Here is a 240,967-nt window from a genome sequence, read left to right as displayed (position 1 = left end):
ATGCCTGTTAAAGATATGGGGACTGGAGTGATCATAGGTATTGGAGAGTTGTCTGGTTCTTGTCAACTGCTCTAGATGAACTGGGGAAAGAAAGAAATGGGTTTACATCATCCAACTCACACTTTGGAACATAGTAATGAATGGCAGCAGCCCTTTTTGGAAGCATCTAAAGACATCTCCATTTCCTGCAACCAGAGGGCAGATGGTTCTGAAAACCAAGCCCAGGGGTTCACTGTAAGAGCAACAGAACCACAGAGCAGAGGAAGGCACAGTCTAGGCAGGCCTCCTAGGCACAAGTCAAAGAAAACGCACTGAGAACACTGGAATGTGGGCATCTGGGTAGATTAACTAGAGAACCTTGAATAATTTTTTCCCTGAATCATCTAGCCTAGCTGAAGAATCCTTCTCCCTGTAAGACGAAGAGAACAGCATCCCCACATCTTGGAACTGTACCGAGTCCTCCTCTGAAGCACATGCCTCACAGATCACACTCACCACCTCAAGGTCGGCTGCTACCCATCTTCATGCCTCTGTTCTGAAAACTAGGAACTAGTCTCATCCTGGCCTGATCAAGTGAGCAGAGTTCCTACTGTGAGAGACGTGACAGAGGGCATTTTCTAAAGGTGGCTGCCACAATATTCCTCATCCCAACTGCTCTTCTCCAAAGCAACTTTGCCATTCTCCTACCAGGTGAGCAATGTGTCTGATTCCCTTCCCCTTGAGTCTAGGCTGGACTTACTTGCTGTGATCAGTCATGTACAGCCAAAATGATCCTGTGTTTTAGTCAGTTTATTGTTGTTGTTGTTGTTGTTGTTGTTGCTGTGACCAAAATACTCTACAAAACAACTTGGAGGAGGGAAAGTTTATATGGGGCTCAGTTTCAACAGTCTCAGTCCATAGACAGCAGACTCCAGTCCATAGACGGCACAATAACACCCAATGTGAGGCAGCACATCAGGGTGGAAGAGCACAGCCCAGGGAAGCTGCTCCCTTCATGGCAGCAAGAAAGCAGGTGTGAGGCAGAAGGGGCTACAGGGAGAACAATCTTTCCAGGACTTGCCAGCAACCCACCTCCTCTAGCCACACCCCACCTCCCTACAGCTATCACCAGTCAGTCCATTCAAACTAGGATGGACTGATCAGGTTATAGCTCTCACAATCCAATCATTTCACCTCTGACTATTCCTGCATTCATTGGAGGACATATCACATACAAACCATAACAAAAAGTGATAGAGATTCTGCCTTGTGCAGGGGAACATTTGCCTCTGTAGGCCTGAGCTACCATGTCAGAATTTAGCTTACCCTGAGGCTGCCATGCTGTAAGAAAGACAATCCCCACGAGGAGCAAGAACACTGGTTGCTCTCACAAGGTACCTCAAGTGCTCCCAGATGCTCACTCCATCTTTCTCACATGAAAGCTGGCTGCTTTTGTAACAGCCTCCTACTAACTGCCCAAGGCTATTGTTTTGGCAAATACCTTCTCTTTATCATTCACCACCTGGTCCTAGGAATATGTTAATGCTCCTTCTATTACAATACATTCTACAGGAACCTTGTTCAGCTTGTCATTCTGTAGTACACCATCCTGACCCAATACATTAGGACAGAATAATAGTTGGGCTTGATTGTTAGAAGGTAGAAAGTATGCTGGTTGCTTTAGTAAAACATTTCATGCCAGAAGATGAGAGATATGCTCTATGAAGTTTCTGGAGTCTGCCACACCAGGAAATGCTTTAGGGGCCCAGCAATAGAGGGATATGTTGAGACATCCTATCTAAAAAGATGTTTTGCATTTATCATCACTAAGAAAGAGACACATGAAGTAGTGAGCTACTTCAAATTCTTGGGGAAAAAAAAAAAACACCTTACAAATAAAACTACCCTTGAGAATACTGCTGTCATCCATTTATCAGAAAACCATTGGTTTTGAGGGTCTGAGAGAGTACATGAGTCATCATCATCAGTGTCACCTTAGGGGTATTATGTGCTTGAGTCATAATCCTCACATTTCGGATGTGTATGGAACCAATGATCACTAGATACAGTTGCTCTTTAAGGCATGTCCTCAATATTTAGAATATGTGAGAATGGTGATTAAAGGATGCAAGAAAGATTAAATCACTACATTCCCAGCGACCCATTAGTGGATATTGTGTTATTAATTTAGGCTCTTCCCAATTAAAGACCCCGATCTCAGGGTATGTGCGTGTGGAGAGAGGGCATTTCCACCAGGGATACAGCATCTATATTAATGGCTCCAACTGATGATGTGTGTATCCTCATGTTGATAGATGGGTAGGAAAAAATGGGAGTTAGTATACCAGCAGGGACAACTGACTTGGATTATCTCGAGGAGTTCAAGTTGCTGCTTTATCACTGAGATGGGAAGGAAGATGCAGCCTGGAGTGACGAACTTGGGAGATCCACTGAGGTACCCCTGAGTGCTCCTGTGTCTGCTGGTAACAGAGTAAGGAAAATTTAATCAAACCCCAGCCTGACAAAGGCGAAGTCATCAAGGCTCAATCTCTCAGAGCAAGCAATTTAGACTAGTGGATGTGCTGGCCAAGGATAAGGAAAGATCTAGAATGGTAGGTAGAAGAGAGCCATGAGGAGTATAGATGATAGCCTTGGGAGCAGCTGTCGCAATGAGGATTTTGACTTGCTCCACGTATTCTGGTATTTTCAGTCTTGCTGTCTTTTGTTTTTGTAAAGATTGCAGCCATCCATAAGATGTCAGCAATATAGTAAAATCAAGGTGGGCCCCAGAGTGATGTCAGAGGAAGAGATAGGCTGGAGGGTAGGGAGATGGGCCCCTGGGTAGAGCACAAATAGCCCCTGAGGATATTTACTGAGAAACTTACAAAAAGATTATTTTAAAAATCAGGACCTGTGTGACTGGGGTCCGTGCCTCTCCAAAGAAAGGAAAAATGCCTGATTGATATTTTGATTGGACTGAAGGCTTCATGACCACCTCATGGACACTGGATGTCTCACCCAGGATTGGGCAGGGGGTAGACTTCCTTAAACCTATAGATCTGTATACACCCCTAGACAATAGCACCCTTTGGTATCCCTCTCTTGGTCTCTTCTCTCCTTGGGAGCTCTGCTTTCTTTCTATTACTCTAATAAATCCTGTTACTTTGCTCTCACTCTTGTGCCTGTGAATTTTATTCTTCAAATTCATAAGACAAAGAACCCAACCCCACACTCCACACTACAAGAGGATGTGAACAGGGCAAGGAGTAAACATGATAGTTGCTACTGATAACCTGTTCCTGACCCTAGGTGTACCTGTGGAAACATTTCTCTACATGCTGATAGCTTTCTAGCCTGAGTGCCATAACTCTCTGCTTCTCTTGAAGCCCTTCTTGGTCCACAGTTAGGACAGCCTGGAGGTGATGCCTATTAAATGCCCCCCAAGGTCAACCCTTAACCAATGAGGTCCCAGAGTCAGAAGATAAGTGCTCCAACTTCCCCATCCCTCGGTGGATTAGCTCTGAGACGGGTTCTACATATTTTCTCAGAGGATCCCAAGCAGAAGAGAGACTTAGTTACCCAACAAAGTACAACCTGCTCATTGATGCACACTTTTATATTTTTTTCCACTTTTCTTTTTTCCTTCCCTCCTTTTTCCTACTCTATCCCATCAACTTCCCAGATCATCAAATAAACTCCATACCTATAATCAAATTCATATCTTGGTTTGCATTTTGGAGAACCCATATGAGCCTGATAAGTTCTCATTATAAATTTTCTTATCTACGCTTATTTGTTCTTTGCTACCAATATTGCTCATAATTTTGCTGAGAAAAAAATAGTACAGCATCAGTTGGTAGGCTTAAAGGATACCTCTGTGTAGTAATAGTAAAAATGTGAAGAAAAGTTTTGAGAGTTATTTTTATTAGTTTATAAAGAATGAAAACATTGAACTTTTTAAAAATGCAGTAATATATTCTAAAGCCATATGGAGCAGAATACTTTATTAACTATAGAAGTAGTGGGCAAGGGCTGTCAACTATCCAGTGATTATTTTAAAATTGCTGTCATTAGCCAACTCCTATGATTAATGAAATCAACATTTTCATGATGTGGGTAAAATTAAATGTAAGTCCAATTTAATAGGTACACTTTTTTTTTCCTTTAAAAGTTGTTGAGCTATCTAGGTTATTTGGCCCTCCAATTAACTTCCATTTGTTGAAACCCTTCGCAGCCACAGAAACATACTTGCATGCAGACACACATTGCTTTGTATTTCAAACATTTTCAAAGTGTGGCTCTATGGATTTGTGCATTTTAACTTGGGCATTGCATACAGATTGCCTTTGGAATACAGCTCACAAAGCGGTCCACACTGAGGGCAAGGCTACAGTAGTTCTTTCTTTGTCTCCTGAACGTGCTAGGAAATCCTCCAGGAGTGCTGTGACTAAGTCAAATTTAGAAAAGCCTCCTCCTTGACAGCGAGGAAAATATCAGTAGTGTCCAGAAAAGGCCAGAAGTGGTCAAAAAATCAGGAACAAACAAGCTTTGCTCATTTCAAACCATATAAATATTTGTTGAATAAATCCCATTTTATTTGTTTTCCCTTTTGATGGAATGTTAGTTTCTGAGACCAAGTGATGTCCAGATTCCTCCTTCCCATAGGCCTATTGAATATTCAAATGTCTTCCATGGCGTATTTGCCCTGGTACACAGTCCTTGTTGACTCTCTATTGTTTTTGTCTACCTAGGACTGCTTATTCCTCTTCTGACAGTCATTGCCTGGCTTTCTCGGGTGGAACTGTTATTTCTCCATTTCTATCACGTGGTGGTAGTGCAAAGTTCTAATTATAGACCCCTGACCTCTCCTTTCCTGTCACAGGGACAAGGATGTGGACAGTCCCCATGCATCACACACCGTGGGTACTGACTGCTCCCAGAGGCTATTAAAACTAAACCAATTAGAGGGCTTCTCTAGGGCTTCAATGGGGAGCTAGGAAGAGAAGGGGAGAGCTCTTTCCCTCCTAGTGATGATGCCTGAAATAGTTATGTCAGTCCACTGCGTGGAGGAAGTTGGTGTAAAGAATGAGGGCAAACCGCAGAGATGCAGGATACCAAGTATTAAGTCCTCAGTCCTGGAGTTGGAGGTCCCCGCTCTGCCCTCCCTGCTGTCTTCTGGGGCTTGACGGTTCCACTCTTTGCTTTCTGAGCTCCTCCAAGGAATATCTGATTGGCGTGGTTTGGGGTCACGTGACTGCCCTTCCCTAGGCCATAAGGCAGGGCACCCACTTTAGTCGGCCAAAGATCTTATCCTGCAGGAAATGGTAATTCTCCAAGTCAGATCAGATACTGTGGGTAAGAGGAATGTGCACTAAGAAGCCAGATAACCAGGGCGCCCACTGCAGAGCTTCCTGGGCTTCCAATGGAACTAAACTGAATAGGACTGGATGTTGGAGGCTCCCCAAAGGACACTCACCCACAATATGCAAAGAAGTGGATTTCTCTTTCAATTTTCATTTAGCCTTAAATAGTAGTCCTGGGATCTTTTCTTCTCTCGTTTTAGTCTTTTTTGGGGGAGGGTGGGAATTATTTTTTCTCAATGCTAGAGTGCTGGCCTGGCTCGTGTGAGGCCCTGAATTCAATCCTCAGCACCCCATATAAATAAATGTACAAAATAAAAGATCCATTGACAATTTTAAAAATATATATTTTTTAAAAAAAACCTCAAAAGGAAATTTTCTTTAAAAAATTACCTTATTGGATCTATCTTTTCCAATGTGGAAAGGTGTGCTGTTAAGTGAAAACAAGCAAATTACAGAATAGGATGAAATCTTATTTTGATAAAATATTTAAAAATACAGGTGCAGCTGTAGATATACAAAAGAAAGAAAGAAAGAAATCCATCACGAATGTGATAGCAGTATGGTAGTAGAATAATGGCCCCTCCAACTGTCCACATCTGAATCCTGGGAACCTGTGAATGTGTTTCCACACGTTGGCTAAAGGAGCTTTGCAGACAGAGAAAACCAAGGATCTTGAAGTGAGTTTAGCCTGGAGGCCTGAGAGTGCAGGTCAAAGAGGGAGGGAGAAGGAGCCCTTTCAGATAGATGCAGCCTGAGAAAGAGTCTACTGCCATTGCTGGCTTGGAGGGTGGACAGGAGCCCCAGCTAAGGAGCCCAGGCTGCCTCCGAAGCTGGAAGGACCAGGAGCCTGAGAAAGGAATTCCTTCCTCCCAGTCAGCACCTGAGCTTTATCCACTAGGATCCTCACCTTTCAGATTTCTGATCTCTAAGACCAAAAGATAATACATTTGGTGTGTAGGGGTGTGTGTCTGTGTGTGTGTGTGTGTGTTTAAGCCCCTAAGTTTGTGGTAATTTTTTATAGCATCAATAGAAAACATGCACACAATTACTCTTGGGATGGGTTGTTTGTTTGTTTGTTTAGGGGAGAGAAGTGAGAAGGGAGATTAAGGGACATTAATACTTCCAAACCAGGAACTTTTGCACAAATATATTTCTTGTGTACTAAAGATTAATATATACTTTAAATGATGTTGTGCACATTAGCCATACAAAAACTAATTTTTTTAAAAAAACTCCCCTAAATTTGCTAAAGTTATTAGTTTTCTAACGAGGGAGGACTCTATTTAATGTTCATAGATTTTTTTTAAAAAAATTACACATATAGGAAATTTGTGTCATTTAAGATATATGCCTAGCTGCATAAATACGTAGATATGTGCGATTTTATGTGTTAATGTACTCACATATTTATTTATTTATTTATTTGAACAAGATTAGTATTTCTTTTTATCTCATGTAACTTGAGGATAAGAAATACAGAGGAAGGAGACACAGGGCTAGTTGAAGTTTTCTCAGGTTCCTTTTAATTCTGTTCTGCCATCTGTATACATGGTTTCCATTCTCAAGGTGGCCTCATGACTGCAAGATGACCACAGGAGCTCCAGCCATGGTATCTGTGTTCTGGGTAAAAAGAAAGAATGAATACAAATAAGCACAATCTAGATGAGTCATCCCCTTTTAAAGAACATTTTAAATTTGTACTGGCAATTACCTAACCACATAGCCACCTCTGTCCATAGGGAGGCTAGGAAATGTAGATTTTTCAGCTGGGCACATTGCCACCCCCAACAAAATCAAGGTTCTCTTAGTGAGGAAGAAGCAAAGAAATTGATTTCAGTTGAACAATTAGCAGCCTGTCCACAGTGACAACCAAATTATAAAGCAAAGGCCTTTGTAACTATGTCTTTAATGATAAACACAATGCCATAATAAACATTCCTTTATTGTTCAAGGTAATATAAATAAGCACACATATATCTTATAACTGTTCAAAGCTAACCCCTAAAGAGAAAAAAAAAGCAATAAAAATTAAAAAACCTAAAAACAATACGTGGCATTATGAATTGGTTTTATAGAACATCGACTCAGTAAATTTAGTTTGGGTTATTTATTTTTTTTAAAGATCCTAGTTTTAAAATGAACTTCAGAAGGGATATGAACTACACCCTCTTTGAAATTGTATGCATAATTTATGTGTCTGAACTTTTTTTTTTTCCTGATTAGATGTTATGTAGAGCCTCAAAGGAATTGGTGACTGAAAAAAAAAAAAAAAAAGGTTAATAACCTTGCATTTAGGTGTTAGGCCTGTTTGGAAGATGCCAAATACAAATCTAGCTGTACTCAGAGATGAATTGGGGGTTTCGCTGTCCTACAAATATTCTCAGGCCAGGAGAAATTCCAGGATGTGCCACACTGTCTGATGCAGTGGAGAGGTGCAGGCCACAGCTGGAGCCCAGGGGCTGGTCAAAGAAACACATTAAATAGCAAGAGGCAGAGGCTTTTGGCCTTTGAAGGAGTAGAAACTGACTCTGTGCATTAACAGCCCCACAGACTGAGCCACGGGGCTGTCCCTGGAGTAATTGAAATCCTAGAGAGGGCAGTGTTTCATTTTGAGTCTGAGAAGTAAGAAAAGAACAACATGGACCATCTGTTTTGACATCTCTACAAACAGAGATATTTGGCATATAGTATTAAAACTGTTGATCGAGTTCCTAATGCGGATGATTAACAAATAGGAGCCTCGTGGACTGTGTTACCCTGTGGATATGGGGGAGGGGGGAGGGGCGGCCTTTAATCTGTCAGTCTCATGAATCTACCAACACAGGTTTAAGAGGACTTAGAGACTGGGGTAATAGGGCAGAGTAAATCGGATTATTTTGTCAAAAAGGCCTCAAAAGAAAAAAAAATGTGGTGTAGCTGCAGCATCATGGTTGTCTGGCTTTGTAGATAGCTGGGACTTTGACAGGGGAAAGGGCAATTTCAGGGCTCCACTGGGGGTGTCTCTCCCCCCCTGTCCCCTGTTCCTCTTGTGGAGGAACAACAGAGTGTCTGCTCTGGAGGTCTCCAGAGTGGGGCGTGCGTGTCCCCCTCACAGTACTCTCCACACCCTCATTGGGGTGCAAGGAAAAAAATATTAAAACATTTAAATTTATCTGAAGAACAGGAGAAATAGGCACTACAAATAGTCAATATATGGATTGACAACTGGTGCCAAGTCTAGGTAAAGATGTCGGGGTCAGTCCTCACTGTGGGGGACATTTCCCTGGGGGCGCAGGGACTTCCCCGCTTGGAGAGACTGGCCATGGCATTCCCTCGCCCCTCCCCCACTCTTCTAGGGTCTCAGGACACATTGTCACTTATCTCTGCCAGGTTACGTGGGCTGATAGGTCAAGGTGTCTAACTGATGGAAACCAACCCTCACAACATATACACATGGCTGTCAAAGATGGCAGAAAATAAGAAAACCCTCTTGTGATGGAAGATTTTCTTAAAGCAAGCAAAATGGAACCAGGTAAGATCAGAGCCTGAGTCTGTGCCCAGACCTAGTTTTTTTCACAGAACAATGACAGGGCAGCTGGTTCAAACTAACAAAATATTGCTCTCACCAAAGTAAAAATATTCAGAAGACTACCATAAATAGGGAAGTCTATTCTGCTATCATACACCTAAATCTCAAACTAGGTACGTCTATCAAGCTTATATTGTGTTTTAAAAATGTCTTTTTCAACTCTGACAGCCACTAAAACCAATGACAAAACAAAATCGACCGAAAGACAGACCTTTGAATTGCTGTAATCACAAACATGAAACTACAACTTTTAAAAATAGTGAAGGACAGCCAGTCATATGGCACTGGTTAAAATAGCACGTTTAAGAAAAGATATATGCCACAAATAAAGACTCATAAATATTTTTATTGTTGCTTATTTCAAGTTTGACTCATCCTTTCAACATACCTATTTTATGTTATGTTTGATGCATATAATGTATTAGTGCAGCCGTGCATGTATATAACAAAATACAAATATACGTACTTGAGAGTTGCTACCTCAAAATTTTATTTACTATGCGTCTGTAAAATAAAGTGTTTAGAAACCACTGCTCAAGATAACGCTGTATGGTTGTGATCTGCTCTTTAGAGGATGCAATCCTTGGCAATTTGGTGATCCTCCTGGATAACTGTGTTAGTAAGATTTTAGTCACTGTGATAAAATACCTGTCAATCAACCTAAAAGGAGGAAATATTTATTTTGGCTTAGGGTTTCAGAGCTTTCAGCCCATGATCCCTTGGCTCTATTGTTTGGGGACCTGGGACAAGGCGGCACATCATGGCGCGCCTGGTGAAGCAAATCTGCTCACTCTATGGTGACGAGGAAGCCAACTGAGTGTCAGGAAAGGTTCCAACATTCCCTTTAAGGGTACACCTCCAGTGACCTAATTTCCTTCCACCAGGCCCCACTGCTAAAGGTTCTCCCAGCAGGGCCAAGGCTGGGGATCAAGCCTTCAACACATGGCCTTTGGGGACACCTAAGATCCAAGCCATAACAATGACTTAATACCTTAACCCAATTACGCTGCCATCTCCCCTCCCTCATGCTCTCACAGCAGTGGGCCCTGGAGGGGGCTGTCTAAAACTTTGACTAATCACCCTTTCTTCTTGCATTGTAGTTACTGGAGTAGAAGTGTCATCGTCCCTAGGGACTTGAAGGAAAGCTCACTGTGAGCAGCCATGGGGTTGGAGTCTCCACTTGGCTCAATTCCTTATCCCATAGCAATTAGCATCTAGAAAAAGTCCAATAAAATTACACTTAGAAGTTATAAAAAAAAATTAGTACGTGGAAGTTATAAAAAATGAATATGTGTCCAGAAGTTCCTGGGGACTAATGATCACAGTGGGAAATTTCATAATGTGGCAAATCATTGAGGTAAACTGGGTCTTACCCAGAGCACAGGGTCTCTGTGTAAGAGGTGCTTCCTCTCATCCTCTGATTTTATGGGCTACTGTTCACTCAGAAGGATGCTTATTTCTGCAGAGAAACAAAATGCTGATATATCTAGCTGTGATTTGTGGCTTGGAGATGCCTGGCTTATTTTCGTGTGTTTCCCTATTGAATTACTGGGTAAGGCACAATGTTTCGTGTTGTTCTCACCTTGATGCTTAAACATATGTTCATGTGAAACAAATATAACCTCACAGTTTGGTTTACGTATGTAATATTTATATAATATAATTTAGCTAAGTGTAAAATAGATATATAGATTTTTTTAAATAAACTTCAGTGGCAGATAACCTCACTGTTCAAAATAACCCTAATAGCTCAATTATTTATAAACTATGCAATAAATTCTAATGAGCTCCTTAAGAGTCGGAAATAAATAGAATTTCGTCTTATGTGTTGGCCTAACGATAGTTTAACTCCAGACATATATCTGATTTTCAATCTCTCTCTCTTTCTGTCTCTCTCTTCTGCTCTCATTTGTCAAAAATATTTTAATATAATCTCTCTGCTTTAGAACAGGCCCATAGTTTCCCCCGGTTCCTCAATCACTTCTCCACTCATAACCCCATAGCTAGTAAAAATTTAAAATTTTCCATTTGCTTTTGCAAGAAAGTCAGTGAAAATTTGGTAATAATTTTGGGGCAATTTCCACCCTACTAAATTATGAAATATAAGTGGGCTATGAGGCTCAATAAAGAGATATGTTCTTTCATAGTTTCTGTACCAATTTGCCCACATTTGGAGATACCACACAGCAACTTGTTTTTGACCTGCCAAAGAAATGCTAACATGGATGGAGATTGAGCTGCCCTTCTATGAATATAGCCCCCACTGCCTGCCAGGTATAAGCTGTGTACTTTTTTTCAGAAATAAAAAATGAGGCTGGATACTGTGGTGCACACCTGTAATCCCAGCAGCTCGGGAGGCTGAAGCGAGAGGATTGTGAGTTCAAAGCCAGCCTCAGCAATTTAGTGAGGCTGTAAGGAACTTAGCAAGATCCTGTCTCGAAATAAAATCTAAAAAAGATTGGGGATATGGCTTGGTTGTAAGTGCCCCTGAGTTCCATCTCTGGTGCCAAAAAGAAAAAGAAATGGGGTGAGCTATCCCATCCACAGTCATGCACTGAGAGTACCTAGGGTAGCATTTTGCACACATGAAGTATCTTGGTTCATGTATGATACCCATGAGAATGAGATGGAAATTCCTATTCTCTGGCAGGTCGGGTGGGTTATACAGAGTCAGGCTACCACAGGTAGGACCCTCTGGAAAATATGTGTCTCTGTTCACATGGAAATGATCTAAGCCTTAGGTCTGTCTCAAGTGACGCAGCAAAACAAAAATCGGTCTGCAAAACTGGAAAGAATTTTTGGTAGTGATTTTAGTTGTGAGGGTGCTGTTCAGCACAGGGTCCTGATGAAGAAAGAAATTCTGTCCACCAGGATCACAGAATGGAGAGCACACTGGTCATTAAGGAAGCCATCCAGCCTCTCTTTGAAAAGAATGCCAAGCAATGCTACGTATGTCCTGGCTTTCTGAGCACCAGAGAATGATACAAATGAAGGATATTAAGCAAACAAGTAAAAACCAGTCTTCTTACCTTGCTCAGTGTCAACGCACTGCAAGTTTTCTATAATGGTTAAATTTATGATAATAAAAAGAATACATTCTCATTGTACGACATTTGGAAACTATGGGGAAGAACATGTCAATTATGCTTAATCTCACAATTTGCTTATTCTAGCAACAAATGTACAAAATCATATGTCTTACTAGGAGCATAAGAGTCACTCTTCAGTAATGTTAGTTCCTACCTGATTTATTCCCCAACTTTTTCTCAACACACTTTAGATAATAATTTTAAAAATCAGATTTTTTTCACAGTTCTGGATCTTCCTTTTCACTTACATAACAAGTCTTTTCCCAAATTATCAAATACTATTCCAAGCTCTCTCTCTCTCTCTCTCCCTCTCTCTCTCTCTGTTTTTTCTTTCTTTCTTTCTTTCTTTCTTTTTTTTTTTGTACTGGGGATTGAACTCGGGGGCACTCGAGCACTGAGCCACATCCCCAGCCCTATTTTGTATTTTATTTAGAGACAGGGTCTCACTGAGTTGCTTAGTGCCTCGCTGTTACTGAGGCTGGCTTTGAACTCCTGATCCTCCTGTCTCAGCCTCCCTAGCTGCTGGGATCACAGGCGTGTGCCACCATGCCCAGCTCCAAGCTCTCTCTTTATCAGCTGCATAATATCACTCACTTGAATTTATACTCATTTATTAGATCATTCTACTTGGGTCATATGAAATTTAAAATTTTTCATTTTGCAAATAATGCAGTTACATAGTATCCTTGGGCCTCACACCTGATTATGTGTGGAACATTTTCCTAGAATTTGGCTTGCTAGATCAAAAGCTTTGAACATTTTGAAGGCTCTAGATACACAATACTCAATTGCTTTCTTGAAAGACTTAACAGTTTTAATTCTGCCCTAATGAGTGCCTGTCAGTCACACAGCAAGACCCCATTCTTCAAAACAATGAGTATTCTCATTCAAATGTATATATACACATTTTAACATAGAGTAGCACACTCTATGTACATATATAATGTATATAAATATAAAATGTGTATATATAATGTATATATACATATATATGTGTATATATACACACACACACACTTTTTTTTGCCAACTGAGTCAAAATGGGTTTTCTTTTAATTTATAGTTCTTAACTGATAAAGAAAATCAAACTTTTTTCAAATAATAATTTTTCTTTATTAAATTATGTACAATGCTAATATTTTTTCTCAGCATTATAGTTTAATATTCTTCAGGAAAGATCTTTTCTCATTGCATTCTGAGATCTAGCCCTTCCTTACGGCTGAAGGAGGTGGGCTGGAGAAGAGGCTGGGAGTCGAGACCAAGTCCTCTCACTTGGTCCTGCCATGAACAAGGTCTGACCTACAGCAAATGTTTTGACATCTCTGGGCTTCAGTTTCCTCCTCTGGAAATAGAAGGAACTTCATTAAGGTCCCTTCTAGTCCTATAAGTGGGGTGTTATGGGTCCATAGTTTCAGAGCTTCCTTTGCTCTGCTGATTGTGATCAGCTGGGCAGGGAGTGTTAGTGGGTCCACATCATCTGCAACTTGCTTCCTCACTCCCAGCCCAGGGCTCTGCCACTTGCCACCTGTGAGCCAATCACTTCTTAGTTTCCCGATCTGTAAAGGGAAACCAAGTTTTCCAGGTTTCTAGTAAGAACTGCAAGCAATAATAAAAACAGAAGTGTTTAGGTTGTCATATGCCAAGCCTATCTATACCTACCTGCTCACACACTGTGAAGTTGCCTCTTGAAAGCATTTAGTTTTCATAAATGTCCACACACATAAAAGGGAATTTTTTTTTCGCCCACTTGCATGCACCTTTCAAACTAGGGTCAAGCTTCCAGTGCTCCAAAGAGAAAGAGGCCTAGAGAGACTGTAAATAGAAGCGAAAGAAGCTAAACCGTTGTGACTGTGCTTCTAAGCATGGAGCCTCAAGAGATAAATGCAAATTTCTAAGATAATTTAGAGTATACTCGATTTTCACACACACACACACACACACATATATGTATATATATACACATACACATATATGTCTTACATATATGCTTCATATACATATGACACACACACACACACAAACATGCACACAGCCATGTGTGTGCATCCTTTCCATGAACATATGGGAATGAGAGGAGAAAATATGATCAGAAAAATGTAAACCACTTTCCTTTAATTCTTGCCTTTAATTTTTGTTCTTTAGAACTTGCAGATTTGACAGACTCTGTTTTTAAAACTATCTATGGTATATTTATATTGATTTGCATAAACAACCTCAGTTTGTCAGCAGAGTGTACTTCACACCACAGGTAAGTATAGCACTGTTCTGAGCACTGAGAGTACAGAATATGGACCAGACACTGGCTTACCATTGAGGGGAGACAAGACGAATAAACATGTAATTACCTAAATGTGTACATAAATACAGCTCTTGATGAAAGAGTGGACAGACGCCAGGAGGGGCTTCTTGCCGGGGCTGGTGATGATTGCACTTTCCTTCCCTGTGCTAGCCTAGCATTTTTCTTTCTGAATCTTGGGACTGGGATTGTGTCTTGTAGGGACATTAATTTGACTTGCATATCACATGAGGCTAAGCAAACGGTCATTAATACAAACACTATTTAAAAACTAGCCAGAGATATCTCTCCACAAAATAGACCAGGCTTTTCTCTCTGCAAAAAGAAAATAGTGCTTGGGGAAATATTTCTGGACCGAGTTCAGCTCACACACACATACAAAATAGATCCAGAACTCTCCTAGAATTCGTGGATATTCTAGGCAAAGAAACCCGGATGCAGCCAAGGCCCCACCCTCCATGGTAGGAACTGGGTGTAGAATACGACCTGTGTTCTGGGGCTCCTATTTACTTTTCTGCTCAACCTCACCACCCATGACATGCTTCATTTCCCCCAGGGAACACGTAGCGTGACATTTCCAAGCACTCTACATGTATTAGCACACTTGATCCTCATGTGAATCCCCTATGGTAAGTACTGAATCTCACCCCCATTTGTCAGACGTGGAAACTGAGGCCCCCAAGAGGTTAACTGACTGTCTTGAGCAGCTGGAATCCAGCCCCAAGCTGTCTGGCTTCGTGGCCTACATTCTTAACTATAAAAGTTGTACTGTCTCAGCTGGATGGCGAACTTTATGCATCTGAGCAGCCAAGGGGATGTGGGTGGAGTGAGGAGAGAAAGGAAGGGCTTTCAAAGTTACCCTGACATTTGGCCAAGAACTTGAAAAGAGAAAAAAAAAAAAAAAAGAAGGGGGAAGCCCAGGTTAGTTGTGAGAGGCTCGGAAGAAGTGGAAGAACAGGAAATGGAAGAAAAAGGCCAAGAGAGATCACCTTTGCCCTGGTAGGCTCCTTGGCAACCAGAGCTAATGGCCTACGGCTGCAGTTCAGGAACTGGGTGTCTGTTTTTTTTAGCACCAGCATCTAACTTCTCTGGGTCCCGGCTGACTCCTTCTACAGCCACCCCTCACGGCCTCTTAAAACTGATGGGGGGAGAGAATACCGCTCACTTATTTAGGTTAAGGAGCTACCCAAATAAAAGCATTAGCCCAGGGGTAAGATTAAATTCCTGGCCCCAAATGATAATTTTCAGAAGGTGTCCTTTACCATATGTAAATGGGAAACAAGATAACCGCTGTGGGAGGTGGAAATAAATGCAAAGTGCTGGGGAGACTTGGGTCTCTCTGGAAGAGTTCTGTGACACACAGACATCTAACGGCCCTTGTTCAAACCGTACCTCCAGCAACACTTTTCCCTGTGACCTTGGATCTTAACTTTGGCTCTGCTCTTAGATGACCACAGAACGGGAATGAGATGGTAAGCTTTTGTCAGCTAGGGGGAGATGCCCCGCTAAAGAACTTGGTATCCGGAAGGAAAAATGAGATTGTTCTTCAAGAGCTAAACAACAAAATCGATATATATTGTAGGCAGCAGAGACGTGCAAAGTCATCCTGTTAAACATAGTAATCTGATTGAGGATAATAACACAGCTAGAGGAATAATAGCCCATTTAGGGTAGGATTGGATGCCATGGGAGAAGAGAAAGGAGAAAAAGCAAATTTTGCATTCCATACAGGTTTTGAGGGCTTGCTAAGTACCACACTAGGGAATGAATGAATTCTACCCCTGCCTCCTTGGGTTCTAGGGCAGGTTGAAAAAGTCCACCCAAGGACAGCTCAGGAAAAGAAGTCACCTTGGCAGAGGACATCCAGGATTCCAAGCCATGGGCGGAGCTTGCCCTTTGGGGGAAATGCCTGGGGCAGGCCAATCAGGTTGGTCCTACCCTATCTTCAGTTTGCATATCAAAAGCTATCACTTTGGCATCTGGCCCAAGTTGAAGTCTCCAGCTCTGAGCACTGGGGCTTAGCACAGTGTATTGCTTTGATCTCTAAACAGTTCCTGTGTCAGTTCTTCTCACTGGGAACCTACCTGGGTGAAGGGTGAGGACCGGCAAGCCCCACCTCCAAAAGATGTCGTTGCAGGCCATTGTTCACCAGGGAAACTTTCTGTTTGGGTTTTGAGTTTCCTTGCATTGATCGGTCTGGCTGCAGTGATCCGGACTGTGTCCCAGTTACTCCCATCACAAGTTAATCAGGAAGCATCCTGGTTGCCCACACTTTCACTGTGAGCTTGGGTGACATGACCTGTATCTGAACCAACTGAGCTTGCTGACAGACGTGGGTGTCTGGGCCTGCAGAGCTGAGGGCAGTGTTAGAGTCACCAGGTTAATGACATCTTATGGTCAACCGCCTTGTCTTTCCCATTAACACCTCAAAAGCGATAGTTGCTGTCCTTTTAGATACAAAACTTGCATAAGAACAACCTTGCAAGGTCTCCAAGAGGATTAAAGGTAATGTAGATGGAGCACTTAGCAGGCACCTGGCACCGGGAAGACAATAACCATGGGCGTTATTGCTGCCATTGCTACTTATTAGTATTTTGCAAATACTTAAGCACACACACACACATCTCGAATAATTACTGTCTATAATAAGTCAGAGAAATTCTTTCCCATAATAAAATTAGAAATTCTTTTGCAATATATCTAAAGTCAGTTAGGCAGTAGCAGTTAGGCCACAGTATTTTTAAGGGTCTATCATTCCCTACTCCTCTTATCACTCGTGCAGTGATTTGGTCGGAATGGTTCCGTCCAGCCCGACACTCCAGCTGACCATTTATCTTCCACATTATACCCAGATGCCATCTGTTTTAGTGGCACGCATTTATGATTTGCTTCAACATCCAAGTCTATCCCCGAAGCACAGGCCATGGATTTAAACCATGTATGTGAAGGAGTTGTGGAATTCCAGAGGAGTTCAGTAATGCTCTGAGCAGTAAGAAGCACACAACCCAGTGCACACGATGTGTACATTCACACACACACACACACACACACACACCCCTATATATGTCTGTAACAAAGCTTTATAAAAACAATATTGCTATATTTTGACTGGGGTTTTGTTCTCTTGGAAACTCATTGAAATTTCATCCGCATTGTGAGGTCTTCAGAAGATAGACACTTAGCCCTACTTAGAGGTCGTGGGACAATAGGATTAGATAAGATTATGAGGGAGGAACCCATAATTGAATGCTGGTGGCTATATAAGAGAGACAGAAACCAGAACACACGGGTGCCCTTGCTGCATGTGATGCCCTGTATGGCCTCAGGGCACTGCAAGCAAGGCCACTACCAGCAAGAAGGCCACCACAAGACGTAGCCCTTTGACCTTGAACCAGAACCATGAGCCAAATTAACCTTTTTTTCTTTATGACTTACTCAATCTATGGTGTTCTGCCATTAGCAGCAGAAAGAGGACTAAGAAAAATACCCTTACATTGTAGATTAATTTTATTTTCTAGTCTATTCTTTTTTTATTTTTTTAATACTATCTGAGACCCACTAAAGTGATTTCAAAACCCACTAAGGACTCAAGTCTGGCTATTTCAAAGGACATTGTTTTGAGGCCCGAACACAGTGGTCAATGACCCTGTGTTGTGGGCTTGGCCGGCTTTGTTGTCTTATTTTCTTCTAGCAAGTTCTGAGAGTGCTCAATGCTCTTGTGAAGCATCACTGCTATTTTTGCTCTTGTTATAATGTTTTGGTTAACAATTGATGCTGTGGTGTGGCTTAAATGTTATTTTATATTAAAAACATACAAAATGTGGTTCCTGGGAAAATGAGTTTTATTAGTCAAAACAAAGGCTTCTGAGAATCTGGGTATGTTAGGTCTGTCCACAAGGTGGAGACAGGGGGATGATGATGAAGATGACGATGACCGCTTTGCTCTATCATAAAGGATCATAGTCAAAGTACAAACACAGCGAAAATACTTTCCAAGAATCTGGCAGTGAGTTGGGCCCCTGGGAGAGGAGCAGTGGTTCCCCATAGACCCATGGACCTGTCAGGGGCTAGAATAGAGAGTGAGCTCAGGCTTCAGGAGTCAGACCAGGTTCCAGACCCAAGGACACCATTTACTGACCACACAACCTGGAGCATACCATCGAATCTCTACGCTTCCATTCCTCCATCTGTGAAGTGGGCATTATACTAAACCCACGGACTTTTGAGAGTGTTGAGCATGGTTATATTACGGGTATATCCATAGACTCATTGTGAGGACCACCTGGCTCAGTCAATGGAACTTCCTTCTCTTCTAAATTCATATATATATATATATATATATATATATATATATATATATTTCTTTTCTCTTGTTCTTTTCTTTTTTTCTTTTTTCTTTTCTTTTCTTTCTTTCTTTTTTTTTTTTTTTTTTTTTTGGTACCAAGGATTTTGACAGGCGGGTGCCATGGCACCTGGTTCCTCCTTTAGATATATATATATATTTTTTTAATTTTGTTAGTTGTCAATGGACTTTATTTTGTTTATTTACATGTGGTGCTGAGAATCGAACCCAGTGCCTCACAATGCTATGCAAGTGCTCTACCACTGAGCTACAGACAGCCCCAGCCCTCCTTTTGATATTTTGAAATTGGAAATTATGTCAGAAATTCAGTGATGAAATGGAGGAAAATGAGTCTTTATTTCTTTCCTTTTCACACTCAGGAACTTAGCACTGGATTGATCATAAGCCTTGACACACTCCCATTATTAGGTCGCACATAACCTTCTTTTGCTAATTTTTTTTTAATAATAACCAGTAATACCAGTGAGGGGCTCACTACCTCTCACCAAAGCCAGAACCTTGGCAATAGTCATGACTACAGTGGGTCATGCAGTTCCTATACCTTCTTCTCACCTGCTGCCAAACTCACCCCCTTGCCTCTTTCCATCCAAAGTAACCTTCATTTTTTTCTCCTTAATTCTTCCAGAGTCAAGAACATCTGGAGTAGAATTCATGCCCATGCTGAGTTCAGCTTTGTCTCCATCCTAGATTAGTTCACTATTTAGCCTGGTTTTTCCTTCTTAAACATGGGGTAAGGGTAGCAAGTATGTTATAGGCAATGGGGTCCTGAATGGCCCTGCAACCTGAGATTTTAATCATGGCTCTTCCTCTTACAGGTAGCAGAATGATCTGCTATGGTTTGATTATGTTCCTGGAAAACATGCATTGCAAACTTAATCCCCCAAATTGTATGTTACTGGTATACCAAGGTGGACCCGTTAGGAGGTAATTAGAATTAGATGAGGCCCCCATGATAGCATTAGTGGCTTTATAAAGGAAGAGATACTGGAGCTGGCAGCTTACTCTGTCTCACCATGTGTTGCCCTCTGCCATGTTATGATGCAGGAATAAGTCTTCATGAGATAATGAGAAGATGCCATGCTGTTGGACTTCCCAGCCTCCAGAACCATGAGTTAAACCAACTCTCTACTATGTATAAATCACCCAGTGTCAGGTATTTTATTATAGTAACAGAAAACAACTAAGGCAGACTTCCTTTTCTTCTTAATCTGGTTGTGTGTTCATTCTATGCCATCCCCAGGAAAACAACATGTGGGAGGTGCTGAGAGGAAAGATCCAGCACATGGTACCTGGGTCTCTGTTTAGTTCTCAGAAACTCAATGGAAGCTATTCCAAGGAACATTGTCCTTGGCTGAAGTAAGCTCTGTAGGTCCAGATTGTACTTCAGGATCCATAGTTGCAGGTAAGTGGACTGAGAGCATCCCAAGTTGGCAGGGAAAGACTGTGATGGGGTCTCCTTGGTTAAAGAAACGTGGAATCCCTCCGCAGAGATCGCAGAAAATTACTACCACAACAGGACAGCTCCCTTATCCCCTCTGCTTGTGCATTTCTCCACTCTTCCTCCCTCATCCTGTCTTTCCTGGGGTTGAAGAGTGATTACATACTATCTCTTCATGGACAGGAAGCTTTTCATTGTGCACATGTGGCATTTAAAAAAACATCCTAGATTAAGTTCCTCTGCTACTCTATACCACCATTCCCTTTTCTGGCCCTGCTCGTATATTCTCATAAAGCAGGCGAATCAAACTCGTTATAAAATTAGCTAAGTCAAGTGTGCCCACATATGCATTTCATAGTTGTTCGTAAATTTGGGATTATCAAAGCCACCACTCTCTTTTCTCAGGATACAAAAAAAAAATTTATTTGAAGACTATTAAATTGTTCTTTACCTTTCTCTTTCCTAAAATAAATCATCTCAGTTTTTGTTGTTGTTGTTGTTTGGTTGGTTGGTTTGGTTTGCTTTGCTCTGTTTTGTTTTACTCTCTGCAGCAAGAATAGGAACCATTCCACCTCCATTCCACCCCTGGTCTTCAGATTATAGGGTGCAATAAACCCTGTCAAAGAAATCGATCCTACAGAAGTATAAGAAAAATGGACTTCAAAACTTCTGCCAGGTGTCATTAGGAATAGATGGCACTTTTGTTCAGCAAGATGTTGTTGATATTGAATAGTAAGCTCAGGACCTGATTTGGAAAGACATTGAGAGTTAAAGTGGTTAACATTTATGTAATGAGGTAGGGAAATAGCAGTGGCAGACTTTGGAATGGGAAAGAAGATGTCTCTTGGGGAGAGAAGGGGAAAGAGAGAGAGAGAGAGAGAGAGAGAGAGAGAGAGAGAGAGAGAGAGAGAGAGAGACAATTGGATACATAGTTGAACTCAAGTAAAGCATCCTCAGAAATAAAGAAAGAGTATGACACGGCTGCCAGCCAGGGCCTAAGGAAAGAGATGGCCAATGTGAGCCACTCCTGGTATAAGACCCGGAAGGACACCAGATAGTGGTGACTAATCTTGAACTTCATTTTAAGTTGTCCCCTGCTCTGATTTGTGCTAAAATGTTCATCCATCACCCTCAAATTCTTATACAAGTGGCTGTTCCCAACAGCCCATGGTAGTAGTGCTTTGGGGACCAAAAGGACAAGGAACATGGCCACACTAGGAGAGCAGGGTGGAAAGAAAACCGAAGGCCTGGGAGGACTTGGCTGTTGGGGAAGCAGCAGCAATCGCTGCCTGCCACAGAGGAGAAACTGTGCCTTCCCTCATCAACAATCATCTTCTGATTATTGAATATGGGCCTGGGATGATACTACATATATAGGAGAAACAAGACAGGGTCCTGCCCTGTGAAGCTCACAGCTTAGTAGAGAAGTGAAAAAAGAGCCAATGTAGCTCTGAGGGTTAAATATGATAAAACAATTTATGAATATATAAGGTACATTAATAGTAGGAAGAAATGGAGAGAAAATTCCACAAGAGGTAATCATTCAATTAAAAATGATCTGTATCAATCTCCAGGATATACAAAGAACTCAAAAAACTTAACACACACCAAAAAAAAAAAAAAAAAAAAAAAAAAAAACTAAAACAAACCCCAACTAACCCAATAAAGAAATGGGCAAAGGAACTGAACAGGCACTTCACAGTAGAAGAAATTTGTATGGTCAATATAAATATATGAAAAAGGGTTCAAGAGCTCCACCAATTAGAGAAGTGCAAATCAAAACCACACTGAGACTCCATCTCACCCCAGTCAGAATGGCAATTATGGGATACATAGTTGAACTCAAGTAAAGCATCCTCAGAAATAAAGAATGAGTATGACACAGCTGCCAGTGACCATAAATGTTGGTGAGAACGTGAGGGGAAAGGTTCACTGATACATTCCTGGTGGAACTGAAAACTGGTGCAACCACTCTGGAAAGTAGCATAGAGATTCCTGATAACCCTTGGAATGAAACCACCATTTGACCCAGTTATCCCTTCTCGGTTTATACCCGAAGGACTTAAAATCAGCATATGACAGTGATGCAGCCATTTCCATGCTTATAGCAGCTCAATCACAATAGCCAAGGAATGGAAACAACCTAGGTGCCCTAAAACAGATGAATGGATAAAGAAAATGTGGCATATATACATGAATATTAGCCATTTGCCAGTAAATGGATGGAACTGGAGAATATCATGCTAAGTGACATAAAAAAACCAAAGGCAGGATGTTCTCTCTAAAATGTGAATGCTAACCCACAATAAGGGAGGGAAAAATTAGAAATCCATTGGACTAGACAAAGGGGAATAAAGGGAAGGGGGGACGGGAATAGAAAAGATAGTAGAATGAATCAGATGTATCCTTCCTTTCCTTATATATGAATACACAACCAATGTAATTCTACATATACAACCACAATAATGGGATTCTAATTGGAACAAGTTATACATGTTCTATGTATGTATAATATGTTAAAATACACTCACTGTCATGCATATCTAGAAAGAACAAATCTTTAAAAAAGCTCTATAATAGGAAAAGCAGGTGATATAATTTGCTAATTTCTGGCTTAAACATACACAAACAGAAGTTTACTGTATGTATGTTTGTGTGTGTGTGTATGTGTGTGTATACACACATACACACACACACACACACACACACACACACACACACATATATATAAAAAGACAGAGAGAGTGCGAGAGTGAGCGTCTGTAAAAGAGACCCTCTCCTTAGCAGTAGAAATGAATTGGATGTGGGGATGGGAACTGCAGTTGGGTTATCCATTCTGCAACTTTTGCCATGACCTGGATCTTGGTGAATGGATAGGAATTGGCCCTTACAGATCATTAGGAAGTCTGGGTCTAGACTAAATCTCTAGACATGATTCCCTGAAGAACATCCCCATCTGGAAGGACAACCTTCACATTCCTGAAGAATAAAGCTGCTGACAAGAACACAGCATTGTAACTATGACCTAAGGATCAGAAAACCACTGTTGCTACAGCAGTGCACTTCAGTATTCATGAAACCAGAGCCTAGACACAGGGTTGCAGAAAAACACAATGTGCCCTGTGCTTCTCAGGAGTAACAGACAAGCAACTGGAATAAGCCCTCTATGCTTCCAAGTCTCAGGACCTACTCAAAAGAACTCAATTCACAACCTGAAACTCAGCTCTAAGGAAGTCTGGGAAATAGAAGTTTGGGTTTACCAGCTCATGTGGCACCAGAATACACAAGAAGAGGATTGGGGTGGATGTCCAGTGACAGTCACTGTATCTGTTATAGTTTCCTTCATGAGCCAGCTTTGAATAGTCACTTTTAGGGTAAGGTATTTACAACAAATAACATGCAGCAACAAAAATATCCTAAGGAATCATCATTATTTAATATATAATTATATCATTTTTATCCTCATTAACATTCTTTGCCTTTGGTAGGTAAGAGAGAAATGGAAATGTTTTGACTGGATTTCTTTGTTTATCATATATGTACAAAAATAAAATAAAAAGGAACTAAGGCCCAACAATTCCACTGTCAGGTACTTACCCAAAGGAATTAAAAACATATATACACACAAAGATTTGCTTACAAATGTTCAAAGCGGGGTTATTTATGCTAACCCAAGTTGAAACAGCCCAAATGTCCATTAACCGACAGGTAGATAAACAAAGGGTATATATATACATGATAGAATATTATTAGGAGTAAAAAGGAACACATTATTGATACCTGCTACAGCATAGATGAACCTCAAAAATGTATTAATTGGAAGAAACCAGACACGAAAGGCCACTCATTGTAGGATTCTATCGGTATGAAATGTACAAAAATGGCAAACCCATACAGACAGGAAATAGCCTAGCAGTTGCCCAGGTGAGGGGTGGTAGGAATTCACAACTGATCCAAAAGGGTGATGAAAGCATTTGAAAACTGAATTATTCTGATCATTGTGCAACTCAAAAAATTTACTGGTATACTAAAATGAGTGAATTTTATAATATGAAAAGTATATTTAAATGAATTTTTCAAAAAATAGAAGCAGTTGAAATGGTGGTTTGGGGGATGGATCATGCACATTCACCAGTGTCACAGAGGCCAGCATATCATAGAATTGGGAGATTGTGATTCCCCTAAAATATTTATGAGGGACTTATATTTCTTACCAAACATAGATCCTCTTCCAAACCTGTGATATACATTAAGGCAAATTTTTAAGAAAACTTCACCTCCTTTTACTGACACTGGCCCATCTGGTTGGGCCCACCCACACCACTGCACGTGCTTGGGTGTGCACAGGGGCCCCTGTATGGGCTCGTTTGTGGACAAATTGTCCTCTTTGCATCATCAAGTTCTTACCCAAATGTGTGAGCTGCAGTCAAGATAGCACTGAACTTGTTGAATAATACTAAGAACACTTTAATAGTAATCTGAGATTATTAAGCTAAAATCTTAGCACCATGGATACAGAAGCAAAGAGAGTATTGATCTACATCAGCATGTTTTCATTCAGGATTGTTTTCCAGAAATGTTTTCTGGAACATTGGTACCTGGAAATGCTCCTTGAAGGTGGAGTTTCCTTGTCAAATAAGCTTTGGAAACACTTATAGAAATTCAAAACATGTATTCAGGTTCTGGGAAGTCTTGCAATGTACAAACAAGTAAGCAGGTTTCAACCCAGAACTTTTCAAACCGATTTATGTAATAATTATAACGCTAATGATGATAATGGATAATGCTTACTTAGCACAATCACTTTGCTAAGCATCGTGTGTACACGATGCTTTAGTCCTCCTTTAGTCCTCATAGCAATGATATGTGGTAAATACAATTATCCCCGTTTTGAAGATGGAGACACTGAGGTTTGTAAGGGGCACAGCTGTTGCGTGGACCAAGGCAGTCTGTCCCAAGGGCCTAGGCCTGACTTACCACTAACTACACCACACACATCATTAGATTCTCATTAAAAAAGCTTATCCCAGAAATACACTTTAGGAAGTAGTAAGTTTAAGGAACTCCTATTACAAATGTGTCAATAAAGATAAATGGCTAACGAATCTGGAGGAAGCTGTTGTCCGTGTTTCTTTATAGAGACTGTTAGGAGAGGGAGTAATCTGTGATGCAGTGAATGTTCTCATCAACACGGATGAGAGGATCAGTCTGGGAATGGATGCAATTTTTTAATCACAAAAAGAACTTTGGGCCTTTGAGTTCTCAAGATTGTAAAATAATAATAATGTTTTCTTTTTAAAATCAATGTTAAAAAATGTTCAAAAAAATTTCCTGGGAACCTGAACTAATGGATCACAAATTATTTCAAACCACAATTTAGATGTATCTCTACTTAAAAATAGGACATGTGAGTTGGGCAGGGTGGCACATGCCTATAATCCCAGCAGCTTGGGAGGCTGAGGCAGGAGAATCTTGAGTTCAAAGCCAGGCTCAGCAACTTAGTGAGTTCCTAAGCAACTCAGCGAGACCCTGTCTCTAAATAAAATACCAAAAAAAGGGGGGGGTGTTCTGGGGATGTGGCTCAGTGGGTAAGCACCCCTGAGTTCAATCCCCAGTACCAAATAAATAAATAAATAATAAAAATCAAAATAGGGCATATAAGATTAAGTACATGAGAGTACATGACGAGATGATGATGATGGTAAAGTTCTCTGAAATTTAATATGGGGAAAAGTAGAAGAGAGGAAATCTAAATCTATGCAATTTCTTTGAATTTGAATTTCTTTGAATCTATACATGATCTGTGCAGCTCCTGGGCCTCTCGTCCACTACCCAATTCATTTGGAGAAGTTTAGTGAAGCAAGTGCCCTGGAGAACACACCCAGGATTTGCATGCATTCATTGACTTGGTCTGTGTTCCGATTCATTTTTCTCTTGGCTTCTACATCCATTAGAGAGGGAGAGGAAGGGGCCTGACAAGGTCCATCTCCCCATTCTAGAACTTGCTGCCAACATCAGGACTTTCTCAATTGATAAAAGTCCCAGAAAACTCAGATGGATGGCACAAAAGTATTCCTCACTACAGCAATTTCTACAAGAATCCCTATTGACCTCAGCATCATGAAAGGTCGGTGATTAAAGAATGATAGTATATTTAAATCCATGGGATATTATATAACCATTAAAAATCAAGCTTTGAGCATTATTTAACATCATAGTAAAAATGTGTATAGCAAAGTTTCACATAATAAAAGATATAAAACTATGTTTAAAGTATGTCTTAATACTGCAGGACAAATATTAGTATATCTACTATATATACAAAAGAGAATTTTATCAAAACGTTAAGGGTGATTTGGAATAATAGGATTATCATGACATATTTCTTTTATCTTTTTTTTTCACATTAACAGTTGCCTGTGATTTCCTCTGTTTTTTTTTTAAATAACAAAATTGTTCTATTTTATAAAACCATTACAGTTTAATTTTAAAAAAAGATGGCAATACTGGATGTCAGAAAGATAAAATCAGCATAATTTCTAAAATGGTACACTAAAGGTATCTGTTTATATGTCCTTGTTCCTGAGGCCTGTGGAGAAGGCAGTTCCATGTTTAGTATCTAGTTTCACTGACTTACTATCTAGATAACCTTGGGAAAAGTTTAATTTCTATTGTCTCAGTTTCTTAGATATGTATATGGGGATTTATAAGTGATCTTCTTGGTAGAGTCGACATGAGGATCAAAAGCAGCTTGGAGTGTTGTGCAACACCTGCAATAATGTCACACATAGGGAGTCTTGGCAAATGTCACACACTGCGCTACTTCTCTGCCACAGTTCTACAAAGGCTTCACCACTGGGACAGGACACAGCAGTCTATGAGAATCTGACAGATGTGCATAACATCCAGACAAAATGCAGAATTTTTTATTTTCAAGCCAGAAGGACTCTTGCAGTTTGAAACTTTGGTGCGATGGGGTCCACCCCTTTCTACAGAGGACAGCAAAGCAATTGGCATCATCCAGTAGGGTACCCGAAGAGGTCGCTTGCCTAGAGCTAGAAGAGGTGTTCTTTTTATGCCAAAGAGAAAGTATAGATACTGTTTGACCAATAATAAATGCATTTATAAAGATTTATTGTGGACCAAATTTGGGAGGGCAATTTGCATGCAGTGAGCTAATTTAAGATGGAAAGAAATATTGCAAGATGTCTATTGTACCATAGTTTCTTATAGTGCAAATTTGGAGTCTAAATATACATCAACATGTATATAAGTGAGGACAGAGCTTCTCCCCGGTGGGCCTGATCCATTGGTGGGTGAGGATGTGATGTGGGTGTGCTGAGACTGATCATTTCACCTTTCAGGATAGCTAGAGCCGGTCTAGGTAGGCAAGAGCATATCCTTGTTTTCTTCCACTGTGTCAAAGGTATATAGTTTTCATATGTGCATGTGTGCATGTGTGGTATTATGGAAAGATGCAAGCCCAAGTTAGAATTTCTGGGTGAAAACAATAAAAATCAGTGCTAGACCATTATTCAAGGCTCTCAGATAGTTACAGATCACCAGGGGTATGATACAACAGGGCTGAGGTGGTTCTGAGGGCCAGGGAGGCATGAAGCACAGTCAATGGACTAGTCTGAGTCAGCAGAATAGTCTAATCAGATTATGCCTACCGGAATGAGAGTACTTCCATTGTTTTCCAGTATTTTTCTTTGGGTCATTCATTCAGGATTCAAAGTCATAGCAGAGGGTATCTTATTTGCTGAATATTTCCTAAATCATTCTGAGTCCAGACAAAGACATTACAGGAAAAGAAAACTATGGCTGATATTTCTCATAAACACAAATGCAAAAATCTTCTATATAAAAAAAAAAAAAAAAAAAAAAAAAAAAAAAAATCTTCTATAAAATGTTAACAAACTAAATCCAACAATTAAACATACACACACACACACACACACAAATATGACCAATGGAATTTTTCCAATATATATAAAACCTGATTAATATTTAAAATCAATTAATGTAATTCATCATATCAAGTTAAAGATGGAACGTTTGGTACAACTGATGAACCTACAAAGACACACTATTATCTTCCACAAAAGCAAAATTATCATTATCAGAAAAATCATATAGCAAAATCCAACATTCATTTATGATAGAAACTTTCAGAAAACTGGGGCATAAGGGAAGCTTCGTCATCATAATAAAGAATATGTACAAAAGGCCTACAGTTAAATCACACTTAATGGTTAAAAAGTTCAGCTTTCCTGCTAAGAACAAGGGAAGACGTCCCCTCTTGCCACTGTTTTTCAATATTGTTCTGGAAGTCCTACCTAATGCAATAAGTAAGAAAAGGAATTTTTTTTAAATATACAGATTGATAAAGAAGAGATAATGTTGTGTTTCTTGCAGAAACATATGATCATCTGTATAAATCATGTCAAATCCAAGAGAATTGACAAAAATATGCCTGGAACTAATAAGAGATTATAGCAAATTGTATCTTTGCAGGATACAAGGTTAATATATAAGCACCAATTGTTTCCCTATATACCAACAATGAAAAAGTGTAATTTTAAACTAAAAACACATTATCCCCCCCAAAAAAATAATTTATTCTTGTTGAAATCCAAAAATAAAATATTTAGGCATAAATCTAACAAAATATATCTAACATCTTTATGAGGAAAACTGTGAATCTCTGATGAAAGAAATCAGAGCAGAATTAAATAAAATATCTTCCATGTTAATAAATAGAAAGATGCAATGTTGTCAAGAAGTCAGTTCTTCCCAACTTAGTCTATAGATTCCATGTAATTTCAATAAAAATTCCAGCAATTTAGTTTGTAGAATCAACTAACTAATTCTAAAGTTTGTACCAAGGAACCAGAGGAATAAGGATAGCCAATACAACGTTGTAAGACAAGATCAAAATTAGACGACTGACACTACCTGCCTTCAATTTACTAGAAAGCTGTAATAATCGTAACAATGTAGTATTGGTGAAAGAATAAACAAACAAGTCAATGAAACAGAACAGAGGTCTAGAAATAGATCCACAAGAATATAGTCAACTGATCTTTGACAAAGTAGCAAAGGCATTCCAATGGACCAAAGACAGTCTTTTCAACAAGTGGTGTTAGAACAACTGAGCATCTATATGCAAAAAATAAAATGATATATATATATAAAAAGTTTATGTATGTGTCTAAAACCATGTAGAATGTCATAATCAACAACTAGCAGCACTTATCTCTTAGGAGCAGAATTCAGTAATGGGAGGTGAGAAGGCTGTTGGGTAATGAATTATCATTTTCTCTTTTAAATACTGTATGTGTGTGTGTGTGTGTGTGTGTGTGTGTGTTTTGTCCTGAAAATTCTATTTACAGGTGTGCATGTGTGTGTGTGTGTGTGTGTGTGTGTGTGTCCCCTAGTGCTAGGGAATTGAACCCTGGACTTCTCACATTTCCTCATTATTTGAATTTCTTCCTTTCTTTTCTTTTTTTAAAGCATCCATTGTTTTTAGTATTCAATTTTTCATTTCCAAATATTCTAAAGGACAAAAAACAAACTGATGAATTGACAAAGGAGTCTTGCCACACATGGCTCTTGGGGGGGACCTCTGATTTTGTTGTTTGTTTATTTGTTTATTTATTTATTTATGTTTTTCTTACTGTCAAGAAGAAATATAGCATCTCAAGCTGTGAATGTTCACCATGTGACCCATGTGAATTGCTTGCTCCAGTGCCTTGCATTTTTTTTAATTCTTTCAGCTAGTTTTATCTCCTCCTTGCCCCCTCCTACTCATCCCCCAGGCACCATCTTTTCTTCCCCCTAATTGATCCGCCTAGTTGAAGAGAAATCTAGGCAGGCTTCTAAACTGCTACTACACTGACACTACCCTCTTCCCAACACCCTCTCTGCCCTCCACTTGCCACACCCACCCATCCCACCAGCCTGGTACAAGATGGTGGCATGTTGTGCAAATAATGCATTCCTGGAAAATTCATATAATTCAAAACTTACATAATTCAAACCTACTTTTCCCGCGGGACTGAATATAAAGTGTGAGCAGGAGGGGAATGCAATCTTGGAGTACATAAATCTACAAATGAAACATACCTTGGCTTTTTATTGCTTTTTATTTTCCCTTGCATTTTCTCTAATAATTTGAAATGCTCTCTTAAATGAAGAGTCCAGAGCATGATGGTAGCTGTTTGGCCTTCTCACGAGAGATTAAGTATATCTAAGTTCTATTCCAAAGCCCCCGATTTTCCAGAGTGTTTGGCTGCTCCATAACTAATGAACTCTTGGGTGACCTTGTTACAGCATTATAGGTAGGATAGAGAGAAGATTTTAAATTAGAACAGCAACAAATGTTAAAATGACAGGAGAAGCTGTTGGATATCACAGGTGTCCCCATGCATGTAAACAGTTGTGGTTCACCAGATATTTACAAAGAACGAAGGCAGCTAAGGTGGCCCTGCCACATGACCACAGAGCAAACACAGCTCCAGGCCACTCAGCCCACCTGCTCTGATAATGTGTGATTCTTGATGAAGGTTTTTGAGTCAGGGGAGATTCACATAAACTGTCAATATTTAGATATTGGTGGTTTCATTTTATATAACTCCAATAAAGTATGATATGTGCAGAAAATATTCCATTTCTTACCTTAGCATTCAGGACTCCCATCTCCTCCCTACATCTCCAACTTGATTTCCTTTCCATGCCCCTCCCAACCATGCTGACACCTGTTTTAACCCCCTCTAGTGGGTTTTTATCAGGGGTAAATAGTTTAGAAAATGAAGCCACTAGAAATAAGCAGAAAATAAAATAAAACCAGCTAAAACAAACACAAAATTTTTTAAAAATCATTTATAATTGCATCACAAAGAGGTAATTGTTATTAATATTTGAGTATTTCTTGGCATATTTGTGCTATCTGCAGATGTGCAAAGAAACGGGAGTATATAAAAGTATTCATATGCAGGATTTTTTTTTAACCAAAGAGCAATGATTCACTAATATTGTTCTGGAACATCATTCTTCCCTCTTAGGTTATTATTCATTATTTTGTATTATTATTGTTAAAAATTTGCATAGGCTTGTATTATATGTTTTATAATCCATTGAAATAACCTTCATATTTGAACATTTAGAATATTCTAAAAGTTGGTATTGTGAATAATGCTAAAAATAAATATTCTTGTTACTAAATCTTTGCAATCTCCATGATTTTGAAAAAAAAAATTCCTGTAAGTAGAATTTCCAGGACAAAGGAAATGAAAAATTTCAAGGCTTTAAATGTGCAATGCCAAATTGCCATAGGAAGTTGGAAACAATTTGCAATCCCAACGTCCCCATAATACTTGCAAGTCACTCATGCTTCAAGCTTTCTAATTCATCTGTCTTCCAAATTCAGATTGTGATATAAGAAAATCCCCCAAAGACAACCATATTAATTTGTTTTATTTTAAAAATAATTCCTCTATTAGTGGCAAGACCTGAGCGGACTTTGGTTGTTATTCTTAGACTATAAGCTCAGAGAATGCACAAGGGTATGTAGATGTAAATCCCTCTTGGTATAGGACCACAGAGCAACAGCCTGTAAATGTCAAAAAGCATTTATTAAGTGAACTGATAAATGTATTTTACTTGCAAACCTGATATGAGTTATTTATCTTTCCTTGGTCTCCAATTGATGGACTTGTTCATAGCAATGGTAGCATGGCTGTGTGTGTGTGTGTGTGTGTGTGTGTGTGTGTGTTTTGCCTTGATTGCTTAATTTTTAATTGACATATGATTTTTAACTGATGTAGGCTTGCAGTCTTTTGATGGGTGCATTTTGTAAAATATTTAAAATCAATGAAATTAATCTATGGTACTTCAAGGGGCTGGATATATCAGTACTCTTGTAAAGACTGAGTCTATTCTGGTAAAATGTTTAAAATGGCACTCAATTATTTCTCTTATCACCCAGGATAAGTGGCAAGGTCACTGGTAAGCACACGCACAATGGAACTCAAGTTTGTTTGTGAGATCACCGTCGCTTCCTGGAAGCCTCTTTCTGTTTGAAGTTGTTACCATTTTGCAATGAGTCTCAAAGTTCTTTATCTTCCAGGCACATAATTCATGTATATTTTTCTTTGTAACAAACTTTCAAGCAGGGCACTGGAACTGATAGAAGGACAGCAGTTCCCTACCTCTCTCTCCTGGGATATCGGGCAATCTATTAAAGGGTATTCAACCCATTAAGGAATAGATCCATCCATCCATCTAAGTCAACCACTTAGAAAATGGCCAGTTAGTTAACAAACATCTTACACCAAGAGTCTAGGAAAAAGCCATGTGACAAATACTCGCAACAATTACTGTAAAGCCACATTAGCAGGTATTGTGCTCCTCCTTTGAACACTCCCAATTCTTCCGTGGACCGCCAGAGGCAAACCCCCAAGGGATGCCATCCTTTCTCAAGGTGGCCGCTGCTGCAAGCTCTTATTAGGAGATTATTGCTTTTTTCTGGGGGAAAAGGGAGGAACAGAATAACTTCAGAGCTGTAAGAGGACTCTAAAAAGGAAAGAATATAAATGAACAACCCTTTCTGTCAAGCTCATTCAAATGTAAGAGGTCACTACCTAGAAAGTATGACCCTCTCCTTGCCCACATCATGATTAATGAAATCCTTCCCATCAATTGCTGCTTCTAGTCAGCTTGCCTTTGAGTTATTATAAATATTGTATTCCTTTCCTTGGACTTTTTGTAGCTCATGCCTAGCAGCTGCAAAGGGTGACAATGAACGAGAAATCTGATTTTTTGCAAAGATAGCTCTAATGTGAATGGGGTTTTACCATAAAAATCCCAACACCAACCACAGCAATGCCATGAACTTATATCTGACATGCATGTCAGCATGTCAACATACCCATATATGGCCTGAAGTCCTGTAGGTCTGACACTCTCTGTATTTTGAATTCCTAAACCAATTATTGAGAGAATAAAGATGATGATAGACAACCCATTTAAAAAAAAAAAAATCCTTCTTCCTCTGAAAGCCAACTAAGCAAGTATTAGAGTTCCCCTGCGCGTACACCATTCCCCTAGGCCAGCTGAACAGAACTAACAGATGCCCATCTTGGATAAAGTGTATTTGTTCCCTGTATCTTTTCTTTTCTTCAATTCTGCTTTTGTTTTCTGGAGTGATTGGGCATCTTTGGAACCTGTTCTTTTTACTCATGGGTCAAAAGCTTGATTTTGAAAGCACCTACCCCAGGTTAAAGGACCTGATACAGTGTTGAGGGGGCTTGTAGTGAGGTGGTAGGGCAAGCAGGTACAGCTGACCTTCCATGTTGGCAAATGGCACCAAGGCCACCTTGCCTATGAGTCTTGAGCTTTCCTCCTGGATGAACTTTCTCCAAGAAACAATACAGCATAGGACAATTCACTGACAAAATGATTCTCCACGTAGAAGACTCATAACACTCTTATTTCTTTAACAAAAATCAAATCTACCACATTCAAGGATTTTGAAGAAGACTCAATGTTTAAATGGGAACCGGAAGGCACATTACACTTGGGTCACCTCCTATAACTGGAATCAAATGCCAGGGGCCTACAGGCATGTGTGACATGGACGCACCTCCTGTCTTTGAACTGATTCTGCTTCAGGGCCTGCCCAAGGTAGAGCTAGCCATCTTTTGTGAAATACATCACCACTGGAGTGCTTTGTTCTGATAATGTATTACTCTAATATATCTGTGGCTTTAATGATATATTAATGTAATACATTATTAGAGCAAGGACAACTGGTGATATATTATGGAAAGAATGGTGCCATTCAGAAAATGAAGGATTCAAGAAAAGATTCATTAGAATTACAGGATAATAGCCAACATATGAGACTCTGGAAACTATAATTTGAGTCTGTTTTTCTTTTTCTTTTAATTTTTTTTTTAGTTGTCATTGGACACAATGCCTTTATTTTATTTATTTTTAATAAGGATCGAACCCAGCACCTTGCGCTTGCTAGAGGATCACTTCATGGCTGAGCCACAACCCCAGACCCTGGGTCTGTTTTCCACAGTTAAATAAACACCTCCCTTGCTCTACCTCCCTGCCTGTCCCCATTCAAGCACTAAATTCCATAAAACATTGGTTGCTACATATTTTATAAACTCTTTATACATACTAACAATATCTCCATGAACCTTGGGTCACTGCAGCCTCATTGTATCCAGTTACATTGTTTTCACTAGAAAGTCCTCCTTATTTACCCCGAACCATAGGAAACCAAGTAACATTGACCTCTGGACAGTCAGAACAGCATATCATCTCTCATTACAATAATCTGAACTCCAGTCATTGCTCAACATTAATTATTGCCAAGGCTATAGCATTTTCTTGCTACTTGACAGTTGATCTTCATCCTATCATTAACCTTAGGTCAATTTAATCCCAACCTCCATTTTCAGCACTCTACAAACAATTTATTTTTGCATTTTTTTTTCCAACCACACAAAGACAAACAATGTCAGACTGCCCCACATCATTTTATGCATTACGGTGATTAAACATGTTTAAAGACATTCAGACATCAAAGTTTAGAAAGCACCAATGAGAGGTCTGAAAATGAGATGTCATACTGGTTTATTTGCCTGTAGGAGAATTACATAAGTTCAGGAGTCAAAATATATTTCATTTTAGGATTTAAAAAAAAAATTAGCCAAGAAGATTAAGAGTCAGCATCTACCATGTAAAACCACCCACTATGATTTAGAAGGCTTTATATTTAGGGTTCTAAAAACTATGAACAGAAATGATAGCAAAATTCAGACAATTTTATCTGCCTATAAGATTATTTTTTCTTCCTAGAAATCCAAAGTATGATCATATAGGAGAAGGGAAACTGAAATTCCTGCTGAGAAATTTATTTAGTGTTTTCTATTCTTCTGACCTCATACGAAAGGCCAGAAATAACAGTTTGACACAGCAAGGCCCATGAAAACAATAGTATTTAATGTATTTAACTGAACAGTAAATAGTCATTGTAAATATAATCATGCCTAATTGCAAGTTAAAGAAATGCTTTACAGAACTTTGTTGAATTATTTTCTGCTAAATAGAAAATTCAGGAAAGCATTATTTTCAAAATTTCCATAAAATATGCATTTTTATGCACAAAAATGGTATTTCTTCATCTACATATAAAATGTCATATAAGAACAATTTGGTTGAAATCAAATAAATAAACAAATGAACACAAAAAGGAAAAACCCTTAAACTTTATGCATTAATGTATCTTTATTTAGATTTTAATTATTTATGTGATCTACCAAGCAGTTAAGATAAAATATAATGTTCTCTGTTACAATTTTGCATGGTCACAAAGCAATGATATTAAGTATATGTTTAACAACTTTCCAGGCTAAACACTGTCACTTCCTCCGTCTCTTCCTGTATCCACCACAAAGGAAAAACTGAAATACCTCTTCCTTGGCAGAAAGAATTAAGACATTTACCTTTTCCAAAACTATTACTTGAGCAAGATTGAAACAATATAGCATACTGGTTTGGGGAAATTCATTTTTTCCATATCTTTCTATTTTTTTTCCAGTTGTTTCTATATCACTCTCAATGCAGAATGTAGGGTGGAGGGTACTTCACATGTGAACATGGCATTAGGGCCAGACATCTGCTACTCTCCCAACCCTGAACACTCAGGACTGTCAGAACAATTTCAACTTTGACGCAGTGCCTAAGCTTTCCCAGGGAAAGCTCTGAGGTCACCTTCTGTACCTTCAGTTATCAGAAGAGTCAAGGAAAGCGGGCCCCGCTTGGCCTGAGTGTATGCACCAGTGCCAATAGTTTCCTCACTTCCAGGAAAGAACGAGGTCCAGGGACAAGGTGAAAGTTCCCCTTTGTTGTTGAGCTTAGGAATTGACAATAAAAACAGGTGGGCAATAGGAAGTCTCCTTGCCATCTCGGCAGGCCAGCATTCTGCACTATGACCCCGGAGCCAGATCTTTCTGCAGTTCTGTGGGATCCCTGAGACAAAGGGACACAAGGTCAAGGCTTCTTGGAACCCTTACCAGTCTGGAATAGGGAGATAAGCCGACAATTTCTCTCAGCCTTGGGGAAAAAGGACTTTTACATACTAAGGCTTCAAACTCCTCTGGCTGGAGGCCAGAGGAGTCACCTTGTCACTCTGTCAATTCCTTGGAAACACAAATTTTAGCAGAAAACCCTAGAAAATCAGTTAGAATTACAACATGTACAGTAAGTATAAATTGTACTGCACCAATTCACTTTTAATGCTGGTCTTTGCCAGTGTCCTACTTAGAACCTTTGTTTCAAAATCCAAATGCACAAAATAACTGTCTTCTTTACCCCCTTTCCCAAATTCTCCTAAGTCCCTAAAGCCCTAATTTGCTTTTCTGTAGCACACAGTACAGGCATCTTGAGAAGAAAGAAAGGTATGAGATCTGCAGCGGCCTTCAGTAAAATATTTCTTAGCGCGGCTTGTTTAAACATGCCAAGACGCAGCTGGCTTCTCATGGAAGATGTTGTGAAAGTGCATTAAGATCTCAGAAACCTAACAAAAATTCCAAGTTCAGTTAATACAGAATTGTTAAGCTATTTTAAGTGATTTCACAGTCAGATGTTCATTTCTACCCTGTGAAGAATTTCCACATTGTGTTACAAAATGTCTAAATTCAACATGTCAAATAAGAACATGGTATTTCTCTGCATATGCATCTGTACACCCTCAAGTAAGGGTTTTCTAGCTCTTGACAAACTTCAGGCAAGGATGGCAGTTCAGCTGAGCTCGTCTGAAGGAAAGCAGTCCTGGGGTTCACCAGGCCCCACCATTGCACGGGAAACAACCCTCCTGAAGTCAACAGGAAGATACCCATCTTGACAAATGCGACAAGAAGGTGCAATGACAAATTCCCTCCAACATCAGGGATCACCTTTACAAAAGTTAGCAAAAGAACACCCAGAATCGGGTTACAATATCTCCTGTGGCACTCACCTGAAGAATGACATGTGATCTGCAGTAAAATCGATGGAACTTGGTAGCATTGTGCTAAGTGAATGAACTTAAAAAGTCAAAGGTTCTATGTCTTCTTTCGTGTGGGGGGAGCTAGAGAAAATGAAGGAGAAAAAAGCTTGAGACTCATGAATATCAATAGGAGACCAGCAGAGTAGAGGAAAAGGGACCAGGTGGAGTGCGAAGGGGAGGAGAGAGGGGGAGACTGGAGAGTGATATTAACCAAATTGTATTACTATATCATGCGCATGTGTAAATATGGAATGACAACTCCCACTGATATTAATAATTACAGCATAACACTATACACATGAAAAAAGTTCAAAGTTTCATTTTTCCCTTATCTATTCAACTTTGTTTATTAAATAAATATGTACTGACTTTTTTATGTTAAAAAAAAAAAAAAAAAAAGACATGTGAGCTCACTCTTGGGGACTCTCCGATTTAAAATTCTATAGGAGCGGCTCCGTGTAAATAGAATGCCACAAAATTGGCGGGAGCAGGAGTGGGGAAAGGAGAACAGTTCTATGCCTACAGTATCACAGACATATCATAACCATAGCCTTCTCTGTGTGACCAAGGATCAGTGTTGATGGAAAGAGGCAAGCCTCGTGTGCATGGAGCAAGGTAATGAGCCCTGCCTGCAGATGATGTTGAATTGAGCCAACAAATTCTGAGCCAATAAAATCATACTCAAGAGTGGACAAAGGGAAACCCCCACCTCTCATCAGGGCCCCTTCCTCAAGTTTGCCTTCGGTTATCACATCCCCATTCTCATTATTAACCTGTATTCACAAGCCACCTTGAACACAAAGCTCCATTCACCAAGTCCGTGTTCAATTGTACAAATTTCATGCACTCCTTTGAATCTATTTTCACAAATGTTGTTCTATTCATTCAAACATAAGCCTGATGGGCCCTACAGAGTTAGGCAAGTTAAACAGGAAAGCATGAAAGAACATGATGTTAAAAAAACACACACACACACACACACATAAAATGTAAATGAATCTCTCAACAGGCTTCCGTTGAACACGTAACCAGCTCAAATATGCCTCAAACCAAATTCAAAATGTAGTTATGGACACATAATAGTTCTTCATATACTTTTTCAAATTGCTTTCTAAAAGGATCCTGACAATTGGCACTCCCACAAGCAATGTAAAAAAGATCTCAGTTTCATTGTATGTATTTAAATTAAAATCTTAAGTAAAAAAGAATGTGTCATGCATATTGTATATTACATAAGCCCAATGTCCTACAGCTTTAAGATTCTGACATTATGGATGGAAGAGTATCTAGATTATAGGCCACCTGAGGACAGAGCTTTGAGACTTAAAACAATAGGCACAAGTTAAGTGGACAGAGGACATGATGATGTGGGTCGTTTTCACATATAAGACAAGGTGCCTACGAGTTCTATCACTTAACTCCAAAATGGGCAGATGTGAGGAATTCCCCACATGCCCATAATTTTTATACAATCATCATTATCTTTCCTCCAATGTTAAGAGACTCTGGGTCTATCTCTGCCTACTGAAGTGAGCCCATGTGCTTATTTATTTATTTACTTATTTGTTTATTTATTGATTGTGCCTATGTTTTCCTTAGGTGACCACATTTCATGGTCAAACCTGACTGGACACGGAGGGTTAGGTGGTTAACACACTGCTAACCCAAGCTGAGCTTATCAAGTGCTCAATACAAGCACTTTAAACATAAGTCTAAACAACAACAACAAAAGAATAAGTCCATTAGCCTTGGGAAACAGCCTGTAACCCCAGCAACTCGAGAGGCTTGCAGCAGGAGGACTGAAAGTTTGAAGCCAGCCTCAGCAACTTAGCAAGATCCTGGACCAAAATAAAATAAAAAGAACTCAGGATGCAGCTCAGTGGTAGAGTGGCCCTGGGCTCAATCCCCAGAACCACCCACCACATAAAAAGCTGACCTAGAGAGATGTGCAGAGGGAAGACAACACCAGACTGTGGGTTGGGATACTGGTTGCCCCGTGACTGCCCAGTTCTTGTGAAATCTTCTACTACTTGCCATTGGGTTCTAGGAGATCTTCCTATGTCCTTATCACAAATGTAATTTTTAAAGTTGAATCAATTTGATAAGAACAAACTGTGTCCAAGTATATGTCTTTCTACCATGATTTTAAGGTGCACTTCTACCTCCTTCTCCCTACCACTTTCCAATAAATATGATAAATCAAGATCTATCAATCAACATGCATCTTAAATGTAATTGATTTTTTTTCTGCCTTGAAAAGTTATTTAACTTATGGAATGCTTTGCATATTGTTTTAGTCGGCTTTTGCTTCTCTGTGATGAAAATACCTGACAAGAACAAACTACAGGAGGAAAAGTTTATTTGGGGTTCACCATTTCAGAGGTCTCAGTCCATAAATGTCCAACTCCATTTCTCTGGGCCCAAGGTAAAGCAGCACACCATGCACAAGGGCCCAGTGCAGGACACAGCTCACGGTGGAGTCAGGAAGCAGAGAGGTGGGCAGGGGAGGAAGGTGTTGCAGGGATGATGAACCCATCCAGGGTATGCCCCCAGTGTGCCACCTCCTCCGGCCACACCCGCCTTCCTACAGTTACCACCCAGTCAGTTCACTCAAATTACGATGGACTGATTAGGTCGCAGCTTTTAAAATCCGATCATTTCACCTCTGAATATTCGTGCATTAACTTGGAGCTTGGGGGGACAACTTATATTCAAACCATAACATGCAATGGCATCTCAGAACCCGAAACTGTAGGACATAAATGAGGAAAACCAAGTAGGTCAGCTCTCTGCTGTTTACCACCATGCTTCCAGGCAAGACAAGCCCCAGTATGTGCCAACAGGCAGAGCCAGCTGGGCTTTCTGTACATCACAAGTTGTTAAGGTAATTTTGAAGAATGTTACGGGGCAATAAGGTTCATCTGGGCTCAACATTTTAATTTAGTAAACTGACTTGTCACCCAAATGTACTGATTGTTTCATCCTAAACAGAGGTATTACCACCACCTTCCCTAGCAAAATAATGAATATTTTAAAATGTTTTTTTAAGAATTTTGAGAAATTAACCTTTTTGCTTAAATTCTACCAACCACATCCAATTGAAAATAGCAAAATTAGAAATAAAGTTTACTAACTTTATCACCAGAATTGACTGAGAAGCTTGTGGCTTTCTCCATCTGTAGACAAGGGTCCTAACTTGGGAAATTAATATCACTTCCTTATTATTCCAGAAGCCACCCCTTCTGGTGCCCTTATTCTTTTACCCCACCTCCTTCTTTCCCAAGGCACTGAGGATTCAAGGAGCGTGTGTTAACCTAAGGGACCCAGGAATTGGATGTGCAGAAAACACTGTCAGAAGCACAGAGAACAGCCAGCAGAAGATCACCTTAAAGAGAAGCACATGTGTCTGGCATCTGCTTGCCATCCCAGCAGTAACGGGCTTTTATGAGTTCTCATTTCTGATGGGAGCAAACATAACCATGAACACACCTGGGGAATTCACCTGGCGAGCATTTTTGTTGTTCCTTCATCTCTGTTCATCTGCTTGTCATACTCATTAATTTGTAAACCCCTCTGCAACTGTGTAGTGAGAGAGCATGATTAAAATTCACCCAAAATAACAACAAAAAAATCATCAAAATAAACATTCATAGAGTATTGGTAGAATCATGCAAATGATTTTTCTAATTTCTATTTGGGCCGAAGTCTGATATTTAATCACATAACAAAGAAAAAAGACTCTTTAATTTGGTAACAGAAATATGTCTGCTCCCCTACTGGATTGAAATAATGTGTGTGTGTGTGTGTGTGTAGATAGATAGATAGATAGATAGACAGACAGACTGATAGATAGATAGCAGTGCTCCTTTGTGTGGTTACCATTTGTCTAAAAGCCTGTAGACCTGCAAGAAAAATTGAATCAGTTGCATCAGTGTTAAGAGGATGCTTACATTCTGATTCACAATTGACCAAAAAGCATAATCAGACAAAATATAGATCTCAGGCCAATCATTTAGGATCACCTTTTTCCAAAGAAGAAGAAACTTCTTCTATTCCTAAACTTTCTTATAAAATATTATTATCTGGGATCATATGCAAAAGCACATGATCAAAAGCATTCCAAGTAAGTAGTGAATTGTTTTTGGATGCCCAACTTGTGCCTTACTGTGTGCCTTTTACTTCCCTGAGGAGAATTTGGTTAACGCCATGATTCTTGTTAAAAGCCTGCAGAATTGAGTGTCATGCAAACAGAGATCTCAAGATAATGTGCAAGGTGCTAGTTTAGTGTTATAAATGAAGACTTGAATAGAGGGATAAGCCATGGAAGGCTTCAAAGGTGATGAGTGTTGAGACATCCAAATCAAATCTAAGAAAGGGAAACATGAGACATTGCCCTATGTGGATGGTTCCCTGATGAGCTGCAGAAGGAATGCCCCACCTTAAAGATCATACCTTCAACATTTTCAAAGCCTCTGTGTTGGACAGAGATCAACTGTCCTAGAGGATGGATTCTGTATGGGGCCCCCTTCAAATTCATGTCTTCTACTGTAAGGGGAAGATAGGAAGCATTTTAGGTGGTGGGGACAATGTGTATAAAAACCCAAAGTTAAAGGAAGGCAGACATGTCTAGGGAAGGCTGAAAAGTTGGACATCTGGTCATGAGGTTTCAGGAGGGACAAAAGGTCAGAGGACTATGGACCGGTTAGGATTAAGGAAGATTTTGAAAACTACTCTACTACCGCTTGACTTTATCCTGGACACGCTGATCAGCCAGATGATGTGTCTAAGCAGGGGGATGACATGCAAAGAATCATTTTTATGATAATTGGTATCAAGACTGTGGAGAAGGGAGGCTGGATATAGGAAAACTGGTTAGTGAAGTCAAAGTCATGCATGATGGTGGAGAAGATGCACTAAAACTGAGGTAGAGCAGAGGAAGCTGAGGTAGAGGAGCAACAGAGAAATATGTAAGCAATTAGATAAAATGACATAAGTCAAAATTGAGAGTAAGAAATGGAGCATATTGGAAGGGTATTTATTTCTAAGATAATACTAAGTTTTAGATACCTGGAGTCTAACCAAGTAGCCATTTTTCTTTAAAAAAAAATCCTTTTTTTTTAAAAAAAAAAAACTTTAAAACATCCTCAACCTTTCAGAAAAGCTGCAAGTACACTCCAAAGAGTGTACTTATTCCCAACCCCTATTATGTCTAAATAAGTAGCTGACCCGATGCCCCATCACTCCCTAATTCTTCAGTATTAATTTCCTACAAACAGTAACATTCTCTCACATAATCAGAAGAGAACCACAGAATCAGGAAATTAGCTAGATACATTACTACCATCAAATTCTCCCACACCTCTGTCAAGTTTGGCCAAATGTCCCATTAATCTTGTCTAGCAAAAGATCCTGGTTCAGAACCACGGGCCAAGTTCACCGTCAGGTCTCTCCAGTCTCCTTCCGTCTGCAGCAGTTCCTCAGTCTCTCCTTGACTTTCATGTCCTTGACTTTTGAAAATTACAGGGCAGTTATTTTGTTATACGTCCCTCAATTTGAGTTTCTCTGATGTTTCCTCATTATTGGGTTCAGGTTATGCATTTTTGCCAGGAGAATCAAAGAAGCGATGCTAAGTTCTTTCTCATGCATCTTATCAGGTGGCACACAATTTCAATTTATCCCATTACTGAGGGTGTTGGCTTTGATCACTTGATTAAAGTGGTGTCTGCCAGTTTTCTTCAAAGTTATTCTTTTCCCCCATGTAATTAATAAGTAAATTTGCTACTCCTCATCAATCTTTCAATTTATTCATCATTAGTTTATATCAAAATGAGAATGGATTCTGCCTTCTTTATTCAAGTGGTTAGAATCCATTACCAGTATTATTTATTTATGTGCTTAAAGCATCCCAGATTTGGCCAGTGGGAGCAACTTTGGGATGGTTTCTGAGTCCTTCTGACACACTCTATCATTCTTTGAGTAACTTCCTTGATTTCTGGCACAAAGAAGACATTCCAGACCCATCTTGTACTTTTCCTACCATCTCTGAGATCAATCATTTCTCCTAGGAGCCTTGGTCCCTTTCAGTGAAAAATAATATTTAGAAGCTACATTTTGAACATCAGAAGTGCTCATATTATTGTAGTTTCACTGATCCAGCCTTCTCTGTGGTCTAGGGAATATATTTATGTACATACATACATTCACACACATTTGTATGTTTGCTTCTAAAGTTTTATATATATGTATGTATATATATGCACATACATATAGACATATCACTATGTATGTCTATATGTACACATGTATATATATATATATATATATATATATATATATAAAGCCATAGGTTCTATATTGATACAATTTCAACCCAGTATCACAGTGTCCATCTTAATTTCCTCCTTTTCCATATCTGCAAGTTCATTCTCCAACAGTGAAAAACTAACTTTCTTGATCAATACATAACCCATATCTCAGCTCTACAGCTGTTCCCTCCTCAGCATTGATGGTCTCCTGGCCCCAGTCCTCCTCCAACACTTCTTGCTGGACTGTCCCATTCCCTGCCACCAATATGGATGCCTTCTCACCCTGCTTGAGCTCTGATATCCCCTTCTGTCACAGGGGAGACCCTGCCCTACCCCGGCCCACCTAGGGTTCAGACATCTACCTTGTTCTGCCTCACTTAACACATTTAGGACCAAATTGTTCAGGAATGGAAAGAGAAGAGGATGTAAAAAAAAAAAAAAGAAAAAGAAAAAGAAAAAAAGAACCAAGGAGAAGTGAAGGAAAAAAAAGAAATAAATCAAGGAACTTGCAACAGCTATATTAAGTAGCACAGTGCTATTAAGGCTGAGACAGGGCCTGAAGGCTGGGTTCCTATAGGCTCCACTGTTAATTTTTGTGTAAACCTGAGCAGCCTTCTTCATTGTATTAGGTAAAAAATGGGCATGTTTCTGATTATTTGTAGATCCACATGTAGTTTTCATAAATAGTACAGAAAGTTCAATGTATCCTTTACCCAGTTTCTCCCAAGGATAAAATCTTGTAACCCAAGATCAATATCACAATCAGGATGTTGACCTTGATACAGTCAAATACAGATCAAAATACAAGTCTCCTTCCTGTTGCCCTTTTATAGACACACTCAGTTCCTGTTGTCCCCATCAAGGTGGTTGTGTGTACCAAGGGTTCCTTTGATTCCCTGGAACATGATATGGACATACCACAGTTTATTGTCCAGTTGAAGGACATCTGTCTGTGTTTATTACAACTAAAACTGCTATAAATACTTATGAACATGTTTGTGTGTGAGTATAAGTGCTAATTTTTTTATGAGATTAATGCCCAGGAGTGCAATTACTTGATCATATCATAGTTCATGTTAGACTTTCAAAGGAACTGCCAAACTTTTCCAGAGTGGCTATGCCATTTTAGATTCCCACTAGCAATATATGAGAGATTCAGTTTCACTGCATCCTCACCAGCACTGAATATTGCCATTATTTTTTATATTAGACATTCTGGTAGATGTGTAGTGGTATTGCATTATAGTTAGAATTTTCATATCCCTAATGACTAGTGATGTTTAACATCTTTTGTGTGTTTATTTGTCATCTGTATATTTTCTTCTCTAAAATATTTCTTCATAGCATTTATCTAAGTACAATTAGACCATTTCTTTTTTTAAATCACTGAGTTTTGAAAATGCTTTATGATCCTTTGTTGGTTACGTAGTTTGCAAATATCTTCTCCAACTATTCAACTAGTCTTTTGATCCCTTTAACAAGTCTTTTACAAAAAAAAGTATTAATTTGATAAAGTCCAGTTTATCCATTTTGTTTTACATTTATGTATTATGCTTTGGGCATCAAGTCAAAGAACTCTTTGCCTAGCCCTAAATCCTGATGATATTTATCCTACATTTATTTCTAAAAGCCTTATACATTTACATTTTATATTTAAGTCTGTGAATCATTTTGAGTCAATTTTTAATCTTTTTTTAAAATTTTTGATTTGGTTGTTGATGGACCTTCATTTTATTCATATGTGGTGTTGAGAATTAAACCCAGTGCTTCACACATGCTAGGCAAGTGTTCTACCACTGAGCCACAACTCTAGCCCTTGGGTCAATTTTTATATAAGGCATGAGGTTGAGTTTGAGGTTCAGTATTTGGCCTGTGAATGCCCAATTGTTTCAGTATCATTTGTTGAAAAGCCTATCAGTCTCTCCATTGAATTGCTTCTGCACCTTTGTCAAAATCAGTTTGGGCCTATTTTTTGTGGATCAATTTCTGAATTTCCACCATATTCTCCATGTAGAAAGTCTTACAATCAGGTAAACTGATATCTCCCATTTTATTCTTCTTTTTCAAAATTGCTGTAGCTATCCTAGTTACTTTGCCTTTCCATATGCTTTTTTAAATTTAACTACAAAAATATTGCTAAGACTTTGATAGGGGTTGAATTAAAGCCATGTCTCAGTTTGAGAAGAAATTGACATCCTTACTATGTATGAGTCTTGCAGTCCATGAACATAGTAAATTTCTTCTATTTAGTTTTTTTTTTAAATCAGTGTTGTATAGTTGTCCTCAAAGTTCTGTTCATGTTTATTAGATTTATGCCCAAGGTTTTTTCTTTTTTAGCAATAGTAAAAGATGTTTAATTTAGGTGTCCATATGTTTAATGCTAATATATAAAAATATAATTGATTTTATATGTTTATCTTATATGCTAAAACCTTGCTAAATTCTAACTTTACTAATTTATAAATTAGTTCCCAGAGGGTTTCTTAAACATTACTCAAGATTTTTGGTGTAGATTCTGAAAATGGAGACAGTTTTATTTCTTTCTTTCTAATCTCTTAGTCTTTTCTTTCTTTCTTTCTTTCTTTCTTTCTTTCTTTTTTTACCTTATTACACTAACTAAAAATTCCAACGCATGTTGAATAAGACACTGAAAGGAGATGTTGTTGGCTTATTCTCATCTTAGGAAGAAAGCATTCATTATTTCACAACTAGATATTATGTTACTAAGGTTTCTTTCTTTATAGATGAGTTTTATACAGTTGAGAATATCCCTCTATATTCCTTGAGAGTTTTTATTATGAAAAAGTGTTGCAATTTTTCAGATTTTTTTTCTATAACTGCTATGATTTCTTTTCTTTAGCCTGCTAATATGGTGAATTACACTGATTTTCAAAGATTGAACTGTCTCAAACCCTTTCAAATAAATTATATCTAGATTACAGCATATAATCCCATTTATAATTGTGTTGAATGTGTGTGTGTGTATATAATTTTGCATGCATATGTTTTTATTTTTGTAATGTCACCTGCATATATATGAAACCACATCAGACAATATTATAATTCTTGATTTAACCGTTAAGCATAATTTAGAAAACTCAGGGAGAGATAGAAATCCTATTGTATTTACCTATATTTTTGCTTACTGTGCTCTCTCTCCTTTCCAAAGTTCTAAATTTATTTCCTACTTTTATTGTTGACTTTCTGTTAAGGCAAATTGTGTTGGCCATTATTTTAGGTTAGGTTGACTCTGTTGGCTTTCTTATGTCCACAGCCTGTAGTTGTACTTAACAGCAGAAACATGGACAACTATGTCTACTCCATGTTTTCAAAAACGGAAGTCTAATCCTCTTTAAGGTTGGAAGCTGTCCATCTGCTTTTCAGACTATAGTCACACAGAGTTTTTTATGTCTCTGTACGTGCACATTTGATCGTGACTTTTTTATACTGTCAATTTAAATGGGTCAAGTACAGCCCTTGAGCAAAGGCTTAGCTTCTAGGAGAAAGAGAATCCAGAGACAAGAGGTCCCCTCACAGAAACTTTAAGGGAGGAGGATTTCACCCAAGTCAAAAGGAGATTCTCTCAGAGCATAGAACAGGGGAGAGAGAAGTGGAAATGATTAAATGTCATCCGGGAAAGTCCTCCATGAACCCCACATAATCCACCCGGTACATTAGTTCTTGATGCATTTCATGGACTTGTATACTAACAGGTGAAGATAAGCTTGCTGGGAAATGCAGCGAATGCAATTGTTATTACTGGTGTCCTGACTGAACAACGATATCCCCTTGACATTGCCGTCAACGAATCATTTAAAGACTATTTGAGGAAGAAGTATGAGCCCTTGTACTTGTCAAAAACCTTCCATTGATACTTTCTGGTGAAATCAATAAAGTGTCAGCATCAAAAACTTGCGGAACGAGTGTCAGTGTCCTGGAAGAAAATACAGAGACAATAGTGGAGGAGCTCTCCTTACAAAATGCCACATCACCAATGCTGTGAATAGCACAGAGGACAACTGTGTGTGTGCGTGGATGACTGTGCTGTGAAAAGTGATTCATAAAACTCAGACACTTATTGTGATACAGTTTCTTATTTATATATGCACAAGATTAATGTGTGATAACATTATGCTTGGATAAGTCCAGAGGAGCTCTTTCAAACAACATAAAACAAGAATTCTAAGTAACAAGATAACATCATACTGTTGTTCAATTTGCACTATGGTTTTCCCTAGCAGAACATAAGATAACATGTATTTTACAATTAACATCTTTAAAAAAAAAAAAACATTTTAACCACTTTTTTGTTTGTATTCTGCATTCTTGGTATTTTTATGACTTAATTCTAGTCAAATACACATGTCATAAAAGTTACCCTTTTTGACCATTTTTAGGAGTACAGTTCAGTGGCTTTAATTACATTTGCACTTTTTCATCTTCTCACACTGAGACTCTGTACCCATTAAACAATAATTCCCTACTTACTCCTCCTGCAGCCCCTGAAACTACCATTCTACTTTCTGTCTCAATGAATTTGACCACTCTTGGCATCCCACATATGTGAAATCATACAATAGTTGTCATTTTGTGCCTGATTGATTTCACTTAGCATAATGTGTTCAAGGATCTACCATGTTGTAGCATGTGCCAGAATTTCCTTCCTATTTAATTTTGCATAAAATTCCACTGTATGTATTGTTTATCCAATTATCTACTGACAGTCATTCGGGTGGCTTCTTTCTACCTTTTTGATATTGTGAACAGGGCTGCTATGCACCTAATGATACAAATATCTGTTTGAGTCCCTACTTTTAATCCCTTGGGGTAAATATTCAGAAATAGAGTTGCTGGATCATATCACCTTAGACTGAGTAAAATCCAATATTTAAAAATAACCTACAGGGGCTGGAGATGTGGCTCAGCGGTAGCGCGCTCGCCTGGCATGCGTGCGACCCAGGTTCGATCCTCAGCACCACATACCAACAAAGATGTTGTGTCCGCCGAGAACTAAAAAAATAAATAAATAAATATTAAAAAAAAATCTCTCTCTCTCTCTCTCTCTCTCTCTCTCTCTCTCTCTCTCTCTCCTCTCTCACTCTCTCTTTAAAAAAAAAAAAAATAACCTACCTCCTAGGGTTGTAAATCAGTTAACAGACTTAAGTCATTTAAAACACTGCATGTTCCATAGTAACTCCTCTTTGTATGCTAGTGATTTTTATTATTGAGTAACCAGAAATATTTTTTCTGGACCTTGGAAGAGAGGAAAAGTATACGTTTTTAAAAACTGTAAGTCGGGCTGGGGATGTGGCTCAAGCGGTAGCGCGCTCGCCTGGCACACGTGTGGCCCCGGTTCGATCCTCAGCACCACATACAAACAAAGATGTTGTGTCCGCCGAGAACTAAAAAATAAATATTAAAAAAAAAAATTCTCTCTCTCTCTCTCTCCTCTCTCACTCTCTCTTAAAAAAAAAAAAACTGTAAGTCACACACAGATGGTGATAGATGTTGGTGGGACAGATGAAATTCCTCAAGGGTAGAAATAGAATGAGAAGAGAAGAGAATAAAGCTCAAAGCCATAGGTACATTGAGAAATAAGAAAGTGCTCTAGTGAAGAAGGTAGAGAAACAACCTTGCAAGGTACAGAGCAAGAGAACAAGATAGGAGGTAGAGTCCAAGCAAAGACCAGCCGAGTTTCAGAGCAGGGACGGTCATAATTCTGGAGGATAACAAAGTCCAGGTGAGTGTGTCTTGGTAGAGATTTGAGGAGATAGAGACCAAGATCAGTGGCCCAGGAGAAATTAAGGAACTGGGCGATAGAGTGTTTAAGGAGTCCTAAAGTGAAAACCGAAGCAACCCAGGTTGGTGGCAGGAAATGAGATGGAGAGGAAGATAACAAAGAAGAATTCCAATCACTCTCCAAAAGCAGGGAGGGGAGTCACCTGGAAGTTGGAAGATTGTTGCAAATAATGATGGTGAGAGGTGACGGGATAATGTCATGATATATTTATAAATCCTCAAATTCTGAGGGGACAGATTTTTAAATGTGGTCGACTAAATGCACCGCAATGAGAAAAGACTGGCCTAACTTTCTGAGAGTCATTCATTTTGATACCAAATGAGTTTCCTGCCGAGTACAATCCTGATGCAGAATCATGGGTTAAATTGAAGTTTTATCCACATAAAAGTGTTAGGGCCCAGCTCAGTGGCCATCCCAGTGGCTGAAGGAGGCTGAGGCTTGAGGATCACGAGTTCAAAGCCAGCCTCAGCAAAAGCAAGGCGCTAAGCAACTCAGTGAGACTCTGACTCTAAATAAAATACAAACTAGGGCTGGGGATGTGGCTCAGGGGTTGAGTGCCCCTGAGTTCAATCTCCAGTACCAAAAAAGGAAAAAAAAAAAGTGTTTGGATATATCAAAATGTCATATAATTAATATCTTGAATTATTTCCTGTGTAAATGTAAAACTCAACAAATATCCCAGTAATGCAAAGAAATCCATGGCCATTAGAAATGTCTAGCTGTATGAAGGTGTATCTGAATATGGAGTAATAATGCCAGATGATGGCTGATTGACTTGATGGCTGATATATTAAATCACAGAAAAGGAGATAAAGACAGCATTTCAAAGTCTAGGACCATTGTACTTACATAATATTTCCTGGACTCTACAAAAAAATTGAATCACAGTGAGCTGATAGGGAGGTTGCAAGTGAGGTGGGTTTTTCACAAATGAACTCCAAACAGCACAGCTAACTATGCAAAACTCAAGTTCAGAAATGGTCTCTTGGCTCAGGTTTCAATAAAGAAAGAAATGACTGACCCTTGTAAGCCAAAGATAGAGATGTTGTCCTGATTATTTCCAGAAGTGCACAAAACAGGGTGTTTGTATGAAGGTGCTCATGATCAATAAATGGGGAAGGGAGTGGCCATGAGAATGGAGGAAAATTAAATTATGAACTAAGGACCAAAGAAATAATCTGAAGAAATCCATTATTGATGAGAATAATCACAAACCACTCAAAGCAAATTAAGAGTTGGGGCTAAAAAGTTGAATGCTCTCTGTGGGACAGCCCCAGCTATGGGACAAGCTTAAGGCTGGTGACTTTCGGGAAAGTCTAACCACCGTATGTCTTTGACATCGAGGGAAAGGTCGTCAAAAGTGAGGTTCTGCCTCTCCAGAAAGAAGGTTGCACAGGAAATAAAAGTTGAAAATAACATTCCATGTAGTAAATGAATATTGAAGAAGAGCCATTAATGGCACATATTTCAAGCATTATAGGAAGAGACTCAGAGTGGGAGACTTCTTTCTCCTACAAGAGTCATAAAGGAGCCACTAAAAAATAATTATTGGTCACACGGAAATGAAAGCACTTTTACTATTAATTTCTTTTTTGAAAGAGAAAGGAAGACAGAGGATTCAACTCCTGGGCTTTTAAAGCAATATTGAATTCAATAAGTACAAGTACTAAGAACAATGTTTTTCACCAGGCTGTATTATGGCCAACTGGTGGGGGGTGGGCGTAGAGGAGAGAGAGACAGGGAAAGGAAAGAAAGAGAAAATAAGATGACCATGTTCAGTTATGACTTTTTCTCCTAGATTCTGGAACCCTGCTCAGCACCCCATGAATATCCACCCCTAATTCTCCCACCAACAACCCCATTCCCTCCTCTTGCAGCCCCCTCTTGCAGTGTGTGTTAGTTACTCCAAGCCTTCCTCTTGGGCCTTCAGCTCCCACATGACCCTCACCACCTAACACTGAGCAACCAGCACTGCTTTTTGTTTTCCTGAGAAATTCCAAGGGGTTAAGCTTAACCAGCCCCCTGTTTAAGCCTCCTGAGCTCATTGTGTTCTTGCCTCTTCGCTAAACCTTCCTGTTTTCTCCATCTTGGGGAAAATGGTGCACAAATATCCCATGTGATAGTATTAAGAGGTGGGGCCTTTTGACTCTGTCCTCATCCTTGAAAATGGTGTCCTTACAAAGAGGTGGAAGGGAGCTGCCTTGTCCCCTTCCTCTTCTGTGATGTAAGAGCACAGCAAAACCACTCCATCTAGCCAAGGGAGGTAGCACACGCCTGGCATCTCAGCAACTTGGGAGGCTGAGGCAAGAGAATCACAAGTTCAAGACCAGCCTCAGCAACTCAGAGAGGCCCTAAGCAACTTAGCAAGACCCTGTCTCAATAAATAAATAAATAACACCACTCCATCTAGCCAGCAAAGCAGCCCTCACCCAATACCATATCTTGGCACCAAGATCTTGGCTTTCCCAGCCTCCAGAACTGTGAGAAATAAACTTTTGTTGTTTATAAGTTACCTGGCCTAAGGCATTTTGTGATAGCAGCCCACATGGACTAAGATACAATCATAAGGTAAAACATTGTAGGATATTTTTAGTATATAAAAATGCTTTCACATACATCATTTCCTTTGAATTTTCACAGCCAGTCTATGAAACAGAAATGCTTGGCTAGTTTTAAGTCTGTGAGAAGGGAAAGGTGACTCACCAATGCCCACACAAGTAATGGCAGAATAAGAACTCAAAATCAATCAAGACTCCTGGTCCCAGGCCTGGCCCACAGTCGGCAGCTCCTCCGAGGAGAGCTTAGTTACTAGATTTTACAGCCCTTCCAGGGACCGGAAGTTTGAGGTATTAGGTCACTTCCTGCCAAGAGTGTATTACCCATCAACCTCAGAGGCCTTACGAAGACAACCATTCTCCACAGGGGCCATGTCTTGAATAAGGCTGAGAAGTGCCAGGCTGACCAGCCATCCCAGTCTGCCTGGTGCTGTTCTGGTTTGCATCCCCAGTCCCGAGCAAACAGGAATGGCCAGGCACCTTAGGAAAGGACTGATGGGCTTCCCACATCTGCCTTTCCCTCATTCTGTTTTAGAGTCACTCAATACATGTTGCCGAGTTCCCACTAAAGGCAAGGGCGCCAGGCCAAGCACTGGTACACAGAGCTGAACGAACCGTGTCCCTGCCCTCAAGGGGCTTGCAGTCTTAGGAGGGGAAGATGCTTTATGTTCAGCTGAGCACACCGCCGAGTGGGATTTTTAAAGGCTTGACTATTACAACAGTCAAAGCAAGAGACAGTTTCAGGAAACAGAGGGTGACCAGCAGAATCCAGGGCTTGAGGGAACATCCAGAAGGACAAAGATTGAGATGAATAAACCAGATTGGAAGCCTAGAATTAGAGATTAGCAGAGAGTGAAGACAGCCCCCGGGGTCATCCTCCCACGTGTAAGCCAGAGGACTTCTCCTCCAGGTCATGAATGAGTGTAGCTGGTGCCAGACAGGCTCTCCCACCTTGAACAAATGGAAGAACGGGCCTGGGGGTGAATGAATATTAGACATTGGGCACATTGCTTATGTGTCTGAACTCCACCTGAAATGGCTGGAGCAGCATCTCTCTCCCCGTGGGTGGCCTCTCACATGGAGAGCTTGGGCTTCCTCACAATGTGGAGGTCCCAGGCAACCAGACTTCTTTCATGGCATCTAATTTCCCAAGGAAGGAAGCAGGAGCTCTCAGAAGCCCCAGATGGCACGTCCACCATGTTCTGTCACAAGCCAACCCAGACTCCAAGAGAAGGAAAACAAATCATAATTCTTTGTGGTTTTTTTTAAGTCCTAGTTGCCATATTTTTACTGATTTATATACGTTTTCATTTTTATGTATTCTTTTTAGTTATACATGACAGTAGACTGTATTTTGACATATCCTACCTGCGTGGAGTATAACTTGCCATTGTTGTGGTTGTACGTGACGTGGGGTTACACTGGTTGTGTATTCATATAAGAACATAGAACAGTGATGGATGTCCGATTCATTCCACTGTCTTTCCCATTCCCAGTCCCCTCCCCGCAATCTCTCCTGTCCAATCAGGTCAACCTCCAGTCCCCCATCACCCCCCATTTATTGTGAGTCAGCATCCACATATCAGAGAGAACATTTGGACTTTGGCTTTGGGGGGATTGACTTATTTCACTTAGCATGATAGTCTCCAGTTCCGTCTATTTACTGGCAAATGCCATAATTTCATTCTGCTTTAAATCATAATTCTTGATGTGTGGGACAACATGCATGTAGAAACAGGTAAGCTATCAGGTGCCATTTCTGGAGAGCAGCTACCATGAAGGCTTAAAAGGGAACAGTTCAAAATGTTAGAAAAGGCCAAGGTGAAGTTGAGGCCCCTCCAGTGACCCCATAAAGCATCATGGACAGTATTGTTCTCAAACCTGAGAGGTCAGCAAACTGAAGGGGTTGCTGATTAGTAAGAGCGCTTGAGTTCCAGTGGCTGCTGACATGATGTGGGGTGCAGATGCTGACCCCACGGAGGACGTGCACTCTGCAATAGGAAGGGCGACGGTGCCTCTCCAGAGGTGGACAAGTGGGTGCTGGACTTCAGAAGAGAAGGTAGCACCACCACTGCCTGAAGTTGGCAGAGTCCAGTCGTGGGACCTCCTCTCCGCCGTCCAGGAGCAAGAAGAGTGACCGCTGTTGCAGAAGGTTGGTAAGAGAATGGTGTCGGGACCGAAATCCAGGTTTCAGTTCAATGGAAAAAAGGAGGAGACCAGATTAAAAATGTAAAGGCGCTTGAGGGCTTTCCCCACGGGGAACGGCAAATGGCAGAAAGATGCAGTTGGGTAAAAGGTCGTCCTGGAATCCCGCTAATGGATGTGGGAATAGAGATCTGCTGCAGAGCTGTGTTCAGAGCGAGTTAGAGGGCTATCAGGATGGAAGAAATTGAACATTAACAAGCAGAAGGAAATGTCGCTCATTCTTGCGTTCACTCATTCATGAGAGAAGGGGAAAGGGGTGTGAGCCGGGTTATTCAGGTTGGTGTCAGGACTTTCAATGCCATTGCTTCTGAGGTTGGAGCCACCCCTTCATGTCCTCAGCCTCCCTTTAGGTTAATCATGAGGGTGGCAGTCAGGGTTGGGGTCAGGGAGGAAGAATGGGAGACCTGGAGGTGCTATTTCAGTGAACACTCAGGAAGCTCAATAGCAGAAGCCCAAGTGATGGCATCAGGCTATCCATCCATCATGTCTAACGTTCTAAACACCCATTTTCCCCTCCAAGGAAAAGGAAATCGGCATTTAGCGTATTAAATCTAGTCAATTATTTAAAGGTGCATGCTCTCTCCATGAAGGAGGCAGGCATAGGAAGTAAAATATTCTGTGACATTTGAGTGGACTAAAAGAAAACAGAAGGAACGTAACGTCATGCCCAAGGTATTTGTTGTTGTTGTTACACACCTTGAGCCAAAGGATTGCAAGGTATTTTACACACAAGGTGCTCACTCTTCTTCTGCAAGACTGGAAACGCGGCTGCCAACCCAGCACCCTGCATGCCCCCCACTTTCCATCAAGGAACACACTGACCAATTTTTAATTTTTTGTTCCTGCTCCAGGGACGTGTTAAGTCTGGAAAGGAAAGTATACAGTATTGTTCATCGGGGGAAAAAACAGGGAAGGTGATGAAACAGGGTGGTTGCCATCTGAATTGAATTAAATATTTTCTTGTTTATTTTCTTTTGTGTTTTTTTTTTTTTTTTTTTTGCTCGTCCCTCTGAAGGGGCAAAATACTCCAATGGAACTTGTTACTCAATGAGAACAATCCATTCATAGTGTTGAAGAAAAGAACATAGGAGCATTGTCTGTTTGATCTGTGCTGAGTGGTGTTCTGCCTTTGAGCTGGCAGAGAGGTGAGCCGGACTCTGGGTTTGCAGATCAGTGACAGAGGCCTCCCTCTCCTCTGAACCCAACACCCTGGGCCTGGAGGAGGGCAGCTCTGGTCTCTTGGGTGGGCTGTGGCTACCAGGGAGGCTTGGGAACATTCCTTCTCCTCTCTGTACTAACTAAAATAAGACATAATAAATCGAGACATCTGCCAAGCTTTCTTGTCTAACACATAAGTCCGAGCAGAAAGCCATCTGGCGTCGGCCCAGTTTCTGCAAGGCACAGAAATGACTTGCTTAAGATAATCCAGTCATCAGCAGCTGAAGAAAATCATTTACGCCTATATAGCAACTTCCCCTGGGCATAGGCTCCTTCCTTTCCTGGACAAAGGTAGCTCACTCCCCACCCTCACCCAGTGCTCCAGGCCAAAACCAAGTTTAAAAATCAATGTCCCACATCTTTCTTTTTCTTTTTATAATGTTTCAGTAAAATTAATTTCTCCCTTTCCTTCCTTAGATCCAGGGAATTGCTTACACCACAGGACACAAGAATTGCGAGTGGTGGCTCTCATTTTCCTCTGCATTTTGCTAATGATTTTTTTTTTTTTTGCATGGTCCCTGGAGCATCTGATACTTACCATACTTCCCTGCAACCTCTTAGTTCAAGTCCAGGCCTTTTACGCCAAACCAATCCATTACACTTTCTTTCTGGAGCCAAGAGTGGTGGACATTTGTTTTTTGGCTGCTCGGTGTCCACACACCCTGCTTCCTGTAACTGCAGTCAGGGAGCTCCATCTATTCATTCTTGGTCCCTCCGGCTCAGGGGCATCACTTGGCCCCGGCCCGTGATGGTCTGTGCATCATCACACTCTCCCGGGCATGCAGCTGGGCCAAAGGTCAGTGAATGATCCATCCAGAGCCAAGTCACAGAGAGACCCAGGAGAAACTTCTGAGAAAGAGCCTCCCTTTCTCCTCATGCTAAGTTTGAGAGAGCAGAGAGGCTGGGGCTTCTCCGCTACTTTCTATATGGCAAAGCCTGTGGTGGGAGCTCCCCCAGCAGGAGTTGCTGAGAAAGAAAGCAACGGGGACCTGAAGATGCCATTAGAGCTCAAAATCTAGGAAGTTCTGAAGCAAGTCACTTCCTGGGCTTTTCTAAGAAGCTTCCTTTTTCCTTAAGAGATAATTTTGTAACATGCTATAGTTTGGGCCTAGGATGTTCCCCAAAGACTCATGTGTTGAACTGTAGTCCCCAGAGTGGCACTATTGGGAGGTGGTGGAAGATTAAAGAGGTGGGGCCTAATGGGAGGTCTTCAGGTCATTGGGGGTGTGTCCCTGAAAGGGATTGTGGGGCCTCTCTCTTTTCTTCTTTCTCACTTTCCCATCATCAGGTGAGAAGTTTTGCTCCACAACATGCCTCCACCATTGAGTGCCATGATAGCCCCCAAATAATGGACTCAAACTTCCAAAGTTGTGAATCAAAGTGAACCTTTTGTCTCTATAAGTTAATTATCTCTGATATTTGTTATAGTAACAGAGAGCTGACTAACATACAATCAAACCAGTCAGGAGTATTACTCCAGTCCAGGCACTTGTTTGCAGGATGTCTGCTATATTTATAAGCTCTTTCCTTTCTTTGCTGAAATGGTCTTACTCTTGTTCTCTCCAATACAAGTCAACTGGTAAGGACTCCTCATTTTGTTGAAGCCATGCTCACTAATCCTGTGCATTTCAAAGTTGAAACATAAGTTTTTCACACTTTTACAGAATTTTCTTCTGTATCTTTCTCTTCGTTTCATTCATTTGTGAATTCAGCAATAATTTTAAAAAATTTTTTTTCTGGGCACTGGGGATTGAAGTGAGTGTGCTATAGCACTGAACTACATCCCCAGCTTGTTTTCCTTTTCTCTTGTGTGAGACAGGGTCTGGCTAAGTTGCTGAGGACCTTGATAAGTTGCTGAGGCTTGTCTGGAACTTGCAATCCTTCTGCCTCAGCCTCCCAAGTTGCTGGAATTATAGGCAAACACCACTATGCCTGGCAGTCTTTTCCTTTTTTTTCTCTTCAGTACTGGGAATTGAATTCAGAGCCTTATGCATGCTAGGCAAGTGCTGTATCACTGAGCTACATCCCAGTCCCAGCAATGACTTCTTGAGTGATCAGTATGTGCTTTTAAAAGGCATGAGGGGTGCCAAGTCTCAGCCTCAGCAAACATGCATAATTTCAGAACAAGCCGTGTGCTCCAGGATAGGAGAGGGTAAAAAGGGATGCAGAACACAGAGCAGGAGCTGACGGGAAGGACTGTGGACTCCCAGGATGCCTCTGGCCTTTTTAAATCTTCCATAAGGTTCAACATTGGCACAAGACAGTATTTTTCTCCTTTCCTCATGCTCACTTTTAAATATCATTATATATTGGAAGATGAAGATTTTAAAATAAAATAAACATCCCAGGTGCAAATTCATTCAACAAGGGACAAATATTTATGAGTTTCTGCTGTGTGCCTGGCACTTTCTGGGCCCCAGGGACAGAGAGTACAATGTCACAGAACTTACATTCTAGTGAGACAGAGAGGATTCAATATGCACAACATAAATAAACAGGTTGCCAGATGCTGCGGAAAGGAGAGATGATTGGCTGGAGAGGTGGTATGAGGTTGTCTTAGATACCGTGATGAGAGAAAAGCTCTCTGTGTGTAGGAATGTGGATGAAGTGAGGTTGAACATTGTGTGGCCACCTGGGGGAAGACCATTCTAGCAGAAGGAACAATAAATGCAAAGGTCCTGAGAGGGCCCACTTCTCCACCAGGGATGGTAGGTAGACACAGGGCCTGTGACACTGGGGCACCATAAACATGTTTTAATTTTCTTTAAAAACAGAAGAAAAAACCAGGTGTGGGGCCTCACGCTTGTAATCCCAGCGATAGAGGATGAAGCAGGATGATCACAAGTTCAAAGCCAGCCTTAGCAACTTAAGGAGGCCTCAGCAACTTAGACCTAGTCTCAAAATAAAAAATAAAAAGGGCTGGTATGTGGCTCCATGTTTAAGCACCCCTGGGTTTAATCAATAATAATAATAATAATAATACCCAGAAGGAAGGAAGGAAGGAATTTTCAAAGGAATTGTTTTAACATATAGTACTTACATATTCATTTTTGTACCAAAGCTGTCATAGAATATAATTTTAATTTTTTTTTTTGAGTGAAAAAAACAGGATCATGAAAGTCGCCATGTACCCCTGGACACTGAAACAGGAAGGAACTGGGCTTGTCGGAAGACAAGCTGGACTCTGACCAGAGGAGTAAGAGCAGAGGGTGGGTGGCAGGAAGTGAGTCCAGAGACGTAGGCAGGGACACCGGCAGGTAGAGTCCCTGGGCCGTTTGGGGAGTAGGTAGCTAGAAACGAAAGGGAGGCAATGGAGAATCTGAAGTGCTCAGGATTTGTGACACTGCTAACGTCCACAATTGGGACATTGAACATTTCTGGCCACTCCAAGAAAAGGGCTTCTATTGACTTTTGCATTTTTCAGCAGTTTAAATGAATGACTTCTCATGGGTGCCAACTCCCACCTGAATCTTGACATCGGCTTCTGCTGCATCTCAGCTTGATCTTTTCCTTATGACCTTCTACCCTCTCCACTGTGGGCTAGAACAGAGACTTAGAAGGGATGGGGAGGCACTTTGCAATATCCAAATGCCATAAAAATAGGGAGAGTTGTTATTATAGTTAATAATGGGTAATAATACTTCTCCCATGGATGGACTTTGGCTCAGAGACAAATGACCTTCTTTTCTTGTTGGGGTTCATGGAGTGGAGGGGGGTGACTCACCTGCCTTGTGTCCATACTTAGCATAATCAGGCATCTCTCAGTCACAATCAATATTCAGGAAGGGTTTGTCACATTGTGTTGTGAACTCAGAGAGTTTCTGATGCTGCTTGTTGCTGCTCATTTAATACCAGTAATATTTTGAGCTGCTAACCTAGAAGGTCTGGGCCACTTGCACATCGCCCCTCTGCTGTCCTGCATCCTGTTGAGACAATTGAGGTTATCTCTTATTCTTCATGGTGCATGTTCATATTCAACATGACCTGGTGGACGTGGAGCCTCAGCCAGCAAGCTGGGAACTCCCAGCATCCCCCAGAACTCTCAAGGTCCTTTGTAAAGCCAGCTGTTTGAGCAAGGAAATCTTTTTTTCCGCCTCTCTTCTTAGAAGGAAATAAGTTAGGATGCCTTAAAGTCTGTGAGGGCAAAAGGGCTCAGGGATTTTGTTGGAGCTTCTTTAGGAAGTCACTTTTTATTACATTCCCCTGTATGGGCAAATACCAAATTAAAAATAATATAAAAGGGCCCCTGTGTTTTAGGGTTAGGAAGGGCTTTACAGGAAGGAGAACAATTGGTTTTAACAATACCTAAGGGAAAGAGGAACTCTATTGGAATGACTGACGTCCCCCAAATTCAAACTTCTAAGGCTACATCTACTTTTCCAAAGTAAATATGTCCGGAAAGGTGGTAGAAAATATGTAGAGAAAAAAAAAATGTTTTTCCTTTAGTATCTTTAAGTGTCTCCTTGTTGCACCTAAGGTCTGACTTCCTAAGTTTACAACTTTCAGATGGAAAAGTTCATGGTTGAAATAGAAAGCACTGATGGGGGGAATTTTCAACCTTAGGTTAATTTTCAGTGGAAATTCAAATCCATCCAGAAAGAAATTTAAGTATTGCTTATAGGTTCACTTTGAAGGCCCAGATCAGGGTGTAACAGGTGTCTCTTTTTTTTCGGCTTCATTTCTCTGCAGTCATCTATTAATTGCAAATAAGTGGATGCTATAGTTTGAATCGGGAATGTCTCCCAAAGGCCCATGTATTAAAGGGTTGGTCTCCAGTGCGGCACTACTAGGAGGTGGAGCCTAGGGGGAGGTCTTTAGGTCATTGGAGGTGTGGCCTCAAGAAGAATTGTGGGTTCCCATATTTTCCTCTTCCTTTCTTTTGTGTTCTGGCCATGAGGTGAACAATTGTGCTCCTCCACCTGTGCTTCCACCATGATGCACTACTTGCCAAAGCGCTACTTGCCTGGCTACCAAAACAACAAGGCCAATCCCTCGTGGACTAGAACCTCCAAAACCGCGAGGTAAAATTAACCTTTTCTCTTTAAAAATGGACTATCTCGGGTATTTGTTAAAGCCAGTGGACGCTGCCATACTAATGATGATAGAACCACAAGAGAAAATGAGATGAAACCTGAAACTCTTAGACTGTGTGGTTGGAGATAACCTCCCAGAAGTCCAGTATTCAGAGACGGGGTGGCCATCTTCCTGCCCTTTACCCGTGCACTGTGTCTGGCCTGGGTGCAGACTGGAGGCCTCCAGAGGAGAGCAGCAAGGGTCCCGGAGAGGAAGTCAAACAGTCCTGGAGCTGCCCTGGGCCGATATTTGGAGAGTAGTCATGAAGGGAGCAGACCTACACTCTCTAGCTTCAGAAGAAAGGATAAAAAGCAGAGGGTGAGGAGGCTAGGTTGCTTTTGCCTAGTTTTCATTATGATAAAATACATGATCACCTAAAATTGAACATTTAAATCACTTGAGGTGTCTTCAGTGGCACTAGATGTATTTACATTGTTATATACCATGCACCTCCAGAACTTTCTCATTGTCCCAAACGGAAACTCCATACCCACTGAAAAATAACCCTCAATTCTCCCCCTCTCCCAGCTCCTGGCAACCACCATTCTACTCTGTCTCTATATAAATTTGGCCATTCAAGTGAACCTCATATAAGTGAACCCACACAATATCCGTCTTTCACTTGGCGTAATGACTTTAAGGTCCATGTCTATAGTGCATGAGAGTATTCCTTTACTGCTTAAGGCTGAATAATATTGCACTGCATGTATATACTGCATTTTGTTTATCCGTTTATCTATTAATCAATGAACATTGACTTGTTTCCATATTTCAGTAACTGAATAATATTTCTGTGAACATTGGTCTGCAAATATTGGTGTCCCTGCTTTTGGTTCTTTTGGATATATACTTAAAAATAGCATTGCTAGATCATGTGATAATTATGTATTTAATTTTTTGAGGAATTACTATGCTGTTTTCTACTTTACGTTTGTAGTAGCAATACCCAAGGATTGTCACTTTTCCACATCTTTGCCACACTTTACTTGTTTTGTGGGGGAAAGTACTGGGGATTGAACCAGGGAGACTTAATCACTGAACCAGATTCCCAGCCTTTTTATTTCTTTTTGAGACAGGGTCTTACTGAGTTACTTAGGGTTGCCGAGGCTGGCCTTGAACTTGTGATTCTTCTGCCTCAGCTTCCTGAGCTTCTGGGATTACAGGTGTGCATCATCACCCCTGGATACCACACTTAACTTTTAAAAGAGCCATCCTAAAGGGTGAAAAAGGAAAATGCAAGGTTTTGACTTGAAGAAAGAACAGTCTCACAATAAGATCTGTCCTATTAGGACCTGCTTACTTTAGACAGGTACTAACTCACTTCTAAAATGGAAGTCTATGAATCTGGGGCACAATGTCATTTGTTTATTTGATTTGTCTGGGTTTTTTTGTTTTGTTTTGTTTTGGTTTGGTGTGATGTGTGTAAGATAAGAACAATGTATAGATCACAGTGATTTGTTGGGACTTAATGTGCATATAGAGGGGTGATCACAAACTAATGACCCACAGATTAACCAACAAAATATGTCCCCAAACTTGGTAACTTCTCAATAAACTTTGGATACCCTGCCTCGTGAGGGATGGGAAGACATGGCAGTAGAGGATCCATGGTCTCTGGAGTGGAGATCCGTGCCGTGCTGCCATTGCTCAACTTAAGAGTGTGTCACCAACGCCACTCCAGCCCCAGTTGTCCACTGGGTAGACAAGCTACACAATTATGAACCGAGGGTGAATTAAATGACTTATTTACTAAAAGAACTTTCAATAAGATACAAGTTCTCTGACTAAAGTATCTGAAATAGGAAGACGTTATTACATTTGTTGGTATTTTCAATATTAATATGTTCAATTGTTTTGTTTTGTTTTTAAAGTAACTGGTAAAATCTAAGGTATTAGTTACCTTAGAACTTTAAAAAGGGCTGGGGATGTGGCTCAAGCGGTAGCGCGCTCGCCTGGCATGCGTGCGGCCTGGGTTCGATCCTCAGCATCATGTATAAACAAAGATGTTGTGTCCGCCGAAAACTAAAAAATAAATATTAAAAAATTCTCTCTCTCTCTCTCACTCACTCTCTCTTTAAAAAAAAAAATTAAAAAAAGAACTTTAAAAAAAGATCAAAAGACACCATGTTTTGTCATTATGATATTTGTTCCATGAGAATATGGACCATGACTCTTTTATCATACCATATGCCCAAAGTGTAAGTGGGGTAAGGTAATACTATCCATTACTATGCACATATTATTATGCTGTTATTTTTAAGTATCCACTGTGCTTTGTGTTGACTTGAATGCAGTCATCCAGCACAGTAAGTAACAGGGTGACACAGGCACTTAAAATAGTATGTGATTAAAACCATTCGTTCAAAACTCATTGAGACAATTAGACTTATTTTTGTGACTTATAACTTTCAAGGGTAAGAATCCCAGATTGGGTTAAACAATATCAAAATTTAGATATATGGGCTTCGTTTTGTTTTGGGGTAAAAATCACTTTCTAAATTTAGAGAAGTCCTACTTTATAACATGTGCTCTGGTTTTGATCTCTCACCCTCTCCCTCACCCTCTCCCTTCATTTCTCTGGTCTACCTGTTTGTTTTGGACGGAAGTGCTGCAGAGGAAGCGGGTAGTCCTCATTCAGAGCTCTACTTCTCCGTAGGACTATAACATAGACTTGAAAGTAATCCACTGTGGGTTATGATTTATGATAGATGAATGCCAAATAATTCTAGGTCATTTATTTTGTTTCAGGCACAACAATAGGGATGGGAAGGGAGAATAGGTTGGTTTAAAACAAATCAAATCACGAAAAGCTCAATAAATGTTTTATAACTGAAATTTATAACTGAATGAATGCCACAATGCCTAAAATTCCTGTTGTGAAAGTCACCGCCGTGGGATAAGGCATAGGGAGTCCAGAAAGCAGAGGTAATATATTCAAACTTTTCCTCTAGTAGCCAAAGAAAATGGAAATATATGCCCTGGGGATCTGGGGTTACAGCCAGAAGAGGTTCCCAGGCAAAATTTCTTTGAACCTGCATCTTGACTCAAAGTTCATGCAGAGCTTGGACCCTGAGGCATAGTCCATGCCACCAAGGAGCAAGAGCAGCAGACTGCTTACTGTGCCGAGGGATGCAACTAAATCCCACTCGCTATGATTTGGATCTTGAATATTTTCCAGAGGTCCACATGTTAAAGGTTTTGTCCCCAGGATGGTGCTATCAGAACCTTTAAAAAGTGCAACCTAGTGGGTGGGGATGGTCCTTAAAATCATTGGAGATGTGCTCTCCAAGGGGATCAGGGGCCTTTTGACTTCTTCCTTCTTTGCTCCCTAGTTTGTGAAATAAGTTCTTTTCCTCTGCCACACAGTCCTGTCGTGATGTGCTGCTTTGCCATAGGTCTTAAGAAACAGACCGACCCATCGTGGACTGGAAACTCCAGAATTGTGAGCTAAAATAAAATTTTCCTCTTTATAATTTAATTATCTCAAGTATGTTCTTATAGTGATAGAAAGTTGACTAACACTCCACTTCAACCAGATATAGAATAAGTCCAATACTGTCATCATCCTCAACTTTGGTAAGAAAAACCAAGCATATGGAATATCCATACAAGCCCTTAATAATAGCTTGCTTTAAATTATTTGCAAGTTAAATTGCTTAACTCACCCCCAACAAATAAATGTCTGAGCAAAAGGAACGTTCCAGAAAGATGGTCATACTTATTCTATGATGGCTCGTACTTTCTGGGTATTTCATGTGTATTCTTGAGAGAAAGACATGGTAACAAATCATTGATACTGCTGAAGACATTGGCATTGAGTAATTTGCTTATTGTTGCTTTAAAAAAAATTTTTTTAAAGATAATACATAGGGGCTGGGATTGTGGCTCAGCGGTAGAGTGCTCGCCTAGCACGTGGGAGGCCCTGGGTTCGATCCTCAGCACCACATAAAAATAAATAAATAAATAAAAAGATATTGTGTCCAAAAAATAAATATTAAAAAAAGATAATACATAAACATGTTTCACTGTCAAAAACTTGGAAAGTAAAAGAAAAAAAAATGAACAACTCTCATTATCCCATTGGTTGTTGTCTGGGGACAATAAAAGTCTGAGGAGACATTGGGAAGGGTTCAAAAAAAAAGTTATATTCTGAATGAAAAAGTTCATGGGCCCAACCATCAGGAGAGGGAAGATTTGCATGGAACAGCACAGCGGGTATTTCTAGGTGCTAAAAAGAACAATACTGAAGAGAGAGAAAACAGGGACCTAATATGTTAGAAGCAGAGATGAGAGAGCAGAGGAAAGACCAAGAAAGGGGTCCCGGAGATCAATGCTGCCCACTCGGGCAGTTAGACTAAGGTTGCCTGGAATTGGCTCAGTACATGGAACTGAGGTGGTCCTGGATCTTGGGGGACCAGGGTTTACCTTTGGGCAACTGATTCTGTCAGATCATTTTCCTTCTTGAGCATCTACTAATGATGTGCTTGGTATTTGGCTGAGTCTTGTCCTCTGTTCAGAGTTCCTAGCTTGCCTGGAGAACTTCTGTAGCTTAAAGTTTAAAAAATAAATCATCTCCGTTTTAGGGGAAATAACAAAGAAAGGTTAACTAAAAATAATCCATAAAATTCTGTAAACTCTACAGGATCCGGGATAATATCTCTTTTTCATCATCATGGTATTCCCAGTGGCTTCTCTAGAGTATGGCACATAGTAGGTGTTCATTAAATATTCAGCGAATGAATGTAAAGGCTTTTTTATCAGTCTAGGGTCAAGTAGAGAGATGAATTCACCCCAGATGAGACGCCTTTAGTGAATGGATCCCTTGCAGAGGGGTAAGTAAGGTGAACAGAGCTGGTAAGGCTTCCAGCAACAGTGAAGGGCCACGACCATCCCTAGAGCTGAAGGAACAGGGAACAAAATCATGTATCTCAAGCCCAGTGGGGCTGAAGCTGTATTATGGAGGTACAGAATTACAGCCAGGGCCAAGGTAGCCGACAGGGAGGAAGACAGGGAGGAAAAACTGTCCCAATCCTTCACCCTCATTTCCCTCTTATAAGTACCTCTTGTTGGTCGAGTCCAACTGGACTTGAAGCCAGCCAGGGAGCTTGGGGGACACAGTTCCTAGAGCACAGAATGGAGCCGAGGAGTGGGGAGAGTTGGGGGGCCAGCACAAGACTGCCTCCCTCCAGCACAGGGAATTCAGCCCTGTCTCTACAGGTCTGCTTCCTGGTCGCTCCCAGAGATGGTTCGCTCTCTTCAATAACAAGTTGTTATCTAGGCGGGGACTCTTACCTGTCTTTCAGGGAACTGGGAACAAGATTTCCTGGGGAGAGTTCTCAGGCCCCAGGGCTTACTCCTTCCCTAGCACACAGAAGCTGGAGACTGAAGGTCTTTAGGGCTTGACTCCAGCCCCTGTGTCCCTCAGGCTTCTTCCTGATTGACGTAGGAAGATCACTGTGACTCAAGTAGAATGCTAGTCATCTAATGGAGACTGCAATCACCCCCAAGTGAAAGTAGGCTAATTATACAGTCTTGAGCAATTCCTTGCCTCAGTTTCCCCAGTCCTAAAGTGAAGAAAGAAATCCAGAGAGTTGACTGGAGGATGAATAGCCTTCGCAGACACAGTTGTATGATATTTTTTCCCCCGTATTTTACTATAGGTAATTATGTGACACTCAGACACTAGTACTACAAAACAAGACTCATATATTATGCAAAAGTCACAGTGAAGCTTCCCCTGGACATCATACTAAGAAGCAAACTCTCCATGGAGCTGGAATATGTTTAAAAAAGCAGTCATCAACCTAACCTTTCTCTAAATCAACAAACAACCTGGCCCAAATGGAGCTTGAATCTCCTGGGGTACCAATTTCTAGAGGCCTGACCTTTGGAAATGAAGTAATTCCTCGCAATGCCTGTTGTCTGTTTGGGGGGATGTCTTTAGTAAGAACTGTATGGCAGTCACTGCTCCATGCTCTGTGTGAATACTCTGGGTGCCAAAGGAGCTTTGGTCTCCAGCCTCTTCCCGGCACGTACCCATGGAGCTCCTCCGTCGCAGCTAACTCCCTATGAACCGGTTCGTCAGTTTGCTGGGCTTTGTGTACCCAGAAGACACTTGTTGAACCAGTTGTGCTTAAGATCCCAGGACAAGGATGTGTATTGTAGTTGATCCCTCCTGTTCCTTCCTGTTGTTTCAAGACATTTGCAAGAATCATTTTTTTGTCCTGAACATTACATGAAATTCTATTGGTCCCCTGGTCCCTCAGATATAGATTCCTGAGTGTAACATGAAGGTGGAGGAGGTTTCAGAAGCTATTTTCACGAGAGCACCCATCTTTCCAAAGTGCAAATGCCTGTTGACCTGCCATGGAGGAGCTGGGCTGGACTGGTGACTTGTGGTTTGTGCTTTAAGGGTAGGAGATTTTTCACCAATGCATTGTAGCTATGAATCCCCGGGAAGACATTCCAAGAACATTGACCAAAAGCTGAGTGTCTGAGGCTAACAATGAAATGGGATCTGGATGTGGCTTCATAAGCACTTTTTTCATTAAACACTTTGCTTTTATAGTACTGTTCCTCAAAGTGTTAAGAATCATTATATTTTGAAATGTCTGCAAGTTTTCTGTTCAGAGGATTTAATACATCCTCTCCCCCAATTTTTTTTAAAAATAAGATTTCTGGTTTTGAATCCATGGTATCTATGATTTGGGGTATGTATGATTTTTAAAATAAGGTAGGTTTCATTTTTGTCATTTTTATGTGTCTTTCTAAGCCCTATAGCTAACCTTCATTCACATTTAAAAGAACCCTCTGGGAGGGTTATTTAGTGATAGTAAACCAATGCTAAATTATCCATGTACAATATTTGAAAGTACTCAATTCCTAAATTTTGTAAGTTGTTATATGAAATGCTTTTAAGTTCGGGTTTGCAAAATCAGTTTGCTCAAATTAGGATGCACAAAAACACCTCGACATTATCCTACATTTGAGCTCTAATTTTCCGGAATAGCAGAGAGCTCTCTGCGAGTCAGAGCTCACTCCCAGCATCACCCAATGTTTTAGTTCTCAATTTCCTCATCTGCAAAATACTGGGGCCCAAACAAGTAATACACAAGGTACCTTCTGGCCATGAGGTTCTCTGATTCTGATTTGAAGTTCTAATTATCTTTCCTTATTAAAAATATTAAACTATGAGATTAATGATGGCAGAAAGAGTAATAATAATAATAACTCCCATGGCATAACCATTTGTGAGTTTATATGAAAGGGCTTCTAGTTTACGTTAAAAGAACATGGTCAAACTTCACCAACCAAAAGAACACAGATGGAGCTGGAGGTAACTTGATCTTGCTTCCCAAGAGATGCTCAACTACATAAAATCTGGCATAAAAATAGAGGTAGGGTCAGGTGTGGTGGTACATGCCTATAGTCCCAGTGGCTCAGGAGGCTGAGGCAGGGGAATCACAAGTTCAAAGCCAGCCTTAGCAAAAGCAAGGCACTAAGCAACTCAGTGAGATCCTGTCTCTTAATAAAATACAAAATAGGGCTGGGGATGTGGCTCAGTGGTCAAGCGCTCCTGAGTTCAAGCCCTGGTAGCCCCCCCCCCCAAAAAAAAAAGAAATAGAGGTAGGAGTAGAATTCTAGAAGCAGAGGTAGACTGGGGTGAATATAGAAACAGATATAGGACTCTCAGAGGAAAGCGTATAGGGGAAACCCACGGAGGTTTTTTGGTTGACTTTCGTGCCCATTTTATTCTCTGATCACCAAAATTTATAACAACTCATATGTAATTACAATATAATTACATAATACGTAATAAATATGTAATACACCATTGCCTGGGTATGGAATAGTTTTGCGCTTTGTTATTTTTTATAGTTTTATGCCTCATAATGCTGTTTTCTAAGAAGAATGTTGCTTAATGTGTGGGTTGGGTAAACACGATGCCCTGGGCATGTGAACCATTAGGAGTGCAGAGGACCGGGAGCGGATTCCACAAAGGGAAAGATAGATATTGCAGAGAAACTGAATCAGAACTGATTGCCGTGAGAGAGTGGGGCCGTGAGAGAAGCCACAATGCAAGAAGGGACTCAAAAGGAGACAGCAGTATGATTTGAGGCAGGGCAGAGGGTGACTAGGTTAGGCAGCAAAGAAGTACATTAAATGATCCGACAAATCAGTTCAAAAATGCACAGAAATGGGGAGCAGCTGCTTCGGGGAGATTTCATCCATGCTGATCCACAAGGCCCAGTGATTCTAAGTTGACAGAGATGCTAAGAGTCCTGGCAAATAAGGATTTAGAGACAAGAGCTTTGTTTTAAATTGGGGTTCAAATAAAGAGTAAACAAGAGACTATGGAGGGATCCAAACCTCAGAGCTGACAGGATGGACCAGGTGAGGGAAATAGACCATGGAGATCTGGAACTCACCTGATCTAAATATAATTTTGAACTCTGAGATATTTGCCCAGGGTGTTGAGGAGTTGGATGGTTGGGAAGATGTTTATGGAAAGTCCAAGCCCAAGGGTTTCCATGAAACCCATCCAAAGTGCTCAGAAGCCTTTCCTCCACTGTCTTTTCTGTTGGACCATGAGCTCGACATCCACTACTTCGAAAGCATGGTTTTATCCAAATCGTGACAAAACTTGCTGGTCTCAGCCAGACCCCCGCCGCCTGAGAACACAAGTACAGATTACAGCAAAAGCCTCCCTCTGTGTGAAGGAAGGCTGGTCATCGTCACCAGATACTTACTGATTTATAACACGTTGAGGCCCAGGCCAAGAGAGACGCCAGGCCCATATCTCTGCTTTGGGACAGGCCTTCATTATTTAAACTGTCAGACTTGCAGCACTTTTAGGATAGAGAGCCATCTTAACTCTTGGGCAGAAGGTTCAGGCCCTGAGAATGAGAGAAGCCCCTCACTGTTTCGACTTTTCTCAAAAATTCTCAGGCAGAAAGAGGGGAGAGCCCTCTGCTCAGAGCAATGGTCCTCTCCAAGTGGCTGGGAAACCTGTTTCCACAAGGCTGGGTGGACACCTGGACTCCTCTCTGCATCTCCTAATGGGGATACCAGGGTGGATACCCCTGGGGTTCATAGACCAAGACCCAGTTCCAAGAGTTAAGTGGGTGAGTGTGTTTGCAGTTGGATTCCAACACTTCTAGGAAAGTGTCCATTCAATTTGATTTTTCTCTTTAGATGCATCTTAATTTCCAAGGCACTGGTTCTCAAACTTTTTGGAATCAGGATTCCTTTACACTCTTAAAAGATACTGAGCTTTTGTTTATGTGACCTAAATCTATTGATATTTACTGTATCCCTCATGAAAACGGTATAATTTTAAAATATTTATTAATTCATTTATAGATAATGATACAATAAATATGGTACATATTTTTATGAAAAATCACTCTATTTTTCAAAATAAATCATTTTGTGAGAAGAAGGGCATTGTTACATTTCAGCAAATCTTTGTAATGTCTGGTTTAATAAAACCCAGCTGGATCCTCATATCTGCTTCTTTATTCCATCTGTTGTAGTATGTTGCTTTGGTTAAAGATGCCTGTGAAGAAGGGCTGAAGTGTAGCTCAGTGGCAGAGTACTTGCCCGGCATTCATGAGGCCGTGGGTTCGATCACCAGCACTGCAAAGAAAGAAAGAAAAAGATGTGCATGAGGAAAACCCAGCCTCACACAGATGGGAAGTTAGAAGAGGGAGGAATAGCTTCACAGCCTTTTCAGGTAATTGTGGATATCCTTCTTTGATATTACACTAAAACTTGATGCCTGGTAGTTCGTAAAAGTTACTTACAGGGTGGAATCTGAAGCCATATCAATGGACTCTCCCTACTCTTTGGCATTAAAAACCATTGATCTCTTTTGTACTTTGAGAGAATCTATTACAGCACCATTCAGTAACATCACACATTAGCCATTTGGAAAATGTTGGTTCACTGAGTTATACCAATCTTCCAAAATGTTGATACTGTGTGTGTGTGTGTGTATATATATATATATATATATATATATATATATATATATATTCTAAGTGTTAGAAAACTCTTCAACTCATGGTAATGAATACATGCAAATATTGTACACTTTTAGGGGAAAGAGGATCTTAACTTTTAGGCAGATGTGAATATTGTCATTGCCAAAAAATACTATGCATTGTTTTCCTTGAAATTATGGGCTCATTTCATTTCTTTTCTTGAGAAATATCCAAGTCTGAGTTTCTCTGTCAGTCATTCATTCTTTCAAGTACAAAAAAAAAACCCAAAAAATGTCCCATGAAAAAAATGACTATTTTAAACAATCTTCATGTGATTTTCCTTCAGACAATTGGTATACTTCAGTGTGTGGCAGAAATGCTATATATGTATCAAACACTTTGTCACAAAGAATATTTAAAAGACTTGTAGTCAAGAGTTGAAATTTAATAAAATTATTAATTTTTTACTGCTCTGCCAAGGACATTCTTAAATGAGCCTTCCTTTTTTTCTTTCTTTGAGTGCCTGGTGAAGAATAGGATGATTATTAAAAGTCTATGGTGCCCTTGGTTTAACTGGTCCTAAGGTGCCAGCATTTCACCCACCATAGTTTGGCATCGTTGGTGCAAATACCAACATGGATAAAAGGCCAAATAACATCCTTGTATTATGATGAAAATAGTCTTGACCTTGCAGATCCTCTACAGACCACACACTATTCCAGGGAAAGTGCTCCCTCTGTCTACCCACCCTTAGCAATACTTGGACTTAAATGGAGTTAACACCTGTGAGAGTTAGTGCTTATGAAACATGTTCTTTGAGTGCACAACTTTGAGAAAATCTATTTTAGTATCACGTTTGAGAGGTGATGGAGATGGGGGTGGTGGTGGAGAAAATACTGTGATTATTAAGGTAACATATGATCTTAAAATCTGGTCCATGGAGGCAAATCACAGAATATTCCAGTCTGATGACTATGGCCAACAACTATCCAAGCTAATGGTTCATGGATAGGTGCACCACAAATTATTTATTCAATCTTGATTTTGAATCCATTGTCATAACCCCCATTATTTATCTTCCTAATATTTTATGTTAGTCTAACATTAAAATTAGTTTATGTTCCCTAAGCATACAGCAATTGAGGGTGAGATGTAAATGACCTTGAAGAGTGTTTTATAGCACAGAGATACCAACCTGGGATTTAAGCAGAAAATGTTCTATCCTTATTTCCATTTTCTATTGTTATGTACCACTTTAAATAATTTTTGGAAAGAGGTGGAGGTAAGAATAAATTCAATTTAAAAATGCTTTTGGCTGTTGATAAAATACCTATATAATTAAAAGTTGACAGCATATGCCTGCATGCCTTTAAAAGGTCGCAGGAAATGTACTCTGCTTTGAGAAAAGGCCTAAAGTGTGTTTTCAATTATAGTGTACTAAACATTGTGAAGAGCCATAGCAATTCAGGAAAAGGTGGTGATGTATCTATGCAGAGTAATAATCTTCAATATCCTAGCCAAAGGTTCCCAGGGAGCAGTGGTGAAACCTTGTGACCATTGGTTTACCCGTGTTAGGTGTGAAGATCCTACAGACTCAGGGTGATGGGTGCACTTGGAATGGATGAGCTCTGGTTTATCATTCAGACATTAATTTCAAGCCTAATGCTACTGACAATAGTCCAAGTCATGGCCAATTGAATTCGATCTGAGTTGAAAGATAGTTCTATTTCAAATTATAATGCAAAAAAAAAATTGGAAAAATAAGTTTCAGGATGATGCTCCATTTAAACTTGACTGCTCCTTGTTTGGTTTTAGGTTGAATTCAAAGTGAGTATTTAAATTGTCTTCAGATGGCATTACTTGATATTGGGAAGCTAGATCTTTTGGGAGCAATTGGCAGGGAGGGGTTCACCCTGAGATTTCATCCTCAAAGAAAGACATCTTTGGGGAGATGCGGTACTCTTTGAGCTACTCTACTAAAATTACATAATATAGGGCCTTATTGTTATTTTTAAAGGGGGTTCATAGGAATTTAACCCCCATGGCTCTCTTTAACACCACTGAAGATTTCTAAGTAAATCAGAACCTCAAAGAGGCATCAGTTATTCCTGTCAACTTATAGAGTGTCATTTTAATGTTCTATATCTTCACTATGCCTCCACCTTCTTTGATGAAAAAGTCTATTTAAAAATTGGTAGGAAAATATTTAACATAATAAGATGATGAGTCAGAGTTTTTAAAAAGCTCAAAAGGGAAGATGTAGTTAAATAATGCACCTTCTTATTTTTTAACTACATCTGACTCATGACATATAATGTATTCCGCTAAGTTCAAAGTTTCCTGTTACAAAGAGTTTTATGAAACAACTCTTCTTCAGACCATTTTTCACTTCAATTGTAGTAGCAGGTTTTGGAGTTTAAATCATTAACAACCTGAGTGAACTTCTATCTAAATGACTGCAAGTCACAAAGAGAACAGTCCTCTTTCACCAAGTACCTTTTGTGCTGAGTGAGCCCGGTCCTTTTCTGGTTTTCCCCTTTATGTGTCTCTTTGAAGCGAGATGTGTGATGATTTGTAAAGTAATGAAAGTATATCAGTTAATGAAAACTGCTATATTAGGCACATAATGCACACTGGAATTGCTTCAGGGTAAATTTCATATACCTGCATTATAGTAGAGGAAAAAAGTAAATTTCAGAAGTCAAGATCGCTGTGTGCACTGTAGGAGTATCATGTAACAGTTAAATCAGCCATCAGGGGTGACCTAATCTTATTTTCCCCCCTTTGTCAAGGACCTGTAACTTTCATTTAGGCAGCATTTTTTTTTTCAAGTGTTACCTCTATCAGATGCACCAACAGCTGGACATTCATTCCATCAAACTGGTTATTGATCTTACCATATGGTATCTTTTAAATTATTTTTTTTAGGAATATTTTTATTGGGATGTTTTTGGAGAGTGTGTGGGAGTCTGCAACCTCCAGACTTACAGTGATGGAGTGAGGAAGTAATTCTTCTAGTGACAAAAGCCCGAAGAATTTTATACAGAACAAAATGTAGTTTAATAAACAAAAGAAAGTTAAGAGAGCAATCTATCTCCTTTAAAAAAATATATCCGTAAAATAATGAACGGATCGTTGTTGAAAGAGTGGGAAAAACTTTTTTTCCCCCTAGATTTGGCGACTAGCGGGATAAATTCGAAGAACTCCATCCCACCCCCGCACGCGCGCCCCCCATTCTTTGCAGACAGAGCGGTTGTAAATCCGCGGCTGAGTCCGCCCTGGGAGCCTTAGGGCACCTTTCCTCTTTGCTCTGCGCGTGTGTGTGTGTGTGTGTGTGTGTGTGTGTGTGTGTGTCTAGCTCTCGCTCTTTCCCTCAGTCTGTGCCTGTGTGTGTGTGTGTGTGTGTGAGTGTGTGTGTGACAGAGAGAGAGAGAGGGAGAGAGAGCGCGAGAGGAGAGAGAGAGCGAGAAAGAGAGAGAGAGAGAGAGAGAGAGAGAGAGAGAGAGAGAGAGAGCAAGAGAGCGAGCTGTGAGCTGTGCTGCCGCCGCCGCTGCCCTTTGATCCCGACATTAGTGTTAGGGGCTCGGAGACACAGAGCGCGGCCATAGACACCGCCGCACCGGCACTCATTTATTTATACCTCCCATCACACACGCGAGCACAGGACACACACACACTCACACCTATTAGATCCGTTTCCATTGAAGAATATTACGCTCGGGGACAAGCCAGGTGCACGACCAAAAATTAAAAAAAAAAAAAAAGAGGAGGAAAAAAAAAAAAAAGAAAAGAAAGAAAAGAAGAAAACCCCTCTTCTGGCTCCAGGAAACAAGCTTCAACCCATTGCACACACCGGAGAGAAGGGGTTTCCCCCTGCCCGCCCGCCCGCCCCCCAACTACCTCCCCGCTCCTGCCAGTGTCTGCCTCTCTGCCCCCACGGGGGTTTATTTGATCTCACATTAACCAAGGAGGAGAATGTGAGAAAAGGGGGAAAATGCCCAGGAGGAAGCAGGAGCAGCCCAAGCGCCTTCCCTCACGTAAGTCATCCCTTCTCCACCTCCTCTCGTGCCATTTTCTCGCCCTCCCTCTCCTCTTTCCCCTCCGCAGCCTCCTCCGTTGTTTTCTGCATTAGTTTAGGGTTACAGAGGTGAAACTGACAAAGACACAGCCCGGGTTACTCCTCGTTTAGGTCTATGCTGAGGCAGCCATGTTGGTGATGATCAGCCCCGTGCCCTTTCTATTCTCTCTCTCTTTTTCTTTCTTTCTCTCGCCCCCCCTCTTTTTTTCCTTGAGATCGGGCTTTTTTCCCCTTTGCCTCCCCCTCCCCCTCCTCACTCCGGGTTGCTGGGGGGAGGGGGCGAAAGCGGGAGGAGGGGAGTAGTGTGGATGCCGGGGTTTTTACCGGGGGCTGGGGGGGAGGTGGGAGAGGTTGGAATCTTTAAAAAAAAAAAAAAAAATTCCTTGTGGCTCCCGGTGCCTGGGGTGCGGGGGTCGGGGCGCGCGGCGGGCCGGGGGCCGTGACATGGCGTTTGGGGGTGCCGGGGCGAGGGCGCGCGGCCGCCCGCCGGGCTCGGGATCCAGGGAGAGGTCCGTCTCCGGCTAAAGGTTGCGCCGGGGTGGGTCGGCCCCGGAGCCGCCGGCGGCAGCGGCGGCGGCTGGAGCAGGAGGAGGCGGAGGTGGAGGAGGCGGCGGCGGAGGAGGGGAGTCGGGGGCGGGCGAGGCGGGAGCGGCCGGGGAGGGTGTGGGGGGCACCGCACACAAACACACGGGGATACACGCGCCGCCGGGGCGAGGGGGCGCGCCGGGGCGCGGGGCGGCCGGGCGGGGGGCGAGGCCGGGCAGCGGCGGGCGGATGTGGGGTGCGGGAGCTGCGCCGAGGCGGAGGCAGGAGGCAGGGCGGCTCGCGGCGCGCGAGGTCCCTGCAGAGCTGAGGGGAGGGAGGAGCAGGGCTCCTGGCCGCAATAAAATGCGGGGTCAGTGGGAGCAGACGGAGCCGGGCGAGACTCGGGCTCCCAGACCCCCCTCCCCGGCGAGCCTGAGCAGAGTCCAGGACTAAAGTGCATCACAGCCCTCCCCGGCGGCAGCCACACACACCAACTGGAGACACACACCCGCCGGCACGGCCCGGTCCCCTTCCCCTCCTCCACCCGCGCCCCCGGTCCCTCTCCGCCCGCCCTCCGGCTTTTCTTTGCGAGACTCTTAACTTTTCCCCCACTCCCTCTCCAGTTCCCCCCGCCCCCCCAATCTCGCTCCGCTTTGAGTGTTCCGAGATGCTGCTAAAGCTAAAAGTGAAGGAGAAAGAAGCAACTAAAAATATCCCCCGGGGCCGCCCGGCTCCTTGAATGCAGGGAAGAGGGGGCAGGGGAGAAGGCGTGGGGCGGGGTGACGGGGAGGAGGGGACGCGGGAGGCGCCGGAGGGAGGGGTCGGGGGAGACGGAGGGTCAATTTCTCCTCTCTCCCCCCCGCTCGGCTCCCCTCTCCCCGCGGTTTGGCGCTGCTCGGAGCCCGATCCTGCAAAACCCGGGCTGGGGGCGGGAGCGGAGCCGGAGCGCCCGCCCGCCCGGGTGTCAGGCCGACGTGGTCGGTCACCTGAAGTTCACGGAGGGTGGGGGAAGGGTTAAGGTTATGGTGTCTCGGGCTCGGGTGGTGTGTGAGCGTGTGCGTTTCCGCTGCAGACAGGCAGCGCGATCGATCTCCCCCTCGCGAAATATCCGCGGCGGTGCCGGCCCGGGGGGACCGCGAGGGGGGCGCGGGCTGCCGGGGCCGGGCGCTCCCGCGGCTCCGTGTCACCCGGGCCGCGGCCGAAGTGGCGAGCAAGGGCACTTGCAGGCAGTCTGCTCCGCAAACATTCCTCTTTTCTTTCCCCTTCCCGGTACGCAGGGAGTCGACGCACAGGGCTGGGGTTGTGCTTTTTTTCCCCTTCCTTTAAAAAAAAAAAAAAATGCCCCTGTGCAGTCCTTTCTTCGCCTGCCCGCTAGAGGTTCTGAGGATAATATCACATATGTAATATATATGCACATAAAATCACTCTCGGGCGGCTGCGTGTGTAGGGAAATTTTGTGCGAGGAGGAGAAGGCGGCGGAGTCGGGGAGGGCGAGTTGGGAGGCTCCGCGCAGCGATTCACAGAAAACTCGCAGCAGTTGGTGGAGAGTGCGTGCACATGGCCGGCCCGGCCACGGCGCCCAGCTCTTCTCGGGGGCGTGTGGGGGAGCGAGCCGAGGCCCGAGTCCCCGCGGGGGCCACGGGGGAGGCTTGCCCAGCTCCGACAAAATGGGCTTCAGTGTTCTCTGCGAACTTGCCCTTAGATGGCAACTTTGGGAGCTGATGAGCTTGTGTGCGAAAACCAGGGCGGTGAGGTTATTTGGTCATTTTCCTTTCTTCTCCCCCTGCTTTAAGAAAAAAAAAAAAAAAGAAAGAAAGAAAGAAAGAAAAGAAATAAAGAAAAGTTGGCGGGGTTAGAGGGAGGGTGGGAGAAGAGAAGGGATTTATCTGTTTGGGCTGTGACGGAGATGGAACGGCCGTGCCTCCCGTGGTGTGCAGCGCTGTCGGGCAGCTGCAGCCTGCCCTGCCGGTGACCTTGACCCTGACCTCGTGCGACTACCCTCTCCGTCTGAGAGGAAATTCAGGCTCCATTTTAGCTCGTGTGCCTGGTGGGCCTCTCCTGCGCCGCCGGTGCCTGGTGATGAAGTTATATTTTGAGAGTGGGGACTCTCCCACCCTGTTCTCTAATTGAATACTGGTATCTCCTCACTTAAAAATCGCCTCCCTCTTTCACTCGCGTAAAGCTGCTTTTACCAAAGTCAGAAGCAATTTACCTTTGGAAACACCTTAAACGTCCCTCCAGTTTTAAAAGGGAAGCCTTAATTTGAGAAGCTTTTCCACTTACCTTTGCATTGAATGGATTTTTATGGATGTGTGCTGCCTGTTCTAAGCGGGGTTTACACATGTTTTATAAGCAATTTGCATTTGGACTAAGAGCAATTTCTGGGCAAATGGTGTATTTTGCAATTCAGTCCCACTAACCCAAGGCTGGCTAAGTGCTGAGTGAGGCTTGGAGGGACTTACAAGTGGTATCTAGATGTAATAAATATTGACTTGGGTAAAAATTAGTGTTAATTTCTATTTATTATAGGGTATAATTGCAGTCCTAAGTCCTAGTTGTAATGATAAACTCTTGGTTTGTATGCTTGTTTGTTTATGTGTAAGGGAAGGATTTTTCTTCTCCTGGAGAACTGTGTTCTATCGAAGTTAAAATGTAGTTAAGTCTGGGGATTAAAGTTGCTTGAGAGAAATCATCCCAGGGTTTTAAGAAGTTATATAGGAGCAGATTTAGAAAGTTGACCCTAAAAGGAAGGAGTAATGTGTGCAATGTTGGGGGTAGGGAAAAGGGGTGATAGGGGAATGAACTGGGGCAAATTGCTTCGCAGCCAAAGAGCCCTTCTGAGTAAATACAAAAGTGATTAAAGCCCCTATTGATAGGTTGTTTTAAGAATCTGTAGAACCCAGTAAACACATTTAAGAAGTGCAAATTAGAATATGTAAAAAGGAAACTTGTGAAAACAATCTATAGTAAATTTGGAATGCTTTCCACTTCCTCTTAGGTCTCTTCCTGGCCTCTGCACCCCACAATAGTATGACTAAAGATTTCTAAAGCATAAACCATTGCTACTTACAGACTTATTCTGTGTTGGATTTATTTCTCTTTTATTAAGTATACTACTAGCCAGGCACAGTCCTCCCACTCGACAGCACAGACACCAGGGAACCTGGAAGTTCTACTCTCCAGTCGATTAGTCGTGGAAATCCAGACTAGCACTTGGTATTATCTGATACCAACTCTGGGGTGAGCCTCAGCCCCTGGCACTGAGTCCCAGCAATTCCCCAGGCTGGGCTCTGGCCTGCTAAGGTTTCCTAGCTCCTTCTGTTCAGCTAGACACCCCTGGGACTCTTCAGAACCGAATTAGCTTTGGAGATGGGCGAGCCTTTAACCTGACACTACTAACCAAAGCCCTGGGTTTCTGATTTAAAATTCTACAGTCATTTCCTCTTGGGCCTCTGAGATGTGTGTGTGTGTGTGTGTGTGTGTGTGTTTGTTACATGGGCCTCATACATATGCAGAAAAAAAATGGCCAGCTCTATAGAGTTGAGTGGGGATCCTACTGACAAATCAAAAAGAAGTTCTGTATTAACTTTTGGAGGCACCCTCCACCACCAGCAGCAGCAGCAAAAGGTGTTAAACCTGTATTATTTTCAAGGGTTGGTTTTAAAAGTTATTATTCCAAATAAAATCTCTGTTTCTTGGCTTCAGGCCGTAATGATCATTTGGGGTCTTAAATGTGATCCTGTTGCTGTTGTTGATGGCTCTTTTACAAAAGTTCTTTCCATTAACAAGGTCCAGTACCATGAAGTATGTCCTCCTGGTCAGTCCTTTGAGCTTTAACACATGCTTATTTTTAGCAGAATCCCAAACTGCGTCTCTTAAGGTTCATCAGCCTAACAAGAGGAAGAAGGAAACCACTAGGCATGGGGCTAGGCTCTTTATGAACCTCATAACAAACTGAAGAGGGAGAGGATATAGGAAGGGCTTTTTCCTATGTTTATTGCCTCTGTAAATCCTTCTACCATTGATGATCAGCTCTTTTAAGATTTCCTCATTAGCATCAACTCATCCATAAACACATGAGTTTAGATACTATTACACTTATCATTGGAAATTTGTCTGATCCCTGTTCTTGAGCGGGAGCACAAAAGGAAAAGTACTAAAACAATTGTTTTATTATTCCAGAACTTTCACTGTTTACTTAGTTGTGGGTCAAGACTAGGATAGGTTATTGTGTTTTCCATTAACAAAACTTGAAATATTCTCTCCTTCTTTCTAGTAAAATTGGGAATGAGAATGACTGGAAAGGAACAGGACATATATAAATGCATATGTATCCCTATATTCAGGTGTTTAGATATACCTGTATAGAGATACATTTTAATAATGTTATGAGTCTTTTTTGGTCTGATGAAGGAGAAGCATTAAAAAAAAAAAAAAACTTAACTCTTTTCCCTTATTTTTTTTAATGGTGCTGGGAATCGAACCCAGGGCCTTACAGACAAGCACTTCTACCATTGAGCCACATTCCCAACTCCTCCCCATTTGTTCTTATTAATTTTTGCAGTGACCAGGCACTACCTCTTGACTAACCATGGTAGCAGCCACATGGGGAAAATTTTCAGTCTGAAGTAGCACAATATTTCATGATTCCTGTCAGCCAGGGCTAATGATTCTAAGGGACCAAGTAGCAGTTTGGGCTGATGATAGGTAATAATGCCTTGCTGTTCTCCAAAAAGAACATCTAGGTATTCCTGATACAGTAAGGAGGGTATCACTGGGGTTTCCTGCTAAAACAGGGAAGACGGCTCAAAATCACATTCCTTCTAATGCTTCAAATAGTTTCTAATAAAAAAATTGATTTTTAATTTATCTGTGTGCTGCCATCTCGCTCTGGAGATGACACAGCTGGTATGAGTTGACAAGTCTCTGCACAAAGTGTTAATAAATCATGCTGGAGAAGTATAAATTGGACAGCTTTTGGCTAGTGTTAGAGCTTGCTGTGCATTTGGTATTTTAGAGTCTTTGAATGGCCTCTATTAGGACAGTTCCATGAGAGGTGTAGAAAATCTCTGCCTCGAGAATCTTGTAAAATTACATGGACAGAGGTGGTGGACACACCCAAGGGTGAGTGTGTGTTGCTGGAATAGCCAGGCAGGATTCTCCTGGGGTCAAAAGTTGGTTTAGTAGTATAAGGAGTCCTGTCAATATCAACATGTTCTTGTGGAAAAGGCCAGGTTAGAATACATGGTGCTGGCCTGGGTTCACTTAGTAATCCCAGTAGTATGTATGGATTCAGATCATGTCTGGATGAGTTAGTTCCACTAAAGAGAAAAGCTCTTGTCCTGTATCATTAATGCTGGTCATATATGCAAATTGGCATCTTTGGACTCAAAGATGAGATGGCCTAGTCCATATGGGCTGCTATAACAAAATGCCTTGGTCAAGTAATTTATAAATGAAAAATTTGTTGCTCAAAGTTCTGGACTTTGGGAAGTCCAAGATCAAGGTGATCACAGCTTCAGTGTCTGGTGAGGGCTCCATCTCTGCTTCAACAGTGGCTTTGCTTTCTGACCACACAGGGAGGAGGAGGCAGCTAAGCTTTCTTGGGCTTCTTACAGAAAGGCACTAATTCCTTCATCAAGGTTCTTCCCGAATCACCTAATCGCCTCTCAAAGGCCACACCTCTGGTGAACTTTGGGGGAGCCTAAACTTTCCCACCGCAGCACAAGGTATGAAGGAACCGGAAGATACCACATGGCTACACTGTGTGACACTTCCTTGATATCTGTGACTGGTCACCAGTGTCGTTCTGTTTGGGCGGAAAGGCATGATATTCCTGGGATTAAGTTAATATGTCCGTTAGCCCTCATTTGAAGTTGTCCTGTCCTCCTTGGGTCTTCGTTGTTTTAAATATCTGCTGGAGAATTAGAATAGGAGAAGGAAAAACAAACAGACCAGGCTGGCGCTGATCTCTCCATTCTGAGTGATGGATTAGTAATTTTCTATAATTTAATCAGACTGGTCGCAGAACAAGATAATGAGAGTATGACCTACAAAATAGGACTTGGGAGTGCGTTAAAGGGTTTCTAGCATCAGGTTTTACAAGACCAGGGGTTTTGTGGTGAAGGAATAGATTTGGGGTTTTCTCTTATTGGAAGGAAATTCAGGCCAGGCCTGGTAAGAGGTGTGAGTTTTCATTCTTGTTTTGGTTTAGTGAATGTGCTCTTAGGATCATGTTAGGGGCACATACAGTGAGGGATGATGCTTTCCTCCTTTTGATGTACGTTTTTCTTTCTCTCTCCCTGAGCTGTGTCGCTCAGGGATTCCTACTGTCTAGGTCTGAGTGTGTAGAACACTTTATGTCTTCTGTCATATTAAATAATATGCGAATCACTGAACTTAGAAATAGTTGAGGATACTTGACACGCTGGTTTCTCTGTACTTTCTTCCTTCTGCTTGGGAGCAAGTTTTGTATTTCCGTCCCCTGTAAATTATATTTTTATGATATTGGAGAATAGTATATGACTAGGTGCTAAAGCAAGGGCCTGTCAGTGACTCTGATCATTCCCCAGGGACTCACCTTGGCTAGAATTGCTACAGTTATAAGGTAGATTTCTAAATTAAAACCAGACTTTGACTTTATATTAATCTTAGACCATATGGGTGCATATTGCTGTTTATTTTATAAAAGTCAGTTTCACCCCATGTATGTACACACACACACACACACACACACACGGCTATACTGTATCTGATTTTATAAAATGTATAGTGCTAGGTGGCCATGGTGTGAGGTCAGAATGTGGCCTTTAGCAACTGTGCTTTTCACAGACTGAACTGGGGTTATACTCAGTGTGATAGAGTCTGTGTGCCTTAAAGGGCTATTATCCCAACTGTCCAGTTTCTTATTAAAACACAGTCTCCACCACTGAATTTCTGTCTCTGGAGTTCTTAAATGGCCGGGTACTCTTTGCTTTTGTTTTTAACAAAGTTCAAGGTCTGGGAATGTAACTCAGTGTTAGAGCACATGCTTAACCTGCATGAGGTCCTGGGTTCCAACCCCAGCACTGAAAAAAAGGGGAAAAAAAAGAAAGAAAGAAAAAGAAAATTCAAATTCAGCCAAGTTTGTCTACTACCAAGAAGTAAATTCATAGACCTCCTCAGAGCCAGAAGAACAAACCCTACAATAACCTCTCTCCTTCTCTGATAATTTCTACATGGGTCACAAGAGTGGTTGGACCCCCTTAGAGGCATGGTGTGGAGGAAACTAGGAGGGGAGAGAGAGATGTGGATCTCAGGGTAAACTGAGTGCTCTGAATGAGTTGGCCTTCAAAGGCGACTGAAGAAGGCCAGGCGAAATGATCTTTTACCTGATTGATGAGCAGCACTCGACTTATCTGAGCCTTTGAAACAAGCTACTGAACTTGAGGAGGATTGTGGATTTTCTCAAGTTATGTAGTGCTAGTACCTTGGGCTGCCTGATGCTGTGTGCTTAAAAAGAAATTTCTTGTTGTTTTGAAATGAGAAAGAGACAATATCATCTGTGACTTTGGGTTCCTTTCCCATCTGCTGTATATGGTGCAAGAACTTCATTTGCTTTTGAAGTTCATAGGATGGGGGTCAAATGCACAGACTCTGGTGCTTGGTTTTTCAGATCCCATCCCGGCCACTGGCTAGCTGTGTGATCTTGGGCAGATTACTGAACTTTCTGTTCTCCAGTTTCCTCATCTTTAAACAGTTATAATAGTTCCTCTACCACAGATTATTTGAATACATATATAAATGTAAATGATACATGTCCATGTCAAATCATGCTTAATTAGCGTGTGCTTTGTTGAAAGAGCTCAATAAATATTACCCGTTATTAAGAATATGAAATGTTTATTTGCTTAGATTGTGATTAGATTATAGACATTTCTGATCTAGAATTTTATGGTAGTTTCTGTGTTTTTTTAAAATTCTGTTTTCCATGGATCTCAGTAGTGTGATGTGGAATAACAATATGATATGGTAAAATTCTTTTATGAGACCATTACTGTAGGGCTTGACCAGTACTTGTTTCATTGTCCCACAGTATTATATTGGGCTTTCACTGTAGGAATGAGTTTGTTCCTCCGGTCACACGATTTGCTCTGAATTACATTTAAGTTGTGTAACAATCCTATGAATTATGGCTTAATTTTACTATAAACTGAGAATAGTAAATCCTCCTGTGGAGATTTATAGTGAGACTGAAATGAGAGAATAGGTGTTTAATAAAGGTTTGTTTATTTATTCATTTATTCAACAGGCTGTCCACTGATTAAAATAACCGAGGGGAAATTGATATTGTGTTTTCCATATGTTACATGGGTCAGAGTTCAGATTTGCACAGAAAGGAGGAGAGGCAGGGCCTGTTGTTTCCAATCACAGGGATCCAGTCCAAGAGAACGTGTTCAGTGAGTCTTAAGTAAAGGACTGAGGTAAGCTCGTGTGTGTGTGTGTGTGTGTGTGTGTGTGAGTGTGTGTGTGTGTTGGAGCGTATCAGAGGTCACAGCCTGGTACCATACCGAGGTGTTTCGCCCCACAGGGTATGTTTAAAAACTTGAGGCAACATTTTGGAGATTGGAGGTTTCACATAAAAATCCAAATTTCCAGCTTCTTTTGAAAACTTGGAAGAGACAGCAGCACTGGGCCCACCTCCCCACATGGCAGCAATCTGCTGTGGCTGTCTCCCTTCCCCGGGCATGTGCTCGTCAGTCTGCCACGGTTCCTACCACTCGGCCACCGTGTCCCCATATGCACACACACCTGCCCACCTTCCCCAGGTCTCTTTCCTCTTGGTCCCTCAGGCATTTGGATGAGAACCTGTTCTACATTCTCTGATTCATCACTGAGTCGAAGGTACTGTGTCCCGCATTCTGGGGTGGCACAGAGAAGCAGTATGAGGTAGGGATTATGGTCCTGGCTGTACTACATTTAGCTGTGACATTCGAAAGTGACTGCCATCCTCTGCCTGTTCTTCTCATTTGTAAAATGGGGGACATTGTCAGCTGTACAGGAGCTAAGGGAGCTCATACGTGCAGATTCAGAGTGGTGTGTCTGGCGTGTAGTATCTGCACAGTAAGTGCCCGCCACCGTAGTGCACCTGACAAGTGGCTTCATGTCAACTGAGGATCTCCCTAGAATGCTTTCGCTGCGCCGTGGAGTTAATCAATCTTGCTGCCCTTACGTTTCTGATCACCATTAAGCAACCTAGTGTTTCTCACCCCTGGCTGCAGATTGGAATCACCTGGAAGATTGAAAAAGGTCAAACACCCCTAGAGCTGTGAGTTCGGTGGTCCAGAGTGGAGCCTGGGACTGGACTTTTTTTAAAGTCCTCTGGGTGATTTGAATGAATCAAATCATTCAAGGGTTGAGGACCCCTGAACTAACCAGAACGCCCACTCTGGGATGATGTCATTTCAGCCAGGAATAAAGACATGTGATGCTGAGCCCCGGCAGTTTATTGACCATACTCTCTTAGATCCTAAAATGAGCTCATGGACTTGAGTAATTGGCTCCAGCTCCAGGAAACCAGAGGCTGGGGAAGGAACCTGCAATAGGCAGGCGACAGAAGCCCCAGTCTTCTCCCTCACAGTCCCTCCCCTGGGGGAGGCCACAGTTTTCTGTCCGATCGCCAAGCTTTCTCCTGGGTTTTGTGACCTTCAGCCAGTGGCTTACCCTCTCTGGGCTTAAGTAGCTCCAGATTGTAAAGTGGATAAGAGTACGTCACCCAAACCTTCTCTTTACATCATGCCTGATGGTTCCTGAAGCGATTTCATGGATGTCGTCTGCTTGTGAGGTGGAGAAGGGCTGCCTGTCCCGCCTATGGGACAGCAGTGGAAACGGAACCACAGAGAGGGCGAGAAACTAGCTGAGATTCGCCAGTGTCAGCATTTCCAAGGGCAGGACCCTCCGACATCTCTCCAGGCCCAGTGCTGCTCAGAGGTGCATGAAGTCTTCATGGAGTCTCACAGTCTGCAGGTGATGTCTGGGCCCCCTGCAGGTCTCCCAGAGCCCCTGGCACCCTCGAGGTTCCCTTAGCTGCTGACGGAACACGTTGGCTCCAAGACTCATGCAAACGTGTGCTGCTGAGAACATTTCTTTCCTTGACGACTGGAGAGCTGGATTTTTGACCTTAGACTGAGCAGAGGGCAATAGAACAGAGTCGCATGCAGTGACACTCTCTGGGGCCGGGAGTACATGCTTCCTAGGGCAAGCGCTGCCTTCTGGAATGGCCTAGAATCAGGCATCTAATCTGTGCTTGTTGGGCCCACTCGTTAACCCAGCGAGCCTCCTCAGAGCATGAAACACAGCTGTATTTGGGAGGAAACAGTGTGGGAGACCCCACGCGCCAGGAAAGGTTCCTGAAATGTGCTGTGTGATTTCTCCCTTCTGGGGGAAGCCAGCCTCCAACAAGAACTTGCAGAGTTTTAATCTGACCTGAAGGAGAGAGCAGTAGGAGTGTGCTGCTTGTATGGAGATTTCTTGGAAAACTGGGAATGGAACCACCACTCGACCCAGTGATCCCTCTCCTTAGTCTATACCCAAAGGTCTGTAAAAACAGCATACTACAGGACACAGCCACATCAGTGTTTATAGCAGAGCAATTCACAATAGCAAACTGTGGAACCTACCTGGGCGCCCTTCAGTAGATGAGTGGATAAAAAAAAAAATGTGGCATATATACACAATGGAATGTAATTCAGAAGTAAAAGAGAATAAAATCATGGCATTTGCAGGTAAATGGATGGAGTTAGAGAAGATAATGCTCAGTAAAATTAGCCAATCCTAAAAAAACCAAATGCTGAATGTTTTCTCTGATATAAGGAGGCTATTCATAGTGGGATAGGGAGCAGGAGCAGGAACATGAGAGGAATAGACGGACTCTAGATAGGGCAGAGGGGAAGGGAGAGGGCATGGGGTTATTACAAAAACAGAAAATGCGCTGCTTCCCGACTTGAACAGGTATAGTAGGTTTGGTGGAGATCCACAGACACCCATCGCTCCTTGAGGCCTTTTGCATCGCTGAGAAAACACAAGGACAAGAGAAAGTACAAGTAGATTGAATAGGACTCGATGATCTCTGAGGCTAGAATCACAGAAATCTTTGATAAGATAAGGCCCTGTTAAATATATATGTAAAAACTACCCAGAAATGAAGAAGTGTAAACAAGAAGTATAAGCTTATTTTTAATAATCTATATTGATTTTAATGACAAAATTGGTACACGGTTAGTCCAAATAATTAAAATTGCCTGTAAACATCTCAAGTGTGAACGTCCCCTCATCCCAACTTCCACCCCCAGAGAGAACACCTTAATTAGCAATATTTAAAGATATTTGAAATATGGGTGCGTTTCTGCAGAGTTGGCCCAACTAATGCAGTTGAGGTCCTGAATTCGGTGCAAGGGTGGCCACATTGCTCTTGGAGCTGATGACATCACATCTCTGATGTTGAATCCCAGGTTGGATGCTTTGGTTTCAAGGGGGAAATTGATAAACTACCCATCAGAAGGGAGGCAGCAAGGACGTCGTAGGCTGTTAAAGTCATCTTATGAGGAGTTCATTACGGAGGCAGTGGGAGTGCTTAATTTGAAAAGAAGAGTGGGGGCGGATAAGAATTGTGCTCGGTATCTCCCTTCAAATCTATGAAGTTCTGTTGAGTGAAAAAGGGAGGAACTTACATCGAATTGTCATTCATCCTAAATTGTCAGCTCACATGCGATAACCGGTGTGTTATTCGTACATTTATTCATTGATTTCACCAGCGGGAGCTGAGTGTGTGTCAGGGATTAGAGGTTCGTAGAGCTGAGCAGAGCCTGGTCCCTGCTCTCAAGAGCCAAGTGGGCAGAGAAAGAGATGGGAACAAAGAAGTCTGATTCAGCTTGAAAAATATTTTCACAGACTTGTGAAATGCTGAGTGGAAGACGGAGACAAGGCCCAATAGGGTAGAAGTTACAGAGATAAATTTGATTTGATAAGATAAGGACCTGTTGAATAATTTTTAAAAATGGAACAGTGATCTTGTGCTTATGAAGAAGTTGGCTCAACCACCTGTCAGGGTGATTTTTCAAAGAACTTCTAGTAATTCAGGATAGAGTGGGGAGAAGTGTTAAACTCTAAATTTATCTAATAGTATGAAAAAGAATTCTGTGACGTAAATGCTGCTTTGCTTCGTTTCTGTTATAAAATTGCATGCATGCTTCTGCCTCGGGAAGCACCTCTTTCAATATACTGCACCGAGCACCTTTTGGGAGTTAGGGTACATGGTACAACACATAAGGTGGAGTGATAGAGCAATGACATCTTGATCGTCCAAGAGCTGTGGTTCCCACGTGCTGCTGAATCATTAAGTTCTGAGCATGTACCTGCTCAGAGAAGTTCTGTGGAACACAGTCTCTGCCAACAGTGCTTTCACATGTTGACACAAAACTATACAGAGGATAAGTACAAATCAATATGTGAACAAGTGCAAGAGATGTACTATGAATTTGATACATAAATGTTTGCAGAAATGCAAGTAGGAGGGATGGGCATAAGATCCTCCATGGGCATAGAGGAGTGACATCCCAAGCGCCCTCAAGGAATTGATGGATTCAGATGTCGAGAAGGGAGAGAAGATTCCAAGCATTAACCCCAAGCAGATGGGAGGCTGTAAGAGAAGGGGCTTCCCTGAACCGCAGGGACCAACCTGGTGACATAAGGATAAGAAGCAGGAAAAATATGGCAGGTGCTGGCCCAAGTGATAGAGATTGTGATTGCTAAATTTAGAGGTTTGGACGCAACTCAGAAATAAACTGTAAAAGGGGCTGGGGCTGTAGCTCAGTGGCAAAGCACTTGCCTAGCATGCATGAGGCACTGGGTTTGACCCTCAGCACCACATAAAAATTAACAAATAAAATAAAGGCATTTTGTCCATCTACAACTACAAAAAAAATTTAAAAAAGAAAAGAAATAAACTGTAAAGTATGGTAGCTTCTTGCACTTTAATAAAAATAGAGAGGGAGGGTGATGGTCGAAAGAAAGAGATGCCCTTTTCAAGTAGAGAGGCCTCTTTTGAAAAACCAAACTAGGGTGAGTGGCAGTGGATGTGACCGGCTGGAAGGGCTGGTGGGGGAGCCCTGCCCTGTGATGGGTTTCTTGGGGGCTGGTGCTGAACAGGTATGGCCAGGGTCTCACCCCTTTCTTACCTCCTGGCTCCTGAATAATTAGCAAAGATGCAGTGCTTCCCTTTGAAGGGCATAAAGCATGTCCTCTTAAAAAAATGTGTGGTTGTCTTACATATATATAATAAAGCATAGTGATAAAACAACATCAGTAAAACTACCGCCCCGTCTAACAGACTTCAACACTATTGAACCTCTCCGAAGGGTATTCTTCTATTGCCACTTTTGCCCCAACACAAGTTCCTGATATCAAATGTGTCTCTTGTCTGTTTTCATCTTCTCCATAGCTTTGCTGCATTGCTTGGCTTCACCTGTCTTGGAGATTTGCAGGCCTTCTGCAGCTTGGTGTTCAACAGTTGCCTTTCTGGGATTTATCCACGTTGCTTTGTGGAGCTTGCTGCGACTGTTTCCACTGCTAACGCTGCACTGTAGAAACACTGCCGTGGAGCTTGGCTCCTCTTTCCGCTGTCCTGAGCAGTGCTGCTGTGTGCATCTCACAGGCTGGAGGGCTAATTTCCCTAAGACGCTGGTTCTCAAATAATTTGGTCCCAGGATCTCTTTTCCCTAGAAGTTAATGAGAACTCAGATGTGCTTTTGTGGATATGCACTATCACTTTAGAGATTACAAATGAGAGATGCGGCATTTGCATCATTAAAAATGATGGTGATCCATTACATTTAAACTATAAATAATATATTTTTTAATGAATCAAATGTGTTTTTCCAAAAAATCAAAAGAGTGAGAAGAGTGGCATTGTTTTATATTTTTGCTATAACCTGTGATGCTTGACTTAGTAGAAGACAACTAGATTCTCTTTGCTTCAGTTGCTCAATCTACTCCAACAGGTGTGGGGTGGAGTAAAATCTAGCTTTGTACAGATATGTAATAGCCTGTTCAGATAACTGTGGATATTCTTTGAACTACATCAAAACTCAAAAAGAGGTAGCTTCTTGAAAGTGAGTTTCGATGCTTCATCCAAACACTTCAAAGTTGCCTAGCACGTGTGAGGCCCCGAGTTCAATCCCCAGGACCACAAAACAAAAACAAACAACCCCCAAACCAAAACCAAAACAGTTCAATGAGTGTTCTGTGTTCTCTTACATCAGAATCTACTAGACCGTCTCATGCTTTGAGTAGTTCATCATGCATGTAACATCCGCATAGGACACTTGGGAAAATACTGGTTCCCTAAGTTATGCAGAGCCACCAAATATGGGTGCATTTCAATTGTACAGCATAAAAATCATTAATAGCGACAGAAAAGTTATCTGAAAAACCTTTAAGTATTATATTGGGAAGCTGTCGTTCACAGCATAGAATACAAATTTTTCCAAAACTTTAATGGTTACGTGGAAGTTTGAATCTTCTCATTGGCTAAAAATACTGTCAGTTTTTCCTTGAAGTACCAGCTTTGCTTTATTCATTTTCAAGAAATATTCATTTCCACATTTGAAATTTGGCAGTTACTCTTTATTTTGAAAGTGATGCTGCGTGGAAGAGTGGCGAGCTCAGCCCCTGACCCAATGTCCTTTTCTCACCATAGCCATCAGGTTTCAGTAAAGGCAGGAGTGCTTTATGCATGTTTCCTTACATGTATCAGAAAGATGTTTGCTCAGGAGCAATCTGCAATAAAATTAATAATGTGTTTGTCAAAGACATTCTTAAATGAAGCCAGCAGAGTTTTTCTGTTTGCCTTTTGTTTGTGTTTGTGCATTAGTTTTTGTTGTTGTTTTGCTGTGTGTAGCAGCAACAAATACAGTGGCTACGAGTACGGTTTAGTGCTATCTGCCCTTGGTATGAGCTAAAGTGTTAATAGTTTTTTTTCTACCATTGCTTTTGTATCTTTGGCATAAATGTCAACAGGGTGAAATGGCAGATATCTTACTATTATTATGGAAGTAACTTTGATCTCAGGGCCTCAGAGGCCCCTGGGCGTCCGTGGACCACACTTTGAGAACCACTACTGTTAGATGCCTACACAGGAATAGAAACATCAAGTCTTACTTAGTGTGTGTGTGTGTGTGTGTGTGTGTGTATGTGTGTGTGTGTGTGTGTGGTTCTTTAGCTTTAGTTGGTAATGATATCATGCAGCACAATGTATTGTCACTGAAGAGCTCAAAAGGCAGAGAATCCTGAGGATGAAGAACAGTTACCTCATAACTGATTTTCACAGCTTCTGTTTAAAATAAAAGTAGTGTCTTCAATAAACTCGTTGGTTAAATTACCTTTCTTCTCGGTAAACACGTAGGTAACAGTGTTGGTCTCTAAAGACGCGTCATGTTTGTCTGGTGGCTTCCTGTTTGGAGGAGAACTCCTTTGGTCACCATGGACAAGAGATGGCTAAGGTTTTCACACCTGGGTGGCTGTCCTCACCTTCCATTAACCCACTCACTCAGGAACCTGGGCGAAATTCAAACACTACTCCCTTCGCCACCACCATTGAATTGATCACCAAGTTTTATTTCAAAAATAGCTGCAGAATTCATCGTGCCCAGCCCTTGCCACTGCTATAGAGGATACTCTTACTATTTCCCATAAAGAACTAAAACAGTTGCCAACCTAATTCCCTTTTGTTTTGCTTCAATCTCACTTTCTCCGTCCCCCACCCCAGCCCCTATAATCCAGTCTTCACACTGCCACCACAGTAGACTTTCTAAAACTCATACGATCCAGATAATCCTTACTTAAGATCTTTTATGCATTCCCTAAAAGGATAAAATTTGGATTTCTAGATTTTGAAGATGCTCCATCAACTGAATCTCCTTTCCTTTCACCTCCTGGATACTCCTTGATCATTCATATTGAATTATCTGTTCTGCAAATCATACTTACACTCCCTTACCTTGATATTGCTTTTTCCCTGCTTCTGGAATGTCTTCAACCCACGCGTCTGATTTCCCTATAACATCCAACTTCACCTCCAACACTGAGAAGCCTTCCTGTTTCTCCTCTATCCCTACCCTTGTCCCACCTGGCAGAACTAGGTGACTCCTTCCCTGGTCCCCACAGATGTATCACCATAATCTCTTATATGCATAATTCCTTACTTATCCATGTTCTCATTGACCATGGGCTGTTTTAAGGACATTGACTACTTATTTTTTTTAGTGCCTTCTTGCCCATAATACTATTTGATATGTAGTAGGTACTCAATAAATATTGACGAATTAACGAACGGAGAGAAGAGTTAAGAACTGGTCACAAAAGCAAAGAGATGTATTCTATAAATATTGTTGAATGAATGAAGTCAAGAATGGGTCACAGAATCAAAGACAGGAGGTATGCCATACGTGATGTTGAATGAATGAATAAGTAAGTTAAGGATGGATCACAGATTCAAAGGGTTTTAGGAGTGGAAAGGGCTTTGGAGACCATCTCCTGTTGTCTTCCTTTTTCAGAAATGAGAAAATGATCTCCCTAAATTGTGTGTCTGGACTGGGTAGGAGGTGAAGGACAGTGCCATGGATGTAGCCTAGAGATGCCTGGAGAATGTGCTTCCGAGGACACTTGCCCAGAGGAGCAGAGGCCACGGCCTACACCACAGGGGACACCACAGTCTAAGTATAAGGGAATGTTTGTGGTTGGAAGTCTGGCACATTCCGGGCTGTGCAGTCTCTCTCCCCCTGCTATTGGCCGCTACGCTCTTTCTGTCCTCAGACTGTGCCAAGACTGTAAGATTTTCCTGATGACTGGGCATATTCTGCATCTGGATTCCATGTTCATAACAACCAGAAGTTTCCTGTCTCTTTGGTTGAGGTGACTGTGATATAGCGCCGGGGCGCAATAGCCATGTCCTGGGGTAAGCCCTACTGTGTAAAGCCACAGTCTACTCCGAGATTCCTAGGTGGATTCCTGGGAGGAAGGGAAACTATTATTCTCTAAGTGCCAACTTGATGCCAGGTGCTTCACTTTCAGAATTCTCATCCAGCTTCAGAATAACCCTGTAAAATTGCGGTTATTAGCATCCTCCTCTGTGAACACAAACGTAGGATTCCGTGGGAGGGTCTGGGGCCAGGGCTTGTGTCACTCTGTTTTGCCTTGCTTTTTCATGCTCTATAAATAATATTTTCCTATACAAAACTTCTTGTGGCCTTATTTTTACCAATTTGGCAAATTCATGAAGTTGCATGTATTTTATTTACTTGAAAGGAGAACCTCTAGGTGCCTGGTTTAGTGCTACCTGTGTTTTGCGGTTTACAACCCCTTGGTCCTCTCTGCAGGCCCACCATGGATAGGAGAGGGAGCAGGTGTTTTTATCTTACTTATGGATGAGGATCTGACCAGTGAACACAGACTCTACCAAAACCCTGTCTATGGGTTAATATATAGTAGGGTCTCCAGTTTTTGTTAGATAAACATCAGGAGTTCTATGGCTGTTAAGTTCCAAATTCAGGTTGGAGTAGAACCAGGTCTCAGAGTCTTATCCTGGGTTTTCGCTGCTGTGACATCTTGCTTTCCGCAGATCCTTGAGTGGAGAGGCACAGGGACAAGCCCTTCCTCTGATCAGTTCGTGTGGGACTGGGCAACCTCTGATCTGGCTGTCAGATGCATTTCTACACATCTCAGCAAATAGAGGTGGCCCCTTTGAATAAGATCTTTAATGTTTTTTGCTTCTTTTCCTTTGCATACTCAAGATAGGCCTTAAAATAATTCCCTGTTTACCTGACACACCCAGGTCAAATGGCTAGAGAAAGATTGAGGAGCCTATAATGGTTTCACTGAGGAGTCCCATTCAGAGGATCCTTAAAATCATCTGATACTCATTTTTCCAAAACTAAAAAAAAAAAGAAAGATTAAAGCAAAGCTGTGCTGGTAGGTGTGTGTTGGTGTGAGGGGTGGGGATGGGATGCCCTGGATACCTAGGAGGTGTAGGGTTCCTTGAGGTGTGGTTTGTAAACCACTCATCTATTCTACTTCTCATGTTATACATGAAAAAAAATGAGGCACGGAAGTGTTTAATGACTCGTCCAAGTAGCTACATTAATAGGATGGTGCTGGAACTCATAGCCATACATCTGAATTTTCCATACTGTTCTAAAGCATTGCTCTGCTTTTATTACAAAGGAAAAGTACCTATTCTTTAGAGCAGGGGTTGGCAAATTTTGAACTGTTTTTTTTTTTCTTTGCTTTTCTGTAGTCCCTGGAGCTAAGAATGGTGTTTATATTTTTAAAGATTGTTTAAAGAAATAAGCAACAACAACAAAAACAAAGGGGCTATCACTGTATGTGCTTCTCAAAGCAGAGACTTACTCAGAGATTTGCTACTGCTGATAGTAATGTGGAAATACAATAAGATTTTTTAAAAAGGGCTTCCTCAAAGTAACTTCAAAACACATAGATTTAAAACACAACCTGATTAGTTGAGTATATTTATATCAAAAAACTTCCAAACTTGTGTTCCTCAGATGAACTTCTTTCAGTTGCCCAAGACATTTTTATTCTTCTTTTCAAATACTAGTTATTCACAGAGGATAAGCTGGTTGACTAAATTCTGATAATACGTGGGAGATGTAGCTGAGGAACTGCAGACAATCTAAAAAAGAAGTGGTGTGCTTATTCACATACAAAACCAGGGTTATGGACTCCTCAGAGGGGAAGAACAAAAGGAACTGATGTGTGCATGATGCGAGTGGTCACTCTGGGGCTGTCTGTCCATATGCATGCCAGAGGGGTTTTTTGGTGTCTTTCTTTTTTTTGGAGCAGCTACCTTGAGGTTGAAGCTTATCTAAAGCAGCATATTTCTTGACCTCAGCCTCACCACTTGATGCATTTCCAGAAGCATCTGAGCTTTGTTGGGAAATGAAATGTCTCCTCTGGAGCATCACTGGTGCTGACAGTGAACCCGAGGACAGCGCCAGGTTTCACTCAGGTGGAAGATCTAGCACATCGAAGACCCCCAGCATGCCTGAGGAATGCCCGAGAAGAAAGGGGAGCCAACCCCAGGAATCTTCCAAGGGAATGAAGAGGATAAAGTCCCTGGAGTCTGAGCTGTTAAGGGGGTGTTCATTCAGCTGAAGCATATCCTGGCTCCTGGAATTACTTTAGTTTGTTGGTTGATTGTTGACTTTGTTGATTTTTATGGTCTTTCTGCCTCTCGTCCTTGACCTCTTATGTGTGTACCAGAAGATGGACAGGGAAAATAAAAGGAGAGAAGGAATAAGAATACATTTGACTGCTTGATAGTAGCCTTGGCACTCAGCCTGGGAAGGGTAAAGCTTAAAATTGTTGACTTTAATGAGTGCCTTAAGTTAACTTTGACTAGGATTTTTTTTTTTTTTTTTTTTTTTTTTTTTGGTGGTGCTGGAGATTGAACCCAGGGCCTTGTACATGGGATGCAAGCACCCTATCAACTGAGCTATATTCCCAGCGCATGGGATTGTTCTTGTCATCAGTTGTCCTTTGGTGCCATGGATTCTTGTGCATGGAGAAGAAATATTCTCCCACAATTTTGTGAACATGTGGGGCTGGAGTGGGTGGGGGATCTGCCTCCTCTGCATCTTCTGCTTAATATGTATTTAAGCGCCAAATGCGAAGCAGTTTCATTTCTTTTCCTTTGCTAAGTGTCTTATTTCACTTGGCCCTTTTGTTCCTATGTCTATGTGTAATTTTAGCAAGTAAAGAATTTGGGTAGACAGAGGATTACGGCCATAAGCTTTGTTACAAAAGTGCACCATTTTAGTGTTCTTGGTATATGTTCCACAAAGAAATTTATCATTTTATGTGTGATCTAAAATTTCCATAGGTGGTCATTTATCTATCTATGGGAGCGCTGTTTGTTAGGCTGTAGAGAGCATTATGCTATTATTGGCAAGGCTTTCTTTTCTGGTTAAGTTCTTCTTTGATCTATTAAGGATTTCCTGGTAATTTCAGTAGTTTGGTAATTTATCGCTCATCTTGAAACAGGTATTGGTAATGTTAAGATGAAAACATTTATACAAGAGGAAATAAAAGTCAAGGAAGCAGATAATCGACCGATTTATCAGCCTTAGCAGACAATTTTTCTGATAACGACATGGTAGCCATGGTAAATTTACTTCTGATTGCTTGAGGGGACAGATTCTATATGCTTTTTGTAGCATGGAGGTACATGAAAGGGTGAAGGAGCAAGTAATCAATCCGTGGACTAACCAGTATCGTTTGGTCTCTAGATTGGCCTTTTGGCAAATGGATTCAAGCTGTAATTCGAACTGTCCCCTGGTCATTAATTTGCTACAACATATGTAAGGACGAGTATACGTTTATTTATTTATTTATTTTTGTTTAGAGATTTCTGAGTAGCTCTAGAAGGCCTCTTTTGCTAATGTCTTTTTTTAAATCTTTCATTTAAGAGAAATATGACTAAAACTTAGAGATAGGCAGAAAAACGTGTTAGTCCACTCACAGTTCTTTCAACATCAGGATTTGAGACCGAGGGGAAATTGGTCAGTTTTGTACCATCGTGCCCAGCTTAGGCAAAGACGGCATTCCTAACCAAGGCTACGGTTGAGAATCCAGAGGTGAAAAGAATCCAGAGAAACATCTCAGGCCTTCTTCCATATTTATGTGGCCTTCGTTTTCTGGGGCCACCATAACAAAGCTTCACAAACTAGGGACTGAAACAACAGAAATTTATGGTTTCACGTTTCTGGAGGCTGGATGTCCCAGATCAAGGTGTGTCTGCAGTTCTGTGGTCACTCTGAAGCCTCTAAGGAGAGATCTCTTTCAGGGCTCTTTCTCTGGTTCTGGGAGTGCCTTGACCCCTGGAGGCATAATTCCAGTTCTCCTGTGTTCTCCTCCCTGTGTGTGTGTCTGTGTTGTGTGTCCAGGTTTCCTCTGTCTGTTTATGTCCTCACACCAGTCTTGTTGGATTAGGAACCCACCCTAATGACTTCATCATAGCCTGATCATCTTCAAAGCCCGGTTTCTAAATAAGGTCATATTGGCATATACTGGAAGTTAGAACAATTTGAACATCATTGGGGTGACAGTTTGGTCCTAGTTTGCACACAGTTTTAATGAGCATGGTGGTGGTTATCTCAGCATAATAGAGGAAAAAATATTCAAAAAGACAATTAAGGTAAGAATAGTAACTTAAATACGCAGGTGCATGGAGCTGTCTAATAAGGAGATATGTTTCTGGAAAGCCCCACAAGTTCTTGAGACACAGCTATGTATTACAAACACACAGTGTGGACACCTTATGTTTTAGTGTGTATGTATTCTAAAATCTCATCAAAATAAAATTTTTAAATGCTGAATATATGATATTTGGGTAATTTGGGGTTACCTAGGGAAGATTTACTTTTTGTCAAGCTGTTCATAGGTGTTTAGAGGTTTGGGTTTTTGACTTAGCTTTGTCACTCAATACATGTGCCTATTGTGTAAGCCATTAATTTTTTGAAACCTTGGTTTCCTATGAAATTTGCTGACAAATATGAAAGTGTTTAACACAGTACCACGTGTGTCTTCACCTCTCTACGTATTGTTCGTGTAATCGACAAATGTTTATTGGAAGCTTGCTACGTGCCAGGGCTTGCCTAGAATTGTTTCCTTCACTTAAAGATGATTGAAAGGCACCATCTACACCAGAGTTTCCCTACTGGTCAAGAAGACAAAGCCACACCCTAGGAGATATTGAGACTGAAATGAAACCCTATCTGGGAACCCCATATTGATGGTTGGCAATCTGAACTCTGGTCCTACCTTTGTAAATCAGCTGAGAGATCTTGGGCAGATCACTGGCCCTCTTTAGCCCTCTGCTTAGGGACTCACCAGATGGACTGGATCTCCAAAATAATTCATGCAATAAAATTCAAATTCAACAAGGAGTTTTTGATATTCTGCTGATCTGTTGAACAATGCTGGTCAGTTTTTTTCTGCTTTGTGTTTTGGTACTGTCTCTGGGAGTGGAATTAAAGGACCAGCACTGTCTGCTTTCTGGTTGGTAAGAGTAGAACCTAAACATCGAGAGCCACCCCACCTTGAGCTCTTGATGCTCTGCTAGGTATTATGGTATGTTCTTGTTTCCGCAAAGCAGGTGGGTGTCCAGAGAAACACACTGCATCATTTGGAGAAGACATTTTCCTTGGTGGTTTGTGGGAAGCACCTCAGTCTTATTAGGTAAAGACACACATGGCTATGTTTACAGCAGAATGCAGAATGCATTTGAAATGTTAAGCTAAACCTCAGGAAAACAGGGGGCTTCCGCTTCAGTCCCAGCATCTCCTAGGACACTGCTTTCTCTTCTTGACCATCAGGGAAATTTCAGTGGAAAGTTTGCAGAATAGGCTCTTTTCCTTATTCCATGTTTGACACACATGAGAGAAATAGTTTATAATTTCAGAAGTAGTTCTGTTGCTGACAGGTGTTACCTTTCTGACTGTTAAGCCTATTCTTACTTTCCACTCATGCATTTGACAAAAAATAATTGAGTGTCAGCTCAATAACTGAGTGTCCTAAGAGATGAGGGTCCTGCACCAAGCAAAACAAAGTCTTTCTTTAACAGTAGTGTTTGAGGAGAGACCTGGGAGGTAAGGGAATCAGAAAGCAATGGTGATGGCCCTGAGGCAGGAGCTCATCCTTGGGGTTGCAGATCTGCAGATTATGAAGGTCCTTGAGGTCGGGGTAAGGGTTTGGATTTTGTTCTGAGAAATAGGAGGCTTTGAGGATGGGATTTGTGTAACCTGATGTAATTTTTTTGGGTAATGGATTAGAATTTTTATTTATTAGAAAATGACTTTTAAATGGACTCAGGAGAGTCCTTCAGTTGTGGGAACCAAGGCAAATGCAGTGATGGTTTTTTCTTTTTTTATCCCACATTTTTAATTAATGCATTATAGTTGTACATAGTCATGGGATCTGTTGTTACATATTCATACGTGAACATAATCTAACAATATAATTTGGCCAGTACCCTTCCCAGCACTTCCCTTCCCCCATCCCACCCAGCCTTTTCTTTCACCATCTCCCTTTGAATTTCATGAGATCCATCCCCACCTTTCTTTTCCTTTTTCCCTCTCTAGCTTCCATATAGGAGAGAAAACACATGACCCTTGACTTTATAAATTTGGGTGATTTCCCTTAACATAAGGATCTCAAGTTCTATCCATTTTGCTGCAAATGACTTAATGTCATTTTTTCTTTATGGCTGAATAAAACTTCATTGTGTATATGAACCTGTTTCTTTATCCATTCGTCCGTTGATGGCCACCTAGGCTGGTTCCGGAGTTTGGCTATTGTGGATCGTGCTGCTGTAAACAAGGGTGTGCGTGTCTCCCTGCTCTCTGCTGACTTCAGTTCTCCAGGATAAATCTTGAAGAGTGGTACAGCTGGGTCTGACATAGTACTTTGGAAAGCTCTCTCTGGCTGCTGGTTGAGGCCAGCAGGGTAAGAAGGGGAGGTAAGGAGTCCAGTGGGAAGGCTGCTGCTGTAGTCCAGGCCAGGGACGGCAGAGGTGTGTCCCAGGGGGTAGTGACTGAAATGGAGAAAACTGGCCAGATTTGGGATGTATATCCAAGGTAGAAAGCCATCAGAATCCATGAATGACTTAGGAGGGGAGTATAAGAGAAAGAGAGGGGTCAGGGGTGGCTGCAGGGTTTGGGGTCCAAGCTGTCGGAAGGAGGGAGGACTTGCCATTGATGTGGAGATGAGCAGAAGCTTAATGGAGGCGCATGGCCAGTTCCGTGGCCCTTTCTGTGAGAATACCAAATCTAGTTGAGACACAGGGGAACTCACTTTGAAGATACGGAGTGATGAGTTCCTTTTCATTACCTTTAAAAAAAAAAAAAAATCCTGGACGTTCAAAATAATCATTGGAAGACACAGCTAGGTGTGGAAACGGACCCTGACCCAGGAGTCCCCTCTGCTGTCTCAGCCTGTGTCTTCTCCCCTGACTTCCTCTCCCTTCCCCGGGCCCTCCCAGCACACGGCACCTTTCCCCCAGCTGGCCTGGTGACAGGAATCCGGTTGTCTTCTCCACCCTGGCAGTTTTAAATAACTAGCAGTTTTTAGATTTTCTTCCTGGCCACACTGACAGCAGTTGGGTGCCGCGGGCATCGATGTGTCCACACCGTGGTCTCCTAGTCTGTGTCCTGTGGAGCCGATGGCGGGCTGTGCGCTGACCTCCGTCAGTGGACTTGGAGCCCTCAAGACCCCACCATGTCCCTTAGTGGCAGGCAGACCTGGTGTGGGAAATGTGCTAAGGCGAACAAAGGGACAGTTTAAAAACTGGCAGGTAAAACCAGTCCGAATGTGGATAGATGTGTTTTATGCTTCACATCATAAAGTTGGATCAGAACGGCCAGCTATGCAGCAGAAGAGACCTTTATGAAGCATGATGGAGGTCACTGCTTTTGTCTTCCTGGTACCTCTCCCCTCGCCTTTCTTCTCTGACCCACATTGAGCCCACTGTAGAACCGCCCTCTGGCTTCAGTGATAGGCCCAGGCAGGGCAATGTGACCTCCAGCCCGCCAATCAGAGGGGGAAAGACCTTTCTCCAGTGGAAAGTCATAGAGGGTGACAACCCGGAGCCTGTGGCAGCCAGGCTTTCAGTCTCCTGGGAAAAGTGGCCTGAGAGGGAGAAACTAGAGGCAAATGGTGCTTTTGACATCCTATCTGATCCCAGCTCCATTGTGCCCCTTCCATTGTTTGGTACAAGAACTGAGAAAATTCCCTTTCTGCTTGGCGTAGTCCTGCTGGTCCACTGCCATTTGCCATCACAGAAGCCCTAGCACCTCTACTACAAGCAGGGCTTGAGCCAGAGCACAAGGTGACTAACTCACGCCCGGCCTCAAGGCGTTTATGATCTGTGGCTGGATTTCAAGTCCAGCAAGTACACTGAGATAATTGGTAAAGTCTACCTTTAAGGAATCAATAGGTCATGTGTTTCTAAAATGCAGAGAATTAAGGATCTAAGAATTTTTTCATTGAGATCAGTTATTTATTTGGCATTCTTAATTCTTCACCTTTTAAAAATAACACCACCTAATATTGGCGCCCTCCACCACCGGACAGCCTGTCCTTTCTGATAGTTTGCAGAGGCACGAGCCTGTTTAGAAATGATTTCCCAGCATCTCCCATTTAACTCTTCATCTCTTGAGGTGCACTTCCAAAGCCCCCTGCACTGTTGGAATTAATCCTGTTGTGCTCACACACCTGTGCTGTGTTCCTTTGTGGTGGCACAAGCCCTTGTAAATAGAATGCTCTTGAGACCCTCACCTCCCTGTGGATTATAAACTGTCAGGTCAGAGACTGTTGGGCATCTGAATCTCCCTGTTGCTGTGAACATCTCCTCGAACATAGTGTTCAGAAAGTGTTTGAATTATATCCACTATTAGCATTGATTTTGTCAATAACTTTTGTATACGGCTCTCTGAACATTACAAACCACCTTTTTTTTTTTTTTAATCAAGTTGCCCTAAAGTGTAGTTGTATGATTTGCGGCACATGTTACAGGTAATAATTGCTAATACTGGTCCACATGTGTGGCCTTGAAAGCTAGCTGTAGACATTCAGCTATAGTTGTGTATTAGGTAGAAAGGGAAGACTTGGAAGATTTTTAGATGAAAATGAGCCAGAAGGTTTGTTGGTAGGTGCCAGGTAAACACATCTGGGGGGATGTTGGAGATGTTGACTGTTGATTATGAGTCCTAAGAGGTTTAGTCAGCCCTGTAGTCTTTAAAACCTGCTGGCTAGATTCATGTGGACCCTGGAGGCAAGGGTGTATGGATAGATTTAGAAAAGGCACTTTTAGGTTTCCATCTACCCTTGCTTCAACCTAAGCCCAAAGACATGAAAATTAATAGGTATCTCTTTCTTCTATATTATTCTCTCTCTGCCCTGATCCTTCTGAGTGAGGATGCTTTGAGTTGAGTATTGCTCCAGTCAAATGCATCCAGTTAATACTGTCAACCAAGAAGGATGTGAATGGCAAAGGAACTCTTCTCAGAGAATGTGGGGGGAACTGTGGATATTGGGTACCCACTTGCTGCTTGAGAACCGAATTATAAATAAATGTGCTAGGTAGTTGAATTTTGTTTTCCCCGATAGAAAAATGTTCACGACATGGAAACAAAATTTCATTCAGTGTGTTTTCATACTGAGATGGCACCATTTTTATTCTTAATTCTCCGAGTTGCTGATTTTTAAAGGGAAAATATACATGCGAAGATAGGCTATTGTGTAAAACTCACAAGAAGCAGTGTGAACCCAACAGTCTGGAGACAGAGGTTGTTGTAAGATTAGCAATGGAAATAGCTTCTTTTTCTGAAGGTTAAAAATAATGTATTTACTAGAAGTTATTTGCATTGGCCACTTAGAGGCTTCCCGGGATGCCTTAGTTAAGAAAGCTGTGAAATCCACAGGAAGCACTTCCAGGACCTTTTGCTGCTCTGCGATTTCCCAGGAAGACTCCGTGCTGGTTGACAGACAGGAAAATGGAGGTGTCTTACTGCTGGGATTTCTCAGATGGCGGCAGAGAGAGGCGAAAGGCAAGGCTTGCGTGTCCTGAGGGTTGCTGTGTCCGGCAGCCTCATCCTGGAGGTGGCAGGAGAGCTTCCTGGTGAGCTTCCCAAACAGAGCACCTGTTCCCATGATGTGGCGTGAAAGGTGCAGGGTGCCCTGAGGGGTGCTCACAGCAGCTATATCAGAGCATCCTCCAAGAACCCCTCCTCTGTGAAACGGAACATGAAAACAGAGAGGAGCCTGGCAGACAAAATAAATTCGTCAATATAAATAAACAATATTTCTGGGAGAAAAATCCTTGCAGTTTTGTGAACTGAAATCATATTGTTTGCACCTCTTCTGATTTTTCCTCTTCACAACCTTACTTATCTTACATTCATTTTTCTCTAAGCTTCCTGCACCTTTCATGTGACCTCATGGGATGCTGAATAATTTTAGATGTTTCCCCTCAAATTTCTGTTCTTGTTTTTTTTGAGACCGCATACTAAAATTCTTTGATGGTTTATTACTTGGATAGCTTTAATTTTACAAGAAGCATCTTTGGAAAAGTGACTAGTAGAGTATTATGAGTTTAAAAATACACACACACACACACACACACACACACACATATATATATATATATATATATTTTTTTTTTTTTCTCTATGTGTCCAAGTTTTCTGACAGTCCTGAGGAGTGTGCATCTCAGTGATTACATCTCAACGAATGAAGGAATAGATGATTGAGAAAAATGCAAGTATTTCCGGGGACATAAACCGCTCTGCGTAGGAGATGCTTGGGTTCCTTGCTTATTGGATTTGGGTTTGTGATTTGGCAAGGTTGGGAAAGTTGCCTGAACCATAGATATTAGTTGTCTGTATCATTCTAGAACATTCGATGTCCCCGAAGCTGCATCGACAACTTCTTCAGCTTTCGGCACACTCACTGCCTCAGCACGTTGGGAGGGGGACATGTGGCTCTCTGAGAGTATGGAGGGAGTTAGGAAATTAAGCTTTGCCTTTGAGACTATGCCTAAATTCTTTAGGCAGTTGAATCAACTTGTGCCCACAGCAACAAAGAAGATGCCGCCATAAGGGACCGGGAGGTTGGGGTCCTGGAATGATGGGTCCTCACCTCTCCATGGCTTATCTCATGAGGGAGCCTGCATGCTGCCCTTATCCAGGAGAACCCCAGGCTGACCTCTGACTCAAGAGTCTGGAAGGCTGGCTGGGTGGGAGGGCAGGGATGCTGCTCAGAGCTCTGTGCAAGTGGCCACAGGGAAGTCCCCTAGCAGGTTGGGTGACAAGTTTTGCCGAGAGCTCCTGGGCCAGGAGTGCAAAGATTTTGGATTCTTGGTTCTGGCCTTAGTTCTTAGTGGCTCTGTGGCTCTGATTTGATCAGTAAACTTTAGTGTATTTAAAATGACAAAATCGGTCGTGTGCTTGTAACTACGGTTCTCAAGACCTGACTTTATAGACCTTGTTAGCTGCCACTTACTGTACTGGTTCAGGGCCAGGCTTAACTCTCCGGATCTGACAAAAATATAATATAAAAATATTTAATTAGGAAGCATTTACGTACCCGTTCTTTTATTTCATGAGTATCCATAAAGATCGAAGAAGAGTGATCAATTAATTCTTGCTGGAGTGATTTTTAAGTCTTTTACTTCTTTGGCTATTTATAGTAGAATTCCCATTTGATTCTTTGGAAGGATGCGATATTTAGTCGGAAATCAAGAAAGGTGGTTTGCTAAAGAAACATAAAATTAGCCCTATTGTTAAAATTGACGTTGGCTGCTGGACACTTGGTAAAAAAGCACCCCTCCCCCGAGAAGCCACTGGGGAGCTGAGGAGTTTGGGGTCACCGCCAATTTCAGGAGAGATGAAAAATCTTGAAATCAAGTGGGCAGAGGGAAATGTGGCGAATCTCAAGGAACCAGACTGGTTTTAACAGAGAAAATTCAATTTTACCTGCTTTTTCCCCAGCAAATTCCATTTGATATTTTACATTTTCTTGATAACTTAATAAAGAATCTCCGGAAAGAGTTGCAGAACTTTAGCTTAGTGAAAGAGAATTTGTCACTTGTGACATTTCTTCTCCAAATAGCATGGGAAGATCAATGTATTAGCTTGTAGTTCATGCATTACTAGCTCTAGCTGTTTCTATTCTGAAAAGAAACAGCCTGTGATGTGGCAAAGCCTGGCACCGTGAGGAATTTGGCTCAGTCCCGAAACTTTCATTGAACTCTGCCAGAGAAGCAGAAAATAAAGCACAATCCCTGTCCTCAAGGAGCACCATTGTAGGAAGGAAGCCAACAAGAGACAGACACTTTAAAGTGATAGGAAATATGAAAAAACTATAAACAGAAGAAGAGAATGTCAAATATGCACTCAGGGCCCTTCCTGAGTGTCACCTGAGCTGAGCCCCGCCTTCCCTCACCTGGGTTCAGTCTCCTGCCTGGGTCTCCCTGCCCCACCCAGTACCTGCAACCTGTTCCCACACAGCAGCCAGGACTGTCCTTTGGCACTGTAAGTCCCCTCATCCCGCTTCTCCACCCAGCACCCTCTCTGGCTCCCTGTTTTACCAAATGCAGAAGACTCACAGCTCACACTCGCGAGCGTGTCACTCACACACTTGCTCCAGCACAGCTGCACACTCACACCCACGCACGCTGCCCTCTGACCACCCCTCCCACTGCTTTGACCTTCCCTCACTCCATTTGGCTTCCTTGATGTTCCAGGGACCCGTCAGGTATGTCCTTGGGGCTTTCACAGTGACTCTCCACGCGGAACACTCGCCCGTGGACAGCTGCTCACATGTCACCGCCTCGGTGAAGCCCCACCCTGTCCACTCTATTTAAAATTACAACATGCATCCATTCTTTTTATCCTGCTCTACGTTTTCTGTTTTGTTTTTCTCAGCGCTTATCACCCCTCTGGCATACTATATGATTTATTATTTATTAACTTTGTTTAACATCTGTCTTTCTCCTCCACTGATACGTAAGCTCCAAGACAGCAGGGTCTTAGTTTTTGTTTCATGCTGTTCAATCTAGAATACAGTCTTGAACAATCTAGAACAATTCCTGACATGCGACAAGTATCCCGTCATTATGGGTCCAACGAGTGAATGAAGGGATTAGGAGAGACCCGTTCTGAGAGTTCTAGGGGGAACTGCAAGGAAGAAACCCTGGAGCTGGGTGTGGAAGGACATTCCAGATGGGATTTCATGAGCAAAGACAGAAACGCAGCTGAGCTCCCAAGAGCTCCTGGACTGGCAGAGTCCACTTAGCTGGTGCATGGGGGCCGTGGGAGAGCTGGTGGCGGATCAGTAAATTAATGAATAGGAAATATCTCAAGGGGATTCTTAGTAGGGTGAAGGAACACGCTGATCACTGCTTTGAGGACATGGCAAGCATGTTGGTGATTGAAATCTCAGACCTCAAGCAAGTAGCACCCAGAACGTGGCGGCAGGGCATCGGTATTGCGAATGGCGTTGCTAATAAGATCTGGCTTTTATACAGTGCTCAACTGTTTGCAAAACATGGTCACATGCTTTTTAGGATGTAAGCTTCATAGAGTGAAGGGAGTCAGGCAAGTATTGTTAACGTATTTGGATAAGCTTTTGAAAAAGTTACGTGCATCTTATATTGGAGGAAATGAAGCCTCAAAACCAGGTAAGTGACCTGCCTCTGAGGTCAGGAGTTAGAAAGTGAGGAAGCGAATTCCCACTGTCTTGTCTCAAGGCCAACAGTTTCCCCAATCTACCAGGCTGCTTTTGAATTCTGACGCTCTACTGAAGATAGGGTGCTCCTTTTTTGCAAGGGTTCTGCTTTCTTTCTGTTTCCCCATTCATTCAAAATAGCCATTTGTTTTGTTTTGTTTCACTGTCACTTCTTCACCAGATTGTTTTTTTTTTTTATCTTTTCTGCTTTTCCCAACCAACTTACCCTGAATAATTACTGGAAAAAATGAATACAGGTGGTACGTGGGGTGTGTGTTCCTCTGCCTGTTCAGCATCATGCCTGTGCCTGATTCAGCTCCTGACTGCTCTTCGGGCCCTTGCTGACTTTCATTGATTGGGTTCTTGGGTGGAAGGGAAGGGAAGGCTTGTCATCGTCTCCATGTGCTGTCTTGAGACTAACTTGTTGCTCACTTTGGAAGTAAACCCGATCTTCTTAATTCCCCCAGATGTTAGTAGGCAGGAAGAGGCGGAGGGAGAACTCAGTGAAGGAGAGCACTGGTATGGAAACTCTTCTGAGACTCCGTCAGAAGCATCCTATGGAGAAGTCCAGGAGAACTATAAGCTGTCTCTGGAGGACCGGATCCAGGAGCAGTCCACTTCCCCCGACACCTCCTTGGGAAGTGCCACTCCCAGCAGCCACACGCTGGAGCTGGTGGCACTCGATGGTGAGGTCCTGCGAGACTCACTGCAGTGCCAAGACCACCTCTCCCCCGGAGTGTCTTCTTTGTGTGAAGATGACCCCCCGGGTTCCAATAAACCCCTGAGCAGCAACTTAAGGAGGCTGCTGGAGGCTGGCTCCCTCAAACTCGAAGCCACGGCCACGGCCAATGGCCGAGTGGAGTCCCCTGTGAACATTGGCTCGAACCTCTCCTTTTCCCCACCGTCCCATCATGCCCAGCAGCTCAGCGTTCTGGCCAGGAAGCTGGCTGAGAAGCAGGAGCAGAATGACCAATACACTCCAAGTAACCGTTTTATATGGAATCAAGGTAAGTGGTTGCCAAACTCAACCACCACCTGCGGCTTGTCCCCGGATTCAGCCATCCTCAAGCTGAAAGCCGCAGCCAATGCTGTTCTGCAGGACAAATCTCTCACCAGGACGGAGGAGACCATGCGATTTGAGTCCTTTTCCTCCCCCTTTAGCTCCCAGTCTGCCAGTTCGACCTTGGCAGCTTTGTCCAAGAAGGTCAGTGAGAGAAGTTTGACTCCTGGTCAGGAGCACCCACCTCCGGCCAGCTCTTTCCTGTCCCTGGCTTCTATGACCTCCTCAGCGGCCCTTCTGAAAGAGGTCGCAGCAAGGGCTGCCGGCAGCCTCCTGGCCGAGAAGTCATCCCTGTTGCCCGAGGACCCTCTACCGCCACCGCCTTCTGAGAAGAAGCCAGAAAAAGTAACCCCGCCACCTCCACCGCCACCTCCACCACCCCTGCCGCCACCGCCACAGTCCTTGGAATTATTGTTACTCCCCGTTCCCAAGGGAAGAGTTTCCAAACCCTCCAGTTCAGGTATGGAATCTTTTCTTTCCGTCACTGGGTAAGTCTGTGGCTCTCAGCTGCGGGTCTTATTCATTGCCTTTTGCAGTTGGGTCCCCATCTGAGTTGGGGAAGGAATAAAAAAAAAAAAAAAAAAAAGCAGGAGCACAACAAATACTTTAAGTAAGCAGCGTAGTAAGTCTTTCATGTGTGTGTTACACAAAGACTTCACAAATAGCTTCCTTTTTGAAAGGTAATGAATAATCTTAGAGACATACAGTACTCCCTCCCTTTCATACAGTTTTGGGTTTTTTTTTTCCCCCTTACCAAGTTCAGGCTAGGTCCATACCAGATATATTTAATGGGGAAGATCAAAGCATCTTTGTCATGGAGTGCAAAGCATCACTGAACACAGAGGGAAAAAACCACTGCTTTTGAAATAGTGGGCAAGGGAGCGCCCTGCTGCCTCTGTACAAATGGATTTTTGTATAATCACTAACTACTCTGCCCTAATTTATCACAATATACACTTTTATGTGAGCATTTTTATTATTATGGTTTTTTTTTGGTAGAATTTAAACCTTTTATTTATCCTATTCTATCATTTCTTGCCATTTAAGAACTCTTAAAAAAATAATGGTGAAACATGATCCAAGCATTTCTTGCAAATGCTTTATGTTGTTCAAATCCAATCTGAAGGAATGTGCATTGGAAAATCTGAATCGTGGGTTTTTCTAGGGGAGACCATCTTTCCGAAGGAGAGGTCACTGTCACATAGAGCCTTGGCATTCACAATTAATCATCCAAGGGAGAGATTTAGTCACTTGAGTTCTCACAATGGAAATGTCACTTTTTGTGCTGGTATGCTTTAAAGCTGTGTGCATGATAAATACACGTTTCTGGGGATGGAAATAGGGGTTTCGGATGTCTCCTAAGGGATATCCTGTCGGACCGGAACAGGAAGTGGGCTGCGTGTCTGCTCATTGGTATAAACATCACCACTGTGTGTGTCTGGCCAACTTTCAATTATCTGAGACAACATTGGTAGAGTGCTTGGGACGGCACATACTGGACCGAATGATCACAGCTAACATCAATTTGATGTATTCATGAAGTGTCCATAAAACCTCGAAGTGTTTATGAATTCTGAGTTTCACTTCTTGTAACTTCTCACCTGCCATCTGGTGAAAGAAGGAGAAACATGGATACAGTCAGGAAACAAGAAGAGGAGAGGGAGCTGGGTAATGCTGCAGTGGAATACATCACTCCAGATTTATAGAAATTTTATTTAGAGTGGCGGAGAGAAGGAAGGCTCTGTGTATATTCTCTGATTCCACTCATTGCATAAATGTATGAATGCTCTTTGCAAGACAATTTTGTCTGGACACTAGTTACTTGGAAAAGCTTATACAAATTTAATAATAAACTTAGTTGACTAGAGGCTTGGAAAGAAGTGAGTGATAAAACCATGTTTCCTGAAGGCCAACTTATAGCGGCTTTGTTATTTTAAAGTGGTCTCTGGATTAGCCAGGAATGGCTGTGAAATGTAACTTTTTCACCCAAATGATTAGAAGCATGTAAAGAGGAGAAAGGGGTCACAAGCTTTTTGTTTGTTTGTTTTGTTGTAGGATGTGCACCCGAGGGTAAAAAACATGTTTTCCCTTTTTAATTTAGATGCACTTAGCCCAGGCCAACATCTCCAAGGTCTTCTCAGCAGTATTTAACATGGGAGATCTTAGAAAGATCATTTTTTCCCCCTCTTCTTTTTACTGAATCGATTCTTTTGCTGAAACACTTAATATCTTAGTGAATGTTCAAAATGTTCAAGTCAAAAGAAGAGGGAAAGGAACTCCTCAGATTTGGGCTGGATGACCCCTGCCGAGTGACCCCTGCCCAGCCCCCCAGCCCTGTTTCCCCATGCCTCTGTGCACACTCCAAGACCCCGTGAAACAACTCCATCCGTGGAGTAATTACATTAAAAAAGAATCTTTCATTTTTAAAAAACTCATTCAAGAGGAAAGATTCAAAACCACGAGGCCCTTGAAATTGTTCTGCGTCCATGTGGACACATCCTCGGCCCAGGTTCTGCGTCTTTCTTGGATGGACTGGCCCCAGGGAGCTCTTCAGTTAAGGTGAATGTCATTGCTCCTCGGCAGCCCAGCTTGATGGTGAGTTAAGGAATCCATCGAGTGATTTTATTTATCTTTTCACCATGAGAGACTTGATCCTCATGATCACTGATTTTGCAGTCTGCGGAGTAGAAGGGCTCCCACTCTCCACCCCGCCAGCTTCCACACTATACTGTTGATCTCAGGGCAACCTGGGAACTAGATTCCAATAGGACTCCGACTTTACCTAAGAAGGATTATAAGAGTATGGTTCAAAGAGAATTGAGTTAATGTGTGACATTTATCTTTATAGCAAACAGACAGCCCTGTTTTTAAACATTTCTCATTAGTATTATTTTTTTTCTCTGCATTTTAGAAAGAAATCTTAATTCAAAATAGGTGGGCTGACTTCTCCTAGCAGGGATAAGAGTTTCTGTTGCCTAATGACTTAAATAAACAGATAATATGCTTTCCACCTTCACCTCCTGGCCACACACAAATGTAAAGCCACAAAAATAAAATACACACCCTCCTGATTTCAGTTTTTAATTTTTTAAAAGCTGTTTCCCAAAATGTTGCAAAAAGAGCGTATAAAGTTGATGCTAGAGTTCCAAAGAGCTCAAAGAGCTGTGCACCGGAGAAGATGATCCCGTCTTGAGTAATTTAGACACCAGCATTGCTTTGACCTTCTTTAGGTCGAGGGAAGTCCAAACCATGAAAAAAAAAAAAGTGTCTTTTAGGTCTGGCCTTATTCTTCTTTTTTGAACAGGATTTTGTTGTTGCCGAGTCATGGTGTATTTAATTCCTTAAGAGTCCACCACTCGGTAGCCTTTCCACCCCGCCACAGAGATGTGACACTGGAGCAGGAGGTTTCTTTCATGTGACCCTGCACCCCCCAGCACATGCTACACTGCTTCTCTGAAAGGGGACACGATAGAGGGAAAATGATGTCTGTTTGCTATAAAGATAAATGTCACACATTGACTCAATTCTCTTTGAAGCTACTGTTCTGTTGCAGCTAAGAATAAAATAAATGGTTTTTATTTTCAAGACAAAGTTTCTTGTAGAAGGCCAACAAGAGTCCCGGGTGCCAAGCTCCTAGTTAAAGAAATACCAGGGAGAGTTTCAGAGAGAGGGTCTCCAGAACACCCCGTGGTCCCGAATGAAATTTATATATATATACTTACATGCAACTTGGTCTCACACAGTAGAGAGCTGAAACTGTTTCCTGGGTCAATGCATAAGAGTGTTCCGGATTCTGTTTCCTTTCATATTTATGGGATGTGATTAAAATTATTGCAGGAGCATAGAAAGTTCAGAGCAGGAGATGACCTCTCCTGATATTTTCATCCATGCTTATTATAGCCTTAATCTGTGAGTGATCACATATATGAACGTTTGGCAAATTCACTTTTTAACCAAGATTCAGAACTGTCACTAATCTCAGTGATAGTCCCCTAAAGATTTAAACTTAGGCTGATTGTCAATATCAGACTTGTACCTTAGTTTTGTTGAATACTTGCTAGAGTATGCATTGATAATGGCAGCATGAATAACAGCAGGTACACCCATTGATATCCTTTGCTAACACGATTTTGCTTTTTGTTGACCTGAAATAGCATTTGAGATATACACCCAATAAATTCCACTAGAAGATGTATATTATTAGAAATAATACTGTTTCTATTCACTATAATACCCATGTATATTATTAGAAATAATATTACTTGTATCCTTAATAATATCCATGCGTATTATTAGAAGGGAAGATAGGTTATCCTACACAGATGTGCACCAGTGGTGTTGAAAGTCTGAAGTGGAGATGGTAATGATGCATGGATTATGCGCTTACAAGGTCAGCTGGCATCTTGAACTTCTGTGTGTGTGGCCAGGTCTGTATGCAGATTTACTCACTTGCAAAGGCTCTTGACTTTCTACAAATTGCCACATAACATTTACCCAGAGAAAGTTTGATTTCAAAGTCTATAGAACAATGACATTTGTTTAGAAAATACCTAAGCGACTAAAACTCTCCATGATTAACAATATTTTTTTTAGTCCTATCAAAGTTTGTTTTTGTTGTTTTGTGGACTTATATTTAGACAATAGGGTAGAAAACCCAATTGGAAATGTAGAGATTGGCTCTAATCCTAGCCATGCCACTAGGTCACTTGCAGAAAAATTTTAAACATACTACCGCAGTTTAGTTTCCTCATCCGTAAATTGGGCTGGTTTGGAATTATCTCTAAGATTCCTCTACTCCTCCTCCTCTTCCTCCTCCTCCTCCTCCTCCTTTTTTTTTTTAACACACCTTGCAATTACTTACTGCTTATTTCCTAACCTAATTGTCTATTAACTCAAAACAAACATTTTTTTTTTCCTATTTTTGAATTGAAATGTGTGGCTTCTTAAAGTTCCCGATCAAACCTCCCACAAGGTCACCTCTGCTTTGGGCAGAACTTGTCCATGGCGGATAGTTGAGCATGTATCAGGTCCTCTATTAAAGGTATAGTCCACACTGTCCATTATTAACATCAGCTGTTCCGAGTTCATTTCTGGAGATGGCTGAGGCCTGAGTACAAGATCCACCTGCTCACCTGTCCATCCATTCAGGCCAGGTGTTGGCCTGCTGTGTGAGAGGCATCAGCCCAGGGGCTACACTGGTCCACTGGGACTTCCTGGCACCTCCTGCACCTCTCCCCTCCACTCCCAGCTGGGGCTTTACCTGGCCCCCTCAGCCCAGCCCTTTCCGTGTGGTCTCATCACAGCCAACGACACTGACCAGGGGGAACCTGTGTCAGACCTGGCACTGTTAACGTTGCTGGAAACACAAAGGTAAGGTAAGTCCCTGCCCCAGCCACGGCCCTCTCCTCCTTCTTCCTCTGCCCTTCCATCTCTTCCATCTCTTTTACCCCTGCTGAGCTGAATTGGGCCATCAGGGGTTTGTCTAGGCTGAGTGAGACCCTCTCCTGGCAGTACAATGGACTCCCATTCCTTCATTTCCATGGTGGGCCGGGCCTGGAGCTGCGTATTTTTTATGTGCTGTCAGTTGTTTCAATTTGCATCTGCTCTGAGGATGAGTTTTCTGCTTTGGAAGGTACACCTAGAGTTTATAGTCATTGCTATCACTGCAACAATTGCCACTACCAAGAGCTTCCATTTACCATGTGACAGGCGTTTTATATACATTCATTATCTCTTTTATTCCAATAATATGATTGCCTATAAAGAGAACGGGGTTTATCCAAAGGAGCAAATTAGCAGCTCTCGCTCCCACTGGGTCTATTAGCATTTGGTGGAATTTAGTTTTGTTTGCACGGTTACTAACTAGTTAGTAAGAAGAAGAAGAGAAGCTGTTTATCAGGCTGTTGTCAACTAGGTAAAATCACGAACATTTCAGTCCCATTGCCCCAAGAACGCATGGTTCATCGTGAGGAAGTGACCATATCTCCCTGAGCGCTAAATCAGAGTGAAAATTTATAGCTCTCAGTTCCCTGAAAATAGTTTGGCCTAGGAAATAGAACGCATTCCTGCTTCCTCCTGCTCCGAAGTAGTTAACATCAGGTACACATGGAGGATGTCCTACTAAAATGTGACATTTCCTCCTTGAATAAATAAAAATGTAAATGTTACTAGGGGAGATTACTGGCCAAATTTGAAAATCAGTCTTTGTCTTCTATTGACTTTTGCCATTTAGCTTCTATTTTCTTTCTATGCTGCCTTGATCAGTTAGACCTTCCAGTTATAGGAGTGTAACTGGCCACATTTCTTGCATTTATTCTTATTGTGAGGATTCTAATTTTTCTCCCAGTCAACCCAAGGATACCATAATTCGTGCACAATTCATACATATTCTGGTATTAATTAAGACTAAGGAAGCCTAGCTCCAAAATGAAATGGATTTATATGAAATACTAATATGCAGGATTTAATGTAGTATACTCTAGCATAACACTTGAAATATAAAGTCGTTGATTAGGGTGGTGGCTGGGAAGGTGTCCGAGAGACTAGGAAGCACATTGGTCGTATTAGGCAAGGCAAGGTGGTAGGGGACCCTGCCATCTAGACCTATTTGTTCTTCTAGTTCATGTCTTCTTTTGGCCTTCCTCTGGTGTGCCATTCAGTCTCTGACTAGTGGAGGACATCTCGTATTTTTTTTCCCCCTCTCCTAGGTAGTTCTGTAAAATTAGGCAAGATAGGGTTAGTGGGAAATACTTCCTGAAGTTGGGGACCAGGAGCAGCCTGTTTGTATCTCCTTCTCTTTGATGTCCTTCCAACCCCAAACTGGCATCACGGTCATTCTTTCCCCTCTGTTGAAGGACCGTTTTCTCACCTAGGGTCCCGATGCGGGCCTTTCTCTCAGATCTGTTGTTCAGCCGGAGGGCTTGTGACCAAGATGTCAGGATCGAGAAATAAAAATGAAGGGAAGAAAGAGAAAAGCCTACGGGGGCAGAAGACGGATGGGCACTGTCGACCGAGAGCAAGGATTCTTACCCCAGGCCTGCACAAGCGCATTTTCCCCCAGTGAAAGGGCACCTCAGTCCCACCCCACCCCATTCAAGCAAGGGAGTACCCGCAGCCGACACGTTGCAAGGAGCCGGACCATACAGGCCTGAAGGGCACAGGTTTAGTCACAGGATTCTTCAAATTGCTCCGTGAAACTAACCAGTGTCACCTATACCCATCTCGGTAAAACCGCATTTCTTGAATTCCATAACTTTATTCCAGAATCTTCCAGGACTCCGTCCACTTCAAGTGGCCCTTTGCATGTAGAGTAGAAAGTCAATTGACTCAATAAGTGTGAGATTATCTTAAAGTATACACTTGGGATGTTTCCTTTTAAAATTTAGAAAGTGATGTGTGCATTTAAAAATTCAAACAGCACAGAAGGATAGAAAGAGAAAAATGCAGGTTTCCACCCCAAACTGCCCTTTCATCCACGCAGTAACTGCCGAGGGGTTTCTTGGGTGCACTTCCAGAAAACGTTCATGCAGATACGTGGATGTCATTTTTTGTTTCATTTATTCATGCCGATTTTTCCACTCCCTCTTTGTTATTTTCTTGCCCAGATATTTCAAAGCAAGTCCCAGATACCATGTCCGTTGGCTTGTAAATACTTTCGTATTTTTATATCTCCAAAAGATAAGGACTTGGAAAAAATAACCACCTTGCTACTGTCACATCGAACGGGATCTATGGTGGTATTATGGAACACCAGGCAGTGATCAAGATTTCCTCCACAATCTCAAAAATGTCTTTTCTTAACCATTGCGTTGTTTAAATGGGATCCAGATAAATCTCCCACCTTTCCTTTGTCTTATATATTATCCCTTAAGACTTTTTCAAGTCCATAATCCCTTCCCTTTTTAAAATGCCATTTACATATTGAAGAAATTGGGTCATTTCCCCTGAGGAATTCCCACCTTCTGGATTGGGCTGATTCCCTGGGTGGGTTTAACTTATTATTATTATTTTTTTTAAACATGTATTTCTGGTAAACTGCTGATTAGAGGCTTAATTAATTTTTTTATAGGAATATTTCATCGATGGCCTATCAGGAGGCACACAGTCCTGTCTCATTTCTAGTGATGCTGAGTGTTGTTTGATCCACCCTTTATCATGTTCCCTGTCAGCCCGGTGGGGTGGCATGCACTGCTCTCCCAGCAGGAGGCTAAGAAAAGGAGGACGGCAAGTTCAAGACCAGCCCTGGCAACGTAGCATTAACTTACCATCTCAAAACAAAAAATAAAAAGGTCTGGGGATGTGGTTCAGTGGTTAAGCATCCACTTCAACCCCCAGTTCCAAAAATAAATAAATAAATAAATCAGTTCCCTATGAATCTTTTACCCGATGGTTCCAGCAGCAGTTGGTTTCTCTTTTTTTTAGAGAATAAACATAGGCTCACCCTGGACATGTGGTTTTGTGTCTCGCTTTATCCTCTGACCCTAATATCTCGGACATGTTACCACATTAGATGGAGATCAGTTCATTTTAAATGGCTTCGTGTAGTTTATTATTATTATTTTTTGAATGTTTCTCTGGTTTGGAAATATTTCGGATTCCTCATGATTTTAGAAAGGAACAGCGGAGCCTTCAGCTCTCCGTGGTGTCATTCCCGAGTCCCCCCGTCCCGAGGTTAGTGTGCTGCTCTGTAGTGTGAGTCGATGGACCAGACGCTCAGCCGTACAGTCGCAGCAGAGAGCCTCCCCGTGGGGCTGGGGCGGAAGAGATGATCCGAGCTTTGCTTGGAGGGGGAGCTGGTGTGTTCGCTTTCTTGAAAAATGGAAACATTTGTGGTGGCCTAGTGTGGCTCTTCCCAAAGCAGACAGTGAGGCCCAGTCCAGAGCAAAGGAAGACGGCTCGCATTGTCAGTAGCCACCAGAGGGACAGAAATAAGAGGATGAAAAGCCCTGACCTCGGGGCCCCCTGATGGCTAAATTGGCAGCAGCATCTATCTGCACAAGCCACCGTTAAACAAGTCAGCAGTGGGGATCCGAAAATCTGTCTCCATTGGAGTTCAGCCTGTGAGGTTGATGATAGCTGTTTGGTTTTCAGAGGACCAGAGCGTTATTCTCCGTCCCATTGGGTCTGTCTTTAGTTCTCACCCTTTCCCATAGCGGGGAACTAGGAGGGGACTCAGGCTTGTTGGTTAACTTCAGGAAACAAAAGCCCTGAATTCAGCCTTCGGTGGTGGCCGAGGGGGCATGGAGGGCCCTGAACCAGCAGGTTGCAGGTCTCTCAGGGCCCTCCTAAGAGAGGGATGGCCCTCTCCCGGGAGACCCCTCAGTCGGGATGGTCAGAGTTGGGCCAGTGGGACCCAGGCAGAAGTGACTAGGTGAACATGGGTTTCTACCTGAAGCAAAGCAGTCACAAAATGTGCCCACTGGTAAAATCTGGGAATCATCAAAGGGGGAAAAAAAAAAAAAAAAAACAAACCCTAGGTCATTTATTGTGCTTTTTATGCAGCAGCGTATGGGCATGGGTGCCAGGTTCAATGTGCCTACTTGTTTTCCCTGACGTTCCTTTTCTCTCCTTCCTCCAAGCCTCAGAAGAGGAAAGCGGGAAGCCTTTCCAGTGTCCGATTTGTGGTTTGGTTATAAAAAGGAAGAGTTACTGGAAGCGGCACATGGTGATCCACACAGGTTTAAAAAGTCATCAGTGTCCGCTCTGCCCATTCCGGTGTGCTCGCAAGGACAATCTCAAATCCCACATGAAGGTAAGCCACCTGCGGTCGGACCCCAGAGAGAGGCAGGTGCCACCAGGGTCCCTGCACACAGTCTAGAGCAGGAGACTGCTGTGGCCGGAGACGGTGCTCAGCGTAGCAGGTAGAATTCAATACAAATGAGGACCACTGAGAAGGGTCTCTTTACAACCACCAGTGCCAGTGCACTTTACAGCCAGGAGCTTAAGGCAGACTCTTCAGTAGACAGATAATAAATGTAGCGTAGAGCTGTCCTTTCTTATGGAGGAACAACGGCTTCACCTGGGCCTTGCGTGGTGACGCATTTCTGGGGGTGTTGGGAGGAGGAACTGGGAAAAAGCAGGAAAGGTGGAGTCCAGCAAGAGCTACTGGGCCTGAGCACCAAAGACAGGGCTCCTGGGCCTGCCTGCCTCCTGGAGAGACCTGTGCAAACCCAGAAGAGCTCCCCGGACACCTTGTAGGTGTCCAGACACTGAAAGGCACCTGGGTTTTTATCTTATTTTGCTAAGGGACCAATGCTGACAAGACTGAGTGACCTCTGTGAGGCTGTCGGTGTAGGACATTATTTTCGATGTCCCAAACCACTGGAAAGCTCAAGTCTGTCATAAGCATGTAGAGAATTGACTAGAATCCCTTATGCGACATAGGGGAAAACCTGGTCATGGAGAAATCTTCTTAGAAGACCTCACTGATTCTACGTTTTGACTCAACTTCAAGCATGAGCTTTTGAATTTGATTGATGTGAATTTCAGTCTTATTATGCAACTTTCCTGCCATGTGGCTTTGAGCAAGTTATTCCTTAGGCTTTCAATTTTCTCATCCGTTCAATGGGAGCTATGGTGCTTGTCTGGAAGAGCTATCATCAGGATTAAAGGAGGTGATAGCGGCAAAATGTCTGACACAGAAACGGTCAGTGGCAGTTATTAAAATTAAATAAATGCTCAGTGGCAGTAACTTAATTTTAATAACTGCCACTGAACATCTTAATAATGACAGTGATATTTCACTGATATTTTCAGTAGGGCTCAACTGTTGACATTATTTACAAGCCGTCTCCCTTCCTGAAATAAGCCCAGGGTATGTATGTAATTAAGATATTTGCTTATTTTGAAATCTTGTAGTCTGAGCCTTCGGAATAGATCAGTAATCCCTGTTCTGAACTGTAGCTCTTAAAAGAGTGTGATGGAACAAAACTTCTATTGACTTTAAGAAATAGCTTAGAAGATTAAAAAAAAAAAAACCAATTAAATCCATGATGTGATTTGTTTTCTATCATTTGCCTTTTTCTCCTGGGAGTATCGTGCCCTTCATCTTCAGAATTCACTTAACCAGGGGCTCTAGTGAGTTGGATTTTCCTGTGTTTACTTGGGTTATGGCTCTAACCCTCCTCATCCTCGATCACCTCTCCCCAAAGGAAAAGCCCATCTTTGAAACCTGCCAAATTGGATTTCATTAGCAAGATGAGACTTCAAAGGAACTGCCTTTGCAACAAAAACTTGTTTTAGTTACTGCCTCCTTAGCTGTGTTTAGAAATCAGGCCTGGTGAATTTACAGCTTCAGTGAGCAGAAAACTTGCATCTAGCCTGACACCTTGTAAGCTTGGTTTCAGCTCAGGGTCACTTAAAACAACCTATTTATAAACCCAGGGGGGAAAAAAGCTGGGTTTTCAATAGCAGGAACTACTGACCCTGAAACTACAGGGAGATGAGTTGGGTGCCTTGATGACACAGACTCATGGCCATGACAGTGTTACAGATGAGAGCCGCCAGGGCTCTGCGGGTCGTGGGGTCTTGGAATGCTTTCAGAACAAATCAATAACCAGTACAATAAAGCAGTTGTGTGAAATTACTACTTTATTCAAACTCCTGGTGTCCTAACCTGTTGAGCTCTGACTTGAGCTTTTGATAAGGGAAGCGTGAGAAAGGGATCATGCAAGTTTAATTTCATCAAAGGTGTACGTTCTTTTCCAGCCTCGCCACCTCCCTTATGGGTCTTTATTTAGTTTTTATTTTTTTTAAATCAAAGAGATCATGATTTTATTTTGATTAGACATACTTTAACATTGCCCAATTTTACAAATCTAGTCTAACAGAAATGTAAAGGCTGTGGTCTTATGCATAGGTAGCCTCTGCTGCATTCTTCAGAAACTATAAATATGGATGTATGATGTATCTTCTAAAATGAATTTTGCTGTAAAAAGCAGGAACACTGTAGTCAAAGATCAAGACCTCACACTGTGGGTTCAGGAAAGAAAAAAGTCTCACTTCGATGACTTAGGAGCTGCAAGAGTTTGGAAGACTCACTTAACCTCTTAAAACCTGTTTCCACTAATGGAGATAATAATCATGCTGCCTCTCCCATGAGGTTGTTATGAGTTAAATGAGATAATACACAGAGAGCACTTAATACAGTACCCAGCCTGGAGAAGAGACCTTCAGTAAATGTAGCTAATAATCATTATCCCAAATCCTCCTGTGTGCATATTAATGTTTACATTTAGAAATAATGAATGAGATGGTATAAGAAATTGCTCTAGAATAAATTCTATTGCTTTTCTCTCTTGGTGACCTGTCTTTAGTAACGAGCCTTTAGAAAAACTGAAAAATAAGATGAAATTAGCCATTCATCTCTCCACCCAGAAATAACCGTTATAATTCCCATGCATGATCTTCTATATTGATTATACAAATTTAATTAAGAAAAATGGAGTTCTGCTTTCTCTGTTTGACAGGTACAGTACTTACTACTAGGTGTGGGCCTACTAGGTGCCACGTTTTTTGGTAAGCCACCTTTCTTCCAGGATATACTGTGCAAATGTTTTTAGGACCAACGGCAGCAGGGGCTTGTAAATGCCTCCAGCTTCCTCGGGGTTATCTTAGATTTCCATTAAGTCTTTTACAACTTCCCTGGATGACTGAGCATACAGGAATTCAATGTGAAATTCATAAGCTAAAAGTGAGCAGAAAAGGCGAGAAGGGCTGCCAGGATAGAGAACCCTAATGAAGTAATGGCAGGAAGCTGGACCAGAGGCCGGGCGCTGCCCTCTGCCCCTCCTTGGTCTGCTGTGAGTCCCCAGGAAGACCCTCGCCTGCCTGGCCCAGTCCCCTCGGGGATGGACTGTACATTTCCCAGAGTTTCTGCAAGCTCTGAAATACCACCCCCCAGGCATCTCTCTGCTACCAAGGGCTGGTTCTGATGACGTCTAGGAACTGTTGGTGGCCAGGGATCAGGGAGTGAGTGATTCTGGAGAGAATGGCATGCTTTAGATGAGCATTTCTTCGCATTAGCCGACTAAGAGGGCCTTTCAAGCCAGCCTTAGGCTAAAGAGAATAAAATGGTCATAGAAAAGTGCTCTTCTGTTGGAGAGAAGGCCACAGGAGGATACGTGCTTCTCTCAAAGGCCGCACGTGAGCTCTCGTCCCATTGGGAAGGTGTAGCTCAAATAGAGTCGTAAGTGCAAAGTCAGCCCCACACTGTCCCTCCTTCCCACTTGCACTGATTTTTCCACCACTAAACACGAGGCCAGGCTCTAGTGGGAAAGCCACGTGAACGACTGCACACAGAAGCCTTTCAGCCAGGGCTTCCTTTCTGTCTTGGAACCTGGGCTCTTGTTCTGTCCTTTTCCTTCTTCCAGAAGCTGCTTCCGGAGCTTCTGTTCTTGGATTAGCTTCTGTGCTCTGTGGAGTCAGGAGATGGAAGGGCACCTCTGAAACGGAATCCGCCCCCCTGCATGGCCCTCACAGGGAGCCTTCCTCTGGGTGACCTTTATCACCTGGTTCTGGGCATGCCTTTGGCAGCACCTGTCAGGAGCCCCGGGGGGGAGCGGCGCTGTGACCCAAGGCCCCCAAGGTGCCTGTCCCTGTAGGAATCTGGTGGAAGAACTGGTGGGGAATCTTCTGGATTCTGTGAGAAAGTAAATGAGAAATGAAATCCCTTTGTCTGAAAAGAAGAGAGAGCGGCGGTGTTCAGAGCCAGGGCTGTCGGTCAGGGTGTTTCCCCACCTCTGCCCTCTGCCTGGGCAGAGGGGAGCCTTTTGGCCGCAACTGAAGTTTTTATGGTTGTTTCTGTTGATAAACTCAGGCTTTGGGGGACCCAGAATCTCTTCTGTTGTTTTTTTCAGAAAGCCACAGTGGGGTGCTGTAGCAACAGGATCTCACCATTAACTTTTAATTTCTTTGCTTTTGTTGGTCACTTAACATTATTTAAAAGTATGTTTTGGCTGGTGAAGAATGCTTTTGGATTGCATTCAGAAGGCATAAACAGCTGTAGTAAAACTTGGTCTCTTGGAAGGGAGACCCACACAGAGGGCCCAGGTGGTGCAGCGAGTTAAGGAACGTGCCTTTAACCTCAGCGCAGACCAGGGTTCAAGTCCCCCTCGGGTCACCCCTGAACGACACGAGGTCAGTTTTGTTTGGATTTTGAATTCCAGTCACTGACATTCTTGTTTGTCCAGATCCCACGATTCCCCAAATCATTTGGCCCAAATCTACACAATTGGCAGTTTCTACTCCAGGGAGGGCCAGTCCTGAAATAGCAGCGTGTAGCAGGTCAGCACTGAAGTGCATTGGCAGAGATGAATGGGGAAGTTACAAGCTTATGAGCACCTGCCAGCTCAAAGCCTGGCTCGGGCCAGTGCAATGATTTCCTCACTTTTTCAAGCACTAAATTTGGTAGTGACAGGAAGGAAGAAAAAGTTTCTCCTAGTTTTACAGGTATCGCGTGCACGCAAGACTGGAACTGCATTTAAAAGTCTGCATTCTCTCACTGCGACAGCAGAATCTAGAGCGTGATATTATAACCACGTTTGGAAAAACCGGTTTCCTCTTGCTCAGAATGTTTGGTGAGGGTCAGACCTTTGATTTTTCTCCTGCTTTCCTTTCTTCCTATGTAATTTTTGCTCAAGCCACTTCTTCTGGGGGTCTCCATTTCCCTGTCTATGAAATGGGAAGACCCAGGAGGTATCAATTTCCTACATGCTTCATTACCTAAGAGCAGCGTTTTTGAAAATTGAGATGATGTTTGCAAAACATAGCTAATTCTCTGGGTGACCGTAATTGGGTACATGCAAAGTATTATTGTGAGAAGAATTACTTGACAGGTTACCTCTTTTGACCCCTAACTAATAATTATATAAGTTGAATTTGTGCTGGGTTTGTAATATTTTCTCGGAAGATAGCCACCGAGATCAGACGACTGAACTATCAGGCGGTTTCTGCCCGGCGCTGCGTCCCTTGGCAGGCAGATCTGATAATGGACTCTTACCCTGGTGGACCTGCTTTGTGTTTGGGGATCGACCTCATGCCCTGGAGCACTTCATGAGTGTTTGTCTTCTTCCTGGGGGGGGCCTGTGCTGGGTGAGGGAGTCGTGGATGGGGAGTGTGGATGTGCGGCGGGCACCGTCCCTGAACGCAGGTCGCCGAGCTCACTCTTCTTGCTTCTCCGCCAGGTTCACCAACACCAGGACCGGGGAGAGACCTTTCAGTGCCAGCTATGCCCTTTCACTTCCTCTCGCCACTTCAGCCTGAAACTCCACATGCGCTGCCACCAGCACTTCCTGAGGACAGAGGCCAAGGTGAAGGAGGAGACCTCAGACCCAGATGTCAAGGGATCTCCCCACCTCAGTGACAGTGGCTGCCTGGGGCAGCAAAGGGAAGGAGGAGGGACAGAGCTAGTGGGGACCGTGATGACGTCTAACACTCCAGAGAGGACTAGCCAGGGTGGGGCTGGCGTCTCGCCTTTGCTGGTGAAGGAGGAACCCAAGGAAGATAACGGCCTGCCCGCCTCCTTTACCCTGAGTGCCGCCGACAGGCCCGCCAACCACACAAAGCTGAAAGACCCCTCCGAGTATGTGGCCAACAGTGCGGCAGCATTGTTCAGCCAGGACATCTCTGTTAAGATGGCGTCTGATTTTCTCATGAAGCTGTCAGGTACTTGACTAGGGTTGTGTTCTCTCTCCCTCTGTCTCTCTGTCTCGCTTTCTTTCTCTACCAGTATTTTCATCTGTAAAATAAGCTGGCAGGATCACAAGGCTCCCCGCAAGTCTGAGAGTCTGCACTTTCATAAATTTTCCTTGACTTACTTTCTCCCACCCCCCTTTTTTTTTTCTTCTTTTTTTTTTTTTTTTTTGGCAATCGTTTGGAAGTAGGCGTGGCTTTGGTTTGGGTCTCAGAACCACAGGGATCTTTGATTTCCTTCTGGTTTTTACCCTTTGGGGATTCTCACTGTGGGTGGGGGGGCGGGGAAAGGTCACAGGATGAGCCAGGTTTGTGCCCTTTGTATTGTACCACCTTGGGCCCCTATTTGACATATCTCTTTCGGCCCTGGGTCCTTCAAAGTACTTGCACATGGAATACCTCATTTTGTATTTTTCAAGTTCTTTACCGTCTTAATTTGAAAGGACACATTGACAGACCACTATGAGGAATTACACTTCTGCAATTTGAGCAAATGAGAAAGATCATCTGTATGATTTTTCTTCAGGATTTGGTGGGTGGGTTATGTTTGTGTGTGTGTGTGTAAAGTTTTTCATTTTGGGGTGAAATTACATCAGATTTACCTTTTTAACCATTTTTTAGGTGTGCAGTTCGGTGGTGTTCCGTACCTTCACCTTTTGGTGTACCTGCCACCGCTGTTGGTCTCTAGAACTTTATCTTCCCAAGCTGAAGTTCTATATCCAATACACAATAAGTCCCCCTAAGTCCTCCCTCCAGCCCCTGCTGACCACGATTTTACTTTCATCTCTATGAACTTGACTCTTTCAGGTACCTCATATAAAGTGGAATTTTTTTAAAAGTCTTTTTTTTTTTTTAACAACATTCTATTCCTACCATTGTGATCCCTTTTTAAAAGAAGATAATGTAAAAATTATGAAAATGTATTCTTATCAATTGATATCACTTTTCATTACCATCAAATTACACATGACTCTTTTTTGGTCATTTTTTTTCCCCATGTGTTTGATTTAGCAGTGAAGTTGAACAGGGGTGGAGAGATGTTCGATTTTTTTTCTTTTTCTCCCAACTCTTCTTTTGGAATGATAAGACGTGTTGTGGGACCGTGCTGATCCTCATTACATTTTAAAAAGTACGATTTGAAATTTTAAAGGAGTTGTAGAGGGTGGGGAAAGGTCGGTTGAGAATCGGTCCTGTCGTTCAGTGAAGGTGGCAGTCCCCAGGATGATTTCCAAATGCCATTTCAGCTCTTTGGAGATTGACAATACCCTTTAAATGGAGAATAATTGGTCTCCGCCTTCCTTTAAGTGGACTGAGAGTCGCATTTCACTAAATGTCATCGCCAGGTGAATGAGAGGCTCAGCTTCACTCCAAAGTCCCTTTGCTCGGTGGCACTTCAGTCAGGTCTTTCAGAATGTCCCCTTAACCCCAGATCTTTGCCCCTCAGCAGTTGGAAGGAGTGAGCCGGGACGGGGGGATAGAAAATGAGAATCCCAGAAATTAACGGGGTGGGGTGGAGAAGGGGGAGCGGGAGGGGCCAAGCTACAGGAACTAGTGGCGTCTAATGGAGTCATTGATGCAGTTTGGGGTCTCCGCTCTTCTCACCTGGCCCTCTCCCTCTCCCATCCCAATCTCAGGGAACATGTGATTATCTAGACTCTGAGATTTATATTTAAAATTCCTTGATCATGTGGGAAAATACGTGTTTCCAGGTTCCCCTTTGTCACCTGTAAGGGAACCTGGCTCTTCCTCCGAGGTCTCGTCTATGGTAGCAGAAGGGCCTCCTTTTCTGAACTTTTTCAGTACAGTCCTGAGGGAAGCAACTCCAAGGACAAATTCATTTAGCATAGCTTGGAGTGGTGGTCGTTTCTGTACTTCACAGACAGAGGCAAAGGAGGCGAGGAGAGGGCGAAAAACTCTCGGTATGGTGTTATTCCCTTCACCCCTTGACTCCAGGGAATTTTTTAAATCTGGAGGAAGATGAGGAGGGAGGCGGGAAGGTTTGATCTGTGGATGGAACCCTGGTGCATGATAACGCGACTCCTGCTGGGCTCAGCTCCCAGTGCCCCCCATCAGGCATGGGGTGTAATTAGCTCCAGTCTCAGGAAGCCTGAGAGAGGGTGGTGGCTGCCTGAGCCAGTACTGCAAATAGCAGAGACTGAGGGGAGAAGCAGCCAGTTGGAAGGTTGGGGTGAAGCACTGTGTCTTCTATTGTGATCCGCTGTTTCAGCCAGCTATTGATGGGGAGTTGTTTACAGTTTGGCAGTCGGAGTATTTACCTACTGATCAATTGGCATAAGAAAACAGATAACAAATGCACACTATTTATGCAAAAGGCCCATGCAGCTATTTTATGGTGGCTTACTAGAGGTCCTGAAACCTGACTTGTATGCACTGTTACCTAGCAACCTGTTATAAAGTCACCAGGGAGTGAGATGCATCAGTAATTTTTTGTGTGTGCATATTTGGATGTAAATGTAAACTTGGTGACTGTGGCAATGCGACCCACGGGAGGAGAAGATATGTTAAAAGGAAAAGACTACATTTTCTTCAGTTTTTTTTTTTTTTAATTTCACTGTCTGGTTGGTTGGACCCTAGAATTGATATAGCTGCTCCCCCTGAGGGGCTCTACCTAGCTCTATCTGGATATGATTCAGGGACCAAAAGGCCAAAATCCCAGGGAGCTGAGGCTGAGTTTCTAGCTCTTCCTGTCCTCGGATGGAGTGAACAAGTAGTGAGCCTCAGGCCCTGTCCCTTGGCATTATAACGGTGCCATTGTTCTTGCAGGGAATTTTCTCGCTGGGCTCTGTCCGTGCACCTGCTGATACCATAGGGTGCAGCTGTTTGTGGGCACTGAGTCTGGGAGTCTTTGTGCCAGCCAGATCGCTGTCTGCAAAACTGGAGCACAGTGACAAATTCAAGCGTGTAGACACCTACTTGTTTCCAAAAGAGAGAGAGAAAACACTTGATGCTTTCTTGCCTGGTTATTAAGGAGAATCTTTCTTGCTCCTTCGATTAAAAATAAGCATAAAGATGTCTGAATGGAGCCCAGTGAGATTCAGAGTCGCTGGATGCAATGATGTTTTAAACGGGTTATGCATCCTTCTACCCTCACCCCTGTGTGCAGATTTCAACTGTGAAATAAAAAACCCTTCTCCCAACCATCGGCTGTTCTTCCCTCCGAGCTCACTGAACATTCCCTGCTCCTTTGAGGTGACAATTGCTCCCTAGAATCAGGCATCCTGGGCTCAGCATCACAGTTGATTAACGGAAAGTAGGGGCTGGCCCCTTCTGCTGGCTTCCTGGGTGGGTGGAAAGTGTTTTATAGACTTCGGTGGAATTTGGAACTGGGCAGTAGGCCTTAGAGGGCTAAGGTCCTACATGTCCAAACAGAACTTTTGTGGAAGCCAGAAGACACATGCAAATCACTGTGTGACAGAACAAATGATTCAGGGGCCACAGGCCTGGAGGTGATCTGGGGAGGGGTGCTCACAAACCATCGGGTGCTTAATTCCTGCTGAGCCTGTTCTTGTCTCCCATGGCCAGCAGCAGTTCTTAACCTCTGCTGCACACTAGACTTACCTGGGGAGTTTTTGTAAAATGCCAGGGCCCAGAAATTATGATTTAATTGGTCGGAAATAAGCCCTAGACATTGGCATTTTCTTTACAATCTTCAAATGATTCTAACATGTGGCTAGGAGTAAGACCGCTGACAGGGAGTATAAACTTGGTACCCGGTGCAGTATGTTTCAGCACAGCTCCGGACTTTCTGAATATAGGTCTCTTCCCCGTGTTCCATCGCAGTCCATGAAGAGGGACATGGGGATGTAAGATAAGCCTGAGGCATTTATTTCTTTAGAGGCTAAGGTTGGCATGAAGGAGAGACCTGGGGCTGAGTCATATTCATTGAGCCCCATGTTTTTCCTGGTGAGGCCCCATGACTGGGGATTGTCCAGTTTGAAAATCTCAAGTCTCTATCTGGGGACATCAAGGAGCTGGGAGTATGGTGATTAGAAGCCCAATTCAAAGTTGTCTGCAACCGCCTAACACCATTTCTCTTTCTGCAAACGGCACTTTTCAAGATATAAAACTTAATTCTAACTCTCCAAATTATAACCAAGCAGTTGACAGAAACTTGGCACCTCTCTTGTTGGCAGGGAGTATCTTTTTGTCCCTGATTTTCCAAAATAAAAGATATAAGTCATTTCAACTATTTTTAATTTGGAAACCAGAGAAAATTTTTGTACCGTCTCCCACATCATATTAATTTCGTAAAATTGAGACCAAAATAATTTTAACTAGGAGAGATGGACTTTTTAAAGTGGTAACTTACTTTTAGCCTCATGGAGGTGGTTCACGAGCAAATGGGTACAGGCTAAATTGTTTCTAATTTATTGGCAACTCAGCCCTGAAAGAGCAAAAGTTTTCATGTGTCAGTGAAGAGGTGATGATAAAAGTGTTTGGGTCATACCTTGGGGCTTCCCACAGGCTTTTGCTCTGCAGCCCCCAATCATTTCACACAGTTTTATACGTCTGCGGTCACAATATGGCTTATGTGTAAATGGCAGTTCCCTGGCTGCAGAAGGAGGGTTGGGAGATGCCCACTGAACCCAGTGGTTCCCTCTGCGTGGCGGCTCTGATTGGCTTTCTGTGAAGCATCTTAACAAACAAGCCTTCATCTTTGTGCCAGTTACAGCCAGAACCCCAGTGCCAGTGCCCCCGGGCTCTCCCCAGTGCCTGGGTGTGCACTCCACACTGGGTCTATTTTTGAACCCCCCCCCCTTGCATCTTGGTCTTGGCTCCTCTTTTTAGCCCTGTCTTGCTTTCCTCGTGATGGGCACTCGCCAATCATGTGACTCAAATTCCTCGTGGGAGCAGCGGCTTGGGGGACCTTCTACATGCAAGTAGCCTGAATGCCCTTTGTGAAACCCTGGATTTTATTGAACTCAGTGATTCATAGGAGAGAAGGAGAGTGTGACTCCTGTTTCTCATGACTTGCTAGTCCATGAGGCCGATTTGAGTCACAGAAGGGGGCAGACAGGATTATAAGGGGACCTAGAGTGACACACAGGTGTCAAGACTTGCATGGATGGAGGCTTGGAGATACATACTCATTGCTTATTATACTTACCTTCTGTAATGCTTACTCTGTGCCATTTAACCCCTGGGAGCCTCACAGCCATCCCATAGCATTAGTATTGCCATTTTACAGAGGATGAAACTAAGAAACAGAGGTTGAGTCTCACCCAATTTCAAACAGCTAATAAGGGGCCAGACTGGTATTTTAATCCAGGCAGCCTTGGTTCCAGCATTTCCTTCCCTGCGCTGTCTGGACCTTAAATTACAAGGTAAAGAAGCAGCAAAATAGGAAGTTGGCTCTATTCTCTGCTCTTCTTGTTTGTTGTGGGGTTAGCCAGAACCTCTCGCATGGATCCTCTCTCTGTTATATGGCAGATATTTCCAGCATTTGTATTTCGTGTGTGTGTACAGTGTGTGTGTGTGTGTGTGTGTGTATACAGTGTGTGTGTGTGTGTGTGTGTGTGTGTGTGTGTGTGTGGTGACGGGTATGGCTAGGCAAGTGCTCTACCGCAGAGCCTCCTCTCCAGCCCCTGGAAGTGGTATTAATAGTTTTGACTTCTCAGGGAGTGTTTTAGTCAGCTTTTTTTTTTTTTTTTTTTTTTTTTTTTTTGCTGCTGTGACCAAAAGACCTGACAAGAACAGTTTTAGAAGAGGAAGAGTTTATTTGGGGCTCATCTTTTCGGAGTTCTCAGTCCACAGATGACTGACCTCATTGCTCTGGGCTTGAGGTGAGGCAAAGCATCATGGCAGAAAGGTGTGGAAGAGGAAAGCAGCTGAGCACTTGACAGTTGGGAAGCAGAGAGGGACTGAGCTGCCTCACCAGGGAAAATATAGACACCGAGGCACGCCCCCGAGGACCCACTTCTCCAACCACACCCTACCGCCTACAGTTAGCACCCAGTTAATCCGTCTGAGTGGACTAATGCATTAATTAGGTTAAGGTTCTCATAACTGAACCATTCACCCCTAAACTTTCTTGCATTGTCTCACACACAAGCTTTTGGGGGACACCTCACATCTAAACCATAGCAGGGAGTATTTTAGAACACAGAGAGTACTAATAGTGAGGTCCACTTCCCTTTGCATAGACTGTGACGGTACAAGTGTATTTTCAAATACGTCGTGTCCCAGTGAGCGTGTGGATGAGGGATCCAAGACTCGGAGTCCATGGAGACGCTTTAGGACTGGAATCCAGAGCTTGCTTTCCTCACTGGGCCGGAGACAGCGTGCCTCCTTCTAAAAGAGCCACCAGCCTGATGTTTGATCCCGACAGACCCTTGAGAAAGCTTATCAGGGTCCATCATTACTGTCAAATTAAAACTAAATCATTGTCTTCCTCCTCACAGAAGCGGATTTTCTTCTATTTACTGCTGTTGTCATTGTCACCACTTGTACTTGCTGTTGTAAGCGCCATCGTTCATCAGATGTGTTTGCAGTGAGCCAGGCCCTGTGCCAACCACAACCACTTCATGCAGCTTTTCTCTTGACCCCCACCACAGCCCCGTAGGGTCAGAAGTATTAAACCTATTTTATAGATGAGGAAGCTGAGACTTTAAGGTTTCGGCCACCAGAAACAGAGCAAAGATTCAGCTCTGCCTAGCTGCAAAGGCTTGGCTCATGACCACTTAATTAGCTATTACCTAATTTTTATTTCTCAGTTGAGCAAACTGTCTTTTGACCTCCGTCTGCTTCACTGTTTATTTTCCTTGGCTTCGAATCATGGCATCATTTCTAATGCATGTGCTTTTAGTCACTAATCTGGTTAAATTCTTTGTATCTTCAGAATGTGTGGACGATTCATCTTTTCCTGGGCAGCCTTCACTTCACCTAGATAGCTTGCCCCTCCAGATCCCCCAAGCCCAGCACCCCCCCTCTGCCCCCCCCCCCCCCAGTCCTCCAAAGCATTTCTGATGGACCGTTCTTCAAATACCTCCTGCATCTGGGGATGTCCCTGACTGCCTGCCTTCTGCTGAGTACCAGCTCTCCACCACTCCGGACAAAAAGTCGACAGCCTTTAGCTTTGCTGGGGTGTAGACCCCCAGCCCCCCACCACTTCCCCTCTTCTGTCTTCTCCAGTGTTATTCCAGGGTTCTGGTCATTTGATCTATGGAGCACCATTAAAGTCGCCCTGCACAGGGGTGAGCCTCCTGGGAGGGAATCACTGTGGCCATTTCCTAGTCCACAGCAAACCACCCATCAGACTCTGGGGGATCCACAATGACAAAAATCATTGCACACTGATCTGTGAACCAGGGATCAAAATGACAAGCATAACTGTCTCGAGGAGATGTCGTTCGGGGTAGGTGGTCACCGCGTTCCCCGGAAGGGGAACTGTTGTCCAGGTCTTTAGGTTTCCTTTCTTCTGGTTCATGCAGGTCACTCAGGAGTATGACCTTTATAATAATGTTGTCATCTCGTGTAACAAAGCTGTTGTCCAGTCTTTAGGTTTCCTTTCTTCTGGTTCATGCAGGTCACTCCGTGGCTGTTCTCCCGTTTCCTTTTTGAATGTGTTAATAGTGTGCGTTTAAAAGACAGCTTTCTTTCACATCTACTCAAGACTTGATGGCTTTTCCAGGACTTGTCCTTCCTGCTGTTGACAAGGGAGATATCCTGTCTGTTCAGCGGATTACTGCAGATGGCTACTTTTGCTCATTATGTGTGGGGTTTAGTAGTTTAGTTTGTAGAAAAAGAACTTATGCATTCCTTTTAAAGTTCTTGAAGCGCCCTTCACTATTGTTACTAACCTTGATCTTCTCCATAGGTGGGCTTCCTCCTCCTCTTGTGGCTCTGTATCCTTCCTCAAACCTGTCATGGGGGACCTTTGCAGTCTTGATTTGGGTACTCAGATCCTGAAGTGTGGCCAGGTATTAATGAGAAATATAAGATGGTTAAAATGTCACTAAACACCAGCTGTAGAACAATTAAGGCAAATGAAACAGCAAGCTTTAAAAGTATTTAGCAAATGTGGTACACATTCCATTTTCACACAGTACGCTTAGCCTTTAAAAGTAATATTCAGTATTGAATTAATTATTATTTAATTAAATCATAGCTTCTGTTTGGGTTTTAGAAGACAATTTATTTTTCTCACTCAGAGCACTTCAAATTGTCAAAAAAGCAAACAACAAACAAACAAAAGCAAAACAAAGCCCAGGTCCCCAGCTTGCTCACGTGTGCTTCCGTGCCACTCACAGAGCACCTTGGATGGCTGTGACGGCAGCAGGGTACGGTCTGGAAAGCTCATCTCCGACTCTGGTTTTATCACTCATGACTGTGTGATTTTAAAAAGGTCATGTCATCCTCTGAGCTCGTGTTTTCTTATTGTAAAATAAGGGAGATAGAAAACAGTAATGGTTTTCGTTTCGTTTTTTAAACACCAAATCCAAATTTATTTTTCCAAACAAAATCTTAACTGAATCTCAATATGTAAAACTCACATTGGAAGACGTACTTGTCAATGTAACTTTTTGTTTAAGTTCACCTTTATTATACTTATTTATTTAAAACCCCCAAATTAAAGAAAAATTTTACCCTGGTTTTATGGAGTATGATCTTTATAGTAATGTTATCATCTAGTATATTTCTAAATTTACCTTGCAGATTCAAGATTCTCTGCTCCAGTGCAGGGAAGTTGTGGCAAATGGGAACAGATTTCTAACAACTCATCTTGTAATCTCAAGGTCCCTTTAATTCAATCTATTCAGATACTCAAAAGAGTATAATAATATAAAATTTCTGTTTCAGAGACAACAACATTTAGCAACTTCCTTCATTCCTTATAACAAACGGTAGACAAGAAGCATCCAAAACTTACAACTTGCAGTACAACCATTCAAAATCCTGTTTCAACTGTGTGGTGACTACTCAGTTAACTGCTCTTTGGAAAATGTATTTAATGACATTAGGTCTTAGATGCCTTGTCTGCAGAATAGGGATTACATTAGGACCTACCTCAAGGGCTGTTTGTGCGGGTCAGATAGTTAATCCACATAGATTGCTCAGGATGCGGTATTTCCTGGCCCAGGTCCATGAGCTCAGTAAATGACAGATCCAGTTCTCTCTGCCTGTCTTCATAATGTGTGTCTGTCTTCGTTGTCTGTTAGCCACAAGGGAACACATACTCTTGGACTGACCCTGGTATTTAATTTAAGGCAGGTTTGCCTAGGGGACAGTTGGTAACGTCTGGGGACATTTTATGTTTTTACCACTGGTAGGAGCTACTGGCCTCTAGTGGGTAGGGGCCAAGGATGCCAGGAAACATTCTACTATGTGCAGGACTGTCCCCCTCCAAAGCAATTATTCAATCCAGAATGTCAGTGGCCAAAAGTTGAGAAAAGGACTTCAGGGTTGCATATAGGTTCTGGTAGTTCCGTAACTGTACAATGTTACGTGGACACACATGCATAGACCTGGATATTTTCGAAAGATCAGTGGAAAGCCAAACACTTCCTTATTAACAACGAATTCCTAGAAATTTAACACTCCCCCATGACAGGAGAAACTGCATTACAAGGGCTACACAAAACCAAATTAACTCATCAACACAAGTTAACACTCTGGTAGACTCCAGGGAGTTGGCATTTTAGGTGTGTACTTCTGGTGAATTTGAGATGTACATTTGTTGGAACCCCTGTAGCATATCATGGGGTTCCTTGGAACACCGTTTGAAAATCATTGCTCTGCAAACCCTTCCAGGTCCAAGAACCTGGCTCTGGTTTAGGGTGAGTGAATATAGTTCTCCACGGCCTTCCTTTTTCACAGCTCAGTATTCACCACAGTGCCAGACTATAAACTGAACAAGAGCTCTGTCTTCTTGATCCCAAGGGAAGGTATCATTTTCCTTCACCAAAGGGAATCAAGAGGATGGGTCAGAAAACTTTATATAGCATTCCTTGTCTTCTCTTCCTCCTCACAGTCAAATCTGCACAAGATTCCTTCCTACCTAAAAGCATCCCTTCCCTTCAGGTGACACCCTGAGCTCACCTTCCTTTTCTCAATAATGACACCTCATTCACGCCATGTCACTTATTTTCCAAATCCCATGTTCCAGCTGCTTAAGATAGCATGCTTCATAAAGGTCTCGGGCATCTTGGAGAGGAAGGAAAGGGCTTGGGTGCATTTTTACCTGGAAGCGATGGAGCCTGGGGTCTGCATGTACCAGCTCGGATTCATTTATCCATCTGTTAAACTCTGGAGATCTTATTAGTTTCCTTATCTATGAAATGGTCTCTAAGGATGTTAATAGGGTTTTCTGGGGGAGAGGAGGCTTAGAGGGAATCTCCCTTGGACCTATGGCACCTTCTGTAAGGAGGGAGTCCTCTTGTGCTCATTCATACCGACCTTTTAGAATTGGACAGTTGGAATTGTTTTCTCTGGGGGTTTTCCCAATCCTTTCCTGCATTTGTCTCTATCTTGAATCGTTTATAAATCCTCATCGAAGCCAATCTGTTTCCCCTAAATGACAGCCCAGCTCCATCCAGCCCATGAACTTACAGATGTACATAATTTATAATCAGAGTGGCTCGGCTCCTAAAATGTTTGGAATAAACAAAGAGAGACAGGACCTCTTGATTAGCGGGGCTTCCTCTCTGCCTTAAAAGTGGAGCGTCGGGCAACTTGAAGATACATAAACAGAAGTCGAGGCAGGTGCTGTGAAGGCCCTTTGTGAGCTGCAATCCATATGTGCACAGATCTTTCTGTGTGAGGAGTAGGAATGAAGTAAGGACCACGCAAGGATTCATAAATTGTTGCTTTTCTCTTAGCAGTTTCCCTCAAGGAAAAGAAAGCATCTTTAATTTCACTTTGCTCTACACATGTAGGTTTTTGTTAAAACTAGAATAATTCAAAAGATGGCAATTATTCAGTCATATTAATTTTTTAAAAAATGGCTATATGTGCTCTTCTCAATGTAAATATTTTTGGCAACTGAAAGAAAGCAGGCTGGCCTTCATATTTCTATTTTTACATTTTCTATTTAGACCCACATGTTTTTCTGTTATATCATTAACTATATTTACATTTTCTCAGCACCTGACACTTTTGTGCCCTTCTTGATGTTGTCAGCATAAAAACCAGGTGTATCGTGCCCTGCAAGCTGGTAATCCAGCCACATGGAGCTGCCTGTTGTTTTTTGAAGTGTCTTATTGAAGTTCTGTTAACTCCAGGTCTTGCTCTCCATGCCGAGTGTCTTTTTCCCTTAAGTCTCACGGAGCGTGTATTCTGACCAGTGCTCCGAGAAGCCATTTATATGTTCCCAGACTATCTACCTCATGTTTGCCTTCTCCGCAAGCTGGGATTTGCTTCGAGGGCCTCAGCTTTTTCTGTCTGTCCTAGCCTTATCTTGAAAGGTTAAAATGTTTTTAAATAAAAGATAACAGCGTAGAAGCTTTTTTTTTTTTTTTTAATGTTAACCGTTCACTTTAAATTATTCCTTCCCAAGGAACCAAAGTCACAGAAGTAAATAAATACACACTGATGACGACTCTGTCGTGACTAGGATGCTCCTGGAAAAGGATCTTACCAAGGTTGCGGAAGAAAGGGCAAAGTCTAGGTGTGCCATCAGCAAAACCCCCGGGAAGTGGTTAAAAAGTGCACAGGGAAGAAAGACACTAAGTAAGCGGAGTCATTAAGCAGCCCTCCTGGTTGGGGTTGGAAGTATATATTTGAGAATTGTTCTAAAGCCGGTGCTGTTGTTCCTTTTGGCTTAGCTTTCAGTGGCCTTGCCCCCAAATGGCTGGATGAGAGGCAGTTGCCTGGAAATTTTCTGGATTCCCTCTTTAGAAATACTAGAGGCCAAGGGACTGGATGGGAGACATCTCGCTATGTGGTGTGGTCTCTGTAACAAAGCTTTTAACCTCATCCCAAAGATCTCATCCCCAGGTAATGAGCAGATCCAGGGAAAGCACTTCCGGTTGATTCCGGTGGGATATTCTAGAGTTCTTAACTTTCGTTTCCCACAAGTCATACTGGAAGCCCATCAGAGGCCACTTCTTGGTAGCCAAAGTATTTTATTCACTCAAAGAGTACTTACTGCGCCCCTCTGATGTGCCAGCCACTGTTCTGGGCATTTGACAGACATCAGCATTAGAATGATTGTCACCGTCATGAAGCCTGCCTTGGAGTTGAGGGAACAGACGTTAAATAGTTAACAACAAATTGAAAAAATGATACAGTATGTGATTTCTCTGCTCCGGCTGCCACGACAAAATACTGCAGGCTGATATTGTATAAATTTAGTCTTCAGAGTTTTGGAGGCTGGAAGTCCAAGGTGGAGTTGTTGGATTCTTCTGAGCCTTCTCTTCCTGGCTTGTGGATGGCCCCCTTCTCACAGGTCCCGATAGGGCTTTTCTGCTGTGCATGTACCTTGCTGGTGTCTGTCTTTCTCTGCTTACAGGGAACCAGTGACATTGGATTAGGGCCCCACCCTTACAGCCTCATTCAACTTTGATTACCTCCCTGAAGGCCGTAACTCAAAGCATGTTCACACTGCAAGGTTAGGGCTTCAACATGTGCATTTAGTGGGGGACACCGTGCAGTCCATGGCAGCTCCATATTATGAAGCATAAAATATTTACTGTAGGATAAAAAAGACTGGGTGCAAGGTGGGGAGGGGGCTGTAGTTTTGAGCAGGATGGTCAGAGTACAGCTCATTGAACAGGTGGCACTCGAGCAAAGGTTTGAAAGTGAAAATTTTTTTTTTACTTTGGGTATAGCACAGCCCCCACAGGTAGAGGACCCGCGTGGTGGAGGCAGGTAAGGTGTGGGCAGTTCATGGACTTAGGTTCTGATCTCACTTCTGCAACTTTCTGGTAGTGAAACTTGTGAATGTGACTTTAAACCTCTGGGGTCCAGTTTCCAAAAACACTGGAGGGGCCTAAGGGGGAAGAAAGGACCATGTGTTGTGCATTGGCCGGGGTGGGGGGTGCTTGTTTTGGAGATTCATTTTCATCTTTTGGTTTTTTAAGATGGAATGGGTTTGAGGATCATTCTAAGAGTTCTGTGTTAGGACAAGATCCTCTCTTTGAAAAGACAAGCACACCTGGTGTAAGCAACCCACAGTTCCTACTACATGGTCCTTTGTGGGAACCTAGTGACGACAGAAAGCAAGTGGGAGCTGTCCTTGTAGCTCTGGTTGTTCCCGTGTGTGCAGTGCAGTGGGGAAGGCCTGGCACAGAAGAGCTGAGCCTCAGACTCCATCCCATCAAAAGCCAGTTAGCCTGACCATGTGCTCCACACCAACCAGCCATGCCCAAAGTGGGGAAAGGACACTGGTGGAAAAACTGGTGAAATCCGAATAAAATCTGGAGTTTAGATCCCAGTAATGTGGATGTCTTTGTTCTGACAGCTGTACAGAGGTTAGGTCAGAGGTCAACCTTAGGGGATGTTGGGCAAAGGCCATGTGAGCACTCTCGAACCATCTTTGCTGCTTCCCTATAAATCTAAAATGATTTCAAAATTAAAAGCAAAACCAAACCCAAAGTCCATTTGTTATGCAAAGATGACTCGGACTAAAGACATAGATTTATTCACAGTGACCAGAAGCACAGTGCCAAGTACATGCCCCACCGCGGAGGGGTCAGTAGTGTCTGCTTATAATAAGGCAAGAGTGGTGTCTCTCTCGCCTGAGCTTTTCTTATTGGCAAATTCTGCGTCCTCACCTTACCACCCCACCCCCGGTTTTGGCTTTGGGTCTTGCCTCTGACTCATGTTTTTATTCAATATTTGATGGCAGAATAATTGCTAAAAGCCTTATTCTGTAATAGGATTAGGCGGGGGAGATTGCTAATAGGTCAGGAAAGCAATGACACAGACAGTATCTTCCTGATACTTAGGAAAACCAAAGAGAAAATGCCCCAACGCTTGGTAGAGATGGCACTTCTTAAAATACTGTTGGTTTAAAAGAACCTGAAGCCCACACCTTTCAGAAGTCCAGGCGCAAGGGGTTGCATCTGTAATTCTGAGCTCAGGGCTCAGCCTATTTTGGTCCGATCGTGGTCCCTCTTGCTCTTAGCACAAGGTGATTGTACATTCCATACTTCATTAAGTTAACGGGGCAGCTTGGGGTGGGTGGGGGAGGCCTTTCATGCATACATAGATACACACACATATATAACCCCCCCCTTTGTTTTGACAGCTGCAAATCAGAAGGAGCCCCTGAATCTTAACTTTAAAGTGAAAGAGGAGCCCAAGGAAGAGGAAGCCCTAAGCACGGCCTTGCCTCGGCCCAGCTATGTGTTCAACCCAGAACCTGAAGTGGCAGCCCAGAGCATCTCCGAGGACACGCTGAAGCCCCAGGAAGGGAAGGGGAATGTGTTGAGGCGGGATATGTCAGTCAAAGCCGCGTCTGAACTTCTCATGAAACTCTCAGGTACCCGATTTATTCTAAAGCGCTCACATTCTGACCCTTTGACTTGCAAATCCGACTGGACAGCTTCCTGCATGGTTTATAATTAACCTGATGGTGACAGTATCGCATGATTGCAGTGAATTCGGGAATGATCCGATGACTTGGCTGAAATTCCTGTGTTGTGTGTCGGCGTGTGTTTGTTTCCATTAGTTCTTTACCTATCTTATTACATGAAGCCTTATTTTTCTGCAAATGGTCGGAAACCACTGCTGGTTTCCAAGATGATGTAGGCCATAATTTTTAAATGGGTTCTAATGACATTCACAGCACTTCTGTTAATTGATCAAACTCTCTCTTCTTTCCTAATAGAGGACCTTGCATTTGTGTGTGTGTGTGTGTGTATTTATACCATATTCTTTAAGGACCATTGAAAGTATCTTTCTTAACTTCATAGACAGTCTAGATGGCCCTTGAAGTAATTGCCAATAGAGTAGCAATAGGAGATTTTATGGACAGAGAATTTCATAATGGAATATTACAATAATTAGCCTGTTCTTAAGATGAATGAATAATTCTCTACTAGCATTTAAATGTAATCTCAGCCTGCCGCATGTAGGATAAATGGGTTATAATTTGAAACCCATACATTTTGGATTTCCCGACAACTGGTCTCCTATCTGTCCCATCTAGTCCACAACAGGTAAAAAAAAAAAAAAAAAAAAAAAAAAATTATGTCTTTCAAATGCCAAGGTGTGACTTTCAGAACACAGAAAGATAAGCTCTATCAATAATAATCCTTGTCAAGTCATATCCCATCCTTAACTCACTGCCTCCTAAAGGTAATTTTTAGAGGCTATATTTTAAATGCTAATAATATGAATCCAGGCTGTTTTTAGTTTGGAACTTGCCTTGCTTGGAGGATGAAAGCAAGAAATGCATTTGAGAGCCTCCTCTGTGATCTGTAATTTCATCAGCAATTCTGACTGCATTTCTGCTTGACTAGTAGGTTGGAAAGTAAGAAATTAATAGTGATTTGCTTAGAGTCATTAGATCAGAACTGTTGAAATTCCTATATTTGCCAGTTGGTGGGGTTAAGAATTCTTGTCTTTGATGTTAATTCAAAGCACGCCGGAACTCCAGGGGAATGTGATTTGTTAGAGATGAAGCATGATAGAATTGTGACATCCTTGTAGTAACCCCCTTCTGCTAAACTCTACAATGATAATGTAGCTCCTCCCACATAGATGGGAGGTCTAGCAAGGTCTGCAGATTGATTGCCCAAAGCTGGAAGTTTTAAACAGTGATGTTCAAGCCAACACAGTTTGGTCAATTTCAACCCTCTCCCTGTGTCAAGATATCTTAGTGACGTAGAATAATCCCTCTGCTGTTCTTCTGATCAATCCAAAGAGATCACACAGCTCTGATGACGCTTCTCCCATGGTACAAGCTTTCACCTTACAGTGAGTTGAAGCCTCACCCCACAGTGACCCTGTTCCCTCTCCTGATGGTAAGGTTCTGCTTTATAATATATTTATTTTAGAGTCTCCTGTGCAGCTGGCTTTGTGAGCAGACTGGGGTGACCCAGTTAATAATAAAAATAATCTGCTAAATAATGAGATAATCTGCAAAAAGGAGATTTCAGGAAAGATGTTCTTTATGGAAAATATTTTATCTTCATCTTTATGAATGATGTAGTTAGAGATACTGGAATATGAAATAATCTCCTGGGTAATTACGAGATGCCCCAAGTAGAATGCAGTTGTGCAGCCATGAACATTGAATGATATATGTGGACAGCAGTGGCCCTTCTAAATGTGTACACTGACTTCTCACGGGCCTTGGTAACAGTGGAATGGATGGCATCATCATGTTCTAAAGGGCATCTGCCCCTGCTTCATGATGCAGAAATGAAAACTCGTTTTAAGACTGACAACTATTTTTTTTTTTTTTGCCCTGAAAGAATTCTCTAGCATTCTATGTATAAGGCACATTGGCCAAAGAAGTAATGCACCACAGTCCATACCCTGTAGATGCCAGGGTCATGGGAGATCCATTTGAGCCACTGTGCTTGGGGCTTAGGACTACAGCACTCTGAAGTGCTAGGTGTAGGTGTGCGGCTTAGAGACGAGTGTCTTTCCATTCCTAAGACCCAAGGTAAGGAAGACTAACCCTTTATTAGGTTGAAAGAGGATAGTAAAGTTTCTAATCACTGATAGGTCAATCAATCTTGCAAAAAGGAAGATGTTAGGGAAAAAAGATAGATCATATGCTCTTTGTCTTCAAGTTGGAAGTTTAACAATTTCACTGTTCCTGTCCTGAAAGAAACTGAAGGACTGGTCAGTGTCTTCAGATCCTTCTCCTTTTCCACAATCATTCTTGTCCCTGTCTAGACAGGAGTCGTCCTTCAGTCCAGAGTCTCTGTCTGTTAGTCCGGGTGCTCCTCTTCACCTCGGCTGAGACCTCAGTGCCCGCTGTATGCTTTCTGGTGAATGACAGTCCTATTGCTTCTTCCCTGGTTTATTCCCTTCTATCGTCCTGGGGGAAATCATTTGATCAGGAAGAACTGGATCAGAGAAGTACAGCCGTCGCTTCTTACCTCAGGGAGATATGTTCCAAAACCCCTCATGGATACCCGAAACTTCAGCTAGTACCAAACCCTACCCTGATACTGCTTTTTCTCTCTCTATAGACAAGTACCAATGATAAAGCTTAATTTGTAAAGTAGGCACAATAAGAGATTAGAAATAACTGATAAAATAGGGTAACTAACTCTAACAATATATAATAGAAGTTAGGTAAACCTTATGAATTGTCTGTGTCTAGAATTGTTCATTTAATATTTTTGGAACACAGATGCCTAAAGGTAACTAAAACTGTGGCTAAGAGGGGACCACAGTGCACCCCACGCTTTGGACATAGGATGCAAGGGTAACGCCTGGGACCTACTTTCCCATGTTTCACTTTTGACCCAAGGAATTTCTAAGAAGCGAAACAAAAGGATTTTTCTTCTCTGTTAGACTAGAAGCTGTGCCCTACGGTTTAAACCCTTTCAGTCTCTCTATGGGATCAATAAGAAGAAACTAGTCAACAACTTGGGCTGCTCCATGTCCAGTTTAAATTGACTTCTGTTAACTCCGTAAAGATGGTTACCTGGCGCGTGGCCCAGTCAAATGTCACGGGAAACCTTTCTATGGGGAGAAACCTCTGTAGGTACGTGGTTTTCCAAATTGACATTTATGTTCTACAGGAAAAACACAGATGAGTTGGAGACAAGGCTCACTTTTTCATTAACTGTGTGTTTGGGAAAATCTGAGTTTTCTTCCTTCCTGTGGTTCAAGTTCTACTTCCAGTTGTTAATTGAGAAGTGGAGTGCCTGACAGCTGGGCCCAGTAAATTGATGACCATAAAGAAAGCAACCCACCCCGAGGAAACCACCGGACGCCTGTGACTACCTGTTTTTATGTGACCCAAGGCAGCCAAAATCATCAGCGGGTGATTGCCAGAGATAATTCCCAGAAGTCTCCCTTTAAGGAGGCCAAGATCTTAAACTCCAAGGTTCAGTACCGGAGATAGAGAGCACTACACAGTGTGAGCTAGTCGAGGCACATTTAAGTTCTGATTTTGCAACACCTGGTCACATTGCAAACTTAGGTCATGTGTGTGGTCACAGTTGTGACGTAATGCTGAAACGGACACAACCTCTTATCCACTTTCTTGTGCATTAAGAGAAGTCGCTAGATGAAAAGAGATAAAGAAATGGCCCCTTTGGGGAGTCACGTGTTTCCATGGGAATGCATGTGTACAACCTACCAGGTATCGTTGGGCAAGCCTAGAGGTAGCAGATAAGATTTGCCATTTAAAAATAAGAATTCCATTAAAAATAAGAGGTAGAAAGCCTGGAGTTATTCAGAAACATTAATGAAAAATTAAGCATCTAATTTTCTCTAACATGGTAAATAAAATTTCATGTTAGACCTTAATTTGGGGCAAAGTTATTGGTGTTCTTATTTCTGTGTACACCCAATGGATTTTTATTCATTTCCAGATTATATTCATTTATCCCTGCCTGATTCTGGAAAGAAATGTAAATTATAATTGCCTCCTGTATAGGAATCCAAGCAGGCCCTGGGTTTAAAATATATAGTGATGTAGGGTTCATGGTGTCACCTACACAAGGTAGAGCTTTCACTATGAGGCATTAAGTTGCTGTGGCTTGAAGATGTTTTGAGTGTGTCCCCCAGAGACACGTGTGTTGAAAGCTTGGTTCTCAGTGTGGCGATGTTAAGAAATCATGGGAACTTACAGTGGGAAGTATTTGGGTCATCGGAGGCATGCTCTTGAAAGGGAGTGACGTCGTTCTCATGGGAAGCTGGTTAGTTGTCAAGAGAGGTTGTTATAGAAGAGAAAGCTTGGCCCTTCTCTGGTTTCTCTCTGGCTTCCTGCCTCACCATGAGATTTTTTTTCCTTCTCTCACATACTCCTGCCACGATGCTATTTCCCTTGATATCTTCACCAGAGCTGAGCCTGTGCTGGCACCATGCCCTTGAACCTCCCACATTGTGAACTATCTAAACCTCTTTTCTTTATAAAGTACCCACAGCTTCAGGTATTTTGTTGTAGCAATGGAAAACTGACTAATATGCAGGTAAACTTGAGTAGGATAAAGTTTTAAGGTGAGTTTAACCTTCAAGCTATGTTGATGTGGAGAGGAGAAACACCCCAAAATTGACTTTATGAACAGTTTTAATTAAGGCCCCTGTGGTTATCAATATCAGAACTTCTTTTCAGGTGGTTTAGTCAAGAAAGAAGAATTTAAGAGACTGATGGATCCCAGGGGCTCTAGGATGCAGCCTTGGTCCTCCACTGAGGCCAGGGACTGGAAGGCCATATGGAACTCAGGAAACCCTCATTTGTCACCTTCTCCCTGCTTCTCTCTCCTCATACAGATGGCCTTTTACTCTTACCCATTCCACATGGTGAAAGTAGTCATTGTCAGCAGCTTCTGAGTTTACCTCTTGCTCCAAAGAGCAGCCAAACAGAGATTCTAAATCCCAATTCCAAATCATACCTGATTGCCTTGGGGTCCAGTATATAGGGTCCATATTGGGTAAGTGCGGCTGGGTCGTGGTGGCCCCGTGATATTGGGAAGAGAGAGAGGAAAGCCTGTAAACGAATCTTGGGGTGAGCAGCAGCGGGAGGGATGTGAAACTGGAAGATGTCACCATCTTATGTATGAATCACAAAACTTCTAGGATCAGGTGATGGTAATGGCTCTCATCTCAATGCTGAACGGTGGGTGCTGCTTGGCTCTCCTTTCTGGGAGAGTCTCCATGGACCTACCCAGTCAGGACCTGGCCTACCAGCCCCGACTCTCTAAGCTGCTAGTGTGTGTGAGACCGATGGGACCGTCCTCGGGTGGGGTAGAGGTAGGGACACTCTTGAGCCTTACTCTGGACGTAGCTGAAGTTGTGTGATGGAGGCCCCCATTCTGTGTTTCGACAAGCCCAACAAGTGATTCCGATAGCGAAGGTTTTAGAAGCCCCTGTGCTGAGACACAGCTGGGGACATAAGTTTTCTCCATCTGAAAAGAACGCTTTAGGTTGAAGTTGACAGAGAACAAAGCTGTGTTAAATGACCCTTTTCCTTTTGAAAAAGAATTGTCTTTCTTCAGTGGAGAGTCTTTTTTAATTTATTATGAAATGATGGTATCTGGGAACCTTTTTTGAGAAGGGCACATGTACCTAATAAATCAAGATCGTGTTGGTTGGAAGCCTCCGATCATACGACTTGGTTCATGTTTTTTCTTTGCTTAAATTTCATGGTTTTTCCTAGGTGATGTGGGACTCTTTCAGAGAAAAACCTGCCCCGCCTCTACCCCTTTCCAAACATAATCAAAGACCGCGTGGAAGACGTTTCTTTTCTCGAATTTTTAGAGGCCTGGCGCGGTGGTACGCACCTGTAATCCCAGCAGCTTCAGGAGGCTGAGACAGGAGGATCATGAGTTCAAAGCCAGCCTCAGCAATGGCAAGGCACTAAGCAACTCAGGGAGACCCTGTCTCTAAATAAAATACAAAATAGGGCTGGGGATGTGACTCAGTGGTCGAATGCCCCAAGTTCAATCCCTGGTACTCTCCTCCCACCCCAATTTTTTTTTTTTTAAGATAAATTTAGCTCAACTATTTCTTAGGGTTAAAAACTATTCATTATTCTATTCTATATTCTACTTTGGAAAATTGTAATCTCACAAACATTTTAAGCTATGTGTGTTGGTCAGCCTTCCATCACCATAACAAATGCCTGAGATAATCAACATATAAAGAAAAAAAGCTTATTTGGGCTTGTAGTTTCCAGGCCATGATGGGTTGGCCCCATTGCTCTGGGCCTGTGACAAGGCAGCACCTCATGACAGGAGCATTTGACAGAGCAAAACTTTCACCCCAAGCCCAGGGAGCAAAAGAGAGGAAGAGGAAGAACCCAAGGCCCACAATCCCTTTCAAGGGCACAAATGACCTGAAGACCTCCCACTAAGCCCCGCCTCTTAAAGGTTCGGCCACCTCTCCACAGTGCTGCTTTGGGGAACATGCCTTTAACATGTGGGCCTTTAGGGGATGTTTAAGATCCAAACTACAGCACAGTGTGACTTCAGTTTTATTTTGGTGCCATCACACAATTTGCCCTCATCAAACCTCGTTGAGGAGTTTCACGTGGTTCTTTGTGACTCTGTTTACTTAAGGCTGGAAGCAGAGTTGACTCCTGCAGTGTCCCGGTAGCCATGTCAGCGAGTCTATGTAAAACGGTAATTTTTAGAAGCATCCGTAGAAATGTATTTTGTTCATTTTTTAAATTAATATCTTCTATTCATCACATTGTCAGATATGTGGATTTTTCAACAGCAAAAAAAAAAAAAAATGACAAAATGGCCTAGTCTCATCAGTTTGAAGTTGAAAAGTACTTTTATTTCATTTTGCCTTTTTGTGCACTTGGAGAAATTTATTAACTAAAGTTTTATATAGTCCAGAGGCAATTTCTACACTGATTTTTTTTTTATCATCATCCCATTTTTTTTTTTTAAAGAGAGAGTGACAGAGGAGAGAGAGAGAGAGAGAGAGAGAGAGAGAGAGAGAGAGAGAGAGAGAGAGAATTTTTAATATTTATTTTTTAGTTCTCGGCGGACACAACATCTTTGTTGGTATGTGGTGCTGAGGATCGAACCCGGGCCGCACGCATGCCAGGCGAGCGCGCTACCGCTGAGCCACATCCCCAGCCCCTCATCATCCCATTTTTAAAAACACTTTTCTTGAGGCTGGGCAGGGTGGTGCTGCACGGTGCACACCTGTAATCCCAGGAGACTGAGGCATGGGGGGGTTGCAAGTTTGAGGCCAGCCTCAGGAACTTAGTGAGGCCCTAGGAAGCTTAGTGAGACCCTGTCTCAGAATAGATGGTGAAAAGGGTTGGGGATGTGGCTCAGTGGTAAAGCTTCCCTGCGTTCAATTCCCAGTACTCCCCCTAAAAAATTTTTTTTTAAATTGAAAAATACAATAAAAAGTAAAGATACCTGTATTGAAATATAATTCATATATCATAAAATTTGCTCATCTTGGGGTGGGTGGGTGATATTTAGTATATTCACAGAGTTGTGCAATCATCATCACATCTAATTCCAGAATATTTTTCTTGGCCACCCATCCCAGTTAAGTGTCCCTCTCGATTTCTCCCACCTCCACCCCAACTCAAGCAACCACCCACCTACATCTGTTTCAGTAGATTTGCTGATTCTGGACATTTCCTATGAAGGAAAACTTCTGTGGTCTTTGACGTCCAGTTCTCTCACTTAGCATGTTTCCAAGGTTCTTCTCTGTGGTTCCATGTATCAATTCTTATTCCTTTTCACGGCTGAATGATATTCCACTGTATGGACATACCATGTTTTCTTTATTCATTCCACTGTTGATGAAGATGTGTGGTTTGTTTTCCGACCTTTGCTGTTATCAACAGTCATGTACAAGTTTTCATGTAAGGTTTTGCTGTCTTTAATTCTGTTGCGCTTTTGTTATGTCTTTAATTCTGTGGGCTTGCTGGCTCAAGTGGAAACTCTTGTGCTTAACCTGTGGAACAGGCAGTGGTCCTCACAAAGAAACTGTACCCTTGACAATCCTTCTAGCAACATCTGAGGGTTTGACTTCTCCACATCCTTACCAAACCTTGCTGCTGTTGGTCTTTTTTATCATAACCATGGAAGTCGTGTGACTTAGGGTTTCACTGTGATTTGATTTATGTTTCCCTGATGACTAATGACATTTAACATATCTTCTTGCACTGGGTGTTTTATATCTTCTTTGAGGAAGTGTCTATTCAATTCTTTTCTCACATTTTAATTGGGTTGCTTGTCTTTTTATTCTTGACACAAGTTGCTTGTCTTTTATATTCTGGACATAAGTTCCTTAATCAGGTTGCAAGTATTTTCTCTCATTCTGCTGGTTGTTTCTTTCACTTTCTTGATGGCATTCTTTCCAGAACAAAAGTTTAAAATTTTGTTGTCATCTAATATATTTCTCTTTTGTGGCTTATGAGCAACATCACATTTTTCCATAATTCTAAAATTAAGTAAAAATGCAGATTTGTTTTATATTAAAAGGAAAGACTTCTTATATTAGCACAGCACTATTTAATTTTCAGAGGTATTAAGTCTGTGAATCCTAACTTATTGAATAACATCTTCATGGTGGAGTTGACCCCTCAGATTTCTGTATTTATTATAGCATTCCATACTTTAGCTGATGGTCATGAATGTTTGCATATCAGCTTTTTAAATGATTTATAGTATGTGACCAGCAATGGCTTATTATGAGTAGCTGGATCACTTTCCTGATTGCCATATATATCCTGAGCAACTCGTGTGTGTGTGTGTGTGTGTGTGTGTGTGTGTGTGTGTAGATATGTGTATGTATATACAGACGTACATACACACACAGAATAAACATAAATAAAATCCATAACTGGGAGAAGAAAAATCTAAAGGAATCAGGCTTTTTTTTTAAGCACTTGAAAATTCAATGAGAATTGGAGATATTTGGAGAGCCAAAATTAGACCTATTCAAATAACAGATATAACACTTTAATTAAAGATACAAATTGGACCTGTTCATATACTCTGAGATGTCTTTTCTTGAAGGTCTGGGTCTTGTCGAGCTCAGAGGGTGCATGGTGGCATCATTGTCCCCTGCATTTAAGCAGAGTGGAGTAAGAAGTGGCTGCAGGCAGCCCTGGGAGGCTGTCCTTCCTGTTGAATTGGGGACTTGCTTCTAACAGGCCTCCTCACCTCAGTCTGGCCAGTAAGCACTCCTGTGTTATTTTGCAACTCCCTGCACAGTACAAGCTCTTGGACCCATACCCCTGAATGGCATCCGTGCCCCCTGCCTCCTGTTGGAGCTCACACCCCAGGACCAGCACCCCTGCACCTCCGTTTTCCTCTGTCTCCGCTCACCCCCCTGGCCACCCGACATGCTTTCTTAATCAGCTTCCTCTGCCTCTCCATGCTGAGGCCTGGGATTCAGAAAGACCAGACTCAAAAGGGCTCTTGTTTTATTATCATTTCCTTGTTGCATAGCTGCATATGTTAATAGAGCCACAAAAATTTGTATTGGCTTGTATTCCCTGAAACCAGGCAAGAACTCTGCAAGGAATTTCCTAGGCTGCGCCTTCATCTTAGATGGCTTTTCTGTTTGGCTGCCTCAGGACTGGGACAGGGTGGGGTTTGGATGCAGCAGGGATGGGGCAGGGCTGCAGGGCAGGAGATGTGGGGTGGGGTGAGGTGGAGGGGCTCCAGATCTTCCTGCGGAATATTGAGCATGACCCGCAGGAGCTGCGTTTGCAGGCTGGGTGCAGGGTGCCCTCCTCCTGTATTCCAACATTGTTTTCTGTCTTTGGTATAAATGACTCTGGACACCATTGATCTCCAACACACTGGGGCACAAAGCGTGGACACACAAGCCCTTAGCAAATACTGTGTGAGCACCAGGACTCTGAGAGGCAGCTGCATGTTTTCCATGAGATCAGGGTAAAGCGTGGATGCACATATTTGAGTGTCAGTGAACACTCTGTTCACTTTTTCACAGAGGACAAATTTCCCTTCCAGGTGGGAGCCCTGGGCCTTACCCTGCTCTGGTAAGTCTAGTTTCCTGGCTCCTCCCTCCAGCCCTTTTGACTGTGTGCTACCACAGTGATGCCGTTGTGAGGGAGAGGGGCACTATTATTTTTCTCAATGAGATAACTAGAAAATTCTCATTCTGCAGTGGTGTTTCTTCTCGTGGCCATATTAACCTTTCTCCTTTACCTTATTCCTGTCTAGGAAGGGGAGCATTAGCATGCATAGTTAAACCCCCGGATGCGGTGCCCATCTGGGTACATGCTGGTATCAGACCCATCTCTGGAGAGGGGAATCCTCATGGCTAAGTAGCCTGTCTGCTGCCACGAGGCCGAGTCACCCCCTGGGCAGGGACCCTACTAGGTGGCTTGTAGGAGCTGGAAGGTCATCATAGAGGAAGAGTGACGGGACCCGTTTCCATTGGGCAGGGAGCATCCCTATTGACCCAAGAATGGAAAACCGACCTGAAGAGAATTCTCTCATGACTTCCATTATTCTTACAGGAGGACAAATGATTTCAAAACGTTTTCTCTTGATCAGACTGGGAGGACCTAGGATCTTTTTTTCTGAAGGGATTTGCCTTCCCCCTTAATAATTCCCCTAGGTACTCCACAGTTGTGGATGTTTTCCCCACATTCAAACCACCCCGACTTTGTGCTGTGAATTGATTTACTTCCTGGTTTCTAAATATGGGATAGCAGCTGGATCCAGGCGCGTTTCCTGGTTTCCTGTGGCTTGCCATATGTTGGCAGGGCTTATCTCCACAGCTGGAGAAGTGGGGGAGGTGACGGAGTCTTCGAATGGCCTGTTGCGTTTTATCTTAGGTACAGAATCAGGTGGTGAGGGCCACTGTTTAAAGATGAAGTTGGGAATCCGTTTCCTTACATCCTGTCCCCTGAGACCCACCCCTGCCCTAAGCCTATACCCACGCCTGCCCTGTTTGTGTCTACCAGAAACTCCCTTCAGGGACATCCTGACAGAGGTTTCTGTAGTCCACATGACTGTGGCCAAAGCTGACCCACAGCCCCTGTATCCAGGAGGGCGAGAGGCCCTCAGCAGAGCCAGAGGACTGGTAAAAAGTCGTTACTTGGCCTTCAGGGCTGATTAGCCAACATCGTGGGTCATCTGTAGATAATGGCTTTTTTTTTTTTTAAGCACTTTTTTTGTTGTTTTGAAGAACTATGGGGAATAAAGGAAACCGGGGACCAGGAGGACCACTTCATCAGGACAGATGGCTGCTTCCCTTCCATCCCTCATGTGAACCCCACTGCGTTTTGCTCTTTGGTTTTTGTTTTGTCTCGTTTGTTTTATCTTGCAACAGTAGGATTGAAAGCCAGGGTCTCACACACCCTGGGCAAGTGCTCGACCTGCACCCCCCGAGCTATGTGCCCAGCCTTGCACCCTGTTTATCGCTTCCTGTTTAAAATAGTTTCCTTATTTCTGCTTTAAGAAGTTTTTTCCTATAATAAACTTCTTCCAGCCTTCCTGGAGGCCCCCAGAGCCCAAGTGTCAGGTCTTGTGTGTGACAGCCAGGGTTTGATTATCAGGCCACGTTATCCAAGAGAAGCGTCACCTCCGTCACCTCCGCTCCCCGGCTACTGTCCAGTTGACTGTTCCCTGCTCTTCGGCACCTGCACTGGAGAGGACACGGCAACCAGAGAGAGAGGAAGGGAAATCAAGATGAGTCACGTACACTACTTATGCAAAGCTTTGATTTAAAAAGAAGGTTGAAATGGCCAAAATACAGTGTGAGGATGTCCATGCACTTTGTCTCCAAGAACCATGGGGAACTGAGAGCCCAGAGGGAACGTCACCTCCCATCAGGAGGCTCTACCGCACGCAGCTCAGGGACTCCCTCCCCATCATGGCCCTCACATGGTGGTCCATTAAAAACAAGGGCCTATTTGTGTTGGCTGTTAGTACTTTAGTTTTCGGCAAAAGTGTGTAAGGCTTTATTGGGGTTTCAGTGAACCCCGACCACTAGCACCGCTCTACTCCCATCCTCTCTTCCCAAGTCTTTTTATGGCCCTCCTCCTTTTGTGTTTTACAGTTGTCCCCACTATCTACAGGACAGGACCCCCATGGAAGCCCAAAACCATGGACAGTACCAAGACTTATGTATGTTATGTTTCATGTCCTACACATGCATACATACTTATGATTTAGACATAGTAAGAGATAAAAGACAATAACAACAAGATAGAGCAGCTGTAATGAGGTGCTGTAATAAAAGTTAAGTGAATGTGATTGTTTTCTCAAAATATCTTGTGTGTGGTACTCACCCTTCTTCTTTAGACTGCTGGGAACTGAGACTTTAAAAAGTGAGACCTGCAAAAAGCAAAGCCATAGAGAAGAGGGAACTACAGTGTGTCACTTATTCATTTGCTGAACTTTTTATTGAACTCCTACTATTTTCCAAGCTTGTTTGGTGTCTTTGCTGACCCCTGTGCTTTGCCCACCAGCCCTCCCCACCCCCTGCTGCAAACACTAACAGGACTAGAGCAGGCAGGGCTCCAGCAGAGGTGTCCTTGTGACGTGACTCATTATTATGTATTTTAGCAGCAGTAGCATGTTGTATCCTAGTATGTATTGGTAATATTTAGTTTCACCCAAGAAAAGCATTTTCTGGGGCGAGTACTGGGGATGGAACTCAGGGGCACTCAACCACTGACCACATCCCCAGCCCTGTTTTGTATTTTATTTAGAGACAGGGTCTCACTGAGTTGCTTAGCGCCTCGATTTTGCTGAGGCTGGTTTTGAACTCGCTATCCTCCAGCCTCAGCCTCTCAAGCTGCTGGGATTACAGGTGTGTGCCACCGTGTCCAGCTAGAAAAGCATGTTTTAAAATGTTTGTATATACTAAAGCTTTTAAACTACTTGGAAGTGGAAAACACATGAAAGTTTGTCTAAAATTTTTCAGTAATACATTAAAGTTTGGTGAAATTCTCAGTCATTGAAATAAAACTTCACTTGCTCCTTCCTCTCTGTGGGCATTAAAGAATCCCTCTGTCCTTCCCTTAACTATTTATGCCTATGCAGGGGGGTGGTGGGCAGCCCACGTTTTGGTGATATTGTTACGTTTTGGTGATATTGTTACGGTGGCAAGAATTCTGCTGAAACTTGAGGAATTCTATTTAAACCTACACACACACACACACACACACACACACAGAGGCATGCACACAATAGCATCCTGGATATGTAAAGGTCTTTTAATCACAACAGATGAGGGTAGACAGGGCTTAGATTTATTAAATGGCAAAGGATAATAATGTTAAATAGCTTCAAGGTTAGAGCCAATATTTTAATTGACCCTTTCTCCTTGTAGGGGGTGGATTTTTCTCCCCTTTTAATGTGAGACAATAAAAGTATATTCTAGATATTAGATGAAAAATAGGTTAATTTTTTAAAATGAGATCATTTGGAATGTTACCAATGGCATATGTAGAGTTTAACTACCCTGCTTTAGCCCATTTCTAGTGGCATCATTAAACCAGGGAAAACAAGATGAATCTCTGTGTAACAGAGAGCTCAGAGCGGGTGGGCCACCCCCCATCACCTGCTAGCTTGGCAAGTTCATCTCTCCCAAGCCCCCAGGGAATAGAAGATTTTAATTCTTAATTTTTCTCTGGACAAAAGTGAAATCAAGTGGAGAATTTGTTAGGCTTGATGAACACTTTCTCATTTGTGATCACCAGAATAAAGTCCACAGCGGGAGTCGAGTCAGGATGATGCATGGCATTTTTGAGTGGTTGAGAGGTGAAGCCAGCAAGCCATTGAGATGATGATGGTTATGTTAAGCTGTGTATTCAATTGTATATTAGACCCCTGCTATCCCGGAGGTGGGATTTCTGGAGGAGGGATTTCCAGTTGGTGTGTGGTGTGTCCCAGCAGAAGGCCGCGTGCGTGGTGTTCATGGGAGTGTGGAGAATAAAGGAGTTCCTGTTTTGAACCTACAAGGCTGTGTGGCAGCTCGGTTATTTTGTGCCCAGCCAGACTGCGGCAAAGTCCCAAACCCGTACCACACCAGCAGCCTCGGTTTTGAAGCCAGTGTGAAAACATTTGGAAACACCCCACTGAGTTCACCAAGGCCCTTGGACCTGTTGTGCTGATGGCTGGTTGGTGTCGCTAAGGGATTCAAAGACTGCTTTAAAAACTGACATAGAGTAAAATCGCAAGTGTTTTGATCTGGAGGAGAGGCGTGTTTCTTTTACCTGAAGGAGAGCTATCAGCTATATTACCTTTAAAGTTCGAGCGTGGCTTCTTAAGGCACAGTTGTTCCTTGCAGATTCAGAACGATCCATAAAATAGAACACCCGGTGCACCTTGTGTGTTTTTTTAAAAATTGATTCCACTTTGAAACCCTCCTCACCTCCATGTACTTAGCTGTGAATTCTAATGGGCGTAGCTAATTCTTAAGACACTTGTTAATTGTATATTGATACTGGGGGGAGGGAACCCTAATATATGATTTTGATGATCAGATTCAGAAGTCAATTCTGATAAAATATGCTTGAAATGGTCTTAGGAACTAAAATATGTGGGGGAAGGGAAAATACTGGGGAATGATATTGGCCAAATCATATATATTAAATTATGTGCATGTACCAATGGGTAATGATGTCTCCCACCATTATGTATAATTGTAATGCACCAATAAAAATGTGGGGAAAAAATGTATTTGTTGGGGGGGGGAAGATCTAGTCCTTTCATTTTAAATAAATTTCTTAATATTTATGATACCGTGATGATAGTGTCACAACTTGAAAAAAGGGTAGTTTTCCAATTAATTAATGGGTTAATTAATGATTTAATGGGACACAGATCTTTGATCACTTTTTTCAAGACTTTGGCTTGGCCTTATGGTTTGCTCAGTGACTCCTGCCTGCACTGTCCTGGGTGAAATGTGTAGGAAGTGTGTGTATACGAGAGGTCATTTTGTGATCTTCTGTTGGTATCAACCATTCTAGAAAGTTCTCCTGTACTGGGGGAGAGCTAGAGAGAAGTCTGTCCCGTCCACTGTTTCCTTAGGTGGAGTTTCCGGTCTCTTCCCCCAGGAACAGGTGACCAGTATGCTCAGCAGGGAAATCGGGTCCCTGAACAGACTCTGTGCTGCCTGTCTGGGGGTCCAGCACTCGTGGCAAGGCCTGTACCTCACTGTCACTCCTCAGAGTAGGATGGGGAGCTTTCCCCACGGAGGGCCCCTGTTCTCTGGCCCTTGTGAGAACAAACCAAGGGACTCGGAATAGAGAAAAGTGGGAGTTAGCAGGTAATTCCCCTGGAGGAGAAGCAAGACTAATGGAACACTCGAAAGAAGCTGTGACTGGTCCCATCACACCTGTGTTTCTGTTATGGTGTAGCCTCTGCCCAGGAGGGACAGGCCAGGTTCCAAACAAATAGAATGGAATTGGGAGAGTAACCTTCAGTGCCTGAGCCTCCAGTTCTCAGTTCTCACCATGAGCCTCTCCGTTCACCAGGTCCCTCGCTGCACTCCCAGCTGACACCTCTCTAAAAGGAAAAGCCAGACAACCTCAGACTTCTGTGGAGTAACATGGCCATTTCTACCTCCACCCTTGACCTTTGCTCCCATAGCTCTGGGCTTAATGGTTCTCCTGACAGTCAAGAAAACCCAGCCCAACTGTTCATTCCATTCTGATTTGGGCGAGGGCAGACAGGCTCGGCAGAGGGTGAAGCCAGCTCACCATTATCAGATGCCAGTGGGTGCCCGATGCCGCAAGGGGACCGTGACCTTGTAATCTCACTTCTGGCTCCTGGTCATTTGTTTCCGCTTTGCTCGGTCCTTTTGGCCTGAAGGGTTGTTTACGGAGCATTCGGTAATAATCAAACCCAAACCTTCCAGAGCCCAGTTTCACATGTGGAGGATGTTTTATGCCCAACCAAGACCCTGAGTGTCTTCGAGGCTGACAAGCTGGAGATTCAAGACTTTTAATTAATGTGATTGAGAGGGATATCATCCTAGAAAAGGAACAGTTTCAGCAGGGCAGAGTTGGTGTTGCTTCCAGAGGCCCTTGAAGCTTCTTTTTCTAAAACACTACTTCTGGAAGCTGGGCATGGTGGCACGTACCTGTAATCCCAAGTGGCTTGGGAGGCCGAGGCAGGAGGATCACAAGTTCAAAGCCAGCCTCAGCAATTTAGTGGGATTCTAAGCAACTTAGTGAGACTCTGTCTCAAAATAAAAAATATCTGGGGATGTGGCTCAGTGGTTAACCAGCCCTGGGTTCCATCACTGGTACCAATAAATAAATAAAATACTACTTCTGGATCAGATCATATACAGTCTGGGGAAGGAATGGTTTAGTCTGTATTCTTGATTTTCCTGCCTTTGCCTGTGTTTCTGCACTTTGATGATTTGTGTTAAATTGGTAGCATGTGTGTCTATGGCAGATGGCGGAACCAGGGAAGGGAGAATAATCTTGTGCGCCTACTATGTGCCCTGCCTTAAGTGATATGTGCAGAAAACGCACATGAAGCATGCCCAAGTGCGTGGCCTTGTGCTAACTCGTGAGGGTGGAAGGTGTTCAGTCCAGAGGGGACCTGTGTCTACAAAAGACTGTCGCACTGTAGGCGGCACAGTATTTGCGGGTCTAGATGGGGAATAGAGGAGAGAGAGAGAGACGCCACTCGAGGAGGATACAGGAAGGCCACTCACAGAGGGGACATCTAGATCGAAGTTTGAAAGCTGAGTAGGATTTCATCAGAGTGTTTAAAATGTCCAGAGCACATAAAGGAAAGAAAGCCAGAATATCTCAGGATTGCAGGAGCTGAAAGGTGCACGGAGGATGCTGAGACGTGATGCAGGAGAGGAGGCTGGGCTTTTGATAGGACAGCAGGAACAGCTGTGTGGGTACAGGGACAAGGGCCGGAGAGCAGGGAGCAGGGGCCCACGGAGGTGCCTCAGAGTCCTGCTTCTCTCTGGGCTTCCTGGCTACTGCACCGTGCTCACCACTCCCTGCCCTCTCTCCTGGCTTCTTTCCTCCTCTCGAAGATAGTAGCAGTTCCTCCCTCTACTGCTCTCTGCCCCCTCTCCCTGATGACCTCACCCGGTCCCGTGGGCACAGACAGCTTTGGATCTCCATGTCACGAACGCTGTGCTCCGCCTGCCCGTAGACCATCCCAGCCCCCGCTTCCTGCAGGAATCAAGACCTGGGCACAGCAGAACTGCGGTGCCTCCTCTGTATTTCTCTCCAGCCCATCTTTTCTATTTTCCTTACTCCAGATCTTAGAGGCTTAAACAGTGTCGAATTTTTAAAAGACTCATTCCTTGCTTGATGTTTTTTGGGGGGAAGAGGGTACCAGGGATTGAACTCAGGGGCACTCAGCCACTGGGCCACATCCCCAGCCCTTTTTTGCATTTTATTTAGAGACAGGGTCTTGCTGAGTTGCTAAGTGCTTTGCTAAGTTGCTGAGGCTGGCTTTGAACTTGTGATCCTCCTGCCTCATTCTCCCAAACTGATGGGATTACAGGTGTGCACCACCACGCCTGGCCCCTTGCTTGAATTTTTACAGTAAACTCAAGTGTCCCCTTTCCTTTTCTCCCTGTCCTTTAAAGTGCTACTGCCCACTGCCCCTTGCAGATGGCTTCTTGCCTATTTCTCATTTGGTACCAACTTCCAAACCCAGCACCTGAGATTCCATATTCTGCCCCTATCAAACTCTCCAATTTTATTTCTCTGGAATGTAATCTAACACTCTTTGTGAAGCTGTGTGTTTAACAGAAGATTTGACTTGGCCACCAAGGTTAGAGCATGAAGAATTAAAAGAAGAAAACTAATTATTAAACTCTTGGCACTGAGACAAAGTTGGAACGGGGTAGGTAGCACATAGGAAGCCTGAGCTGGGGAGGGGAATAGGATTTATCATGTAATGGATGCAGGGTCTCAGTTGGGGAATATGAGGGAGTGTGGGAAATGGATGGGGGTGATGGTGACCCAACCATGTGACTGAACTTAGTGCCACTGAAATGTGTTGAGAGCCACAGCAGGAGCCGCCCTATTGCTAGAAAGCAGGGGTCCATATGCAACTGAATACAAAGCCTGTTTCAATCCTGTATCATCTTAATGGCTGCCTCGGGCGCCCATAGAGTTCCCGTTGATTTCCCCGGATGTTGAGAGCCACAGTTTAGTCGGAATGACTCCTGGCATTTTGCTAGAGGGAATGGTTGAAAGGTGACCCTGTTCCAGGAATAGGGCGGCTCCAGGATTAGGGCGGATCCTGCTGGGAATAGGGCGGATCCTGATGGGGAATAGGGCGGCTCAGGGATTAGGGTGGATCCTGCTGCCCTAATCTACTTTGGAGTTCCCGTTGAGTTCTCCTGAGGGTTCCGGGAATTGGAGGGAGTGTATTCCCGGGAAGTGTGTGTAGAGTGCCGATGAGAGTTCGGGAATAAAGAGTTGCTGTTTGAACTTACAAGGCTTTGTGGCGGCTCGGTTATTTTGTGCCTAGCCAGACTATGGCATTTGGTGGCCCGTACGGGGAACGCCTGAAGCTTGGAGGTAAGTGAAATTGCTCCGCCCCAGAAGGAGAGCGAAAGAATGAGTTCTCAGGGAGCCCGGTGGAGGGCGGAGGAAGTTGGGGGGGTGAGAGGGAATTCCCGAGTTCTGGTTGGTGTATAGTGTTCCTGGAAGGGCCGCATGGGTGGCCTGCTCGGGAATTCGGGCAATAAAGGAGTTCCTGTTTGAACCTACAAGTGCCTCCTCGTGGCGGCTCGGTTATTTTGTGGCCAGCCAGACTGCAGCAGAAATGTATGTTTAAAATTAGTTAAAATGGTTAATTTTATGTTACGTATATTTCACCATGATTAAAACAGAACTTGGCCCTCCTGACCCGACTGAAAATATCAAAATTGAAGATCAGAGTGAGAGGGATTTTGAAGATTCCTCTGGAGAGAACTGGACAGGGCAAAGGACATGGGGAAGGGGAACCCAGTCCTACCCAAGATTAAAGAGCATGGCTTCAGGGACACCATGTGGGAGGTACATCCTGTGTTTCCCTCAGTCAGGGAGCACAGTGGCCTGATGTCTGACATCTGCTGGCAAGTCTAGAGGGCAGAAGTGGGCTGGCCAGCTGGTTCAGGGGACAGCAAGAGCCGCCATGATGCTGGGTTAGGCCTCAACTTTTCCTCTTTGATCCAATAAGAGGTGACCGTCTCCCACGGCCCAGTGGTAGGCCAGAGTCCCACAGGATGGCTGGTGTGGGTTTTGTCTCAAATGCTGCCCCGTGGGGCTGTGGAGAGAATCAGTCCATGGGACTGAGCGCAAAGGGAGATGGAAACAGGTCTGGGAGAGGCTGTGGAGGAACTGAGTGGCCTCAGGCTAGAGGGTGTTGAACCTCAGAAAGAGAGCTGACCGGAAGTCCGGAAGACCACCTCTAAGTGAAAGACCCTCCTTGGGAGAAGACCCCATGGGCAAGTCCCAGGAGAGAAACAGCTGCTGGCCCCCAGGGCTAGAAGACCCACGCCCTCCCCTCTCTGCCCGCCTCATCTGTCCCTGACAGAGAACAGGTGTGTGGGAGAAGCCAGTGTGACGTGACGGGGAGGGGCCAGCCACGCCCCCCTCCCTCAGCTTTCCAAGGGAGGTCCAACTGGGCCACATCACATGGGACTGAGCATTTTGGCTCCTAAATCAAACCATTTTTCTGTCTAAAGGAGCTTTAAGTCTTGGTGTTCAGGAAGAATTGCCAGGTTATGGGCCGGCCCGAGATGGTGCCCAGCGAGATGGTGCCCAGCGACAGGAGAGCCCAGCCCTCAGGACAGACCTGGAGTAGCTCTGCCTGCTCAAGCTGCAGCTCCACCTCTGCACATGGGCCCTCAGGCAAATCAGACGACAGGATGTTCCCAAACAGCCCTGGGAGAGTACAGTCCCCCCTGTGGGCTCTGGCTGCTGTCCCACACCCTGTGTTATAACTTTCCTGGTATCAAAGGGATGTTTATCCTCCCCTCACCAAACATCTAGATGTCAACAGCTTGAGGGCAAGAACTGTGTCTTGCTTAAGTCCACACTGTCTGCCTCACTGAGGACATGGTCCACCTTCAAGGCAGGCTGTCAAATGGAATAAGGCATAGCTGGCTGCCTCTTAGGTGTTGGTTTATGAAGGCAAAAGTGGAATTGCCTTTCCCCTTCCTGCTGCCCAGCTGAGTTGGACTAGGACTTATCCATTGGACAAGCCCACCCTAAAAATGCTACTAGACATTGCAGCAAATATCATTCCACACTAGTGTCAGAGACTGGACTTTGTCGTCTTATTATGGGGATACATATTCATTTTCCCTTAAAAAAAAACAAACACAACAAAAACAGGTACACGATACAGTGCCGGTATTTATCTTAGGAAATTAAAAAATACAAAATAAGTGTCGTGATAGATAATCATGCACAGCCCCGTCTCCAAGCATCACCTGCTCCTCACACTTTATCCCTCCTCTCTGTTTTATGGACTGATTTCTTTCTTGGAATAGTCATGTAAAGGTCACTCAGAATAAAATGAATATTTAACCTATTATTTTTATTTTTTTATTTTTATTTTTTTTTTGAGAGAGGGGGACAGAGAGAGAGAGAGAGAATTTTAACATTTATTAATTTTTTCTTAGTTCTCGGCGGACACTACATCTTTGTATGTGGTGCTGAGGATCGAACCCGGGCCGCACGCATGCCAGGCGAGCATGCTACCGCTTGAGCCACATCCCCAGCCCGTAACCTATTATTTTTAAAAGAGAGTCTAAAACTCGTCCTATCGTGTGTGTCAGGAAAAGAGGTAAATCCTGGTGTATAGACTTGTCTCTGGGTGAGTGGGGAAGATGAATAAAAGGGGGTCTTGGGGACCCCATGGGGTGTGGAGCAGTCACCTGTCACCTGTGCTCCTGGGTCAACCTGCCCAGGGACCTTTCTTTTTTTCCTTGGATGCCATTTTAACTTTTTTTTTTTTTTTTGGAAGGAAAAATAGACTGTGGCAAAAGCTTGGAGCAGTGGTTTTCAACCAGTGTGATTCTGCCCTTCCCCTCTCCCCAAGAAAATTGGGCAATGTCTGGAGTCACTTTTGATTGTTAATACCAGAGGCTGGTACTACTGGTATTTGGTGGTAGAGACCAGGGATGTGGCCAAACATTCTGAATTACCCAGCACAGCCCCACACAACAAAAATCTTGCCCCCAAATGGTGATAGTGCCAAGATGGAGAACTCCTAATTTTTTATTTTATTTTTCCATAAAAGACAAGGAAGCATTTGGCAATCATGCAGGGAACAGAAAGGGCTACAAAAATATTGATTGTAATATGCCTTACTCATCCATTGAGATGTTAGTTTGAAAACCCTTCTGCAAGTCTGGAATCCATCCGGGAGATTAAGGATGCTAAAGGTTTTTTATCAGTGACCAGTGTTTTGTGCTTTTTCGAAAGGTCAAGAGTTGTCATAAGAAAGGGCAGAAACACTTCCATGAAAATCATACTTGAAATGATCCCAAGTAGATTTTAACAACTAATTTTATTAAAGTTAGTGCTGCAAATAACCAGGTAGTTTTTAATCCAGGGTCAAAGCTGAGGAGACAGGGTTGGGGGAGAAGATAAATAATGGAGCTTCTTTCTAGCTTTATGCTGTTGAGTTTTTGTTTTATGGTTTGTTTGTTTTTTTTAACTCAATGAGTGCCTTTGTGTTTGGGCTGGTGTCTCTTTGTGTTGGCCTTCCGCTTCAGAATGACTAGCCAGTGCAGGGTGCCTAGGTATCACTGTGTACCTGTGACACTGACCCCACTGTTTAAGTTTATTCTATTTTTACAAATATTAAGTACTTTGAGGGAACATGAAGAAGGAAAGGTGTGTTGTGATCGCTTTCCTGAGTGGGTGGGATGGCCATCACCAAATTCAGTCGGTTAGGAAAGAGGTGGGCTGCACTTGAAGGCAGAGGAGCTGAGCACAGGACCTGGAATTCTCTCTCTCCTTCCTCTCCCTCCTCTGCCTGCCCCTCCTCCCCTCCTTCCCCTCCTCCACCATCCTCTCCTTCCTCCTCTTCCCCCTCCTCCTCTTCCTCCTCCTCCTCTTCTCCTCTTCTCCCTCCTCCTCCTCCTCCTCCTTCTCACAACTCAGTCAGTGAACCAGCGTTTTATGTGCTACTTCACAGACATTCAGGGAATTAACAGCTTGGTAGGAATTAGGGAAGGGGAGAGGATCTAAATTGAATATCCCAGTTGCCTGCAGTTTAGATGCTGACAAGAAACCAGCAGTTTTCCCTGAGGAACATGTGGAACATGTCAGGAGGGGGCGGGGAAGGACAGTTAGCCCGCTTCTTAAATAAGACCTCATGGATGGCACCATATTAATTTTAATCATTCAATTAAAAATGCTCTTCTTCTTCACTGCCCGTCAGTAAATTATGCAGGTATTCATCAGGGCCATGCTTGGCGGGAAAGCAGTATCTCTGACATGGAGCTCACCAACGGGAGGTCTCCCGTTCGCCTCTCCTGACTGTACCACGGACAGTCTTATTGCCCTGTCAATCACCCTAGGCCTGTGGTCCAAAGTTGTCCACAGGGTGGTAGCTTGTCATGATTCTGGGAGCCAGAGGCCTGCCAAGGAGTCAGTTGGGCAGGTCAAACCCAACACAAAAGGATTCTCCCTACGTCTTCAGCCTCTGGGGGCCGCAGACTCTCCATGGATTGTTGTTCCATAACTTTGGGCTTTTCCACAGTGTCTGTATCTTGTCCTCTTTGGTCTCCAGTAAGATCCTTGTCATTGGATTTAGGGTCCTCCTGGATACTCCAGGACAATATCATCTTGAAATCCTTAACTTAGTCACATCTACAAAAAAAATTTTTTTTTCAAATAATATTACATTTCTAGGTTCCTAGGATTTGGACATAGACATAGCTTTTTAGGGCCACTATTCATAGATAGATGTCTATAGAGAGATGTCGGTCATCTATCTATCTTTTATCTACCTGTCTTAGTCTCCTTTTTTTTTTTTAATTTTCTAGAATGTTATATACACAGTAGTTACTAGTAACTGTTGATTGGACTTTAAAGTGGCCCAAATTAATGTCTGCACTGATGGTCCCACCTTGTTTCAAAAGTGTCCTCCCATCCCTTCTCAGGAACATGTGAACAGACTCTCAGACCTTGCAAAGCAAATGTGTGTTTTAGATTAAAGATGAAAAATCTAGTAGGCACACCCAAAGGAAGAGCTGTCAGTAAATTGAACTGTTATTATAACCTGTGAGATTGCTGTTCTTCTGGGCGTTGATCCTTGGGCTGCAATTAACTTCCTGGGTGTTCTTGAGGATTACTAGCTTCCAGCAAGGTATAAATATCTCCCTCCATTGAATTCACCTTATTTACCCTTTATTAATTTAGGTGCCTTCAAAGAGAGAGAGAAAAAAAAATTGATCCCAGCTTTAAAAATAGGGGGAAGAAATTATAGTACTAACAGGCTTGCTCTTATTTGATTCACTGAAATTGAGTCAGTTCTAGATAGAACAAGGACAGGCACTGACCATGTTCTCGGTTGGTTCTGGAAGCAGTACAGTGGAGAGGAAGGGGGCCTGGGGGCTGTAAGGAGACCCAGTCAGGAAACCTAGTGAGTTCTAGACCTAGACACCCGGACCTGTCTCCATGGCCCTCTGTGTGACTTTGGACAAGACACTTCATTTCTCTGGGCTGCAAAGTGGAAGCCTCAATCTCTCACCTTTTTAGAAGTCAGATGGGTTGGACCAATGGTGTCCATCAGTGATCTGGAGTGTCATGGCGCCCACTCTTTCCAGACTGTTCCTTCCCTCAGCCCTCAGAGTTTTCTTTGCGATGAGAATCTGGAGTCAGTTCAGAATTAAGAAACAGTGGTGTGTCTTTGTTTCTCTCTGTTCACCTGCTTGCAGCGGAAAGCTACAAGGAAACGCGGACGGTGAAGATTAAAGAGGAACCCATGGAGGTTGATGTCCAGGACGCCCCCGTCTCCATGTCACCCAGCCGGAATGCTGGCTACAGCACTTTAATCGGGCGAGAGAAAACCGAACCCTTACAGAAGATGCCGGAGGGCAGGGTACCCCCAGAGAGGAACCTCTTCAGTCAGGACATCTCTGTGAAGATGGCTTCCGAGCTTCTCTTTCAACTGTCGGGTAGGTTGGGTTTAGGGGGAAAAAAGTCGAAAAATTAAATTTGAAATCATGGGGAGGAAGGCCCTTTTAACAAGGAAATAAATAAATGAATAAAAAGGAAAAAAAAGAGAAGCCAACCCACATATGATAGGAAGTTTTAGACAGAAGTCAATTTTGTTACTTTAACACCCAGACTGCCACCCAAATGAGCAGTTAATAAAGCACTGCCAATTAGAATTCCTGCCAGACTTTCTTTAGTAAATAGTTAAAAAATCTTTTGAAATGAGAACTCTGCAATTTGGTGCAAATGATCCAGGCTAAAAAAAAACCTTACCTCTGATTTTGATTTGGTTTGTTGATTGGATTAACAGCCATCTTATTTTTTCCTACTGTGCCAAAGACACACTGACGTTTGCCCCAGTGTTGACTGAATTTCCATGAACTCCAAGTTAGTGTGGTCTGGCTGGATGAGGTCGTATTATAACTTGCTCAACAGAAATCAAAAGGAGGAAGACTACTTCCAGGTAGAGCCTAAGAGAGTATTTTCTGTAAGGCAACTTTTTCTACTTTGAATACTTTCAATCCAAAGTGCAGGAATGGCCAGCCCAGTGACGTGTCTGGATGAAGTAGTTGGGGGTCCCAGCACCTAAGCCGTCCTTCTCTGCAGCTCTTTTCAAGCCACACACCATTTGTCCCTAACAAATTTAATATGCAGTCATTCTTTGAACACGAATGGCACTGCTACGTACACTGAGAAGACTCAGATTATGATAGCAGCATTATTTAATTAGCTTCTAAATACGCAAAAGTCCATAGTCCAGCACTGACCTACACTTTGAAGTTTATGCATCAGTAGAACTTGTTTGATAAACTGTTTTGTTATGGGTAACAAAACATCCACTAAATTCTTCATTTTTAAAAATTTATAGTTGGTAGAGGGACAGAATGCTTTTATTTTATTTGTTCATTTTTATGTGGTGCTAAGGATCAAACCCAATGCCCCACATGTGCCAGGTGAGTGCTCGCTGCTGAGCCACAACCCCAGCCCTAAATTCCGCATTATTTAAGTGTTCACTGACTTTCCTCCCTACAAAAAACACAGGAAAGAATCTGTGTTCCTCCGTGGTGGTTCGCTTTCTCCTTGGCCTGGAGATAACTCCTAGCTGGGTAACTACCAGATCGTGCTGAAAATGGTGGCCCCCAGCTTCTCCAACAAGGGCTGTTTTTGCTCAGCTCTCTTCATTATTGGAAATCACCAGTTTGATAAATTTAATAGGACACGGGTCTTTACAAGCTCCAAAACCATGTGAATTTTTTTTTTTTAAGTCTGAGACATATCTGAAAACAGTATCACTTTGACAATGATTAAAATCATTGGAGAGTTAAAATTAGCAAAAGTGAGACCTGTGTGGTTCTTTTCAGAAAGTCTCTGACAGTACATTATCACAGTCTCCTATCAGCTCAAAACTCGGTGTCTGAGAGTTCTCACCCTGGCGCTGTCACGGACCTCAGACAAGTCACTTAGCCCTGACTTCCTGCTCTCTGCAAGAACACTGGCTGGCATTCCCAGTTCACCCTGGTCATTGTTGAATGGACAGAAAGGAATTGTCGACGTAAACACACCTACTGTGGCTTCAGACTAGTATTACAAAGTGTGGGACAGATGTCGTAAACCTTCGTTTACATTTTTCTGAAACCCCACAGGATCAGGATTTTGTTCCTGGTCCTGCCGTTGAAATCTGAGACCCTCCTAGAGTTAGCCCTGGTTTCTCCAGCTGCTTAAAGGAAGCCATTGAGAGCTGCCGTGGTCCCGGTAGAATCCTCCCATTTGAACTGGATTGAGAAAGCCAGAGATCAACTTTTGTGTCCTTAGAAGCTAATTAAATAATTTCTGACAGCTGGGAGATTCAGACCCCAAGACCCAGGAAGGGAGGGTGTCCCTCTTCGTGTCTAATGATCTGTTTTTGTCCATGGTGACATTTATCAGAATCAGCAGTCGATGACTGCGGCACCGAGAGGTCTTCTAGCTGTTTTTATATCCCCGCTCACAAAGGGGCCTGACAATACAGAATGCGTAAAGGTTGTCATCAAAGCCAGGGGCAGAACAGTTGCAACAATTGCAGTTTTCATGCTGAATCAGAGGAAAGCAGAAATTTTCGGCTGGGGAAAGACAGAGTAGACTTCATTGTCTCTGCCTACGTGTCACTGTGGGTGGGGAGTGTGCGTGCTCACCGGGGCCGATGGAAATCAGACATCACACCTGAAACTTACTAACTCGTCCCCTTTGATGGGTTTTTCAATAAAATTCTTCCTGTGGGTTCTGTCTGTGCACTTTGGAGGCATCTTGCTCAGTGAGACAGGGAGGGTTTGAATGTTGAAAAAGGAAACCCAAAGAAAGCCACAAGAGACAAAGAGAAGCTGGGGTGTTTTCTGCTGAACGACGAAAGCTCAGTGAACACAACCTAAGAGATCTACGTTTCATTCTTTCTCCTTCCAGAAAAAGTGAGCAAAGAGCACAATCACACGAAAGAAAACACCATCCGGACGACCACCAGGTAGGCCACTTTGTGTGGGGTCCCCTCAGAGCGCCCCCTTCTGTGTGGGGCCTCAGGCCCGCACTTGACCTTGGCCCAGACTGCTTCCTCCAGGGCTGGAGGAGCCACACCCCTTCCACCTGGTTCCGCCAGAAACTCTCAGTTGGTGGGAACAACACAGAAACCAAGGACAACAAGGGGAAGACCCTTAATGTTTGTGAAACATCCTCTCACCTTGCTGGGAATTTTCCATGTTATTACTTCTTCCAATAATTTTGTGATGTACATATTATTATCAGCATGGCAGAATTTTTTATCCTTCTTCTTCTTTTTTTTTTTTTTTTTTTGGTACTACAATTAAACCCGAGACCTCATGATGCATCCTAAGCACATGTTACATGGGCTACACTGCCAGCTAACAGAAGTTTGTTGACTTGAGAGTTTAAGTGGGTGGCAAGGCTGAGATTGGCGGTAGGGTCTGTAGCTCCTGAGTTCTCACACCCTGTCGGTAAACTGAGGTCCTTATTGCAACTCTGCTCCTTCCTGTTTGGCTGGGAGCTGATGATTTGTCACCAAGGATATCACACTTTTACCTCCATAGCTTTAGGTGGAGGGCAAGAGTTTTTAAAGCAAAAGAAAGAGAATACTTTAAAAAGTTGCAAGAACCGAGTGTGGTGCCAACTGCTCAGGAGGCTGAAACAGGAGGATCACTCGAGACCAGGAGTCCAGGGCCGGTCTGGGCAACACAGGGAAGCTTGTATCAGAAATAAATTACTTTTAGGGGCTGGAGATGTGGCTCAGCGGTGGCGCGCTCGCCTGGCATGCGTGCGGCCCGGGTTCGATCCTCAGCACCACATACCAACAAAGATGTTGTGTCCGCCGAGAACTAAAAAATAAATATTAAAAAATTAAAAAAAAAAAAAGAAATAAATTACTTTTGGCCAGGTACGGTGGCCCACACCTGTAATCCCAGTGGCGTGGGAGGAACTCGAGTTCAAAGCCAGCCTCAGCAACTTAGGAAGGCCCTGAGCAACTCAGCGAGACCCTGTCTCTAGTAAAATATAAGAAAGGACTGGGGATGTGGCTCAGTAGGTAAGTGTTCCTGGATTCAATTCCCAGTACCAAAAACTAATAATTAATTAATTAATCAAAGCTCTAAGAAAATCAGTATTATCAACACTTAGGGGCAAGGAAGTTTTCTATTTGGAAAATGCAGTTCAAGGAGGTAGCTAGTGTTGGCTGCCCGTCCTTCTGCCATGAGGAAAAGAGGAGGGCCAGCCAGTGTGGATGGACAGATGGGGTTTAAAGGCCACCCAGAAGTGCCAGAGGCAAGAACCAACCATCCAGTCCCCTGCCACAAACACACACGCTGTAGAAAAGGAGATCCGGGGGACTCAGCCTCCACCTCTGAAAGACCATCCTCCACTCTAAAACCATGCTCCGTTTTGTGAGTTAGCACAAGACAGAAGCTTTACAGGTTGGACAAGAGGGATTTAAGTGTACTGGATAGCAGCTAGGAACCAGGAGAACAAGCCCAAGCTACCGAGATCTCTTTAGGTCAAGGAACTTGGCTGTCCTGAGCAGAGACAGTCTTCCTGACGGTGCGGTTGACTGGTTTGCTCTTTTTCATTCTTGAAACACAAGATAAATGATGCTTTTCGTTTTGGTGAATGGACCTCAGGGCACCATCAGGCATGTGGACAGGACTCACAGGGACTGAAACCCAAGGTGTTTTAAAATTCTATGAATTGGAATCCAGGAATATCAATCAGAAACCCACAAAGCCACCTGCCGCCTCCCAGGCTGGACAGTGTTGGGGAAGCCGGGTCTGTGACGCAGATGGAAAGCGGGTCTCGTGAAGATGCTCTGTGGAGGGTACTGGGAACTGGGTCTAGGAGCGGAAAGGCTATTTTGTCCATTAAGTTGGACCCCAAGCAGATGGGAGCTGCAGTAGACTGCAGCCTCCTCCTTCATGTAATCCTAAAGCTGCAGCTTATGTCCCTGGGTCTAAGCCCGGATGGAATGCACCAGGTTCGTGGGCCTTTACAGACCACTCCCTGAACACAATACCCATTAACTTTAATTTGCTTCCATCAGAAGTGTCACAGGCAGGTTCTCTAGAAATAGAGCAGAGGATAGGGATTCCCAGGGGGTGCTTTCCTTGGGAAGTACCCCCAGAGGGGAGGTGATGGGCAGGAGATGGAAGCGGGTGGAGTTGATCTAGGATATGGTTTCATTGGGGGTTTAGCCTCAGCTCCATCCCAGGTGCGCCAAAGGCTCCGCACCCCCAAATTGTTCTCTCGCTTCAGGTCCCCCCAGGGCGGGGGTGTCCTCCCCGGGGGCAGGGAGGGTTCTCAATCATGGTCAGCACTCAGCAGCTCTAGCGGGTGCCCAGTATAGCAAGGAGGACCTGGGCAGGACCCAAGGGCACATCCCAAGGGGGTCCCCGCCAGCTTTTTAAGATCACCCGGTAATGCATCACAGAAAGGGGTGCCTGGACACCGTGTTATTTTAGGCTTTTTAGGTTTTCTGGGAAGAGGCAGGAGGAGGTTTGAACTAGCCCCAGAGAACCGAAGTGCACCTCAGGCTCAATTGCCGTGGCTGGCGCTAAAGCGTAATTAGAGGGTGGAAGAGCTTTTTTTTTTTTTAACCATTTGGCAAAAAATGAAGCAATCCTTAAATTCTCCTCTTGCTGGGAGATGATGAGTAAGAAGAAAATTAAATCAGATCTTTTGCCCAAAGCAAAGGAAGAACTGCTTCCTAGGAGTCCCTGGAAGCAGAAACCTGTGTTACAGAAACTCTCGGCTTATAATTCTACCAAATCCTTGGTATGCTTTTATGTTTCCTTCAAGTGGGCCGCTGGCTCAATTAGCCTATCCACAAATAGGTTTCTCTTACCTCTTACCCCGTTGCTTCAAGTGCAATAGAATCAAGCTGCTTGATGCCAAGAAATGGTCTTTGATTTAACTGATAGCAGAAATTCCCTCTCCCCTTCCCACCCCCCAACCTCTGTTTTCTGATTCCTGTTTTAGAAGGAAGTTTTGTAAGCTCAAGATCAGGGTATGCTTTGTTGTAAGGTATGATTCATGGTGCAGTTCAAAAAAGATTTACATCAAGCCTCCAAATTCCTGTACCTCCAGATTTTTAAGTACTTAGTGGGATATTTAGTTATCCTACATCTTATGTCTGATTTCCTAGAAGACGCTCACTGTTCAAAGCAATGGCCAATGATTGGAATCAAGTTCAGAATTTTCCATGGTGGAGGGTTACAGTTTAATCATGAAGGGCGGCTCCAGGACACCAGCCTCACAGGACTAAGATGGAACCTTTCTTGCCTTCCTTATGCCCGCGGATGCCCGACCGCCTTGCAGGCTCCCCTCCTGGAGTCCCAGGGACGTGGGGGGTGCGTACAATACTGGAGGAGTGGATTTTCTCCTGTCCTTGATAAGCCTACGGCTCCTCTGCCCAGTTGATTGCTATTGATTCTGACATTGATTCCATCCACAGTAAGTAAAGAAGAGTGTAGCACCCCAAGATGAAACCCACCAATGCACCAAGCTTGGCGTCCCCATCCATGCTGGTCAGCGACGGGGAGTGGGGTGCTGATTCCCATCCTGGGCCCCAAGAACATGAAGCCCATGGTATGAGCAGCTCCTTCATCCCGTGCAGGCTGGTGCGACTCCTCTTTACATCCTCCCTCCTCACCCCTGGCCACTGACCACTGGGCTCTCTGTTAGGGCCTCTTATAAGCCGGGCAGGTGTGGAGAGCAGAAAACAATGTGAGACGGCCATCCTCGTTAGCAGCTTTTAAAACAAGGTTTCAGTGACGCTAAAGGTTGAGATCAGTAACTAGCAGGTTTCTGGATCACTGGTTCTCTGCATCGTCTTGTTTTAACTCTTATGATGGGAAATCTCGAGCGCTTACTGAGTTGGAGGGCTTGTACCTTTCACCCAGATGTCCCAGCCACGTGGCTTCCCCGTCTCCCTCCCTCCTTCCCCCTCCCCCGACATGATTTTGAAGCCCATCCCAGACACCGTCTTCAAAACTGGTAAAATGCGGGGTTTATTTTTGTTTTGTTTTGTTTTGTTTTGTCTTTTCCATCCTAAGAACTTAGACTCAGCTGTGTAAATTAGGATCATCTTCCCAATTTGCCGGAATCATCCTGTTCTGCATCCCAAAAGTAAAGGAGAAAAGCAATCTACCAAAGTGCCCCATGTAGCCAGCCAGAAAAATCCATTTACTGAGCAGCTGGCATGACTGGATCAGGTGGTCCTGCTCACCAGTCCTCGGCCCTGTCCCCGCCACCCGCCCTCGTTTGCACCCTCATACAGACACCTCCGCTGATCGGGTCCCGTAGCTGGAACTTTACTGCAAATGCTAAGGCGGCAGTCCTTCTGCCTGTTTAACCTGAGTCTAGAAAATTCAATCCCACTGGGTCTCCTCGGAGATAGCATGTGAACCCAGCGTTCTTCGTGCCATTCTATCCGACAGATGAGATGAGGAGAGAGTCCCGGCCAGACCCAGCAGAACAGCAGGACTGAGCACTGATGAGACTAATAGAATCCTGATTTTCCTCCTTCCTCTCCCAACACGAGCCTGGGTTCTGCGGGGAGCAGATAACCAGCTATTAGGATCATTGGGTAGATGAAAATACATGAGGCATGATATCATAACCAGATCCGGAAGTTTAATGGAATAAAAAGAGGATCTATATCTTTCGTCATGGACCATTGCCCCGACAGATGCCAGATAAGATCCAAGAAGGGAAACAGAGCCCTAGAGTAGGAACCAGATAGTTCCTGGCAGGTGACTCCGACGTGCTCAGTGTTGGGCGACACCCCGAACCTCAAACAATGGCTGCCAGGAACCCTCTCTGGGTTATTTGTTCTCTCTTTTCCCCGTTAATAATTCAGCATCCATAGGGGTATACGATTGCAGGCCTATGAGAAAAAACTTCTCACACCTGGCTTGCTTTATCCCCAAAGCAAGGAAGCATTTGCCGGAATCATCCTGTTCTGCATGCCTAGATAAAAGGCGGGAATGGGGGGGGGGGAATCAGAGAAAGATAGACTCATCTCATGCTGTGCACACCAATATTTAATTTGCCCAATTTTCAGAATCTGAAATGTGGGCTATTTTCCTATGATTTAGATAATGGCACAAACAGTGTTTGCTAAAAGACATATTCACTTGGAAGTGTCCAATAGAGAATTTTCCTGCGTGATGGTTTCAATTCTGCCCTTAAATATTTATGATTCAGTAATAGAAATTGCTCAAATTTGTAAAAGCATGATGTGCTGCCTCAATTCAGGCAATTTCCCCCCTTTTCATTTCTTTGGAGAGCATAAGAAAATAATGCTGTATTACCTTAAAAAGTAAAAATTACTTTCAGAGAACACTGAATTAGGCAGAACCAATTAAGAAAAGAAACAGGAAACAGAGCAAATGAAATTGGTGGTTTTTCAGTACCTCTCCATATGTTCCCTTTACCCTTCTATTTTGTGATTTTAAATTAAATGCTCGGAGAATTTTAGTTCTAAAGGATGGAAATTACTACTAATTTCATACGGCCCCTTCAGTTACGATTTTTCTTTTCTTTTTTTTTTTTTTTGAAGACAAGGCTATTTGAGGGTCACATGGTACCACTGCAAATTTTAGACACTCTTTCTCATTACACTGCCATCTACTGAAATACTCTCACAATATAAATATTTCAACCTTTGATGTCTGTGATATTAACCACGTCTGATGCTTTTGTGCAGTGCACAGCCTGCAACACTATCTATTACTGCCCCGACACAAATATTGACTTGAGTATTTTTATATCCCTTTTCACTTACCTTTAAGTCTTCATTTGTCAAAGAAATTAAAACTCATTCTTGAAAACCGTAGATTATTCTTCACATGTGCAGGCACACACATACCACACCTGGCCTGAAGCTACTTTGTATATCATTGCCGGTTCATCTTATCTCCCCCTTCTCATCACAAAGCATATCGTAGTACTTTCATCTATTCCTCTACTCCCTGGTCCTACCAGTATGACCTGCCATTTTCCCGCCCATTTGTGGCAACTAGACAGAAACGTTGCTTGAAATAATGGGGCCCCTAGAACTGTGCACTCCAGAGCAGCACATTTAAATCTCCTTGGCAGGGTCTGCTGGGGGCTGTGACTTCTCTCCTCCACTTCCCACGGGTTCTCCCCTCTCGGTTTCTACGGGCTTGCAATGGTCGTCGGCCCTGGTTGTGTAACTCCTGATAATCAGCAGTGAAGTCTCATAAGTCTCTGTCAGTCTTGTGAGCAGCTAGCCACAGCCTGTGTTCTCTGGCTACCCATGCCAGCGGTGCAGGGGCGCGTGACCCAAAGGTGTACCTGGCTTGAGATGCTGGCTTCCACCCTGATCTTATCTGGGATTTCCTCTCAAAGTGTCTCTGTGGTTGTTACTAGAAATGCAGCACAGTATGGGAGGCAGGCCTCCGTTCAGAGGCCAGACAGCTCTGCTGCATGTTGCTGCAGCCGGGGGTGTTCCCATTTCGGGGTGTGATCTACAGCGGCCACATGACTCTCCTGCGACATGGCGGGGAGGACCAGGCTCCTCTGTGCACAGCTTACCTCAGCAGAGTGCCCATTGTCCTTGTTTATGTGTGAAATCCGATTCCTGCGGGAGATCAGGTCCTCAGGCTGACATTTCCAGGCTCCGGATGTGCAGGGTTCACTTCCTTGGCCTGCAGTTGGCTGGGGCTCCCTGGGTCTCCACTGCAGGGCGCTTCACAAGGCCAGGCATTGTGCTCCTTGTCCCCAGAAGTTTCCAGGCTCTATCGTGGATGAATACTAGAGCCTCAGCCACTGGAGCTTGTTCTCTGAGCGCTCGGTGTTGGGTTGTCCCTTGGCCACCTTGGTGACAACCCCAAAGAGAAGGCATTCATAGTTTTCAAAGAAAATACAAAACATCTCCCGTGGGTATTTCTTTTCTAAGATGCTCTGTCTTTCCTCTGCCATATTTTACGCAGCCTCTTCCTTCCGGAGCTTCTAGACTCATGAAGCTGAAGCTGCTGGTGCTGAGGGTCCCAGGTTAGATAGCTCTTCTTGCCTGAGTCTTTGCCCACTCTCCCTCCGAGCTCTCTCTGTACAAGGCCAAGTCCCTTCAGAAGTAAAGGATCCTCAACAGTAAAACTTGATAGCTGTTTTTTTTTTTTTTTAAGTTTTCAAAATAATTTTGACTTTCAGATGATTGTAGGGAATCTTACAGAAGGAAAAGTCACCTCTTAGAATCCTACTAGCCCGAGAGAGCACAGCAATGTCAGTGATGTGTGGCCTTGCTCAGTTCCTTTCTATTTCAGTGTATGCTGGGTGTGTGTGTGTGTGTGTGTGTGTGTGAGAGAGAGAGAGAGAGAGAGAGAGAGAGAGAACTGGATCCTACTGAGTATTTAGTTGTAGAATCTTGCTTCTGTATCTAGCAGTGCAGTAAGTACATCTTTGCAGGGCAGTAAATGTAGCTTGGTGTTGCTCTTCAGATGTTCACACGGTATTTGGTGTGTGCATGTGGGGTACTCTTGTCACTTATTCTTTGAGTCCCCTGTTGCTGGAGGTCAAGGACTCCCCCTCCCCCAGCTTGTTGCTAGGATAAAGTGGCTCAGAAAGACCATTCCGGCCTTTCAGTCTTTCGCTATGATTGTCAAACTGACTTCCAAAAGGACTGAGTATAAAATTCTACCAATGAGCGGGAGCGATGGAGGGAGAGGCAGAATTTCAAAAGTCTGACCAAAAAAAAAAAAAATTTTTTTTTAACCAATGAGGAGATTAAAATCATACTATGGCTAAAACCTTTTAATTTATTGATCCTAAGGATGTTGAGCGTTTTGCTCATTTGTATTTGTTTCTTTGTGTTTTTTTTCTTTTACTTTCATTCATTATTGTTTTCTTACCATCATGTAAGAAATATTCATTACATCGGTTTTCTTCAGTTCTTGCTATTGGTCTTTCATTACTAGGAAAATATTCAAAGCATAGTGAAAGAACAAAATAATAAGCCTCCATCTCTCCATTTCCTTGATTGAATAATTATCAACATTTGTCATGCAACTAATATATATATATATAATTTTTTTTTTTTTTTTTTTTTTTTTTTTTTTTTGCCTGTGGTGCTGGGCATGGACCCCAGGCCATAAGACTATTTTCCACAATACCATTTTATACCTTACAAGATTAACACCACCTTTAGCTTTAAATCATCGGGAAGTTTCTGTTTGGTCTGCGCCCACGAGGTGCCCAGCCTGACCCGGGGAACAGGAGGAGAAGGAAGCACTTCTGAGCTTGCGGGTCCCTCCAAAAAAAAAAAAAAAAAAACAGAAGAAGAAACCACCCTGGTGCCCGTGGGGAGTGACCGACGGAAAGCCCTGGATTTGCGGTGGCAGCCTCAATTTGTAGATAAATGTCCCAGCCGACGCTTGCCAGGGTATGAGATTAATTCAGGTTTGCCTCGTTACAGAACCTCTTTCTTTGAAAATGTGGAGCCCAACATGATCGATGGCTGGGTTTCCAGGCCCAGCAGCCACTGGGGTCGTGGGAGGTCTCTCTTGTGCTCCTGTTAAGTTTGAATAAGGAATTTTCTGTCTGGGACAGCCAGGGTTATCTGCAGGGCAGGAGCTCACACTTGGGTCCTGTTTTCCCCAACATTCCCAGACCTGCCAGCCAGGGTTCTTTTTATTACAATAAATAAATAAATGAAATCATTCAGGAAGAGGCATATTGAAAAGGGAAGGGCAGGGTCCATGAATACCATCAAAACTGTGTTTTCTTTCATTTTAGATTACCTTTCCAACTTCGAATACCATCGGCCATATGCGGCGAAACATAGCTGTATAAAAAAGAAATATTGAACACATATTTTTAAACATATATTAAAAAAGAAAAAAAAACATTCTAGGTTTTTTAACTAATACATTAGTTGAGTCATGTTTAAGAAAAATAAAATCAGCACTAAGAATGAAGAAAATTATATCAGTCATGAAAATTATGTTGAAAATGAAATATGGATTGAATATCCCTCATCCGAAAACCTGAAATTTGAAATGCTCCCAAGTCCAAAACTTTCCAAGCATTGACACAATGTCCCAAGTGGAAGGTTTCACTTGGGGACTCACGTGACGGGTCTCAGTGAAACACGAGAGCACTAAAAAGTATTGTGTGCACTTCCTTCAAGTGTATGACATAGACATGAATCAAACAAATGTCCTGCTCAGAATGGGCTTCTGTCCCCAGGACTCTCTTTATATACATACAGATGTTCCAAAATAGCCTCCTGTCCCAAGGATTCAGATAAGGGATGGTCAGCCTGTAATGTCATCTGATCATTTTATAAATGAAAAGCCAACAGTGTGACAAGGTTTTGTCTTTCAATTGGGAGCCTGTTTCCAGGCTTGCTACTCCAGCTTCCTGGAGAGTTTCTTTTGGAAGTGTGGAGAAGAGAGTCCTAACTAACCCAAGTACTTCCTCTGCTCATCTTCAGACAATCTCATCTTGCTCACTTGATAAGTTTTAAGAAGTTTAAAAAAGAAAAAAAGCAAACAACCGTTCCGTTCTTCAGCAAAGACTATGATCTTTTGTTGTCAGTAAGCTCTGGTTTTTGTTCAAAGATAACATTTCCGGATCTCATTTCCTTGAGCTTCAGATTGTAGACGTGGAGATGCGATATGGAGGGTACCTGTATCCTTCTTAATTTGGTCGCATCCATGTTCCCCACATTCAGAAAGTCTTTGAACTAGTGTAAGATTTATTCTCAGAATAACTTTGATCCATTGCCTGCTTCTTCTTGTGGCTTCTGGGAACATGGAAGATCACTGTCTCAGCTATAGCCTCCAGCTCACTTCAGAATGTCAATGCAGGATGCTACTCTTGGGGTGTGTCACAAGGTCTAAGTGACTCAGAGATGAGTGTGTGTGTGTGTGTGTGTGTGTGTGTGTGTTGCTGTTGTTGCTTTGCAGTGCTAAGGATTGAACTCAGGGCTTCACACATGATAGACAATCATCCTACTACTGGGCTCCCCCCAGCCCTTTTAAAATCTTATTTTGTGACAGGGTCTCACTAAATCGTCCAGGATGGCTTCCAACTTGTTATATCCTCCTGCCTCAGCCTACAGAGTGCCTGGGATTACAGGCGTGAGCCATCACACCCAGAAGAGCTGTTTTTAAAAGACCAATTCAATGTATGATATTTCAGTTCTTACAAAATAATAGGGTATGTCAATATCAAAATCTAGTACCACAGTGTCTTGAGTTGGTAACTGGGGCTTAGTGGAGAGGAGGAGGCCCTATTCACAGGGGAGCACTGTCGGCCATCTGGCCTTGTGGCCCAGTGACCAAGGGCTGCTAGAGTCAGCAAACCTGAGCTCCCACCAAGCTTTCCTCCAGGCTCTCAGACACATCCAAGTCAGAGAACTTGTTCTTAAATTTTCCTTGAAATATAACAAACAAAAGGAAAATTAACGCAATTCTTTTGGACATATTTTATACCCAGCTCTTGGAAGAAATCTGGAAGCCCTTTCATATCATACGAACATAGGTAAACAGATCATCAAGTACTTTTACTCAAAAATACACTTCCCCCCCATTCATTAAAGCCATCTGTGTGCAGATAGAAGTCAGGTATCACTAAGGGAAAGTTTGTCTCTTATGTTTAATCAAGTTTTATTCCACCCTGATCTCCCTAGGTCCTTGTGAGTTCGGAGTAATAACTCATTCTGGAGCAGTCTTTTTTTTTTTTTTTAAGAGAGAGTGAGAGAGGAGAGAGAGAGAGAATTTTTTAATATTTATTTTTTAGTTCTGGGCGGACACAACATCTTTTGTTGGTATGTGGTGCTGAGGATCGAACCCGGGCCGCACGCATGCCAGGCGAGTGCGCTACCGCTTGAGCCACCTCCCCAGCCCTGGAGCAGTCTTTCTTGTTGAACTTTCTTGTCTCCTTGCCTGTCCCAAGTTCAGTGCTGAGAATTAGTATTGCTGTCCTTCAAAAGAAAAAAAAAATTCTTTTATGTTGCTCCTTTAAAACTATGTGTCATCACTAAGCCCAATTTTATTTTCTAAACTTTCTCTTACATGCTGCCCCCATCTTCTCATTCTTTTTCTTTTTGTTTGGTTTTGGTTCTTGCCATCAGAGTGAGAATTCCCGAAACGTTCTGATCTCAGTGGTGACGCATGAGGAGGGTGGCCTTAAGGAGCCAGGCTCTCTGCTCTGCGTGAAGGGGAGCTCCCTGTTGGCCCTCGATGTTAAAGGTGGAAATATTTGTGCCACAATCGGCACTTAGCAAAATGTATCACTATTTAGAGCCATAATCTTTTATGGACTGTTTTATTATTTATTGTAAATTTTTCTTTTTGCAGCCCTGAGCTGTTGACCCCACAGCCTGTACCATCTTAGGCCTGAAATTGTCCAGTCTCACTGACAGCATCGCCCCGCTGCATCTTGCCCTTTAGATTTTTTTACAGAAAACAAGAACAACCACTGGGGGGGGGGGGGGGCGGGAATCACAGAATATCTGGCTCACTTTTATCCAGAAAAGAAACTCAAATAGATAGAAGTTTCGTAAGGCATCTTTTTTAAGTAATGAAACACAGGAAAAAGAAGCAGAGCACTTGGACTGGTCCAGTCCAAACCCACAACTCCCAGATACCACTACTGAATACTTGTAGAATATTTAAATGAAGCTCAGTCCTCCAGGTCTGTGTCCCTGGCCACAAGAGACTATGTCCTGGTAGATGGAGATTATTCAACAGAGTAAGTGACGATCCCCTCTCCCGAGAGTTTTTAGTTTCAGCGTTCTCTCTAAATAATAAATAAATAATAATAAAATAATATATGGGGGCATATATTATTTTAGAGAGAACTAGTGACTAAAATTGTTTTCTCTTGCTCTGTTTCTCAACTGCAAATGACTGCCTTCAACTTCCTAGGCTCCTACATCCCTCATCTCCTGCCTCTGTTCCTTTCTTTTGCTTTTACCAAAGATATTAACTAGAAATCAATTTCTTTTCTTTTTCACAGTTTTTACCTTTTTCTCACTTCCTTAGCTTACCTTCTCATAGACAAATGAAATGACAAAAGTTTGGGTAGGGAGAGTCAGAGGCCCAGGACCACATGACAGTCCCACCTGGCCCCTTTTCTGGATTCATCTGTAACAGGTTCCCAGGTGAAGGCCTGTGCTGACGTGCCGAGTGTGCATGGCAAACTGCTTCATTTCCCTCTGGGGAAGATGCAGCTCTGGTTTATCCTGCATCAAGCACCTCCTGGAACTTCTGTCCCCGCCACCCTCTCCCAACAGTGACAGTCACTGAACGGCCTCAGCACAGCCTTCCGGGGTGCTGCGTGCGTCCACTGCAAAGCCAGGCATCCTCTGAGAGCCAGTGTCTTCTCCACTGTCCACACCTGCGAGGCTCAGCAGAAGAAAAAGCATGCATGGGAGAGTGTCTCCATATTCTTCAACTTATCTTAGTCCCAAGCTGCACTTCTCAGTGTCCTGTCCTCTCAGTACATGGTCAGAGTTAAGATGACCAATGGTACAGGAGAACTGATCCATTCAGCAAGCGCATGCTACAGGGCAGGCTCCCAGTTCACTTATCCATCCCTTTCGCCCTCCTGCAAAGCAGTGCTGGTCTGCACAGCTAAAAGGTTACTATAGTGCTGTATGCACGGCCATAATGCCACCACGGACTTCATATTGGTGCTAAAGTGGCGGTTTATAAACACCTAATGGCCTCAATACCCTGCCTTTTTTAACCAGGGTTAAGAGAGTCTAGCTTGCCCTCAAAAGTAGTGGATACAGATCGTGGGGACTGTTCAAAATTGCAAACTGGCCAGGTCCATGGGTTGCAAAAGTTTTAGAAAATGGGGGCATATATTATTTTAGAGAGAACTAGTGACTAAAATTGTTTTCTCTTGCTCTGTTTCTCAACTGCAAATGACTGCCTTCAACTTCCTAGGCTCCTACATCCCTCATCTCCTGCCTCTGTTCCTTTCTTTTGCTTTATCCATTCCAAGAAGGATCCACAGATCCATAATGTCCAGAATTCCCTCGGTATTAAGAGACCACACAAGATCTCTTGGCCAGGAAAGCCAACCTACCCTGATGCAAACCCTGGCTTAGCTCAGGGGCAACAGCAACTACGGAGCTTCTCTGTGCCTAAGTCTCTTCATCAGTAAAATAGGGGTGATAACAGTGGTAGTTACCACTCCCCCCATTGGGTTCTTGTGAGGATTAATTTAAGTTCAACACACACACACACACACACACACACACAAAACACTTTAAAACAATGCTTCATAATTAGTGTTAGTTGCTACTGTTGATTGCTATTGTACTAAGAACTATAACACTAAAGACCTCATTGAATGCTCACAGTGCCCCTATAATTTCTGAACCTCTTTTTCCAATGATGAAACTGACGCTGGCAAGGTTATTGACTTGAGAAAGTTCACTTAGCTAAGTGGCCAATAAGGACCTCAGACTCAGTCAAATCCTTCTGATTGAAAACTGCTAGCCCACTGCGCTCCTCACCTCCCTGTACAAATGCAGAGCATGTCCATGGCATGTTGGACCTAACACTGATGCTCTGTTAACCTGTTATATAAGACCTTATGCTGCCTTGATTTCTAGAAGCTTCTTCATTCTCAGCTCCCATAAAGGAGTGCTGCTGCGTCTGTGCATTTGTGCATTTGGAAGCCTCCCTCCTACAGGAGAAGAATTCTTTGCCATACAGGGTGAAGTGGCCTCCAGGGTAGAAAATTATTTGAAAGTTGCTTCGCTCAGTCACTGTCTCCCTTCCAATTCAGTTTCTTCCAAGTAGCTCAGCAGTAACAGGGTTGGGTCCTCACGTGGATGTCAATCCACCCCATGGAAGATGCAGAGCTCACCTGTGGCCACAGCGTAGCAAAACCCAGAAAGCTGTCCCGTGCGCGTAGCATGGCAGCCTCTTCACCTCTTTCTAGGCTTGGTTTTCAACGTGCCCGTCATCTTTACCTGCCTTCTCTTCTAAGCTCTTCCCTCTTCTGCAGGGGCCACTGCTGGCTTGCAGCAATGGCCACCAGCATCACCAGGTTCCCTGTGGACTGCTGCTCTGTCTTCTGCAAGTCCCCCAGTCTTCGCTGCCACACAGAGCATCCTGAAGCCAGAGTCCTTACTTGAGATGCTGCAGTTCTTGCTCTACTGTGGGGACAAAGCCACAGTCCCTGCCCTGAGGTCCAGCCTCAGCTCCTCACTGGGCTTTCTCCCACCTGGGCAGACTGGCTGTCATCTCAGCGGTACCCGAGCATGTTCCCCAACTCCTTGGAAGCCCAGCAGCCGTATTCTCTATTTTTCTCAGTGGGCTCCTGCAGAAAGGCCCTTGCTGGCCTCCCCAGCCGGGCCAGCCCTGTGGTGCACTGTGCCCTCTCCTGCACAGCTGAGGCCACCTGTGCACATCCCATTTATAGATGGGGTTGGTCTTCCAGCTCCCTGAGACCCCCAGCCATAGCCAGCTGCTGACCCTTCTGTTCCCAGGGCCTGGCGTGTCATAGGCACTCGCTGAGCAGTTACTGTAAAACCGAGGGCAGCCACTGTAACGACTGTAGTCATTACTGTAAAAATGAAGCTGGTGCCTTGTTTCTCAGTGGCACTGCTATTTCTAGGCACCCTTTTTGGAGATGGCTCTTGGCCCTCTTGGTGTTCCCAAAAGGGAGTCAGCATTTCAGAACTACAGGTCCATGAGCTCCCCTGAACCTGCAGACTCCAGGCACTTTCTACAGCCAGAGTCACTATCATGCAAAAGGCTGTGGCCTGACCTTCTCCCTGTGCCCCTGCAGTGTTTCCCATGTGGACTGGAAACTCAGACACCAGGGTGTCACTGTCACCTAGTGTATGAGCTTCAGAGCGAATCATGTTGGAATTGAGCAGGGTTGCACTAGGTTCAACTGGCAATCTTCCGTTCCCCTTAGAAGGTCTTGATCCTTAGCAAGATTTTTAATGGAAGGATTGAAAATTAGCCGAATCCCCCAGCACCTAACCAACTCTTCAAAATCAGAGTGGCCTTTCCTCCATTAATTTTGTAATGGCTTTAATACAAAGGGAACTTTACCCTTTTACTTAACTTCTGTGGAAAAGTTGATTCATTTATGCTCCCCTTTGGGCTATAGAGAGAACCAAGTTAAAACAATATAGTCCCCATTTATTGAGCACTCACTGTTTGCCAGACACTATGCAAAGTACATTCCATGTACCCTCCCTAATCCTCCAGTTCCTATGTGAGATGCCCATACATTATCATTCCATTTTGTAGACAAGATGAAGGCTCGGAGAAGTTAAGTAATTTGTCAAATGTCACACAGCTCCTAGGTGCATGCCTACTCTCCAGTGCATGCACTTAGCCACCATGGTTTGCTGCTTCATCTTTCAAAGTGTTTCTATAGCTTGTAATTTACAAGGTATTTGGTATAAAATTACAAATCTACCTTTTCCCTTCTCCCCACCCCTAGCCTATAGCCAGTTTTTGTCATTCACTTGTTTGTTTTTGTGGCACAAGGGATTGAACTCAAGTGCACTGTACCATTGAACCACATCCCCAGCTTTTTTTTTTTTTTTTTTTTTTTTTTTTGAGACAGGGTCTCATAAGTTTCCCAGAAAGGTTGCCATCCTCCTGCCTCAGCTTTCTGAGTAGCTGGGATTACAGGTGTGCACCACTATGCCCGACTAGCCAGTTCAGTTTTTTAGTCTATTTAAATTGTTTCGTGTTTATGATATAAATCAAAAGCAAGCCAGGCACAATTGCATTAAATCTAGTCTAACAGTCACGTGAAAACTCTATTATCTATCAATGTATATTTTACTTTAAAAAAAAAGCCTTTCAATTTCATCTTAATAATCCCCTTTTAATATTCAATAATAGTGATCACAGCCTCGTGCCATGTTTTGAAAAGCCCTAGGCGTGTGCTCTCTGGCGTCGGTTTCTTCCTCCAAGTTGCGGTTTGCAGGGGGCGGATCCCTTAATGGGGCGTTTCCCCGCCTACTGGGAAGGTTCAGCCAATCAGAGGCCCTGTAGGCCTTGGGGGTGGGGCTTGAGAAGGAGCCGAGTGCTTCCCCTCCGTGGCTCCAGTTCTGGCTCCGCCTTCCCCTGAGCAGGCGCCTCCAGCCTGCCTCTGCCATTCGCCAGGTGACCCCGGTCCCAGGGCTTCGTTGTCCCCCTCCAGTCCCAGGGTTGGGTTATTGCCCCATGGACCTTCCACCGCCTGGACACCTGGTTCTCCGGTTCAGTTTTCTCGGGTGTACATAGGGCTCCCTGTTTTCCTGGTCTATGCTGATGGATGCTGCCGTATTCTGACTTGGGATTGCCATACTTTTTTTTTTTTTTTTAACTGTTTATTTTAGAGGGATGGAAGGTGGACCCCATGACTGGGTTAGAACCCCTTCGTTAACAGCATCCAAACCTTTGCCTTCGCTGTGGCTGAGGTACGAGGGGAAAGCCCTGGCTGGAGTCTGGTGGTCCTGCTTCTGAGTCCACCTGGTGCAGTAGGGGCTCAGGGTTGCTCCGCTGCTCTCAGGTTTCACTCCTGCAGCCTAAACCCAATTCCTGGTTATGGTTGCAGTTGCAGTTTCTGTGGCGACCAGAGTCCCTCAAGGTCAGATGACAGATTTTGGGTGAACCAGGCCTGGCAATTCCATCTCCACAATGGAGGAAATAGAAAGAAAGAAAAGAAAAAAAAAAAAACAGATAAGGCCTTTCTGATTCTGACCCAGGCAGTTGGTCTTTATTTGGGCAAACCATACTGATAAAGCATTGAGCAAGAGTAAAATAACCACTTGGTTGCCCCCTCAATGAGTTCAACAGTGTTTCAAAGGTGATGATTAATCTGTGCATCCTAAATATAAAGCCAATAGGCAGAATGGACAGATGGCACTTGTCTTTCTCTGTCTTAAATACAATATCATCATCTTTGAACATTATTTAAAGCAACACCTTGTGCAGTATTGTGTGTGTGTGTATTTGGGTCCAGATGCTCTGGGTGTCTTAAATAACTTTAATTTACTGAAATAACCTTAATTTACTAAACCTCACTCCTCCTCCCCCACCCCCAGCCCTTTCTTTTCAGAAGACACATTTAGACAATCACCATTCACCTCCAATTCAAAAGATCTGCTGCCCAGTGAGTCTGTGCTTCACGGAAGAATATCCGCTCCAGGTATGGAACCAAAATTGACTTTGTTCTTCTATTGGTTGCTTAAGAACAGCTTTTCTGAAATGTGTGGATTTTCAGATATTTGAGCTAATGTGTTCTAGTTGTTTCCATGAAGGGAAGTTTTTGAAAAGAACATGAAACACCATTTAAACAGCCACAAATATTTATTAAAACAAGATGTGGACGGTGATGACCTCTTCATCTTTTCTTTAAGAGATGATTGTTCTTACTTGTTGGTATTTTGTCCATACAGTGAATTTCTTTTTCTTTAAAATAGTAAAGTATAAACTGAAAATAATTTGTCTTACATGCTGTCAGGATATCGGGCAAGCAGCAAGATAGGGAAGGACTGTGGTAAGAACATTAGTCCCCACTCTGGCTAGTCGTGACTCTGGCAGGGTGTGGGCTGCTACTGAGACCACTTTGGTTTCCATAGAAGCAACATAGCTGATCAAGAAAATCTTCACCACCCAGATTGCATCTCTCTTCCAAGACATGTATCTACATGTATCCATCCAAAGCTCTTGTTTGCTTTTTCAGCCATCGGTATGCATTTCTTACCCATTCTTCCTCTTTCATTTCTCCTTTCCAGAGTTTAAAAAAAAAAAAAAAGTGGCACTGTCCTTTTATCTGCAGCAGGGCCACCCCTTAGGGCTCATGTGTGAGCTCTCTGGGTTATTATGAAATGAGAACATGGGAAACCATTCACTGGAGTCCACAACCCCTCCCCACTTCTCACCCCAGTCTCATCACCAGCCTAGCAGCCAGGAACTTCTCAGCTGTCACTCCATCCAGCTGCTGACAGAATCTCAGAAGCATTGGCGAAGGGTGGAAGAGGATCCTGGTCCAGGAGAACAGAGTGGGAGACCAACCATATGTGGGTTAGGAAGAGCTCACCATGGGGTTGTTGGCTCCAGTAATCCCTCAAGATAAAATTCAGGTGTTTTCCATCTCCCCAAGGAGGCTCATATCATAGGGCACTGGAGGATTGATTAATATTTGTGGTGTGCAGAGTCAGGTAACTTATATCTTCTAAAATGTAGGCTTGGGGTACCATAGGTCAGTGGAAATGTTTGGACACACATTAAGGTGTTGTCATGGGGGATCCATCTCTTCTCATCTGCATGCATCTAGCCAGGTCCAGGTACCTACATGTTCTTTAGACCTGACAGGCACAACTTTTCAATTCAACCCCCAGAAATAACATGCTTACACAAGAGCACATTACATAATAATAGCTGGTTCCAGAGGTGGAAAGAAATTCCACTTAGTTTATGTCTTCCTTCGCAAACAGGGCTCTTAGAACTACTGTTACTTCCCGCAGTGTCATTTTGTATAGCCATCTCCCTGGTCCCAAAATTATTGCCCCGCTGTTAAGTTGATGGATTGTGACTTTCTAATGTCAAAATAACTGCCTAGGAATTGCCTGTTAGAGTGCTATGACCCATTCGGCCTGCATCCCATGATGTATGTACGAGCCCGAGCCCTGCGTCGCTTGCGTAGTGTTTGGCTTGGCTGTGTTTAAGAAGGGCTTATTGGTCAAGTTCAGAAGAGTGATACTAGTATATGTTTAACTGTGTGTAGAGGGTTTTTTTTTTTTTCTTTTTTTTTTTTCCTGTGGAGCACTTTATAGACTTCGGTTACACATTAGATAAACTCACACTTAAGTGTTTAACTCTTATTTGGCTGGGGGTGGGAAGGGAGTAGGTCAGCCTAACTGGGATTTTTAAAAATGTAAATCCACCCTACTAAGGATAATCCATCCTTCTTGAGCAAAGCCTTCTTTAGGCAGAAGACAACCAAAATGATTACTACACATCTACATTTTGCTAAAATAAGCAACTCAATGGGGACTTTTGTTTCCTAATAGCAAGGTGAAAATGCTTTAGAAATAGAGCTGGAATTGGAAAATTTGTAAATGCTAGGGCAGCCTTGTGATCATGAAATTCTCATAGTCTGAACACAGTATGGTAAGGAAAGCCTCAGTAATTTGGTCTAACTGTGGAGAAGACCAATGTGAATTAACCAAAATCTGCAATATGGAGACTTTTAAAGAAAAACGTATTATTTAAAGTCTGGACAGTATAAATGGCCATGGTAAACCTACTACAGCTCCTTAATCCTGTAACACAATTCTGAAGTGAAAAAAATAAAAAAAGCTTTTTGAATAAACTATTCTGTGACCAAACAGAATGGAAAGCTATTTATATATTACAACAAGGGAGAAATTCATGTGTTTTGTTGGAGAAATATCAACATCCTTGATGAATGCTGCTCCAGTGCTGTTTGGATGCTACCTAAAATACGTTGGATGTACTGTATCATCATCCTGAAATCAGAGAAACTGAATCCCGAAATACATCTGGCCCTAAGGGGTCTCAGGTAGATATTGTGAACCTACATTTATCCAGTACTCTGCTAAATCCAATGCTGCGAACAGGGAACTTGAAGCTACAGAGTTGAGAATCTCAAAGTCCTGGGGTAAAAGAGTCAGGAATATTTACAGAAAAATTTGGAAGACCATTGGAGCAGCAGATGGCTGAATGTTGGAGGGTGTGGTAAGAGGGCCCCAGTGAGAGTCTTCTAGTTCTGGGGTAGCATCATCAGTGAGGGCTGGGCTACAGAGGAGGAGGAGGGGGACAGGAAGTGGACAGGCCAAGTCAACTGGCTTAGGAGACTGCTCAGCTTTTCCGTAAGAGGGGTGAACCAGGGCATGACAGTGCTGTGCAGAAATGAAGAAGCTGGAAAGGAGACCACCAGGTAGACAATTTGTTGTTAGTATATAAATGAAAGCCATGGGATCCTTAGAAATCTTCTCCCAGCTAGTTTAAACATTGCCATTAAAATATTATTTCTACTCTTTATTTACTTAGCAAACCTCTTCTTTCTACAGAAAATACAAAGATAAATGTCAGCCCAGAGAATGATCTTAGGTTCCCAATTGGTAGAGACCATAAGTAATGAGGCTTACTGTGCCTGTGCCAGGCTAAGAAATCCCCAGCAAATGCTGCAAACACGCAGCATTATTTCAACAATGTATCTTGGATAGCGGTATATACTGCTGGAGTCTGGATTTGAAATGTACCCTCCTTCCCCAGAGGCTCATGTGTTAAAGGCTTGGTCCTCAGCATGGCACTGGTGTGTGTGTGTGTGGGGGGGTGCCTTTAAGAGGTGGGGCCTAGTGGAAGGAAGTTAGATCATTGGGAACTTGCTCTTAAAGAGAATATTGGGACCCTTCTCTCTCTCTCTCTCTCTCTCTCTCTCTCTCTCTCTCTCTCTCTCTCTCTCTCTCTCTCTCCCCACCTCCCTCCCTCCCTCCCTCTCTCTACTTCCTGGCAACCATGAGGTGAACAGGCCCTTCTGCCATATGTACTGTACTGTCTCAGGCCCAAAGCAACTGGGCCCAGTGACATGGACCGAAGCCTCTGAAACTATGAGCTTTTCCTAGCAATGGAAGGCTGACTAACCTGCTCATGGGATGAAATTCTCTTCCAGGTACCTTCCAAGTAAAGCCAGGGGGCAGGCAGGCAGGGGAGGTACCAAAGGGGAGAGTCATTTCAGGTGGAAGAAGTCTGAGCCTGAGGGGTCCCTGGTGGAGTCAGGTTTTGGGACCGGGTTTCAGCCTGATGGAGAAAGAGGGTTGCAGCCAGAGGAAGAGCAGAGTAGGATAAGGGTGGTAGAACCGTGCGCTGTGAAGAAAGCCAGAATAGCACAGTTAACTAGGCTTTTGCCTTTGGCAGATGGTATCCGAAACTCACAGCTGCCACCGAAGCTGAGAAACAGAATAAACACAGAGCCTCACGGTGTCCTGGCCATGGTTGCTGCCAGTATTTCTAGACTGACTTTCCTAAGAGCCACAGAGTGGTCAGGAGCCCAGACCTCACATGGTCACTTGTCTTAGTGGTGATATCAGGAGTCCGAGTGTGTGTGTGAGAGTGTGTGTGTGTGTGTGTGTGTGTGTTTTGCTGGGGATGGAACTCAGGGCCTCAAACATCCTAGGCAAGCGCTCTACCACTGAGCTACACGACCAACCCCCAAATCCTTATTAAACTGACAAGGTAACAACCACTGTCACCTCCTGAGAGTGTGGAGGGGACAAAACACCCTCCATGCCATGAATGGATTACTGAGTGCACCCTGGGCGGTGGTGTTGCTGGTGGCAATTTTGCAAAGGAAATAAGAGCTTTCCTGTTGTCAGTGAGAGAAATTACCGGCTGTGTATAATTTAATGTACTTTGTTTAATTTATAGTGGTCTCCACTTGTACAAGATTTACCTTAATAGAAGAAAGCTTCTGAAGTCAGGTGTTTTTCAGGGCACCTGGGGCTGTCCTGTATTAAAAATAGACCCATTAGAGTTGCCTCTACAGCTATGTATACTTTGCCATTACCTTTGAATAAAGAAGGGTTATTAAGGTAACCATATAAGAGCACGTTTCCTTACAGCTTCTTGAAGCTTCAATTCTGCATTATTATGATTTTGAAGTCACAGTATGTTTGCTCTGTATTAATCCAAAAAAACAAAAATACAACCAGAGTGGGTGTGAAGGGAAAAGTGGGTCTCCATGGGATTCTTTCATGGTGTTGGGAGCCGCTGGTGCTTCTGTTTGTTATTTCAGATGGAGCCTGAAGTTTAGATGATGGGAAACAAATCAGCAATTATATTTGTAAATCTATACCCCCATTCTTTTCTAACTTGCCTTAAAAAAACTTTTTGTTATTATTTATATCCTACTACTAATAATAAAAACATTAGCACCCCTTCAAAAACAAGCTTATTTGGGTAGGCAGAGGAGAAACGGGGTTCCTTTCAGGATTAGGTGTGCCATATCGGGATTTGATGTTAAATCAAAAAACGAGTTTAGAATTGTCTGCCTTGTTCCCAGGCTGATTCATGATCCATTTTCCTCTCTCTGCTCTGCCCAGCGATCTAATCCAAGTAGCACCATGTCATATACTTTTCTGAAATCTAAATAAATGATGCTTTGCATTCCAGTACCACCTGCAAGAACCCTCAGCCTGCTGTGGACACATAGAAAAGACCATTTTAAGACAGTTGGCTTGAAAGACAAGTCTTAATGTGCATGTGTCACTTTCCTGCATATTGAGACTTCCCAGCACCAAGAGACAGAGACAGACACAGAGATACAAAACCATCCCAGATTTCAGCACAGTGTTCTCTTCAATCCTTTCTCAAATACAGCAGATTCTTTTTAAATTCAGACTGAGTCGTAGGTAAACAATAGAACATCGGGTGCTGGTGTGTATCTTTTCACTTCCAGGCCTTTTGGATGACACAGATTCATTCTGTGCCGGTCACCAAGGATCTACTGAGTTGTCAGGCTCAGGACCCTGTTATCGCATTTACTTCTGGAAACAACTCAACGAGGCATGGGAATTATCCAGTTTACAGATGACTAAATGGAGACTCGGATGATATAATAACTTGTTCCAAGTCATCGAGTTGGCAAGTGGCAGCTCAGGAATTCAAGCCCAGGAGTGCACAGTGCATTTTCTCTCTCTCTCTCTCTGCCCCACTGTGCCGCCTACTAAGCCAGATGATGTGTCACCAGCCAGTGAACAGAAGGGCACCCGCCCTGGCATTTACCCACATGCATCCACAGCACCTGGCATTTTAATGACTAGGGATGGCCTGCCTTCCTTAAGTTAGGAAGAGAAAGTAGTCTTTAAGTAAGATATTTGGAAGAATTTACATGATAAGTATTTACTGTTTCTTACTATAGTCTGATTCCATTTCTGTCTTTTCTCTCTTCTTTTAATGCCTTGTAATGTCATAATTGCTTGAAATATTTCTCTCACTTTGAACTTTAGTAGATTTTTTTTTTCTGTGATGGGGCTTGAACCCAGTGGCACTTTACCACTAAGTTACATCCCCAGCCCTTTTTCTTTTTTATGTAGAGACAGGGTTTCACAAAGTTGCTCAGGCTGGCCTCAAGTTTATGATCCTCCTACCTCGGCCTCCTGAGTTGATGGAATTACAGGTGTGTGCCTGCCATGCACCTGGCAAGACCTCCAAAGATTTTAATGCTTCACCTGATTCTTAAAAATGGATTTTACAAAGTTGCATTATAATATCTGGTTAAATAAATAAAATGCAACATGCTGAACTCATTGGTGATTTGGTCATCAATGCAGAAGAGAAAGTTCTAGACTGGGATTTGGAGAACGTGGGTTTAGTCCTAACCCGCTTTCCAGTAGAAGGGGATTAGGTCTCCAAACTCCTTCCACATCCCCTCTATTTCAAGAGCCCTGCCATCTGCCATGGCAGGATAACTTCATCTCCACTTTCCTTTTGGTCTTTTTAGGGCCCTGTTTTCAATAGGGAAAAATCAGAGTCTAATTTAGGAGATTCACTCCTAACCTGCTGCTGCCTGCTCTGAGAGCTAGGGAAAGGACAAGTCCCCCCAAGTCTTCCCCCAGAGACACAGTGTTGGGCAGGGGTAGTGGCTGGGAGCAGCACAGGCGTGGCTTCTAGGTAGCGACATGTTCCGTTTCTTTTTCTGGCTGCCGACGACATGTATAGATAATTTTTTTGAAGATTCATTGAACTGGGTACTTAATGACACTATTTCTGCATTTGTCAAGGCCACTGGCTTATTTACAAATAAGTGTGTCTAGATGGCCTAGTGCTTACCTCCTGACCATGATAGGGGTGCAGAGCTTCAGACCACAGATTTCAGTTATACAACCTGCAGTTTGCAGGAGAATTTCTATTTGTGGCACAGGCGGGTGGCCCTGAACTGAGGACACCCAGGTGGCTATATCCACTTTCTGTTGTGTTTCAAATCTGAAAACTCTTCCACACTGCTTCTAGCCTTCCTTAAGATATAGTCTGTGCAGTTGTTGGCTAGAGAGAACGTTTTACAGTTATAGCTTTTCCTGATGCAGGTAATGTTATTTGGGGTTAAAAATCGTGTGTTCCAAGTAGCTTCATCTGTGCCTCACCAAAGGGCTTTGTCTTAGTGTAGATGTTTTCCAAAGTGAAGTAGTTGACTTCATTGAGCTCTGTTTGTAGAGAAAGGTCTTTCAAAAGGCACTGTCACCTTTGTGTCTGAGTTAGCCCTTCTCAAACCTTTAACTAATTAAAGTAGTTAAATTGTTGGTCTGTACTGGTCATTGTAAAATCTGGTAACCTTTACAAAAGAGAAATTAGTATCCAGTTTAGATGCCTCACCTGGGGTGTCTAGAAAAATCCAAAAAGATAGAGGGGGAAGAAGAAGTGATTGTTTGGGAGGCCCTTTGACCCCTTCCCATCAGGCACATGAGTTGAGTCACTTGATATCAAAGACAGGCATCAACGCTCTTGTATAGGTACTTGGTAGGAAATGGTCCAAAAGCCCTTTTTAAAATCCATTTTGAGGACTATATTTTCCAGGCCAGGTGACCCCCAGGGCTGTGGTCACCTTGGCTTGATCTCATATCTTCCTCTGAACGAGCAAATACATAGATGCTCACATAATATATTCCACATGCTGTTTATTGGGCCTCCGCTGTGCCTATGGTTGTGTTTTTACTTTTGCAAGAATATTTAGACACCTTGAGACTAAGTCGTGCGGTAAAAGGCCAAATTCCTGTGTATGTGTAACGGATGATGGAGAGTATTTGTTTGAAAATTGCAACAGACTGACCCCGGCTTCAGTTTGGGACTGGCTTAATTCAATCCACCAGGCCTTTTCTCTACATGCACTATGTTCTGCCGTTCCTTTGCTATCAAAAATACATATTCTCATTTCATGCAATTTCTTCCTTGTGTCGTTTCTTCTCAGGGCAGCGACTGCCCTCTGGTAACCAGGGTAGAGGGAAAAAAACCCCAGACAGGTCATTCCATTCACAAACTGGTCTATCTGTTTTCATTCAGACGAATCCATTCTGTATTCCCATATGGAGGCCAGACGGGTGCCCCTCTGTGAGAAAGAAAGATGCCCCCCATCCCACCACGGCCCTTTTTGGATAGAGAGCTGATGAAATGATGGTCCTCGTTCTCCCTCATTTAGTGAGTGGCCCTTAGCAGTACTTAGCTTTTCTGAGTTGATCATTCAGAAATCAAAGACTTAACCAGAAGAGCCAGAGGGTGGTCACTCTTTGTACTTGTGTCACATTGGGTTCCACTCGCCGTCCCCGGGTGTTCTGCTGAGACCCCGCACACAGAGGTCCCTGGAGCTCCTTTGAAGTCAGCAGGTCCCCCGCCGAACTCATCCTTTCTCCCACCTGTCACTCTCCCAGACCTCCTCCCCAAAAGGAACTCACGAGCGAATGCAGACCTTCCCCTTCCATTTTCCTCAGTTGATAACGTCATCGTTACCCACCACAGGGCCACCCTAAGTCCAGACTCCATTTGTCTGGGTTCCCCCAGACGCAGACTGTGAGAAGTGCAGTTAGGTTTCTTAGGAAGTGAGACCAGGAAGCACGGATAGGCCTCGGGACACGAGCCAGGGAAACAAGACGGTCCATCAAGTGGACATTAGGCGACAGGTTACCAGCATGACGACCGGAGGTGAATTTCCTAGTGCTGTAGTTTGGATCTTGAATGTTCCCAAAGGCCCATGAATGAAGGCTCGGTCGCCAGCCTGTGGGGCTGTTAGGAGGTGAACCTTTATGAGGTGAGGCCTAGTGGGAGAAATTTAGGTCATTAGGGACAGGCCCTGTGTTTCTCCCTTTGCTTCCGGCCACCATGATGTCAGTGGCTTCCTCTGCCACTCATTCCCACCATGGAGTACTGCCTAAGCACAGGTCCAGAGGCAGTGGGGCCAAGTGACCATGGACTGAAGCCTCCTAAAGCGTGAACTGAAATAAACCTTTTCTCCTTGTAAGTTGATTTTCTCTAGTATTTTGTCATAGTGACAGAAAGCTGACGAGGGAACTATGGGTAGGGTAGGAATGTAGGATACTCACTTGGGAGTTTCCTACCTGTCAGATGAGAGGGCTGGGATATTTATACAGTCACTGGTTAAAGCTACTCCCAAGAGAGTGAATTCCCCCACGGCCTGCCCTGCCACACAAGCTAAGTGTTCAATAGCCCTTGGAAAATCTATGTAGGTGCTAGGAGTGGGAAGTGAGGTATGGAAGCACGAAGGCAAGGAAGTAACTAGAGAGGGGTGTCAGGGCTACTGTGCCACCCTCTTTTCTCATTGCCTCTTCTTTGCCCTCCACTTCCATGCCATGACCACAGCCTCCTACATTGATGTGTCTCCTAGATCTTTCTGAGTGTGTTCTTTTCATCCAGTCCCACTGCCAACACTTTTATTCAAGTCTCCATCGCTGGTTCTCACTGTAACAACCACCCCTGGCTGTTCTCCCTGCCCCAGTGTCAACCCCTCTGATCCCTTCTCTCCATCCTGCAACAGACTCTTCTTTCCAGAAGCAGGTCTCATGGTGTCATCCCTGGGGCCTTCCCATGTCTCCATGATAAGCTCTGGTCTTTGCATGCACATGCACCTTGTCCCCAAATGCAACTTTTTTTTTTTTTTTAAATCAGTAGTCTCTGCTTTCTTTGGAAGCCATTTTCTAGAATCCCAGAACTGTAGCAGGTGGCACTTCCTCTATGTCCTTAGGTATTTGCAGTTTCTTGTTTTCTCCTCAGCCTTCTGGCTTAGGTACAAGCTTTTTGTTGAGCATAAACTTTCTTGTTGGCCATTATCTCAGAAGCTTGCCCCCCAAATAGTTGCTCAACAAAATCTCGGGTGAAAGAAAGTATGTTGTTGAAAGACCGTGTTGTTTGTAGAACTGTAATCTTCTTAAATGTTTTAAAGAGATTTCATGAGACTTCGATTATAACACACATCTGTCTCTTGCTGCAAACCAAAAGAGATCCCTTTACAAATACAGCTGGTCCCTCTAACCAGTGGGCATGTTCCCACCATCACCAAGTGACCCCCCTGACCATAAAATGTTCTTCTGTGGCAGGAGAGAGACTGCAGGCTACTGTGTGTCCACTTTTTCAACTTAGATTCAGCACTATTCTGCCAACCCCCAAAGGGGCAGGAGCAATGAGGTACAAGAAGACTTCAGGGGTGTGATGTGAAACCAAGGCACCAACCTGCAGTCCCAGCTACGTGGGAGGCTGAGGCAGGAGGATCCCTTGAGCGTAGGAATTCAGAGCCAGCCTGGACAACAAAGAGAGATCTTGTCTCAAAACAAAACAAAGCAAAATTTAATGTGAAAACCCAATGCTGATGAAAATCTAGCACTGATTTTGAGGTAATCAGGTAGTAATAAATTTCCAGTCATAAAATTCCCTGTCATTGAGTTATATGTTGAAGTTTGGGATTAATTAGAATTATTATTCTTTATTTTTTTAATTGTTGACAGATCTTTATTTTATTTATTTGTTTATATGTGGTGCTGAGGATCGAACCCAGTGCCTCACCTATGCCAGACAAGTGTGCTACCAATGAGCCCCAGCCCAAGACCCAAATTAGAATTATATCATGTAGAATTTTTTTTCCATCTTTGATCTAACAAGTGTTTTTCAAGAACACTGTTATTAAAGGAGTGGGTTTTTTTTTTTTTTTTTGAGGTACTTGGAACTGACCTAGAGACTGTCAAGCTCTGAAGTACATCTGCAGCCCTTTGTATTTTTTTATTTTGAGCCAGGGTCTTGCTAAGTTACCCAGGGTGGCCTTGAACTTGTGATCCTCCTGCCTCAGTCAACCCAGCAGCTGGGATCACAAGTGTGTACCACCACGCCCAGAAAAAATAAGCTTCTATTTTTAATGGAAATTATGTAATTGAAGGACAGTCTTATATTTTGACCAAATACTTCAGCCGTTCACATAGGAGTCTCCCCATCGACGTAGTGGAAACCTCGTGAGAGAGATCTGAATGTCTGGGATGCTGCAGCCACCCATGAGATGGGAATATGGGTGTCTTTTTTTTTCTTTCAAGTTATTAAAAAAAAAAAAAAAATATGCATGACGCTTTCCTCTTGCTTGGGAAATACATCCTGCACGTTGTGTTCTGGCACTTTCCCAGTTGTCTCTGACACACGAAGAGAGAAACAGTTTTCTCCAGCCGCTAGGCTGCCTGCCTCCCTAGTCTGGAAATGAGTGTAGAGGGGGCTAGGGAGGCCAGGGCCACCCGCACAGCCCTTCCTGCCGGAGGCTGCCTACCCTCAAATGCCTCTTCATCCTACCCTATCCCAATCTTCTCCTCCCTGTAAGCCATTTGGGGCTTCCATAAGGGAAGAATTATGTTAAATACCCCAACTTATGTTAAATCCTGAGCGGAATGCATTCTCTAAGTTACAGAGCAGTAAACGCTCTGTGTGGCTTTGGGAACTGGTTGATGTGCCATGCTGTTAGTTCAACCTGTAAATTGACTTGAGCAAATACTTCTAAAGTAGGTGCTTTGCAGCATAAAGACCTGAAGACAAACTGAATACCTGGGTAGGGGACGGGTGAAATAAAGCCTGCAGCATTGCATGGGAAAGCCCATAGCTATTGAAAAAGGAAGGAAGAGGATAGGGAAGAACTCATCTGAAAAGATGTCCAAGACATAGAAAAAACTGGCTGCAGACAATAGGTGTGTGACATGATGACATGATCCCATTGTATTTAAGGAGGCAGTACCTTTTATGCACACACCAGGTGCTTGTACATGCACAGATCATCTCTTGACCCATAACCTGACGGTGAGCTCCACTGAAGAACAGAAGGCAGAAGGGGGTAAATGAGAGAGGTCCTTCTGTTTTCAGTTTATGCTTTTCTGTTTAATTCACATTACTTTTGTAATTTTTAAAGGTTAAGAAGAGTAAAATGGAAAACCCTCGTGTTCAAATCTTTTTTTTTTTTATTTTGAGAATATTTCTGGCATTTAGAGAGATAATTTGGAGCCATAGTGAACTCAAAAATATAGAGAAGGCAGTAATTCTTAGCTTTTTTCCTTCAGTGAGCTCCCCTAATTAAAAGCCAAAGTTACATGAGGTTTTCTTAGAGATCATGAGAATATAAATCAGGTTACACATCCCAATGAATTTGTAAAAATGTGAGCACAAGGGAAAAAGGATCAGAAAGGAGAAAAATGTAGAAATGTTGACTTTACTCAGTTTAGTTTCAAGTGCTTGTTATTTAGATTTTATGGACTTTCATTTTATAATAATCATATGTTACTTTTATAATCAGAAAATGTCAATAAGTTCTTTCAGTTCTGAACAAAGGAATAACCATCTTGGATATTCTCATACAAAATGCCTGACACCAAATCCCTCTGGACATTTCTGTCTTCCAACTCTGCCTGCAGCTTGGGTCAAGGTCAACTTGGGCAGAACCATATTTAAATATGACAGTAGACCTAGAAAGCAGCAAAAGTGAATGGAGGTGTTTTGAGCCAGAAGAGATGACAGTGTTGGGGCCGGCTGCAATGGCACATGCCTGACATTCCAGTGGCTTGGAAGGCTGAGGCAGGAGTATCACAAGTTCAAAGCCAGCCTCAGCGACTTAGCAAGACCCTGTCTCTAAGTAAAATATAAAAAAGGTCTGTGGATGTGGCTCAGTGGTTAAGCACCCCTGGATTCAATCCCTAGTACAGAGAGAGAGAGAGAGAGAGAGAGAGAGAGAGAGAGAGAGAGAGGACAGTGTTGGAGATAAAAACTCAAGGGGATCATCTTTGGAACATAGAACTGATCCTAAGATATCAAAGTACTCGTGACTTCGGAGTGCTGTTCTGATGGCCTGTGTGTTGGTGCCTGCCCAGCTCACGATCTTTTCCTCTGAAGACGTGCAGGCTCTGGTACCTTTTCCCACCGGGGGCTTTCCAGTCACAATGACTCATCCAGCTGCAGAGTCTGGTTTCCCGCCCTGAGTATCCAGGGATGACTCACTGCCATCAGCCACTTCTTTTTTAACTTCAATGGAATTAGGCTGGGGGTCTTTCAGTTGAAAGATTCATGAATGGGTGGGTCCCAGCAAAGAGGCCAGAGGCGGTGAGGTTATCTGTGAAGTCAGCTGTAGGATGGGAATGGGAAGGAGGCCAGGAAACGGGATAATTAGAGAGTGGGAGAGCTCTGAGATGGAATGATTTACAAAAAAAAAAAAAAAGATTTAAGTTCAAACCCTGGCTGCCGGTCTCCACAGCGTGGAGGCAGGAATCGATTGGTGACGTGGATTTTTAGGTAACCATTTTGTGGCAAGATGACTCAGACCAATTATTTTTTGCTCACTAATTCTGCGTGTACTCTATAGGCAGTTGCCAGGAGAAAAAAAAACAGAGGAAAAGTTTTCTGGGGAGGGGGAGGGACGAGTAAAAAGAAGAAAAAGAAAAAAGAAATGTGTACCCTTACAAATGCTTTTAACATGTAGGCATGCTTTCGGTATGTGAGAGTTATTTTGGACACTATTTTTGGTCAAATTGTTTTTCATTTTTATGAAAAATGTTAATTTTTAAAGCTCTTCGGTCTATCTCCCAACTGTTACTTTTATCACTCGAAAATGTGGTATTTTAAAAATACCATCACTGGTGTCATACTAAGACTTGCTTTGGATTACACGCCTTTCATAGTAATTAATTTTTTTTTTTTTTTTTTTTAGAAAAGACATTTAGACATGAAAAAGAAAAATGAAGGTTCACCAACATGTTCCTAGCAGTTGTTTTTGTGTGATGATGTGAATTTTGGTTGTGGGTTTTTTTTTATTTTGTTTTGTTTTGTTTTTTTGTTTGGTTTGGTTTTCTTCACTTGTCTTTTTTTCTTCTATAATGAGCATGAAACAATTTTTATAAAGAAAAATTGAACTTTTTTAGAGGGAGTAAGATGTTAGGGAATGGAACAAACAAGATTAATGATGTTTTGAATTATAGGTCATAAATACCATAACAATTATGGTCACATACAGGATGGGTCTTTGTTGGAGGCTCTGAACATCTTGTGTAACAGTGAACACATTTTGGTAGTAATTTCAGAAATTTTAAGGCTATGCATGATCTAAGTTGTTAACAAAGAGCTTTGAAATCCTCATGAAATATAAATATGACCAAAGTCACTTAATAGCTCCTTTCAGTTTGGGGATTTACTAAACTCAGGCAAGGAATGATTGATATTTGATGATGGTCACTTCTTTTTAACCTTATGCCGAAAATTAATTAATTAAATTTATCTCAGGGCACCAGCTACCATAAAGGAACTGCACAGTTATATCAAGCAGTTCTATCAAGAAGCGTAGCAAATGTTCAGATTTCTGTTGCATCTATTTCATTTCCTAGTGTGAGAGGTTGCTTAGTGAAGGCATCACAGTGGCTGCAGGCAGGTTCATTGACTTTCCCCGGGGATTATTGTTGTTCTTCTCCATCAGTGACAGAGGATATAGAGATGTTATGGAACTGGGATTAAATATGGAAGGCTCTGAGTATCTTTAAGTATTTGGTGAGCAGTGTGAGAGGCTTGTGAGGTGTATGTACCACTGAGTGAAAAGATGGTCATTCATTGCACACATACTTCTTGACCTGCTATTATGTGCCAGGTTCTTTTTAGGTCCAAAGAAACAGTAGTGAACATTCAAAAGGCCCTGTCTTTATGAGGTTTACACCCTAGAGGGGGCGCAGACAATAAATGTGTATTATATAAATATATATCTATGATATACTGACCTTGTTCTTAGTCCATTTTCTGTGGCTGTAACAAAACACTTGAGAATGGGTAATGTATAAAGAGTAGAAATTTATTTGGCTCACAGTTCTGGAGGCTAGAGCATGGCACCAGCATCTGCTTGGCATCTGCCAAGGCTCTTCTTGATGGATCATAACATGCCAGGGGGCAGCACATGGTGAGATGGGTGGAGCATTCAGCGTGGCTCTCTTTTCCTCTTCTTCTAAAGCCACCAATGCCATTAGGGGGGCCCCACCCCCATGACATCATTTAATTCCAATTACCTCCCAAAGGCCCTACATTCATATATGAATGCATTTGGGGATTAAGTTTCCCACAAATGAACTTTCAGGGGACACATTCATCCCACAGCAAACATCACGGAAGAACAACAAAAAGCCATGTAGAAGAGGGGGTTTGTGAAGGGGCCAAGGTGGGTGGTCAGTGAGACTCCCCAGGAAGGTACAGTTCAAGCCGCTGCCGAAAGCTGGTGTGGGAGCAAGACCAGGGAAGAGTGCTCTGGTGAAAAGGGCTGCCCGTCACCCAGGGGCCCTGAGCTGGGGTGAGCCTCCAAATACTTCCCTCATTTCATTTTCCTCATCGTGAAGTTATAAAAGAGGGATTCTGTTTTATTATGTTTGGTTGAAATTCTGGATTTTTTTTTCTTAATCAGTTAAAAACGACTAGTTATTTACTTGTAGAAAAAAAAAAAAAAGACTACAAAACTCATTCTGATAACAACAACAAAAAAAGGCCCCGAAAGTTGTAGAACTTGGAATCAGAATGTTTTTTCAAAATGACAAATTCATTATCTAGAATTTCTTCTAGAGAAGGGAATGCCTTCATTAGAAAGATGAATTCAGCTTCACACAAGAATCGCTCCAGCATCATTTATAAAGAGCTATGTCAGAGAACCATGAATTCACCAGTAAAACTGCAAATTACTCTAACAGATGCTTACAAAACGTGCCCAGAGGCTGTTGTGCATGTGGGTCTTGCCAGGACTGCCACTGAAGAGGGGATTTATAGTCCTAAAACCACTAATGATGGCATTTTCTAAATGTTATACCACATTATATTGTGGAAGACAACAACATCCATTATTTATAATGGAATTCTTAAATATTTGTTATGTGCATCCAGTACCGACAGTCAAAAGGACCCGTTTACGCTAGTACAAAATATGCATTTTGGAAGGAAGCCTTTGCCTTTTCTTCACTCCTGGAAGTAGTACCTAATATGGAGCTTCTTTGCCTGCCCTACTCAGAAAAAGCCCCTAAGTACAAAACTATTCAAAGCCTGGTGACTAAGGAGATGATCCCCACCCCCAGGGGGCCCAGTTCAAGACAGGCTCACAGCCACAGATCCCCCTTCCCACCCACCTCTCATCATCTTCAGATGCTGAAATACCCTTAAAAATATTTGGGTTGTCATCCCTGATATCCGAGGAAATGTAGATTCGCCATCGACTTTTCAAGACTGGCCTTACGTAAATCCATGGAGCTCAATGCTGGAAATGCGTCATAGTCCCTGGAAGAGAGGAGGTGATGATCTCGTCTAGACCGTCTCTGTGCCCTTCTTCAGCCCCATGCAGGGGCTGTTTGCTGGGACAGGGAGTGAGATGGGAAGTGTCGTGAGGCACTAGTGTGTTCCTCGCTGGGAAGCTGAGCCAGAGAGCGAGTCTGAGTTAGTTCCCTCCGGCGTGGTGCAAGCTCCAAACCTCGGAATGCCCTGTCAAAGGCAGAGGGTTGTGAACAGAGGAACAGCCTTTAAAAGTGGTCCAGTTACATCCATTTTCACTTACTGTGTGTGCACACGCATGTGTACGTGTGCCCATTCGTGTCCTTTTGGCAGATGGGAACACCCCCGTCAGAATCTGTAAGAGGATTTTGCTGTTTTAAATAGAAATTTCTATTGAAGAGACATCAGAGTTCAAAAAGAAGAAAACTCTTGGTTGGCTGAAACGAGCAGATTGCTCTTCAGCAGCGGTGGCCCCTCTTCAAGGTTGCACAAGCACAGATCGAACAAGTTACAACCAAAAAGAAATGAAGCTAGAGAAAACTGCCTCTGTTTGGAGAAACTCAATTTGTTTTGTTGTGCATAAATAACCCGACCAGGATATGCTGCCCAGCTCGCTGTGAATGCATTTACGTCATTTTCATTTGATTGGGGAACTGGGGTAAACTTGCAGACAGACCTTTGGGAAATCACTGCCGGCTCAAGCTACATGACATTCCCGGCTCTGTTAAGTTCCTAGCGTCTTGGGGAGTCCTATCCAGTGATTTGTGAGGAATCCTTTGATCATTGGAAAAACCTCCTCTCTGCTCAGAAGGAAGGTAGAAGAGGTGTCTGGTTGGACTGTGCGCTTGACGTTCTCACAATGACCACATCAGCTCTGTACCTCCCACGCTGGGTCCCCGTCACCTTCTAAATCATTTCGCCCACAGCTGGATTCCAACATGACTGCCTTCATTTGTGCATCTGAAAAATTAGGAGCGATCCTGATCCCCTGATGGCTAGCAGAGCCACGATTTTCTTTCCCTCTTGACGGTGGTCAGCAGCTTGATCTCGTTTTGTTCACGTTGCTGAGTCTAATGGGATTAGAAAAAAAATTATAAAAGAGGAATTTTGAAATCCGCATTAGGAAGAGTAATTTGTCATTTGATTTTGGTTTCAGTAGACTGGAACCCTTGAGACCTTTGGTCAGAACAGCGTAGGTGGAACAGTGTGTTGAATTGGTGGCTTTCCACTTTTTAGACAAAATCTAGTGTCAGTTACACCTGTTTGTAGGCATGTATTAATGAGGATGTAGAATAGATAGAAATAGGTCCTCCGGTAAGTTGGTAAGGGACAATGATAAGGGGAAAATTGGAAAGGAGGGAGGGATAAAAGAAAGAAAGAACACAGACACATGAAGGATGAATCAATCTTCCTACATGAATGAGGCCTGGCATTTTTTGATCTGTACTATTTAATTCATCCTTTGCAAAAATACTGGTTGAGACTCACTAAGGTCATCCCATCACCTGCCAGTGGGTCACAACCAGAAATCTGACTGGAATATTGGTCCTACCAGTAAGGAAGCCGGGAGCCCCCGCCTTTGACTATCCCCTGGTCCCAGCTGCCTCGGGGACCCTAACTACCGCCTTTGTGACAGCTGCTTTGGTTCTCACTGAGCAGCTGGTTGGTGGACCCAAATGCCCGTCCTGTTAAGGTGGTCACATCACTCCTGAACCCAACCATCGAATCTGTGATTAAACAGAATGAACAAAGCAAAAGGAACCAAACCCTTTCCCAGTGGAGTTTGATAATATTCTGCTTTGCATCTTGGGAGAAAGAAAACGTAATGGTGTTTTATATTTGCGTGAACCTCACTGAAGAACAGTGTCTCTGAGGTGCTTTTCATAGTCTTACTTTAAGTAACAGTGAAGTGAACTTAACGGGGAGAGAAAAGACAGAGGACATTTTAAAAACTCTGCATTTAGCCATTAATTGAGCTCTGAGAGCCCTGGGTGAACTAGCCTTTGGTTCTGCACCTTCTTGGACAGATATAGGAAGCTGTGACAAAGTCCAGCTTTCATTCTTTTTCAGTGTATTAGGTAAGGGACAGATGACCCAGTGTGTCACCTTTGACTTCCATCCTTTAAAATGATCCCTTCCTATGGAGAGCAGATACTCCCCTACCCGCTCCGTGAATGGTCAGAACGGTCAGATTGAAATAGGAAGTTTTTGGGTTGCTGGAGGTGACGGATTGCAGCAATCAGCTAAGCTTTTAAAAGCATATATATTGAAAAGAGAAGATATATCTTGGATTCCGCCCACTCCAGAAATCAGCAAAGAGAGAATTCTCTCAATTAAGCCATGATATAATATCCATCCCACCCTTGGGGCATTACTTCTGCTATGTTGATGCAAATAGGCATCACGTTGACAGGCTTCCCACGCCCCGGCAATCATTAATTATGCCAAAGGTGCTGGCGATCGGTATAGTGATTCAGAAGAAAAGCAAGTTGACAACTTTTACCTCACCTTGCTCTGGAGTACCATCTCAGGACCGGTGACAGGCCTGTTGTGTCTCTTTACAGTGTTTTTTCCCACACTCTTTATAATAGGAAAGAGGTTTTTCAAAATAATTTTTGCTCTGAATTCGCTGATCTCATGGAATGTGAAGAGCCATTGCTAAGTCTTATGAGAAAATCAGAGAAGAAGGCGTGTGGGGCTAAAGCAGCTTATACTTGAAAATATCTGCAAATGATTTTCACTTATTATAAATATATAATATTGACACATCTGTAGATATGGTGCCAGCAACATAAAAATGCTAAAGGACATTTAAAAGGGCAGTGGTCTCAATTCTGACAGAGCCAGATTCTCTAGTCTCATGAATGTCTATAAAAGAACACTATCCACACACTAAAATAGTGGATTTTTTTTTTAACTTCACATAGGCAATTATTTCCATCTTACTCTTAGAGAGAGGAAGTCGAACAGATAGTTAAATGTGCTTGGAATTATGCCTATGACTTTTTTCCTGTCCTGTGAATTTTCTTATTGAAAGCTCGGTGAACTTCTTCATTTAAAAAATAAGAATCGGTTCATGCTCTTTGCCCCTGGTAATCACCAGGGCACCACTGTCATTGCAAGTACATTAAGGACCTACCTGTCTATATCCCTTGCAGCCTTTGAATTGTCAGTCTTTTCTTTCTCAAAATCTGCAACTTACAGCCTTAGATGGATCCTTCCCAACTGGGAGCCTCTGTGTCCCTTGGACATTTGGCAGGGCCTGGGGCCTGGTGTTATTTTAATTGCCTAATTAGGGAGAAGGTTCTACTGGTATTTGGTAGATGAAGCTGGGATATCATTCAACATCCCTTGGTCCACAGGATCAGCCCTACAACAAAGAATTTCTGGTCCAAAATGTGTTTAGTGCTGAGGTTGAGAAATCCCACGTCAAGTGTTGGCAGAGGTACATACGGGCACATATTAGAAACGGGGACTCCCCGACCAGATATACAGATTAAATAATGCACTTGTGGGAATTTCTCAGGTTTCTAGCCTATGGTTTGGTTATTTATCACTCTGTTTACATTTGTTCTTGTTTGATGAGGAATATCTGGGTGGGCTAGGGGTGCAGCTCAGTGCTACCACTGAGCTCTTAACAGGCACAAGGCCCTGAGTTCCATCCCCAGCACTGCAAACAAAAAATAAGCCACAACAAAACACCTATATAGGTATACACTCTATACACTGACTGAGCATACTTTAAATGATAAATTTATTATGTATGTTAATTGTAAGGGTTTGATGGCTGTCAGAATCCCAAATAGCAGTGGCTTAAATAATGTGGAAGTTTATTTCTCTTTTGTTTAGAAGTCCACATGCCTCCAGGGTGTTTAAGCTCCTTCTCCCTTGTTCTGCCAGTGTTGGCGCACAGCCTGTGTTTCATGGTGTGATGTGGCTGCTTCGGCTCTCTCCATCACATTCACCTCCTATATAGCAGGAAAGCAAGAAGGAAGTCAAGGGCATACTCTCCTTTTAAGAATACAACCCAGAGGATGTCCACATTACTGCCAGTCATCCTGTTACCTGGAACTTGGCCACCCCTGGCTCTTGTCTGGGATAGTATGCTGGCTGGCAGTACTTTGCTGGCCATCTGTGTGCCCAGCTAAAACTCGGGAGTTCCTTTGTTAAAGAAAGGAGAAAGCATGGATGTTGGAGGACAGCTAGCTGTCTCTGCCTCAGGTGTCTTGTTTAGGTTAATTCAAGGTCAGGAACTGGAAGGCTGGTTAATAATTCCAGATGGCCTTTGGTCAGGATAGAGTTCAGTGTCTGCAGTGGCCTGTTATTTCACTGTTATGTTAATGCTGAACAGTTGACTCTCTGTGCCTGGACTCCCTCATTTGTAAATCTCTAATAATAATAAAAAATAATACCTAACTCTGAGGGTGGGTGGATTAATAGAATAATGGAGTATTATATACATAAAATCCCCAGAACAGGGAGTCGGCACAGCCAGCGCAGCCGAGCCCTCTCCACATCACCGCAGGGCTTGCTGCATCTGACTCAGGGGTTGCTGCCAGCCCATTTGAGCCTTAACTTATTAAGCACATTAATGTCATTTAGTCTTTAAATCAATAAATATTGGTTACTCTGACCTGGTTTTGTATTATAGCCACCATTACCCTGTCCTTAATCAAGTATCATGAGATTTGATTTGATATTGAAACTAAAGCTAAGTTGGCATGACAAGGGCATATGCTAACTTCTTTTTTTATGTTGTAGATGGACACAATGCCTTTATTTTATTCCTTTATTTTTATGTGGTGCTGAGGATGGAACCCATTGCTTCACACATGCTAGGCAAGCACTCTACCACTGAGCTACAGCCCCAGCCTTTATGCCAACTTTTTGACCACTGGGTTGCCCGCCTCTGAGCTCAGAGCCACATGGGTGGGCAACTGTGAACTCTGTGTGGGCAAGGGATGTAGCATCTGCTTTGTCACTATAGGTAATATCACCTCACATTTGACCCTTTCTGCACAAATGCCAGAGAGTCCTGGTCTGATCCAAGAAAGTTCATGAAACTCATGATAATTCTTCCTAAATTCCTCCGTAAAGACATTTAAAAAAACTCATAGTGAAAAAATTTCAGCTCAAAAAAAAAAATGATCTACAAAACGGCAGTGTAGAACTGTACTTCAGATTTTAGCAACACGTAGCCAATAGCCTTCCCTGAAATTCTGCCTCATCAGCTATAAGAAGCATCAAGACTAAATAATGGTAGAACATCTGTGAAGATGCAAACATCCATGCACACACACACAGAGGACATCCTGCGTTGATGGGCCAGTAGTGGAGCCCCTACAGCACATGTGTTTGCTGTTAGGTCATGACATACTTTTTATTAGAGTGAAATATGAAAGCAGGCCAGTATCTCACCTACTCTACAATGATAGAAATGCTTGTCATGTCTATTTGAATGGAGCAGGATATATTTTCTATGGGTTATAACATACTCTGGTGTGGACATGAAGTTAGTGGGGAGAGCTGGACTCCTGTACACAAACTTTTGTCTTGGTTTTCCTCTCAAAATGTCTCTCAAGGCAAATTTAAAATTAATACAGTGCTCTCTAACTTACCAAAGGGTGGTTGTCAAACATCTTCAGCAAAATCATATTGATATTAGAAGCCCGTCCCCCCCAAAAAAAGTTCCTCGAAGTCTTTTTGGTCCTTACAACAGGAAATTTAGTAAAACGATTCTGCATCCATCTAATCATAGATTCAGTAGGAGAGAATGATGGTGACCTGTTTATGATGGCAGTTTATATTATTATCAACAGAAAATGATAAAGAAAACCATTCCACACAGTCATTTGGAAATGAATGTTATTTACACCGACTGGCATCAAAAATCTTTGCTAGGCTGGCTAAAATTGTAAATGTTCAGAGGGAATGTGGGTTTAGCAACAATATAATGCAAATTTGCAGAATAAATTATTTCCACTACACCACAGAAGCCAACTATCACAATCAAATGCTTAAAATTAATTCAAGGACTTGAAGAAGCAAGTTTTTAGAGTTTGGGTTTCTCCAAGCAAAAAAAGGATTCCACTCTTATCCTCTTTCTTTTTTAAAACAATGAATATAGGAAATAAAAACCCTGGAAGAAGCAGGTGAGAACAAGGACTGATGGTCTTACGTTGGCAAACAAGCTCCAAAGCAGAGAGGAAAGACAAAGTTCTTTTCCTGTGGGGCTGCTCTGTGGTTCTCCAGGTGGGGGGTGCTGGGCCTTGTCTTTAAAGTTCAGAGACTCACAGACTTCGCCTGGACCTGAGGCTCAGGCAAGTGCTGGTGAGCCGCTGTCTTTCAGGAGGAGGATGGTCCTCTGGTAGTTACTATATAAGAGCAGCGTGTATTAGTCAGGGTTCTCTATAGGACAGAATCAACAAAAAGTATGATTATTAAAAGGGGATTTATCAGGTTGGCTTACACGACTGGAAGCTGGATAGTCCACAGTGGCCATCTGCAGGCTGGAGAGCTGCAGGAACCAGTAGCTGTGCAGGCCAAGAGGCTGAACAAGAGGGATCAATGATGCTACCCGAGTCCGAGACCAAAGGCTTCCGGAAACTCCCTGGAGAATCACTGGCAGAGTCCACTTTGGAAGAGTGAAGAAGCGAGAGTCTGATATCCTCAGGTGATCACAGCACCCAGCAAGAAGCCCGTTCAAGAAGAATTGAGCTTGCATCTGCTGCTGCTCTCTTGTTCTTCCAAATTTTATTCCATCCAAATTACCATACCTGCCCACACTTAGGGAGGGTCTCCATTTCAAATGGCCGCCCCACATGCCAGTCATTCCTAGACACATCCTCTTAATCATCTGCATCTCTTAATCCAATCAAGTTGACAATTCAAATGAGCCATTACACATTGGAAGGAGCACTTGCAGAGGTCAAGATGAAGCTTTGTAAAATAATTTCACCTAAAGGTAAAGAGTTTACCTCTAAGAGCAAGAGCTACACTTACACTTTGTTCTGTGGAGTCTCTTATCCAACTCAAAGAAACTCCGATTCTGGTTTGAACCTGACATGAGTTGTTTGTGGAAACCTCCAGTTTTTGTTTTGGGATATTAGATTACACTAGAATTCTACTGATTAATAATTATCGTAGTCCCAGAATTGTGTAACTCAGAGCACTGGCTCTAAGAGATCCATATTCTTTATAAAATGTAACTTATTGTCTCTAACTTGGAACAACCCTGGGGAGGACACCCCAGTGGACGCACCTCTGGACAGTGGGTGTGGTTCAGTTAAGTGTATTTGAATGGGAGGTAGCACCTACCACACAGGTTGTCAGGAGAAGCAAATAATATAATTTATGTCAGGCACTTAACAGAGATCTTGGCATCATTAGTGTTCAGTAAATTTTATTTTTGTTGCTGTTCCCTTATTTCCTGAATAGATGTTAAGAGAGTAAAGAGGAATGACACCAAATTCTCAAAAGTGGTTAGAAACTCAGTCTGTAAGTGACCACGTGAGGTTTCCCTCCTACCCTTCTCCCACACCACTAGTTCCCTGCTCCTTGTTCCTTTGTCCCGCCATCCCCTGTGTTGCCAGTTTTGTGTGCATCATTCCAGAGATATTTTATGCACAAACAAGTGATAGCATATTGAAGCCAGATTTTCTGCTGTTACTATCATGGTGGGCAGGGCCCATTTGTATCATAGCTCCTTTGGCTTCTTGGCAGGTCACACCTGCTAGTGTTAACTCCAGCAGCAGACCACCAGCATCTCCTTTCTGGGCTCTTGTCTTGTGAACTCAAAGAATGAAATCCATGGACAGTGAGAGTGCCAAAGAGTAAGATTTATTCAAGCAAGACAAAGATAAACAGAGCCCTCCCCCAGTGAGAGAGGTCCCAGAGAGGGTGGCCAGAGAAGCATACTGGTCTAGGGGCTCATGTGGCTGCAGGAGGGGAGTATTGCTCAATATTCCTGCTGATCAGGTATCAGAAGAGTGCTGAAGCTGTCGGTCCCTTTATGATAATTGGTATCTGGATGGTGACTTGGTGTAGGACCTGTGGATCTTCTGGTTGGCATCGTTTTGCTGTTGAGTTTGAAATTCTCTGTAGTCAGAGGACTACGGGACGGACCAAGGTCCATTCTACCTTCCCTTTTACTTATCTCGGTCAAAGGGTTTGGTGGTTGGACTGTGTGGAATATCTGGAACATTTTCTACAGAGCAATCCATTTGGGGCCATTGCCCTAACTCCCTGCCTATGTCTTACTGTCTGACTCTCCTACCTGTCCAGTGTCTGCACATATTGATATTTATTTTAGGAACATTGATTCGTAAGCTGATCTCCACTTGAAAGAGTAAAGAACTTCCTTTCACACTCATCACTGAGATGGGGAATTGAAGTCAGTCTCTTCCCTCCGTGGTTCCAAGTGGCAAGTCATTCCTTATGGAATCAAAAGGTTACATCCTCCGTTTGCAGAATGAGGAGGACATTCACATGCTTTCAATAGGGTAGGCACTGAAGGCCCGAGGAGTGGCGCAGTGGAATCACATTGGAACTGTTTACTGCATCCAACAGACCATTTTATCTTAACATAGGGGTAGGGATTGTTAAATTAGGTAGCCAAATATATGGTGGCAAGAATCAACACTCAATTCTTTTTTACTTATTTGCATATGATTTATTATCCAAATGGCTCCAAATTGTACTCAAAGGGAATTAGAAGCCTTAGGTAAGGTGCTCTACTTTAGCTGAGTAGATAGAGCAAAGAATTTCAGAAAAAAATTATAAGGATTTTCTTTTAAACTTCACTCCCAACATGTGACCTGTTCTTATCATCATTTAGTTCTTTCACTTTCTGTCACTTAGGGAAAAAAAAAAAAAAACAGCTGAAAGAAAAAAAAAATTGGCCTAATGAATCTATCATTATCCCAGTACCTGAGTGATGTGGCGACATCTTTGTAAGTCAGCACAGTCAGGCAGGAGCAGCCTTGGTCACCCTCCAGGGGCAGCTGACTATGATTTTCACATTGCTGGGTATAGCACATGTGATTAATAGCCTAGTCTAGGTATGATTGTTTGCCAATTTGGCAACTTCACTGTGGAAGAGGAAATCAACATGCTGGTGCGTGAGAGTCGTCTTTGAAGACTCACTGTTTGACCCGTGGATCCATGGTTCAGTGCCAGAGCAGTATTGGTAATTTGGTGTTATTCAGTGTTGTGTTCTGCTGTGGATGCTACTGGTTTCCTCAACGATAGAAATAGCTCCACTAATTGAGTCTTCACAAGTACAAAGCTTTTCAGTCGGTCTGTATGTGCTTTTTAAATGGGACATGTGGAGATCTCTAGGAGCTTTACCTCATTATCTCCTGCAAGGTTAGTGTGTGACCACATTTGCAGCTCAGGAGACACCAACAGGACCTCGAGGCGAATTCCTATGCTGAAAAAGCAGCCATACATTGCTGCAATGAGAATGTGGCAGTGTTCCAGCTCGAGACGGGTATTTGTGAGTTCCCACTTTAATATTAAATGCAAAATTCTTTGTTCATGGAACATTAAGGTTACAAATGTGCGTATGCCAAGACTGGGAAAGAGTGGAAAATAAGATTCTCATGGTGACATCTGTTCTCCACTCTAGTGCGTGCTCCATGATACGGTGTACGGTTTGAAGACCAATGAGTTATGCAAAGCTTGTTGTGTGTAGAGTGATCAAGGACCTGAACGTCATCGTGTGGGGAACAGGGGGAGGAGTGAAGTGGGAGCCACCCCAGCCTGGTTCTCACTATACAACCTCAGGCAGACAGTGACCTTGTTTACCTGAAATTCTCTACAATCTAGAAAACCAGTGCACCTTCTTCTTCACAGTGCTCCCTAGTTCACAGAAGATGAGACAAAGTTTCTGCTGAGGGAACATCTCCAAAGAATGTTAAACCTTGGCCTTCAATGTCAGAGGAAGTGGATTTCTGCTCCGGGGTGGGAGATGGCTCAGTGCACACAGACCAGGACTTTGCAAGCCTTGTCTGTGCAGAAGTGATTCATGTTAACTTACACAAGGCATGCATCTCTTCCGCCTCTTGCTGGTTAAATTTTAACCAAATCAACAAATAGTTATTGCCTTTCTATTTAAGATCTGTGTAAAGAGAGAAGATAGCAAAATATGCTTTAAAGAGAACCAAGTTAGAGTGTGTAAGAACACACACACACACACACACACACACACACACACACACCTGACAGTAACTCAGGGTATTCCCATCCTGGGAAAAGGATAGAAGGATAGTCCCTTCATATTTCTAAATTTATTATTGTATCTTTCTGTGATTTGATCTGTAATCAAACTACTGCATTGACATTTTTATATTTAAGTTATTTGATTTCATTCTCAATTTGAAAATTGAAATGGAAAGAAAATGCTTTTTTAAAACATATCTATTTCTCCTGCTTTTGCTCAGCAACTTTGGAGTTGTATCACAGAGTATTATCTATGACTTAAAAATATCCCTAGGCTGGTGGATAGTTACATTTGTGGAGTGAACCAAAAACCAATTTTTTACTCTTTCCCAATCCTGAAATGATTAAATAGAAGTAGCTTAGATTTTTTATTCATTTGTGTTGATAATGGTAATGCCCTAACTTTCATATACAAGTGTGATTCCTCAGACTTCTTGTTAAGAGGAAATGCTTTTGGAGTAAGATTAGATTTACATCAAATCTTCCACATTCTAACTCCATTCCGTTCTTCAATGGAGACATTTATGCCACCTGGGAAAGAGGAAAAGTGAGCACATGACATCAGCCTGTTTAGTATCAGGTTCAAATGAGGTCACCAGCCTATAAGAGCCTGAGGTCAGCAGCTGCCAGTCTTCTCCCACTTTGATACAGAGATGAAAGGTCCTTCACAAGAGGATGACATGCCCCATGTCACACCTGCGGAAGCTGCTGGGGTCATTTGGACATGCTGGGTTCAGACCCCAGCTCCACTCTTCACCAGCTATGTGAGAGCAGGATACTTCCTTCATCATTCTGAGATCTGATTTTTCTCCTCTGTAAAATGAGGATAAAAATGAGACCAACCTTTATGTACTATTATAAGAATTAAATGAAATTATATGGCCTTAGCATAGTGCCCAGAACAAAATAAATGCTAAGTAAATCTTAGCTATTCATCTGTAGAATTCCTGTTTCAACTACATCCTTAGCCACAGCTTTCTCCCTCATTAAAGAAAACATACAAATATTTAAATTACTGGTAATTAAGTCATACAGATGGCCTATTTTATTTATGTAAAAAACTATAATGTTTGCTGCCAATCATTATGTCACATTTTCATAGGTTAATACTAACAGTCTCTTCCCTGCTCTCCCAGCTAGCAAGGTGCTGTGGTCTAAATATTTGTCTCCTTCCAAAATAAATACGCTGAAATCCTCACACCCCCCGCCAGATGATGGGATTAGAGGAGGGGCCTTTGCAAGGTGGTTGGGCTGTGGCTTGGGGCTTTCATGATTGGAATAAATGCCCTTGTAAGAGAGGCCCCCAAGAGGTCCCTGGCTGCCTCTGCCGTGTGAGGTCAGTGTGAGAAGATGGCTGTGTCTTAGGAAGCAGGCTCTCACCAGACGCTGGATCTGCCAGCACCTTGATCTTGGACTTCCCAGCCTGCGGGGCTGTGAGAAATGTGTTCTGTCATCCAGGAGCCCCAGGTCTACGCCCAAAGGGACGAAGGCACAAAGTATTTCTCAATCTTATTTCTATGATTCCCACCTGGGGAAAAATAATTAAGCCAACTAACAGAAATCCCCACCTTATAAAAACATGTAACTCTGCATAATCAAATAAACAGCATTTCTGAGTCAAGGAGAAAAATATGTGGTCAGTGTTACCTTAAAATGTTAAATCTGCCATCAACTAACATAAATTTTATAATGTGCTAAAACCCAAGGTCAGGAGAAAGGCAAAATAGAGTGGTTCTATTTTCTATTAATATAGAATTCAGTAGGTTAGGAGCAGAGAGAGAAGAGGAGCACAGAAAATTTGAAACTAGATGTAGTCACACAAGAATATTGCCGTGTCTGGGAGCTGATAAGGGCTTTAAGGAAATTTAGAAATCTTTAAAGGAATGGTTGATATGATCAAGGCTTGTCCATAAGAAAAGAAGACTCCAATAATTGAGAATGCCGGTGGACTCCAATCTCAGCAAGAAGAACTACAGGATCTCCAGGGGCTTACTTGAATAATATTTGGAAATTACAGTGACATGAATTTTAAATAGAAACATTAAATATTTTAAAGCTACTCTATAGGTGTGAGGTGCACAGCAATTACCATAATTTGGGGAATATATGAACATTAACATTTTAGTATTATAGAAATTATTATAGAAAATCTGAATTCTCAAATTATAGAGTATTGTATTTATTTAATTTGGGTAGGGTAATGGTGCTGGGCCTCAGACCCAGGGCCTCGCTCATGCTACGCCAGCACTCTACCACCGAGCTCTATCCCTAGCCTTTTAGAATGTTTTAGAACGTTATTTTTGTTTGTTTTTGTTGATGCTGCCGTGGTGGAGATGCAACCCAAGACCTGGGACCTGCTAGGCAAGTGCCCTGTCATTGAATTACACCCTCAACCCGGAAAGGCTGATTTTTTAAACCACAGTGGTTTGTTCTTTTATTCATTCCCTCTTTTGGTCAACATGTACATATTGAGTATCTAGTTTAATAAGCAAGAGAAACAAGAATTCTCCTATTCTTATCATCTAATGATGTTTGCCCTCAAAATGTTCTCACATGTTCCCGTACTTTATAATAAATTATAGAAGAAAACTTTGGGATTTAAAGATTCTCTATCCCATCATACAGTCTTGGGGAAGCTCCACACTTGAATGCTTATTCTTTTCCTACTCCAAGAAGAGTTGAAAAGCTGGGCGTGGTGGGGCACATCTGTAATCCCAGTGCCTCAGGAGGCTGAGGCAGGAGGACTGCGAGTTCAGAGCCAGCCGCAGCAACTTAATGAGAGCCTCTCATAATAGAACAAAAAGGGCTGGGGGTGTGGCTCAGTGGTTAAGCACCCTTGTGTTCAGTGCCTGGTACCAAAAAAAGAGAAAAGAGTTGAGAAAACAGTCACCATAGAGTCTTTTTCAGTGAAAACTGAACTGAAAGGAGTTTTTTAATTAAACTTTACATAAACAGTGCTCAGATTTTTAATATGCAGTATTTCTCTTTTCATTCCTATAACAAATACCTGAGAGAACCAATTTATGAAGAGCAAAGGTTGCTTTGGGCTCACATTTTGAGGTTTCAGTCATGACCCCGCAGACCTACTGCTTTTCCACCTCTGGTAGGGGAAGCACATTGTGACCAGGGCACAGGGCAGAGCAGAGCCACTCACCTCAAGGCCAAGAAGTGGAACAGAGGACAGGGAAGGAGCTGGAGTCCCACCACCCCCATCCAATGACAGATGGGCCCCCTGGGCGCCCCCTCTTCAAGGTTCCTCCACCTTCCAATAGCAGCAAGCTGGGACTAAGCCTTCTACACCTGGGCCTGGGGGACATTGAGCATACAGGCTGTAGCATGCAGCAACCCACCCAGACATGGAAACCAGGGAGAAGGGGACAGGGCAGGTAGCCGAGATGAGGTGGAGACTCTGGAGGAGGTGCATGGGCTGCCCCGGTGAAGCCCTTGGTGAATCTGTGTGATCGTCGACGCTTCCTCTCCATGGTTGGTGCATACAGGGAAGTTTAAAGTGGAAAAGCACTGATTGTAACAGACGATCTTTCTCGTGAGATAGATTTAGATTTTCCTTTTTGGTCTTAGACTGCGATGTGATGAGTGGTTAAGAGTAAGCACTCGGAGGTTGGTATTCTTTCTCGCTTTTTTAATTTTTGTGAAATGGGAATGCTAATGGTGATACCTAAGGTGCAGGGCTGTTATGTGGTTAAATCTAATGTGGAAAATGCCGGGCGGTGCCGAGCACAGTGGTGAATCCTCCCTGTGTGAAAGCCGTGGTCGTCGGTGGGCATTGGCTCCTGGATGTACCGTTACAAACTCCAGTACCATTTGGCACAGGGATCATAAACTGCCCAAATGGAAGTTTACCTGTTAGAATTATGTTGAGCTTAACCACAGAGACATAGCCAATGAGAATCTGGTTTTCTCACATAACAAGGAAATCAGAATCAGGGGTTGTAAGGCCGGTGCTGCTGTCTCTGGAACACATCAAGGACCAGCTTCTCATCTTCTGCTCTTCCGCCCTCATCAATGGCTTTCATCTTCCTGGCTGAAAACTGCTGAACCTCCAGGCATCGAGGGGAAGAGCCTGAGTCGAGGCAAAAGCTTTCTTACAAGACCATCTTTGGGGTGTGGGGGCTGGGGGGTCAGAGTGTCAGAGAAACTCTCTGCAGGAACGGACACCTGTATCTCCTTGTCCAGAACTGCTTCGTGACCTGCCCCTAACAGAAGTGGGAGTCAACAAGGAAGGTGCATGTTTGTAACTGGGGACATTGTCACCTTAAAAAAGAAAAAAAAATGTAGTTTGTTGGATATCAAGTAAGTAATCATCAGTATCTGCCAGAAACACAAAAAGAAACGACTCAACCCCAGGGCCTGTTGATTTTCTACCGGAGATTTATAAATGTCCTAGAGACATGGTCACTGGTCTTTGTAACTAAAGAGGCAATAGCCAGAGGCCTTCAGATGTGACTCCTGAATCAATACTTTCAGTTTGCCTCCACGTTGCAGCGTAAGATCCATTTGCCACTTGGTACAACAGACGGGTCGTGGAGTTGTGACTGTCTCATTTATTCAAGAAGCATTTATTGAGGAAACACTGATCTTGAAATACAGTTAAAGGAAAAAGGTAGAAGCAACACCCAACTTTTCATGCATTTTTTTAAATATTTATTTTTTAGTTGTAGTTGGGCACAATACCTTTATTTTATTTATTCATTTTTATGTGGTGCGAGAATGGAACTCAGGACCTCGCACGTTGTGAGGTAAGCGCTCTACCGCTGAGCCGTAACCCCAGCCCCCAGGCATGATTTTTTTTTTAATGTAGAGGTCTAGATTCTGGCAGTGACTTTCTGTGTTTGGATGCTTAGGGAAGTTCCCTGTGGTGCTGAAGTTCTATGGGATCAGCCTTACTGGAATTAGGGTGCCTGGCCCCAGTCATTTTCTATACCAAGGTCAAGTTCCCTTCTGTTGATTTTAAATGACCAGTGTGAAAAACCAGATGTAGAAAACCACAGTTCCTCATCATCTTAACAGATTTCAAGTCAGTCAATAACTATTGCATCTAACAGTTGCCCAGCACTAAGCAATAAAATGTCATCTAGTTTTCCTGGGAGGATCCTTCCCAGGCAGCTACAGGCTAAGAACCAGTTGCACAAGGTTTGTGGAAGCCTGAGGCATTGATTTCTCATGGCTTGGGGGAGCTTGAATGTGACTGTGGTTTGGTTTCTGCTCTCCCAGCCACTAGCCAGGTTACCTGGGGGAATTACCTAAGTTCTCTCAGCCTCACTTTCCTTATTTATAAAAAGAGACGATTCAACAAGATGATCTGTAAGGTCCTCCTTGAACTAAGGATGGGAGCAGGATGGAGACTCACCTATCATGGAGACTGTTCCCAACCTAAGCAGACTGAAGGGTGCCTTAGGCTAGGGAGGGTCTTGGTTCAGGCTTCATTTTTTTCTCTTGAAAATGAAAGGGTTGGATTAGAAGAGCTCCAGGTCCTCTACTTGATCTAATGTCCTGTCCAGTAGAGTTTGATAGAGCTTCCTCACAAATTCTACCAGATGAGTTGTTTTCATGGAAATTTTTGGAGATGTTTTTGATAGATTTCATCTTTCCAAGACCTGTGCATGTGCTTGCAAAAGCCAAAATAGAGTTCAGCATTAAAGATTGAAAGGAGAACAAGGAAGTTCAAGGCTGTGAACTCTTCTATGTGTAGGAATCTTCACCCAGTGTTTTTTAATTGGCCACAGATTAACAGAACTATTGCTCAATTGTGTTGTTCTAGTAGTTGGTTGGATTGACACCTTGACCAGCAGAAAATCCTGTTCTTTGACAAAGTGTTTGAATTATTGCTTCCTGACTCCAAGACCTGCAGAGAGGTGATCATAGGAAACTACTAGTTCTGTTAGGACTTCCCATGAGCAGCACCACTGGTACCTTGTGCAGGGTCGCTAGTGATCAGTAAAATGGTGGGACAGGTCACCAGTGCCAGCCATCTGCCATGTGGCTTCTGTCCTCGTGCTGCAAGAAAGATCCTCGGAGCCAAAAGGGTGGATGTTGTCAAGTTACCCTAAGTTGAAATGACCCCTCCAAGTTGTTTTTAAAGAGATCTAGAAGAACTGCAAGCACTAAGGAAGAGAAACCCATTAGAAGCATAAGTCACAGCAGCCCCCACAAGGTGGACGCTTGTTTTAGGCAGAGGCAGAGCGGAGTGCGTTGAGACCAGAGCATGGGGCCTGTCGGAATGGGCCCGACCAGAACATCCCATGCCCAGCCTGGGGAATGACCTGACAGGTCCGTCTCTCCAGGAGTTTCAGTGTAAGTTATGCCTCAAAACTTGCCAGCCTTGATGATGAAAGAAATGAAAGATCAAGATACCATATTTCATAACGGAAAACCCAGGCGGCCCCAGAGCCACTTCTTCGGTGACCAGCTGCCGTGGCTCCAGTTGATCTAGATAGTTATTGATGAGTTGAGGTCATATTTTGGCCAATCTTTTACTTACAGCTTTACCCAAATAAAGCCTCCTCTCTCAGCATTTCTCTTGCCAAAGCCAGGTTGGGAGATGGTTCTTGGAGAGGGTTATTTTTGTCAGGGAAAGCAGGGATCTCTTCACCCAGTAAAATGTCCTAGCAAAGCCCCCGGGCCCCAGATACAGGGCAAAGGGTGTCCAAATTGAAAGGAAGCAAACTGAAGTCCTTTCCTCTGTCCCCTTGTTTTTGATATTTGGTTTTTTGAGTTTTTATTGTTTGTTAGTGTGTTTCTTTTTTTTTTTTTTTCTTCATTTATTTATTACCCCAAATGGCAGTGAAAGGCCCAAGGGATCACTCTTCATTAACAACCAGTTGACTCAGAGGAAGTGGGTTTTTAGGATGTTCCTGTTGGATCTTCGAGTTAGTCAGCCTCTCTTTACTTTGACCAAGATACCTGACAGGAATTGCTCAGAGGAGGAACAACTTATTTTGGCCCGAGGCTTCAGGAGGTTCAGTCCGTGATCCACCAGCTCCCAGGCAGAAACGTCGTGGCCCGAGGGCTTAGCGGAAGGAAGCTGCTCAACTCAGGGAACCCGGAAGTGGGAGGGACCAGGATGAACCCCTCCTGGGCGTGTCCCCATTGACCTACTTCCTCCAACTAGGCCTCACCTCCCAGCAGTCCTTTCAGCTCCTAGTGGATTCATCCACTGATGAGGTCAGGCCCTCACAATCCAGTCATTGCCTAAAAGCCCCCACCTCTGGACCCATGGGACTTTGGGGTCTATAACGGACCCAAACCATACCAACCTTGCCCTTGGTCTTTGTTTCTTCTAATTTTATGACACCCATCTAACATCTCTAAGCCGGGCCATATCTCAGGCTGACCCTCGTGAGAAAAGAAATGGAAAGCAACCCCGCATCTGGGAGCCGTTGCCAGGTCTGCACACATGCACTTTTAACCGAGAACCTTCCACCCAGAGCCAAGAGCAGAAGAAAAATCCCTTGTTTGTCGTAGACGTTGGCATTGATTTCTTATGGCTTGGAGGAGCTTAAATGAGACTGTGGGTTCGTCTCCGCGCTCCCCGACACTAGCCGGGTGACCCGGGGCAGTTACCTAAGACCTTTCAGCCTCACTTTCACTTATATGTGAAGAGAGACCACTGAACAAGATGGTCTTTAAGGTCCTTCTGGAACTTAGGTTGGGACGGGCTGGAGACTTAGTCACCTACCATGGAGACCGGTCCCCACCCTGCACAGGGTGTAGGGTGCCCGGAGGGGGAGGGGTCTTGGAAATTATTGCTTCATTTTGTCCTCCTGAAAATGGAGTTGGATTGGAAGGTATCCTCGTCCTTACCTGATCTGAAGTCCTGTCAAGCAGAGTTTGACAGAGCTGCCTCCCCAGTACTACCAGCTGACTGTGTTCCCTGGAAGCTTTTGGAGATGTACTGGGGGTTCATCTTCCCAGCCTGTGCAGGAGCTGAGACTTGTGCCCTGGGATCCCTAGGTTGAGGCGCATTGTCCGTCACGCTGTACCTTGGCCAGTGAGACCTCATCACCATGGATAAGGGGCCTCAGTTCACTATAAACTCAGTTCATAAAGAACTGAGATGCACTGTGCAGAGTCGAGGGGGTTCCCCTAACACTCTGCTCCTGTTTTTCCAGCTGTACTGGCGGATAGAAGGGCTCCCTTCTGCACACCCCTTTGCTTCATTGAACAGAAAAACTTAGCAGGGGGTGTAGCTCAGTGTTTGGGCACGTGTGAGGCCCTGAGTTCAATCCTCAGCACCACCAACAAGAAAAACGACCCAAATGATGTTCAAGGTGGGAAAATAGAGAGAGAAACATCCGAATGCATAACACCAAGTAACCAGGAGTTAATGGGTGTAATTTATGTATATTTTAGGGTTCAGAGTGGTGTATGAAAAGCAAATTAAGGAGATGATGTCCTCTGAGACTCTGAGTAAAAAAAGATTATTATTAGACAAGTATTTTGTTCGAAAAGAAATGGAGATCTAAAGTATACATTTGCTGCTGCTTTTTCTTAAATTAATGAAACAAATACTAAGGGGTATGAGATTACAGATGAAGAAAATCCACATTTTTTTTTTAAATGCCTGTATTCTACTCTGGGGACTTTGGAACTGATTCAAAATCAGTTACTGACATGTATACTTTTCTGTTTTATATATTATGTGTCAGCGAAAAATTGTCAAAAATCAAATTCCTTGATAATCTAAAAGAAGGTTGTAAGTTTTCTTAAGCAGAACAGAAGAAGATAATTAAGATGGAAATGTGGAAATGGGTTCAGCTGGCTGCACACATTGCTGCTGATAGTGAATACGGAGAGGTCTTCAAAGAGTGCTGGGGTTTGGGAAAAAGCTTGTCAAAAGCTAGAACCTAATATCCAAAGTCCTAAGCCAAGAGTTGCCCCAGGAAGGGTTTTCAGTTAAGAAAATCAGCCAGCTAACCATGGCTAAAACAAACAGGGACTTATTTTCCTCATAAAACAAGAAGTCCAGAGGTGGGTGATCCCTAGCATTCAATCAGCTACAGAGAAATACCATCAAGGACCCTGAGCTCTTTCATCTTTCCTTCACTCCATCCTGGCAGATGGATATCATCTTATCCTCATGCTTCATATTCACAGAATGGCTGCCACAATCCCAGACATTTCTTCTGTGATCAAGGCAGGAAAAAGAAGACAACCAACATCCCATCATATCTTTCCTTTTATCAGAAAATCCCCAGGCTTTAGCCTTTTCATTGACCAGCACTTTAGCACATAGCTGCCCTAGCTGCCTTCATAGTAGGAGAGGGCAGGGAGAAGGAAAGTTGAATGTGGCCATTGGGTTAACCCGTGCCTGCCAGAGAGACTGTCTTAAAGAGAATCAACTTGTGGTTTCATGCTGTTGGGAGGAAATAAGGATATAAAATCTTTGGGAGTATGGCACAGGACTGCAAACCTTTCCACTAATAGAATCATAAAAGCACCTCTCTTGAGTGACGTTAAAATGCCTGTTTGGAAGGCAGGTAGCTTTATATTTCCCCTTGAGTTGGTGATAGACCTTAATTAATACTGGTAAGTTCCAGTTGTGCCCGTCTCACTTGGACCCTTTCATTCAGTCATTCATTTATTAAACAAATATATACTAAGCACTGATAGTGTATCAAGTACTGTGCTCATGCCGAGGGTCCATAGGTAAATCACACAGAGCCTCATCCCCCAGGGACTTGACAGTCTACCAGGGAAGGCAGGCCACAGAACCTCCATAGGAAGCTCTGCTGCTTGTTGAGCTGTGCCGTGTGCTTTACGTTATATTGATAGATATATAGACATGTGTAGGTGATCCACTTTCCATTACTATAACACAATGCCTGTAATGATCAACTTAAAAAGAGGTAAGGCTTATTTTGGCTCACAGTTCCAGAGGTTCCAGTTCGTGGTCAGTTGGCCCTGTTACCTTGGGCCTGTGGTGAGGGACACATGTGGAAGGAAGTTCACAGGGAAGCACCCTACTCAACACATGGCAGGCAGAAGCAGAGGATCTGGGTTCCAGTATCCCCTTAGAGGGCATGACCCCAATGACTTAAATGCCTCCCGCTAGGCCCCACCTCCTAAAGTTCCATTGCCTCTCAATAGTGCCCTGAGCTGGAGACTAAGCCTTTAATTCGTGGGCCTTTAGGAAGCATTCAGTCTCCAAACTGTAGCATTATGTGAACAAATAATAGACGGGGCAAAGTGGTGCCATGGAAGTCTTTCTAGAAGGCCTTCGGGGATGAGGAGGGGAAGTTGATTCTAGGGAACTGGAGAAGCTGCATCGAGGGGATGGAATCTGAGAGAGGCCTTGAGAGCAAGTCGGGGTGGTGTGCAGAAGTGGTGGTGTGGGAGCAGCTGTTGGTGGAAAAGAGTTGATTTAAAAGCATCGACGGCTTTAGAAGGAAATCCTTGGTTCCCACTCCGACCAGCGACTGGGTGATGGCAGGAGGCTGATGTAGGACAGTGGAGGACCTCAGAAGCCACAGGAAGGCGTTTGGAATACAGGCAAGACATGATCAGACTTGTGCCCCAGGAAGAGCTCCGTGGAGCCTCTTGGGGGAGGAGGGGCTGCAGGAAGGCTGAAACTTGGCAGTCGAGAAGCTGTTTGGGGGGTTTGGCAACAATCTTGGTGAGAGATAATGATTCCATTAAAGTAGAAGGTTCTTTCTAGAAAGATCTCTGAGGTGAGATGGGCAGTTTGGGTGACTGCTGAGATGTGCTGAAAGAAGGAAGGGGAGACATCAAAAAATGATTCTGAGGTTTTCACGTTCATTTGGGTGGAAATGGGGAAGAGGCACAAGTCTGGTCCTGTCTTGCCCTGGGTTCCAAAGTTCTCCGAGGCCAAACGCCTTCCCATGGCTTCTCAGGTCCTGTCCCTTCTGGGATAGGGTCAGATGGCCTTGCTCCTACCTGGGGAAGGGAGACAGATTGCTGTGGTTGATGCAGACATCAGAGGGGATGGGAGCCACCCGGACAAGGCTGGGGTCTCGTGCAGGGCTGAGGTGACCCCTTCTAAGAGCCCTCACCGGGAGACCCGCTGGCCTCACACTGAGCTTCAGGGATGGTTTTCTAGGCCACGAAGGGAACGGACTTCAGTGGTGCTCCAGCTTCTCCAAGGACATGACTGATACTTGAAAGAATCATTAAGAGACTTCTTTATTTTTAATTGCACCTACTTGGTGGGTCTGTGACCCAATTCATTCCTTCTTGCTGGGAAAGTTTTCAAAGACCCTGTACCCTCTTGACCTCTCCTAATCATTATTACTGTCGTCCTCCTTTGAAGTGCTGTTTGGATTGCACACTTAAAAGGAACTGCCTGAAACACCCTCTCGTGACGGTGTGGCTGGCCTGCCCACTGCTTGGGCTCAAGGACGTTGTCTGAGAGTGGCTCTTGCCTTCAGAAGCTCACCTGGCCCTGTCTGAGAGTGGCTCTTGCCTTCAGAAGCTCACCTGGCCCGTGCCTCCCTTTCACCCTGCCTTCCCCACAACCCCACCCCTTGCCTCTCAGCTGTTTTGAGTCCCTCATCATCCTACCTTAATAGGACCAGCTCTTCTCCCCAGGCCCAGAGAGCGAGTTTTAACCAACACAGATCAGTCAACAAGTGTGTGTTATCAGTGCTGGGCTTGCTGGCAGGAGCCTCCCGGCAAACAGAACTGCAGTGTCGCCATCCCCCATCTCCAAACACAGGTCCCTATTTGTTTCTTCTTTCCTTAGGTGAGGCCATCTGGCAGATCTTCATTCAAATGAAAATCGATCCAGTTACCCAAATACAGGTGGAAGAGTGTGTTTGGGAAGCAGTTTTAGCCAAATTGTGTGAAGTAGAGTGCTTTTCCTGCCGTTACCTCTGACCAGTGGTCTCAGCATTTCCGTCGCTTGGGTCTTATGAAAAGTTCTTTTTTTTTTTTTTTTTTATGAAAAGTTCTTCCCATCAGTTAATTAGCACCACGTGGTGGTGTTGGGTTCTGTGATGGGGTCCTGTGCTTTGAGATTCACAATCACGGAGGTAAAGGACAAGACACTAACTCAAAGGGTCTTCAGAGGAGGCCTGGATGAGTGTCCCCTTGGACGTGTCCCCTTACCTCTTGTTGGCACTGCCCCCTGTCTCCTTACTGCAGAAGGGATGTTTGTAAATCAGTTCATTGAGAAGTATGGACAGGAAAATGGGAGGTAATCCTGCAGATGGTTAGGAAAAAAGGAAAACATTTTTTTATTTTTTAAAAAATTTTTTTTAGTTATACATGGGCACAATATCTTTATTTTGTTTTTATTTTTATGTAGTGCTGAGGATCGAACCTAGTGCCTCACATATGTGAGGCAAGCACTCTATCATTGGGCCACAACCCCAGCCCAAGAAAAACTTTTTAAAATGGGAAGTTTTCATGTCCACTTATCCATGGCTGTGAGTCACGTGCAGGTCACTCACCAGTTTCCTAAACACTGGAGACTATTCTAGAAACCATAGTTGTGCACTCTTGCACGAGGGAGTCTTGGGTGGAGCAGTACGTGGTGACTATCCCTGGATCTGCTTAAAACAAGTTCCTGGCTAAGAATTTTGCCCAACCCAGAACACAGGACAAAGCTTTCTCCGTAAAGGGCAGTATGAGATGGGACTTTTGATATTTGCACTGGAATCTGAGATGTAGAAGACTGTGTTTAGTATCTTGAGGCAACAGTTTACATTTCTAAGATTTTAGCATGCAGTTCAACCATTCATTCAGAAAGTATTTATTGAGTGCCTGTGGTATACTGGGCACAATGCTGTCAATCACTTGGGGATTGGGTCAGCTAAAGACTTGGGAGTTGCAATTCACTGGATGCCACCTCACCTTTCTCGAGTGGCCTCCTCAGAGACAGGAAATGAGCATGAGGACCAGCCGTGGGTCTTGTTTGCAGTCACGAACCGCATCCATTGGGAGAAGGCCTCTGCCATAGCCCTCAGGTTGACCAAAATGAAGTGCCTCCCTGCTGCCCAGTCCCTCCTCATGACTCTTTATTCTCTTCACCAGAAACAGAAAAGATAGTCCTGGAGGCGGGAAACGGATTGCCATCCTGGAAATTCAACGACCAGCTTTTCCCCTGCGACGTGTGTGGGAAAGTGTTTGGCCGACAGCAGACCCTGTCCCGACACCTCTCGCTGCACACAGGTGAGCGGGCACCTCCCTGCCACGTCCTCCTGACTGTCACCAGCCTCTGGAAGAAGTGGAGTTCCCCTGAGAGAAATGGCTCAGGAAGTGGAGGAAAGGTGTCCACCTCGGCCTCCGGGGCCTCATAGCCTGCATGTTGAAGCAAGACCCAGGAAGGCTTTTCTGTTTGTACTGGGAAGTTCACTGAGCTCCAGGGAGGACCGAGGAAGGAGACACACACATTTCCACATGCCAGGGGACAATGTTGAGCTCTCCAGCAGGTGGACAGTCTCCTCTCAGAGGTGCAGGGGAAGAGGCCTCACCCTGTCCTAGTGGTTTCGTCTCATGGTGGAACAGTGGCGAAGGGGCCACCTTGGTCTTTTCAGTTTCCTGAACGTTGGAGACTATTCTAGAAACCATAGTGTGCACTCTTACACGAGGGAGACTTGGGTGGAGCAGTACGAGGTGGCCATCACTGAGTCTGCTTAAAACAAGTTCCTTAAGACCAGCCCTCCTTTACATTTAACAGTAGACAAATAATGGGTGATTCTAAGAATGGGGGAAGGAGCCAAATTCACAAGGAGTAAAACAGGAGTAAACAATAACATAACCAGTAAAAAAAATAAGTGAAGACATCACTTCACTCTTTATCCATTCACCCATTGACAGGCGCCTGGGCTGATTCCTTAACCTGGCTGTTGTATAGTGGTCTGCTGTAAACATTAGTGTGCGTGTCCGCTATAGTGTGCTGATTTTAGTTCCTTTGTTTTGTTTTTATACCAGGGGTTGAACCCAGAGGTGCTTAACTGCAGAGCCACATCCCCAGCCCTTTTTATATTTTATATAGTGACAGGGTCTCACTGAGTTGCTGAGGCAGTCCTCCTGCCTCAGCCTCCCAAGCTACTGGGATTACAGGCCAGTAATAGGAAGGAGATGACCCCCAAAGAGACAACTTCACTTAAGTTTCATTAAGAAAAGCAAAGGAGGAAAATATACCCAAAAGTAGGAAAGAAAGAGCTCCAAAAATTCTCCCAGATGAGTTCTTTCTCACCTTTTGAGAATCAGAAATTCCAAGGTGGTTAAATCCTTCCCAAGTGACAGGAAAAAGAGAGAAAGCTCGCAATTCAGTTTAGGGAGAAAGTGTAACCTTAATACATAGCAAAGCTCCGCAGCCTCACTGACTGACACAAATGCAAAGATTCTAAAGGGCTCTGTGTAATAACCTGTGCTGTAGGACCACTCCCCCCGAATCCGCAGCACCCTTCAGGTGCTGGGGACCTCCTGTGATAACGGTGATGCTTCGTGTGGTGTAGAAACACCTTCTTTCCCAGGTTCTTCCTGTGATGTAAACAAGACAGGCATTTTCTTCTACCCAAGCGCAGAAATACCAAGTCAGATTAGGGATGGAAAGGGAGGCTGTGCTGTGGTTCTTCACTGCCTCTGTCTGTAGAATGAAAGCAAAGCCCTGCTCCTTGTCCTTTAATTTGCTTGATTAACCAAATGAATTCAGAATGCCACTCTGGAAACAATCCTGAAACATTAGTCAGTTTTATGAGAATTTCCATTAAGAAATTAATTGAAATTTTTTATTTTATTTATGTTAAATGAAAGTGTCCAATTAAATTATTTTATACAAGTCTTTTTTTTTTTTTACTTTAATTTCATTAGTTGTTATTTCATGTTTGACCCAGGCTGGGAGCTTAGGGAAAATGATGGGCCTCTCTTACTCTCCAGAGCTGTGAATGTTGATTTTGTTCTGCTGCCGGGCTCAGCACCTCACACTGACACATAGGGGCACACACACACACACGCACATACGGTACCCTTCAGCCCCTGTGGGGCTCACCTTGTCAGGAAGAACTCCAGGGAAGTGTCCCAGGAGGCATATGTGCTGTCCCAGGTTGTGGCCCATCAGCCCTGCAGTGTGACGTTTGGCCTCCATATTCAGCGTTGCGTCTGTATTTGGTTAGTCGCTACAGAACCCGTGTTTCAGGCTGTCCGTCAAGTCTTGCTCAGAGGTATGGCCCTGGGAGCCCCTCTTTGATCTTTGGGAGGATTAATACAGGCACAAACTGCTGGGTGCTTGAGACACTTGCTATTCCAAGGTGTGACCTTTGTCCTCGTCTGAAATGAGCCTCCACTCATCCTCCCCTTGGTGCACTTCAGTGACGTCTTGCCAGGGGTCGAGATTTCATTTTTTGAGAGCAGTTTGGGTTTATTCCTGTTTGTTCTCCCCCCAGAGGAAAGAAAATACAAATGCCACTTGTGCCCCTATGCTGCTAAGTGCCGTGCGAATCTGAACCAGCACTTGACTGTCCATTCTGTGAAGCTGGTGAGTACAGACACCGAGGACATTGTCAGCGCCGTCACCTCTGAAGGCAGTGACGGGAAGAAACACCCTTATTATTACAGGTGAGTTGAGGACGAGCACACAGTGGGGCCGCCCAGACCCCTTGTTCTCAGGCTCTCAGCCAGTCTTCCCCCGGGGCCTGTGTCACAAGGCCCTGGTCTCAATCACATGCAGATCTTCATTTGAATACGGTCTTTGCTTAGCTCCAACCCTGTGTGGCAGGGACTCCTCTGCAGTTTGGCCTAGTCGAGTTAATTGAAAGAGAAGGGGTCTTGGAGGACCTCTGTGGAACGGAGCTCCAGAGAGTGGCAGGGCTCTGGGATGATCGGCTCTTGGGTCTGTGTGGTCCCGAACTTTGTAACTGAGCCCCTTGCTGCCACCTAAGAATTGCAGGAAAAAAAGATGAGGAAAAATAAATCTGAGAACCTCAGGAGGAAATAGCTCAGAAGACATCACATATTGTCCCTTGGTTATGTGCCCTTTAGTCCCAGCAATGTCCATAGTCAAAGGTGAATCAATATTTGGTTCAGTCACCATAAAAGTCCAGGTATCAGGCTCGCTACCAAATGTTGCCTCGAGATATTGTTGGATACTTGCTTTGGCAACGCGTCTCTGAGGCGGGGTGGCTTCTATCAGGAGTTATCACGGACAGGACTGCCCGAGGTTTTGCATGCCACAGGACAACCTGTGTGTGCTTTCCTTGCTGCTCAGGAAGGTTTCCAGAGCCAGAGAGAGGCTCCGGGTGTGCAGCACACTCCAATTTTATCAGTGGACCAGCACCGCTAAATACCTTGGCTGCACCGCCCTGCATCTCTTTGCCCAAAGGAATCAGTTAGGCGATGTGCAGCATCTGGAAGCTGTAGTTTTTAATTAACTTTATGATTATTTAACATCATTATAGCGTGTATGGGATTGTTACATTATGCTGGCACCTAATCCGTTTGGCACAGTGACCACTTCAGAGGCATCCCAGGAAGCAGAATTTTCTAACATGATACCTTTTGGTGGAGAGAAGATGCGTGCAAAACTAGTTTTTGTGATCACGCTACACGCACACACTACACGCGCCATGCCGCACACACGGGAAGCGTGTCTCACTCTCCCTCTTTCCTTTTGTCCTTTCGTGTAGCTGCCACGTGTGTGGATTTGAGACAGAGCTCAATGTCCAGTTTGTCAGCCACATGTCACTCCACGTGGACAAGGAGCAGTGGATGTTTTCCATCTGCTGCACCGCCTGCGACTTTGTCACCATGGAGGAAGCGGAGATCAAGGCTCACATTGGCACCAAGCACACAGGTGACCACTCCTGTCAGTCCTTCTCCCCTTTCTGCATCCCTTGCACCCCAGACTGCCTGCCACATGGCAGAAGCATCCTTGCTGCCACGAGACCTTGGCATTTCCTTCCATAGAAGGTTAGTTGCTACAAAACCCCGAGTTTCAGGCTGTCCATCCATAGAAGGAAGGACTTTTTCCTTCTATGTCCATAGAAGGAAGGACTTTTCCAGAACATCTGGGCCACATTGCCCTGCAGTCACAACGTCATTGCCTGGCTCGGCCTGGGCCTCACTGATGTGGAAGATGCCCGGGTTTGGATGCTTTTGAGAGGTGTGAGCCGAGTCCTTGTACCGCGGCTTCTTGCTCATTGTCATACATAGCGGTCTTGAGGTCTTTCCTTGCCCCAGGTTGTGCCTTTGCACACTGGATGCCATTTAAACCTCTTAGCAATGCCCTGAGGTGAGTATTATTGTTACCGCAACATGTAGATGGAAGAACTGAGGCTTAACAGAATTCTGTCAAAGGCCAGCAACCTGGACGTGACTTGAGCAACTCAGTCCAGGACAGTTTTCCTTCCACAGCCTGCTCTGTCCCACAAAACACCTGGCAGAGCTTTTATTAAACCTTTCTGTTTCTCTGCGCCAGGGCACTGAGCACCTAACTCTGCAGGCTCCGTTCCCTTCCAGAGAACTCGTAGCCCTGACACTCCCCATAGTGACACATGGCACCTCTGATCAAGAGCAAAGATAACCAGATTCTCCTGAAACAAACCTAACAAGACTTGGCCGGCCCTCGCCTCTCACTGGAGCCTCTTGCCATCCTGGTTAACTTCTTCCATTTAATGATGTTAACATTTTGACTTAACCATGCAATTAGACTCTCACAAGTGATGGTTACAAATGACACCAGCGTGGAGTCATTCAGTGAGAATGAGGAAGACCTCCCCCCGCAACCCCACATTTGTGGTGCTTAGAAATTAAAAGCTGATGCTGCTAACTGCCAGCCCCCGGGTGTTGGGTCAGCCCCTTACATCACCGGCTGCCGGAGGATTCCGGAAGGGGAAGTTCCCTGACAGTTGTGCTGACGATGAGCATGGCCGATAAGGAGTTCTCTGTGCTTCTTTGGCTGCTTTGGCTCAGTGGTGCCAACAGCAATAAAAGCTTGTTTTTGTCAGTAAACTGAGCAGCTATGACTTGGAGGTCTGCAGAGAGTCATTATGCTGAGTGAAAAGGTGCCATTTTTACAGTCGGCTGTCTGACCATAACCACATTAGCACCACGGGCAGCAGGTGAGCTGGGAAACTCACGTTGAAGACAAATTAAATTCAGAGTTTCTGGAGTGGCTCATGGAGGGAAAGGCCAGCTTCCTTCTCATCTCCACTGGCTTCAAAGAGACTCTTTTTTTTTCTGTGAAACCTTCCTTCTTCAACCCTCTTTACCCCAACATATGCCTGGGTCTCCATCCTAGAATGCTCTGCAGCCCTCTCCACCCCCCCACCCCACCTCAGAGAAACTGTAGAAACTTAGTGGCTGGAAGAGGTGGGCTTAGCATCACTTATCATTGATGGAAACCTCACCGTGTTGGCTGGTCAATGCAAGCAACCTCACCTCCTAATTACCAGGGGGCACAGAGGGGAGATCCTGTTCCCTCTGGAGTGGCGCAGCTCCCTATCTAGCTGGGGACAATATTCTTACTTGTTAATACAGAGAGCCAAGACCAAAATTCCTTAAAGAAGTCTCTTTTGTTATTTACCAAAAGCTTTTAATGCTGCTACTATTAGAATAAGATGAGAATGTATTTTTTTTACTTACATATGACAGCAGAATGCATTACAATTCTTATTACACATAGAGAGCACAATTTTTCATATCTCTGGTTGTATACAACGTATACTCACACCAATTCATGTCTTCATACCTGCACTTTGGATAATAATGATCATCACATTCCACCATCATTTGTAATCCCATGCCCCCCCTCCCCTCCCACCCCTCTGCCTTATCTAGAGTTTGTCTATTTCTCCCATGCTCCCCCTCCCTACCTCACTATGAATCAGCCTCCTTATATCAGAGAAAACACTCGGCATTTGGTTTTTTGGGACTGGCTAACTTCACTTAGTATTATCTTCTCTAACTCCATCCATTTACCTGCAAATGCCATGATTTTATTCTCTTTTATTGCTGAGTGATATTCCATTGTGTATATATGCCTCATTTTTTTTTTATCCATTCATCTATTGAATGACATCTAGGTTGGTTCCACAGTTTAGCTATAAACATTGATGTGGCTGTGTCCCTGTAGTATGCTGTTTTTAATCAGTTAAAAACTGATTAAAAAATCAGTCCTTTGGGCATAGACCTAGGAAAGGGACAGCTGGGTCAAATGGTGGTTCCATTCCCAGTTTTCCAAGAAATCTCCATACTGCTTTCCATATTGGCTGCACCAGTTTGCAGTCCCACCAGCAATGTATGAGTGTGCCTTTTCCCCCACATCCTCATCAACACTTATTGTTGTTTGTCTTCATAATAGCTGCCATTCTGACTGGAGTGAGATGATATCTTAGAGTGGTTTTGATTTGCATTTCTCTAATTGCTAGCGATGATGAACATTTTTTATATATTTGTTGATTGATTGTATATAATCTTCTGAGAAGTGTCTGTTCAAGTCCTTGGCCCATTTATTGTTTGGGTTATTTGTTTTGTTAGTATTCAACTTTTTGAGCTCTTTATTAGAATGTATTTTTTAAGCCAGTGCTTTGCAAACCTTTTGCAAAGCCAGATAATAAATATTCTAGGCTCTCAGGTCATGCGGTTTCTGCCATTACAATTCAATTCTGCCACTAGAACTTGAAAGTTATCATAGACAGTACACAAATGAATGGCCGTATTCCAATAAAACTTTATTTACAAGAACAGGAAGTCCATTAGAGACAAGAAGCTATAGTTGCCAATGCCTTCTATAAGCTAACAATTTCACAGTGAGCATTTCCTATATTTAGTGCTGTTTTGAGGTGTCTGAACTTGACCCAAAATCTTTCCATCTAAATCTGTACATGAATAAGCTGTATTATTGTGAAGTTATTATGAAAGCAATAGTTGTGCTATATGACATTTATTATAATATATAGTCTTAGAATAGGGAGCTTGTCTAAGTCACTGCCCAGAACAATCCCTGCACAGTGTGAAGAGTAACTGTTCACTCGATGAATGGACATATGTGCACAAATTCCTCTGTTCACATCTTGCGTCTTGCATTATGAGTGGGAAGAACATTCAGACTTGGCCCTTGATCAAACCTTAGAGCTCAGTTGACTTACAAATGTAATCAATGCAGAAGTTACTTGTTGTGGAGGAAAATACAAGTGTGATTTTAAGTCTGGGTTCTAGGTCCAGGTTCTATAAAATAGCTTCTAGTCTAGGAACATGGTCTAGGATTTAATGCTATCATTTAAAATGATTAATTTATGAATGCTTTCACAAAAATTTTTGGAAGCCAACTATGTACCAAATATGTAAAACAGCAGGGGAAATCATATATATATACCATGAAGAACCATGTCTAGCCAAATAATTATATATATATTTATGAAGAAATATATATATATAATTTAATTCTCAAACAACCATAGAAAGCAAGTGCTTATATAAACCATTTACAGACATAATAATTGAGTCATAAAATAAAGTATCTTATCCAAACTCATCAGCTATTAATTGGTATTCAAACTCAGGAATTCTGAGTCCTTATTGTTTTCATGGGCAGAAAGTGGGTGGGCAGGCAGTATTGGGGATTGAACCCAGGACCTCACATGTACTAGGTAAGTGGTGCACCATTAAGCTCCATCCCCAACCCCTTTTTACTTAGAGACAGGGCCTCACCAAGTTGCCCAGGGATTGATTATAGGCATGTACCACTGCACCTGGCCTAAGATCCTTATTCTTAACCACTATACAATGAATGACAAAAATTTAAAAACAGATGTTTATCTTTTTAAGACTGAAAAGAAGTACACCAAAATACAATAGTGCTTATGTTGAGGCAGTAAGATAACTGGCAACTTTTTGGCCACAATTTCTCAATTTGTTTTGTTTTAAATCGTGAAACATTTGTGTGTTTTTTTTTTCCCCTTAAAAATTCCCTACAGAGGGTTACCCTAATGTGTGAGAGTGCACAAGTGTCCTTCACCAAGAATCTTTATGATGCCAATGGTAAATGACCACTTCCATCACAGTTAGCTTTGCATTTAGGTGGCAAGGGCACCCTGGCCTACCCCCTGCAGACATTGCAATAGGAGAGGAGGACTGGAAGCAGGGGAGGCTGTTTGGACCAGAGATCAAGTGAGCTGGGCTGTATTCCTGTGTAGTCTCAGAGAGTGGCTGACATAGCACCTTGTATCTTTATAAATTTACCAATTTATGTAGCTCTGCCCAGTGCCTTAAGCCTCAGGATATTTGAATTGAATTTTAAAGATAGTAATTGAAATTAATATGTTTCAATTCTGAAAACATTTTTTAATAAGTATTAAATAGACGGTCAGTAAGACCAGGCTTAGAACATAGATTTGGAGAAGTAATGTCAAGGATTTGAGGCCTTCAATGAAAATGTTCTATTTGTCTACAGAATGTGAATTAGTTGATTAAACATACAGATAAAGGACTGGCATTTATGGCACTAGTTATAATACTCTCAGATGCCGGGAATTGGACCCAGGGTCTTGCACCTGTTAGGCACGTGCTCTACCACTAAGCTAGTTTTCACATAGCTTCTTTGTTCCAAGGGAAGACTGCATATTTTGAAGGCACATACCATCCCTTCACATAGTCACATACTCTCTGTCCAGAAGCCATGTTCAGTTCTGATAGAAACAAGATTTTAAACATTATGAACTGAAGTGAGAATTGTCTACCCTGGACCTAAGTGCATTCTCACAGAAGTAGGATTTGAAAACATTCTAAGTGATGAATTTTTTTTTCCTTTTTATCCCTCTCTCTCTCTTTCTCTCTGTACTTTTGTTTTGTTATTTTTGTTTGTTTTATTTTTTGCTGGGGATGGATCCCACCCAGCACCTTGGGCATGCTGAGCACACACTCTACCACGGAACTGTGCCCTCAGCCCTTCTTTCTTTTTAAAAACTTTCTTCAACTGAACAAATAATATATGGTCACGCTAGAAAATTTTGAAGTTCAAATAATAAAAAAACAAGCATTATGCTAACAATATTAAACCCTACTCATTAACCCATCATGACAGCATTATTTCTAGACTTTCATGCCTATAAGTAGTATATTATTTATTTCTAATGTCCTAATAAAGGAAGTTCTCAGGGTTTATAATCAATAAGTTCCTTAACTAACGAATTTGAAGGAAACCAAAGAACAGTTTTCTGGTGTTTTCTACCCTAATTTAAATTCTGGAGTTGTGTCCAATCTGTTCATCAGTTTGGGGAGCATTGACATCTTAACAACTTTCCTGAATCAGAAACAGTGGATAATTCTCCAGTTACGTGGGGCTTATAAAGTACATTGTTAATTTACTACAGTATAACTTCAAGTGATTATACCACTTCCTACATAGTATAAGAAACTTAAAATAGTGTACTTCCATTTCTCCCTGCCCAGCCTTTATTATTGTCAAATATTTATATGCATGTGTTTTAAACCTGACAGTGAACTGTTGTTATTTTTGTTTCAGCAAAACTACTTTTATTATCTCTGAAAATATTTCAATACTAAGACGGAAACATTAATTTACTTATCGTTTCCAGGAGTCTTCATTCTGTTATGTAACCCTTTTTTGCATTTGGTCTCATTTTCCTTCTGCCTCAAGAGCCCCTTTTAACGTTTCTCATAATATGAGTCTGCTGGCGACAAACTCTTTCATCTTTTTTAATGTCAACCTTTTTTGGTGTTTTTGCCGTCACTTTTGAAACATGTTTTCATTCAGCTTTGTTGTTCTGAATATAACATGTTGGGGTTTTGTGTTGTTTTTTTTCTTTTCCCCCTCTGTGTACTCTTAGGACATTTTTCTTAACCACTTGGATTCACAATTTAATGATAATGCTCTTTGGTATGGATTTCTTCATGTATCTTAGGCTTGAGGTTAATTGATCTTCTTGGATCTAGGAGTTTGTGGTTTTCCTCAAATTTGGAAAAATTTTGTTCATTTCAGATTTTTTTTATACCCTCCTCAAGTAGCCTCTCAGGACTTACACTAAGGTGCCTGAAGTCTCATCATTTACTGGTGCTCATTTCATTTTGGGCAATTCTTTTTCTGTTTCATTTCAGAGAGTTTTCTATGGCTGTTAGCCTTCTATTTCACTAACCTTTTCTTCTGCCATGTCTTAATCTGCTATAATCTCATCAATATATGGCTCTACCTCTGACCTTGGAGTTTCTATCTGTAGAATTTGACTAGGATCTTGTTCGCATCATCCACGTCTGTGCTTAACATTTTAATATATGAGATATATTTTTAATGTTCTGGTCTATAAATTCTAATGGCACCAGTTCTAGGTTAGTTTTAGTTGATTGATTCTTCTCCCCATTTTGGGTTGAGTTTCTTGTTTCTTCACATGCCTGATAATCTTTGTTTAGATACCAGACATCATGGTTTTACATATTGGTATTCAATATTTTCTATACTCCTGTAAGTATTATTGACCTTTGTTCTAGGTCACAGATAATTACTTGGAAACTTTGATCCTCTTGAGTCTTACTTTTATGATTTGTTAGCAGGCCTGGATCATAAAGCATTGATCTCTCCAGGGCTAATTATTACCCACTACTAAGAGACCTGCCTAATGCCCTGTGAATTATGTGTTTTTCTGATCTGGCTGATGCAGACAGCTGTTTCCAGCCCTGTGTGGGTGCAAATGCCAGGCACTGAGCTCAAGTGGCGTTTTTCTGGTCTTGGGTAGCTTCCTTGCACACAGCTTCACCCATGCTGTGCTAAAGACTCAAAGGGCACCCTCTCCAGGTCTCAGGTTCCTCTGTGAGCTCTGATGCCCTGTCTGGCAATGGCTATTCATGAGGATCTCTCCAGTTGCTCAGCTCTGCCTCCTGCATCTGGGACCTGTCTTCTCCTCCCTGATGCACCGCAGCGTGGGACAGAGCTCAGGGCAGGAGGCTGAGCAGTCCCAGGCCTCACCCATCCTGTCTTGGCTCTCAGGGGCCATTATGCTTCATCACCTCATGCCCAGTGTTGTAAAAACTACTGTTTGATGTATTTTGTCTGCACTTTCTTTTTTCTTAGTTGTTTCATAGCAATGTTAGGTCCAGTTCCTGATATTCCAACATGAGTAGCAACTGCAGTCTCCCGACACAGATTTTAGTGACCTATTTGATTTGTTTATGCCTGGCTTTGAGGAGGAGCCCGGGGCACTGAGGAGCATGGACACTGGAGGCAGAACAACTCAAACTCCTCCACCACTTAGTGGCCACATGACCTAGGCCAGGTTTACCCTGTGCCTCCATCCCCTCATCGGCAAAATGGCAATAGTTGTGCTGATAGAATTTTTGTTCGTTTGTTTGAACCTAGGGCCTCATGCATGCTAAATGCATGCTCTGCCACTGAGATACCCTTCCAGCCTTGGCATTTATTTTTTTTGGGGGGAGGGGGAGTACGGGGGGGTGGGATTGAACTCAGGAACCCTTAACTACCAAGCTGCATCCCCAGCCCTTTTTTATATTTAGATAAAGGGTCTCACTGAGTTGCTTAGGGCCTTGCTAAGTTACTGAGGCTGGCTTTGAACTCGCAATCCTCCTGCCTCAGCCTCCAGAGGTGCTGGGGTTACAGGCATGCATTACCGCACCCAGCTTCCTAGGATTTTTGAGAGGATAGAATTTAGAGATAACACATTTAAAGTGTCACAATTTCTGGAACTTAGCACCATGTTCAGTACATCTTAGCCATTGTTATCATTAGATTCTAATTATTGTAAGACCTCAATGAATATTTCTCAAAGGCATGAATGCCTGCTCTTGGCTCTGAGAACCTTGCATGCCACCGCCACAGAAGCGCTAGGAACTGGAGCCCCAGGGAGTGCACTGGTGGGAGCTGGAAGCCTCAGCAGAACCGTGGTGCATCCGTGAGACCCGACTCCCCCACCCTCAGCTGCTGTCATTCCAAGGGTTTTCGTCTCCCAGGCTAACAGATCTGGGTTGTTTTCATATTTCAGGGGAAGACAGGAAGACCCCCAGCGAATCAAATAGTCCCTCTTCATCCTCCCTCTCAGCTCTGAGTGACTCGGCCAACAGCAAAGACGATTCAGATGGCTCCCAGAAGAACAAGGGCGGGAACAATCTGCTGGTCATCTCTGTCGTGCCTGGGAGCCAACCCTCGCTGAACAGCGAGGAAAAGCCAGAGAAAGGTGAGGGAGGAGGTGAACGTGGCCTGCTAAGCCCTGTCCAGTCCACGATGACCCAGTCTTGAGAATGAGCCCTGGAGAGGAAAGGATTATTAGGCCCAGGATGCGGTACAGTATGCAGAGAGCAGGACCAGGACGCAGAAAATCACATTTTATTTTGGCTCGGTTTGTTTCCAAATGCAAGGTGGAAAGATTGGAGAGGGTGACGTTGACCCTGAGGCTGTGTGTTTTGTATAGAGATGCAGGGAATGGTACCTGGGAGGTGCATCTGTGGGGAGGCACGGGGTGGGTGATGGGGGGAACCTCAGCCCCACTCCTGCCTCCTACATGCGCCTCTACACCCAGCTTCGGTCCTTTCAGGGTTCGAATGCGTTTTTTGCAACTTTGTCTGCAAGACGAAGAACATGTTTGAGCGCCATTTGCAGATACACCTCATCACCCGGATGTTTGAGTGTGACGTGTGCCACAAGTTCATGAAGACCCCCGAACAGCTGCTGGAGCATAAGAAATGCCACACTGTCCCCACCGGTGGGCTCAAGTAAGGAAAGCAAGTACAGAACCTTTTACTGCGTTGTTACCAAACACCCTTGCCCTTGCCCTTCCCCTTCCCTGAGGTTTTGGGGGTCATGGAGTGGGAGAGCTTGGTTTGAGGGAAGTTAGTCAGAAACCTCTGCTGCCTTTAGCTAGATTGAATTAGACCTGTCCCCCAGGGGGGGTCAGCAGATGCCAGCAGGAGAATCCATTTCACAAATATCCCCAGATTCAGGGCAAGGAAGAAGATGTGCTGGACAAGCCCACCTGCAAGGGTAGACCCATCCTGCACTGTCTGAGTCTCGTGCACACTTGATTTTAATGGATTCAGGGGTTAGTGTCCCTGGGTGTCAATCATTACACTGTCACTACAATGCACCAACTCTGATTTTCAAACGGCTTGCCATATATCTTTTAAATAAGCCTTATGACCATTCCACCCCACCCACAATTGGAACCTTGGCAGTTTGACCAGGCAGGAGATAACATTTTTCATACAAAGATCATGTGCTTCACCCCTTCCTACGAACCTACCAGTGCCTTCCCCGAAATATCTAGACAAGGAGCCTCATCTTTATCCAATATTTGCAAGAAGCCCTCCGGTCTCAAGTGAGACCAGTCAGTTATTACCAAACATACTGTGTGTCTGGCTTGATAACAGGTGCTAAAGGGCACACAAGGAATAAAATATAATTTCCACCCTCAGGAAGTGTATGTGCTAACACTCCCAGAATTTAATCTTCCCAGTGAGTCTGAGATCAGAGTCCCCGTCCACAAGGCCCTTATGGTACACTGAGAAGAGGGAAGCACACGTTTTTGGGCACAGAAAGACAATTGTCAAGGCAGAATTATTAAATATTAACTGAAACGATCGTGTAGTGAAAAGAATAGAAATATATGTTTTACTTAATATGGGGAAAAATAAAACTTTCATTTGAAAAAAATTTTCATCATTGAGACTCAACTAACCAGAGAGGTGGCGTGTCTCCCTGTGTGGGTAAGGAATAGAGAGCCCAGAAGGGCCCTGGTAGTCTAGCACCGAGGGCAGTGCAGGGTTGACTCCCCTGAGCTCCTGCCTGGTCGGGGGCATCCTCCTCCAAAACCTGCCCAAATGGAAGAGGCAGCAGACAGCACCTACTGTCGGCTCCACTTTGGTTCACTCTTGGGGGCACTCGGGTGGGAAGGAGAGGGAGGGGGTGGGGAAGGGTGGTTATAATTCACTCAACCAGTAGATGGAAAATGCCTAGCAAGACCTTATTTGGGGACTTGATTTGGTTTGTTCCCACTGTCCCTTTATAAGTAATTGGTATAAAAAGAAAGATGAACCCAGCTTTCTGTGGATGGACTAGTGACATTGCCTTCCCGGTAGCCCAGTGATGCCCATTACTTTGTGGCCTCGCCTGTTGTGGCTTTGCCAGTCGCCTTTCCTCAGGGGCCTAAGCAGTCCCGAGCCTCTGAACCCGTGGGGGAGAATGCACAATGAACCTGATGCATTTGCTGGGCCAGACACTTCCTGTGCGGTGCTAACCGTCCCCTGTGTGATAGTTTATGTTCTAGGATGACCAAGTAGAAGAATACTTTGAAAAAATTGATAATGCCTTCTGGCTATACAGTGAGTCTTTGTTTTGTTTTGTTTTGTTTCCTTCGCCATATCAGGGAATTAATTTGCCTGAGAGAGTGTCTTTAAGATAAACATTGGGAGCACGGAAAACCCTTAGCACTTTGCCTGAGCAGCGAGAGAAAGATTGAGCTGTGGGTCACAGAAATGTCCTTAACATGAAACAGACCGCCGACGTCTAAATTGCTTTTCTGTGATGGAACTGCTTGTACTCTATATCCTGTTCATAATGCAGATCAAATAAGATTATACTATTATTTTTCTTTTGCCGTAGCTCAGGACAGTGGTGAGTTTCAGACTCCTCTAGGTAAGGCCCAGCTTGGCGTAGGGGTTGTGTGTGCACCTGACCTGGGAATGGGCTTTATATTTCTCTCGTGTGCACTCTTCTGTGAGCTGAGGTTCAAGGCTAACGGCGAGCTTGGCGCTGAGGAGGCAGTGCACGGTGCACCTGGTTGTGTTGGGCTCTGCTGAACACCTCTCCAAACCCTCTGAGGACAGTCCACTCCCAGGCCCTGCCCTGCAGGAGCCAATGCAAGAGTTGAGGCAGCCATTTGGGCATCTGCATTCTTTTTGGAAAGAGAGCAAACACGCTTCAGTTATCATTTCAGCCACCGACTCAAAACCCGGCAGTGTCCAAAAGAGAGGCCCCACAATTTTTGTAAACACGCCTCCACCACTCCTCGCAGCCTCTCTGGACAGCCGGGAGGGTTGGCAGCGGCCTGTCTGTGCTGCGAAGGATGGAGAACAGAGCCACAGAGAGGCCCAGGCTTTGTCCAGGGTCTCCAGTTAGAGCCCATAAGGTGATGGAGCCGGGACTCAAGCCCACCCCTCTGACTCCACTGCAGACACTTGTAGAGACCACTCATATAAGGGCTCAGCATGTCCCACGGGCTTTCCCCGTGCTGAGTGCTCTCCCTAGCACCATAGAGAATGCAGAAGAGACTTAAGAACTGCTCCTGCCCTCTGAGAATCGATGATCTGGCATAATAACGTACTGAGAGGTCTTCAAGTTCCAGAGCAGTCCCCCTCCTTCCTCCAGACCCCCCTGAATGGACGGCTGCTGGGAGGTCTCCGTCTCCCCGCAGCCCTGCACAGTCCTCTGCTTCCTTTCTGATGAGCTACAGGAGATACGTTCTATGTTTTCATATGCACACACACACACCCACACACACACACAGGGACACACACAGGCCTTCTCATCCTAACAACCCTTTAATAAGCACGACTCTGACCCCTGTGACTTTCTTTTTGCTGGAAGTAGCTCTCCCCTAAAGCTGTTCTTTAAAACCTCTTAGCCTTTCTGCGTGTGCTTGGTGTGGTGCATGAAAAGTCGATTCTTTGTGTTGCTCCCATCTAGGGGGACGGTCAGGAGGTTTAGACCTCTGCCATGTCTGGTCGGGAGCGGGGAGGGCTCCCAGGGGTCGGGTGGTGGGCTGGAGGGAGCGCCAGCTTGTGTATTCCTCGCAGTTTCTCTGGTCCCCTCATGAGGGCTGGCCTTGGCCCTTGCAGCCAGGAGTCCCAGAACAGGCTGAGCGGACCTCGGCGGAGCTCCCCGCTAGCGGGGACTGCTCTGTCACCAGTGAAAGCCAAAAAGGGCCATCTCCACCCCTGAGAGGCGGCAGGGCTGGGCTGGGGTGAGGGCAGGCTGATGAGGAGGGGAGAAGCCTGGCTGCCACCGGCCCTTCCGGCTGACCCTCCCTTGCATTGCTTCCCCCCGGCAGGTGCCCATTCTGCATTTATTCCACCAACCGCCCCGCTGCCATGGAGTGCCACCTCAAGACCCACTACAAGATGGAGTACAAGTGCCGGATCTGCCAGACGGTGAAGGCCAACCAGCTGGAGCTGGAGACGCACACCCGGGAGCATCGCCTGGGCAACCACTACAAGTGTGACCAGTGCGGCTACCTGTCCAAGACCGCCAACAAGCTCATCGAGCACGTGCGCGTCCACACCGGGGAGCGGCCCTTCCACTGTGACCAGTGCAGCTACAGCTGCAAGCGCAAGGACAATCTCAACCTGCACAAGAAGCTGAAGCACGCCCCTCGCCAGACCTTCAGCTGCGAAGAGTGCCTCTTCAAGACCACACACCCTTTCGTCTTCAGCCGCCACGTCAAGAAGCACCAGAGCGGGGACTGCCCCGAGGAGGACAAGAAGGGCCCGAGTCCAGCGCCCAAGGAACCGGCCAGCCCCGGGGCCCCGCTCCTGGTCGTGGGGAGCCCCCGGAACCTCCTGTCTCCCCTGTCGGTCATGTCGGCCTCCCAGGCCCTGCAGACCGTGGCCCTGACGGCCGCCCACGGCAGCAGCTCAGAGCCCAACCTGGCACTCAAGGCTCTGGCCTTCAATGGCTCCCCTCTGCGCTTTGACAAGTACCGGAACTCGGACTTTGCCCATCTCATTCCCTTGACCATGTTGTACCCCAAGAACCACTTGGATCTCACATTCCACCCTCCCCGACCTCAGACTGCGCCTCCCAGCATCCCCTCCCCCAAACACTCCTTCCTCGCCTATCTGGGACTAAGAGAAAGAGCAGAGACTGTCTGAGGGCAGCTGCGCTCTGTACCAAAAACAGACAGAGACAGGAAACAAAACAAACAACAAAAACCCACAAAACTTAAACACAACCCCAGCAGGTGTATGTTGCTGCAAAACCTACAGGCCCCAGGGGTCTGAGCCACGTGTACTGTATATCTTTAGTAAGGAATAGAGAATTGGCTGTGTGTGTATACCTATGGCATTACCTACAAGCTGCTTTCCCCAGCCTTCAGAGAGGTGACCCCTGCATACTTCTACCTTCAGAGGCATGCCTCCCCAGCCACCTGCCCCCACTCCAGCCCTTCCGTACTTCTCTCCGAAGGGAATTTTGTCTCTAAACCCTCAAGAGAGTGTCCTTAATAGCAATCAGCACTTGTAAGCTTCTATACCGGTACATTTGGTTTTCTGTTGGGTGAATGGGCTGTGTGGGCGTTTGTGGATTCCAAAAAGCAAGCCGTGTGTCGCGTGCCATGACTTCTCTGTTGCACATTCTCTGTACTGGCTTCTTGAACGGGGATGAACGTCCTTCTCCCTCCTGGGCTGTTCATCCACTACAGTTTCTCCCTGAGTTCCTTCATCACCTTTCCCTCTCTATTTTCCAGCTACAGAGTGGTAGGGCCTGGTGCTCAGTGGATGAAGGGATGGCAGGCATCTGCAGTGCTGCTGGACATTTCCCACAGAGTGCTGGACACCTCAAGCTCAGATCTTCTCTGGTTATGAAGATGCGAGACATCAAGCGACTGGTCTGCAAGAAATATCTTGCAGCACTGCAGCTGACATCACAAAACTTAAGTGTCGTTGTGCGTGCCCATGCGGAAGCAGTGTGCATGGAGCGCGCACACAGCGCATCCTTTTTTTAAGGGCAGATTAAATATATATATATATGATGTATTAATTCAGTGGTTACCATTTGTTTGCAGAAAAAAAAATTGTATGAGTGGAAAACTTTATGGTTGATAAATCCAGCCAAGGAGATTAAAAGGGGTTTGGATAAATTCTGGGTATAAATGCTCAGACTAAAAAAAAAAAAAAAAAAAGAAAAAGAAAAAAAAAATGAAGCGGCAGTTTTGCACAGTGCTTTTGGCCTTGCACTAGTTTTTGTTTCTCATGGGGGAAAAAAAAGATAAAAGGAAGAAAATGTACCTTTTTTATGGAATGAGTAGACTGTATGTTTGAAAATTTAGCCACAACCTCTTTGACACATAATGACACAACAAAAAGGTGCTGTTGAGTCCTTGAGTTTAGTTATGCCCCTGAGAAGTTTCCATTGTGTCTGCAGATCCTCTGGCTGTAGCCATGTCCTCCGTGTGATTATAACTCTGTATTCCATTTTGTTAACGCCTGGTAGATGTAACCTGCTAGGAGACTAACTTTATACTTATTTAAAGCTCTTATTTTGTGGTCATTAAAATGGCAATTTATGTGCAGCACTTTATTGCAGCAGGAAGCAGGTGTGGATCGGTTTCACAGCCCTTGGCTCATCTTAAAAAATAATGGATGGCTTAAAAAGAAAAAAAAAAAAGAATGGAAAAAAATCTTTGGCTGAATATGTTCATTGCTTGGGTTTTTAAGACAACAGAATTTCCAGTATAAAATAGGCTAAAAGAGCGGGAAGAAATGTGCTTTGTATAGTAATGGGAAATTTGGAATATAAAAGTTTATGTATTATTTATCTATGGAAGAGCTGGTGTACAGGAGGAACGCTTTCTTACCGTGTTGCTGTTTTCCCAATGTGTGTTATCCTAAAGTTGGGATTCTTCTTTTTTTTCATCTGTTTCACCAGGGCAAAATAAATGCATCCCTGATTTTCTTCCTCTAGTCAGTTGCTTCTCTAAAAAGCCCCTTGGAAGTTAGTGCAGTTCTCCAGGAAGCCAGAAGACTATACGTCTGTCCACACCACGGTCTCCCCCTCGCCCCTCTGCACCAACCCTCCTGCCCCCAGCCCTATCAGGTGCACTACCCTTCCCTTCGCCAGTCACCCAGCCCTGGATGGGGAGCCTGCTCTGTGCCCTGGCAAACCTGTTTACACTCCGGAGATGTCCACGGGGGCAGGGAGGCCCTACCAGCTAGGGCAGGAAGCTCCCAAACCCTCAGTCATTCTCCAGCAGAGACCTTTGCCCTTGGCCTTGTTTGAAACGTTCAACTCGCCATCTCAATGTCTCAGTAAAAGACACTATAGACAGTTATGGACAATATACTCCAAGAATACTGGGCTGGGGGAGGGGGGCTGTTTTTTTAAAGTCATGTCTTTATCCCCATATAATGGAGAGTGTGCCACTTGGCTAATAATGTGTTTTCAAAACTACAAGTTCAGTGATGACAGCAAAGAGGGCCACGGTGACATCATGGGGGCTGCCAGAAAAGGTGACTCACACTTAAGCACCGGCAGGTTCAAAACCTGAGAGGGTGGCCCTGACGATTAGCACCCTGGGTTGTACAGCTTGCTGCTTGTGCAATAAGAGGTTCTAGGGTGGAAACTTTCAAGATGGAGAGGAGTGACGGAAGGGGACATTTACTGCTCAAATGCCATGCATTTCACTGCTTGCCACTGAACTTGTATTTGAATGACTTAGTAATGCTTAATATAATTGGGCGACTTTTTTAGCACTTTGGAAAGAGTCATCAATCTTTCTGGTAAATTATATAAAAAAAAAGTTTTCTGAGTGAGAAAAGGTGTGTTTGGAGTTTGTTTGACTTTTTATATTATTATTGTTATTAATAGAGAAAAAAATCTACAGCATTTTTCAGACTCCACCTAGATAATATGTACCCCTGAATTTGGTTTGCAGTTTGATACTCAGGGAAGGATGTATTCCGTAGATATCCTTTCCGCGTAAAACACTAACATCTTTGAGAAATTCACCTACCAATTAACTTCAACTCTGTTTTCTCTATGCATTCTTCCATGAAAGCAAGCTTATTTTTCCATATAGCATTGCAGTTAGGTTCTCAGCACTTTCTTCTATCCTTTTTTTTTTTTTTTAACTCCTCATATTATGTTCGGATGATCATACTGTCAAGGTTTGTGTACATTACTGAAAATTTGTATTGTATAAAGCTTTTTGCATTACAAGGCTGTACAGGGTCATTTTGACAGTAACTGGTATATTCCTTTGCATCTTATGTTGCATTGCCAATTTCTAGTGTATCCAGTTTGAAAGTATAATATACTCTAATTAAAAAAAAAAAAAAGGTTGGCTATACTCTGGTTTCTTTTGCTTTCTTGGTTGCCACCCTTGGCTCCTGGTGAAGTCTCGGGGTTTTGTTTGTCTTCTTTTGTTCTGTTTTTTCACTTTTCAGTGTGTTATCACATTTTGGAAATGCCCACTCCTGTTTATAGCTATTACAAAATGCAAGTTTTGAACAGCTGTGGTTATAATGCAAACTGTTACTGTGTAAGTCATTAATGTCTGTTAAGGTTGGGAGCATATCCATCATTCAGGACAATGGCAGCCAGCTCCTTCCTGAAATTATTTAGTGACATTTAAAAGCATTCAGCAACCATACCCTCTCCTGCTTAACATTATTTTATTGACCCGTAGCCAAAGGGGGGGGGAGGTGGGGGGAGACAGATGAATAATTCCATTTATCTTAAGCTGAGCAAGTAAGAGATTTTAATGAAGGGAAATGCTGTTTTGCAAGCTAAATAATAATCTACCCAAAATGCAAATAATCATAGTTCACCATTCAAGGGAAGATACCAGAGAAACTGAGACCAAAAAGAAATTTCAGAAGTGTTGGGGGAGGAGAGAAAGACATGAAAAGCACACTGATAAGTTAAAAAAAAAAAAAATCTCTTAAAATCCATTTTAAAGCTGTATCCATTCGAGATCTTCCCCATGAGTCTGTGATGATTGATAAAAATATATAAAGCAGCAGATGAGAATGTTTGGCCTGGTTCACAACTTGCATGCTTATAAATATAATGTCCTTTACTTATTTCAAGAGATTGTGAACCACTTCACTCTAACATTTAAAGTGATCAAATTTACTTTTTTAAAAATGAGATAATGTAGGAGAAACCACTTTGCAAATGACCAGTCACTAATCAGACGCTATTTTCTCCTTCTTTTTCTCATTCAATAACTATTTTTTTTAGAGGGTTGAAACGTTTTCTTTTTATCGGGTTCAAGCACTAATTTTGTTTTGGGGTGGCCAGCACTTATGGGAAATATTAATATGAGCCAGACTCCTTTGATTTGGGTAATGAATACAAGCATGAGTGGCTTCTCATTTTTAACAAAAACTTCTTTTCTTACACTCATAGCTACATCACATGCTCCCTCTGGTTAGGTGACCTGCAATATGAAGAAAATAAAAATCAGTTTGGATACCATTTCCCCTGAAATGGGCTTCCAGTGACCCTGAGGAACAATCAGAGAACAGAGCCACTGGTTAGAGAAGGGACCTCGTGTTTCTTTAGTTATGGATCAGGCATCTT

The 240,967-nt window shown here is 43.3% G+C and overlaps 1 protein-coding gene across 1 annotated transcript; it reads left to right on the top strand.

The window, feature by feature from the left end:
• Positions 1-74,291: 74,291 nt before the first annotated feature.
• Positions 74,292-237,555, top strand: Znf827 (zinc finger protein 827). Its single transcript, XM_077803489.1, has 14 exons — positions 74,292-74,343; positions 105,713-106,765; positions 115,884-116,056; positions 121,488-121,968; positions 136,205-136,438; positions 160,438-160,677; positions 163,154-163,211; positions 180,291-180,394; positions 219,739-219,876; positions 222,096-222,267; positions 223,335-223,501; positions 231,657-231,848; positions 232,206-232,383; positions 235,716-237,555. The coding sequence occupies exons 1-14, from the start codon at positions 74,301-74,303 to the stop codon at positions 236,533-236,535; spliced, it is 4,053 nt and encodes a 1,350-aa protein (XP_077659615.1). The 5' UTR covers positions 74,292-74,300; the 3' UTR covers positions 236,536-237,555.
• Positions 237,556-240,967: the final 3,412 nt, after the last annotated feature.

This window comes from Urocitellus parryii, chromosome 10 (assembly GCF_045843805.1).
Source record: "Urocitellus parryii isolate mUroPar1 chromosome 10, mUroPar1.hap1, whole genome shotgun sequence".
Classification (NCBI taxonomy): domain Eukaryota; kingdom Metazoa; phylum Chordata; class Mammalia; order Rodentia; family Sciuridae; genus Urocitellus; species Urocitellus parryii.
The sequence above is the reverse complement of the archived record's forward strand: the minus strand, read 5'-3'. Positions and strand labels throughout refer to the sequence as shown.

Excerpts from the sequence above, each read along its gene's own strand:
- Znf827 (XM_077803489.1), top strand. The coding sequence starts at position 74,301 with ATGCCCAGGAGGAAGCAGGAGCAGCCCAAGCGCCTTCCCTCAC. Across the intron at positions 163,212-180,290 it reads ACCATCCGGACGACCACCAG|CCCTTTCTTTTCAGAAGACA; the intron begins GTAGGCCACTTT and ends CCCCACCCCCAG. Across the intron at positions 222,268-223,334 it reads AAACACCCTTATTATTACAG|CTGCCACGTGTGTGGATTTG; the intron begins GTGAGTTGAGGA and ends CCTTTCGTGTAG.